The sequence below is a fragment of the Haemaphysalis longicornis genome, unplaced genomic scaffold, assembly GCF_048455015.1.
Source record: "Haemaphysalis longicornis isolate Haplotype H1 unplaced genomic scaffold, Haemaphysalis longicornis Haplotype H1 scaffold_2, whole genome shotgun sequence".
NCBI classification, from domain to species: Eukaryota; Metazoa; Arthropoda; class Arachnida; order Ixodida; family Ixodidae; genus Haemaphysalis; species Haemaphysalis longicornis.
Genome location: NW_027526295.1, coordinates 246,768,098 through 246,991,623, shown reverse-complemented (window position 1 = coordinate 246,991,623; position 223,526 = coordinate 246,768,098). Strand labels below are relative to the sequence as shown.

General features: G+C 48.4%; 8 protein-coding genes across 14 annotated transcripts in view; 5 read left to right on the top strand and 3 right to left on the bottom strand.

Moving 5' to 3' along the window:
- Positions 1–15,919, bottom strand: part of LOC144170323 (cryptochrome-1-like) — a 21,635-nt gene extending 5,716 nt beyond the window's left edge. Inside the window, exons 1-8 of the mRNA XM_077700051.1 lie at positions 15,193–15,919; positions 15,025–15,133; positions 6,019–6,334; positions 5,786–5,874; positions 5,528–5,668; positions 5,158–5,325; positions 4,802–5,094; positions 1,285–1,490 (exon numbers count right to left, since the gene is read on the bottom strand). Coding sequence (XP_077556177.1) covers positions 1,285–1,490; positions 4,802–5,094; positions 5,158–5,325; positions 5,528–5,668; positions 5,786–5,874; positions 6,019–6,334; positions 15,025–15,133; positions 15,193–15,410 — 1,540 coding nt within the window. The 5' untranslated portion in view covers positions 15,411–15,919. The remainder of the gene's footprint in view (positions 1–1,284; positions 1,491–4,801; positions 5,095–5,157; positions 5,326–5,527; positions 5,669–5,785; positions 5,875–6,018; positions 6,335–15,024; positions 15,134–15,192) is intronic.
- Positions 15,920–40,515: 24,596 nt separating this feature from the next.
- On the top strand, positions 40,516–42,815 carry LOC144170321 (uncharacterized). Its single transcript, XM_077700049.1, has 2 exons — positions 40,516–41,937; positions 42,487–42,815. The coding sequence occupies exons 1-2, from the start codon at positions 40,745–40,747 to the stop codon at positions 42,512–42,514; spliced, it is 1,221 nt and encodes a 406-aa protein (XP_077556175.1). The 5' UTR covers positions 40,516–40,744; the 3' UTR covers positions 42,515–42,815.
- Positions 42,816–53,067: 10,252 nt separating this feature from the next.
- Rtgef (Rho-type guanine nucleotide exchange factor) lies at positions 53,068–117,616 on the top strand. 2 transcript variants are annotated; one of them, XM_077700046.1, is made up of 18 exons: positions 53,068–53,219; positions 96,685–96,820; positions 97,160–97,286; positions 100,446–100,522; positions 102,275–102,369; positions 103,011–103,106; positions 103,823–103,945; positions 104,231–104,375; positions 105,152–105,211; positions 105,285–105,365; positions 106,158–106,301; positions 106,564–106,639; positions 107,319–107,521; positions 108,325–108,484; positions 109,866–109,970; positions 110,339–110,417; positions 110,779–110,833; positions 111,846–117,616. In XM_077700046.1, the coding sequence occupies exons 2-18, from the start codon at positions 96,752–96,754 to the stop codon at positions 111,969–111,971; spliced, it is 1,821 nt and encodes a 606-aa protein (XP_077556172.1). In that variant the 5' UTR covers positions 53,068–53,219; positions 96,685–96,751; the 3' UTR covers positions 111,972–117,616. The 2 variants fall into 2 exon arrangements, with proteins under 2 accessions (XP_077556172.1, XP_077556170.1); XM_077700044.1 differs by lacking the exon at positions 53,068–53,219 and adding an exon at positions 95,920–96,110.
- LOC144170319 (divergent protein kinase domain 2A) lies at positions 109,914–125,716 on the bottom strand. The gene is made up of 4 exons (XM_077700047.1): positions 124,718–125,716; positions 123,986–124,286; positions 122,423–122,768; positions 109,914–110,041 (listed from the first exon to the last, which is right to left on the bottom strand). Exons 1-4 carry the CDS (start codon positions 125,306–125,308, stop codon positions 110,014–110,016), a joined length of 1,266 nt encoding a protein of 421 aa, XP_077556173.1. The 5' UTR covers positions 125,309–125,716; the 3' UTR covers positions 109,914–110,013.
- Positions 125,717–125,804: 88 nt separating this feature from the next.
- LOC144170320 (uncharacterized) lies at positions 125,805–141,594 on the top strand. The gene is made up of 10 exons (XM_077700048.1): positions 125,805–125,985; positions 126,047–126,117; positions 126,273–126,419; positions 127,570–127,737; positions 131,790–131,869; positions 133,280–133,403; positions 134,598–134,690; positions 135,427–135,495; positions 138,474–138,614; positions 141,252–141,594. Exons 1-10 carry the CDS (start codon positions 125,943–125,945, stop codon positions 141,426–141,428), a joined length of 1,113 nt encoding a protein of 370 aa, XP_077556174.1. The 5' UTR covers positions 125,805–125,942; the 3' UTR covers positions 141,429–141,594.
- A 4,442-nt stretch (positions 141,595–146,036) lies between these two features.
- On the top strand, positions 146,037–164,508 carry Crebb (Cyclic-AMP response element binding protein B). 6 transcript variants are annotated; one of them, XM_077700040.1, is made up of 8 exons: positions 146,037–146,057; positions 150,012–150,179; positions 153,436–153,600; positions 155,250–155,330; positions 159,026–159,272; positions 160,044–160,199; positions 161,133–161,307; positions 163,632–164,508. In XM_077700040.1, exons 2-8 carry the CDS (start codon positions 150,012–150,014, stop codon positions 163,774–163,776), a joined length of 1,137 nt encoding a protein of 378 aa, XP_077556166.1. In that variant the 5' UTR covers positions 146,037–146,057; the 3' UTR covers positions 163,777–164,508. The 6 variants fall into 6 exon arrangements, with proteins under 6 accessions (XP_077556166.1, XP_077556164.1, XP_077556165.1 ...); XM_077700038.1 differs by lacking the exon at positions 146,037–146,057 and adding an exon at positions 146,278–146,430; XM_077700039.1 differs by lacking the exon at positions 146,037–146,057 and adding an exon at positions 146,418–146,491.
- Position 164,509: 1 nt separating this feature from the next.
- Positions 164,510–165,398, bottom strand: LOC144170317 (baculoviral IAP repeat-containing protein 5-like). Its single transcript, XM_077700043.1, has one exon. The coding sequence runs from the start codon at positions 165,173–165,175 to the stop codon at positions 164,705–164,707; it is 471 nt and encodes a 156-aa protein (XP_077556169.1). The 5' UTR covers positions 165,176–165,398; the 3' UTR covers positions 164,510–164,704.
- Positions 165,399–165,764: 366 nt separating this feature from the next.
- Positions 165,765–180,725, top strand: Atpsynbeta (ATP synthase, beta subunit). Its single transcript, XM_077700036.1, has 8 exons — positions 165,765–165,964; positions 169,048–169,484; positions 172,445–172,672; positions 172,777–172,913; positions 173,023–173,167; positions 174,584–174,796; positions 180,173–180,374; positions 180,480–180,725. Exons 1-8 carry the CDS (start codon positions 165,847–165,849, stop codon positions 180,575–180,577), a joined length of 1,578 nt encoding a protein of 525 aa, XP_077556162.1. The 5' UTR covers positions 165,765–165,846; the 3' UTR covers positions 180,578–180,725.
- Positions 180,726–223,526: the final 42,801 nt, after the last annotated feature.

Sequence of the window (223,526 nt, the reverse complement as noted above, 5' to 3'; positions counted from 1 at the left end):
TCACGTGCGCGCGCTGGGCAATTTCTTGGTATTTTGAACTGCGGACACGAAAAATTACGATTTGCTAAAGAACTTCGCGCTTAAAAGCCGAAGGCGAGGTGACAACGTTAGCACTAAGGTGCAGCCACACGTTTTCCGGCCCTTCGTTAGTATACTTACACGAAGAGGGATATTCTTTGGAATGAAAACCACATTCCCCCTGGCCCTCTTGAAGTTCCATTGGGGCTCTCTATTATACCAGAATTCCACTCCTAGTTTTGTCAGCTTTTATAATGCACGTCGTAACGGTAGTATTTAAATCGGAAGCTGCATTTGGCAACAGCGCCTTGGCTTCCTCTAACGCCGTAACGCGCCCGGGAAAAGGAAACGGCAGCGCTGGAGGAGGGTTCTGAGAAAAGGCGGCAGAACACGGTCGAAGAGTTGAGGGAAAGGGCAACAGCGGCGCTGGGGAAGAGAAGGCCATAAGGCCCTTAAAATTAGGAGGCCTTAGTCGCAGGTTAAGAAGACAAAGTACGTCACGGCAGAATAGAGCGTTCGAAGTTCCGGTCGTCGCAACCGCCGTCGGTATACGAAGCGGCTAGGGGTGAAGCTGCAGGAGCAGCCTGACGAGAGCAACACAGTTCTAGAGGATCAACGGAGCTTCACATTCTTGAAAAGTTCTAAGTAACCTCTGTAATTTTTGTTTAATCTAATACTAAATGTCATACTTGCGACTTCTCTGCGTGTCGCCGACACCGACATTACGAATATGCAGCTTCCGATGCGAAAACCCATCGTGCGGTCAATCGCGCTTTCTTGACGAGACAATCACGTGCTCGTTTGATCTTCCTGTGGTCACTTATTGGTATCGCCTCACGCACCTCTACCGAGGCTGGGGCTACATTGGGAGATGGGAGCTTGGAGGGGCTCGTGCATGATCATGGGAAACAAAAGGTGGACCTTCGCATCTTTCTGAGCAGTAGCCTAGCTGCGGAAACATTTACACGCAGTTGTGGATCCACGGTGGGAGGCCTTCGAAATGAGCGCTCTCTAGACAGCCTACAGCGCTTGCCAATTCCGTTCTGTGGTTGTACCCGGTGGGAGGCCTTCGAAATGAGCGCTCTCTAGACAGCCTACAGCGCTTGCCAATTCCGTTCTGTGGTTGTACCCTCATCCCCTCCACACCGCGGGAGGTCCGCATACGGGCAGATTACCGTTGTAACGAGGCGTATATGTCGTTAAATGCGACATCTATGATCGCGGTGGATTGTTGGAACTTGGCCAAAACCGAACGGAGCAGCTTACCTGGCGCCTTGGCGCACTGCGTGAGCTGCTGGTAGACCTGACGGATGCGCTGCAGGTTCACGTGCGAGGCGTCCTGGTGGTTGACCATGGGCAGCGGGTAGTCGCGGCCCACGACGCAGCGCGCGGCCACCTGTACCGACTCCGGCGCCGTCCACGGCTCGTGAATGTACTTGCTCGGGAAGTGCTTCAGCATCGGCAGGTACCGCCTGTGCGGTCGCGCTAAGTTTTATGTGGGCACACTGGGATGACCGCGAAAAACCACCGCGATAGCTCTCCGTTGCTAAGGCTGCTGCTGAGCATGTGGGCACGGGTTCAATCGCCGCTTCGGCGGCGAGCTCGCAGGGAGCGCAGGCCGAAAAGGAGGAAATCGCCCTATAGCTCTACATTACCTCCGATTCAAAAACGGCAGTTCGACATTTCGCCAGGAGCGTGATCTCGCATCTAGTGAACAAATGTAGCGCAGCAGAAACACAAGAGACGGATAGAATACACACGGACGAGCGCCCACTTCCAACTGATCCTTTATTCACAAGACGGCAAATATATATGCTTAGCCTTAGCAGAAACAAAAAAGACGTAGGAAACAAAAACAAAACAACAACAAAAAAATACTGAAGCGCTCGTTCCGTGTGTATTCTATCCGTCTCTTGTGTTTCTGCTGCGCTACATTTGTTCACTATGAATTACCAACTAGCCCAGTCTACAGCTTTACCTCGCATCTAGCCCTCGAAATCCTCCTCCAAAATTCCCCCACAACCCCAGTCGAGCTGGTATATATAGGCCCCGGCCCATACAGGCGAAGGGGGGGGGGGAGAGAGAGAGACAGCCTTTAATAGAAAAGGATGACCACTGGTCACGATGGGGGAAAGGAATGGGGAGGGAGGGTAAGAGAAAAAAAAAACAAATAAATGCTGGTTGTTCTCAGTAGACTCAATAACTGGGCCAGTTCTTAGAACCTGCAATTCATGGGCCAGTTCATGGTGATCGCAATAGGGTTAGAGCACATACACCAGTTCGTTCGGGGGAGGACCCGCTCAAACAACCCGTGCCAGACCGCTTTTAAATGAATAAACCGCTATTTCATATAATAGTTGTGCATCAGTTTGTTGTGGATCGGGATGGGGTTGGGGAGATTTAAATGTACGGTGCGTGGCGAAAGCTGGGCACCACCAAACTAGGTGTGCGAGGTCTGATGGAGTGGTGGCACGGCAGTAAGGACATCGAGGGGGCAGCTGAGGGGTGTACCACTTGCGAAGTGTTTCAGGTGTGTATGCTGAATTTGCAATATATTTGTTAATAAAAATTTCGCCTGAGCGGGGAATATGAGGTAGGCGGCTGAGGTAGCCAGCTGGAGTTAGGGCTTTTAGACGTGTGCGTCGGTCCTTCTTGTGCTGATGAATACGCATCGCTGGGGAGGGAGAGGGGGACCGCGACGGCCTTACCCCAGGCACCAGTGGAGGATAAGAGGGGGAACTCTCCTGAGCGGCCACATGAGCCGCCTGGTTGCCTGAAGAAAATGGTTCGTGGCCAGGTACCCAGTCGACGCGGATGTTGGTGTTGTTCCGTTTGAGGAGTTGAATTTGAAACAGAATTTCGTGGACGACAGGGTGGGTCGAATCATACGATCGCAAAGCTGTGAGGGCCTCGTACGAATCTGTGAGTATGCGTATGGAGGGCGGTAGAGGTGGGTCACAGTCAAAAGCGATAGCTGACACTGCGTTGTTAATAGCGTACAGCTCCGCATCGAGGCTGGAAAGTTCTTTGCCAAGTATGGTAGTGTACCCTGAGAGAACCGGTGCCTCAGGGCATGTCCAAGCAAGGCCCGCGCCGTACTGGTTTACGCTTGCGTCCGTGAAAATGTCCACTTCGTTCTGAAGGCGATCCCTTTCGAGGCGTCGGATTCGTCGCTGTCGCAATAGAGTATTAGCACGCTCTATAGGTCTGCTGTGCGTAGAAGTATCAATTGCTGGTCGCTGCCAGGGTGCTATGGGGACTGGGTAATCTGACAATACTGGTGGTCTTCTGGCGTCCCACGCTACTAAGGCGTGTCCCTGGTGTGTAAGGGGTCTTTTGAAGTCCGCCTGGGCTTTGGCCTCGAGGAGGGGGCAGCACACAGGGCCGCTAGAGAGCTGCACAGTCCGAGCTAATCCTGGCCTTGAGACCTTCCACGGGGCCCTATCCTCAGTAGTCTTCTTGCCTTACCCTATATTAAACGCCTCTCGCGCCACCAGCTGCGTCCAGTCAATCAGGCCTCCAATGCTGAGGAGCGCCTGTGGCGGCTCACCCAGACCTACATACACCGTGCCGACATCGACTCCATCTGACCTACCCGTCAGGGCCCACCTCTGCCCCGACGGCGGGGCCCTCGATACAGAGGATCACTGCGTGTTGCAATGCCCTTTTCATTGACGGAGAGCACTGGGCTGGAGCGATGTGTAGCTGGGACCACGACGTCCAGGCTACCGTTATCCGGCGGGCTCCAGCGGTCACTGGCTGGTTACCACCACCGCTTACCCGCCACCCAAATTAGCCCCTCAGTGCTTAAACTCTCTCTCTCTCTCTCTCTCTCTCTCTCTCTCTCTCTCTCTCTCTCTCTCTCTCTCTCTCTCTCTCTCTCTCTCTCTCTCTCTCTCTCTCTCTCTCTCTCTGCTTCTGGTGGAGGTTTAAAACGGAAACGCCCGTCAACATTACGGCGAACGTTAAAGTTCCCCAGATGGCCTAAATTAATCTATAGCCATCCACTGCGGCGCGCCTCCTAGCCGAGGTGCAGTTTCGGCGCGTAAAGCCCCCACAATTTGAACAATGACTGTGAAAACATGCAATCAGGTGAACTTCGGCGTATGCCATAAGTGTCTCGTTTGTACACCACCGCATGAAGTAAATGATTAAAGAAGCACGCATAGGAACGCTTAAATTTTGACTGTAAGCGGCGGCTCACCATATAAAACTTGTGCGCCGAAGATTCGTAAGGTTGCAGTGTTTTCGGCAATGCTCAAGTTTACGATGATTTCTCGCAGCACAAGCGCGCGCATCGACACGAAAGGATTTGAGCATACATGTGAATTCTTGGAGCCGTTACGAAATTGCGCTGCTGTGAAGCCACAGTACGACGCTTTGCGCACATGTCCACCAGGGGCGGAATTCTGAGTCGTGTCCGTCGTGCCCGATTCAACAATGTCTGTTTCGCGTACATTTCAATTGTGACGTAGTTTAGGTTGCGGGGCCGCTAACCAATGACATGCACAGGAGGCGACGCCCCGCCTTGCTTTGCGTCACATCCGGGTCGCCTGCTTTTAGCCAATCAAGGGTTCTCGCGGAATGGACACCTCGAAACGACCATTACACGGACAAAACAGAGAATTCCGTCCCAGGATATAGTACACGACGAACACGAGGTGGTGGATTCGAATCCAGGCAATCGCGACTTCTATTTTCCCGGACCCACATGAAGCGCCGCACGTGACACCACATATTGTCGCTAACTGCAGGCACTGTATACTGTGCAGCCACTGTATACCTAATAAAATCTCCCGATGGGTCCGCTTTGCGTCCGAAGCGGACGGGGCAGTAGAGGTGGAAGAACTGCTGGAAGAAGGACGAGCAGGAGAGCCACATCCAGGAGCCCGCGTTGACGCTCCAGTCGGCGTCCAGGAGCAGCTCGTCGAAGACTTTCATGCCCTCCTCCCACGAGAGCCAGAGGTCGCCGCGTGTCAGGAAGCAGGCGACCGCGTGTCGCGCCACGTGGTGGATCCAGCCCTCCTCGCGGAGCTGCCGCATGATGGCGTCGATCCACGGATAACCCGTCTGTCCCTGCGCACCACACGCACCTCGTTTTTCGCATATCGTTCGAAGCAGGGGGAAAACGAGACTCACGTTGGCCCACTTGGCGAGCGCCTCGGCGTTCACGTCCCATGGTATCTGGACGCAGATGGGATTGTTGTGCATGCGGTCGAAGTTGGGGTTGCGCGTGGCCGCGCAGTAGAAGAATTCACGCCACAGTAGCTGGCCCTGAAGCGACAGCGGCGGGTTCGACTTCTTGATCTGCGCATTGACACGCAAGTAAAGGTGTCATGCACAGTGCACGCACCAGCGGGCACTGTGCAGCTGAACACTGGCGCTGATGCTGCACCTTACCACGTGCTTCCCATCAGAGCGCATCCGCGTCCTTGCATATATACACGACCTTGGTCTATAGATTCGAAACCGTGAATCCATGGAATGGGACAAGCTTCATCATGCCTACCTTCCGATACAGGTCCGCCAGCTGATGGTAGAAGAGCCGTGCCGAGAGGCAGCCGAACCGCAGGTAGGGGCTCAGGCCCGTCTGGCTGGCCAGGAGGGATTTGGGCGTCATCTTGGGGCTACCGAAGCTCGCCACCCAGGCCTGCGTGATCACGAGCATCTCTTAGCAATGAACCCACGTGCGCCCATCGAATCCCTCGGGAATTTGTAACCCGTGGGCTTTACCGTACCACGAAACGGCATGTGGCCGCGGTCGCACCTTGCGTTCCAGGTGGCGCTCAAGTCGCGTCAAAGCCTCGGTCTCGCCTCCAGGCCACACCGCATCCTTGAGGTTGTCCGTGTCGAAACCTGCGTGGAGGTGTACGGTGTGCGTGCGTGTGAGCGGGCGTTCATTACGAATACTAAATCTAATTAGCTCGCAAAAAGGCTGGCGTGTGATGCAACACCAGCGACGTTCCTCAGTACAACTGCGCGTCGTTTTCAAATACGTGCCTAACTCGGCGAGCGTGGGCACGGCGAAGCGCTCATCGTGGTCGTCGTCGATGGGCGTGCGCGGAAGGGCGTCGGGGGCCGGCACGGGCGCCGGCGGTGGCTCCATGGACACCAGGACCCCCTGGAACTGGCGGTACGTGAGCGGAGCTTTTCCTCCGTGCCGCTCGAGGATGCGCTCGAGGGGGTACAACGTGTGCGACGGCTCGCACACCACGGTTACGCCCATCTCGTTCGCCAGGGCCGAGATGCTCTGGTCGCGTATGGCACCATAGGGCTCCGGGTCTTTCTCGAACGTCAGGTGCGTTACGCGCCACTCCTGCGGCACCACAAGGGCGGGAGAAGTTGGCGAATTAGCGGCCTCTCGTAACGTTCGTCGGAAAAGTGACCGCGAAACGGCGGCAGACATGGCGAATCGCCCACTGCCCCAACAAGAGTCGTCTTCCTAAAGAGTTTGGATTTTTGATCCCCCCCACCCTTCCCCTTCCCCAGCCCACACACTCTCCCGTTCCTCAAAAGCATTCAGGGTCAAATCTTGGGGAGGAATATATAGCAAGTTAGCAACATGCTCACGCTCCCGCTTTTCAGCAACGCTGTTTGCGGACACGCCGCGTATGGCGCGTAGTTTTTCTTTACGACAGGGATAACGATTTCACCCCAGAAGAGGAACACCGTCATGTCATACCGTCTCTGATCTGATCTGATCTGATCTATACCGTCTCTGATGGACTGTCTTTTCCAGCGAACGGATCGTGACCCCCCAAGGCTTTTCATTCATTTTTTTATCTACCGGTACTTTATCTAAACGGCATCTTAATTAGCAGACGACCCGGAGGGATTGAGGCGACTGTCGATACCCCACATACCGCCGCCGCAACGCAGCGGGCCGCCGGGCTGCGAGAGCATCCGCGCGGCTACTCGCCTTTCTGTGCTCCAAAACTGGTTTCTGTGCTCCAAAAATTACGAGCGGTGGAGGTGGGAGGATGATTAGAGCGTTCTAAGATAATGAAGGCGAAAGCCTAGTTGACCTTCTGTTGATCTGCTGTTGATGTTTGCTACCACACGCATTACGACTTCCACCCGGGGCAGCACCTTCCGAAGCTCGCTCGAAGCACCTCCCCTTCTCAAGGCTTCTCTGTACTGCACGCGCTTCCGAGCTGCTGTTTCCCTTTCCCGGCGCGCGTTCGCTCCTACCACAACTTCCGCTTTTTCTTTGTACCACCGATTTTCTGTACCTCACAACACGTGTGCTTGAAACGTAGAGGTCTGATGGTCTTAAGGGTTTGCGTTGAACGCGCACGATACTTTGCCGAAATAGCGGGCACCCCAGAACTGGCCCTACAAGGAGCTTGCGTTCTTTGCCACCCTCTCCTCGTGACTCTACGGCTGAAGGAAAGGCTGCCGCTCGTTTTCCCGATCGATATTGTGGGTTGCGACGATAGCTGCTAAGTTCGTAGATTTCGCGCATCGTTCGCAAGGAATGAATAAAGCAGGAAAGCATGAAGCATTTACTGCACGCGGAAATGCCCAGAACGCGGCAGCTACCACTCGCGGCCGCTCGCCAGAATGGAACTCGTGGCGAAAACAAAGTTACAGATGCGAGAAAGGGTATTATAATGTGGTAAGAAATTGCGTTAGAAGTTATTTGCACTGCTAATGAAAGTGGTGGCTCCTGCAGCCTAGCTTCCCATGTCGGTTCCAAGCTGTTAGGTAAAACCCTCTTCTCAAACTCGTTTCACGCGAGCGTGTTGCGTTCTGGTTCCCTTACCTGGTTGGGGCCCCCAGTGCTGGGTTCCCTTATTCTAACTGAATGTACTTCATGCGTTCCCTTGAGGCGGAGAAATGATTGGTGCATTACCGTTTGTTTTATCGGTAGTGTTTGTAAACTGCGGACGTGAATCGACCACTGATGTAACTGAGGGATCGACGACTATGTGAGAAACGAACTGAAGTGTTCTGGGATTACTCGTGAAGCGACTCGTGCTTCTCCGGTCGTCGTGCTCGCCAACCTAGAAGAGGAGAGGGCGGCAACGCTTAGGTGGTGTTGCCCCTAAGCGTGGGCTGCAGCTTACACTGGAGAGCAGCGGGGGAGAGAAAGTGAGAGGGGATTGTTGCGTGAAAGCTAGGTGGTGTTGGTGAAAGGGAGTTAGCAGAGGGAATGAGCTGATGCGGGAGGTATTAGGTGGGCCAAACTGTCCATCAAATACAATTCAAACGTGAGTAAATAATTCCGCATTGATCAAGTTAATGTCAAATTGCTTGCTGAGCAATTGTGTTGCCGCAGAGTAGTAAAGCTGTAAAATTTACGTAAAACAACAAGCGAAACACAGAAAATTTTACATGAGTGATGCGAAAGCATTACCTTGAAGTGAAAACCCCGCGTTGTAAGCCGCGGATGTAATACCAGAAACCCGCGCGTCGTCATCTAACTAAAAGAGAAAACCGTAGCAGGGAGTGTAATCGAACCCGGGAACGCGCGGTGACGAGCAAGGGACTTAACCACTACTCTGCGCCACCGCTTTTTTTTCTTCCCATTCAAAGCACTTAAGTTCCCCGAATAATTTTTAACACGAAAGTGTTTTATTTCCGGATACACGAAGATTTCACTGACGTCATATCCGTCACGGAAGTGACGCCTGTACAACGAAGCAAGCGGCCTGTAAAGGGTGCACCCTTGCACACTGCGTCTTCTTGCGGGGAAGCAACCTTTAGTACTAAAGAGTACGTTATACTTAGGGTTGTTCGTTTTTGGGTTTTATTTTTTAACACGAAAGTGTTTTATGCCGCGATACCCCAAATTTTCACTGACGTCATATTCGTCACAGAAATGACGCTAATACACCCCAGTCGAAAAACACAACAGAAAAATACGACAGAATGATCCTGTGAGGGAATGGGACATCCTGTAGTCTGTAGTAAACCCTATCCTGTAGTCTGTAGTAAATCCTGTCCGGTAGTCTGTAGTAAATCTTGTCCTGTATTCTGTAGTAAATCCTGTCCTGTAGTCTGTAGTTAATCCTGTCCTGTACTCTGTCGTAAATCCTGTCCTGTAGTCTGTAGTAAATCCTGCCCTGTAGTCTGTAGTAAATCCTGTTCTGTAGTCTGTAGTAAATCCTGTCATGTCTGTTTTCGTAGTAAATCCTGTCATGTCTCCAATTTCAACTTGTTTGGCATAAGAAATTTACTTCCCGTGATGTTTTTTCTATTAAGTACCTTAAGTATGCATGATTTCAATAAAATTTCATTCAATTTCAATTTCAAAATTTCAATAACAATTTCCATAAAAATATGACCAACAAACATAAGCATTTGGGGTCATTCTTGCCTTTCTGGTACAAGCTTGAAATTGTTTTCAGTGAATAACTGATTTCAGAAAGCTGAACCAAAAGGCATTTAAGCAATGCAACTAGTGGTACATTCATGCATGCAATACAAAAGTTTGATGTTACGCAGACTGCACATGCCTGATCACAGTCCAAAAAAAAGCAGTTTGCGGTGCTTATCCATTTTATTTTCCTCTTTTTACAACACTGTTCCTGGGCACTACCGCGGCTTCACTTTTTGTCATGAAGAGGCTTTTACTGCCCTCTTATGTTGCTGTTACACCAAACAAATAATTTTTATTAAACGAGCATCGACAATAACCATTCGAAAATTCGTTCCTTATATTAGTTAGGGCCATTAAAACACAAGTGAACAAATATTTTTTACACTGCAAAACGTGAGAGAACGTGAGAAAATTAAAATGGAAAGTCAATCTTTAGCTGGAATGCTTGCCTTTGTGAACCTTGTTCCGTTGCATTCGCACAGCAAGGGGTGGAAGGATATCCTGTGGCGAAAAGCGCACGTCTCTGTGGTGCTGCACTATCTTGAAGAGTATGCACGCACGATACCTGCCGAAGTCACGCAGGGATCGTGGCAAGTTCAGTCGATTGTCGAAGCACATCGCACGTATTCCAAATCACGCTGCCTGCGAGATTCGTCGCATTCACTCACATTAAAGTGCCAATTATCCCAAGCACCCCGGTTAGTCGTCGCTGGAGGAGTCCTCACATCGAGATGCTTGAAATCCGGACCACTGATCTTGCTTTTACCACAGCTTCCGAAGCTTCAAATGTTGCTGCTGACACTCCGCGAAGACATAAGATGCACGTTTTTACAAAAAAGTTAAGCCTAACTTCAACTAGGCAAAGCGCCGATGTGAAATGTGAACGAGCCACTGGGCCACGCAGCCACCGCAAATTTTGACCGGGAGACGAAAAGCAGGAGGGAACAAAGGAAGGGTAAGGAGGGAACCGGCCGATCACGAGAAGTTGTTTCGCGACCCCTCCGCACCCCTCTCGATTCTTCGTATTCTGGTCTCCCCGTCCCGCGAGTTCTGCCGCGCCGCGACATGCCTTCAGTGGTGACGATGCTTCCCCGAACTTCTTCCGAAGGGCCGGGCTAGAGGGAAGGCGCGCGTTTTCTTTCTTTCTACATTTATTTTTTAACACATCTCGGTAATGCAGCGAGTTCACTGGCGCCGTTTCTTTTTTTTTTTTTTTTCACACAGGTAGCGGCAACTGGTTCGCTGTTTTTAAAATCTTATTTTAACTATTTCGGCTTGATTGGACACATGTTTCGCGTTAAAATAAACAAACTGCTCGCTAAAAAAATAAAAGAACAGCACGCAGATTGAAACAATGGGGTTCTCAAAGACACCCAGAAATACATGTCAGAATGTGCACTGCAATTATTACATCACGTCTTCAAAAAGCACATCTTGCTTGTTTTTTATGCGTCCGTTTTGCCGAGGGGCTACCCTTGTTGCCTGATTCTTTTATCAAACATTGTCCACAGTACAATATACGCAATTTAAATTCACTCAAAGAACCCAAGAAATTTCCGAAGTTCTCAATGTATCCATTTTTTTTATTATGGGGTACGCTTAGATGCTCCAACATTAGTCTGATTTGTGCTAAGTTGTGTTGTTAATTGCAAATTTGTAGCGAAGGTTTTTTCCAACACGGCCGGAATGCTAATGGCCGCAATGCAACAAACGTTCATTACAACAGACGCTTGCAATGCAATTGAACGAGATGACCGTCACTCGCACGCAGCATTGTTTCCGTGCAGCGCACGCTGAAAAAGTGGGATTTTGCGGCACCGCACGGGGCCGCAAACACCAAGTTTCGGAGCATCTGCGTCGATCGCGGCGCGCGGCATTCCCGTGTCCAGCCAAGGAGCGGCACCATACCGTCCTGGACTATCCCGTTCGTGATATCCCCTTCGCATTGGCTGAAGCCCTGTCCCCAAAGGCAATGTCCCCATGTTATTCGATGCTCTCCAGCAACCTCCCCGCGTTGCTGTCGTTCAGCGCGGCGTTTTCCTGTGTATTCCGTTCTTTCCGGGCTATTCCATCGCTCTCCTAATGCCGGAAAACGCGGGGTTTTCCGACAGGGTAAGCAAGAGATTTTGTAGCAATACTGAACGGTCTGTCATGTGACACTTTCGCAATGGATCTAAGCTTGTCTTTCACACTATAAAAATCTGCAGTGACTACAAAATGATGTCGCATGGCAGATAATAATGGTAATTACCGAATGCTGAATGTAGTGGCTGAAGGACAGTCTGTGGGCCAACAGAAGTTTGTGTAGTGCCTACAGGGTGTTGCACAATAACTGTAGTAAAACAGAAAGGTCTCATGCGACAGAAATTTTGTAGTTCTATTACAAAGGTTTTTGTAGTGGGGACTGCAGAATGTCGGTCGCATTATAGATATGTCTGTTGTACTACATAAATTTCTGTCGTACGACAGACATTCTGTCATCATTCTGCAGAGATTCCTGTCTCACAACAGACCATCCTGCATTCCCAACAGAAATTCCTGTTGTGCGACAGAAATGCCTGTCGTACGACAGATTTTCTGTAGTTGTACTACAGAAATTTCTGTCGCACGACAGGCCACCCTATAGTCCGAACAGAAATTCCTGTCGTGCGACAGAAATGCCTGTCGTACGACAGATTTTCTGTAGTTGTACTACAGAACTTCCTGTCGCACGACAGACCATCCTGTAGTCCCAACAGAAATCCCTGTCGTGCGACAGAAATTTCTGTCGTGCGACAGAAAGTTCTGTTGTGCGACAGAAATTCCTGTTGTGTTTTTCGACTGGGACCTTTGCCAAAGTGACCCGCCAGCAGGACGTCGCTCGCCAAGCACACTCACAAGACAGCCGCCGACCCACAAATCATGCTCATTTTTCTGCAGATTTCGCTGCACATTTCACTTTCGTGTTTGACAGATTCCTATGACTGAGGAATCAACCGCAATTTTTGTTTACTATGTATTCTTACTTCTAGATTCCTTCCGGGCGAAATTCAATAATAAATCGTCCCATGTAGCTGTAAAAATTGTTTGCAACCAGGATTATTGGCCGATCTCATGCTATGGTATAGAGAAACATCGTCATCATGTAGAATTGGTTCCAGAGATCTTAGCAGCATCGTTAAATTGGCCATAAAGACAATTGGCAAGTTCGTTTTATTCAAAAGATTGCCTCGTTATAACAACACTGATACCACTTTTAACGCAAACTTGATTGAAATAAGCTGTATAATGAGAAGAACAGAGAATAGGCATGCAACACTCTAGTTACTTTTTCGCACTGAACCATGACGTATTATGGGCAGCTGTGCGATTGGCTGATGCCGGCAAAAGCAAACACAGGTTAGGCAGGGCTTTTAAGCTTGCTTAAATTTAGTGCACATCCCTTTTACAGCAGTAAGAACGATGGTATAAAGTAATGGAAGTTACGAGCGAACACGTAAACATAGAAGCACCAGTGCGCACTGCGCGCACTATGCCGGTCAAAGCTGCACAGCCGTCCGACGCGTTTGGCTCGTCTGACACGACACTGACCAACTGGTGTAAGTGACATTGTCTTACGTGACCCTGTTTGTCGAGCGTGCCCGATGTTTCACGAAACGGGTACTATGAATCGCAACAAAAATAAGCCAGGTACAAAAACAAAACGAGTGCGGACAAAGGTTCTGAGCTAAGGCCAGTAATTTTAGGGGCCTTACTCTGAGCTAAGGGACCTTACTCTGAGCAGTATTGTAGCGCCATCTGGGAGGACGCACGGTAAACAAGGCAACAAAAGACGTTTCGCCAGTCAGTAGTATTAACTCCATGGTTTCGCCGTTCGCTGGAGCCTTAGTCAATATACGAACATTCGTTCTAGGTACCCCCCCCCCCCTCCCCCTGGATACGTCATCGCTGAAGTCACGAAACACACGATGCAGCGGAAGAAATAAAAATTTGGTTTAAAATGATTAATTTAGCGCTAAATAAAGCATCGTTTGCTGCCGGACAAGCATTGTGGGTACTATAAAACACCAAATCTTTCGAATAAGACAAACTTGTATTTTGTCGTCGTGACCGGCAACTAAAAGTGTGTGCTTATTTCCTATATATATGTAGGGGTCCATCTTTGTAGGTTCTCTGTAGCGGGGGAACTTAAGGAAAGCACGGGAAATGCGCCTGCATATGATCATCACGGTCGCTGATTACCGCGTTTTTACCGCACGCTTGACGAAGAGTTAGACGCAAAAAAGAACGTCGCGTATGACCACCAGTACGGCGAAAATGGTTTGGTGAAGGGAGTTTCAAAAACAGTTCAATGGTAGCCAAATTTTGGCCTACAATTTTTGTTCGATATAGGCAATCTTCCTTCTACTCATTTACATCGCAGCTTTTAACCTCAAAAGAGATCTGAGTTCGTACAAACCCTTCATTCAATGTTCCGTGCGCTCTAGCGATGTAAACACTTCGAGGAACGGTGATATGAAAGGGACGAGGAGGTTTACGCGGGAGCAGGGCAACCTCAACTGTTAAATTAAAGCCCTTTTCGCGATTTTGTTCGGGTTCCGTACAGTGGCGTTAATTCTATCGCAATTCCCAGCGTTTGAAATTTAGTTTAATGACATTTGTCTTCCCACTGAAAGCGAACGAACCGATTGGAGTCAGGCACTAGAATATCATCTACCGACGATTAGGCCCAGCTGTATAGCGAGACCCAGTTTAGTAATAGCCACGCAAACCGTGTTTCACAAACGTATGAACTCCAGGATACAAATTTTACTAAACTGAAAAAATAGGACGGGAAGGGGTCAAGGCTTATGTTGACGGGCCAAATAAGTGGGGAAAGATGGCTCCATTCCAACGGCGATCACGTTTTGTGGGAAGGGCAGTGCTCCGGCCCTTGCGAATTACGCTACGCAGTGTGTGTCACCTTGTCGTAAATAACGTGAGAAAAAAAGCTTTAAAATTCTGCCTGGATTATAAACTGTGGTTAGGAAGCGACTGGCAACCCCGCCCCCTCACTACACTCCTTCCCGCGGTTATAGCTTAACCTTGGACTATAGTGATAGGGTTTAAGTAGGCACCAGCTGAATATTTTTTGCTACCGTCACTTTCTAGCACGTCACAAAAGCTTAGAAAGCATTGCGCCTTTAGAGTGTGCGATCAGCGAGTGAGGAGAGATTAACTGACCACTCGGAGATACTCAATTTGCAGGGTCTTGCAGCGGAGAAAGTATAGTGCCTGTCTCGAGGGTTCCTGAGATGCTACACCGTTGAAATCGTAAGCAGCTCAGTGCAGATGTACGTTGCCTGCTTCGATCGGTGCGACATCACGCACGTAAACTCTCGTCAATTGTCTGCGGCCTCCAATATCACGCAGTTACAGGAAGGTCCCTAAAATGCGCACATTATATACCTGAAAAAAAAAAAGGAATCCTTCTTACAGACAGATGTTTTTTTAACCGACGACCAACAGGCCCCCTCGATCTCTGCATACATCTGATACAGCTCGTTTTCCTTTCTTTTTATTTTTGGCTGTGAGGCTACGTGGTATACAACAAGCTTCGAGAACGTGGTTTTCCTTGCGACAAAGCCATATACCCTAGACGTTCTCCCAAGATTAAACACTAGTATTTTCCACTCCGTCGTATAAAAAGAAAACCGCCATACCTTGAAGAGCTTGGGGAAAACGTCCGCAGGCTGTCCACGGATGACGAAGAGTCGCGAGTTGAGTTTGCGCAGCCGCGCGTCCAGGTCTTCGAGGCTCTGCAGGAGGAACCTGCGCGGTGCGCGTGGCGTCAGAATGGCCACCGGCGCGCAATGGCGGATCATGCTCACCTCCACTTGTTCAGGCCCGCGTTGGACGACCCGGCGAACCAGGGGTCCAGGATGTATACGCAGCGACACGTGCGAGCGCCCTGCAGGCCGAGCCTCAGCGCCGGCTGGTCGTGGAGTCGCAGGCCCTTGCGGAACCAGTGGACAACGTGCCGCTCCGCGCCGCCCGGACCCGGGGCCTGCTGGTGGGGCGTCGCCTGCTGCTGGCTAGCCAGGGACATGGTGGGCGCCTTCACACTGCTGTGGCGACGTTCGTACCCATTCCCGCATGCGCGACTCCACCTACGAGCACAGCTTCTGCGCCGACCTCGGCGGAAACATTTCCCTCTGGGTGGCAGGCTGCGGCCGGCAGGGTGACCCGATAACGCTCACGAATACGTTCGTCGATGTACGGACGTCCCCAGAAAAGTACATGTGCGTCGATCCTGTAACTAACCGCTAGCAGCACGTCCCGTGGTCTTTGCTGTGACGCACACTCTAGTAACACTCAGCCTGCCACAGTCGATGCGTGCGCGCAGCGCCGGTGTCGGCGGAGTCTAAAGGACAGAAGCACGGCGTTTTCAACGTGACTTCTCCAAGTCCGTCGGGATTGGCGGGCTCAGGCGGCATCACGTGAAGAGCCTCGCGAACGGTCACGTTGCGCACGACGTGTTGCGCGCGCCGGCGCCAAGGAATTTAGCGGGCCGCGTTGGTATGGTTGCGTAACAAGGCAGCGCGGCGCTGTGGAGAATCGAATGAATCGATACCGGTGCCGGCGGGCCTCCAACGTCGGCACCTGCGGGGTGATGCGAGCTTCTAGTCTCAGGCGCTTGAGGCATCACGCAACACTTTTGGCTCCGTGGCCGCTCTCGTAAGGACCAAATTCAGGTTCCCAGTCGAGCCGAATTCAGCTCGCGCTTTCTTCAGTCTTATACCTTCGGAGGAAGGTGCTAGCGTGTACAGCATAGAAGCACCACTTCGTCCGTTGAAATCTCTTGTTTTGTTTTTTTTGTTTGTTTGTTTTTGTTTTATATATATATGCTCATCTAAGGGCTGTGGTGCATTATAAGCAGTTTTGTAAAGACCTGTTTCATCATACTGTGTAATGTAATAGATTAGTGTTTTGAGGGGGGAATGAAGCGACGCGTTTGGCGCCCAACCCCGGCACGTTGAAATTCAAACATTGCGCCCCACCTCCCCTTTACTGCTTTCCAGTTTCTCTCCTCTGTGCCTTCTGAGTGCCGCGCTGCCGAGATTATATTTTCATGTATGTTAACTTTCTGAATTTCCATGTTATGAACACATATCCCATTTAATGGTTTTATAAATGTCTTCTGGAGCTTGCATAAGACCAACTGGGCTTGAAAGAAAATAAGAGCCCTTCCATTCTGGGAGAGGGAAGTACAGTGAAGCCGGCGGTCTGATTGGATTTGCTATGTTGGGGTTTAGCTATATTGGGGATTCGCTATATTGAAGAGTTTGGGGTGCACTCGGCAAGCACCCCCAAATAATGAAAAGTAAGCTACGCCTATCACTCAGAAGAATATACAACCAATGCATACTGCCGGTGAGGACATATTGAGCTGAAACTGGGCGCCTTACTAAACAACTGGAAAGCAAACTTAGGCCGGCTCAAGGGGTTATGGAACGAAGAATGATAGGAGTAACACTAATGACAGGAAGCGAGCTTCCTTGATCAGGCAGTAGATGATGTTTAATCATCTACTCCCTGGAGTAGAGTAAAACTCGAGTAGATGTTATTTAATTGTTCAAATAAAGAAAAAGAAACGGAATTGGGCTGGCCATGTAGTGCGAAGAAATAACAACAGGATATCAAGAGACGGGCCTAGAAGAAGGGGAAGGCCAATAACACGACAGAAGGATGAATAAAGGAAATTCGGAAGCAAAGAATGGACTCGAGCAGCGCAGGACAGGAGCGGTTGGAGGTCAATGGGAAAGGCCTTCCTCCTGCAGTGGACCTGAGTTAGCTGTTGGTGATGATGAGGATATGATGAATTATAAGGACAGTGGCCCAATCTCAACATCACACACTAAGGACAAACACTATTGTTGGGCAGACAATGACATTTAATTATACCGCGTCTGCGTCATCACTGCGCAGGCTTTAGCAGTGCGCCGAACAGGCAGTCGCCTAGGAGCGTGCGGCAATGCGCAATGGCAGGGTTAGAGCCACTAAATAAGCTTCGCTTGTTTAGTGGCTGATCTAGTGGCTCTAGGCAGGGACGCCACGAGGGACGCCACGAGTGGCGAGGGAGGGCATTGTCGGCACTGATTGGAGGCCTGACGTTATGATGTCACATGATATCTTCTGATGACGTTGATGTGGTGACGTCACTTGTAGGCGCTAGGTTTGACGATTTGAATAGATAGAGAGACAGCAAAGCGGGGAGAACCAGTCCAGGTGCTTCTGGTGCGGTAACCGGTAGGCGACCGGCGCCACTGGGCAACAAGCGCCACTGCACCGGGCGCCGCACTTGGACCGGCTTTACTCTCTGAGAACTACGCGTACCGTTGCTTCCTTCATGATGCAGAGTTTACGTGTGGGAGATGGCTGAGCTCGAGCAGCAACCGTGATCGTAATGAGGAGCTCACGCTGCGCAAATACTTGCACGAACTGAATGATGACAGCGAAAGTTCGTGATGACGCGTACATCCGCTCCAAGGAGACCTGTCAGAACTGGAAGATAAGCTTCTGACTTTGGGCGTGTCTTTGTCAGCTCGCACGGTCTATCATGATGACGGAACACCAGAGAAAACAAGTTGGTCAATAAAACAAAATATATTCCGCACTCGAGCGGCTGGGCGCGTGTTACGCGGTGTATGTCCAATATAACAATTAGTATAACTGTTGAAAGAAAAGGTTGCACACAAGTCTTTGTGCGCTGGCGCAGAGTAATTGGCAAATGTTAGCAGAGCTGACGCATGGAGAGAAAAAAAATGGATAGTTAAGCAGGGTAAAATTACTGCGTGTGCGGAACGCAGTATTGAGAGTACTTCGCGATTAGTGTTTGCTGCTCTATTCGAGTCAATTTGCCACAGACATATAGTGTTCGAGGTGTTTACTTAACTTTTTAGAATTTTCTAATATGAACAATGGTAAAACTTCAAGCTAACCTTGCCGCTATATGTGCACGTCTTGTTGGCTTCACCGCAGGACATCTGCCTTTTTGTTGGCTTTTTGCATGACAACAGCGCTTTGCAAAGAAGCCTCGTTTGATTGCACAAAATGGATAACAATTTTTGCACGCATTCAAACGATACTTAAATAAACTGACCTTACTATTTCGACTTGAGTTATAGTATTTCATTTAGTATTTTCGAACATCACTTATTTCACAACGCAACACAGACATAAAGAACGCAGCGATGCTCTCGATAGCCTATATTCTTTTCCATCATTACTGTTCAAGTTACATTACTTCGTTAAGCCCAACATAAGACTCTGAAAAAGAAAACGGCTCTCTCAAGCACTAAAAGTATATTTTTCTTGTAGTTTGTAGGCTTGTCTTGTTGCGAAACTTCAATATCCGGAGTTCTCCCTGAAATGGGTCCTACCTATTTTAAAATGAATTGGTTGGTATTTTGGTCAAGGAAATTAAGCTTACGTAAGGAAAATCTCAATAAGTTAGGGAATTCGAAAAACGTAATTTGATGGACACCCGGTTCTACACCCCCCACACAAACTTCATAGTGATGCAAGCGTTCATTAACCTGCGCGACGTTTAGATTACACTGCCAGGAATACCTGAGCCAAATATTACACGTGCACGTGAAGCGGTGAGCGCGCAAATCGATGTGAAAGACGCGGAAAAACCAACCGCTCTCTCTTCAGTTGTCCTCATTATGCATGGCCTAAGGGACGTCACATAGGCCATGGCTGCCCGACCGGCTGTCACTGGTCAACTTCGCGGCTAGATTCTCCCATTTCCGTCGTCGTCATCGCTGTGTACGAACCTCTTCTATGCCTGAACCTGTAGGCACAGTTTTGCCGTTTCTTTTGTGTTTTGAGTGCGCGCGGAGTTTGAGTGATGAGCTCTATACTTCCCTTTCAACGGGATCACCCGACTACAAACGTTTATTGCTTCAAAAACGCCCTACCAGCCCGAGCGCGCACTTGCGAACAGGCACCCATGCCTGCTTTTTTGTGGCGCCAGACCGGAAATAGGCCCCTCCGCGTTGCGGAGAAAAGGAGAAAACTACCCGGCATGTGATATATCGAAGGCCGCCGAAGAGAACGCCGCGAGCCGCCCCCCTCTCCGGGAGAGAGCGCGCAGCTTTCGTCGCGTTGACCGCGGTCGAGTTGAGAGGGAACGATTATGCGCGATTTCTCATCGCGCGTAGTTTCGTTAATTGTGAACGGATTTTCATAATTCTTGCGGGAGGAGGTTTCTGGGACAATAGACTTTATCCCAAAATACATTACGAGTAGTCGATGGCAAGTGTTGCAGGGTCCCTTTAATGGAAAGTCTCTTTTGCATTACTTGTGCGTAAATCGAACTTTTACCAGTGATAATAGTTGAACTAATTAACATTTGAGAGGAAGCCCAAGGTCGAAGAAGCTTCTGCCAAGGAAGAACGGGCAAGCACCTGAAATGCAACCTGATGATGTAAACAAAATGGTCTGAAAGATGTGTTGGCAGAGCCACTGTCCTGTACAGGTAGTGGCCGCAGGTTCAAACCGTTTGACGACTTCTAAAAAAATCTTAATTTCAATGTAATCGACGGGAACACCGAGTTACACGTCTGACAAGACGTATGTAGAAATGGTAGAGCAAATTCATGACTGAAATCACCGCTAAAGCCCGTTCTACATGGTTCGAATTTCGCCCGCGAATTCGCAGCTGCAGCGCCGCTCGTGCGGCAAAACGATCCATTTTTCTATTTTCACTACTGCGACAAATTGCCCAATCCCAAGCCGCGTTCGCGGGAGAAGTTCATGCAACCCAACACTAGCGCTAATGCGATCCGCATTTCGGCTTACGACGCTTTGGCCGCTCTCTTTAGCGACAATTCGTTTCTCGGAGTTGCAAACTGCATATTCATGTGCGACCAGCAACGCTTGTAGAGAATATAAGCTTAGTTAAGAGCAGGAGATAAGTTACGGAATGTTTATTAGGTAATAAGGTATCAATATCTACCAAATCGTTTAGCGTAAAGCGTAAAGCAAAAGCACGGCAAGCACTATTCCCGTAGGAAGAAATCGCAGCCGCAGCCTCACAATGTAGTCTGCAGGTTACAGTAAAGCCCGCTTATATCGAACACGGATATATCGAATTATTTCCTATATCGAACCCTTGTATAATTCTGGTAAAAATGACATGCATTTAATACTTTTTATATCGAACTCGATTTTGCTCACATTGGATATATCGAACTCCCCCGCGCGGGATTTTTCGCTCTCCCTAGGCATGCGGCAGGCTTTCCCGCAATACATCGGCGCGCAGCAGTGGCGCGGGTGTCGCTGGCGACTCCCGCGCGAGCTCGGGCGCGTCCAAACGGTTCAAACCGGCCGTGGCAGAGTGGACCAGCTCCACGCATGCATGCCGTTAGAGCCGAAAGCGCCACATTGGGCGCTGCGGGCTGCGGTGTCACCGAACTTCAAGTCCGCGCCACTCGCTGCCCGCACTTGCTCGGTTCGCTGGGTTCACCGTTATTCGCTTGTATCCATGCTTGTCTCCGCTCTGTCGAAGACGCCGAGGACTCCGTACCGCTTCCGAGCACGAGCGAAGCCGTCGCTCCCGTGGCCCTGCTGCGGCGATACTGCAATGCCATTGAGGGCAGTGGTCTTGTGCTTTTCGACTGTTTAGATACCGTGGAGCAAGCAGTCACCAGCAACGCGTTGCGTTCCAGCAAGCAGGCTACACTCACGCAGTTCTTCCGCCCCAATAAATGATTGTTTTCTTTCCGAGAAAGTGTCGTATCAATAGTAAACTGCAGGGTGGTAAGAGCTCAGCGTTAGCTCCTGACTCCGTCGGCAAGATTGCTCTCATGTAAGTTCTTTTTTTTTTCTTTGCTTCACTTTCTATATGGAATTTTTGTTACATCGAACTATTTTACAATCCTCGCGCTGTTCGATATAAGCGGGCTTTACTGTATATCCGTGCAGCCACCAGTTTTTTCGTGGCGCAGGGGACTACAGACGCGTGCCCGCACAATCAACGTCGCGGGTGCAAACCCGGGCAGGGTGTTGCTTTTTCCTTTTTTTTTCTGCCTTCTAAGTTTGCGAATCGTATTCGCGAATCGAAAACGAAACATTTTGAACTACCATATCAAACGTCAATGCATCGCGTAAGTCATATGCACGATTTCAGTTTTAAACTCGTATTTTGTATATATAAAAAGGCAGTTTCAGAGAACAAAATACTCATGTGTGTATTTTGCAAAATTGGTACATCTTTATATAGAGTAAACGTAGTTTCCTCCCATCCAGTTAAACAAGACACGAGACAGTCTTCGGGGGATGGGATTGTGGGGGGGGGGGGGGGGGGGGGGGGGGGGGACGGGGAGATTATAGGGCCGTGACCGGCAACCAAACCCTCCACTATCGCGATTGGCAGCACTGGGCACGTAACAAAATGAACGAACAGCCTTTACAGAAAAGCAAGGGTGGAATAACTGTTTTGTGCAATCATATGCACAGTCTAATAAAGAGGCGGGCGCGCGCGGCCCCGAAACTCGCACTACTCTTTCGATACCATTCGTAATATCGGTTACGGTGTACTTACTTGTCTAGTAGTTGATAAACGCAGGGTCGCGTAGAAGTTTCCCAGAAAGCAAGGGAGGGGGGTGGGGGGATGGAATGCACTACGCACCGTAAAAAAAGTCCCTGTGCCGTACCGTGAATCCCTTCGGCTGGCTTTTGTTACGGTTGTAAATGTTCAGAACCGATGGGAGGGCGTGACCACAACACGACCAAGATCGACGTTGGCACGGCCAATTAAGCGACCAATTAAGCAAAATATGAACCGACGTCGGTTCGGAATGCATGTACGTGCTCACTCTACCAAATTTTGAGGCGATTCTTTAGTCATTCGCTCATATATTTTAGACTTTAATATGTACCAAGACATGTCGTCGCCGCGAACGCGCGGTGACAGGGTCGTTCTCTGTTCGCGTGATCTTTCTCCGTGGTGCCACGTTCCTTCCATCAGCTTTTCCAGTCGTGAGCAGAGTGCAGGATTCATAAAATGCTAAAAATTAAGCCGTTCCACTCAATGTTAAAGCTGTCGAAAGAGCAGAGCAGTGATTCGCCATAATGGGCTGTACCGCCGTTATCCGCTTACTGCTGCCACCCCATGCAATTCAAATTTCCCGCCTTCGCAGTGCTCGCGCGCCCCCTGCCTGAAACTGCGCCAGCGGGAGTTCTGTTCTCTTTGTGCTTTTCTCCCCGCACGTGCCGGCGTTGCACTGCCACATTTTGCTTTTAACTTTAAACCAACCCAACGGGCGTCCTTAACTAAAGGAACGCGGGCGCTGCCGGTTAATTACGTATATTTTTCCTCAAAAGTACCTGTAGTTTTCTTTGCGCTAAACAACGGGAATGTGTATTACAAGGGCCAGCATTTCACGAATTTCGAACGCTTATGACTATATAAACCGCTTGGCTTTTGAAGCCTCTGGGGTACGCCGCTACAGTGAACTAGAAAGTATTCTAGTTCACTATAACACCGCGAACAACAGCGTTATTTGGATTGGATTGGATTGGATTGGCTACGCTGGCCGAGGTGGACCAGTTTCGCGTAGCTCCTGGAGAGCCGTGCAGCCGTGCTGCGCAAGCGCGAGGATTGGATTGCATTGCATTGCACTGAAATGGATTGGATTGGATTGGATTGGTTTAGGACTGGATTGGATTGGATTTGGATTGGATGATAAGCAGCAGTAAGCATGATAATCAGCTAATCCTAGACAACCAGGAAAGCTAAGAATAACCAGCGGAACCTTAGCTCACTCTACGTATATCCTGGCATAGCCGCTTGGCTTTCGAAGCCTCTGGGCTACGCCGCGGCGAAGGGACCGTGACAGGCTACACCGTAACGCCGAGGCGATATGCTTGGTTCCAGGGAGCGAGCTAGGACAAGGCGAGCGCCTAAAGTGCTCTGCACTTAAAAAAACGACCCAAACGGAAGGCAGAAAGTCAAACGGCTCCGTCCCGAAGTGATGTTGCGGCGCAGAATGTCGCAGCAGACGACGCGCACCACCGCTGTGTTCTTCCAGGCGTCATCGAGAAGCGAGGCATCATGGGCAGTCACGCTCACGCAGTGCGAGAAAGTGGACGAAACGAGGGAGAATCGCGGCGTGGGCGAAAATGCGATGTTTTGATTTTCACTAACTCTACTAATACTATTCGCGTTAACAAAATTCTTGAAGGAGGTGATTACTAGGACACTGATTTACCTGGAAATGTGAACACCCAAGTATCGGTAAAACCTCTTTCAGTGCCCCTTTAAACCTCATAATCAATCCAATCAAAATTATATAAGCAGCGGTCACGTGGAACGAAGTTTAGTTCTTTAGTTCTTCTCATATCGGATAACAATTTCTAGTTTTATAAGCATACTGTATATAATAACATAGACTTGCATTGCTGCCTGCCTTGACGAAACATTGAGCGAGGCAGCTCTTGCACCAAACGACATTGCTGCACTGTTGCACTGACATTGGCTCACTGCAGGCGGACAAAGTTCTGGAGCAATAGTGCGAACGAGCGAGAAAGGGGCGCTTGGACAATGTTACGGTTCAGCGTGCCGCTACTCTGTGGCGCGTGCTGCAAGTTTGATGTAGTGCGGGGAAGCTTTGTGTGCTGGGCGGCAAAGCCCGCCTTCCTCAAACATGTTTCGACAAGCCAGAGTGCGTCCGCCGCGCGGACCCACGTTGGCGGTGAAACAAACTGTTCTACCGGTGACCATGTTGAGACTTGAATCTGCGAGCGGACGCCGCCTGCAGAGATCTCTCATTTGCCCTCTCTCAGGAGACCGGGAAAGAGTGTTCTTGTGAGAGAGAGAGAGAGAGAGAGAGAGAGAGAGAGAGAGAGAGAGAGAGAGAGAGAGAGAGAGAGACTTTATTAAGAGGAAAACGCAGAGAGGTTTGACGACATGAGTACGCCGACATGCTACTTTGAGGGGTAAGGAGGGGAAGAAAAAAGGCAGTAGGTGCAGTTCAGAAGGGCAGGAGTAGAGAAAAAAGAATAAAATAAAGTTAAGATACAGTCCTGCCTCAGGGCGTTGAGTTTAAAGTTTCTGGGATTGACGGGAAGGCTACGTCGTAGATACACCAATGTCCAGGAGAAACCCGAATAATGCAGACAGGGAGAATAATGCGTTGAACAGAGGGCGAGGGCCGTGGTCCAAGTAGTAGCCTCAGTGTTACTGGCCCAGGGTGGAGGTAATCAATTGTATGCTGTAAACGGCACCGTGATTCGTATGTAGATTGTTCGGGCCGTGTGAAAAACACTGTGGAGGTGGTGGAGCCGTTGACGCTTCTGTGTATAAATTCAGCGCTTTCAGTGACCGATGTGCGATCGCTTCTGGCCTCCGTAAGGGCGAGTCGTTTTGCCCGATACCTATTGGGGTGTTGTCCCTGTATCTTCGCTGTTCATCTCTTACCATGCAGTAAAGCTGTGAAGTTTTTGCTCTCGACTCTTTGTCGTCAACACCAAAGCAGCTCCCTGCTCGCCGCTCGTCCACCACGCTGCCACTACATGACGTAGGCGACGGAACTCGGAACAGGGACGCCTTCGCCAAACAACTGAAACACGAGTACGGCAAGTTCCGCAGCCTCGCTTGCATCTCTGGCCCGGTGACCGTTCGGCGCGGCCTCGGGAACCTTTGCGTCTTCATCTCGCCGAGGCAAGCAGGCAAGCAAGGCAAGTGACGTCACCAGGTGCTGCCACGTGACATAAGACGTCAGACCTCCAATTGGTGCCGAAAATTTTCTCCCGCGTGGAGAGCATTTTCCACTTTCGCGTAGCGAGTCACTAGGGGAAGAGGCGACGACTTGGGAAAGATGCGACGGCGGTGGTGAGGATTATAATGTAGGGCTGTTAACCATACTCCCTCCGTAGGTAGCCATGCTTCACCGTGCAACTCACAATGCGGGAAAGCCAGCTTACAAAGACCAAGCTTACATTCAGCTTTTTTAAAAATGGCTTCGCCTCTAAACACATGTGCATTGCTGCGAAGACAGATATGCCGAGATATGAAGGTTCTAAGACTCCTTTTTGATTTTTTATGAATATAAAGGAGTTTATCCTCTCTCTACTCCCCTCCCCTTCATGTCCCCGAGTTTTCGTTCCACACGGGCGTGAGAATTGGCGTGATTAGACATACACAGCTTCGCTGTAAAAATGCATTGAAAACATATATCCAAGTGAGTCAAGTCAACGTTGATGGCCCGGGAGGAAACAGGTGGTCAGCTTATTGTTGTAAACATTACTGGCCTGGCCTTTTATTCATTACTCGTAGGCGGCAGCGTCGACGGAGACCGCCGATCAATCAATCAATCAATCATCAACAGCCTGCTGAGGCCCACTGAAGGGAGATAGCCTCTCCCATTGACTTCCAACAGCTCCTGTCCTGCGCAGCTCGAGTCCACTCGGTTGCCAGCAATAGACCGCCGATGGTTAAGACATAAATAGGGTGTTTCAGGGCTTAAGTAATGTTAATAAATTGGCTTTCGGAGGCAAAATTGTTTTTCTTGCGCCAAGTTACCAGAGACCGTAAAGGGCGCTAGTGAATAACCCCTATTACAAGTGAAAAGCTGACTCATAGATGGTTTCTACCGGGTAAACTTACAGTGATACTGGGTCTGCCTCTATAAATCATTTCTTTGTCTAATTTTAGGAGTTTTACATGTCGTAGCTACACTTGGGCTATAAAACGCGCCGTTTAGTGGAAAACCGCGCCAAAATCGACGCACTAGCGTCATTAGATGAAGTGTCAGAGTATCGGCACTCTTTTCTCTTATTGTTCTGTGCCGCCGCCATGATAATTGGTCAGCTCGAATCACGTGACATTTGTTTATACTGCGATGGTTCAAGGGCGCCGCCATTTTGTTGTTTCTGCATTTTAGTCCAACAACTTTGGTAATCTTAGCTCGTCGTCCCTGCACTGCGGTTGCGCGCGAATGGCGTCGTTCCGGACGCGAATCAAAGATACCGCGCTTCGCAGCATTTCAGCTGCAGAAGTGTGTCCGAAGAGGCCGTCTTGCTGCGTCTTCGGCAGTGTTGTTTATCAATGGCCTGATCAATGTTAGCGGTAAGGCTTCGGAGTAGTAGTAGTAGTAGTAGTAGTAGTAGTAGCAGTAGCAGTAGTAGTAGTAGTAGTAGTAGTAGTAGTAGTAGTAGTAGTAAACTTTATTCGCAACAAAGGTGGAGGGGTAGGGGGTAGAGTTAAGGGTGAAATCCTATTTTCAGGACTCCAGTGGCGAAAGCCCCTAGCTTGGCTATTTCCAGTAGTTCTCCCTGACTTGAGAAGCGGGAATCCGCCAACACTGATAAACACCAAAATGGCCGCCGTCGCTCACTTTCCGGCCTCAGTGATTGCACTCTGCATCTTATCAAGTAACACGGGTCTTGTGGTTTGCTCACCCGACGGCCTGCGCACGCGCCAACGAGGCCACAGAAGGAGAACCTGACCCCAACCCTATTGTGTCTTACCGGAACAAAAACAAGGCTGCACACTTCGCTTACCACAGACCATCACGTTCCCTCACCTGGTTTGACTTCATATGCCGTTTCCTGATCAGCATTCACGTCAATGCAAGTTCTGTCAGCACTAGGTTTCATGAATAGCCCATGATTTCAGCCTGAGCCAGGGCTTGCCCTTTCCTTAACTCCATCCTTAAGCAGCGGGAAACCGCGCTGTCCAGCGGACACCCCGGCGACCAGGTCATTTCGAGCGTGCAGACTGAGGCGGCGCTTGGACATCTGGACCTTTGCTCTCTCTCCCCTTTTCGCCTTCATCAGGATCGAATCCGCGCCCCTAGGCTCAGCAGCAAGCACGTCGCTTAGGCACTGATCCGCCCCGGCGGGCATTAAAAAAAAAAAAAAAAAAAGGTGTGCTTGGCACACTTATTTTTTCGTTCTCGAAAAAAAAAAAAGGAAAAGAAAGAAAAGTCGTGTAATGGGTAATTTTGTAATCGATTGCAGGAGAAAGAGTAATTGAATTATAAGGATACTCACTCCTTAAGGAAGTAATTAAAGTGCTACAAAATTACAGTAAAATGTAATTCATTACAAGTTGTCCATTACAGGGGACTCTGGTACAAGTCTGGGAGCGGGTCACAATGACAATGCCTCTCAACGTACGTACGTACGTTGGCCCTGAGCCGGATACATCAGTTCATAAGGCAACTTTATTGAATGGTTCTGGGAGTTAATGGAAGTGTTTGGACTGGTAGCCGAAGGCTGATTCTGGGACGAAAATACGTGGAACTTAGTGTGAAATGGAGCAATTCCCTCCCGTTAAGGTTAGTGAGGGGCGTGATTAGCGGAGTAGGGGCGCTGCTTATCCTTGTGAGGAACCCCTTATCTTATCCGATAATTTAGGGTGTCGAATTATTCGATGGCGGCGGGTTATGAAAGACACGCGATCCAGGGTTTTTGTAGCATGAGCTACATTGGCCGAGGTTGAGCAGTTTCGCGTGGCTCCTGGAGAGCCGTGCTGCGCATGCGCGAGGAGCAGTGACGCCACACGGCGCACAGAACGTTGCTCGCTGCCCGACGTCTCTCACACACCCCACGCGCCCAGCGTCTTCGCCGACCTCCGTTCCGCACGTGGCGGCCCGGCCCACTTGATGATCATGCGAGGGGTGGCCGGGAGTGCAACCGATGGCTCGTGCGTCGCAGCAACACCAGCGTGCCCCTGCGGAACCAGCTTAGCTCCGGAAACGGAAAAAATTGTCCCGGAAAAAATGGTCCCGGAGAAAATGGTCCCGGAAAAAATGGTTCCGAAAAAAATGGTCCTGGAAAAAAGGGTCCCAGTGACCATCTAGGAAAAAATGGTCCCATGCTCCGGTCGACGTGTTTCCCTCCAAGTTAGTCAGATCTGAACTTTCTTGGGGTTTTCATTTTGTCCTTTTGCGTTTTAGCTAAAGGGTTGAGAAAGAGATGGAATGCTTTAATATTCCTATAAGGGGCAGAAATTAACGCCTCTGGAGGCTAAAATCTAACAAAGCAAATTGGGTAGACAGACAGACGAACGGACGGACGGACGGACGGACGGACGGTTTGATGGATGGATGTGTGGCCGATGTATGTAGAGAAGGATGGATAGATGGATGGATAAATAGATGGATGGTAGGGCTGAACATCGATTAAAAATATTAATGCAAGTAATTGGATTAAAACCGCACAAACAATTCAGCGAGGCCTGGAACCGTCGGTTTAGTAGCTTAGTCGGACTCAGCCATCTCAGTATCTGGAAGGTCATAGAAGCTCTACGCTGCGGGGTTTCATCAGTATCGGTGAAAATTGCACCGGGTCTAGGACATTTCGGTGCAGGACACTTCGGTGCAGGACGTTTCGGTGCGGACATTGCGGTGTACGGACATTTCGGTGTACGCATATTTCGGTGTACGGACGGGTACCCGTACGGACATATCGGTGTACGGACGTTTCGGTGCACGGACATTTCCGTGCGCAAACATTTCGGCGACCGAATTACCGGGTGTTTATTTGTTTGAAACGGCGTTATATTTTTATTCTCGCTCAACATGGGTTATGGACGTGAGGCTGCAGAGTAGTAGTAGTAGTAGTAGTAGTAGTAGTAGTAGTAGTAGTAGAAGTAGTAGTAGTAGTAGTAGTAGTAGTAGTAGTAGTAGCAATCGCTGATCTAGATCAGCGATTGCATTTTAGATTGATGTCATGTTCGATTTTTGCCAGGTATTTTTATAAACTGAACGTTTGTATACTTTCCTTTAATACCTCGTTCAGGTAACACCTGTTATGCAGACTGAATTCTTTCGTAAGTTTTTTTTTTTTTATTTACGAGAAGACGTTATTTATATTCGCTCTTTTTTGGGAGAATGCTAATCACTTAGACAATTAGCCGGTGTCTACGATGGCTAACGCGCTTTTTTATGTACGCACTTTTGTATGTACGCACTTTTTTATGCCCCGCCCACACTTGACTAGCCCCCTGGGCAGACCCCCCCCCCCTACCGACGCTCGTTCCTTTCACTACACATCACACTCATTGATTGACTGCGGGGTTTAGCGCGCCGACGCATCGCAGGCGATGAGGCGCGTGGTATTGGAAGGCTCCGGAATAATTTTAACCACCTGGGGATCTTTAACGTGCGCCGAAATCTCGAACACACGGGCATTTTTGCTTTTCGCCTGCTCCAGAGAAACGGCCCTCGCGGCCGGGAATCGAACCCGCGTCCTCGTGCTCAACAGCATCACTACACATCAGCAGAATCATCCTGTTTATCCTGTCGGTACGTTCACCTGTCGAGGTTGTGTGGCAGCGGCTTAACCTCCTCACAACGTGCGGGTTTAAAACAGTGATGTGCTGAGATTTATGCACACCATATGTGGTTTAGACGTCATCGATGGAAAACATCTGTCGAATAAACTAGCATAACGGCAAATTAGAAAATAAATATGGGAGAGGCCATGAAAGCAACACAACCTGAATTCTGGTAAAACAAATGTTCTTGTTTCGATTAACCGGCTTTACTCCAAAAAGACAGCTTTTTCCTACCTTGGCTTCGGGACCAATTTTTCCGGGACCATTTTTTCCTACCTTGGATTTGGGACCATTTTTTCCGGGAACATTCTTCCGGGACCATTTTTTCCGGGACCATTTTCTCCGGGACCATGTTTTCTGGGACCATTTTTTCCTACACCCGCTTAGCTTTGGGGTGATTGGTGACGCTGCGCCGGAGCCGCTTGGTAAATATACATGTGTCACATAATGCGTATACCGTGTGTGTGTCTTTGAAGCCGCAGTAAGCATGATAATCAAGCTAATACTAGACAACCAGGAAAGCTAAGAATAACCAACTGAACGAGCTAAGCCACTGCTAATTTTTTTCGTGAACACTGCGCATGAGAAATAGCGATAGCGCGTACATTATTCGCTGGCGCACTTGATTTGGTGCGCACCCAGTGGGCTGTCTCTGGACACGCATCGTTCAAAATTTCAAGTTCCGAGCTCAGTGTATGCGTCTGCATTTTAACCTTTTACCCTCGCGGTGCATAGATTTTTTTTCTCTCTGTTCGGCAGGTTGGCGCGCTCCGTGCAGTGAAGTTTGCCGAGCGGGCGCAGCGCCATCTACCGCGCCTCCGCGCAACACTGGGTAGGCCGAGCAGCACCGTGCTGGCCGGTCGCCTGATTTAGGCACTGTGCACGCGTCCTTGCAAAGGCTTCTATCAAGTGGTTAGGTGCGCTTAAGCGGCTCAAGTTTGCGGAATACGCTGCAACGGCGACAGGATGGAGTGTTATCGACCGAGAGGCTTCGAAAAGAAACAAAGCGCAGAAGGAAAGCTACCGCCTTCGCTGCCCTGAATCGTCCGAGTTTGGAAGGCTGGTCACAGCCTCACAGGCGGCACAATTCCGTAAAATTTTTAGAACATACAACGGCGACATCTACCAAGCAGATCACATGCTGCTGTCAAAGTAAACTATATCGGTTTGCCAGCTGTTAGTAGTCGTGAGCTTACAATAAATTTCCCCTCTTAGCGAATACCGCGCGCATTGGCAGTATTTGCACGAAGGTTTGTTTTCCTGCTTTGTGCATGAGTCTTCTGCGGCGTTTAAAATAAAAATTCATGTGGCAAGTAACACTCAGCTACCGTTTTAACGGTGCTCACAACAGCAACTTCAGAGAACAATAAAAAATAAACGGAGTTTATGATGATTCTAATATTTGGAGGCCCTGCTTACCCCGTAAAAAGGAAGAGGTAGTCTTGCAGCGGAACCCGTCTACATTGCGAATGTATTCACGGAAAAGGAGACAGAAGGCACAGAGGCTGTAGTCTTTCGCTCCTGAGGCGATAATTGACTTTGTGCACGGAGCAAGAAAGCGTGCTGGCTCCGTGTTCTCGGGGTGGGACGAACTGGCACCAGCCGGAACGAACTGTCAGGGGCGAGGAGCAAGGCGCATTCTGGGAATGTTTGGCGATAATTCAAGCCGTGAAATTGAAAATCGTCGTCAGGTTCGTTTCCGGGCCGCCGCGGCCGCTTTTCCGATAGAGGCGAAAAGCGAAAACGCCCTCGTGTTCGAGATTCTGGCCACGTGAAAGATCCCCAGGTGATCAAAATTAATCCCGATCCCTCCACTACGGCGCGCCTCATCGCCTGTCTGGCGTCGGCGAGTTGAACCGCACAATCAATTGAAAATCTCCCCCAGTTGGTGCGCAGTTCTCGATGCTTCCCACCCGCATGATCCACACTGCTGGAGCCCGCGTATTTAAGGTAATTTTACTTGCTTTGAAGTCAATGCTACTAGCACGTAGCGCAGCGTACACACCGCACTACACCCAAACAATCGATCCTGTGAGACGGGCACCGTACTCGCGAAACCACGGCGGTCCGATTTCAAGTATGCGAACAAAACGGCTTCTTTCCAATGCTGTAAGCAGCTAATTAATTTGTGCTTTCTAGTGGAAAAACAAATTCACTGAAAAAACTATGTGGAAACGTGAAAACGTGCGCACGAAAGGCTCCACCATGGCTATGCATGGCAAAGTCAATATCGCTTGCTTTCCTCCTCCGTACGCGTAGTCAACAGTTCCGTCCTTCAGTCTATTCCTACCCCGGTGCGGTAGAATTACAGTAGTATATTTTAATTATAATAAAACTTAAAAATTGCGCATACTACATTTGATCCGGTGCCGCCAAGCAGGAGCGCAACCGAAACCCGAGCACGCTGGAGAGCGGTGGCCGACCCAGTGTTTTTCTTATTGCCCGATGGCGGTGCTGGGCGTCGCGGCTCAGTGTAGCCTAGTGTCACTAAATAAGGTTCACTGCACGGCGCCTTCTTTTGGCGTCTTGCTGCACAGGCGCGCAATCCGCGGACACACGGCCTTGCACGCCAACGGCGTGTGCATCTCGGCCGCCGGAAGCAGCGTTCGCGCGATTTCTTCGCAAGGTCGGCGCAACTTGTCTTTGATGCCTGTCTGCCGCCGTCCAAACGGGTACGAGATGTCGTCGGCTCACGACTCCTCGCCCATGTTTGCCTCGCTCGTCCGTTTCTTCCGCCACATTCCCCCCGCCCGCAGGCCCGCCGAGGAACAGGCTTTTCAAAACCCATGCCGACACTCGGCCTAGCACGGGGCGCGCGCTACACACGGCGAAGCGTCCATCTCTCTGCCCATCCCTCCCTCCCTCCTCCTCCGGCTTTTCTCATTCTCGGGAGGATTAGTTGGTGACATCCCTTCTTGGAGGAGGGCTTGCAAGCTCGCCCCGGGTGCGTGCGTTTCCTGTCGCCCGTCTTCAGAGACCCTTTTCTCCCGCACCGCCCGAGGCGAGGCCTGCCGATGGTGGCGAGAGATACGGCACCATGCTGCTGCTGCTGCTGCTGCTTCTCCTGGCCTCTTCCTTTTAGCCCCCCCGCTTACATTTTTGTCTTGGAGGGCGTTCAATGGAAACCGCTCGGGCAGTTTCGGAGCCGGTTGTGTGGGCGCCGGACAAGCTTCCTCCTATTCGATTCTTTGTGTTCTCCAAGACACGCAGCTACTGTGGCAAAATAAGTGATTCGGCATGGATTGTTCGAACTGCGTGTTTGCGAGCAGGAGCTGTTTGTTGTCGTGCTGGCCATTTTAGCTCTTCTTCCTACGAGGTCGCATTGTTGCTTTCTGGGTCGCGCTCCAATGACGTGAGCTGAGCGTAATGTACTTTTCCACTGCCCTTTTGTCCGGCGTGAAATTATAACGGCTCCGGTAATCTTGCCAACAGGGAATTAGTTTCGTAACGCGCGACTGTGTTGTGCGCTTGCGTAAACGAAGGTGCTTGTTTACACGACGCCACGGTGAGAAAGACGGGCGAAACGAAGTAAAGAAAGGAACGACGGTCGCTACGCCAGATTAGGAAACGAGGCAGAGGAGAAGGAACCTGGCGATAAAAGGGAAACAAAGAGAGGAGGCGTAACAGAAATTTGAGACAGAAGCGCCTCACAGGCGCCTTTCTTAATTAGTCTGCTTTTGCTTGCTTCCGACTCCTTCAGTTTACCTGTGCTTGATGCCGTCCCTCTCCCCTTTCTTTTTTGTAATTACCAAGGAACTGCCGTTTTGTTAGGTCTTATATGCTATTGAGCCAATTTGGGTTGTGTTCTTGGTGTTCTCTCCATACTACCGCAAAAGTGGTTCCTTGAGCAGAAAAAAAAAAAAAAAAAGGTGCGAAAGATGTGCGAACAGTCAGTCAAGCTGTTCGTACCGCTTTTTTCCCTTACATCCCTCATCTAGAAGGATGGAAAATAAAGGCATCATTATTATCCCGTGACTTGCCGCGTTCATGGCTGCTCTCGTACTTACAGAATGCAAGCAACGCGTTTATTTCGCTGGAAAATATAAATGTATCTTTCCTGCGTCCAATGAGGCTGTCTTTGGTCGGCTGTTCCATTATAAATGTAACTGGGATGTAGAAATAAGAAGAATAAAACAGTCGCTGTTTTTTACGTAATTCTGCATTGCGGAACTGGAAAAGCGGTGATTTGTTGGTTTATTTTTTTATTGTATTTTTTGCAGCAGCAACCATGATTATATTTTTCGCATTGTTATAAACGCGGTTTATGGCAGTAATTATAACGAGCCTTTCAACATGGACTGAGCTGGGACGCGCTTGTGGGAGTTCCGTTTTCGGTAACAACCCCCGAGTTAGCACCCATCTCCAGGAATTCGGCACCACAGAAGAGGTCAACAAGTTTGGGAGTTGGGTTGGTTGTCCTTGTTTATTGGCTCTGGTGTCTCCACCAGCCTATAAGAGACGGCTCTTACCCAGGGTGGAGAATTCCACATGTGCCAAGAATAACTCTCGGCAGTAAAAAAAAAAAAAAGAAAAAAAGAAAAACGGAGTCGTAGGCGGATGCTTTGTGCCAAACATAGACGCTTTGCACGTCGACACGAAAAAAAAAATGCTTCTTTGAAAGCGTATGACACAGGCGCTACGCTTTCCACTGTGTTGCTACGCCTGTAAAAACTACTTTGTTGTATTTCTGGCCGTACCTTTTATGTAATGAGAACGATAAAGTTAGTCCAACTCATCACTCGATTTTCTTTCTTGGGCAGCGCTCGAAAGCGGATCGGATTTCAAAGCAATTCGCAGACTTCATCCTGATGCAAACCTAGCCTGCATGCTGACATACATGAGGTTACGCAACCTGTTAGTATGTAATATCTGGAGACATTTCGAAGCGGCTGAAAGATAAGACCTTTTCCCGTCCAAAGATTTAGGTGCAAACTTACGCTACGCACATAAATATGCAAACAGCTAGAACACCACATTCAGCGTAAAAAATGTGGCTGAGGATCCCTAAGCATATTCTCATACGATGCGACCTTGAAAGCGTTTATTATAGGTTTGTCGAATAGTAGTCTGCCGAAGTCGGTGCTAAGCCTACAACATCGACATCGTACTCACTATCGCTACCGCTGTCCAGGCTGCTAGAATCGACATTTCGGTGCAGGACGTCTCAAAGCGGACATTTCGGTGCACGGAATGTCCCAGGCATACTTCTAACATTTTAGCTTTAACTTTTTTTAATTTAGTGAGACGATATGATTTTAACTTTATAGAGTAGTGTGTGGGCCGCACTACGCGGAAACGAGCTGTAACCCTAGGCGGGGAATCAGCGCATAAAACCCAATTTTCATAATAGATGTGACAACCTAACGCTGTTAATTTACTTCGGTTCATTTTTTTTTAATTTTGTAATTCACGTGAACAGCCCCAGTCCTTTAACCGTGGTGTTACTGAAGCGCTTTGATTGATTGATTGATTGATTGATTGTAGGGTTTAACGCGCCGACGCAACGCAGGCGATGAGGCGCGCCGTAGTGGAGGGCTCCGGATTAATTTTGACCACCTGGGGATCTTTATCGTGCGCCGAAATCTCGTACACACGGGCGTTTTTGCTTTTCGCCTCCATCAGAAAAGCGGCCGCCGCGGCCGAAGCGCTTTGATTTCACTTGACGCTGCTGTTAGTAGTCTATTCCGAACTCTCCTCCCTCCGACCCCCAAACCGACAAGAAAAACCTGAAAGGAAAGAAACCAAGCTAGCATTATCATCTTTCATGATTTTACCTATCACCCTCGTCGTCGTTGCATTCGGTGTCGGTTCTACTAGAAAATAATCACACTTACTAGAAGGCGATCTACTAGAAGGCGATCGCGCTTATAGTGGCATCGCTAAGGAGATGGCGCGGGAAGGGGGTAGGTAAGGGGGGGGGGGGGCGCCAGGTACCAGCCCCCTAGTAGATAGGAGAGTGCCACTTGTGCCTCTCCGATGTGGGCGTCGAGAGCTGAAAGACGACTGTTGCAGCTGTCGCCACACCAGCGTGTTGAAATTTTCGTCCTAATATAATGGAAGAAGGCGAAGAGAATTCTGCATCCAACAATGTCGGGAGGGTCGGTATGCTCAGCTGAAGAGTTAATTGCCGATAGGGCGAGCGGGGGTGAAGAAGGATTCCGGGTCACTAGATCCAACGCGCCACTAAATCCAACGAGTCAGTCTTGCAGTCTTGCAGTCAACTCTTGCCGTCAATTCTTCTTGCTTTTACACTCGGGGATCTGGAGAGCGCAAGTGGTTCATGAACCGGTTGTTCGTGGAGGCAAGTAAAATAAAAGCATCCTTATCTGCATGGTTGAGGGCATCGGATATATCATTGTTCACGCTAGCCTAGGGGCTACAGCGTAAAATCACCTCATCGCCGCGTTATCCCTGTCCCAGATAAACGCGGTGGCCCCTAAAATAAAAGAAAACCGAAAAAAATGGGCCCCGAATCCTTAAACGCAAAGAATCCCGGGACGCTCGCCGCCGAGTCTGTACACAAAGCAGCCGCGTCGCGGATTGCCTCGAAAGCGCGTCATCCCTATTTCATATTTGCCGCGCTTACGAGGTGCCTTTTCAAAGAAAGTGCTACGAGTTGTGCCGCGCCTCCGCCAGATGGCGCCACGGGTCCCGCGACCGAGAGAAGACGCAGTGAAACATCCCCCTCGCAAGGGGCACGATCAAATGCAGAGCATTTCCGGAGGCGCACGACGTTAAGTAGTTTGCGCTACGTTATGTTGTTGCACTTGTGGCAACTGCTGACGAGAGAGCGCTCGTCAGCAGTAATTTGAATGAGTCAACGATATAAGGCGCGTTCGTAGCGTCCAGATCTTTGTCGGCTTTGTGGCGCAGTGGGTAGAGCACCATGTACATTGCGGCCCGCCCGCAGGGTCGAGGGATCGAAACCGGGCGCCGGATAGTATTTTTTTTATATATATATTAGGGAGGGGTGCGGACTACGGACGTCAACGCGGGTGACATCGTGAGTTACTGAAATGCTCTGCATTTAAAATACAGTGCGCATCAAACCCAGAGAAAGACAAGCACGCACGGTTCTTCCCGTTGAATGCAGTGACGCGTTGGATGTAGTGACAGGGATGGATGTCCTGACTCGTTAGATTTCTTGAAGCGTTGGGATCTAGTGACTCGGTTGGATTTCTTGACTCGTTGGATCTCCTGACTCGAGCATCACGCGACCTGCTGGATCTCCTGACTCGTCGGGTGTAGTGAAGCGGTGAAGGAGGAGCGATTCCTAGAGAGGCGGCGCCGTCGGTACTACCGCGACGCGCGTAATGGTGCAGCCAGCAGGCTTGTTCCTCGAGGGGGGCGAGTCGTTTATGCAGAATTTCGATTTTGGGGGGGGTGTCGGTGGGATGTTTGGGGGGGTGTTGTATAAATCCCTAGGCAGGGTGCTTGTGGTTGTGGAATCTTTTTGGGGGGGTGTCGAAGTCCTTCTGGGGGGGTGTTGGGGGGGGGGGGTGTTGGGGGGGGGTGTTAGGGGGGTGTGTATAAATCCCTGGGGGCGACACCGGGGCCAACGAGGCTGGTCACTGTGTCCTCGGGTGCCTCTTCAGTGGCCTTTTGTTACGCACAAGAGAGGTTGTCAGATTGGAGAAAGGGGCTGGCTGCTGGGGTGAGATGAAAATAAGTGTGAAAGCATGAAATGAAGGCTGGTGTAGAATATCTAACCGTACCGGTGAAGTCGTGTGTGTGTGAGGGGGCAGGGAAGGGGCCAACCCAGGTATCCAACAATGGGCGAGACAGCCGGGCCGTCACCGTTTAAATTCCCCGAGTTGCACTCTTTTAACCATCACGGCGATATTCTAGATGTGTCCGTAAAAAATGGATAAAACAGTATTTGCACATTTATTTTAGCATGACAGCGCAGCCCATATGAAATTCTTATGAGGTTTTCTCCATTATGGGGAGCAATCGCGTGTTTGTAAAGCTGCTTTCATTGGATAGCGAGCGGGTGGTTTTATTTTAAAAATACTTGTAGAATACATCATGCCATCGTAAACACCGGCTTATGTACGTGCGGCAAAAAAGAGATAATGTAGATTAATGTAAATTGAGATCTTCAAAAGAATTTAATCAGTTGGCTGCATAACAGGAGTTACCTGAACGAGATGTTAAACAAAAATATACAAACGCTCAATTTTTAAAAAGTAACCGGCGAAAATCAAACAGGGCGTCAATCTAAATCTGCAATCAGTGGATTGTTGTCCATTGCCCGCGTTACGCGGGAATGAGGATCTAACGGCTGTTTCAAACAATCAAGCACCCGATAATTCAAAGCTGCGAAGTCCCTGCACCGGAACGTCCTGCACCGAAATGTCCTAGGCCCGTCCGCGGCTAGTGTAGATACCAGTGGCGTAGCCAGAAATATTTTTCAGGGGGCGCTATACGCCGCCGGCAGGAAAAAAAAAAAAAAAATCCCGGGGCATCTCCATTAACGTGAAACCTGGGGAGGGGTGAAGCATGCAGTGTGAGCCGGTGTTTCCCACAGCAAAATCGCTGCTAATGGGCAGTGAGAGACAGAAGACGATTTTGTTTTAACTATATACATACGTGCATTTATTATAAACAATCAACAATCACGCAGCTGATCCCAATCAGTACGCATAATGTATTCCTTGGGTTCTTCTCCCTCGTCCTGATGCCCCTGGTGAGGATGAGGCTCCTGCGCTTCCAAGTCGTACATCATGCCTAGTTCAGGTACAGGTATACAGCTTGGCTGTACAAGTCTCGTGTTTTTGAAGCACGAAGCGTTCTAGAGCGAGGCGTTGGACAACGAGTGTCCCGGTGCGTTCTTATACGCGTTACGTTCTAGCGCGAGGCGTTGGAAAACGAGTGTCCCCGTGTTTTAGTACCGTGACTACACGAGACGACGACAGGAGACGCCGACAGCCCGAGCAGCTAAGGTGCTTTGCCCCTAAAAAAAGTCTAGGGCTGGGCGTCGATCAAATATTTTAATCCGATTAATCGGATGCCTTTAATCGGTTAATTAATCGATTAATCGGAGGTGATCGTTTAGATGAATAAGGCTTAAAAGGCAAAGAATGTTCAGTTTTTCCCGATGGTTGTTTTTATTTTCACGCTGTCGATATTAGTTTGTACAAATCGTTTTATACAATTAATGATAATTTATCCAGCTGCGGAGGCAAACAAGCTCGTTAACATTTTCAGGCGGCAGAGAGATCCTTTTCTTGCCGACAGTCATCCCGGCTGTGCTGAACATACGCCCGCATGGCATTCAGGTTACCGGGACTCACAGCAGCATTTTTACAAAGGGTGCTAGTTTTGGAAGGAGGGAGCTCTGCACCCTCCTCCATTCCAAAGGATCCAGATCGTCGTCGGCTACTTCTGCCATAGAGCGGTATAACGGCACATGGCAAGGTGTGCTTTGTTCTTGATTTTCCGCCACATAATGGTACTTTCGCTTTTAGCTGGGAGTATTTTCAGTGGGCGTGGCGGGCGACTTTACTTCCAGCTGAGAAAGCCTTTCCCACACATGTTCGCGGTGATCTCTGTTTAATGGTAGGCTTAGCGCAAAAAAGACGAGGACGGTGGCAGAGGAGACAAAAGGTGTTTTTGGGAAAACATTTTGGGACGCAGGGTTCGTTGGCCCGCGTACAATGGTGCTGTACAATTTGCTTAATGACTGTGAGAGTGTAAATTCTTCAAACAGCCGCCACCGATCGCTTCTGGTGTGGGGTTTTCGCGATGCGGAAGCCTGTTGTTTTGGTTAAACGAACCCCCAAAGAGTGTTTTCTGTTCAGAGCTGCGCGGCGTGAACAGCAAGTTCTTCCTTCGCCTGCGGACACGACTTCAATAGATCGTTTAAACTGACAGCGACGATCTGGACAAAAGCAGCGGGGCAGTGCAGGGTGGCGGCCGCTAATGGAAAGGAGAAGGCTGGTACGTGGAACGCAAAAACAAACAAACAAAACAAAAAAAACCCGCCGAATCGCACGCAGGGTTGAAGACGGCAGGCCTTTCTCCCGTGGCGCACTACACTTCAACCGATTAAAAAAATTAATCGCGATTAAAGCATTCATCGATTAATCGGAAGGTTAATCGAGATATCCTGCGCGAAAACATCATTTCATCTTCTTGTTCAATTTTCGTATTTTTGTTTCCACATATTAACATAGCGATGCGGAGGGGGAACAGCGTGTACGAAGAAAGGCGAAGTGCGGAGGGGACAGTGGGGGGAATGCACCGCTCAGAAAATTTCGTAGGGTGTTCTGACACCGAACCCCCCCATACCCCCGCCGCCACATGGCTACGCCCCTGGTACATAGCCACAAAATATCTCGTCGTTACAGACAGGAATCAGCCGAGGCTGGATAAAATGTACGTATCAAATAAATAATTTTAATCAGTCAATACGATTTCGACCATTGATAACTTCAGGCGAGGCTGAAATTCGCTGCATCGCTGTGAGGTCGTTGCTATAAATTTGCCTTGTGCCTGCTTTGCGTACGGAAGGTTTAGCGCGAATGTTTTTACGAAAAGGTGGCGAGCTGAGTTTTGCCTCAACTCGTTGCTTCCCCTCTCCCCACCCCTCTTTCTTTTTTGAGCGCGCACGTGCATTGCAAGTGCATGTGCTTGCTTTGTCAACCTCTGCGGTAAAGCCGCTTTCGCTCTGCGCATGTCAACTAACCCTTTTCGTGTCTTCAATAGGACAAAACCGGTCTGTCTTTCTTGACTGATCGGATTATGCCGGCTCGTTCGTCACGTCCCATTAGCTATTACCACAGCGGAGGCGTATCCTATGCGCGGAGGAGAAGGAAGAATTCGAAGGCTCTGCGCAGGTCTTGGAAATCTGGCCGACACAGCGAAACTGCCACGGTCAAGGCTGCAGCGTGGAACAACAGGGAGTCCGCGCAACTAGCAGCAGTTGCGGCTTTTAGTTTACTGTTTGCCCCTCTTCGGGCCCGGGAGCCAGGCTGCAGCAAAACAGCCCGTGAGCACTCGACGTTTGGCACTCCATGCATAGCCGGAGTACGCGCTCGGGCCGGGCCACAATGCGGCCATTCTGCAGCGCCCGGGGCGGATGAATGCGCGGGGGGGGTCTCCGTGACAGCGAGACAGGGCCTCGAACAAGAGGGCCCGTGATAAACGAGCCCATTCTCCCGAGGGGCTCCCCATTCACGGATTCCCCCGTCCGGGGAACCGCGCTCCCGCGTCCCTTTGTCCCGCGTCGCCCCCGGAGCGAGAGAAAGGGGGGAGGAGGAGCCAATGGGCGGCCATGTCGCACCTGGCGGAGAGGAGGAAACGACCTTGTCCGATTCCGCGGCCGCGACAAACTCTTCTCGTCCGGCCGCTGCGCTGAAGCAGCACGTGGTTCGTCCGTCATGAATGTGGGCCTCCTGGCAGCGGCGGGCACGATGAATCAGCCGGCGCACCTCGGAATACCGGCCAGCATGGTCGCCCTGTCGCAGCACCACCACCACCACCAGCAGCAGCAGCAGCACGCCTCTTCCGCGGCGGCCTCCCCGGCGGTCCGCGACCACATCAAGCGGCCCATGAACGCCTTCATGGTGTGGTCCCGCGCACAGCGGCGCAAGATCGCCGTGGAGCACCCCAAGATGCACAACTCCGAGATCTCGAAGCGGCTGGGCGCCGAGTGGAAGCAGCTGAGCGAGGACGAGAAGCGGCCCTTCATCGACGAGGCCAAGCGGCTGCGCGAGCAGCACATGCGCGACCACCCGGACTACAAGTACAGGCCGCGGCGGAAAGCCAAGCCGGCGGCCCCCAAGAAGCCCGACCAGCCGTACCCCTTCTCCATGCCCACCTACATGCCGGAACCGTGCAGGATGTACTTCCAGCAGCAGCAACAGCAGCAGCAGCAACAACACCTGCAGCATCTGCAGGCGTCGCCGCCGCCGCTGTACCACTTCCAGGACAGGCAGAACGGCGCGTCGCCGCATTCCTCGTCCAACAGCCCGCTGCCCGGCGCCTACTCGCCGTACCCGCCCGACGTGAAGCCCTTCGCGGCCTACAAGGGCCCCCCGGGACCCATGGACCTCGGCCCGGGTTCCCTGTACGCCGGACTGTACGGCGCGCAGCAGGCCAGCCAAGCCGCCGCCGTCGCCAGTGGACTGATGCCCAGCTCGCCAACCATCGCCGCAGGCTACCCAAGCTGCGGCAGCTGCGGCAGCCTACATGTACGGCTGCGGCCCTGCCGGCTACGCCACGCCCCAAGACCAACGCCGGAGTGTACCCATGCTCAGCTGAACGAGGACACCACGTAAGTTCACCTGCTGCACGCGTGACAACAGCGATTGCAAATGCCACGCTGCTCTTCAGTACGCTCGACTAAGACGCCGGCTACCTTGTGCACGATTTCGATTACCAGTCCTGTCAAGATAGATTTGCATTCGCCGAAGTTATTCAGGGGGCAACTAAAAGTGGTGCAGCTTGATTGCTTCGTTTCGTGTGCGCGCGATTCTGGCCAGGGCCTCGTGAATGTGCTGTATCGTGTAAGGCATATTACCACTTTTCAATTGTTACACTGGGCCGCAAACAAGGCCGTCATCTCTTTTCTTCCCATCTACAGCACATCACATTCATTGTGTTTCTTGCACAATAGTGTTGCATTCCATGCTAGAATAACAGTACATCGATAAAACGAGAGCAACTACTGCAAATCGCAAGGCAAAAGGGCTTGAGCATGACGATATAATTTTTTTGTATCCGGCACCGGTTGCTAAACCATTCACGCGGGGAACGTTTGGGTCTGATTGCAAATGTGTCGCCGTGGCTCCTTCTAATCTCTCCTTTCTCTCTCCTTTTACAGGCGGACGCTGCGTGCGTCGTACAACTGACTGCCTTCCCATCGTGCCTTTGCTGCCACTGCGGCTGTGTACCGTTGTGATACCGAACAGCCGCATTGTCTCACACGCCAAAACGCGCGCACCTGTTAAGCATGAAACAGTGTTTCATGGCTCTCCCCCGCCCCGTTCTTTTTACGTCTCATCGCCTTTGCTACTCGAGTGCCCAGCAAGTGTCGGTGTTTGTTATATATACGTCCGTCGTGCAAGGTCTTGCTCGCATCATCTCAGCAGTGTACATAGTTCCTAGGGTGACACCAGTGGCAATAAACGGTCCTGCGTGTCGTCGACCTGACGTTCGTGTCCGCCGTCCTTTCCTGCTGCGATTGCTTGCATGCACGGCAATCACACCACCTCGTCGGCGGCGCATTTCTGGGATTACGATAAGCCTACACCGCCAAACAGCGAGCACCAACTGCCTGCATCGCAGCGATCGACTTCGCAGTTATTTCGCGTGCATGGGTGCAAAGAAAAATGCGACCACTTAGATTCGTGATATGCTCCCGTACCAGACGTTACTCGACAAGTTTTAAGTAGGGGTGGGCGATTGATCGATTAACCTTCCGATTAATGGAGTAATGCTTTGGTCGCGATTAATATATTTCATCGTTTGAAGTCACGTGATCGAAATGAAACAACGGTGTCGTGAAAAAATTGTGCGCCAGCATGTTGAGGTTCATAATCGCGCTCGCATAACCCGCCTTACTTCACGACAGAAAACGATGCAGTATGCTGAGAGATAATAGTGATTAAAACCGCAAGCAGGTATACAAGACAGACGGGAAGATGGATACTCTCGATACAAATATACACTGTACAAAAAACGGCAAGCGGGCCCTCCCGTTTTACCCTTATATGAACCGACAATGGCGTAAGTAAGCCACGATTAATCGAAGGCCCCTGCGAATACGGAGCGTGCCAATGTGCCTGATTCCAGAAATAGTGCTAGTGACGAATACTGTGGTCGGCGTTCCGCCCGCATCATGATGATGATCTTCTCAGCCCATCTGGGATGTCTACTGGCAGCCGGACTTAGCCCTGTTGTTATTCTTCCTTACTGCTATATCACTTCATGCCCCTCTACTGCCCTTCCCCGCACTGGGTCTTACGCAGGTGAGCTCCCTGCCGAGCTCAATAATATCCCTGCTGCACCTCCTTTGCCTTTATCTTCCCTCGAACAATTACAAAAAGATGCAAACAGGCCTAGAAGCATACTGGCAATACATTTCTTACTATATTAAGTGCGAATGCACTTCTTAAGCGAGCCTGAAGCGTCCGCCGCCGTCCGCATAGCAACAGCTGCGGGTGCGCGCGCTCCTCGTCTTCCTTGGCAACGGGGGGAGATGGGCGCGCGCTGCCTGGCCGCTGACATGGCACATACCCACGTGGGGGATTGGCCAGGAATCTCCTCGTCTTCCTTGGCAACGGGGGGAGATGGGCGCGCGCTGCCTGGCCGCTGACATGGCACATACCCACGTGGGGGATTGGCCAGGAATCGGGCGTGAGAAGGGCTAATGCACCCGCTTAAAGGAGTACTGACACGAAATTTCAAAGCTGAGATACGCTCTAGCAATCAAGTACAACGACAACACAAATAGGTGTCTGTGACTAAATGCATCTTTCTTTCTTTGTAGTTGTGTGTGTGTGCGTGATCTCTCTTTCGCGAACATTACCGAACCGCGCAAATTCAACTCCTGCATTCGCACTTTCATATTCTTCCCCTCGGGTAAATGCGGGGAATTTTTTTTTGTAATTATTACAAAATATTTGTATCGTTTTTTTTAAACTAATGCAATCGATTAATTAACCGATTAAAGCCTATCGATTCATCGGATTAAAATTTTCAATCGACGCCCAGCCCTAGTTTTAAGCTATGCTAAATGTTCACTGGTAAGGATTTGCTATATTTAGAATACGTAACTTCTCCAAGACTTCGTCTACAAAGACACAGTAACTAACGAGTTTTCGTAATTAATCATTAATCGCAAAGAACAGGAATCGGCAACCTGCGGGCCGCGGACCAATAGTATGCGGCCCGCAGCAACGTCGGCAGGTTCCCCACCCCTCCCCCGGTCACTAACAATCTGAATGCCGACACGCCAGTTTTGACCTCAAATGGGGAAATGGGGTTAAACAGGAGCCGAGAACAGAATTAGCCACTTCCAGTTGGCATTGCCCCCCCCCCCCCCTCCCCTTCACACTTAGCCAGTGTATTGTCAAATATTATGGTCAGTTCGTCGATTTTTTTCTCTTTGCCTGCTTGATTTGCCGTCGGGCCCTCCACTGTGTCGGCTTCATGCAACTTGGACCTCCACCTGAAAAACAACGTTGCCGATCCCTGGTCTAGAACATTACATACTGGCTCGCAGGTATCCACCTGGTCCTGTGAACGGCATCTCGCTGCTTTTGTGACTTTTGAAACACCACGCGGTTCAATTTAAACGAACCAGCTTTTGGTAACTCACTCAGCTATATTACACCCTCGGAAAATGATACTTAGCTGAAAAGACACAAGAAATAAACTATATCGGTCGGAAAACATTAAAACAGGTCAAGGGATGACATTTTTTCAGGGAAGATCCTACAAACCAAGTTGTTCGGTAAATTCTCGTGGGTGGGGTTCGAACCACGATCCTACGGCATTCAAGACGAACACGGAACTCCTGGAGCACCGCAGGTCAGTGATTATACCCAACTAAAGGTGAACCTAGCCAACGGATTGTCCTGTAATAAAAATGTGTTCGTAAGTACTACAGAAGAACGAATTGAACATGGTAGCAATTAGGGGAGTAGCAAAACAAATTCTCACTAACCGAGTATATGTGGGGCTACAAACAAGGGCGATTGGCCAAGCCGCTCAGTCACATTAATTGAAAGAGGAAAGAAGCGTTGCAAATGGAAACTGACGACGGTAATAAGAATACGCATGCGTACCACGTGAATCTTGTTCTACAGATTTCATAGGTGCGTGCGGTGTATGCGGCAATGATATCTGAACCGGTGGTACGCATGTGTCCTCTTGCTAGAGAGTTTTAGCTGGCCGTTCTTCACGGTCCGCTCCAGTAGCAAGTGGCGGGGGCGCCATTGCGCATGCGTGACGCGCTTGGCCGCGGGCGGCACTGGCTGCTCCCGCTCCCGGTTGTGCAAAAACGGTCAACTAAAACTCTACCGGCTGCGCTGAGCGGGCCGCTGTTACCGGAGCCGACCGTCGAATACGGTCAATCACGAACGCTGAACCGTCTTCCCTTTTCCTTTCCCTCAAGTAGAAACAACCGTGTACATCGACAGCAGCCGCGAAACATGGCGGTGCACACAATGTCGGCGTATCCGTTCTACAATTCAACATTAATGCTTTTGCACTCTCTACATAATAAGGAGTGCATATTTTAGTCACTTATATAACTTGTATAACGCCAGTACACCGCGATGAAATAAGGGAGCGCGAGGATGCAGCCAAGCGCGCGAACAGACAGGCGGCAAAAGCCACCATCGTCGTCAACTCTCCCATTACAGGGTGGCAGGAACGAGCAGCGGCGCGGGAGGCAGATCGAAGCCATTCGAAAGCGGAAGGCGGGTCACGAAGCAAAGCGGCAAGAGGACGAAGCCCTCTGAGAGCGCGGGGCGGAGGCAAAGCGTCTCGGGCGTTCATTTTGAAATTAATGCTCTCGCATTCACAACGCCGCACTGAGCCGGCCCAACCGACAAATCCGAACAGCACACGTGCATCGATTTGACATCATCCAAGCGTGTGTCTGCAGTCACGAGTATGCCGATCAGTGTACATCATCGCGACAGCACAGCCATTGTGACCATCTTGCTGACTGGCAGTGAGTGATGCAATACACTTTTTAGAACAAGTTTTTTTTTTTTTTTTTTACCACGATGTATACATCTCCGCTGGTGGTCATCCCTCTTGACAGGGTGGAACGGGATGAATTTTTTTAAACACTCTATTATTGCGCACTAACGTTTTGACCCGCATGTACTCAAGGTTTCTTTTGGCTTAAAAGATGTCGATATGTATGAACCCCCTCAGCGAAGGAAATGGCTGCTGAATACGGCAAGACCAGCAGTCACGAACAACGCGAGAGATGCAGGGGAAGTAATTCGCTTCTATTTCGCGGGAAAATAGGAATTTAAAAATGGCAGAAAAGAAAAAAAAATCACACTATTCTATACGCAGACCTACAACCGCGCGCACGAGTAACCAAAATGTTCTCGTATTTTTGTTGTTTTGGCTTTGTAAGCTCGACTTATCAGTCACTCCTGTAAGTGCGTATATATCGTTGCGTATGTGTTTTTGCGAGTCATATGTACACTCATGAAGCCAATATAACTAGATGTTGATTGATTGTAGGGTTTAACGCGCCGACGGAACGCAGGCGATGAGGCGCGCCGCAGTGGAGGGCTCCGGATTAATTTTGACCTCCTGGGGCCCTTTAACGTGCACCGAAATCTCGTACACACGGGCGTTTTTGCTTTTCGCCTCCAACAGAAAAGCGACCGCCGGTGCCGGGATCCGAACCCGCGTCCTCGTGCTCAGCAGCACAACGCCTTAGCCGTTCACTGAGCCACCGAGGCGGGTAAGATAACTAGATGTGAACATGGTACTTCATTTTGTGTAATAGAAAAAAAAACAGATAGCAAAAATTCTCTAGTTAGAATGGCACCGGGATAAAAGGAAGCAAAAATGCGAGTGCAGACTCAGCGAGAAGCTGACAGACACGTGACCTGGACAGTTCCAGCTGAGGTTTTGCGCACCTGGGCTACGCAGCTAACCGTATTAGGGGACAACAGATCAATTTAGGCCACACGGGATTAAGAAGCGTTGCCCGAAATCGCGGACACGAGGTCGTTTTTTGTTTTAATGCGTGAGACAACCTCTGGCGGGTGCCCCACCGAAAAAGCGCGTGAACACCATTATTCGCACCCCAACCCTCGAGCAGCGGCAGGCCGCGCTGTCCATCTCGGCCCCGGAGGCCGGGCACGCAGTACAGCAACCGCCGCGGGAACACTGCACTGAGGGTATCTCCGGTTTTCGAGAGCGAACCTCTTTGACATAAAAAAGTTTAACCGCCGATAAGAAAGAACGTAAAAATAAAAGAAAAAGTTCGCGTGACACAATGTGCTAGCAATTCATATGGGTGTAGTGGTGTAGCGCTCCGAAACTTGGGTTTTTCATACTTTGATACAGGATTGCTGCTAAAACGTCTTCCAACGCGCGACACAATTCACTAGCAATGCATGTGTGTACAATAGTGAAGCCAACTTTAAAGAGACTTTGTGTGCAGCGCTTTATAGGGGCCTTCATACTTTGACACCAGACTGCTTTCGTTTCCCCTGGTAAAACGCCTTCCCAGCAAAGCATTTGTGTATATTACTGAAGCCGACTATGAAGGGAACCAATTTGTAGCGTCGCGACTGTAAAGAATCCTTTCGCATTAGTAGAAAGCTTACGCATTCTCAATATTTCTGCGCCATTTTTTTTTCCGCTCCTGTCAGCAGCACCCGAATCAAACCTGCTACCTCGCGGTGCTCAGAGCGTTTTAGCCATCGAACCATCACGGCGAGAATACGGGGAAAAGACCCTCGATACGCACTTTACTAAGGCAGCGTCTCCATGGTCCAGCACGCTCAAGCGAACTTTTAATCTACGGACAAACATACAATCATTTCTTAGCACAATCAATGGTTCTGTCCACATCTCCGCCATGGCCGTCTGCTTCGACTAATGCGAGCTCGTTCTACTCTCTCGTCCGCAGTGATGAACATTTCGGCATTACCGACGGAAGACACGTGATGTCAGCTGCCCCGACGCTAGAAGCTCTCCTACGTGACAGCGTGAGAGAGCTTTCTTCTCTCTTCAGAGGACACGAAGCATGTGTATGCGAGCCCGATGCGGTTAGCGTTGCTTTCTCCGGCGGCCGTCACAGTCTCTCGATTACCGCAACAGCTGGTTGTCCAGCGCCGTCGCTGCCTGGATAGCGCGTCGTTTCGTTTGTCTCGAGCCGCGGCTACGCTTTCATGTCTTCTTAGCAGGGTTCCGGCAGGACAGCGGCTCACCTGTCCCCTCCTTCCCCCGAGGAGGCTGAGCGGCGGAGACACACGCCCCGCCAAAGCGCGCATTATTTATTCCCGCGGCAGTTTCTCCCTCACGCGGGTCGCACCTTGCGCGGGTATGTGCTTCTTCTCGGAGCGGCCACAATGGCGAACGCAGCAAAGACTTTGGAAATGGCCGCCTGTCCGAGCGCCACAAAGCGGGGGGACTGCTTTGCGTCGCCCGAAAACACGGCCGGGGAGGGCCACAAAGACGCTCGACAAGCGAGGGGCTCCTTTTGTCCCACACCCAGGTGCTCTTTGTCGGCTCGCAGGAAGCAACCCCGCGACAGCTTTTCCCGTCCCCACAATGGACCACCTTTCGTTCCTTCCCTCCACCACGCACGCACACACACGGGGCGCTGTGTCGCGCTCAGCGGCCGCTGTTCAGTTCTCCGGGTCCGCAAGGATCCGCTTCCGCCAGCCGCCGCGCGCCAACCATGGGACAATCCGCCGTTCCGTGCAGTTATACCCTTGAAGAGGCTGCAATCCCCTTTTTCTATCCCGCCGGGATGTAGGGGAACGCTGCCGTCTGCTTCTGTTCTCGCTTTCTGTAGAAGCAAGAGCCGAGGACAAAGCCAAACAAACAAACGAACGGTCCCGCCGGGTTGTCGACGTCGTCTGCTACGGCCGCCAGATCACTCTTCGCGTCTGCTTTCCACGAACAACGCGTAATTATCTCGCAACTCATATGCTAGAGGTGCACGGGAGGCGTTAATTCGCTTCATTTTTTTTCGAGTCTACTTCTCGCGGAGCCCTTTTTTTCTGCTCCGCTGCATCGAACGGAATCGGGCGCGTCCCCTTTCACTGTCGACCCTCTCAACGGGCCGCGCACACAAGGGAGCTAGCTCTTTGGTGGTCGCGGTGCTTTGAGCCGGCCCATTCGCCTTGTCCGGGCTCGTTTGCACGAGGCCACAAATCAAGTGCGTCGTCAAATGGCGCGTTCCGCGCTGCTGTTGCCTTTTGTGCGCGGGCGTCGTTGTTGCCTGTCAACAGCTCGTATGCGGGTTATTGGTGCGCCTACTCAATGGCAGCTCGTCGCGAAATAAGTTTAAGCGAAGTGCTCTACCGCGAGGGCGTGCACGGGACTTAAAGATGAGTTTCTTAGTTCGTCACGCGCGTTTTCCATACCTTTCAACAAATATTACGCCTGTAAGGGGACAGAGAAATTAAAGAAAATCATGCACCCCTCCGTCAAACGACGACGATGGTTGGACGCGAAACTTTCTCGTCAGGGATTCCTTGGTTGTCGACTTGCACGCAGTTTGGATTTTTGATCGGAGCGGCTTTGACTTGGACCCTTTGCTTTTTGGTTTCGCATGAAGAAAGCTTCGCGTTCAACCATCGTCGTCGTATGAAGGGAAAGGGGTGCAGCTTTTTTTCAAGAATTTTTCACGTCCATGCACCAGGCCTCTCAAACTCCAAAATGCTCCTATTTCTCAAAGAGGTCGTGGAGTCATTTAACTTTCTTACCGCGCGGTTTTCCTTGGAATATCTGTTCAGCATGTCAAGGAAAACTATGACGAACACTCTTATTGAAAGTCTATTCCCGGTGCCTGTTTATCGCCAGCCTTACTTAGGCCACCAGAAAAGCAATGTTTTAAAACGCGTAATGAACATGTGTATCCCGCCAAATGCAGAGAGAGAGAGAGAGAGATAAAACTTTATTTGTCATCTTTGCTGAGCGTAACCACCCGAGAGGGAGGTTCCGGGTGGGCGCTTCGTCAGACGGCGGCCAGGAGCCCATGGACCCTGGCGGCGTCTTCCGCCAGCTGGATGACCGCAGCTTGTACTTCGGGAATGCAGCTGAGCAGCGCGGCCTCCCACTGCCCGGAATTACTGATGTGGAATCCGGGGTTGGCGGACAGGGGTTTAAGATGGCAGGCCCAAACCATGTGGGTCAGTGAAGCAGCTGGCAGTCCACACCATTTGCATGTGCCCTGGTACCTTTCTGGGTACTGTCGATGGCATAGGGCGGGGTGGGGGAAAGTGAATGTCTGCAGCCTACGCCACGCTACTGATTGTCCTCTTGTGAGGGATCTGTGAGCTGCCGGAAGTTTCAGGCGACTCAGCCTATAGTGCTGGGTAATTTTCTGATATGTCCAGAGCCGATCCCTCCCCCACGTGTCAGACGGCACCTCTTCGGACTCGGAGTCAGCCTGGTTGCAGAATCCTCGGGCTGCCTCGTGTGCCATCTCGTTCCCCGGGAGGGACGAGTGCGCTGGTGTCCAAACCAGACGGACTTGTCTTGATGTGTTCTCAGAGCGGGTCCGTAGTATATGCGCCGCTTCCGTAGAAACTATCCCTCTTGCGTAATTGCGCATGGTGGTTCTAGGTGAACGAAAACGTCATATGGCACCCGATTAACATCTTCAAATGGCAGGAAGCGAATGGTGTACGGGGTGATGTCAATGTCCTTTTTTAGTGTCCGCTGCAAAACGTCCCAGAAGAACACAGCGTCGCGGCACAACACAAAACAATGATCAATTGTCTCTGGTTGATTACAGAGGCGACAATTGTCCGACCAAGGAATAGACATTCCTTTTTCGCGTAGCCATGTCCTAATTGGGAGTGTGGAAAAATGAAGCTTGAAGAAAAATGTTTTTGCATTTGGCGGAATCGGGCCAGCGTAAAAGTCTATTCCTTGGTCGGACAATTGTCGCCTCTGTAATCAACCAGAGACAATTGATCATTGTTTTGTGTTGTGCCGCGACGCTGTGTTCTTCTGGGACGTTTTGCAGCGGACACTAAAAAAGGACATTGACATCACCCCGTACACCATTCGCTTCCTGCCATTTGAAGATGTTAATCGGGTGCCATATGACGTTTTCGTTCACCTAGGATTGTTTAGCTTGTGGAAGTGCCGCATGACTGATCGGCATGCGGAACCCCCTAGGCCGACCAAGTGCATCTTTCGGGAACAGGCGGCGTTGGTGCGGAGCGTTTATGCTGCGCGGAGTGATCCACCAGAGTGGCTGCCTCTTTTGGATGCGTGCGTTTGCTTGCCTGAGTTTTGATCTTTGTTCGACTGATGTCCTTGCCCTTTGCTGTCTGTTAGTGTTTATACTGTGTGTTAATTGTCTTGTCTTTTGAAGTTTTCTAAAATTTCCATGCATTAAAGAAAAAAAAAGTGTCTGAATGGCAACGGGGTAAACGTCGGCTTCATAACGCGGGGGACCCAGGTTCGATTCGGACCACGGGAAGTGTTTTTTTTTTTTTTTTCCCACTTAACCCACGATCATCATCGTTGTCAGAGAAAGTTGGCTTTCCTGCAGTGCGTTTTGGACGCGACACCCGCCATCACCGAGCCGTAGAAAGCATCGCTTTAAAAAAGCAGGACGGCGACGATTATAACCAGAACATGACAAAGTGAGCGGCGATTGGGTTGCGCACAGTTTCTATCTTTGATTCCGATCCTTGGCCGAGGTCGAAGATCGAAACTGCGATTATGATGAGGCGGCGATCTGCTCGTTTTGCTTAATGCACGAAGCTGGTACCGAAGCTGAAGATGACGAAGGCAACACGTCTGTTCTGGGGCGCGTGAAAGGTTGATCAATAATTTAGACCAGCGGTTCTCAACCATGAGAGTGTCGGGGACCCCTTCCGAGCTTGCACAAGTGGTGGGGGACCCCACGAATGTTGACCCGTGTCATAATTTCCAAGAATATGCACTTGCAGCTTAAGCCTTCAACGTAGCTATCGATTCCCGCCTCTTGTGTCTGACTTTTATGCTGATGCGCGTCCGTTTGTCAAATTATGTGCTCTTGCAAAGCTAGTAGTTAATCAAACACATCCACGCTGCCTATTGTGTGCCTGGCTTTTTCGCAGAGCTGGCATGTCGTGCAAAAAGCCGACATTACACCATGGGCTACGTGGCGTTAGCTACGCCAAAAATTAAACGTCATGTAGCGGAGCCATCTTTTTGCGTTTCCAGCAAGGTTTAGCAAAAAGGAAAAATGGGGTTTGGGGTTGAAAACTTTCGGGGAGGGTTAGGCGGACCCCTAAAATGCCATAGCGGACCCCTTGGTCCCCGCATCCCCATTTGAGAACCACTAATTTAGACAGTGCAGCTGAGCTTACACCGAATGCAGTGCACACGGACCTTGTTGTATTACTCCTCCTCCAATACAACATGCTCCACACGATTCACGGAGTCCGATTAGAAAATGGCAAACGAGAAGTCGCCGACTCCGATTCATGGCTACTTAGGGAGCCTCCGCACCGGACCAAGTCGGGGCACGACACCGCAGGACAGGCAGTCATGCCTTTGCATCTTTTGACGCAGGTCGTATTGCTCGGATTCTTCCCGTTTCCCCGAGACGTCAACTTCGCCAACGAGGCGTCGACTTCGCTGTTTCTCCGTGACGGTCGCCTAAACCTTACCGGCTGCGGCGAAGCAACCTTCCACACCCTGGCCGATCATCCGAGCGCGCGACCTTCCTAACACGAGCTTCTGCCCGCCGCGACCGGTTGCCCCTTCCTGCTCCCCCGAGCAATTACCGGCTCTGGACATCCATGCCTACTTAAGGAGCCTCCGCACCGGACGCAGACCGGGCACGACACCGCAGGACCGGCAGTCATGCCTTTGCATCTTTTGACGCAGGTTAGTTGCCTCCGCTATTCAACACAGTACCGAAGTGATAACCCCTTTCTTGTTGCGGTGTCGTGCCCCTACGACCCAGACTGGCGCCGTGCTATTCGCGTGTGTATAGATGCCATTGCATTTGACTTACTGTGTCACTTGTTGCTGATTCTGTCCGGTGACGTTGAGCTAAACACTGGTCCTACCACAGAAATTCTGGCTGCCATAAGTAAGCTTCAAGAATGCCAAAACGCTATTCAAACTGAGCTAAAAGATCTGAAGACCACACAGTTATCACAAGAAAAAACGATCACAGATATCACTAACAGGCTTGCCGCACTGGAAATCACGCAACCGACAAATAATCCCGACCCAGTTGTGCACGAGGCAAATGCAATCAAACGTGAAATCGCGGTCCTTCAAGCGGCTCACACAGATACTAACAACTGAATGCGGAGGAACAATCTTCTGTTCCTGGGTATCGATGACGCAGAAAAAGAGACGTGGCAGGAAGATGAAAAAAAAAAAAAATAGTAGAATTTTGCTCTGCCACCTTGAAGCTGCAATTGCACGACAACGCTATCGAACGTGCCCACCGCTTAGGCAAATTTAGTAACAACAAAAAAAGACCCATAATTGTAAAGTTAAACCACTTCAAGACTAAAGAAAATATCCTTGCTTGCGGCCGCCAACTGAAGGGAACTGATTACGCCATCCGAGAAGATTTCGCTCCCGCTACTCGATACGTGCGCTCCAAATTAATACAATTCATACGACCTCAAAAGTGTGCCTTCAAACTCTCCGTTGATAAACTGCACGTAGGAAGTAAATCTTATTCTTACGACGCGGCAACCGATACCGTTTTAGAGTGCGAAAACTTGCATGCGTTTGCGCCGTTCCCCCCTCAGCATCATCTCAGTGCCGAAGAATGTGGTAACTGACGCAGAGCAAACAACCAAGGTCATTCAAACAACCGTCCAGCCTCTTCTGTGGATATCAACATTGCTTTCACCAACATTAGAAGTGTAGTCCCGAAACGAGATCAGTTACACAGTTTTATCACAGACATTGACGCCGACGTAATTCTTCTCACCGAGACATGGCTGAATGACAACATTAAAGATTGTGAAGTTTTGCCCTTCAACCTAAATTACACACTATACCGCCATGATAGAAAAGACAAGAGAGGAGGTGGCGTTCTCGTAGGAGTTAAAAGTAGCCTGTCATCCTCACTCGTCAGCCGCGATGACAACCTTGAGCTCACATGGGTGTGTGTGCACAATTCATCAGTTAAATTAGTGTTCGGCGTTTGTTATCGACCACCAGACAGTAATCCGCTTTTTTGTGACCACCTTCGCAACTCCCTCACAAACGTCAAAGATAAATTCCCCGAAGCGCCAATTTTCCTTTTTGGAGACTTCAACTACCCTCACATCAATTGGTCCCTTCTCGCGGTGGCTAATCAGACGCCCTCGAATGAACCCAAACAGTTTCTAGACTTGGTACTAGACTTTAACCTTCACCAAACAATAACGACGCCTACTAGAGGTGACAACGCACTTGATCTTTTGCTCACCAACTGCCCTGATGATGTATCAAGTGTAACAGTACTGCCCGGACTTAGCGACCACAAACTTCTTCATGTAGCCCTCTCTATGCCAATAAAAAAACGGTCACCTACGAAGAAATTAATCAGAGACTATAATAGAGGAAACTTTGAATTAATCAATAAAGAACTTACTCACTACTATGAAAATTTTGAAAAGTCGCACGAGGCTCTTTCAGTAAACACCAACTGGGAACTCTATAAAAACATGTTGCTCAGCTTAAAAAAGAATATATACCTACAATCACTGTAAAATCAGACTCGAATAACCCATGGTTCAACAAAAACTTAAAATCACTGCTACACCGGAAAAAGCGCCTGTATAGAACCGCAAAAAGCAAAAACAGTCCAGAAGCATGGGAGCGACACCGCCTCTGTGAGGCTGAATACATCAAAGCATTAAATGACGCCAAAGACAAATATTTCCAAGTTGACTTGATTTCAATACTCCGCACAAACCCAAATAAATTCTGGCGCACCATTTCCACCAAACCACAAACTAACCAGATAAACCTTGTCGATGCAAGTGAGGAACCCATAGGCGTCAGTGATTCCGCAGCAGCCCTAAATGAATTCTTTACATCGGTCTTCCACGATTTTAATTCTTGCCCTATAGAACCCTTGCCCAACTTCTCCCCCAAAACAATGCCTGAAATACAAATAACCCTGGATGGTATAACCAACTTAATCCGCTCTCTTAAAATATCATCATCAGCAGGCTGCGATAACATCAATGCAAAATTACTTAAAGGTACTATACATATCTCTAGTAAATTTCTGTACCTTATATTCAAACAGTCCTTAAGCACAGGAACCTTGCCTGACGATTGGAAAAAAGCGAAAATAGCCCCCATTTTTAAAGGAGGCAGGCGCGATGCACCGCCCGATTTCTCTTACCAGTGTACCATGTAAGCTCCTCGAGCACATCATAGCATCTAACCTAATGTTTTACTTAGAATCAATCAATTTTTTTTTACCCCTTCCAACACGGCTTTCGTAAATCACTGTCTTGCGAAACTCAATTAGCCGAATTCACACATGACCTGCTGCAACACATGGACGACAATATTCAAATTGACGCAATATTCTAGATTTTTTGAAGGCCTTCGACCGCGTTTCTCACAAACATCTGCTTGCAAAACTATCTCCCCTTGGTATCAGTCCAAACATTATAAAATGGCTTGAACAGTTTTTAACTGGACGCGTCCAGTTTACCTGCGCCAACAATTTCCAGTCAGCTCTAACCAATGTAACCCCAGGTGTTCCCCAGGGCGCAAGCTTATCTCCACTCTTATTTTTGATTTACGTAAACGACCTCCCTACCAACATAACATCAAAATTGCGCCTTTTCGCGGACGATTGCGTCCTGTATAACCCCCATCTTTCACCTAATGACGCTATCGCCCTACAACATGATCTAGACACCATCGCTGCCTGGTGCGAAAAATGGCATATGTCTTTAAACCTTACTAAATGCAAAGTAATGTCTTTCACGTGCAAACACACCACCATGAATAACATTTATTGCATTCACTCCGTTCCTTGACCACACCAGTGCTTACAAGTATCTAGGACTTGATATGACGCCATCTCTATCATGGGTGACACATATTCAAACAATCCGCTGTGAAGCTTCACGCACACTTGGGTACTTGCGACGCAACTTAAAATCCGCATCTTCCGAAATAAAAAAAACTTGCATATTTGACATACGTTCGACCAAAACTTGAGTACGCGTCATCCATTTGGCACCCATCCCAAGCTTATCTCGGCGATGACTTAGAAGCCGTGCAAAACCGCGCTGCCCGTTTCATTGCTTCAGAATATTCAAGACGAACCAGCATAACCGCCTTAAAACAAACTCTGTCTCTTCAACCGCTTGCTTCGCGGCGCTTAATTTCTCGCCTCTGCCTCCTGCACACCTTTTACTTCACAAGGTCAGGACACGCCCTCCTGAAACGCCCGTTTCGGACATCGTCCCGTATATCTCACACTCGCCCCTTGGCAGCGATAAAGGGCCGCACGACGGCGATGAGCAGCTCATTCTTTCCCCACACCGTCACGCTTTGGAACGCGCCGCCGGATAACATTGCTTCGTGCAGCGATCGCACAAAATTTCGCGAAAAACTAACGTATATCAGCAACCCAAACGATGCTACCTAAACACCCCACCTGCCTTCTTCGTATCTCTTTTTTACTCTTCTGTCTTTGTCTGTTATTACACTCCTGTAAAATTTATTCTTAGTATTGCAGTTGTCACTTGAGTGTTCATTCCTGCTTTTATTTCCTTCTAGTGTTGTTTCTAGTTACTATGTGTGACCATTGTCGCTTTTTTATATGTTACAACCTAGACATACGCCTTGTCACTTGAGTGTTAATTTCCTTCCTTTTTATTTCCTCTTTTGTAGTCCCTTGTTAACTTGTGATCATTTTTACTTTTTTACGAAGTTGTTGAAACCCCGATGTACCCATCACTTGAGTGCTGATTTTTGTCTTTTTATTTCCTTTTTTTTTGTTATTCCTTGTTACATTTTTGCGAAGATGTTACAACCTTGATGTACGCCCCCCCCCCCCCCCCCCCCCTCCCTTATGTAATGCCTCCTGGCCCTTAAGGACGAATAAATGAAATAAATGAAAGTGTGCGCATTTTCCGTTGTTCGAGAAGACTACACTCAGAGGGGAGGTGATTTCATTTCCTCCCGTCATGAAGTTCAGCCTGTCATCAGCTACAGGGACCGGCACGCCGAGCAGGATGGGAACGACTTTCGCAATTCCTCGCATGTCGCGCGTCCATCCCCTGGTGCGCCCTCACGCGTGCCCTTTCTCCGACTGCATGGCCACTAGCGCGGAGCTACTGGTTTGTTTGCATACACATTTCCCACCTCCCCCGTTCCGTCGAACCGTGAAAATTAAATTGAGGAGAAGTCCACCCGATCGAAGGTTGCTCTGCAGGTATGCCAAGAACCTCCGTTCTGCGGCGTTGTTTGCTCCTGCCCTTTAGCTTCGCGTAGTTTTGTAGCGTAAGCTACACTGGCCGAGGTTGAGCAGTTTCGCGTGGACCCTGAAGGGTCATGCCGCGCAAGCGCGAGGAGCATTGGATTTAATTGGATTGGATTGGATTAAATTGGACTGTATTGCATTGGATTGGAAATCCAATCCAATTGGAGTACGGGTGTGTAGAGAATTGGGTCTGCATGCACATTCGCCGGTCTGCGCATTCCAGAGGAGGGACGTCATAGCCGCGGCAGACGCACTGGCGCTGGCGCGTGCCCTGCTGTGTGCCTCCGTTGCGCAGTAGCCAAGTCTGACGCTGCGCCGGAGCCGCTTGATAGCCGTTTCGCGTGGCTCCTGGAGAGCCGTGCTGCGCATGCGCGAGGAGCAGTGACTGGACCGGACCGGACTGGATTGCTGAACCTTAGCTCACGCTACGTATATCCTGGCATAACCGAGCTAAGCCACTGCTAATTTTTTGGTGGCGTTTCCGTGGCCGCTTCTCCTCTGCATAAGCGAAGTCCCATCCCGTCCTTCTTGCGTCTGTTCGCCTCCGGTGCGCTTCCTCGCAGTGCCGGGTAAGGAAACTTTGGGGCCCGGGGCTACTGCGTCCTTGGGGCCCTAATGGTGATGATGATGATTATAATGATGCTGATAATGATTGCGCTTTATTGTGCTTAAACTTTCGAAGCCCATGTTGTGCTCTCTGATCAGTGATAAATTATACATAATTTTACCGTTCCCGGAAAAATAATTTCGTGGCTTGATGTGTAATATTATATCAGATTTTATCAAGCTTAAATGTTGCTATAGTTTGATTGCCGTCCCATCACAAATTCATGATTAATCGAGGTGCCGCGTCAACCTGCACACGCCGTACAGAAGAGTATTTTCTTACAAGAAGCACTTTTTATTAAGCCTTCAAGGTTTTAGTATTATGCGCATAAAAATGAAGAGTACGTATGTATTGTGGCAAGTTGTAACCAGTAAAGTTTTTTTCCCGGAAGTGCGGCGTCGATCAGAAACCCAATCGCCTGGCTCTGGCTGATTTGGCAGGGGGCTCAGCATGGAGACGTGTTGAAATTTTTGGAGATTGTGGCCGGTGTGATGAACTAGAGACGTTGCAGATATGATGAAGGGAAAAAAAGAATGTATATACAACTATATATGTTAAGAGAGCTGAGTACATGAGTAATAAAAGAAAAACTTCAAAACTGTAGGTGGACTCCAGCTCCAAGTGTGTGATGACCACTTGAGCGCCCCAAACTCCAACTCTCCTCTCTCGTATTCTCCGAGCGCACACACGCCACTCGAGCGACAACGGCCGGGACTCTTTTCCCGCCGGAAGATCCGTCAAATTGCCCGTAACACAGCTGTATCCTTAACTTCCGATGCCATCCTCAATCGGCCTCTCGTTTTAGGGGGCTTATAAATTCCAAGCGTAACATCAACGGTCGCGACCCTAAGCACGGGAAGCTGACTAACTCGAATGCTCAGCCAAGACCCTTCTTTATGGCAAGACCTCGCCATTTCGTTGCCTCAACAATGCCCCTCCAGTTCTCCACCTGCATGTGTGGGAGGGCTCAAAGTCCGCGCAGGCAGCTGTCACTCACAGGCATCTGCCAAAATCCTGTACGCTACCCGCGCAGACCATAAAGCACGCGACGGTTAGAACACGCGCCGCCTGCGAAGGAGATTTGGGGGGGTTTAACGTTTCGCGCAACGGAACCTTCCTGTCGCAGCACGATTAGCACGAAGACGATAAGCATAAATATGTCGCTTTTTGGGCTGGGGAGCGGTCCGCTTCGTGCGTGGGTTTGCGCATGGCCTTCGAGCTTTCAGCGGCGACGAACTCCGTTGTGATGGTCTGCTAGTCGGCAAGCCGTTACACATTAACGGGTCCACCCACGCGCTGCTGCTTCCATCCGTACTGCACAAGTTACAGCAGTCAGCATAGTTCGTTGTCGACCGATTGGGTCGTCGTTCGGTCGTCACTGGCAGTGGAAACACGCTGTAGCTCCTCGTGTGAATTCGGGCTCTACGAAGGAGGCGGCTCTGGTTCGACCTCTCGCTTTCGAGTCCTCAACAGGCCTGCCGCGTCAATTGTTTCGCCCGCGCTCCTTCGGGGGTTCCTTTCCTCCTGCCGTCGTGCCCAAGCGGGACCAGATCTGCGGGCCGCCCTTTGTTCTGCGCCCTCTGCCGGCTCATTCCAAAGCGAAAAGCGCCCGCGGGGACAAACAGCTTACCGCCCCCGAGTCACGGCGGAGGTCAGTTTTCAAGACGGCACCGAAGGGTTCGCACGCAGGATACGTTTTTAAGTGGACGCAGCTTTCGTCGTCCCGAAAGGAAACGGGCGTTGCTCTTTCTTCTTCTGGTGTCCACGCCTGAGCTCGTCACACCGCCTAGGCCTGCTGATTACCCAGCTCGAAGCGAGCCATAAGGGACAGGCTGGCCCGGCAGCCTCTGCGGCCGCACGGAGTGGGGCCTCGAGATTGAAGTCACGCGGACGCATGACTCCAATGTGACTCCAAGCTACGACTGGAGTTGCGCGGAGGCGGCAGAGCTTCCGCAACGCTTGTTGCTCAGACATCCTGCAGAGGCTACCCCACAGAGGCGCGGGTTGAAACCGAACGACCTCACAAGTGGCAGACACAACCTTTGAACATTTAAATAACCATACGCGGACCAGTCACCATTGTCGCAGGTGGAAGTGCACTTTAGCACACAAAAATACACAGGTTTTACGCAGATCAAGCAGCGAACGGCAACGAGAAATCTTCGAGGCGTTTCGCATTGCGAAGAAGGCGATGGCTGTGTCAGCACCCCTTCCGTGGCATTGTCCAAAACAGAAGTATGGTTCCTGAATCGCAGATTGACGCGCACGCGTGTAAAATGAATGAGGCTTCTCCTTTTCTCTGTTATGTTTCGGGGTTTTTTTTTCTCCTACATTGGGCGCGCGCGCCGACGTGCTAACGTACCTATATGTGTGTCTAGTGAACTTCCGCAATGAACTTCCTCAGCAAGCGGTATAACACTGAGATTTCTGGCCAAAACTGTGTACGCCGATATCTGAGCCCATAAGGCAGTGCTTAAAGTCTCAATAATTGCATTAAACGTCCCTCAGGTTTTAACAGTTTACAATCTTCTTCAGAAATTTATTTAATTATTCGCATCCCTGACCCTTTCTTATACCGAAACACGCGCGCGCTTGGAAGTTCGTGTACCGAAAAGACTACCGAAACGAGCTGTGCCGAAAAAGACTGGAGCCGAGGTCGGGACCCTTTTTATGTGGCTTCATAGGCCCTGTCCAGAGCTTCCGCAACGCTTGTTGCTCAGACATCCTGCAGAGGCTACCCCACAGAGGCGCGGGTTGAAACCGAACGACCTCACAAGTGGCAGACACAACCTTTGAACATTTAAATAACCATACGCGGACCAGTCACCATTGTCGCAGGTGGAAGTGCACTTTAGCACACAAAAATACACAGGTTTTACGCAGATCAAGCAGCGAACGGCAACGAGAAATCTTCGAGGCGTTTCGCATTTCGAAGAAGGCGATGGCTGTGTCAGCACCCCTTCCGTGGCATTGTCCAAAACAGAAGTATGGTTCCTGAATCGCAGATTGACGCGCACGCGTGTAAAATGAATGAGGCTTCTCCTTTTCTCTGTTATGTTTCGGGGTTTTTTTTTCTCCTACATTGGGCGCGCGCGCCGACGTGCTAACGTACCTATATGTGTGTCTAGTGAACTTCCGCAATGAACTTCCTCAGCAAGCGGTATAACACTGAGATTTCTGGCCAAAACTGTGTACGCCGATATCTGAGCCCATAAGGCAGTGCTTAAAGTCTCAATAATTGCATTAAACGTCCCTCAGGTTTTAACAGTTTACAATCTTCTTCAGAAATTTATTTAATTATTCGCATCCCTGACCCTTTCTTATACCGAAACACGCGCGCGCTTGGAAGTTCGTGTACCGAAAAGACTACCGAAACGGGCTGTGCCGAAAAAGACTGGAGCCGAGGTCGGGACCCTTTTTATGTGGCTTCATAGGCCCTGTCCAGCTGTGTACCCGCGACTTTCAGTCCAAGACGTCTTCTCAGAAACCTTAGGAAAACAAGGAGGAGGAGTAGGATTAACTATAAATGGAATTGAAATGGACTCGGAGGTTGTCAACCACAACGTCCGGGGACCCCGTTCCTCCCCACCTGTCACGAGTTAGTCAGCTTCGGTGTAAAGGCGAGGTTGAAGGTAATACCTTCAACTTTCGATGCGGGCAGCAAGCACACTCTAACATTTCTTTTTTTTTTTTTTCAAATAATCGAGCGGGGCCCCTTAAAGCTGGGGTCCCGGGGCTGCAACCCCCGTAGCCCCCCACCCCTTCCCTGATATCCGGCCATGCTTCTTCGGCTTCCAAGGCGCTTCCACTCTTATCGCCTTCTATATTTTATCGCTACCGGAACATCGATAATTGGATGTTGATGAATTATAAATTTTGGATAATTCGCGACATTTTGGCGGTTTCGTCACTCTCAACGGAAAAATGACCGGAAAATGCGAGTGCACAGTTCGAGCGCTTTACATGTTTAATTCAAGAATGCTGCTAAATCGTTTATAGCTGCGTTCGCCTGCTATGCTACGGAAGCTTGCTGTCAGGCAGCTGCAGGAACAGCAGGGCCAGGTAGGAGAAGGACTGGGCGCGCGCTTTGCGGAGTTTCTTATGGTGCGCTTATGGAGGAGAGGAGGAGAGCCCCAATCGCGCCGTGGCAGTGAGGCCATGACGACCAGTGTTGCGAAGTCACCGCTCTGGAACTGGAATGACTCCAATTCCACCTTTTCCTTACCCTGGAATGGAATAAAGACAGCGCTTGGCGGAATGGAATGGGTATAGAAATACAGTCAAATCCGGCTATAACGAACCCGGATAGAGCGAATTATGCTATATATCGAACAAAAATAATTCAGCTACGGAAATACATGGGAAACATATTCCTTATAACAAAGTTCACGTCCGATATATCGAACTCTGGGCGCCTAGAATGGCCGCCGAAATGCATGATCTCGGAGCGGTGATTGAGATGTGGATTGGCCGCGACCACGGAGCAAGAGCCGCGACTGAGACATTGCGCATCGCACGGAGCGACGTGACGCCCAATACTTTCCGGAACTGTTTCCGATGCGCGGGACTCGCGACGGAACCCGCCCAGTCAGTGAGTGCGGACCAAGACAGCAGCATCGGTGAACTGTGGGAAGAGCTCGCCAACATTCCCGATGATGTCGCCAGTGAAATCCGTCCGACGCTTATAATGAAGTGCTTTCGGCAGTCGATGTGCTCCGCCACTGCTTCTTAGATTTTTGAGGACACGGACTCGAACTGGTGCAAACAATGTTTCGTGTAGAGAATGTTATGCTAGTTGAAGCCGTCAAAACGAAACTAAAAACAAAAATCACCGTTTTTTTTTTTGCAACGTGGGCAGTCAAGGCGGAAAGTAGCTTTGATACTTGCAATAAATGGATTATTTTGGTCTGGTAATGGCTACTGTACTGTGTTCGTTTCTGCATACGCGGATGGCGGAGTTGGGGAGGGAGCGGGGGGCTCCCGCGGATTGCGAACTCGTAACAATAAGCTCGTTATAGGCGGGTTCGGCTATATCGAATTATTGGATATATCGAACTAATCGCGGTGCATATTATAGTTCGCTATAAACGGGTTTGACTGTATGCGCATTTGGCCCGGAACGGAATGGGCTGAATTTTAAAGAAGTACCGACATGAAATTTTCGTGTTACGTTTTTTTTTTCTTTCGCTGTTATGGGTGCCTACCAGCCCACTAATCACATAATGACACATTGGACCGTCGGTCGCAGCGTATATAAATTTTTTGACAGCCTCGGTTATTTATGTCAGTTTCGGTTTCGACAAAACGAACACCGAGGTGACCGCCATGACAGGAGGGCACTCGTGATGTCACCATTCTTGTCGCACCACTGGCGGTGTGGACGCTGAAAACCACTGCCGGTGTAGACGCGCGCGCGCGTCCACACCGGCAGTGGTTTTTATACCTCCACGCTCCACGCGCCGGAGAAGCATGACGTCAATCCCACAACCGTGACGTGATACACACGTCGGAGCAGCACGCGCCAACCGCAGCCAGGGCGTTGGTCACGTCACGGGGGCCCTTACGTCGGCAGTTTAGGGCCAGGAGCAGCAGATGACGTCATGCTGATGCCGATTGTGAAAGGGTATCCGTGCTGAACTTTCTGGTGCGTGCCAAAATTGAAATGGATTTAAAACATGTTATACAGAACGGTTGCTGTTGAAACTTGCTGGTAGATATCTCTATATACGAAGGAAGCTTTTACATAGTTATATCAGCCTTGAAATTTCGTGTCAGTACTGTCGACCTTCAGCTACGGTCTCCAGCCAAGCTGGCTCTTGAACCAACAGAATTTGCATGGATCTTATTTGCAATAACTCTTCCTTTTCTATGGAGGTACGTGTTTTAGAGCAGTGAAGAAACGAGTAGGGGGGATTCCTGAAGGCGTCGAATGAGTAGCTCTTCTTGGCGGTAGCTTTGCGTCCTGTGAGAGTGGGAAGCACGGGAGGATGCGAAAGACGCTCCCGGGCAGCCGTGGGCACTAACTGCGTGGTTACCTGTTATTAATGGCGCAGCCAGAAATATTTTAGATGCGACGCATCTCTTTCACCCGCCTTGTCCCTCCGGCGTAGTCCGGCGGCGTCCGCATCACTCCGCCATTCTCCTCGCCGCGCCAGCTGCGCGCTAGCGCAACACCGACTGGCTAGCGCCGCTCTCACCGCAGCGCCATCTGCGTGTTAGCGCTCGGCTGCGCTAGCTCCGTCGCCGTGCCAGCTGTGCGTGGGTGCGGGTTAACACATGCGCATGCGCTGCTCTGCGCTGCTCTCTCTCATTCCCCTCACCGTACATATAAACGCGGTAACTGCGCCGCTCCACTTAGTCATTGCGCCGGCGCTCCTCCGATGACATCCTCCGGTGACCGCCGATGATTTGAAATGGAGACTAACAGGCCTGATATCGCGATGGTCGGCGCAACCGTAAAATTTACACCATCTTCTCGCGAGGGGAACCATGGGGTAGATGCGACGCATCGGGGGTGAACATGCTGCGTAAATAGGACACACAACAGCAATCCACACGCTAACATAACGTAAACGCAACGGCAACCCCCGATGCGTCGCATCTATCCCATTGTTCCCCTCGCGGGAAGATGGTGTAAATTTTTCTGGGGGCTGTTACGAATCGGCCAACGCCACGTGTTTTCCCGCATCAGCCGCCACGTGTTTTCCGGCATCAGCTTCCACGTGCGAAGCCACGACGTTCGCCACACCCTTCAGGCACGTGCGCGTCGGTGAGTCACGCCCCGACATACCCGGCTCAGACGTTTCGCTATCGGCGCGATCAACCTTCGATAGCGCGACCCCGGCACCTTTCAAGGACACTCTCTCCCCTCTCTCGGACGCCACGTGGGGCGAACCCATGAATGACTCACGAACTATGGAAAGAGCGTGTGTGTGTCTGTGATGTTCGTGGCGTGTTACTCTTGGGGGCGTTTGACCTATTGCTTTTGGGTATAAATAGAAGCAGCACAAACGCTGATAATCATTCCTGTCTGAGCAGCGAATCCATGCGGTCGCTCTGCTCGAGTCCTGTATTGTAACCTCGCCCGTCAGGGCATTGTATGTTTTTTTGGCTTAGGCTCACTTCTCGCTATGAAGCAAACAGTTACGTTATCCTACTGCTCTGGACTTCTTCACGGCTGCAACAGCGGCTGGCCGCTCGCATCATACACGCTACCCATCGTATGTTGGAGGCAACGGAACACGGATCGGGTGCCCCCGCCCGGTCGCAACAACTGGTACACCTGGAGCCAGCGGTGCGAGACCCAACACCACGGACGTCAAGGCGGCTTCGGACTTCGCAGAATTCACGGCGGTCAAGGGTGAGTGCGGGACTTTTCTTCACTGAGTTTTACCAGGCTTCTGAGGATAGCTGGTAGGGCGTGTGATTTTGTCGCGTGGGTTATTCGCGCAAAACATTTTTTGGAACAGTGGGAAAGCAGTACTCTAGACCGGCCATGAATTTGAAAGCGTTGAAAAAACCGCAGTTGTTGGAGCTTGCAAAAGAGTTGCGCTTGGATGTTACGGACGCGCTGAGAAAGCCAGAGCTGATACAGGCTATACTCGCTGTTGGGGCTGACGATGACGAGCTGTCTGAGTGCATTGAGACGATCAATGCAGGGAGACCGCTAAACGTCAGGCTGCAGAGGCAGAGCGCCAGCGTGAGGAACGCGAGGACAAGAAACAAGGAACGAGAACGGGAGCGACAGCATGAGCTGGAAATGAAACGTCTAGACATCGAGGCATCTCGACCTAGGCGTGAGAGTGACTGCAGCGCGCCAAGCGTGCAGTCTGCTGCGACTGAGCGACCTACGTTGCGAATGTGTGACCTAATGCGACCCTACAAGGTAGAAGACATCGGTCTTTTTTTGGTCAATTTCGAGCGTACGTGTGAGAGGGCCCAGTTTAGCAGAGACTCATGGCCGCAAAAGCTGCTTACGCTTTTGCCAGGTGAGGCATCCGACGTGATGGCCCGCTTGCCAAAGGAGGAGGCGAAGGACTACCAGAAAGTCAAGTCTAGCCTCTTGCGTATGTACAGGCTGTCAGCAGAGTCGTTTCGCCAGAAGTTCCGTGAAGCCGAGAAAGCTAGAGGCGAGTCGTACTCGGAGTTCGCCTACAAGCTGAAGGCAAATATGGAAGAGTGGCTCAAAGAGGCAGAGGCTTTCGGAGAGCACGACAAGGTAGTTGAGTGCTTCGGTCTTGAGCAGTTTTACCGCTGTCTACCAGAGAACCTGAGACTCTGGGTGCAAGATAGGCCAGGGGTAAGTACTGTGGATCAGGCAGCTCAGCTAGCCGACGAATTTGTCGCACGTCGAGGTGCGCAGGGGCCGAAAGACGGCCAAAAATAGTTAAGGCCGAGGCCTGATAAGTCAGGGCCGAAAGGCAGAGCTTCCCAGGTAGACGGTGGAGCAAGGGAAGTCGTTCTCGTGGATAGAGAAACTGGCCACGATAACGAAGAGAGAGCAGCAGACGCTGAGGAGCAGCGCAGAAAGAAAGCTTTCGAAGCGTGCAGACAGGCTGCGTGTTACAACTGCGGCGAGACGGGACATTTCGCTGCCAGTTGTAAGAAGGGAAAACTAGTATTTCACGTACTAGATCAGAGTGAGGACAGCAGGCAGTTTCTAGAGCCGTACGTACGGGAGCTAGTCGTCAATGGTAAACCGTGCCGAGTGCTTCGCGACTCCGCGGCGACGGTAGACATGGTCCACCCTTCGTACGTTGAACCGGATCAGCTAACGGGGCAGTGTGTTTGGGTGAAGCCAGCCGTAGGTGCACGAAACGTGCGTCTGCCGATTGCTAAGGTCAGCATCGGAGGTCCGTTTGGTGAACTTGTGATGCAGGCAGCAGTATCCCCACAACTACTTCCGGAGTACAGGTACCTATTCTCGAACAGGTCGGATCAGCTGTTAAGCGAACAGGGGTACAGTTTTGAGAAACTGCCGAGGAAAGAACCAGCTGAGCTCGCTCCGCAGAGCTCGAGTAACGATAGGGTCGCCACCTCTGTGAGGAATGGCGAAACTCAGACGGAAAGCGATGATGGGGCATTTCTGGAGACTCACGACGGAGGGCAGCGTAAGTACACTGTGTGTAAGGCCCCTACGGTGAGCGGAGATGTTTCGTCGCCATGTTCGAAGTGCGCTAGATCACTGGAATCCTTGAAAACGGCTGTCGACCCGAACGCGCGCAGTTCGCGGGCAACTGAGCCGTCTTTTGAGACAGGGCAGCCTAGGTGTAGTGTGGTTTTGGCAGGAAGGAAGGAAAACGGAAACACGCTTCGGTCTTCGCGTGCCGAGGTTGTTGCTGAAAGCGCGAGGGACGACGAGGTAGTGACTGTTGGGAACTGCAAGGTGTCTAATGGGCTCCTCGTGCCCGTTTCACTCCCAGCTGATGCTCCCGTCGATAGGCCACCATCGGCTGAGCTAGTTGAGGTTCCGGTGTCGCCTGTGGCTGAACTCTAGCTGAACCAAAGTCGGGAACCGACCAGCCTAGAGGAGAGAACGCAAACGCGTTCTGGCGTTTGCTTGTCGAACGCGTTCGTAAAAAGGCGAGCAACGAGGAGGTAGCAAAAACTTCAGCGCGTGTTTCAGTGCGAGCAAAGCCGTGAGCTCGCATCGCGTCGAGGGAACGCCGCCTAGAAGCAGTGCGCGCCTAACGTATGAACGGGGGAAAATCCCGCTCGCTCCTCCGCGCGCTCGACCTTTGTCGAACAAGACGACCGGTGTCATTTCACGCGGTCACAGCAGCGTTGAGACAACGGCTGCAACTAAAGTGCGGTACAGAAAGGGAAAAACTCAGGGCATTGACGCGAGCTCAAATCGCAGCTCTCGGCGCGAGAAGTGGCTTGTAGACGCCTGACTTCCTCAAATTTTTGTTTTTCCTGAAGCAGGTTTCGCCCTTTACGATTACGTTTTTTTTGTGTGTGGGACATTTCCAATCACGCGAAATGTCACCTTTCAAGTTTGTGCACTTGTCTAAAGTACTGCTGGGCTAAAAATATAACTAGTGTAGTTAGTTATTAGCGTATTTTTTTCGCAACTAAAAGTAGGGTCCCTAGAAATCAAGATTTCTAGGGACCCTACTAAAAGCCTGGTAGATCGTCAGTGTGGATTTGTCTTCGCACTTGCCGGCGATGCGGTTGTGTCTTGCTGTGTTGTTCTGTTGCTTGCCTGACCAATCCAGAGACGTTCTTGGGGAGCCACTTCTCGTCCAGTGATCGGCCCTGTGAAGCTCCAGCACGGTGTCGTACAGCCCAGGCCTGGAGTCGAGCGTCTGCTGAGCACTTCACTACGAAAGCATCCCTTCGGACAACGGTTGAAGACCCTTATCCATCGGGATCTCGGACCCCCGGCGGAGAAGCTGTTACGAATCGGCCAACACCACGTGTTTAGCTGTTACGAATCGGCCAACGCCACGTGTTTTCCCGCATCAGCCGCCACGTGTTTTCCGGCATCAGCTTCCACGTGCGAAGCCACGACGTTCGCCACACCCTTCAGGCACGTGCGCGTCGGTGAGTCACGCCCCGACATACCCGGCTCAGACGTTTCGCTATCGGCGCGATCAACCTTCGATAGCGCGACCCCGGCACCTTTCAAGGACACTCTCTCCCCTCTCTCGGACGCCACGTGGGGCGAACCCATGAATGACTCACGAACTATGGAAAGAGCGTGTGTGTGTCTGTGATGTTCGTGGCGTGTTACTCTTGGGGGCGTTTGACCTATTGCTTTTGGGTATAAATAGAAGCAGCACAAACGCTGATAATCATTCCTGTCTGAGCAGCGAATCCATGCGGTCGCTCTGCTCCTCTGCTCGAGTCCTGTATTGTACAAGAGGACTGTGATTTGGGCGAGTTGGTGAAAGTTCATGATTGACAATCCAGCGCGCGAAAACACGGCACAAAAAGAACGAGAGTTAGACAGGACAGCGCTGCACTCACAACTGATTTATTTCGAAGAAAACATTGGTCATATATACAGATCAGTCTCCCACGTGGCGGTAACTTATTGCACCCGCTAACCACAAAAAAAAAAAAAAACGCAATCATTAATCGGTTTGCACATGTGTAGTCTGGTTTACTTGGTCATGCAAAGGCGTCACTCAGATACGCGTATTCCCGGTCATGCAGCACTATTGAGGGCATACTTATACAACGGTCAGCAGCTCGTCTGATTTGAAAGGCCTCGATAATTTCCCGTGTTGTTTTATCTTTGTGTCTCGACAACACAGTGGTTTCATTACAGTGGTTTCATTCAATACAGGTCATGTATGCTGGTGTTACCGTCCTAGATCTCAAAAACCAGTGCTAAACTTCAAATCGGGTCATTCGAAGGTAATAAAAAATGGGATCGCATTTTCTTCATTACGCTCAGCCCTTTCAAAGTCATGTGACCATCAGCTGAATGACAGCTTCTCGAACCAGATAAGTAGAATGCAGACGGCTGGCTACCCTGACAATGTTCTCCTCATGGTCGTGCAGAAGTTAGTCAAATGGATAAAAGGAAAAGATACGGCAGGTTCTGTGACGCAGCCACCAAGGCAAAGAAAAAGATACCCCGTTGTGATACCGTATAAGCACCGGCTCTCTCATAACTTAAAAAAACGTGGCAAAAAGATACGCTGTCGATGTGGTATTCTCGGCTCCAAATAAATTAGGAAAATTGTGCAGTAGGGTTGACCGAAGATTAGCTTCCCGGAATACAAAAAAAGTGTGCCCGATAAATCATTCAGACCCATTTGTGAAATGTGCAATGGGTGTCGTGTATATGTTACCACTTCGGTGTGGACATATATATGTGGGACAAACCGGGAGGTGTCTGAACACCAGGTTGTCCGAGCACCAGCGTTCATTTAAAACGAATCCAAACAGCCACCTGGCAAAACACTGCTGCAAACAAGATTGTGAGCCGCTTTTCAATGAAACCACTGTGTTGTCGAGACACAAAGATAAAACAACACGGGAAATTATCGAGGCCTTTCAAATCAGACGAGCTGCTGACCGTTGTATAAGTATGCCCTCAATAGTGCTGCATGACCGGGAATACGCGTATCTGAGTGACGCCTTTGCATGACCAAGTAAACCAGACTACACATGTGCAAACCGATTAATGATTGCGTTTTTTTTGTTTTTGTTTTTTTTTGTTTGTGGTTAGCGGGTGCAATAAGTTACCGCCACGTGGGAGACTGATCTGTATATATGACCAATGTTTTCTTCGAAATAAATCAGTTGTGAGTGCAGCGCTGTCCTGTCTAACTCTCGTTCTTTTTGTGCCGTGTTTTCGCGCGCTGGATTGTCAATCCTGTATTGTAACCTCTCCCGTCAGGGCATTGTATGTTTTTTTGGCTTCAGCTCACCTCTCGCTATGAAGTAAACAGTTACGTTATCCTACTGCTCTGGACTTCTTCACGGCTGCAACAGCGGCTGGCCGCTCGCATCATACACGCTACCCATCGTATGTTGGAGGCAACGGAACACGGATCGGGTGCCCCCGCCCGGTCGCAATAGGGCGTTATACTCCGGCGGTAAATATCTTATTTTCGTGTTCTTGCTTATTCTATTTTTTACATTTAAATTTTAGATGAAGTGTGCAAAAAGCATGGTCAGAAAAAATATATCGAAGGAAAGGGATGCGGGGCTAAGAAAATTTTGGGGGGGTGTTCTGACACCGAACCCCCCGCCCCCTAGCTAGCTACGCCTTTGCCTCTGACCCCCTCGGTGTGCGTCGGGGTTCAGACCAAATGAATGCATATTTACAAAAAAAGAGCGCTACGGTTTGATTCGAAACCGTCCGCTGAGGACTAGCGACATGCATTGTTACAGCATTGCATGGGCCTCAGAAACACGCGCAGAAAATGTGCCAAGCTGAGTCCGAGTTACGAGAGAGGCCTTAAGTAATGTCATATATTGAACAGGTAGTGTTAAGTCAATGCCAGGAGAGTCGACAACCGAAATGAGGTTAACGTGGAGGAGGCGGCTATACTTTCGAGCGGTGAATGCCTAACTATACGCTGCTTCGTGACGCTACCTTTCTGTTCCTCGCGCTGGCACGATAACAATTCTGCTCGGTACTCTGCAATGCTAAGGAATAATTAAGAGTCCATGTAGATGTGAGCAGTGTACGGACGACGCAACTGTGAGTTAGCTACAGCAGTGTAATGGCGCTGGTGTGATGACTCGCGAAGCGCATAGCCAGGTAACCATCACGGGCTGTGCAAAACGAAACAACCAGGAAGCAACGTAGGTATTCTTCCTCTAGCGTCACGCAAGAGCAAGCCACTATGATTAAAACATGCGTATCATTCAAATAATATGAGAGGGATCGGGAGAACTGCCCCTCGTGAGTTAGAAAGGGGGCGGCAGCATCGCCAGGGGGCTGAGAATTAATAAGAATGACAGAAATGGCCACAATTCCTTACAAGTACAGAAATTCGCAACTGAATTTTTGTCTTTTTATTTCACCACCGAATGAGGTGGAGCTGCTGACCTGCTCCAACTCGAGCCACTAAACAAGCTACTAGCTCAGACCTGTCATACCAGCGACGACTGGGGAAGAGGGCAGGGATGTTGTCCAGCGCGGTCCAAGGCATCCCGGAAAGCGGGGGACACATGTCCGTACGAGCAATCCGGTTTCCGACATGGGCGGAAAAGCACGCGTTCCCGCTCGCGTGTCGGCGCGCTGAAGCGGTTTGGCTGCCGGATGACCCGCCATGTCGTCCTCTCCCGCGCGCGCCGCGTCGGAAACCGGATTGCTCGGACGGACAAGTAGGGGACACGTGCGGAGAACGACGTGTTCCCGCGCGCATTTCCGCCCGGTCCCAGACCGGTCCTGTGGCCGTGCTCCCAGCCGCCGCCGAACCGGCTTCCAGAATGCGAAGACACGTGCGAATACGCGTCCCTCTCCGCTCCTCTCACCGGCCGTGACTCAGACAAATAAGGCTTACTCATAATCAAACAATCAATCCATCAATCAATCATGTTTATTTACGTGCTCAGGAACAGCCAGAGACCTGAGTGCTGGCGCACGGATAGTCACATAAAAACAAAATACAGGAAACATATAGCAAGAAACAAACAAACGACAAGACACACACAAATTGAAGTAGCTAAAATGACAGAAATAAAGGTAAAAAAATAAAAAAAGAAGATGCCTATGTTGCTCCGCCTGTCGTAAAGGCCACACGACAGGTAGAGCAACAAAGTTTGACAGTAATACAACAAAAACAACGGCAAGGGTGTAGAGACAAATGATAAGACGAACAAATGACAGTAAGCAGTTTCAAAAATAGGCAACTATCACTTGGATAGACACAACCGCAGAGAAACCAAATTCCAGAAAAAAAAAGAACGACAGACAAATCATAGATGTTTAACATACTGTATTCAACAGCTCTGTACGGTAAGTTGTAAAGGATTTCTGAAAGATGTCAAGGCGTTCAAAGAAGCGATTGTAACAATTCTGTATTCTGCGCATAGGAGAATGATTGGAGTTGTGCGCAGCGGTCAAGAACGGGCGATGCGACCTGGTGGGCCTTTGTGGTACACTAAACTCTAAACAGTTGAGCAGGTCTGCGCAAGAAAGGTCAGCATGAACAATTTTGTGAAGAAATGTAAGGTCTGCACGCGTACGTCTGCAGTTCAAGGAAGGGATGGAAGGAACTATGGGTAAGTCAGAATCAGGATGAAAACTGTGATTGTGAAAACGGTGCTTAAATATGGATAAAAACTTCTTCTGCACACGCTCTATTGATTCACTACTAGATTTGGAGATGCCGTTCCAGGCAACAGAAGCATATTCTAAATGTGGTATACATATTGCATTGTATAGCATTAGAAATGGATCTGGAGAAGAGAATTCCTTTGTAATCCGACACACATTCCCAAGACTTCGGAGCGCTCGCTGGGTGATGAGCCTAATATGAGGAGAAAAAGAGATGGTACTGTCATAAAGCACCCCTAGGTCCCTAATCTCCTCAACCCTTTGCAGAGGAGCTCCCTCAAGACTAGGAAAACAGCAGACGGTGGGTATTCCGGCTGTAGGTGACAACCTTTGTTTTAGCAGGCTTTAAAATTGGGTAGTTTTTCCTGCACCAGATCGATAATTCCGACACATCCCTCTGCAAGGCACAGCAGTCCTGAACACCGCTAATGTGCCTAAATAGTTTGACATCATTGACATCCAGTGGCGTAGCCAGGGGGGGGGGGGGGGGGTTGGGGGGTTCAACCCCCCCCCCCCCGAAATTTTCACTGCACCCCGCCCCCTTCTCCTCACTCCGTATTTTTTGAGGAACCATATTCTGCCCCGAGCGCCGCACATAATATCTCATTTTCATCAAATTGGCGAACTTCCCAGGTTCGTAGCGAGAGAAAATTATGAATGACGGCGATTTTCTCGCGACTTTCGGTAAGATCTCGATCAATGTGTGCGTTCTAGTGGCTGTTGTGATCTCGCGATTCGTCTATGTTTGCCACCCTCAGGCCGGTTGCTCTATGCGTCCGTCGCAGCGTTAGTGCTATGGCCCCTCGATTTGAAGGTTTGTTTTACGTAAGATGCGGCATGGCCTAACGAATGCTATTTCGAGCGCATGTCTAAATGGGTTCAGGCTTCGGGGGGCGGAAGGCGTGACGCCGCTTGCATGGCTTGCTTGATATAAGTGCTGTACACGTTCCTCTAAAACAGGAACGAAAGCTCGTTCCTCGTTACTTCGTAATTTTGAAGCGAGCTCCCGTTACAATTTCCGTTATTGCGAAAGGAAAGCATGCCAGTTCCTTTTCGAACACTGGAACGTGTCGTTACATTAAGGTTACATTTAATTTTTTAAAATTAAAATATGGTGTTAGATTCATGAGGCGAAATAAAGTGAGAAATCTAAAGAAGCACTCCTAGACGAACTTTTTCAGGGAGCACCGGACAGACTCCAGACATGTCTAACGTCGACTTTGGTGTCGGTCTATTCTAGGCGCACCAGATATGGCACTTTCGACTTCGGTCTTACAAATACGCAGTAAGGTTACTGCGCTTCAGATGTGCGAATAGAAAGTATACTCACACGCAGGAACAGAATTAAATTTCCGGCATAAGAAACCGCATCGAACGGAACAATACATAGGTCTTTAATGTCATTCAACGCGAACGACTTCAGCTATAAATGACATTCGCTTTGCCTAAGCGGGTCTACATGACGAAAAAATGCCGTTCGATAATGATAGCAGTGGCGATTAAAAAACACGTAGAATTGCAAGATAACAACGTAAATGCGTCCAGAATATCTTGAACCTTTTACCGAAAAAAAACATATTACTTTAAAAAAAAAAGTGTATCTCTATTGTAGGTGACATTCACATCAGAAGACGAGGCAAGTCATTACTTAAGATGGACTTGATATGGGCGAGTTGGTGCACATTATCAAAAAATGTAAGCTGCACTAAGGAAGACACCATATACAGAGAGAAGTACATAAGGAACGGCGCAGACTTGCAACTATTATTCCATGCAGAAACACACATAAATACAGACGGGCATATCATTGAAAGCGCACGCGTGAAAACGTAGAAACGAAATAAATCTGCACAAACTTGTACACGATTTTCACAAACGATCTTAGATAAGCAAAACTGAACGCTGGCCGTCGACCTTCGAGCGGCTACAGTAAGGTAATGTCCATACGGAGCGCTACGAAGTTAAATTCCTGTCCTTTGTCAGACCTGGCACTCCCGTCGACAGATTCCAGCCAGATCAGCGACACACCGCGCCGTGACGAACTGCGCGCGTACTCAGTAACTTCGAGCAGTACAACATCCCGAGACACTACGCCCGGGGCGCCCAGCCCTATTGATAGCCGTTGACCCTTCGAATGACCTCACAGCAGGCGCCCCTCTTCCGACAACAACGCACCCACGCCTCGCGCGCACTAATGTGGTAATTACCCCTGACAATAGACAGATACTTAGGCAGCCTGTTCCCGGCAGGGAACAATTCTATCGGCCAGAGGCGAGTCCTGGCCTCCCCAGACAAGCGATTCAATTAAGGTGAAAAGCATTCTCGCGGGCGCGCTATTCACCCGTCGAACGCCGCGTAAGCCTAGTAACGTTGGCGTAAGCTCAACCGGCATGAAAGCAAGCACAAGCTGCGGCCTGCTGCATGGTTGTTCTTCTGCCCTTGACCTTCCAGGAAGCACTTACGCCTGAAGGGTGGGCCAATCGTCCAGCTTATAGGAAGAGAAATACAGTAGCGACTTGTGGATTTTTAAGTGCGATGCACTTCTTAAGCGACCCTGAACCTGCGTCCACCGGCGATGTCCGCATAGCATACCCACGTGGGGGATTGGCCAGGAATCTCCTCGTCTTCCTTGGCAACGGGGGGAGATGGGGATTGGCCAGGAATGTCCTCGTCTTCCTTGGCAACGGGGGGAGATGGGCGCGCGCTGCCTGGCCGCTGACATGGCACATACCCACGTGGGGGATTGGCCAGGAATCGGGCGTGAGAAGGGCTAATGCACCCGCTTAAAGGAGTACTGACACGAAATTTCAAAGCTGAGATCCGCTCTAGCAATCAATTGGCGATGTCCGCATAGCATACCCACGTGGGGGATTGGCCAGGAATCTCCTCGTCTTCCTTGGCAACGGGGGGAGATGGGCGCGCGCTGCCTGGCCGCTGACATGGCACATACCCACGTGGGGGATTGGCCAGGAATAGGGCGTGAGAAGGGCTAATGCACCCGCTTAAAGGAGTACTGACACGAAATTTCAAAGCTCAGATCCGCTCTAGCAATCAAGTACAACGACAACACAAATAGGTGTCTGTGAATAAATGCATCTTTCTTTCTTTGTAGTTGTGTGTGTGTGTGTGATCTCTCTTTCGCGAACATTACCGGACCGCGCAAATTCAACTCGTGCATTCGCACTTTCACATTCTTCCCCTCGGGGAAATGCGGGGAATTTTTGTAATCGAGCCTTGGCATCAAAATCAGTCAAATCTTGGCGATGTAACGGTTGCAGCAGGAACACCGTTCCTGTCGTTCCTTCATATATCTAACGAGTTACCGTTACAGTTCCACCGACCCTTAATGGAACGGAGGCGTTGCTCCTGTCCTCCAAAAAGGAACTAGTTCGAGGAACGCAATTTCTTGGAACGCCGTTCCCTACAACAGTGCTTGAAATCTTCGGCAGTACCTGAGATGCGGTTACCGCGCAGCCGCGTGATGCGAAACGGCACGGCCTCACCCCTCTCAAGGACCCCCCCCCCAAAAAAAAAAGACTGGAAGCAGAGTGCTTCCTTCCGCGGCGCGTTTTGCCCCTCTAGCCCGAATAGTCCGACCATGGGAAGGACAGCACGATGCTGATCCGCCCTCAGGTACATAAGTCATGGTGCAATTACTTTAATTAGCTGACGCCTAATGCAGATTTAATGGACCTTTTTCCAGTACCGGTCCCTCTAGCGGCCGCCACGGCGAACTAAAAATGGCAGTAAGGCGCACCCCCAAGAAAGTTTGGCTTTCGGAGAACTCGTGCACAAAATATCCTGGTCCTGCAGCCCCTCCCGCACTGACCCGTTACCCGCACCTTTCACACGAATGTCACGGTAGCAGGCGAACGTTCTCGTGACTAATCTGCCGTGTTCGAAGCGCTCCCCCCCCCCTCCCCCCCCCCCTTTTTTTTTTTTCATTTTCGTAACCCCCTCACTGGCAGCCATGTGCTGGCAGCGTGGTCAGCATCAAGCGTTTTCGCCCCTTTTCTTAGAAAGCCATTTTTGTATGCACGTACGAACCCACCACGAGGAGTCCAAAGAGAAAAAAAGAAAACGTGCAGATTATAGCCGCTTTCAGTGACCCTTAATTTCTGTGTACCTGGAAACGTGTTACGATTGAAAACTGCGCGGCTGCGCCAGCTTCCTGTGCATCTTCTTGTGTTGATTATCTCTTTTCATTCTTACTTATTAGCGGCGTTTCTGTAATGCATGTGTGTGTGTGCTTTTTTGTTTGGTTGTCACTCTTCCGAGAGCCGACGCGTGATTGTAGGAGCTGGCGCAAGCTGATTTTGGAAAGCTAAATCTTGTGTACTCCGGTCATTGTCTTATCTGCATTTATTTTTGCCAGTTTCTCTCCCCCGCATCTCTTCGTGTTTGTGATTTTTTCTTGCTGCGTATACTTTCATTTCCGTTGGAAACGATGTTATATACACCGGGGGTGCGGAATTTACTAAGAATGAAGGTAGTCAAACAACACTTCTGATCACGATTGTGCAGTGGAACCGTACACGTTTGCGCCTGTCCTCGTCACCACGCCAAGTTGAAAAAGAGGGAGGGAGGATTCGGAGGAACTAGCTAGTTGTTGGCTGGGCTATTGACCCAGAGCGAGAAGCAATTGTAATATGCGCCCGGGCAACCACTTGGTACGTGTCTGGACAGGAAGGACATTTAGGGTTTCGAAGAAGGGTGAGAAGAAAGATGCAACGCTTTTGTGGCGGTGGCCCAAGCAGGGGTGCGTCAGATAGACAATCGCGCATTTATCCTTTGTTGACGGGGAGGTAGGGGTGGCGCGCAAGGGGGAAGAGAGGGAGATGGAAGAGAGAAATTAACTGCCATTGAAATCTCCACTACGTGTGCAGCAGAATGACTGATTCCAGGAATGAGGGACAAATAATTCACTCCTTCAAGGTTGATCGCGGTTATTTCATGACGAACAGCTCCGCAGAGAGAGGCATTTCGTGAAGTGGAAGCAACGAAAACTTCCAGCGGAGTGACGTATTTTCTTTATATGACCCTCGTTCTTCAGAAGATTCCCCCTTCAACCAGCCTCCCCACCAGTGTTGCCATCGCTGGGCGTCAGACATCCGCTAAAAAGCAATCAGAATTCCGCCAGATTCCGCTAGACTCTAAAACATATCCGCTAAATTTCTCGCTAGGGCCTATTTTATTTAAAAACAGTGCAATTTCGTACGATAAATACCTCTATCATTCTTAAAAGCTCCCCAAAGCTACGAGAGCTGAAATGTCACATAGAAGAGTCTTCCAAGGAGTCTAACTAGAACACTTGAGGCTTCATGGATGCGGTGGTCGTCATTGGTCAACCTCATCACGGATGAGTCTCAGTTATAAATGCTCACACTGATGAAAAAAAAGAACTCACAGGTCCACGAAAAACACATCGAGATCTTCTTCGGCGCTGTCGTCGTCTGACACCATCTCCACAGGACCGCTGGTAGTTATTGAGGGACCAGAAAGGTGACTTGGTTGCACATACGTTGCAGATGTCCCGATTGCACTAACAACTGCTGCGGGAAGTTCGTAATCAAAACAACTTTTCTGGTATCGCTTCACCCCCGCTCTTATGATGAGGATGGCGTTTGTTGCTTCAGGCTTTAGCTTGCTCCTCAGCTTGGATTTTACTATGTGAAGCTGAATAAACGTCCTCAGTACTTCGGCATTTGAATACTGCAGCACGAGCATCGACATGGCAAATCCGGCCCGCTCGGCGAAGGGACTTTCACCGCAAGCGTCCTTATAGGAGTGAACTTCACACCAGAACGACTGCGTGGACGAAATTTGCTTCCAGTCTAGGAGAGTGATTTTGCTCCACTGGTTTTGAATTTTTTCGATTGTCTCATGGGGCACTGCCAGTGCTTCCATAGCTCCTTCACGACGCACAAAGCGTTTTCGACCGATAAGAGTGATGTTTCCTGGAGAACTTTCATCTTGTTGGGAAGTCGATGTCTGATTTGATCTACTACCGTGGTAATAAACCTTATGCAGCTTTCTCGCATCACAGCTTCATCTGCGAGAGAGACCCCGTCGATATTTTGAGCTTTCACGTTGTCAACATACGTCTCAAACTGGTAGCCCAGATATGGCTTGGGGTTCAAGTGGTCGTCAAATCTGCACGTCAGAACGTCAATCTACTCTTTCGGAATTACGACTTTTTTAACCAAGCTTGAAAGTAAAGTCATGAGGTCTTTCAGTAGCTTTGTTTGATCCGCATGTTTCGCCTCGAATGCCTTGTTAACCTTCTGAACATCTTCCAGAATCGGTCTCAAAAAAAGCAAGTACCACAGATTGATCAGGTTTTCGTACATACCATACAGCACCTCTGACGCATAGCACTTTTCAGCCCGCCTTGCCATCTCGAAATGCGCCTTCCATTCGGTCCACTGGTCTATGATCCTTGATACGGCTATTTCGAGGGATAGCCACCGCGTCCTGCACGCTTGCACAATCTCCAGTGGTTCATCGCCGTCACTCATCCGACCGTAGAGCTTCTTGAACGCAATTTGCCGGGCAGGGGATCTTGCGAACCAGTTGTACGTTTCGCTTATTAGGTATTTTAAGTTTCTCAGCAATGCTGCCGCTGTAGCAGCCGGCGTGGCTAGCTGCAAAGAGTGGCAGACGCAGCGGATCAGTACGAGGTGGGGAGCCTCAGCTTTCAACTTCCGCTGAACGCCATTATTGATCACCGTCATAACGCTCGCGTTGTCTGTCCCTACGCCTCGCATCCTTTCCAGTTTAAGACACTACTCCATCACAGTCGATTTCACGGCCGCCACAATTTTATCTGCCATGAAAACTTCCAAGGTGCATAAGTTAAGGAATGTGGTCACGATCCTTCACTTGGTGACACTGTTATAGATGATAGAAATGGCTAGGAATTTTGTGACACTGATGTCGGTCGACTCAACAATGATCAAGCTGTAATAGCTGTCCCCAATCTCGTGTGCCAGATCCGGCTTAAAGCGTGGGCCAAGAACGTTCTTAATCACTAAGCGCACTAGTAGCGGCGCATTTGATACGCTCTTTCAGCTTCACTGTCAGGAAACGACTTCTTATAAAGTTGGCACAAGTGATCGGCAGTCATAATTGAAGAATGTTCGGCGATAAATAGAGCAGTTCTGCCCTAAGCGGCATTCCCTGGTTGGACTTGCCTTTTTGTAGTGAAGCCTTCTGGATTGAAGAACTGCCAGCCAGTTCCCTATGCTTCTTGCTGTTCGCCTGAACTTTCAGGTTTGAATATATGCTGCCTAGTTGACAGCCGCAGTGCTTGCACGCGGCAACTTGTTTTCCGTCAGCAGACGCTTTGCATTGCAGCCATTTGCTGAGCAAGGGTCCTTTGCTGATCCTTCAACCACTCCGTCCTGAAATTCTGCGAATATGCCACTTTCGGCATAACTCAAGAGGAAGTGGAGTCAGGTTACACGGACAATAAACAGAACCGTTTCATGGTTCCCCAATCACCTCGCTTCCCGCCGGGACTACAAGCGCCCCCTGCCTCTTGCGGCGCAAACAGCGAGCCCGCTCCCTGCACGATAGGAGGAGGAGGAGGAATAGACTTTATGGAAGCCATTAAGGACTTCGGGTGATCAACCTGGGCTGGTCCCTACGTCCAGCGGACCCACTGTTTGCACGGCAAGCGGCAGGGGACGCGCAGAGTTTACGGATTGGTGCATCGCAGCTCGTCTGTTATGTGTTACTTAGAAAGCGATCGCCGCTTTGAAACCTCACGGATTTGTTTGTCTGAGATAGGCGGAGTAAGTGAACGGGAGCCCACCTACCATCTGAAGTTAAACAATTTCTGCATTTTTAGAGGACACGGAAATGATTTCTTGCAAGGCGATTTTGAATCGGTGCACTGCGTGAGGTATCCGCCAGAAATCCGTTATGTGTGAAAATGGCCCGTCAAAAAATCCACTAGCCGCTAGACTAATTTTTTGTCCGGCAGAATAAAATAAAATCCGCCAGATTTAGCGGAAAATCCGCTAAATTGGCATCACTGCTCCCCACTCCCCCTCTTTTCAAAGTAAATAATATGGTGGAGCCGGCGGCATGGCGCGGCGGCGCACAGGTATAAATCCAAGCGCCACACTCGCGCTCGAAGTGCAGGCAATAGTCGTCTGAACTGGAACTCATCCGAATTTTTCTGTGAACAGTGCACGGTTTGGCCAAAACGCCGCGCGTGTTTTCCTTGCAATGGCCTCGGCGAAACGGCCGAGGTTGACTATTGACAGCTACTTCAGAAAAAGCAGTGCCCCTGCCGATGCCCCTGCCGATCCTGTTCCTTAAACAAGTCAAGGTACAGCGACCACCGTGGAAAATCCTGCTGCCTCGCAATGCCCTCAAGCCGACGTCGTTTCAGTGCTGCCGACTGACGTTGCTTCGGATAGGGACGTCGGACTTTACATCGCAAACGGCCCGAAACGTCACGAGATCAAAAACGACGACACAAGACGGCGCCTAGTTTTGAATCCGTGGGTGCCAGATTGCCACTACGCCTTTCCAAGTGTGGGAAGTAGAAAACTCAAGTTTCAACCGAAGTGGCAACAAAGGTATTCTTGGTTGCTTTATTCTAAGTGTCAAGAAGGAGCCTTCTGCAAAGTTTGTGTTCTCTTCGGACATGAAAGTTCTGGCAAGGGAGGCCACCAGAAGCTCGGTGCTTTAGTACTTCGCCCGTTTACTCGGTGGAAAAATGCACTGGAAGCGTTCCAGAGCCACAACGACTGCGAGTACCACAAGGCAGCGGTGCTTTATGCAGCGTACTTCATGGAAGCCTTGGAACGAGACACTATTGCTGAGCAGATCAACTCCGGCGCTCGGCAACAACGGCAGGCAAACCGCAAGAAGCTAGGATCTATCATCGAAACGGTCATCTTCTGCGGAAGGCAGGGAATGCCTCTTAGGGGACACCGTGACGCCGGTCCCCTTACCTTAGAGGACCCTATCGAAAATGATGGAAACTTCCGTGCACTTCTGCGCTTCAAGATGCGCTGTGGCGACGATACATTGAAGGAGCACGTACTGGCAGCCAGTGCCGGATTAGGAAACTTTGGGGCCCGGGGCTACTGTGTCCTTGGGGGCCTTAATGATGATGACGACGATGATGATGATGAAAATGATTCCGCTTTATTATGCGAAAATTTTCGGAGTCCATGTTAAGCCCGTTCTACATGGAGCGAATTTCGCCTGCGAATCCGCTGGAACGAACATTCGCACTTGCGAAGTTCGCAATGCCTGGAATTGTCGTCTACATGGGGCCTGAGAACGCCGCGATTTTCGCATTTCGGATGCGCCTTGTTTGCAGACTGAATTAAGTTTGCCACCAGCAAAAGGTGGTTGTGATTTTAACAAGGGTGGTTTTATTTTACTTTCTTGGCAAGTTGTTTCTGCCTGGTTTGCGGTAAATATAAGTTTATTTGCGGTTTACACACAGCAGAGAAGACAATGTTTGGTGTGCTCGCGCTTTTGTCGCGCTCATACAAGCAACGCCATCTGGTTTCCAGGCGTGCAAGTGGTGCCGAGCTGTGCTCCTATTGGCCGCAGGTCCTCTACGCCGCACACGCCGCACGAGCGGCGTTTGCTCGACCGCTTCAAATGTTTGGCACTTTGCCGCAGCTACGAAAAAAGGTGGTTTTGCCGCACGAGCATCGCCGCATCAGCGAGTTCGCAGGCGAAATCGCTCCATAAAGTACGGGCTTTAGGCTCTCTGATCAGTGATAAATTATACATAATTTTTCGCTTTCCGGAAACTAATTTCTTGGCTTTATGTATAGTATTGTATAACAAATTTTAACAGCCTAGGCGTAAAAGTTAGTATGGTTTGATTGCCGGTCCGTCACAGATTCACAATTAATCGAAGCGCCGTGTCGGCCTGCACGCGCCATGGTACAGAAGAGTATTTTCTTACAAGAAGCATATTTTATTTAGCCTGTAAAATTTTAATTTTATTGTAATGTTCTCCACCTGCATATATGGGAGGGCTCAAAGTCCGCGCAGGCAGCTGTCACTCACAGGCATCTGCCAAACAGGCATCTGCCAAACAGTAAGCCGCCATGGCTTACGGGCCAAAATCCTGTAGGTTACCCGCGCAGACGAAAAAGCACGCGGCGGTTAGAACACGCGCAACCTTCAGATCGCAGCACGATTAGCACAAAAAGAAATGTCGCTTTTTGGGCTGGGGAGCGGTCGGCTTCATGCGTGGGTTTGCGCATGGCCGTCGAACTTTCAGCGGCGAGAAACTCCTGTTGCGCGCGCTGCTTTAATGATCTTGCTAGTTGGCAAGCCATTGCACATTAGCGGATGCCCTTTGGGTTGGAGAGCGACAGGTGAGCACGAGAGACGGCATCAGACAACAGTTTATTAGGGATAGAATGTCTCTGCTCCCCCCCGCGCTGCTGCTCCCGTCGGTGCCGCGCAACAATTCCAGCAGTCAGTAATTCGTTGTCGATCGGTCGGGTCGTTGTTCGGTCGTAACTGGCAGTGGAAACACGCTGAAGCTTCTCGTCTAGATTCTGTAACAGGCCGGACTATCTGCTATCGGCATTCGCCCTAGGCGATATCGCCTCGCCCTCCTCTCCCCCCTTCCGTCTGCTTTACTTTCCTTCCTGGCTTTCTTTCCCCCTTTCCCGCTGTGAACACGGCTACTTAAGCGCAGCAAATAAACGGCCGGGGGTCTTTCGTCTTGGCAAGGCCCAGCCAAATGTTCATCGTCGCCTTGTTTGTCAGTCAAACGTTACGGATTCGGGGTCTACGCCGGAGGCGAGTATGGGTGGACCTCTCGTTTTCGAGTCCTCAACACGTCTGCCGCGTCCAATGTTTTTCCCGCGCTCCTTCGGGGGTTCCTCTCCTCCTGTCACCACGCCCAAGCGCGACCAGAACTGCGGGCCGCCGTTTCGTCCGCGCTGCGCCGTCCGGCGGCTTATTCCAAAGCGAAAAGCGCCCACGGGGACAAGGAGCTTAACATCCCCGAGTCGCGACGGAGGTCCATTTTCAAGACGGCTTCGGAGGGACCGCACGCAAGATGCGTTTTTAAGTTGGCACAGCTTTCGTCATCCCGAACGGAAACAGACGTTGTTGTTGCTTTGTTTGGCGTCCACGCCTGAGCTCTTCACACTGGCTAGGCCTGCTGGCTAGGCCTGCTGCTGAGTTTTAAGTATACTTCAAACTGCGCATTCGAGCGGGACAAGGACTTGTCCCGTCCGATTGCGGAGTTTTAAGTATGAATGTGAACCAACTAGCCCAACAACATGCTTTGCTGGAGCCACTAGGGTCGGGCTGGCCCGGCGGCCTCTGCGTCCACACAGAGTGGCGCCTAGAGAATTAGCTCGAATGGAGTCGCGCGGACGTATAGCTTCCGCAACGCTTGTTGCTCAGACAGCCTGCAGAGGCTACATCACAAAGGCACGGGCTGAAGTCGAACGACCCCGCGAATGGCCTACACAACCTTTGAACATTGAAATAACCATACGCCTACCATTGAGCGAGAAATATCGAGTCGGTATCAATCACGCTTATGCGATTCAACTAATTCACTAGCTTGATTGAACGGGTCGTCATCGCAATGAACTTCCTTGTCAAGCGCTATACATTGAAATTTCTGGCAGAAATTGTGTATGAGAGGCCAGTGCTTAAAGGAGTACTGACACGAAATTTTTATGTTACGTTTTTTTCGCTGCTATGCATGCCTACCAGCCCACTAATCATAGAATGACAGATTAGACGGTCGAGCGCAGCGTAAACATTCATTTACGGCGTCGTTTATTCGTGCAGTTTCGGTTTCGACAAAAAAACGCCGAGCGGCCGCCATGACAGCATGTATGACATGGCGTCACCATTCTTGCCGTATCGCTGCCTCTCTGGAAGCGCGCGCGAGCGAGCGCACGCGCGCGCCCAAACCGGCCGAGGTCTTCGCCGTCCCCACAGGCCCGGGCAGCATGACGTCAGTCCAAAAACCATGACGTGTACACACGCCCGAGCAGCTCGCGCCAACCACAGTCAGCGCGTCGGCTTCGTCACGGGAGCTCTGACGTCGGCAGTTTGGGGCACATAGCAGATGATGTCACGTCGGCCCGCTCTGGGCTTTCTCGTGCGGGCGAAGATTAAAATGGATTTTAAATATGTTTCGCTGAACGGTTGCTGTTGAAACTTGCTGGGAGATATCTCCTGATAAAAAGGAAGCGTTTTACATAGTTATCTCAGCTTTGAAATTTCGTGTCAGTACTCCTTTAAGTTGTCAATAATGACATATAACGACCCTCAGGTTTAAACAATTTACAATGTTCTTCAGACATTACTTCATTATTCGCGTGCCTGACCCTTTCTTATACCGAAACGTGAGCGCGCCGAAACGTCCGCGTACTTACATGTCCGTGTACCGAAAAGACTACCGAACCGACCTGTGTCGCGAAAAAGACCGGAGCCGAGCTCGGGGCCTGTTTTATGTGGCTTCTTATGTCCGGTCAAGCTGTGCACCTACGACTTTTGGTCAAAGATGTATTCTCATAAACCTCGGGAAAACAAGAAAGAGGAGTAGGAATAACTATTTTAATTGAAATGGAATCGAAGGTTGTCAACCATAACGTGAGGGGCCCCCGAATCCTCTACGCCTGTCGCGGGTTAGTCAGCTCCGGTGTGAGGGTGAGGTTGAAGCTCCTACCTTCAACTTTCAATGCGGGCAGCTACCACACTCAATAACTTTTTGATATGGTCGAGCGGGGCCCCTGACAGCTGTGGGCCCGGGGCTGCAGCCCCCGCAGCCCCCACCTTAATCCGGCCCTGCTGGCAGCCCCTGGAAACGCCACGTATCTCAGTCCGCAAATTCAGAATGAAATTCTAGGGGCGTGTGCAACGCTGGTGCAGGAAAACATCGTTACCCGAGAGAGAGAGAGAGAGAGAATAGTCTTTAATGATACTGGTGAGGTTAGCCTGGCCAAGGCGCCTAGCTTGCTACACCAGATGTATAAAAAAAATGAAATCGATGAAGAGGTGATGATAATGACTGTGATGAAGATGACGCGCTCATTAAGAGAGTCCTGTTTAAAAAGTCTGATCAAGTCCTGTGCTTCGCAGGAAAGACAGTAGAGCTTTTGTCGTTTGAGATGCTCGTTTAGACACTGCCAAGGGCTTCGCCCTTCTTGCCGATGAAACAACAGATATTTCAGGTAAGCAAGATCAGTGCAATAGCTTGACTAAACGTTTGTGCATGTGCACTTTTACGTAAATAGCAGACAGTTTGAACCGGTTTACTCAAAGTTCTACGCCATGCTTAATTACCGGCAGGATCACTTACTACACTACCATTATTATAAGCGATTGATAGCTGGGCTTAAGCATAAAAAATGTTATTTTTTCTAAATTGGCTCTGATGCATTGTTTTATCTAACTTGATTTTTACAGGCATCGAGCAAATGTCAGTTTGCGTAAGGTACCTTTGGGGCGGTACTTTGCGCGAAGACTTTCTGGCCTTCACGGAAGTTACGGACCTCACCGGGCAAGGCCTCGCCTCCGCGCTACTGAAACTGCTCAAGGACACAGGCTTGAACACTTCGTACATGTGTGGGCAGGGGGCCGTTTCAGTGGTGTTCAGGCAATCATCCAGAGTGACGTTCCTGCGGCTCTGTATGTGCACTGCGCCAGCCATTCCCTGAATCTTGCACTGTGTAGTTCATGTAGTGTTCCAGAAATTCGCAATGCATTCGGTGCAATTCAGGAGGTGTGCTCATTCTTTAGGAAGTCGGGGGTCCGGTCAAGGCTGCTGAGAGAGAAAAGTGAAAACGGTGACCTGACTAAAAAAAGGCTTCACTGCTTGTGTGAGACACGTTGGGTGGAGCGCCACGAGGCTGTCCAGACATTCTTGGAGCTTTTTGGCGTAGTCGTTTCGGCACTTGAAGACATTGCAGAAGCTGCCGTCGAAGCTTCGCCGAAAGCGCATCAGTTGCTCGCTTGCGTGCTGACACCCACGTTCATCGTAAGCGTCACTATCGCAGCAAAAGCACTGTCGCTCACTCTCGCACTTTCAAGACAGCTTCAAACGGCCTCTTCCGACCTAGTTGTCGCTCTTGATTTAATCGACCATGTACAGGCTGCGGTGAGCGAGATGCGCAACTCTGGCTTTCCCGGGATATTTGAAGCCGCCCTATCAATGGCCGAAGGAGTGGCAGTGGAAATGCAAATGCCGCGTGTCGCCGCTCGACAGCGTAACCGCTCTAACGTCCATGCCACAAGCGTCGAAGAGTATTTTAGAATTGCAGTCTTCCTGCCGTTCATGGATCATCTTGGAACGCAGTTGGATGTGCGCTTCGTAAACCACCGGCGTACTTTACGGTCGCTATCATCGCTGCTCCCTCAGAACATCCGTCAGGCCGAGTCTGCACCTAAGGCTGAAGAATTTTCGGCTTTGTACTCGAGCTTCGTGTCAGTCGGGGAGCTTGAAGGAGAACTACTTGTGTGGGCTGCGAAATGCAGGAACGAGAGGCATGAAGAGGCCACATCAGCACTGCAGGCAGTTGCTCTTTGTCCAGTGGCTATGTTTCCGAATGTGCATCGGCTGCTGCAGATACTTGCAACTTTCCCGGTAACAACAGCAGAGGCAGAACGTTCTTTCTCCAGAGCGTCCACAACTAACGACCGCTTGCTCGGACTCGCCCTTCTGAATGTGCACCGCGATATCGCAGTCTCTCCAGAGGACTTAGTCGGGAACGCAGGCGCCTGCAGATAATTGATCTGCATAGACCGAAGGTGATCGCTTTACTGCGAGCCCACAGGCAGCTCTCCAAACTAGTCTATTTGCAGGAGCAGGCTAATGGAAACCTAAATTATCGTGCTAGCATTTTCTATGTTGGACACCACGACGTTTTCATGAAACAAATGTACATAACGAATTTCCTTATTTAAATGTAGGTGTTTTCTTATGTGTCTCCTTTTGTGTAGGTGTTTCCTTATTTAAATGTAGGTTTGCAGACTCTTTTTTTGATCATGCTCTTTAGGCACGCGACATAGAAAGCAATTTGAGCACCCCGGATCAGGCGTTGCAGCACACAGTGTGAATAAGTGCATACTGTCAATAATTATATACTTTTGTTTATAACTAACCGACCCTCCCTGCATTTATTTGAACTACATATCTGCCTTTCTGTAATTATTGTATATCTGGTATTTCACTCTTGCATTGTGCTTGTATTCTTGTTCTCTTAGTTGAAATCAGCAGTATTCAAAATAAACTAAAATTAATCCCCTCACCTTGACTTTGTCGGCTTCACTTGTAAGCATATCTGGTTTGCCTCTTCGGGCACCTGCTTACTATGCACACTTTTTGAGTTATTTTGGTGTTTTTTGGTTATGGCTAGGGGCGTGCCTGCATGTTCACTGGTTTTGTCAAGATGCTGTCTCTTGCAGCCTAACATGAGCGTCGTTGACCGATTCTCGTCAGTTGGGTTTGTCGTCATCTTTTGTTACTTTCCTTGCTTGATCTGTTTCAAGTGGCACACGTTGGGCGGCACGCGAGCGACGAGGCGATTAGGTAGAGTGCCTCTACGCGCTCTGACGACAGGGATGTATATTGCAATGCTTTGGGGCGGAGATTGCGTGCGCCTCCCCGGGCACGCACTCTTTTTCTTCCAAGAAAGTGCAAAAACGTCCGATGAGAGTACGACTGCTCGTGTATGTATGGTTGTGTGCGCTGTTTTTTTTATTCCTTGCTGTTGTTAGGATCAGCCTGTCTACGCCCCTCTGCAGGGCAAGGGCCTCTCCAGACATGGATCTCTAATTACTAACTGCGACCCCAATTAAACCCTGTAAACTGACAGGTGCTTATACGCACGCGCACACACACACAAATATATATATATATATATATATATATATATATATATATATATATATATTGAATTAGTGCGGAGGCACCATTGTTGTATATGCACAACCCCCCCCCCCCCCCGAACTAAATTTCTGGCTACGCCACTGTTGACATCAATAATAATAATAATAATAATAATAATAATAATCAATCAATCAATCAATCAATCAATCATGTTTATTTACGTGCCCAGGAACAGCCAGAGGCCTGAGTGCTGGCGCACGGATAGTTACATGAAAACAAAATACAAGAAACATATTGGAAGAAACAAACAAGCGACAAGAAACACAAATTGAAGTAGCGAAAATTAGAGAAATAAAGTACAGGCGGAGCCTGGGTACAGGTAAAAAAGAAAAAGAAGATGCCTTTGTGGCTCAGCTTATTGTAATGAATACACAACAAGCAGAGAACAAAGTTTAACAGTAAGACGACAAAAACAATGACAAGAGTATAGAGACAAATGATAAGACAAGCATGATAAGTAAACAGTTTCAAAAACAGGCAACTATATTGGTTAAACAGAACCACAGAGAAACCAAATAATAATAATAATAATAATAATAATAATAATAGTTTACCATATCTAACTGGCGACCTGCTGCCAAAATGTGGACACAAGGGCGGGCATAGTTCCGCCACCCCGGCCGGGAATGGCGCCAATTAGTGTCACTAAATAATAGTTTCATACTAATTAGTATGGAACTTTATGGTGCCAATGACCTCAACCTCACTTGCGCAGCAGTGTTCATGGGTCGCGAAGCGGCGCCGTCTCCTGACTCGCTCGGCTTTAAACATTAAATCGCGCAATTTAATCTTTTATACTTTGGTTATCCAAACGTGAAAATTTCGGTCTGTCCGTCTGTCTGTGCCTCGAATCGGCCGACTGGCCAAGAAACTCGTGAAGGAACAGCCAAAGCGGCTATAAAATACTAAAACTGCTGTCATGGCTCATACATGTCCCCATTATTAAGCACAAAAAAATCTCAGGCATAGTTCAGGCAAGATTTAACTGAGAGCAGCAGCGTTCTTTTAATTAGGAGCCGACGTTTGATTGGTTTTAAGGCGTTGGCGTTAGATCTTTACGTTTCAAGCAAGCGAGTGACGTACGAAACATCGGAGGGGGGGGGGGGGGGTACAAAAATGATGCTGGGGCAGGTGCGTGCGCGGGCCGGGAAAGGGAGAGACCGCAGTGCGGGAGGAAGGGTCGCAGAGGGCTCTTTGAAAAGGGCGACGCAGCGCGCGCCGGGAAAGGGAAACAGCTGCGTCGTAAGAGGGCCCGGTGAAAGTATACCGATGGAACGAACAGGAAGGTCCTGGTGATGGCGAGCGCGTGGAACAAGCTTTGCCCGGATGCTGTGCCCAGGGGGCTCGTCAAGTGGTGGCAAGCGCGACCGCAGGGTTCAACAGAACGTTCGACAGCTCGAGCCAAGTAGGCTTTACATTTCCCGTATTTCTTTTTGCATTTCCAGACTGGCCCGTTGTAATAATTGCGTGTTTGGCTATCGATATACAGTTGTCCCTCGGATATCTCGAAATATCGGTTCAGTCAAAACTTTTTTCTCGCCGTGCGTTTACCTCCCACAGGCGCTATATGTATTTGCCGCCCTTTATCTCGAAACGTTTTTTGGGTGACCACGAATATCTTGAAATGTTGGCAAAGTCCTCGCAGGCCGCTTATAAGGTCTCTGTTCGAACGCGTAGCTCCCACGACGCGCTGAACACGATTGTAAACGGCAAATTTATGCGGAGTACGCGCTGTACAAGGCCGATATGACCCCGTCACCGAAATGCTTTCCGATGCCAATGTCGCTGAGATAGCTGTGGAAGATACAATTGTTCATACGGACGACGAGGAGCGTCCAAAAGCATAGAGTTTCATACAAGTTATTGTATGAAACTTTATGTCGAGAAGTCCTCGAGATTGCTGAATTGAGAAGTTCGAGCACTTTTCTGGGACCGGGTACGAACGCACAACAGACGAGCATCACGCGGTCTTTCTTCCGCAATGATAAAAAGTAGTTTTTCCTGCGAAATATTTTGACTTTATCACAAAAGCTCCCCTGTACAGTGGAGCTTAAATTTCGTTACTTGCACTAGCTTTTCTTTGAATGACTTGGCCACAAATTTGCGGCATTAATCGCTTAACCCAAAACTCCGTCGTTTATCTCGAAATTTCCAGCGGATTTTACGACTTCGAGTTAATGAGGGATTACTGTGATTTCATAGATATAGGTCAAGAACCCCGGCATTTCGGTTATCATCACGTTAACCATTGAATAAAGTGGTTATTAAAAAATTCACGGCTGGTTTATGGTCAACTGGGCGTTGCTGGTTAACTGGGTGCAGCTGGGACTAGCAGCGCCCAGGTGGTGGTTGTGGAGCATCATTTATTCAAGTGAAAGAAGTTCGCGCTTGAAAGCAGGAGAAGCCCTCAGTCCAGGGCCCCAGCGGCGGCTGCGGCCCTGCGTGCCCGGTCCACCAACTGTAGCTGGTGCTCAGGGTCCGAACTGCACAGCGCGGCCTCCCACTGCTCGAGTGTGGGGGTGCGAATAATGGGGGCTGCTGGTGTGTTCTGCCAAGCCCACGTGGTGTGGTACAGGATTGGGTGTTCGCTGCAGTGTGGGCATGTTGGTGGATATATTGTGGGGTGTATGATGTGCAGGCAGCTAAGGTACAGCCAGGCTACAGCCTCCTCTCGGGTGAGCTTCTGGTGCGGTGGTGGGTAGGCACATCTGGCAAGGCGGTGGTGTTGCAGAAGTGCGCGGTACTGCTACTGGATAGGCTCTGAGTCACGGAGCGACTGTTGCGGTGCCCGAAGTGTGCATGGTCAGGCTGTAGCGTGTGCTCGCCCGTTTCCGTCGAGCTCTGCGTGACCTGGCGTCCATATTAGTACAGCTGGGTTTAGGGTGTCCTTGTGCTTTTTTAGTAGTCGGAGGGCGCATATTGAGATCCGACCGTTGCCGTAGTTTCTGCATGCCTGCTGGCAGTCTGTAATTATGTGAAGTGGTTTATTAGAAGGTGGAGACGTCATCGCAAATACGATGGCCGTTTCTTCGGCTTCAACGATGTTTTCGGTTTTAACGGTCGCAGTGCGAACGACATCGCCTCAGCCGTCAATGACATACTGCTGTGGCTGGATGGGATGCGTAGTGGGCCGCGTCCGCGAATCACCCATGCGGATGGTCAGAGTACTTCCCTCGCAGGAATTGTACTCGTGCTTGTCTGCGCTGTGCGTGATGCTCAGGATGCATGTTACGCGGGAGCGGAGCAACCCTGATGAGCGTGCGGATGTCCTGAAGCACAGTTTCCGGACGAGGGGGGCTGGCATCCGCTATCTGGTAGCCTAGCTGCCTCAGCACCGTGCAACCGGTCGAAGTTTGCCTGAGCCGCTCTAGTTGGCTGACAAGGTGAGCATCAATGATCTCCCGCACCTTGTTGTGCACCCCCAGCACTTCCAGCTTGCTAGTGGCGGTGTGATGAGGAAGCCCTAGCGCTTGCTTGTACTCACACACTAAACTTTTTTTACACCCTTTTAGCCAAAAAGGGAGTAGCATAAGTGGAAAAAGGGTGTTGGGAAGCCTTCACACCCTTTTTCTGGAATCTCAACACCCCTTTCCTAACTCTACACCCTTTTTGTGTGAAAAAAAGGGTGTTGATCAACTTCAACACCCTTGATTTTTCTTAGGGTGTTGGAAGGGTATGGAAGAGGTGTTCAGCTGTTCATTGAATAACGCCATGCTTGGATGCATAATAGCACTGTAAAGAAGAATACATCCCCTCATATACTCCTCTACAAGAAATTTTCAAACGCAAAAAAAATAGCTCGTATGCAATGATCGCTCGTTTCCATATGCGGTGCACCTTATGTCCCAAGTTTAGCGTTGGCACGTTAAGCACCAATTTGAAGCTTCAAAATCAAAAAGACTATATTCGTGTGGCGAAAAGGGTGTTTACGACTGCAACACACTTGGCTTTCTGTGGGGTGTTGAAGCGGTGTGAAATAGGTGTTTATTTGCAAAAAAAAAAGAACAGCGGGGCTGGGAGTCGACCTACATAGTTTCTTCCGGTGTTGCTAAGTTTTGTTACGTTTGCTAAGCTTTGCAGTGTTCTTGCTAAGCTAGGATGACCGCTGAGGGGTGAGGTCAAGTTTAACCGGATTTTACAAGAGTGTTGAGCAACCTTACACCCTTTTTTAGGGTGTTCACACGAACACCCCTTTTTTCATCCGAACACCATTTTTTCGCAAAAACACCTTTTAAAGTGTTCGCCATGGGACAAGATTCTTACTCCCTTTTCGGCCAAAAAGGGTGTAAGAAAGTTTAGTGTCCACTAAACTTTCTTACTTCTTTTTTGCACAGTCTTTTAACACGAAAGTGTTTTATGCCCGGCCACACAAATATTTTGGTGACGTGATATCCGTCACGGAAGTGACGTCGCCAGAAAAATTGCCATTGACGCGGCGAAGCCCGGTTTCGATCCCACGACTATTCTAGGCACTCTACCACGACTCTCTGGCCGCAACGGGAGGTGTGTGGCGCTGTTCCCACTGTGCTACGAACCGAGACGTGAGCATATGCTATGAACGCGCCTTATGTCCTTCCCTATGACTCATTCAGATGGTGCGCGCCGTCTAGAAGAGGCGAAGCGAAGTAGCGCATCATGACGCGAATGAGCGCCGACAGTTGGCGCCTTCGTGTACGGAGACGCGCATGAATTGAGGCACCCTCCCCTGTTTTTTGTTTCTTGCGTGTCGGTGTCACTTCGCCTGGCGGGGTCACACTCGCGAACCCTTCGCACAAGAAGGAAATTCCTTTAACATTCAACCGCACCTGTGAAGGCCCCTTTCACTTTCGCGTTTTGCCGATTCCTATGAAAGAGGGATCAACCAAATTTTTTTTTTGCTTTTGAATATTTCTTACGAGTAGAGGAGTGTATGAGGGGCTGTCTTGTTCTTTACAGTGCAACAGCTGAACACCTTTTCCGCACCCTTTCAATACCCTAAGAAAAACCAAGGGTGTTGAAGTTGATCAACACCCTTTTTTTTACACAAAAAGGGTGTAGAGCTAGGAAAAGGGTGTTGAGATTCAAGGAAAGGGGTGTGCTCCCAATACCATTTTTTCCACTTATGCTACACCCTTTTTGTCCAAAAAGGGTGTAAAAAAGTTTAGTGTGTACGCCTTCCGCAGGAGTAAGTCAAGTTGGCCCATTTCCCTCGGTTTCAGGGGGGAGGTAAGGCGTAGAGTACACTACGCGGCTGACAATCAGTGCGTGCACCAACTCGATGACATCATCCTCTTTCATACCCTGGTGCCTGTTTGTGACTCGACTTACCATACGCATGATTTGCAAGGCAGTGTGGTTGAGGCGCTGGATGGTTAGCGTTCCTCCTCCGTCTTGCTGGATGTAAAGTCCCAGTATCCGGGTGGTTGGGACTACAGGGATGTCGCTACCCTGGAGCTTTATTTGTATTGTGGTGGGTTCCAGGGGCTTGCCGCGTGGCTCGCGCCTCCAAAATGATGAGCTCCGACTTCTCCGGGGAGCATTCAAGACAGCGCATACTGCAGGCGTACTGTTGGACTGCGTCAGCGGCATATGCTGGAACGCATCCTGCATGTCGCCATAATTCTGACCCACCAGTAGTCCAAATCGTGATATCATCTGCGTAGAGTGCATGTATAATCCCCGGGATGGTGTTAAGTTGTTGTGTGAGCTTCATCATAGCTATATTAAATAATGTTGGAGAAAGCACCGCTCCCTTGTTGAGCATAGTCGGAAGGGCCGTTCGTAGTGGTGCAATGCCCACAGTCGCCGTGCGATCCGTGAGGAATGCCTGGATATACTGGAACAATCGTTTTCCACAGTTAGTGTCACGTAGGTCTTCGAGGATGGCGTCGTGGCTCACATTATCAAACGCTCCTTTCAAATTGAGAGCGAGGATAGCCCTGCTGGAGTGAGGATCGTGCGCCAAGACGTCTTCCTTTAGTTTAAGGAGGATGTCATGAGTTGACAGGTGGGGCCAGAAGCCGAACATTTTGTGCGGATAAATGTCTTGGGCGATGTATGGTTGTATAGGCGGGCGAGGATCACACGCTCAAAAAACTTCCCTGCGCACGACGTTAGCGATATGGGGCGCAATGCGTCCAGCTTCGCAGGTTTGCCTGGCTTCGGAATGAGCACCATTTCAGCGTGTTTCCATTGAGCCGGTATTCCATTGAGTACCTTGTTAGTGACCTTATCTTTACCCGGAGTGGCGTTGCGGGTCAAGGCTTGAAGTGCCTGCCAGACCTCATGTGTCGTTATTGGTTTGTCCAGCTCCGGGTTGGGACGGCCAGCGTACGTGCGAGGAGGCACGGGTGGTACAGGCGTGCCTCGTCGTCCCTGCCAGGATGAGAGTGTAGCAAGCGCTGGATTGCTTTCTGACTCTCCAGCATATACTCTGCGTGGGGTCCAGCAAGTGGCGGGCGAGCTTCCGTTTAGCCATAAAACAGCTGCGACTAACTGGGACCAGCTTGAAATTCAATATCAAGGATTGAAGCAAAACTATAAGATTATTATGAGAGCATGCCGTTAAATAATATTCTTTACTGCTCAAATTAAGTTACTGCCTTTAAAATAACCAATGCCCTGGTACGTTAACGTGACACAGAGTTCGAGCCCGTTTGTCCCGGGTGTTTTGCCAGTCTCGCTCAAGTTAGCTGACGCTTTTTGTAATTTGTCTTCAAAAATGAAAAAGCAAAAAATAATAATAGAAAAAAAGTAACAGACAACCAAAAATGAGTGCTTCAGAATCTACTCCTGAAGATAAGCCGCGGTTCCTTCATCCTGCAGTTCCTGCCTCCATGACGGCCACTATTTTTAGCGGGAGCATCGAGTTGTGGACATCACCATGTGTAGATTATGGCCGTGATGGTTGCGCGCTGCAGGTTTCGTGCTGTGTTTTGTGTTTTCGTCGTGTACTGCGAAGTGTCCGAATCTTGACCAATGTTTATTGTTATGACAGTTCATTGGAATGCGCTGCGTACCTGAGGATTGAGCCGCAAGCACCGATCTCTTGAAATGTGAGAGCCGCTCATCCCTTGTTTACTCGAGCGCGTCGGACGTCTGTTCACGGCGCTCCGAGAAATTTTGTTGCGACGATATTGACAAACAGCAGTATTTGTCATCGTGTATTTCACTGCGAAATTCTGGCCTGCGTGGGGGTGCTTCCAACCTGCAAGGCGGAGTTTGTCGGCGAGGCTGAGAGAGAGCTGTCCGGTTCGCGGGCCGTGAGTTACGCATCGGTGTATGTTTGCCCAATGTGGTTTTGGCTCTTGTGTAACGGCGTTTTTTCTTGTATGGCGCAGACGTTAAGAGCGATAAGAAAATCGGCAGAGTGCGGCTTGTGTTTTGAATTGGTTGCCAGCCTGCGTCGCATTCTTTGCATACTTGAGACGATCACAAACACCTATTGTAGAGACGGCACACAAGTGTTTTGCGACAGCTCGATCGCTTCTTGCTGATTTTCTTTGTCTTTTACCTTTCCTAAATGTGAACTAGCAGCTCTATGCTCGAAAAGAAAATTCGGACAGGCAATGTCAATCTATTCCAAGTGAACTTAATTTGATGATCGGAATTTTTAATATCCATGTGCAGCGTTCATTGCCGGCTAAGTGTGGAGTGAACACGTCGTCGCCGACTGTCATGAGCTGCAGCGTCTGACATGGCTTCAGAGGTTCCGCCAAGACTTGTCCGGGCAATCCACAATTTCAAGGGTAAAAACAACGATGAGGTAAGAATCAGGGCATTTCTATTGCTCCATTTGTGCCGTGTGTGCCGTGCAACAGCGAGAAGTGACGAATATTAAGGGGAAAAAGGAAAGCCGTATATTCTTTATTTGCAATTTTTATAGTACTGAAGTCTAGGAGGAGTAGAAGACGATCGCGAGCAGGAGCATATTTGATTTGCTAGGTTTCTTTTTCCCCCTTCTGGTCCTGCCCCCCTTCCCAAAGTTATATGTTCCAGTAGGGTGGTAGGTTCTGTGCAGCAAAGAAAACTGCAGATAGTGTTGTCATTTGTATGTGCAATCAAGTACACCAAGTGATGGGCGTGTGCACCTACTCATTTGCAGCTGTGCTTCAAGAAAGGCGATATCCTGACAGTAACGCAAGCGTTGGATGGGGGCTGGTGGGAAGGCACGCTTCAAGGCAACACGGGCTGGTTCCCGAGTAACTATGTTAAAGACCACAAGTTGCAGGGTAGGTGTGGCTGTGTTCTGTGGCCTGCCATTGTCTTGCCCTTGAAAATTTCATCCTGATATTTTTCAGCTTTGTGTCGTATGCTATGAGGGCAAATTGGTGCTGCATTATTTCACACTGCCAATCAACTAGTTGCCACTCAAATTGTTGTCGTAAGATGCATGGCACGCATCTGTTGTTAATATAGGATTTCCTAGCAAAAAGTAATGTGGGCCTGTTAAAAAAAAGAAATATAAAGAAAAGCAGGAACCTTTTTTTTTTCACGTGATCTGTATTAGTTTATGAAATCGGAAGTTGGACAGAAGCCCGCCTGGTCGGGAGAACACATGACAAAAAATTTAATCTGGCACCGACCAAGAAAGTTTATAAAACAGAGGTGTTTCAGCTCCCATATGGGAGCCTTGTTCACAATGAAATAAGAGCTAAAGTGAGCTGGTTTATGTTGGCTTCAAGATGTGACACAGGCAACGTGCGTACACGTGTGGGAAATTGCCGTCATTGAGATTAAGTGTGCGCTCCGTTGTCTGGATTGTCAGGGATTCAAGATAAACTTTTTCCATTATTTTCGCATCGGCCCAGTCTATGTTATGGCGTGTTGCTTCTGTGTGCTTGGCCAGAGCATTAGATGATACGTTTTTCTTTCTTACGTCATACATGTGCTGCTTGAGTCTCTGCTGGAAATTGCCAGTCTCGCTGACATAGCTTCAGTTGCAGTCCAAACGGGGAATGCTGAAGATAACACCCGGAAATTTTTGTTTCGGTAGCTTGGCATTGACATTCACCAGGGAGTGCCTTTATTTCACGATCCCTGCGTCTCAACAGTCCTGTGCCTAGTAGCTTCGGGAACAGTGTTGTTTTCAAGGTGGAGCGTCAGCTGCTACAAGCCAGGATACTGAACTGTAGACAACGAGTATGAACGTTCAAGAAAGCGGCCTTCTTTTCTCGTCATCGACTCGAGCACCAGTTTCCAGAGGATTTCACAAATATACAGCTGCGTGCCGACTTCAAGGCCGAACTGCATTGCTGCCGTGCCAAACAGAGCCAAGAGTGCAAGCTCGAGAGGCTTCACCATGGAAATCCGGCCCCAGGTAGGAACCCGGTACCTTCTATCGTGCACAATTTATCGTCACACGACCTGGATCCCAGTGAACTATCTGTTCTAAGCCTCGGTGTGAACTTCAACGTGCGGCTCCTGCAACGGACCCAAGATGAATGATAAGAATAGTGGAAAACGCGGTGATGCAGGTCAAACCCTCTAGACGTGATGAGGCTCGCACTCGTGCGATTGGCGTTTTTTCGCAGTTCCGGCCCCAAACGTCGCCTTTGCTGCTGTCTTCGGCAGAACATTCAGCGATCAAACGTCTCCGAAACAACTCAAAGATAGTGGTGCTCCCTGCTGACACAGGCAACGCTACAGGACTGCTTGATAGTACTGCTTTCAGAGAACGGCTTTCAGACAGCAGCACGTACCTGCGCCTCGAAAGGGACCCCACACCGAAGCTGCAATGGGGCTTTCAAAAGCTTCTCTCGGACGTATTCCGTTGCGTTCAGCCGCAACACAAGTCCCTCTACTACCGTCTACTATGTCATAAGGGTTCTGCACCAGCACTGTACGGATTGCCCAAGATTCACAAGCCAGAGGTGCCAATGCACCCCATCGTGGATTACAACATGCTCTCCCCTCCACAAGCTGTCTGGGTGCCTGCGTTGAGTGCTGCGACCACTTGTAGGGAAGAGCAACAAGGAGACATCATTGACAAGGTATAGGACATCGCCCTGGAACATGGCGACATTATGGTGTCTTTTGACATCCAGTCCTTGTTCACAAGCATAACAACAGGCTTAGCAGTTGATGCATGCATCTCCACCCTCGAAATGGATGCAACTTTGCCCGAGTGTGCACCTATTGAACTTCCGGATTTGTAGTGGCTCCTGACGTTTAGCCTGGAGAACACGTACTTCACATTCAAGCGCTGTTTTTACAAGCAGGTACACGGCAAAGCGATGGGTGCTGCCATATTGGTCATGGCAGCAAACCTGGCTTGAGCAATGTGCACTCGAGTCGTTCAGTCCTGTGCCCAAAACTTTTCTGCGTTAGGTTACTGCTTCAGCATAATCAAGGGGGTAGCACAGACTGCATTCACAACCCACCTGAACAGCATGGATGAAGCAATCAAGTTTACTGTATAAAAGGAGCAGCACAGCCAGCTTCCATTTCTCGACATCCTCATCAAGCACGAGGGAAAAAAACTTTACATTCAGCGTATACAGACAAAGCGCCCACACGGGTCGCTATCTGCATTTCAACTATGTGAACCCTGCCTCACTTGTAAGCCGTATGCACAGAGTTTGCAAAAAACCGGAAGGTATTGCTGCCGACATACAGCACGTGCATCGGGACCTCTCTGCAAGTGGCTACCCTGGCTCGTTTGTACGCTCCTTGAAGTCAGCCAGCACGTCCTGTGCCCTCCTGCAACACGCATCTCACGAATGGTGCTGCGATGCCATATGTACTTAGGATTAGTGAACAATTGGCACGTGTTCTACGTTCCTACAGTGTACAGGTAGTGCATGTGCCGACATGAAAGTTCAGGCACACCCTGCTGAACGTCGAGGACAAGCTACCAAAAGAAAAATTTTCAAGCGTTATCTATAGCATTTCCTGTGCGGACTGCAATCGAATCGCAATGATGGCAACTTCCCACACGTGTACGCAAGTTTCCTACGTCACATCTTGAAGCCAACATAAACCGGGTCACTCTCACTCTCATTTCACTGTGAACAAGGCTCCCGTATGGGAGCCGAATCGTCTTTGTTTTATAAACTTTCATGGTCGGCGCCAGTTTTAATTTTTTCTCACATATTAGTTTAAAAACATAAGAAAAGGAGAAGCCCTGGCTTAGAAAGTGGTGATTTTTTATTGCATCCATATGAGTGGTTCCTAGAAAAAATTTCTTCTTTTATTGTATTTATGCTGCATTAGCAGCGGATATGCAAATGAAGTGTTATACTGTTATGCATACAGTTGCTGGTTTGAAGCCTTTGATATGTCCGCAATATTTCGTGACATTTGAAAAGTCTAAGTGACTCAAAAGTCTGTACGTCAAGCTTCTGTGCTGTGACATGCTCGGGGGTTGGCAATCAAACTTCACCTGGCAGGTGGCGATGCATTGCGAGCACCTGGAATTCAAGCCCGGGTGCTGGACCAGTCTCTCAGCTCGAGGCATAGGAACATGGTGAGCAGGCTATGAAAGAAAATACAAGCTGCTTTCTTGTTTTTATTTCTTGCTTAGGTAGTTCTCTAAACTGTCTGAGAGAGAAGGAAAGAATTGGGGTTAATTTTATTTTCAAAGGAGCTCGTGATAACATGAAAACAGCTGACAGATCATGGCCCTTCTTCTTTGGACGGATGCTGACATGCCATTCTACTGTGTTGACTACTCATAAAAAGTGATATCACAATCCCGTTCTTTGTTTCACTTCTTAAGTCAGCATGGAGTGGGAGGATGATCAAGATCCCAGTCACCATTTCGCTCCTTATGCCAGCGAAGAGTGCATCATTTTTCAGTCAGTGCTTAGCACGTCGTGGAATGTGCTGTGACATGCATGCGAGAAAATTTTTGTTTGGAGCTAGGCATACATCCTGTTCATGGATGAAAGAACCGGAAGGTGTACTTTTGCATCTTGGTGTGCTTGCCACACCCCTCTTACTTTTCAACACTCATTGAAGTGATTTGTAAACATTGCGGGATTACTAGTGCAAATTGTAGTCTGTTGTCTCTAGGCCATGTGTCGACCACTCTCGCTGCGTTTATGCAACTTTATTGAGTAGAAAAATTGATTAAAAAATGCTGACCTCGTTTTTGCATTCTCCTTGCCGATTTCTATGATGTTTTGCATGACGTCAAAAAAGCTGGCTTAGCTTGACTGCGCTACTGCACAGCTCGCCGACCCTCCGCCGGAATCAGCTGGCCCAGCCGCTGACGGCCAGCCGTCAGCGGGTCGTCGCAATTCGTTCACTGAGTTGAAACTAAGCCACGACACGATTTCCGCCTGGAGGAATTAGCTGTTAGTTTGTTAGTTTGTAGACTGTATCAAGCTCTGAGTCCAACTAGCTCCACACAAGTGCACATGCCTTGTGTACCATTGTTTACCATTGAAAAAACGTTTACGAGCTCCATAGAAATGTTGTTAAATGGCGCTAATTGCCACGCAAGTGAGAGTTTTGTGTATTTATTTCAGTACAGGAGTCACATATTTCTAAAATAAGCAACCTAGGCCGTTGTGAACATTTGATGTATTTGTAAAAAAAAACTTTTCATATTCATGCACGATGGTTGTAAGCCTGTGGGTCGTGAAGCAAAAAGTCCCATAGGAATTTTAACAAGTGAGTCCCCTTTATGCTGTGTGGCTGATGGATGTTAAACGTGAGCCTTTGTTGCTCTCATGATTTACTTTCTACTAGAAAGAACTCTTGAACTGCACTTATTTCTTAAAGCGCCGTATTATGAATGAGATGGAAGGGAGCAAGCAAAGACTATCTCGTGTCCCAGGCAGATCAGTGCGTTTGTGTTGTCTCAGTTGCTTTTACTTTCTCTGATTGGGTGTCGCAGTGTCCTCATTTCTTACAGTTTTGATTGCCATAGGGATTGCGAGGCAGTACTTCTTTGCGAGGCAGTACTTCTTTCATCTCCTGAGCATCTGTAAGAGCTGACAGGCCTGTGAGCTGCTTCTGTGCAGCTTTTGTTGTAGGCCTTGCTGTGAATGAGATAGCCTTGACTGGTCACAAAATTTTACAGGCCCGCTATACTGCGTTTTTTTATGGCTTACCAAGCAAACGAAACTCAGTTTTTTTTGTTCTGTTATTCCACATGTGTAGTGTGTTGGCTTTGGGTTCTGTTTTTCATGAAAACATATAGTGTGGGACTCTTCCTTGTGTGGGTATCAGTGGAAGATGTGTTCGTGAGGGACTGGCGTTATGCGTGCAGGTGTTCAAGGACATCCTGGACACGGAAGCGAGCCACGTGCACGAGATGAGGACCCTCACCTGCAGCTACCTGCAGCCACTCGAGCAGTCTGGCCTGTGAGTGTCACAGCCCCAAATGGATGGTCGTCGTCTGTCAATGGAGACTGCTCATTCGTCTGCTGGCTTAGTGCTCACAAAACAGTGCAGGAATGGTGATCTACACAGATAAACCAGTTTGCTTAGTGCAGGCGTATTTATGGTGATCCTGCACCAGTGCAGGCTCTATAAATTATTCAGTCACTCAGAACCACAATGTAGACTACGTAAAAACAGCATCTTAGGGCAAAGAGAGAAAGAGTAGTGTTGTGTTGCACTAAGAATGCCCCCTAGTTCCCCTTCTGATGTGCCTGGGAAAAGCAGATGGTACAAAGCAATTGGAAAAAAAAAGTAAGGCATGTAGTACTGCTCGTCTTCAGAAATGTTTGGAAAAAAAAAAAAAAGCAGAAAAGGCAGTATGTAGATTTTTCAGCACCTGGTTCAGCTAATTTCAACGTGTTATCTGTTCTTTTTGACCTTTACCCTATTTCTAGTGTTGTATCATGTCGTGTATTTAGTGCAGATCATTGCAAAGAGACTATGATATGTTTTCACTGGCTGTGCGCGAGTAGTGGCAATTAACTGAGAGACGAAAGGAAGGTAGGCCAGTGTGTGGGAAGCTGCTGTCACTGCTAATGGTTTTTGTTTTCCCCTTGTTGCAGGCTAAGCGAGCAGGACTTTCGGACTCTGGTGGGAAACCTGGCGTCTGTGCTGAGTGTTCACACAGATCTGCTTGAAGCACTGGAGGCTGTGCGAGAGTGAGCTTCTTTCTCTTCAACATTCCAGCTTACTGGAAGATGGAGGAAGCGGCAGGGCGTGCAGTGACAGCATGCTGCTGTTTGATTAATTAATTAATTGAATGCTGCAGTCACGAGCAGCTGGTAGTTGAACTGTCTGCTCCTATGGGTGGAAGAGGTTATATGGAGGCTGCATTGTATAGCTGCAGCAGCACTTCCATTACCTTCGGTTGCCATTATTTGACGTCATTTTACAAACAGGCCTACAAGCCTTACATGGGGAAGCTTATTGCTGATGATTGACTTTGTAATTTAATGCTAATTTTGTTTGTATTGTGTTCAATGTCAGAATTTTAATTTACATAACCTATATCAATGTGCTAACAATGGCAACAGAATTTGCTTTTGTGATTTACTGCCGTCAGCAGAGAGTGAAGTTACGGGGTGATTGAGGACCAGTCCCACTCTACTTGCAAAGGTCTGTCCTATTAGGAGAAAATTTTCCCAATTTGGCAGAGTGGCTAGGCACGGGCACTTTATTTGCCATGGATATTTTCGCGAGTAAGGTGAGAAGAGATGCATACGGCAGAAATGCTTGTAGGACGCTGAAACCATAACTGTATTTTTGTTTTTGTCGTGACATCTTGCGAGGGCCACCGTCACCTCAGTATACCTGCTGTTCTCAAGTTCCTCAACGTACAAAGGTGCGCTTGGGGTCTTTGCCGCCGTGCGTGCAGGCAGCCCAGTCGGGAGCAGCGGGTGGGTGGTGCCTTCCTGCAGCTGGCAGCACACATGAAGGCCACCCACCTCGTCTACTGTGCCAACCACCCACGGGCCGTTCAGCTCCTGGACAGGCTCAAGTGAGTGGCACCGGCACTTCTTGAGGGTCCACCGATGGCTGGCTTTGAAATTGACTTCTCACTTCCTGCATCCACTGTAGCTAGAAAGAAACACATTTAGATACACCCAGTGGAACATCGATGCCTCAGAGGTGCACACCTTGAAACTTTGGCTGAAGAGAATATGTTTGTTATAGAAAAAGCATCTTTTATATCTACCAAGTATCCATAAGCAGAATAACTTAAAGTTTAAGGCTACTTTCATAGTAGACGTGACGTGCCTTTCTTTCTTGGGCACGGATGCAGGGAGACCCTGGGTGGCTGGCTGGAGCAGCAGCTTCCCCTGAGTGGCGGGGGCACCTTGCTGGCCCTGACCACGGGGCTAAGCCGGCCCTTCCGCCGCCTGGACAAGTACCCGGCCTTGCTCACTGAGCTCCAGAGGCACACCGAGGTGAGCACTGCTTGTTTCCCTGTGCCCCTTGGCCTGCTCGGTAACTGCTCTGAGGGGAACTCGAAATCTGCTGAGCGTGTGCTTTTAGTACGACACCCTGTGGCATGGTGTACATTGCCTATCCTGGAAACACTGCAGTTGTGCATCATTCATAGGCACGCTTTTGTCTCCAGTAAGAACCATTCGTGAAGGGAGTCTTCTGCATTTCTCGAATCGCAAGGAAGGTTATTGAGATAGTATTGATGATATGGATTTTAGTGATGGCTGTGGTGCACAAGAGCATTGCGCACTGTGAGCATTCTGACTCGTTGGCGACATGTGCTACTAGACTGGACACGTTAGTGCTCATCACCTGCTCAAAAAAAATAAATAAATAAAATACAACAAAAGAAGAAAATCTGCAATGCACATCAGTAAAGTTGGCACCAGCCACTGGACTGCTGTGGCGCCCCGTTTGTGGCACGTGTGCCATGTTGCTTGTTGCTCTGTTTCGTGTTTGCATGCCAGAACTGGCACGGTCTGCATGGTACTTGAGACTACTTGTGCGCACTCTGAAATAATAAATGCTCCGTGGGATTCAGAAACTTGCCTATATATTTTCTCAGCTTGACGTCATGGGTGATAATTAAAGTCCCTTTCAAGAAAGCGCGCCTTGGTAGCTGTCTCAAAGGAAACCAACTGCAGTGAAGTTCAGGTGCATGTGCTGTCGTGTTCTATGAATACCTTGCAAGGTTTTTGCTGTGAGATTCCAAACCCTGCGCCTGGTTTGCGTGCAGGAGAGCCACCTTGACCGGGGGGACACCCAGCGGAGTGTCTTTGTCTACAAGGAAATGGCGGTAGGCGGTCGCCCTCCTTCCTCTGACCCTTCTGCGGGGTTAGTGTGCTCACATTTTCCGTCTGCTGCTGCAGGCCAGCTGCTCCTCAATGCGTCGCCAGAAAGAGCTCGAGCTGGAGGTGCTTGCTGGCACCGTGGAGGGCTGCCAGGGGGAGGTGAGTGGGCTGGTGCCGCATGGAATCTGCGTTGTCCCAGATGGGTTGTGCAGCTCCATTTCAGCTCCAGTGACAGGTAGAGGGAGAGAGTTTTCAGTAGACAAAAGGGTGCGCACGATTGCATTAGGGCTGGGCACAGAGCAGAAATAAGGAGAAACGTTGAATTCTGGCATTAGCGCAGGCTGCAGTCTGCAGAACTGTGCGTACTTAATGGTTGTAATAGTTTTGTGCACCTTGGTCAGTCTCCAACTGGGATGGGTGCTGTAAGTGGAAGAATGGTAGTAGTGCATCGTGCGCCAGTGCCTCTGGAGCCACAAGAATGGTTGAACTTCTGATAAACATGCAGTGGGCTGAGCACTGCATAGCCTAGACCAGATGGTGACAAAATTAAAAATAATAAGGATAGGTGGTACCCCGCAGTGAAATCGCAGAATTCTTTGTTGGGAGGAGGGGGGCAGGGTACACACAAAAAAGTAGAGGGAGAGCATGATACAAAAAAAGATAACAAAATTAGAAAATACAGAAAACTCCGAAACACGTGGAAATGTTGGTGCCATAACGTTGCGGTTATTATTATTTTTTTTGTTTGTTTTGTTTTCCTTCAGGGGCACTGCCAAATGGGGGATAGTCTTTGTGAGAGCAGATGTTGTGAGCTTGGTGCATCGCTTATGGTAGAAAAATAATTGCCGGTAGTTGTTATTGCGGATAGGCAGCCTCCTATGCAAGTGTTGGGAAGGAGCTACTGCGGGGGTCAGTGTAGACCTTGTTCACCCCCTCCCCCTCTTCGAATAGGAGCTGCAGTGCCTGGGTGAGCTGCTGCACGTGGGGCCTGTGGTGTTGTTGTCGGGAGAGGAGCGACGGGACTTCTACCTGGCCCTCTTCTCCACCTGCCTGGTGCAGCTCTCCCTGGGCAGTCACGGGCGCTTCTCCTACCAGGTGATGACGATGGAGGACGAGATCCTCAGGACAGCCCTGCGCTCACTGTCGTGCTTAAACAAAGTGCTTAAACGGAACATTTATACCTCATAGCGGGGACCCCTCTCACAATTCACTCTTGTATTATGGAGTCCCACCTGTGCAGGGACGGTGCAGTGAAAATTTCTTGGTTGGCATATGATGGGTCTAGCAGAAACAACCAAACAGTGTAAGGTAGCACAACCAGTGAAGGGCACCTGTGTGAAAGGCTTTCTTCATGCAGGGCCGGTTCCCATTGACTGGCTTGTCGCTGGCACCCTCTCAAGATCCTGCTGAGGGATGTTCCTTCGACATTCAAGGTATGTTCACTGTTTCTGTGCGAACAGCTAATGAGGCTCTTAGTAGCCTTTTTAGTGCTTTTATTGTCATCCTCGAACATTCGGGGTCAGGAATGTTGTGCCTGAAATCAGGAGCTCATTATTTAGGGATTAATTTAATAAATGATTCCATGAACTCGGTGATGTCATTAATTTGAAGAATTTTTGCGCTCCCAGCTTTGTAACGGAAGATAGAGTTGGATGGTACAAAATTCATGCGCACTGCAACTGAGGACCACTGTCAGCTGCTGATGTCACACAGTGCTCTTTTCAATGGGCTCTTTTGTGTGAACAGCACTTTATGAGAAGGCCAACTAAATGAACCTTCTAGTAATCATCATGCTGTTAACATATCACGAGCAAGGTTATGTTTGAGCAGCACTACATAGTGAACTTAACCGTTGTATGACCAGTACCCTTATCAATGACAGGTTCAGAAGGAAAGGTCGACACTTATGCAGGCAGTGCCATAAAGCTAGCCTCTTAGGCCTGGCAGAATCATTGAGCAAGTGTCCATGAAAATTGGAAATGATAGCTGCGGCACAAATTGCGTTTTTATGCCTACAGCACGTTGAATTATAATGCGTATTAAAGTGAGTACAGGGTGTGACGTGACTGACTCCACTAGTGTGCAAAAGGTTTGTGCATGACTGGTGCCCAGGCCCCACCGTGCCTCGGACGACCGTTCTTTGCCGGAGTGCAGAAGAGGCAACCCAGTGGAAGGCCAAGCTGAGCAGCCTTCCGTCAGCGGTGGCACCCAGCCCTCCACGTCGGGCAACGACACCCGCCCCCACTACCTCCATCACCTTACCTTCGCCTCCCGTCACAGCAGCCCGGCTCCTGGATACGACCGTGCGACCTATGGCAAGCGCCTGCATTTCTTTTTTTCTCCACCTCTACAAATTGGGCCAGTGAAGCTGAACAGCTTGGCTGGGGTGCACTGTGTACGCAATGATATGGGGCGACACACTGGTGAGCAGTGAAGCTTCTTGTTCCAGCAATAGGCATTCAGTTTTCAGAGGGAGCTGTGCTGCAGTGACAAGGGACTGTCAGCCGTACTGGAAAAGCTATTTCTCTATTTAACAGCATTGCATTAGGAAAGAAACCACGATGTCCCTACTATGGTTTCAGTATGTTTGAGCGGTCCCTTGTGCTGGAGGCAAGTCAGTAAACACTAAGGCTAATGCCAGATCGGCAAGCCTTGTCAGATGCAATCAGAAGCACATTTGGCTGGCGTGAAGAACTGTTGTGGTTGGTACACAAACTTGGTTGGAAATTCGAAATGGCAGTACCCTAAAGTGCAAGCAAGCAGGCAGCAGAAACTGAACATGACCATTTTAGCGTTACCTACCGAGAGGTTCATTCTAGTCCTGCAATCACCTAAGGGCGGGAATTTCTATATGCAGATAAATCCGACACTCATGTATGCACTGTGCCAGTGTTGCCACACCGCTGGTGGTTCCAGCCTGGTTGACAAAACCCACTGCCAATGAATTTTACAACTGTGAAAGAAAAACTAGCAGAAAAATTTAAGCGCAGCCAAAATTGCACGCAGTGGCAAGCTTCCGAAAGTTTACCAAAGGTGCTCGCCACTGTAAGCTCTTGCAAAAAAGGTGGTACGTGAGTGGTGGTGTCGCGTGGAGCGTGATGGTGTGCGTGCATTGCAGCCCGCGGTGTTGGGGCCGTCCCCCGAGAAGACGGCTGCGGCGGCAGTGAGCTCCACTGCAACGCAGGGCAACACCTGGTGCCTTCGGCCACACCCGCCCCTGCGGCCCCGGCCCACCGCCAGCCGTGCCCCGCACAGGCACAAGCAGCAGCGCAAGCCCGGTTAGCTGCCTCTCCATTGCGCTCGCACACACATGCAGCATGTTCCCGGGAAAGCGAGGGAATGTCCCACTTGGCCACCACAACTGGGTGTGATCCTGCTCTGAAGAGGGGACTGCCAGTCCCGCCTGGCATCTTGCTTCCCAGGCAGGGAGCTCATGGCTGCAGTGGAAAGCGCTTAAACCTTCAACAGTGAGAATGGGGACCAGAAGGACAACAGCGCATGCACTTTGTGCTGTGTTGTTGTCCTTCTCTCCACTCCACCTATGCAGCACCAACTAGCCCCTACTGATTCCCTTATAAGAGAGCTTCGCATCTCACCTGGGCCAGGCTGTTGTGGCAGTAACACTGTTTTGTTGGCCTTGTCACAGTCCGTGTGTGCTGCGACTCTGATATGCTCCAACGATGAGTGTGAAAGATTGAGGCAAACTGCACGCATGTACAATTGAGCAGTGTTGTTGTACCAGCATAGTGAAAAGTTAGGTACTGTTTCCTATTTGTCCACAAAGTCATGTGACTTCACCAATGCCAATAGTGTGACCTTGTGTGGAGAATTTTGGTTTTAATTATTATGAGAAAAGAAAGAACAAATGCTACCTGTGAAAGTGATCCCAAAATAATAATCGGTGCCTAGCTTTGACAAGCACTAAACTAAATTTTTAAAACATTTATCTGTGGCTGCATTGTGTGGTTTGACTCGAGTGATCTCTGACTACCATTAAGCAGATACCTGAAGCCTTAGTTTGTTGCTAGAGCTCAGGTAGCAAGATGCCAATGTGTTTCAGGGCTGGATGAATGAATCAAACAGTCTAGAAATCCCCTCTCCCCCCCCATTCTGGTCACCCTAATGTAAGAAAAGTTCCCGTTGTGCCCAGAGGCCATCCATTAAAGAAAACATCAAAGTTCTTTTCATGGCTGCCTCGCAAACCGCCGCAGTCACATTGCACTGTTGTGATGCAGATGCAGTCTCTCTTACTCTTGAAGCTTCTAATGTAAAGCTATTATGTGGTGAATAGTATTTAGCTTACATTGCATAAACTCATCTAAAGTCTGTTATATGCTATCTGTGCATGATTGAACATCTTGCAGCACTGGAGATGCTGGTGACGCAGCTTGCGGCAGTTGATTAATTAAAGGATACCTTGGTTGGAAATATTCCTTGTGCTGCTGCCAGCCGCCTTATTCATAACACATAAACATACGCTTGTCTGCTAGGGTTGTTTGCCTAGAAACTGGCACTACATAGTGGCTCACTACCGCTTTTGTTTTTGTATATGCTGGGTTCCACCTTAACAAAATACTCTTTTATTTCAAGACACAAAACGAACAGGCAAAAATATGACGCACTGAGCACTGAGAAGTCCCTCTGTGGTTCCACGTGCAGGGCCCGTGGAAGACCGGGCTCCCCACGTGGACGACATGCAGCTGCTGCAGGTCGTCGAGGCCTACTGTGGCAGCAGCTCTCGGTTAAGGCACACGGTGAACTCGGGTGAGTGGCGGTGCCAAATGAGCACCCTGTAGCTGCTCTGAGATCAGGAGCTTTGGGGAGTCCACTTTGTCCTGTGGGCAAAGAGCAGGGAGCATTTTTTTCCGTTCTTGAAAGGGCCATTCAACAATGCCCTGCCACTGCTCTGCTTGTCTTGCTCACGCTTGTGTGGCTATGGGGCTTAACCAGACGCTGGACAAGGGTTGTAGATTGATGTGAAGTGGAAAGATTTCTACTTTGAAGGAAGGAATTGGTGGTGGTGCTATGTGTGTGTGTCAGGGTTCGCTTTTGCCTTTTCTGCTGATTTTTGTTGCACTCATGTAGTAGTTGCTGACTGAGGTGTCTGCTTGTGTGTGTCTTATCATTTGCAGCTCTGATGAACTGCCCACAAGTTATAGTTGCGGAGGACGAGAAAATTATTGTTGAAGACAACAAGGGCATGGAGGAAAGGTGAGTGCTCCTGGTAGTGTAGGCTGCTGACGTTGGATAGTACAGCACAGTAATAATGCAGTAGCACATGTTAGGCACCCATTTTGCTTGACCCTCAGTAGCAGCTCTCGCATCAGTGAACACAATAGGAAGTAAATATTGAGGTGGCAATTGCCAGGTGTAGCAGCCTGGAAGTTTTAAAACTTTGTTGGGTTCCCTTTAGTTTCTAATAAGTTTGGAACAGGGGGATTTATGTTGGTATGACCCGTAACTGTAGTTGTGGGTTATACTAGTTGTGGCTTATACCAGTTGTGCTTTTGTGGCCAACTCTATGGTGCTTTGTAAACATTGTTCTGTAAACTGTGTCTGGTTTTGTTTGCAGAAGCCTTGTTGACACCGTGTATGCCTTAAGAGACCAAGTCAAGGAACTACGAACTGTGAGTGCACTACTTCCCCTACAATTTAGAAAGAGAAGGTTATACCCTACTAAAAGCCAATAAAATAGACCCGGTGTGTTATCGAATTTCTGAAATGAGTGCAAGTGGCCTCCTAGTGTCAGTGCAAATATATAATGCTCTTTGCTACTGTTTGTAATAATGCTCCTTGCTACTGTCTGTTTTTTGTTTTCCAGTTGCTCTAAAGGGTGGCATTGTTTTTTTGTCATAGTCGGTGGCTTGCACCATGAGAGCATTATGTTCTGGCATGAAGTAGTGAATGCATGCACTTATTAGAGGAGGCTTGTGAAGAGTGGGTGAGCCAGTAGATGGAGCCTTGCGTTATGTCTGAGATAGGGAGCAACATTTTTCTATTCCCACACAAGATGTGGGGTTGCAGCCTAATCACTGATATTTGTCTCTGCACACTGGGTGGACACTGGATGCGGGAGCATGGACTTGGGGCCCCCGAGGTATAGAGCTGGGCCTGAACAGTTGCAAGACGTCTGGAGTGCATGTGGACTGCCCACGACAGGATCTGGTGCTTTCAGTGCGCTAGCACTGGGACGGTTGACCACAAGAAACCTGCGCGCATATCTGGAGCCCCCAAAGCCTGCGCTTGCGCCAGGCAGGGGGAGTGAACGGTAGCACAGCAGAGAACAGTCTGCATGATGTTCGCACGTGCCATGCCTGTGCAGTGGGGTGAGCAAGGCAGAGGTGTTTGTGCAGAGGTGCTGCACCGATAGGGGGGGAGGGGGATAGGTGCAACAAGAAAACAATCTGATGCACACAGAGAGCAGGCAAGATCCCTTGACGCATGACGTAAATGGACCATATGTGGCGTGCTTGCTCACATAGACTGAATCTGTATCGTATTGTCCCATTATTTTTTTATTCCGCACGCACAAAGAAATGAAGAAAATAATGCGGGGAACAAGACTGCTAAGGCTTAGGGGGCCTGCTGTGTGAACTGTCATTGATGCAGCCTGTGGCACGTGCTTGTCTGCGCTCGCAGGACATGAGCCAGTTGACGAGGGCGCTTGAGGAAGAGCGGCAGGCGCGGCAGCGACTAGAGGCCCTGTTACGACAGCACCTGCTGCTGGGGTCCTGCGACCAGCCCCTGCTCATCACAGAGTCCTGACCAGCCATCCTGGCTTGCTCCTTCACATCAGAGGCCAGGGGTGGGGTCCAGAAAAGGTGCGGCACCAGTGTTGCACGGCAGCCTCCCGAAAGGTGGTGCCTCCTAGGCACTTGCACCGAGCCAGTGCGACTGCCACTCGGGCACGGTGCTGTGTGAGCAAGCTGTTGTTGATCAGTTGTCTGTTAGTCATAGCCCTGCATTACCTCTGCAAGGTTGGTCGTGGCCTAAGAGTTAGTCCAAGTGGTGCCAGTGCTGCTACAAACACAACAGCCACACTTGTGATGTCGACAGTCGCAAGACACTTGCATCAGCATTCCTGGGCTGCTACAAAGTGTAGAGGCATGTGCTCTCCAACTCCATTGAGCACATCAGCAAGCTATGCTAGGCATTTCATGAATGCTCTTACAAAGTGTGCGATGCTGTTGTTTTTAGTGTTTTCTGCAGTCACAAAAGTCCGTGGAGTGGTGTGTACTCCTGTAAGGTTTGCATGCCTGACATAGAGGACAATGCGGACAGGCAATGCTGCTGAGTTTAGTGAAGAATGAAGTACTGCCTTATTTAAATCATTGCAGCTGCCAGCATAGGCTAGTTAAAGGAAGCAGGTCGTACGTTGTATTAACTTCATGTTTTGTGGATGGCATGGATTCAGGCAACTATGATAACGACAGGGTGGGGGCGTGGGAAGCGCAAAGACATATAATGTCCTCACTTGGACAGGGCGTGTGTGGGGGAAGCTAAAATTTGTGCAGGAGGAAGCAGGGGTCTTATGCCTGTGGTGGCCATTTTGAAGGCCTTCAAACCAACTATTTATTGAGTGTTGCATTGACTATCTATGAGGTGCACTTGCAAGTAAGCATTGTACTGTTCATTGAAAGTTGCCATGCAGAGCAGGCACTAATCTCCTGGGTAGAAAAGGAGACAGAATGAAAGGCCCTTACCAACCCCGCACTGGATGCCGGCAAGGGAACCACAGAAAGGTGGCAGAAAATGTCACTGAAAGTGTATGGGTCGAATGTAGTAGCGAATGGCTGAGGGAAGCATGCAAATTGCAGGTGGACAAAACAAGGCCACAGGCATGTTATGTATTGCTTGGTATTACTGGTCAGTCATATTATTTGCGAGCAAACACTTTCATGGTTGCCTCCATGTGCACAACAGCGGCAGTGTGACTGCTAAATTCTGACGGTGGATATTACTTTACAATGCAACTCCAGACCTAGGTGCAGATGCTTTCGGTCTGCCAACAAAGATGAGGGAGTAAAAATTTTCATAGCATAAGCTTGTGACCAAAACAAGCAGATTTACCACTGCTGCTTTGCTGAAATAAAGTTGCCAACAAGCAAGAAAATCAACTTGAGTGCATAAATGGCCTGGCCCTTTGCGTTTTCATGTGATGGCACCCTCTCACAAACCAGCCATGCCTCCCAGCTGCACTGTTGCTGGAGCTGGTGTGCGAACAATACATGGCGTAAAAAATTCATGCCAGTGACCAACCATTGTCAATCTGGTGCGGGGAGAAGGACCACGTAAGCATCGTTGTGGAATGCCCCACATTTTACTGCAGCCCTGGTGTAAAAACATGAATGATACAGCCATCCTTATGTTAAGGCATTATGTAGGTGTTCGCCGTTAATGAGAATTCTTCTTCACATCAAATATGGAAATTGAAGCTTTTAGATAGCACATGGCCAATTAAGAAGCACTTGATGCAGTACCTGCATAAATCAATGATGTACATCACATGGCACTGTGCATGCAACTGTGTACACTAGCAGAGGCAGAGCAGAACACAGGGGAACCTGTTGATGGAACGTGCCAAAAAACTGCCAGGAGTGCAAGTTTGGTATTTTATTATCAGAAGCACTTCATACAACTGCCTCTACTTGATGATTAAATTGTGGATGCTGTATGAATTAACGAAGTTTTATTGCACAGAAATAAAGTGCTTGCTCAGAAGTGAATAAGTTGTGGCTTCAGTGAACAATAGCTAGTGACGACTCATGCTTACAACTTGTGTTTCTGTTAAGCATTCACTTGTAGGCAGGCGGTCAATACACGATGTGGCAGCCGTGCTGGTAAAGCAGCAACTTGTGCTAATGCGGGTGTGTACTAACTCAGATGGGGTGAAAATGCTCTACCCCATGCAGCTGGTAACCAAAGTTTACTGGGTGTGGTTGCAATTATGGAAACACATTTCTCCAGCACCCAGCAACCAATCATTTGCTGTGCATTTTCGAAGTGATGGTGCTAAAGGCAATGCCACTTTTTTATTTAAGTAATTTTATTTGGCAGGCCACTTTGTACATACTTTGGAGGTTGTGTTGCGACTTTTGCTGATAATTTAGGGCACAGCCATGTGCTACTGTGTGCCTCCAAAATTTTTCCTGCTGCCTTGGTGCTCGGGTTCTTAGGGGGTTGCTAAGGTGAAATTTGAAATTGCTTGTTCAGCTTGCTGACTAGGTGTTTGATTGCACAATTTGCATTGACACAAAAAAAGAAAAAATTACTGATAGCTTCCTGGCTTATATTCTTGCTTGTACGTTGTTCAGGCACATTTTATAAGTATTTGTACTATTTTGTTTGTGCTGTTTTACATTTTCTGCATCAAGTGAAAAATTTACCGTAATTACCCGATTCTAACGCGCCCCCGATTCTAACGCGCACCCGATTTTCCAGGCAAAAAACCGAAAAAACTTGCACCTCCGATTGTAACGTGCAAGGAACTTTGTGAGCAAGAAAAACGAATGCGAGAGAAACGGGCGATTTATTTCCCGAAGTAATCTCACTCATCTCACACCTCGTCGCTCTCCGAGAGCTCCTTGTCGCCTTCCGCTGACCTCAACATCTCGTCATCGGTGCCGTCAAGCGCGTTCGCGATGCCACACTTCTGAACGAACGTTCAACCATGTTCGATGGGATCGTGGCCCACGCCTCGCACGCCCATCCCGCGAGCTTCACCAGAGGCGCACGCTTCAGCCAACCACTCGTGAATGTGTGGGAGCCGCTCGTATAAGCCGTGGAAGCGGCGCACCTTCATTGCCGCTGCTGCCATTGCTGTTATCAAGCGCGCAAGTGGAATAATTTGGCGATTTGTGCGAACGCCGATAGAAAAGCCTAGGCGCCTAGATCCGGAAAATTGTTGCTAAAAGCTTTGGCGCCATCTTGAGATGGTGATGGCGATGGGTGGGAAAAAATTTCAGCTGTTTCGCCAGTTTTGGTTTCGTATCCGATTCTAACGCGCATGCGATTTTTCGGCCTATTTTTCCGGAAAAAAGGTGCGCGTTAGAATCGGGTAATTACGGTAACTGACGGTCGTTTGATCCGACATCATGAAAATTCAGTGCACCTACATATGTGCTGCATGGCAACTCTTTGACTACGTTACGTCAATGCTTTTACGCTGGCTGTGGCTTTAAATTGTCTGGGAACCAAAGGTGATCGCAAGCTGAACACAAAAATTGAAACGGGTTTTCAAGGAGCCACGTGTGGAGTGCCTTATTTGCAGTCTTGTATTACTGCATCAGCCTCATTTGTCGACATCTGTGTAGAGCTTCTGTTTCAACGGTTGTTTTGCCAAAGTCCCTGGGTCTCCTTATTTTGTGCAATTACTGCAGGACCCTTTCTTTCTCTTTCTTTTCCGAGCGTGTCTTCACTCACTTATATCTCGCTACCTGTGAAATTTTCTTTAGGATCCTTCGCAATTGATTCTGCAGCGCTCACACACTAGCATACTGTCTATGTCACCACGGAAACAGCGTTGTCTCCACCTTACCCTAGCAGTGTGCGCCGTTTATACAGCTGCATCCGCAGTAGAGCTGCGGCAGTCGTGATAAGGCACGAGCGTGCCATTAACAACAGCACTGCAAAGATATTGTCGCGGTATGCAACGCAAATGAATCCATTAGCATGGGCGACTTGCAGCAAAGCCTACTTTGATTTGTAATGGTGGTAATCTCCAGCATTAAAAAGATCATAGATACTTTGCTCTGGAAGTGGAATCAAACAGCAAATACCGTACATAGGATTCATGGAAAGTCTGAATGTTTCACACCAGGCCAGCCTGGTCTGAATTGATTTATCATGAAACTACGTGCTATGCTAATGGGGACAAAAAAAGATTCACGGACAACTGCTTGGGTATGTTCCCGACTCCATTTGTGTGATGCATAGTTTTATGATGATGCTAAATGTTCGCATAGAGGGCTGCCTGATAGCAAAGAAATTAGTTTTGATGGTTGGAGCTGCAACCCACTCAAACTTTTGCCCCCAGCAACATGCAAGGTGTGGCCTGCTTAAAATTCAGCTTGAATTGCATGCTGCACCATGGGCCAGCAAAGGGTAGCCTGAACACAGTTACTCAATGTGCTTGCCCATTTGAGGCACCTGGCAAGGCCAGACAGCTCCACCACAAGCTTTATTTACCTAAGAGGAAATGCCAAACCTGCTTTGGCCAGCTGTTGCAGGGTCTTGCGACTGGGGGAGCTAACAGGGCTTTTTATTCGCGTGGAGGACCTACCTTGTTGCATCACATAAACTTGCAGGGGCAAAAATAATTTCTTTTGTCCGTTTAACTCTATAGTATATTCTCCACATATAATAACCAGCTTTGTTAAGCCACTATTGCCAGCGGAAATGTTAGATGTAACACTGAGAAAGTGCACCCTGAAAGGTTTTATGATGGCTGCAAAAACTCTGGTGTGTGTCTGCCAAGCTCAAAGAAGGTCAGCACTTATCCAGCCATTCAACTCAGTATGGTAAACATTTGATGCTCGCTGGAACATTTATGGTTGATTAAAAAAAAAAACTACCATTTCAGTATATTGAGCATTACAAAGTGACTATTTTTTACCTTTCTTTGAAAATAGATAGTATGTGAGCAGTTCCTCAAGCTTGAAAGGTGTCCTGGGCCCTTTTATGACAATCAAGAAATGTTTTTTTTTTTTTTTATTGATTCACCTTTTTTTTTATTGAGACTCAGTCCATGTCATGTTGCACATCTGTCGGCGCTCTGGCTGCTTTGAAAATTAAGGACACGTTCCCTCAACGACAGCGCTCCTGCACCAAGTGGCCACGTAGAAATTACTGCGAATATGTGTCGAGATTGCTTAGAATTATTCTTTGCATTTTGCAGTGCTGGCGAATGGTACCAGCAGAATTAGCTGCTGTATTTAGAGGAGCTCAGTTTTTTGGGGTGTGACGTGCATGACGGGGTTTGCCATTGAAGAAGGTCGAAAGCTGTGCAGCCTAGAGCCCCATTGGTGTAACAGGCAGCATAAGTGTCTGGATTCAATTAGTTGTGGTCTCTTTCATCACTGGTAATGCTCTAGTCATTGTGGTCCAGGCAGTTAGTTGATCGTGGACTCATTTCTACTCCATTGCTTGATTTTGGCGCTTGTGGTGGTAAGAGTGAAGGACCTCAAGCCAGTTTGTCATAGGGCAGAGGGGCGGTTATACTATATGTAAGGGATGACCTATTTCGGGATTAGATCTTGTGTTCATGCAAATTTGTTAATATTTCGTGGCCTAATTAAGAATGTGTCAAGTTTGCTCTTGCATACAGAATTTGTGCTTCCAGTGCTCGACCGTATTGTGCTTTACGGTGGGGCCAGTTGAGATCACATACATAATACTTTAAAAATACTATTCTATTCAAACTCCACGTGGTGAACAACAACCACTAATGCTTGTTCCTCCTGTTCTTGCTAATGGCATCTGAATTGAAAGGCATATGTAAACAGTCATAAGAGTAAAGCAATGAAAAATTTCCTAATTTGAAAAAAAAAAAAAAAAAAAGGAACTGCGAAGTACTGCTGTCACTCCTCATAAGAGGCACTCTTTTTTTGTGGGATAAAAAAACGTATATCGATCCTGGCAAGCCTTGGTCCCAGTTAGGTGTGTTCTGCTGCCAATTGTGGCTTCTGGTTAAAAACTAGGCTGCACTGAAATTTTTTAGATTGTGACAAAAAATGGAAAAATTCTTGTATTGCCTGTGACTTTAAGGAGTACTGACACGAAGTTTCAAAGCTCAGATAACAAAGTAAAAAGCTTCTTTGTAAATAAAGATACCCCCTCAAAAGTTTAAACTATAACTGTTTAGTAGAACATACTTTAAATCAATTTCAATCCTTGCGTGCACAAGAAACCTCATCCGTGCCATCGAGCGAGCTCAAGACGTTATGACCCTAACGGCCAACGTCAGGGTCCCGACATGTCGAGGCGACCGCGGTGCTGTTTCCACTTTTCCACATTGTGCATCACGTCAGTTTTTGGGACTGATGTCACGTGCTACTACAGCCGGTTGGGCCATTATGGCATGCCCACCCAGACTGGCTTCGCCTGCGGTGCGATGAGAACAGGGACGTCAAATGCTGCACCTTCCTGTCATGGCGGCTGCCTCGGTGTTCACTTTACCGGAACCGAAACTGACACAAATAAACGGAGCTGTAAGCAATTATTGATGCTGCGCTCGAAAATCTAATGTGCCATTCTATGATTAGTAGGCTCGTAGGCACCTATAGCCACGAAAAAAACGTAACATAAAAATTTCGTGTCAGTACTCCTTTAATGAAGTCTGCAAAAAGGAAAGACCAAAAAGAATAAAAAAAGGAGGTTCTGATCTTTTTTTTAGGTACCTTAGTTTTTTTACTACCCTAAAGCTAAAAGAGAGGGCCAGCGTGAAATTTTTAGGGTTTTTTTACACCAAGGAAGCACCGAAACCATGGCGTGGTTGGGCACATGCTGCACGTTTTGGTTTGTGCATTGTGGCACTAAATGTCTTGCAAAGAAAGCCCTTGACTGAGTCTGGAGTATAAATTTGGGCAAATAGAAGGGGAGTGCTGAAAACAATCTGCACTCCTGGAAGAGATCGCATGAGCTGCTCAGGCCCCATCATTTGCTATCAAAGTGTGCCAAACTGTGCTTGATTGCCTGGAAACCTGAAATCTATTGAGGCTTACGGGGGAAAAAAAATATTCCTTGTGCTCGTTAAAGGTATTTTCTAGAACTGTGGAAGTCACCAGGCTGTTGCTAGTGCTTGCTGGGATGAAAAAAGAAAAAAAAAAAAACTGGTCAACAACTTATGTCTGGAATCGTTTTGGGATCTTTTGTGTTGTGTTTTAAGTTGTGAAGAATAGAAAGGTGCATGAAAAATAGAAAGTACTGCTAGCCATGTGCAAGCCTGTCTGGCTTGCACATGGCTAGCAGTACTTTCACGTTGAAGTCATGCTACCCATCACATTTCAAATGTAGAAACCACAGAAAGCACGGTTCATACTGTTCAGCTGCTGCTATGACAAGAACAGTGATGTGTTGCTGCCTCAGTTGTAGTGCGGAAAACACTGACATGATGCCCAGTGCACTTTTGAGCTTATGTTTGAGCTTGATAGGTTCCTGATCCTGCGTGGAGTTGCTCTAAATTTCTTTGTTTAGCATTTGTCTTTTATTAATTATGGTATGAATGATAATTCCTTCACAATCTACACTAGGTGCAGCAAAGAGTGCATGACCACGCCCCTCATGCTTGCATGAGAAGCTCTGTCTAGTGACAAGTGTTGCTTTGCAGAAGGGCAAATTTCAGGACCTGGCTTATCCACCAGTGTTGGCTAATGATATGAATACTTCGCAGCAATTTCTGTTTTACTGATTAGTGCGGATAAATCACCCGTATATACTTTTGTAGCTTTTGCCACTGGTGCAAGAACCCACAGTTTTACCACAAACCGTCTCTAATGTTGCAGTGAAAGGGCATTTTAAGAATACCTTCTTAACGTAAAAATGTACTTTAATCCCTTAATGGTTTATTTCTTTGCGAGAAACTGTATGCTCTGAATTGCAATAAATGATAGTTTTTTTTTAAGCCTCCTATTCAGTCGCATTGAAAAAACCACTTGAAAAAGCCCACTTTGTCACGGAACACCATTAAGGTGTTAAGCTAAGAGCTACCAAAGAACTGTTGCCGAACACTGCTTTCTCTTTATTTTCTTTGTAGAACTTGTATTGTTTCTTGTAGGTGTCGCACATTTCAGCTACAGTCAAGCATGTGCCGGGCTTTACCATAGCTTTCGTCTGTCCATTCTAAGTAATCTACTGCTGTCAGGTGTGTGTTTTAGCGTAAGCTCATCTAATCCTTTAGTAGATTCTGGGACAAGTTTTCTGGCCTGTGTATTTCAGAGGGTAGGTGAAAAATGTAACTTATGACCTGAGGTCGCTGGCTGGCTGTCCTGAAACCTGTTCTTAGTGCTGTTGTATTTGGACGTGCGATTAGATCTGTGACCGCTGAACGCCTCAGCGGAATCGGGCCACGACTGGTGCTTGCCACTGCACATCCAGGCATGTCCTGTAAAGGCAGCTTGTGCCCTGAAACAAGTATTTGCTCAGATATTAAATGCTCTACTGTTAAAAAAATAAAGCGTCTCTGGTGTTGTGATTTTTTTGTGCTTGTGCATGCACGCATGTGTCATTGCACTCCTCTGCTGCTTTGTGCTCCAGAGAACCCTCTCAGTGCCTGATTACTGACAGTAATGTAGTGAGGCTTGTTAAATAAATGTGAATGAAACTGCCTCAGCCGGTACTACAATTTCCCAAATGGAAAATGAGGTTTAGACCACCCAAGGATGGAGATAAAATAAAAGGGCAAAAAATTAAGCGACACCACGGCCAGGAGAGTGCTGGTTTAAGCTTACCTTCATCATGCTTGTGGGATGTTGGCATTCTTGGTGTGTTAACAATTTTTATGCTACAAGCAAGGTTTGTTTATACCGTTGTACACAGCTTTTAAAGACGATAGTCTTTCTTGGGCTACTAAAATGCAGAAATTTTGGTCTGTCTGTCTGCCTGTGACTCAATTCAGCAACCCGGCCAAAGTGAAATAAAATCTGCACAATAGTCTTGTCTAAATCCGGTGTCAGTTTCATACTTGTCAACATTGTTGAACAAGAACAAGACATTACGTGAATATACGACAGAAAATCAATAGATAAGTGAAATTTTCAGTGTTCCTTTATAAAAAAATTCATGGATGCCTGGTTTTTGCGATAGCAAATGAAATACTACATCAGCGGCAGAAAACTGTCGCTGGCTGTTGCCAGCGCTACCTCTTGGCGGCATTTAAGAAATCAAACGGCAATAGCAACAAAATGTTCCACTAGATGGGATCCACGTTCCGCTTGGAATGCTCGTGCAGTAGAACATCGTGGTTCTATAAATGTGCCTCAATCCACGCGCGTCTCCGCTGTACGGCAGCACTGGCATCGAGACACCCGACTTGGAGCAGTAGAACACGGTAAATTTAAATTGACTTGAGCAAACCTCTAGTGTGTTATCTTGGGAGGAATGAGATGGGAAAGGAACAGCATGAGAGGTGAGCGGGAAAGAAAAGGGAGGCCTTTACTTGGCAGGGGCGCCAGTCGACTATCGTCTTTCGGCGACATTTGCAACGAAAGGAGCAGATACGCGGCCATATTTTCTGCAAGCGAACGAACCTGGCTAGTCTGTCTGTGTGCAACAAAAATTTAGCAGAAAACTCTGTTTTTCTCCTTTCAGATGCTCGGATGCAATTCAATAAATATGGCTCACTCGGCTCACCTATGAAGCTTTACGCTCAACTATCGCACAGAAAGAGGTTGTGTGCATCAAAGCAAGTGGCGCCTGCTTACAATGAGAATGCGTAAAGGGAGGCATTGCGGAGAGCATTTACATTCACCCATGAAAATGGCATTTGTTTATTTTCTGTATGCATGTTTCTTTCATGAGGAAAGTATGGCTGACAAGAATAGAAAAATATTTTGTTATGCTATTTCAAGACTTAAAAAGTGACGAAGCATCCTAGTAAAAGATGTTAGTGCCAAAGTGTAGCTACAACAAGCAAACAGTACAGGGCTTTGCTTCAGCACAACTGGCCAAGGAAAGCAGAGTCGACAGTATGGTGAAAAAGGTGTCGCATTAGATGGAAGCGCCCGCTCAGTGTTGAGATCTTCATTTGTACTTTGCCAAAATAAATGCTGTATTGGGTAGATTTCATGACCAGGAAAATGTATCTCAGGTCCTATATGTCTACTAATTCAACATATAGTGCAGTTTTATAAAAATGACATTAAAGAAATAGACACGAAGCCATTCTGCATAGGCACAGTGTTAACTAGTATCTGCATTCAGAAGTATGCGGTTAGCATTCTTTTTAAAAAAAAACATCTGACAACTGCACCATGACTGCAGTTTTCTCCGTCTTCGATTGCACACAGCAGTGAAGTACAATTGGATGAAAAGAGGGGGCCGTAGGGTAGGTGTCAACCAGCTGACTAGACTGTGGCACTGGGCATGATTAAAAGCTAAGCGAGCAAATGCACGTTGTACCCGACGGCTGCTTGCACCCATCCCTCGAACCCAGTTTTGGTCCAGCCTAGTAGAGTTCCTGATGGGGGACTGGGTGTGCAGTGAAGTGTGTGGCAGCTTACAGGGCGTCCTGGGCGGCTTTGGAGGAGTGGGCCTCCAGCACCACCTTTTCGAGGGCGAAGCGCAGCTGGTTGGCAGCGCTGAAGCGGTTCTGAGTGGCGCTCGGCTGGTCGCAGGCAGCCAGCAATGCGGTCAGGTTGTGCTTCTGGTCGGCGGCCCGGGGTATGCCGTGCAGGAGGCCCCCGTGGGACGAGTAGAAGGCGCGGGGGGCCAGCAGGCCGCTGCACACCGCGTAGTAGTTGTGGTCGCTGGTCTCGTGCGAGCACAGGTCCTCCATGCTGAAGCTCAGGCAGTCGTGGCACATCTCCTCCCGGTGCTCCAGCCGATTCCTCCAGCCTTCCCGCCTCTCTGGGTGGGAGGGGAGTTAGGGGACTGTGATGGCCTCACATAACGGCCAGATGTGCGCGATGGATAGCGTGATGGGTGTGTGCAACTCGGACCATTGCCGAACTGTCTCTGTAGGTTTTGTCCCAGTACTCGGCCGAATGCATTCTTAACAGATGCCATCATGTGCATGCAAGTGCACATGCTCCCATTATACTGAATCAGCCCAGCACTCTTTATACACTTTTCTACATAGCCTACCCTAAGGTCTTTTCGATAAATCAGGTGGGTTCAGCTTGCACTTTTTATACTTACATTATGCACAAAGCTACAACACATCTTATTTGGCTATTAGAACTGTACACGGCCACTGCTAAGGCACAATATCATTGAAAAAGCACTGATGCATTGTAACAAGTTTGGACCATAAATTCTGTCGCAACCCTCTGTGGTGGGTCACTGGCTAAGGCGTGCTGCTGATCCAAAGAACTCTGGTTTGATCCCGGCCATGGTGTCTGCTTTTCCGATGGAGGCAAAAAAACAAAAATGCCTATGTGTTGAAATTTCTGCTCATGTTAAAGATCATCAGGTGGTGAAAATAATCCAGACCTTCCACTAAAGTGCACCTTATAACCTCAGTGTAGCTTCAGAACTTTAAACCCCATAGTCAATCAATGAAATCAGCAAGTTCTCTCATCCTGTGCTTGCCTCAAGGTGAGCCCCTGGAATCTTGGATACAGCCCATTCGCTTGTGCTAGCCACGCTGTGGAGCGCATCCTCCGAATAACTGCCACTATACTATGAAGGAGGAAAGCTATCTTGCTGTCTTCTTCCCTCCAAAGAGGCATTTCTGATCGGGGATTTAGCGGTGTTGAGCTGGCACAAGAAGCTCAGTCTGGAGGTTGACATTGAAGAAGGCTTTGTCAAAACTCTGTAACTACCGATTTGAAACATTCCCAACACCCAAGCACTCCATGGGTCATTACATTATGCCCCAACTGCTAGGCCAAGCTTGTCTCATGGAAATGTATGCTCTTTGTTCTAATTGGTCCAGCTTACATACAGCAGATGCAGACTTGGCTCGTGCACTGTTTTGGCTCACACCTCAGGAACACCAAAACCTCTATCAATCCTGCTTCAGCAGATCCCTACGCCTTTCAGGTGACTAGCACCGGAACACCGACTTGTATGAGGCCGCAGAAACATTGCGTTGCATTTGGTTCAGCATCGCTGCGGCTCACCTTTCACCACTTGTATGCGATCCACCACGATGATGTTCTCCACGTCGACCAGTGTCACGTGGCCGTCCCTGCTGACCACAAAGTTGTCCATGCTGACGTCAGTCATGTAGAGGGCAAACTGGGTCGGGTTGTCTGTCATCAAATCAGCCATGTTGAGCAGCTGCAGGGAGATGTTGGCGCGCACGATCCAGCGGGCCCGCTCAAAGGTGGACAGCCGCTCACCCTCGAAGCTCTCCACCACGGTGCGGCCACAGCTCCCCAGGAACGAGGGGAACGGCCAGTCGTCCATGCGGGGAAACGCCTGGGCAGGCACACCAACAAGCCACGCTCGGTGTGTTTTGGTTTTCAACGAATAGGCTGTTGTATATGGCTAGGTTCAGTGCTGGGTAGAATGAAGTACACATAGTAACACCAAAGAAAACAGCACGGCAAACAGTTATGGCGAATTTCCATCCGTTCGTTTATCCGTAGCCTACTGCTCTAGGTGCCATCCCAACCCAGTTTTATTGGGGCACAATAGGAAGACCAGCAACACACTGTGCAGGGCTCAAGCTGATTAGCAGAGATGATGGATGGCACATAGGTCTATCTGTCAAAGGTCCTCCACCATAGCATTTCTGCCATTTAAGGAAAAACTGCAGTTGCGGGAGGCAAATAGAGCTCTGAAAAACCTTCGCTCGTACACTGCAAGCAGCGCGCGTAAGCATTCGTGAGTTAAAGTGGCTTACGTACCTGTAAAATCAGAGGCTCGGGGTTGACTGTGACAGTGTAAGCAAACACGTCGGCCGGCCTCAAGGCCCCTCGGCGTTTCGCTATCATGTTCGTCGTGAACGTCATCATCGACAGCACTCGGCGAACTAATCGCGAAGATGGGCAAGCCGTCATGTCCTGCTGTTTCTTCACGACAGCCATCAGCCCCATGAGCGCACCCTCGACGGTCTCCGCCCTGTCGACTGCCTTCTGGACAGCCTGGGCCACACTGCACCGCCGATTTCGGCACCACTGACGGTCTATCTTGGCGAACTCCTTGTCGTGGGCCAGTTTTTTCAGCACCACTCGGGTGCCGTTCAGTTCACCCATGAATACGTTCTTCACGTTGAAGGCACGCAGGGCCCTGCGGCTGTACCAGCCCACGAGCTTCACGTCGCGAAGGTGCGGACAGAAGCCGTCGCCGAAGCACGCAGGGCATTTGTTGAACTCGTGGAATCCTTCCGATGCGGGCTCGATGTGAAACGAGAGCGTGAATAATGCGTACATGACAAAGCACGCAGTCATCAGCCAGAACAAGCGCCGTCGGGCCCGGGATGGTCGAATCAGCGCCATGACGGGCTCCGGTCACCGTGAACTGATAATACCACTTGTGACAGGTGGGGCTGAAGGCCGAGCATCCGATGGTAATCGCCGCGTACGTTCACCGTGTATATTACCAGCAGGATTTCACTGTCCCATTAGCTTGTCTAACATACCACGAACAGGAAGGAGTGCAGCCGGGCTTGCTAGTGCAGACGACAAAATTCGTGTCGCTTTGGTACGATTGAAGCGTCCTTCCAAAAAGCATTCGATTCTTGATTCTTCTTCTTCGTCTTCGGTTAGCTGGCGAGTGGCGATACCTTTTAGAAATGTTGGCTGTCTAGAAACTGTAGCACATACCCATGAAAGGAGATTCATGGTTAAAAACAGATTCAAAACGTTCAAAACAAACCCACACGCGCGAGCCAAACTAAGTCAGCTTGGCTTGTCTCGCCTCACGGTGGACAGAAAAGCGGCTGCTTCTTTAAAGTCTTGGCTTCCGACGAAATGGGTGCCAAACTTTAGCCAAAGCCACAAGTGTACGCGATTGTTGGTTTCTCTTTCCCCAACTTAGCGCACGTGTGTCGTAGTGGCGTGGACGTTATTTGGTGTGTAGTTTTGCGGTGTCACCGAGGTTTTCTAACTGTGCTGAAACCGTGTAGACTACATGGGAAGAAGTAAGAAGAAAACAAATAAGGAAAACAGCTTAAGTGAGTAAAAACGTAGCTGCCCCTTTAGAGTTCCGTCTCTTATTGTGCATCGATTTTTCAGGGCCAAGCAGTAAGAAAAGTAATACGAAAAATTGTAAAGAAGAATGCTGCGTCAGCGACCTCATATCTCAGGTCAGCCTTTTTGCGATCTGTGCATATATATTTTAAAAACTTAGACACCATACACACTGAAATACCTAGTAACAGCACCCATTGCTGACAACGTCAATAGTGCATCCCTCGTTAGGGGCTTGATGTGTTTATTTATGATCCTTGCCTATGACCAGATGGAAAGCTGCATGAACGAGCTGCAGTACGAGCAAGCAAAAGAGTTGGGCGAAAAAGCCTTAAAAATGGAACCGGAGAATATGAAAGTACTTGACCTTTTGTCTGGCCTGCTTCTCGAAATGGGTGACGCCGCAAACGCTTTCGAGGTAAGTTCATTGCATCTGTGATGTTTCTCAAATCGGCTTCATGGCCTGGACCTTGCATGCCTTTAAAGAAATTATGCTGTTTGCTTCATGATATATCAATTAAACCTTCTCTCGTATGTCTTTGAAACAACAGCGTTACGTTTAGACGTAACTATCGCTAAAGTTACTTCCAGGCGTAGCCATCACCAGACAAGCGTCTGATTATCTGAAAATATTGATTGTAATTAATTTGTACTGATGGCTCTGGCTAGTCAGAGTGCAGAAGTGGTTTGGCCCGTTGTGTGAAAATTCAGGCAGCCGACTCTCACCGTGAGCTGTGAAGTGTTGTCGTGAGGCCTGGACGTAATGCTGGCCACAGATGTCTAGCATTACGTCTAGACATAAATGCATCATCACTAAAGTTACGTCTATACATAGCCATTAGCCATTGCTAGAGTTACGTCTAATCGTCTGTAATTATTAATAAACAGTTACTCTGGCTAGATTGTGAGCAGGGGTGGTTTGGCCGGCTGGTTAGGTAAGAGCCAAGACGGTCTGCACTCACAGAAGCATTTGAATGCAACTTTACCAATGATTATAGTTACGTCTGGATGTTACGCTGGCTTCAGCCTTAATTTCTACAATTGTAGTCAGCTTGCGATAACTTTTTACACTTGGTTCGCGTACAGACTGACCACATTATTCATCCTCTCAGAACATGGCATGAAATTGGGAGGAATACGTGTAGTCGTAGTAAGCAAACCTAATAAGACAGGAGGGGAAACGAGGCTTCCTAGCGCGGCCAGATAATGTCGGAAGCACTCGTCGCAGGTTAAGCTAGCGTCATCTGCCGGGGGGGAAGAAACTGCGTAGCCGCCGCTGTCGGCATTGCACTGTGCAGCGATGGAAAGAAGTGTGGCGCTATCATTTCGTCCATCAGGTGCCGCTAGCTTCTCCTTCACCGTCGCAGCGATGAAGCTTTGCAGTCCGCCTTGGTTTCCATTGTGACATTATCTGGTCGCTCACCCACGCTTTTCGCGATGGGCCGTTTCGCCCCCCATATATTCTTGTTGCCTGGTTATGCCTGAGTCGCTGTTCATTTCCTGTCGGCCACCTTGCTTCCTCAGAACACGTGTTGTTAATATCAGTGAAAATACTCTTGCATGTGCAGCTATTGCAGAAGATGGTTCATTTGGAGCCAGATCAAGGCTTCAGAAAATACCTCAGCCTTGGCCAGCTTACTGGTGGCAAGGAATCGCTGGCATACTACGACAAGGGAGTGCACATCCTATGCAACTTGCTACAAGCACAACAGACGCCAGCTGCTGCCACTGCCGAGGTGAGTGCTTTGGTGCTGTCAAAGCGGGCACATCCTGATGGGGTTCGATGGATGTGGTAACTAAACTGGAGGCGCCATGAAGACAAAATGCAAGTCTTACTCACTGAAAAGATTCCCATGTCAGAATAACAGTTGTACCAATTTTAATGCAAACTTCAAACAGTTGGACTAGGTACCAGGGAAAACAGAAGAGAGGGGGTGGGGCGACCCACTAGCTACTTCCTCACTCTCCCTCTGTGACAGCACCAGGACAGGTTTATGTGATTGGCAACCAACAGAAGCTGCCATCAGCATAGAGTTTCATACGAAACTCTATGGCCATCAGTAAGCGTGGCTGTGCCATTGTATTGATGCTCCAGGTTCTATTTGGTGCATGGAATACTATGTTTTCGTTACTCTAGCAATGATGTCACATGCGACATTCCTTGAGGCCTAAATGGTGTTGAGCAAGTTATGAAGTCTTTAGAATGAAACAAGGCTATATGTTGTCTTTATAGTCTCCTTAAAGGCCCAGAGCACTGGCGTAGTCCCCTGCCCCCTGGATGTTTCGAGCCTCTGGGGGGCAGGAGGGGACAAGGCCATTAACTGGCAATGCTAATGGTAAAGACTGCGGGAAATCATTTTTATTTTGGAAGCTACGCACTACCCATGTCCAGCTTCAATGTCTGTTTTCAAAGCAACAATTGGCATTTTTCAGTCTTGAGGAAAAAAAAAGGAACAAAACAACTGTAAGGTCATTTACAGCATAGCAAGGTATCGCAAAGTTTTCATCTTCAGTATTGAATTATTTCCTTTCTTAGGTTTTTATTTTTGTTTGTATTGTGCTTTTGTCACTTTTTTCTTCATTTCATATTTTCCCTTTCATCGGGGTCAACCCCCCTTCTAGCATAGTTGTGGTTCAGGTGAAGACAGAAAGGCAAAATGCCGAGAGAGAGAGATGGAACTTTATTCAGGCATCCGGCGTGCAAAGGACACGATTCCCGGCCACGCAGGGCTCGGTCGCGTCCCCTCTATCTAACCACCCTAAGTCGCAAAAGTCCTAGGGCGTCGGGCTTAGACCCCGAGGCGGTTGGTCTCGGCGTCCGCTCGAGCTACTCGGAGCGCTCCCAGCCGCCACCGTCGGCCCCCGACCCCCACCTCCCGCATGGGAGGGCAGAGTGCCGGGAGGGACGGGCGGGCGCGGGGCCCCCTTTCGCCTTTGCAGAGCCAGAGCCGCCTCGAGCCGCTGGATGGCCCTCCTCTGTTGTTGGGGCTCCGCAGAGCCCACGCATTCGCGCACGTCCGGTGGGTACGGGTCCTGTGGGTCCTGTCTATCCCCCCCACCGTCGCGCACTGCACAGTCATGCCGAGGGCCAAGCTGGCAGAGCGGTGCCAAGGTGCATGATGCATAGCACAGTTTTTGCCATTATACAGTGGCTACTAATTACAAGTCCCGCAAAACCTCTCCAAATGATGTGGCCCCCCAACGAGTGCCAACAGTATGTAGAAAATATTCAACAAGAAAACATATTTCCCATAGCACATTCAATAGCTTTCAGTGTGCAAACAACCATCCACAAAGCAGCTTTGCAAAGACTAGAGTAGTCACCCTGTGTTCCTCAGCAAACATCTTATGGGTACAGATGTCATAAGACGAGAAACAGTTCAGGAAATGGGAAGGGAAGGGGAGGAAGGTGCACAAACTAACGAGACGTAGCCCACATGCTGGTTTTCTCACTTTGTTTCGTTCTTGCAATTTTAACGTGTTTGGCTGTGTGCACATCAGCTTAGACTTGTGTCACAATAGCTGTTCAGTAGCTTTCTTCTTTTAATGAATATGCTTATAGAGACCAAATGTAAAGAAAAATGAATAAAACGAATGCAAATCACAGGAGCATATCTTACAGAGAAACTCCGATACCCAGAAATTGCCCATAAAGCTTCACTAGTATGTGGAGTGGTCTGGCATTCTTTTACATGTGATTGCATCCGAAGCTGCAGGCAGCACTTATTCCGTCATAAGCGCATTGTGGCCAGAGAAAGTGTTCAAGGCATCCGGTAATTAGTAGCATTGTGTATGCCTTCTTGTAAGTTACTCCACTTGCCATACACAGCCCACAAAAACCGAATAGTAGCAGCTTTAAAAAAAGCCATAAAATAAGAAGAGCACAAAAGATTGTATTTTTTATAAATGGGCCTTGACTAGTGTAGTCTTGCAAAGGGGACACAGAATGGGCTGTCACTGCTTAAAATGTTTTCTCGTGTCACAATGAATATCAGTTTTGAAGCACATACAAGGCAAGACAAGAGAACAGATGGAATATTGGGCAATTTTATGCAAATTTATGCAAAATTTGCTTACGATTATATGCAAATTTTATACAAAGTCCTTACCTTAAATAACATTGAGCTGTTGGTGTATTGTCACTTTTCTAAGAACAAGACATAGTAAATGTCTTGAAGTTCATGTTTGTTAGCACTCAAAAGGACATAGAATGGCGTTAGTTGGTGATGTTTCATATTGAATTGCGCTACGTATACTAAGGCAAATATACGTATACTAAGGACTATGTATACTATACTATACGTATATATATACTAGTATACGTATACTATACTATATAATATACTATGGATACTAAGGACACCAACAGGACTGGGAGGCGCAAACTTCTTTTAGCACTGTTCTATTGGGGAGCTCCTTTTACTTGCATCCTGTGATAGCTGTGTGGCAGAAAAATTTGCGATAAAATAGTTTTTGCTGTAGTTTAGAGGCACGCAGCCACCTACATTTGCACTGGTTGCACTTGTGACTGATTAGGCTGCAGTCATTGCGAATACAACTAATCTAGAGAGTGAAAAATTTATAGGCTTATATTATTGCTACCGAAACGAACAAGATACAGTCAAACCCGATTATAACGAACCCGTATAGAGCGAATTATGCTATATATCGAACAAAAGCAAATCTGTTACGAAAATGCATGCGAAGCATATTCCTTATAACGAAGTTCACATCGGATATATCGAACTCAGCGCGCCTACAATTGCCACCGAAATGCGTGTTCTCGGAGTGACGATTGAGGTGCTGATTGGCCATGATTGAGATGTTGAGCCTTGCATAGACCAACGTGACGCCCGACACCTTCCGTAACTGTTTCCGATGCATGGGATTCACGACAGAGCCCATTCAGCCAGCCAGTCTGGACCAAGACGGCATCATCGGCGAACTGCGCGAAGAGCTCGCCAACATTACAGATGCTGTGCTGAAAGGAGTGGCCTCAGAAGATTTCCTGAGTGTTGATGACGATGTTGCCGTCACTGTGATCCCCTCAAGTGCACATGACATGACAGCTGGTGCTGCTGAAAGCACTGAAGAGACTGAGGATGTCACAACGTAAAGCCGTCTGACGCTCTATGAAGCGCTTTTGCCAGCCGATGTCCTCCGCCAATATTGCTTTGATATTGAAGGACACGTACTTGAACTGGTGCAAACGATATCTCGTGTAGAGAATGCGGTGCTAGTTGGTGCCGCCAAGACGAAAGTGAAAACAAAGATCACCTCTTTCTTGCGAAGTAGGCAGTTAAGGCGAAAAGTAGCTTTATTGCATGCAATAAATGGATTGTTTTGTGTAAGGTATCGGCATACTTTGTGTTCGTTTCGTTGTGTGGGAATGGCAGGAGAAGGGGGGGGGGGGGTGCATATTGCGAACTCATAACAAAAAAATTCGTTATAGACGAGTTCGGCTCTGCTGAATTATTGGATATATCGAACTAATCGCGGCGCATATTACAGTTTGCTATAACGGGTTTGGCTGTATGTCCCAAGGTCTTTGGTTGTCTGCTCCACTTTTCTTCGACAACATCCCTGGCCGGACAAAAGAAGCCCTCTATTTCTTGTTTCTTAGAAGTGGGGGATTGATTGTGCTATTTAAGCTTCAAAAATTTATTTACTGGAAGTTTGTGTACTATACTAAAAAAAAAAAAAACCCTCCACAGTATTACGCCTAAAAGTTTTCACCAGGGTGCTCACTTTGCGAACTATCTGCTTTTGCATCCCTTGTGGCCTCAAGGAGCAAAGTGAAACCAGCCTGAAGCGAGCATTGTCCTCAGCCTACTGTGCCATGGCGGAGATCTACATGACTGACTGCTGGTAAGGGTCACACTTTGCTTGCCTTGCAAAATTTCAGTGGAGTGCAGGTGGCTTGGTTGCCACTGCTATAGCACGCAGTGTTGCCACTGCAGGCACCCATTCTTACAAGCACCGTTATTTGGAGCCGTAGTTTCATCTCGGACTGTTCAAAATGCATGAATGCATAGAAGTGGGATTGATCAGATGCGGAAGCGGTTCGAGCAATGCATAATAAGCATGGTGGTGCCTCCAAACATTGATTGGAACTTGTGTTTATACGTGTAGGTACAGAGCCTGGGCTCTGCAGCGAACCATAGGTAGGAATTAAATTTTGTTATTCATAATTTGTATTTTATAATTAAGAGAGTACTTTTTTGGGAAGAACTGCTCACGGGCATTTGCATGAGTAGCGGCCAGGTGTTAGTAGTGAAACTTTATTCTCACGAGCACCATCGAAAAAGTTATTCACAATTTAAGGGGGGGATGTAGATATCAAAAGTAATCTGGTAATCTATGCATCAAATCTACCTAAACTTGGGGCTCCGGTATGGTTGACTATCAGGATGCCAAACAAAATGCTGTTGCAAGCTATCTTGTGTTATGAATGCATTCTACTTAACAATTTATCTTGTATGATTACAGAACTAATTAAGCGGTTAAGTTTTTAAGTTTTCGTGCCGCTGTAAAGGTGTTCGATCTGCAGTAAAACTATTCATTTATTTTTGTTGCACCAGTAGCAATAAATAAAATGGAACATTCATGCATTTTCTAATGGGTAGCAAAATGTGCACATGATGAAAATCTGCTTATGCTTGGCCACTGAGGGTGGAAAAGAATTTTGAGAGGCTTTGAGAGCAAATATGCAAATAGAATCAACAGTCATAAGTGCTGTTTTGGACAACTATAAATGTAAAACTAGAAACAACACTGCACTGTGTGCAACTAGCCCTGAGAGATAACTTGCAAAAGGTAGTCACGTCGTGCTGAAGATCATCAGTTTCCTGGACAGTTGTTATGAGATCCCAAGTTGTTATCAAGTGTTCCAAGGGCACCAGCGTTCGTAGAAATTGGTGCATTGATTTTGGGGATGTGCCGTGCAGTTCTGGCAATGTTGTCTTGACACAAGTCAATAAATGATGCCTGCCCTCAAGAGAGTACGACAGAGCTGCATCAACTGTCGGTAGCTGAAACCCAGAATAACTCTTATGCACTGCACATCGTGTTATGAAGGTGTCTGGCGTTTTCTAGAGATTTTGTTCTTTCGCTTGCTACCGGTGAGTTCATCTCCATCATGCACAACTTTGGTGTTTAGGCTAAGTGGCCTGCTCTCCCTGAATTTTGTGGAGCAACTGCGATGTATTCTATTTTGACATGCTGAAAGCACGCATCCCACCTGAGGTGTGGCTTCAAGCATCTCTCCTCCCCGTGTAGCGACGAAGAAGAGGCCGAGGCCCAGTGTGCAGACCTGGTGCAGAAGAGCGTCCAGGCCGACCCCACCAACCCGGAGGCCTACCAGGTCCAGGCCAGCTACCTGCTTGTCAAGCAGGAACACGAGGTCCTTTTTTCCTGCCATCAGCTTCTCTGTGTCATTAACTGCAGCAGCTTAGGAGTGCCTGGCTGTGGCTGAGATATGCAGTTAAGCCTCACTGAGTCATGCCTTAAAGGGACCCTGCAACACTCTTTGAGCTGTGCAAGTAAACCTGCGCGACGTTTAGCTTACAATGCCAGGAAATACCTGAGCCAAAATATTACACGTGCACGTGAAGCGGTGAGCGCGCAAATCGCTGTGAAGAACACAAAAAACCAAAAAACCAACTGCGCTCTCTTCAGTTTTTCTCATTATGCACCCTGGTATGGCCTAAACAACGTTATTGAGGCCATGGCTGTCCGATTGGCTGTCACTGGTCAACTTTGCGGCTTATTTCTCGCATTTCCTGTGACGATCCGCTCCTGTTGGCGCTGTGTACCAACCTCTTCTATGCCTGAACCTGTATCCACAATTTTGCTGTTTCTTGTGTGTTTTGAGTGCGTGCGGAGTTTGAGTGATGAGCTCAATACTTCTCTTTCAACCAGACCACTCGACAACAAATGTTTGTTTCTTCAAAAACGCCCTACCAGCCCGAGCGCACGCTTGGGAGCAGGCAGCCGTGCCTGCTTTTTTGTGGCACCAGACTGGAAATAGACCCCCTCCACGTTGCGGAGAAAGGAGAAAACTCCCCAGCCTGTGATATATCGAAGGCCGCGGTAGAGAACGTGACGAGCAGTCCCCTTCTTCGGGAGAGAGCGCGCAGCTTTCGTCGCGCTGTCCGTGGTCGAGTTGAGAGGGAACAATTATGCGCGATTTTTCATCGCGTGTAGTTTCGGTGATAGTGAACGGATTTTCATAATTCTTGTGGCAGGAGATTGCTGGTACAATAGACTTTACCCCAAAACACATTCCGAGTAGTCGATGGTAAGTGCTACAGGGCCCCTTTAAGGGGAGGGCAAAAATATAACGTAGGAAATGGTGGTAAAACTTAATTATTTACAGCAGTGTTAGGAAGGCTGGCTTAGGGGTTTGATGAGGCTGCACTCTTAAAGATAAACTGCGGGCTAAGCAGAAGGTGCATGCTAACAAACTTTGCTGCACCATGCTTTGTGATGCAGAAGCCGGTGATAGGGCTGTAAACTTTATGTTTGGATTTCAGCTGGTTTCTCTGATTGGCTCGTCACTCGTGGAGGTTACTTGTGCTTGATGCCTTGGATGCAGGAAGCCAAGGAAGCGATGCAACGGAGCCTTGGACTGTGGCTTCCCCAGCACGAGCGGCTTCTTGAGGGCGCGGCAACTGAGGACCCTGTTGAGGTGACTGTCTCGCTACTTCGGCTGTGGCTCTCATGTGCAGGGCACATGCCTTCGATGCTAACCTTGACGCCGCTCACTTCAGCTGGCCAAGCCTTTTCCAAGCGTGTGTTTCGTCTTTTCTTTCTTCGTCCTGTGTTAAAGTTCGCTAGAAGTACGAGTTCATTACACTTTTCTACACCTTTCTGCGAGGACACTAGCAAGTCAGCTAATAAGCATGGTGTTCTACTGTGCAGGTCAGCGTAAAAGCCGTGAATGCAGCACATATAGATTTTTTTTGCATTTTGAAGCTATGTTCTCCACACTGTTGCTGTTTCATTGTAACAGCATTTTATTTCAAATGTAGCCATTGCTTGTGGCTTGTATAGCCTTATGCTTTGCAGGCTACATGTGCAGTCTTCCTCTATGTTCCAGGCTTAAACACTGTGGCATCTTTTTTGTGGATGAAAAAAGGTGCCATCGAGCTAAAGGGGGTTCAGTGCAGGGCACCTGCTAATTTTAGCCAAAGGTCTATAATGGGATCCTATTGTTTGCTGTTACTTTCCTTTGCTTTGTCCGTCGCCTGTGGTTTTTCGTACCTGCATCTTTTTTCTTTATGAGGGCGCCCATCCCCATCTTGAAATCAAATTTGGCATGTACTGCATGCTTAGTGTTCTGCATGCTAAATTTGAATTCAGGACTGTACCAACTAGCCCCTAAACAAGCAAAATTAGCTTATCCCCATCTGCGTTGTTTTCAGGTCTGCCCTCTCAGTTACAGCAGCCGAGTGAACGGAGCCAAGTTGCTGATAGAGCTGGAGATGCTCGATGTGAGTGCATTGATTTTATATTGAATCGCTGCACAGTGTATGAAGTGTTTAGGCAATGACACTGGGCTTCAAAGCCACCCAGATAGCATCCTGTGGGCCAAGCGACACATGAGGGTTCTTTTTAATATTGATGGCTGTTGTGAGTGTTCTGAATCACTGCTTTGTTGGGTACAGCACAGACACAGACAAATAAATGGGACAGGCAACTCACTCACGCTTATACAACAGTGAATCACTACATCATAGCATGAGAAGTTGGCCCACTTTTGATGCCAGTTGATTGCCTCTACACATTGACACGGTATTGCTTGTTGTATGCCCTAGACATGTAAACAGCATGAGCTGATGCAGCACCAATAACTTAGCCTTGTTAACAACATATGTGGCTATTCCTGTCTGCATGTGTCTCTATGTGTGAGAGAATTTTCCATTAACCTCCTGACAAAACGATCGCCATGCATAAATAGCACTTGACAATGCTGTTTGCACTTGAGGTGGCCCTTCATGGGTCAGTGTGATTGAAAGGTTGTTTCTGGCTAAGCTGCTGCATTGATAACGTCTGCATTTTAACTCTCGCAGCCAGGAAAGGGCAGAGCTGTCAGTTCTCAGTTTGTGTGGCATCCACCAGGATGTCAAACCTTTTTCCTAATGGGCCTCACTTGCCTTCGATAAACCTTCTCTCCAAAAATGCGAATGCATGTGCAGCCTTAAAAGTGTTGCCATGAGTCAATGAAGAAGCAACTCCTGTGCAGCATAATTGCAAAAACGCCCGTGTGTTCGAGATTTCGGCGCATGTTAAAGATCCCCAGGTGCTAAATATTAATCCGGAGCCCTCCACTACGGCGCGCCTCATCGCCTGCGTTGCGTCGGTGCGTTGAAACCCTACAATCAATCAATAATTGGGTGAATCCAGTGTGTCATGGGGGCATGGGGAGCTTGCACTGCAGGCCTACCAGTGTTGGGTTGGATGGGCAATTGTGCTCCCCACTCTGGATCCGCCCCTCCTCTCTCACTTGACGGGGGGGGGGGGGGGGGGGGGAGTGAAGTAGGCGTGCGTCCCATGGGGGACAATATCTTGCTCCTGTCTACTGTCTGAAGAGCGGCCGGGGTCATCATCAGGGACCGGATTTTAGGCAAATGCCTATTTTTGTTCTTTGTGCTCCTATCGTGCCATTTTGATATATGACCATGATTTAGAGGTTAAGAAAAGCTTTTGTGGTGTTTTTATAGTGCCTATAAATGCCTATTTTAGTGTTTGTGCCTAAATGCCTATTTTCCAAAATATGTGCCTATATGAACACTGTTTAGACTCATGTTTTTGCTTTAAAGTGCAGTTTGAAATCATTATGCATGTTACTGGGCAGCATTGACAGTTCGGAACTCTATGGGGTTCAACCTAGTCCTCTAGTGCAACCAACTCCCGGAAAACACACACTGGCAGCAGTGAAATGGGATGTTATCCTCAGTGACGAGAGGCACAGTTTTGATTGAAAAACCCGGAGATGGTGTAGCTTGCTACTGCTTCCCACAATTTTCACAGTGATTCTGAGGCTGTGTTTCTTGTACTGTCCAAACAGATTTCTTCAAACATGTGCAGTTGAATCATTGTTTCTAGAAGCATCCTCTACCCCAACTCAATTTTCATCGCAATGGCTGAGCATTGAACACACTTTTGCTAGACCACTCCTATATTGAAGAGCCAAAAATGAAACATCGCTGCGCAGTCAGATTTCCTTACATCTTAGAACTCATACTGCTGATACACTTTTCAGTCAAAATACGCTTTTCAATCAAAAATTTGTCTGGCTGCTGAACACGTTTCGAAAAGTGCTCTTTAAATGTGAGAAAGTGTAATCAGCAGTGTTCAGATGTTTTGCTTGTACAATTCGGGTAACATCTTTGGGAAAATTGACAGAGTTATACCTAACAGTCTTCATGTAAGAACGTGTTAATTTCTTATAAATATTCGTCGCTGTCGCGTTTATTATTTGTGCCTGTTTTTGTCGTGTTGTAATTTAATCATCCGAGGCAGACATGAAGTAGCGCTTTAACCAGCATTTTTAGCTTTCATGTACTCTTTTCTGCGCCTGCTTCACTATAAGTGATGCTTGAGCAAGCAGCAGTGGCAGGTGAACGCGAATGGGAACAGTGCACTTCCTGAAATAAAACAATGGTATATATATTTTCTTTATATCAGCAATTTTATGGGACCAGGAAATGGCTATGTTCAGCTGTTAGCACCTTTGTGCCATCAGAAACAATAACATTTATGGTTTTTCTGTCGTATGTACAGGCCGTGGACGTCCTCGTTCGAAATATTTGCTTTCATATAAAAATGTATCGTGCCTATGTTTGCGATCTTGGAGACAAAATGTTTTGCGTGCCTGTTTTAGGTGCCTAAAACGCACTTTTTTGTTGCCTAAAAATCCAGCCTCTAGTCATCATCTGTGATTATTGCACTGTGCACTGATTTCGTGGTGCGCAGATTGCGTGCTGCTGCCATGCCATTTTGCTTGGCCTATCTAATTACGTAATTTACATTAAAGTTTGAAATTTGGCTCATATGATCGACTTTAGTTAATCTGACTTTGGTTAGTTCAGTTTTATTAGTGAACTGGGCCAAATTTTGTTGCCAGATCTACTCTTCACTATGACGAAGTGGAATGTGGTCTGAAATCTCCTATCTCATAGGGGAAGTCGCATTTCATTCTCTTGACGCTAGCACAAAGAGTAAAATGAGAGGCAAGATCTATCTGCTCATCTGGGATGGAGACGCCGATGCACACACATCCCAGAATCTTTGACGAGCGCTCTGCAAGATTAAAAGAATAGACGTCATCCACCATTTGGGAAGGAACACTCAAAGCAGTTGCTTTGTCTTCGTACTTGTTTAAGTGGTTGGCAGCTTGTTGGCCGGAGCCAGGCAGTACTGACAGCTGTGCCGTGCGTAACAATAGCCCTCTCCCCGCACTGTGCAGGAGGCCAACACTGTCCTGGACGGCCTCATCGAAGAAGACGATGAGGTGGTGGACGTCTGGTACCTGCTTGGATGGCTCAACTACCTCCGCGGAGGAGAGTACCTGGGAAATGCGCGTTACTACCTCAGTCAGGCTCGTCACGTGAGGGCTCTTTTCATACACTGCTTGGCAGATTGCTGTGGGCATGTTGTTAAGATCCAGGCATGACAAAAAAAAAAATGACGAAAGCAAGCTAAGATTCTGTACGAAGGCCCTCTAGCAGCTGTGTTTTGATTCCTACTATTGTTTGTTAAGGCTGCAACCATTCTTAGAAGCGCTTGGTAATTGTAGGTGGTGACAGTCTGTTTAACACTGCTGCTATGGTGTGGCACTTTCCCATGTGACTCTATCAGACTGATGTAGAGCTCAGATGCTGATTACATGAGTAAGTCGATGCGAGGTGGAAATTGTACTCGTGTTGGGAAGCAGAGGTCTCGCTGATTGGGCAACAGTGCTTCTGTGACACAAGGATGGGACAACTTGCCTCACCACTTTCACTTTACCAGCTGTTGATTCAGGAAGATAACCTCTCAAGAGGGTTTCCTAGAGGGAAATGGAACTGCACCAGTGATCTCTTTGGAATGTGCATTGGATTAAATGACGCATTGCCGCAGCACATATATGTGATGATGCATATACCATGATACGTATATAGTATATGATGCATTCCCATCGTTGTGTGGCCATTACAAATAGCGGAAACAAAGAGATTTATTGAGATATATTATCACTGTTGAAGGAATTTGATATGTTGCATTGTTGAGGAGCTGTGCCATTTAGCCGTACAATTTGGCAGCATGGAAACAACTTAGGTAATGCTGAACAGTTCAAAAACAAGAGCTTCCGGCGACCTCTTAATGAAATGCGGCAACACATTCTTGCTGGGGCTGGAGAAAATTTGGTAAAGCAAACGGAATTCACTGTTTTATTTGAGTGCTGTTTGCTACCTTGTAGCTTTAGGAAAGAAATTGTCTGGAAATATGGTGACATTATGTGCATTCACCGTTTTCAGTGCACTGCATTTGCACAAACAAAAGTCATTGCCTGTAGGTCGCACAGCACTGCACACTTGTCCTAAGGACTGTGTAAAAAGATAAACTTAATTGGCTCAAAAGAACAGTACGTCCAAGTGTGGCTGACAGTGACCTTTGGTTGAATTCATTTTTGTGCACACTAGCTGGTATCACATCTTCAAATTATGATTTATAGCTGCCCAGCTTCTTTTTTTACCCCCCACCCCCGGGCCTTTGTGAAAGCAATCCTAGCTTATTTTCAACGTCAATGATGGATGGCTCTGGGCTGTTGTGTTGGCACATAAATGAGGGCACTGCCCTTTGGAAGCTTGCGCGTGTGACCCAGCTGTTTAGGGGTAGCCTAGTGCACACAGTTGTGGGAGTTTCTGCGCTGTTCTCTGTCGCTCCCTTTCTCTCTCTTTTTTTTTCTTTTTCATTTGATGTATTGAAGCTTTTGAGAATAAAGCACTCGGTTCCATATGGGGTGGTCATACAGTCCTCGAGAAGGCAGTTAGCCATGGCTCTGGGCTGCCATGGCTAATGGTAAACATGGAAAATGCAGCAGTACAGCTGTAATCTTCACCCGATAGCTAAGAAATGGTAAAGTCCTTGGAACGTTCTCGAAGTGCTGTCCGGGTGCATGCGACGTGATGCACGCTTAAAGTGTACAGAAAAAAAGATAAAGTAAACATGTGCAGCCTTTAGCAACATTTGAGATCCTACCATGTATGCAGATGTACAACGTTACAGCAAAATGCTGTGCTCATTGCCTGCGCTGCGCTCATGCCGTTGCCTTAGCACCACTCACCGTGGTGTGAAGGCAATGCTGTTATCGCATTTGTTTTAAAATGTGCATTAATTTTTGTTCTTCTTTCGTTTAAATGTTAAATTTGACTGCGATCTGACGCTAACACAAAAATGTGTTAGCAAGAATACAGGATAAGTCGGGACCAGAACTGGGGCTTGCATTATTCTTTGTTCGAGATGTTTATTTGTGGAAGGCAAATGTCAGAAGACCGCCGGCTGCAGGAAAGCTCCTCCATTGTGTGTGGAGAGTTGACAAGAGCGTCCATTTTTTGTGGTTCAATTATGAACTGGTTTACCAAAGGCTGGTAAAAAGAACAAAAAAAAAAGACCAGACAAAGTTTTGCTTTTTTAAAAGGGACAAGACAAGGTTTTTATATTGCATAAAGAAATCTGCGCTATTGTTTCAGGTGCAGTTTGTAAACTGCTTTTTTTTTTTTTCGGCTTTTGCATTTCACCTTTTTCGTTGTATATATGAATGGGTAGGCAGTATGCCGGAATGTTACATCAAAACAGTTGTGTTTTAATGCCACAGAATCTGTCTCACTTTACTGCGTATTTCAGTTATACTCTGTGGGATGCACGTGGGCTTATATTAAATGAGTGAGAAAGGTAGCAGTCAAAAGAGAGGGAGAGGAACCAATATCCTGTTACCTACTGATGATCTCTTATTTTGATACGTACCATTTTGGAACTTGGTCAGCATTGCAAGGCCATTTGCAAAGCAGGGACTGATCTATGGGACTGAAGTGGGCTGCGTAAGTGGAAAATGATGTGAAAGGCATAGCAGCTGGGTCGGAAGATGGCAGAAAAAGAACCTGCATAAGTGCAAAAATGAGCAAAAAGAACATAAAGCCGCGAAAGGAATTCTGTGCAGTGCAGCTGGGATTGCTGATTTATGAAGTGTCTTTCTTCGACACAGGTGGCGCACAAGGTGCAGTTTGATGATGCGGACGAGATGGCGCACATAGAGGAACTGCTGGCTGAGCTTGGCCCGGAGCCAGAGGAGCAAAATGACGAAGATGAGGAGGCGAGCTTCGCTGGTGACAGTGATGCGGAACAAGGAGAAGGCAACGAAGAAGAAGCCATGGAAGTTTAGGAGTCCTGTTTGCCAAGTCAACGCAAGGCTCACTTGCCTGAAAAACAGTGGTGCAGTGCTTGTGCCTATAGGAACACCAATCCCTGCTAATGCCAAGGGTTGCGGCATTCATCATCAAAGAGTAAAGTTGTTGCCACAAAAATATAATGAAGAACTTTTTTATGAACACAGTGTTTTCCTTTATTATTTGCAACTTTTGCAGAGTTTTGGAAACAGCAGCTGCTGGTTATTGAGGGAAGTTTGTTCCTTTTTGTTTTCAATAAATTCAACAAGTAATGTATTGTTAGATACTAAAACTACGCATGAACTGGTAAGGCCATCCTGCTTGCTAGCTCTTGATAGTGCTTTAGGGGGACATAATGATATAAAAATCAGTTAGCCTGTATCAGTAGATTACAGGGCTGAGAACACAAATGTGCTAATATAATATACAACTGCTACCATACAGAACCATTTTGGCAGTAGCTTTTGATTTATGCTGGAACTGGTAAGGACAGAATTGGTGACTACAACTTGTTATGTTGCAGATTGTGCGATTTTGCAAAACCTGTGTTTATGAATTTCCAGATTTAATGCACAAATTAGAATGTCCTTTGCAGTTGCCCAAAGGCCTAATGCCTTCCCAGTTTTGCGAAATGATTTGTGGATCGCAGCGTCTTCATTAATTGAGGTTCAACAGAAAGGGAACGCAATTTGCTGAGCTTGCTGAAGCATTTCTTTTCGACTATAAAATAAACATGTGCAACTTGCATTTAACCAACACATACACGAAGTAAAACTATAAAGGTTCTCACGATTACAGGTGATCGCTAGTGTTTCAATTTCGGTTGGGGCTGCGTTTTGCCTTGGTGTGCAAGTGCGGGCTAAAAGATTTATGAGAGTGAACATGCAAGTGACTGCCTCGTCTTACTTGCCAGCAAGAGGCAGTAGCAAAAGCGAGAATTTGACGGGAAGCATTTAGGCATTTGAGCTCGTTATGCCTTCTGCCTTCTGCCTTAGCTTTTATAAGCTTCTTGCTCAGTTCATTTTTTGTGTAATTGAAGAGTAAATTAGAGTTTTACAGCTGTTTTTCCAAACAGCTTTTGATCTTAACATTGGCTCCAATAAAAAGAACTCCATCATAATTCCCTCGTCGCCTTTGTCGACATGGGATTTGCCTAGAAGCTTACTGGGGTTCCATCAACGTTGTTGTGTTTTTAGCGGTGGAAATACCAAAGGAGGTGGAAGAGTCAGGGACAGAGACAAAAGCGCTTGCCAGCTGGGCGGGATGGTGCATCAAGACACTTGTAAGCGCCCAGCAAATTTTGCTGCTCGCAATCACAACCCCCTTGCTCTGTGTCACAATCATTTGTGTGCTGGGAGATGCTAGTACAAGGGATGTAGCCTAGGCAACGGAACTGCAGCAGATGCAGCAACCACTGATGCCGGAATGGTAGCTACTGATGCTATTGTTGGAATTTTCGCACAACTCAGTTACACCAATGAGCCTTCATAGCACAGAGAACAAAGTACAAAATTTTTGGACAGCTTCCAACTGACAAAGGTTTTGTCGCACAGGTGTGATCTCACTGTCTGCATTTTATCTCGGTAGTCCTTTAAGCTCTTTTGTTCAACAGGAACAGACAGGCTGTTCTACTCTAGCCTTGTGCAAAGCCCCTTTCCCTTCAGCCTTTCCTTCACCAACCATGCATTGCATTATTTTAGGGTCTATTTGTAAGCTTTCATAAGTGAAGCAGAAGCAATTCCTTTCTCTATGCGACACAATGCGTGCCTCTCTATTACATGACTGAACCAAAAACAACAGTAGTTGAATTCGGTCAAATGATGGACCTGGTTAGCTTTGCTGATTACATGTAAATGGCCTATAGTAGAGAAGGTCAGATTCACTGTGTACTAAGCAGAAAACAAATGCCGACACAAGCAAAAAAAAAGGGAGAGTAGTTGCCTTCTTTGTGCTTTGTTAACAGCAGCCAATCACCCGTGGAACAAATTGAACAGTGTTAGACATTTTTAGCATCATTAAACTAAGGTTTCTCTCTATTCCCTAGCCTTATAAAGATGGATAGCAAGTGGTGATTCATCTGTAGTGCCTGCACATTTACGAAGTGGTGGCCCTGTAAATTTTCAGTGGCACCCAGTGCTATTTTATTTTCAGGCTGTTGGCTTGCTGTGTGTGCGCCACTTGTTTTACCAGAAATGTGCCAGTGGCATATTACTATCATTTTGCTGCTCAGCTGCCCCGAAATGTCAATTTGCCTCTGAAGTGTGACATCCTGCCCATTGAAGCTAGCTCCATTAAGTGGGAAAGGCCGTCTTTGTCGACACATTTACAGTGCTGTTTTCAAACGGAGCAGCCGTTTAGACAGGCAGTACTGTTACTGTTAGTATAACATTGGTTAAGTCTTCTTTTTATTATCGACCTGTCTAAATTGTGTTGTTGTCTCGACTTGCACAGGTGCGACTAAAAGCACCAGAAAAAAGTTCTTGAGCACAGCAAACCAGTTGCATTCAGCTATTTATGCAGTTTACTGGCAAGCGATGCATTTTCTGGTGCTTCCCAAATACTAAACCTCTTCAAAGGTGAAGGCTGTTTCATAGAGTCGAATTTTCATTGGGCAGCGGTGGGAACACTTTAATGCAAATGCAGCTGCATTCGCGCTGTCTAGAAGGGTTTTAATGCTAATTAGTCAATCACATTGTTGCACTGAATGGCATTGGTGCATCGAAAAGGAAGAATTTTTCAGTCTCTCGGGAAAACTTGTTTGAGGAAGTCTGGTTGAAGGGCCAAGAACAAATTACATAATAAGGCGAAAACAGGTAACGTGTTTTCTTCAAAGTAGATAGAAAACAGAAAACATTATCATGTGAGAATGAATTTTTGCATTTCTTGTTTTATTATTATTTTTAACTAATACCGGAAAGGCTGAAATTGCTGCCAGATGGCGAGCAGCTTGAGACAGTGGGTTACAAAAATTGCTGTGTTGCAACCCATGTGTGAACGACAGCTGACACCAGTGCAATTTGCTTGGCACTCGCACAGTTAGACGAGTGGCGCCTGTATGCGTCCCAAGCAATTTTTGTTTCATTGTGGGAAAGAGGCTTTAGGTAGTTCTCACTTAAAAGAAAGGCACACTTTCTCAGCAATGGTAGTAGCTAAGTTTCACATGCCATGTGCTTTTGACGGTGGAAGCGCGTTGGCAACTATCTGGTTAAGGTAAGTTTGAGCACCAAAATTCCATCGATGGCAGCAAGATGCAGTTAAAAAAAGAAAGCTCTACAACTTGTATTTTGGCTACACGTGGCTCGTTTGCAGCAGTTAAACCAGTCTTCATCAATGATCAAGGAAATCTTTGCACCGCCTCCGTGGGCCTTCTGGCACTAGGCCAGGAGGAAATGCTATCCGCTAACCTTTACTTGCATTTTTTGTCCAATTCATTGCGCGTCTTGTGTAGAGCTGAACTGGCCAATGTAGCGAGCTTGGGCACTACCGCTCATTAAAATATAGCTACCGTATCTGGTACCACAGTTCCCACTGCGTACACGTGGCTTTCAAACTGGCATTGGAACCAATTTTGAAAATTGCACGGAATTCCATATTTGCGTAAACATTTTATTAAGATGAATTCTTTTTTTAGCCAAACACAGCTGCTTCACTTTTACAATTTTTTTATGATTTCTTTTTTTGCAGGCAGGCTTTCAACCCGTTTTTGAGAGTCAGTCTGGTATACAATTCAGTCAGACGTTTTTTTTTATTATTATTTCTTCCTTTTTTGGGACCACGCAGATGTAAAGAGCTTCTTGTTTTTTTAAATCCTCGATCGCTTATGCGTGCGCAGACATATCGCTTTTGTACTATAAGCAGTCGCACCTTTTTTCACCAAACCTTTAAACTTTGCGCGTATATTTTATAGGTGGGTCTGTATGTGGCCGATTTCTTGAGACATCCGATTCTATCGAAACGCCAGTCGCGGTGAACGATATCGTTTGTCGGCTAACACGTTCGCTACCGTTGGGGAATGGCTCGGCAGCGATCGAACAATTTCGTTGGATTTTCAAACGGAATGCGTGCACGCATGGTCGATTTTCATACGGCGCGCTGGGAGCGGCTGCGCTCGCGTGCGGCGGATCGCGGATGCGCGTCCCGTTATGTGCACAACTGGCGAATGCCAAGCACACCCGATGGCAAGTGAGGGCGTTTTATTAACTTCTAATGGATTCGAGAAATGTGAGCTAACGCGCGACAGTGAAATTCAGCTCCTCGGACAGCATAAATTCTGCACGAAGACCGTGTACCCAGAACACCTTCATATGTAGGAGACTGCAAACTGAAACGGGCGAGGCATTTCACATTTTGCTTGTTTTTAACATATTGTTAGCTCAAGGTTATTTATTGTTGGGCTCCAGCTTGCAGATGCACTTTTTTTTTTTCTTCCTTCATTTTTCTGAAGTGGAGAGGGCGCACTGGCGCGCCCGCACATGTCGCTCTCTCCGCAACTGCGCCGCGTGCCGCCCGCGCTCTCGGCATCTGCACGTCTACACTGCCTGCGCACCCACAAGTAGTCTCCGAAAGAAAAAAGAGAGCGCGGCTTAGAGTGGCAATGCTTCTGTTGCGCTTGAACTGAATAGCAAGTGAGTATGCATTGCTTCTCACTGTTACTCTCTAATGGGTTCGTGTTGGGTCATGGTTTTGGAGAAGGCAATTTTAACTGATGGAAAGTGTTGTCCTTGTATCTGCATGGCTTGCATGTCGTCATGGCTTGTGAATCACCACAAGCCATCCAATGGCGGTGACGCAGCGCATCGTCACGTGCGCGTCGCCCAGGAACCGCCCAATGAGGTGCGCCTTGGGTGACGTATCGCGCAGTGATATCGAACTCATAGGCGAGGGAGATGTGGAGCTGCTTTCAGTGACGACGTCGTTGTACTTTGACGTGGTTCCTACGTTTCTGCCAATTTGCCCACTCGGGTTGCTGCAAACTTGGTGACGAGAAATACGTAACTGGTAAGTGCCCTGTGTCGGCCCCCATACAATAACAGTCGGGCGTGCGGTTGACCGTGTGGTGGTAGGAATTTTCTCATCTAGGCTGCGAAATTTGATTTTGTTCGGTCCGATTTTGTGAACAGACAGCGCGAAAGCTTTGTAAAAGCGGTGTCGTAGCTAATATGGCAGACTGCCAAGGCGGCTATCTCTGGCAGAGCTTGGAAGTGTGCTTTAGGCCTAACGGTGCGTCGCGGCTGTAGCGCCTCCAGCTGTGCGTGCTGCGGAAAGTTAGATTGGCTTTCAGTTCGCGCGAGGAAGTGGCCATCACTGTTTTGTTCCGATTATTATGCGCGGCAAGAACGCGCGCCAACGATTGGATATGTGACCTTCAGGAATGCAGGTTTGTTCCCAAGAGACGGCAGCTGTAGCAGTGTGGAGCTTGGTGGGCGAGCTCACGGTGTTTAATAAATCGCGAAAAACACGTTCATAGTTAATAAATCACAAAAAATACATTCATAGTTGACTCGTTCGGTTGTCTGTGAATTTTTTTCAGCAACGAGTATGTGGTTAGCTCATTTCAATCGTGATTGATGCCTCCAGTGAGCGAATTTTTACCTGATACAGCTATTGGCGCGTACGGTACCTTTTAAAGGCCAAAGTTCACTTGAAATTTAATAGTGGCATGTCTGGTCTGAATACGGTCACCCGCATAAGCAGTCCTTGAGATCGATCGTTTAAGGAACCGTTCGCCCGTTGCACGGCGCATACGGTTACAACGGCCTTGGGCTAGATAATCCTGCAACGTGGCCTCGAGGTGCCATTTTGCCGCCCAGTTGTGGCTGCGCGTGCACGAAACGATCTGTTTCTGCTTGCCGTGGCTAAATGTTTCTGTGGGCATTTGCGCCTCGTCAGAGTTACAGTAGAAATCGTAGTAACGCGCTTTTAGGAACGGTGTATGGCGTTGTTACCGCCGTTTATGCCGGGAGGCGTACATGCCGAAACGGCTAAAAAGCACATAAGTTTACCGTTTAATTCAGGCGGATATTTCCCTGAGCCGTGTCCGTTCTGCATACGTGGGGTCTATAATATGGCGTGCGTCATTGGTTGACGTCATATTGTGGTTACGTCATCCGATTACGTAAACAGCGACGAGCGGCAAAATTGGCCAGGCTGCTGGTGCGGGCTTTTTGGGCACATCCCGTTAAACGAAAATCGCACAGAATACATCGTCACGACCTCTTTGCAGTTTCGAAGGAGGACTATTCAACTTCATGAGCGCAAAATAAAACTTCAATTCGCTATTCGCATTTGCGACTTACCGCGCAGGTGCGATCGATTGTTATATAAGTGCTTTTTTTATATAATCTGGCGTGAGCTAGGTCGGTATCACATACGGTATAGAATAAAGCAATTTCGGTATGGCAAGAGGTTTACATCGACTAATTATGCATTAAGCTTCATTGTGAAGTCAATAAGACTGGACATTGCTTCAGAGAAGTATCACATGAAAAGGTAGTGACGTTTCGCACAGTGTACACTACAGTTATAACTATAGAAAGCCTTGACTAATTTTGCTTTAACGCATTAAAATTGAAAATAATAGGCAATAGTATGTGACACATACGCTATTTATGAAATAACTGTATGGGTCGGAACATTGCTGGCGCTAGGCGGGACAAGGGCGAAGATATACACACACAAATGAAGCGCACTTTCGTGTAAAAAACCAACTAGCCCCATTTCAAGCTATGGTTCAGGCACTGGCATCTGAAAATGTGCGACGTGGACTATTATCTGGAAATCCTAATTCAGTCCAGTTTAGCTAGGTTATATTTAGTGCTCAGTTAGCACAGAAATATTTTTTTGAAGCAAAATACTGGGAAGCACCTGCTATCCGATTCCTTGTTTGTTGACATACTTAGGGCATTGAATTTGGGTTGATTTGCTCAAGCCGCTCCGTAATTTCTTGAAGGGGTTACATCCAGTGCCATTAATTAACGTCCCGACTAAGGCTGCACCAGCTTCACACAATGATTGGCATTTCATAAAAATGGTAACCCTAAGTAGAGTAAAGGAAGCTGTGCTCTTGAAGTGATGCATCACTGAAGACCATTGTGGCATTTGTTTTTAACGCTTTGAAACACGAATGCTGGAGAGAGAGCCATTCCATTCTGGTGCCAGAGCAAGCTGATCGCTGGTCTGTCTCTTTGTGCTTCTTTGCATGGCTTTGTCGGCAGCTGCTGGGCTGTTTACAAAGTTTATTGGTGGACATCGTTTGGAAACCTATGCAGGAGCAGCAATAAATGTCTTCTGTGTGTTGGTGTAATGTTGCAATAATGTGCACGTAGTTCTGAGTGTTTATTGGGGGCTAGTAATGTGGTAAGAAGCGCCACTTTTGCTTCTATTATGTCTTTTCAAGTTCTGCCGACTGGTTTCCCCCTTGCTTTCTCTGCTCATGATAGGTTCCACACTTTAGAACTGAACAGCTTGATGGCAGTGATATGCATTCAAGTAATCTTTTCAAGTGTGCTATACGAAAATGCGAAGTTGAGCAAATTTGTTTCAAAGCTGCCTGAACGAAGAACCGAAGCTCAGTACGGACAAGGCAAGTGGTCATGGGCCTTTCAAGTGGTGTTAAGGGTTTATGACATCTCTGAACCAAGGCATCGCGCGTGCCAGCAAAATCATCAGTTCATCGTTGGATGACATCACTTACCTGCATACTGAAGTCTGAACGCCATTTCGATGAAGCATAAAGACTGAGCAATGCTCGCCTGAAAAGGTCCAAGCGTGGAGGTCCTTCTTAAGAACCCAGCGAGACCAAAGCATGACAGAAGCTCCTCAGAGCTGCAGCTAACCAAGTGAACCCAAGACAGTCTGCATCCCACTGGCAAGCATAGGAAGTTTTATAGCTACAGCATAGGGGATCCTAGAGCCGCTAGATCAGTGGCCCTAGGGGGTCTCATCTGGCTAGAGGGCCCTCTTTTGCATAGGTAGCATAACCCGTTGGTTCTGTAGAACAACTACCCTGCCAGATTTCAGGATCCACAGGTGGATGGCTGCAGGAATTTTTCTGGGAAGAAGAAAATCTATTTGGCAGATTACGAGTGAATACAAATTTATATATTTCAAAAGCAACACAGGCAGGATGAATGAGGCATGGGTTAATCAATTCTTTGTTAGTAAAAATGAACCACAACTGACCTTACTGGTCTGAAACAGTTTCCTGCAGTCATTAAAAAACAAAAAGGAAGTGAAACATTTCTATACCAACCTGTATGGGCCTTTTGTGGGAGTCTCCTTGCCAAGGAATCTGCCTCCCCTCCACTTTTCTTGGATCTTCTTGCTCCTTGGGCTACAGTAATGTGAACTTCTCACTTCTGTCGTTGGTTCAGCACTGCTTTCACTCAGCGGATCTTCTCTTGGACACGTGCTGGATTGTGAGCCTGTGTCGCTTTGCAAATGCCTTTGCACAATCCGAGGAGAGTGGGGTGGACAGTGGGTGGACAGGTGGGGTGCCGCCCGCTGTGGTGGCCGGGGGGCGAGTGTTGCCGTGGTTGGCTCTGCTGAGTGCGTGCCCCCTCCTCCGGTGGTCGGTGTAGATGGAAGTGCTGATGGAAGAGGGAGCGACGGTGGTGACCAGCAGTGCCTCGCGTGCCACGACCACGGCAGCACGCTCCAGCCCGGCGCCCAGCGCGGTCTCCACGGCCCAGGGGCGCACCAATGGCACCGTCGTGTTTGCCTCCCCGGCGCAGGTCAAGCAGCTCAACGTGAGTTGCCTCGCTGCTGCTGCTGCTGCTGCCCGCACACCCAGCCCATCCAGGCGCTGGCTGGTGGCCACCTAGTCGCCTTCGTCTGGCGCTCGTAGTGCATGGCCTGTGTGCATGTCTGTGCTTCCTTCCCCCGACCGAGTGCGCTATGCAGTGCCTGCGCAAGGAGAGAGCAGCCTTGTAGGCGGCAACCTTGGTTGCAGCAGGACGGGAGGTTAGCTGGTCGAAAGCAGACATCCCATGTCTCCTTACGCTGCATTAACACCTGCACCGGCAGGATCTTATGCTATGAAACAGCCTACATCATCTACCGTCGCATGTGCTTCGTGTAGTGCTGTGGCATGTGCTTCATGTAGTGCTGTGGCATGTGAGGAGCATCCTGTGATGAGGACTTGCAAGACTTGCGGCCCACAAAGGCGCCCATCTGCCTGGCTCGTTCCTTTGTTTATATATTGCGGACATTTGACACTGCAGTGTGCTTGTAGTACTAGTGTGCTCTCTCTAAAAAAACTTGCGGAACAGAATTCATAAGCCAGGTTTAAGTGAGACTGCTAAATGAATAAACCAGTGTGTTTTATATCCAGAACAAACAAAATACTTGTCTTTATTATAAACATTAGAGCAGCTATTGCCTATTATTGAAAAATTGGGTTTGCTTATATATAATTAAGGCCCTCAACAAAGGGATTGCATATCTCTTGCTTTGCTGGTGAATGATATACATTGCGAGTATGTATGGAAGCTTAGTTGGGAGCCAGTTACTGCTGCAATTCAGGGAATTTGTAGTGAAAGTAAACATACTAGACACAGGGTTTCACACTCATCATTCATATTGCATGCAGGGAGTATGCAGTTTCATTCTCGGGAACGCTTGTAGGAGCAAAAGCTGAGTGGTTCTGGACTTCCATGTTCACCTGAAACTGTCGCGCTTTGGGTTAAGCAGGGCTTTAGCTTGAAATTTCAAGGAAGAGGTCTGTTACACTTTTTTCAAATTGGGCTTTACCATAGTTTCGCATCAGTGAGCTTATGTGCCATCATGAAACTTGTCAAAGAAGTCCCCTTTGTTTTTTTGTTTTTATCTGTGTTAAGCATTTTTTCTGGTTAGTGCTTAGACTGTCTCCTGTCTCTTTCCAAGCTTTATTAGCAGGTCCAATCTGCTGAACCTTTCTTAAACACTTTTTCAAAAAAAGTTATTTCAGCATTTTTTGCCACACGTGCTACACAGTGCCTTCACCTAAGTGTGTACACATGCTGACGTGGCGGTCTACATATTTTATCGGGAAAGTGGGCTTTAACTTTTTTTCTGAAACTTAATAGCTTTCTTCTCTTTCCATTTTACGCTGAAAGGGGTTGTGGATAAAGAGCTGTTGAAAAGAGGCAGTTTCTTTTTTCTTTTTTTGCTCCTATAGAAGTCTGCACTTTGGGACACAGGCTTGCCAAGTGTGAGGCATATTTCCGTTTATAGTGGCAATTTATCGCTGCTGTATTGCCTTTACTGTGTTTGAACAGACAAGAATGCTGCACCCAAAAGGACTGCGCTGAAGAGTTTGACATTAACGAAACTCAACACCGAAAACAGTTACGCTTTGTTGGTTGACACCACCGTACACAGGTGGCCGTGAACTTTGAATATATTGCGAGCGGCCTGCTGTGCTCAGGGTAACGTTGGCACCCTGCTGTGCACAAATTAGAAACAGCTGCGTGGCGTATCAAGTCCCACGGGCCTTCCTTTGTAGGCTAGCTGCATTGTTGTTTACCGCTGCACAGATAGCATGTTTGAATTGCTTGGGCTTGGAATGTAGAGGTCGGTATCGTGTCCACCTCATTGTTCTTTTGTGCCTCTATTTGATGGTGGCAGCTGTCTGCACGTTGCAGCTCTTTCTGGGAAGCTGGCTTTTGCTTTCTGTATCGTAGTTTCCACTTTCTGTCCGCTCATGCTACGAATGGTAGCGAATTTGTTCTGGAAAAAAAAACATGGAGGAAGAGAGGACCGTAGCCAAGCAACGAAATGCTATTGCACTTAACGTCATTTTGGCTTCTGCCTGTGGTTATTGCTCATTAGAATTCTATGTTATCAGCTATAAGCAATTGTGGTAGTCCCTCTTGAGGCCACTGGAACTGTATTCGCACATGTAATTGGTTTTCAGTTAACATTCTATAGTCTTTTGCCCCATTAATCTATGCTCAAGGCAGTAAGACTTGTGTTGGACAAACAGTGACATTTTGATTGTGCGCATCCAAAATATATAGGGCATTAAAAAATAAGGCTAAATTACTCTTGAAGGCGTGGTCCTCAGCTATTTACCCAAGTTAATGTCTAGTGTATTGTATCCAGTTTGCTGGAATAGTAAAAAGGAGTGAATACTAGTAAGTAATAAGGGGGCTGTTTGCAAATAGACCGCAGTACAAGGAATAACTGGACAGATTCTGGGTAAACAGCAGCATTTCAAAACATTTAGGGTATGGATGTCGCATTGTGTCCCTGAGAAGTTGAACTGAAGGCCTTTGTCGGGCGTCTTTTGTTGAACGAAGTGGTTGTTAAGCAAAAAAACAAAGGTGTTCTTTTAGTTTCTGCTGCAGCAATATTTGAGCGGGATGGGAAGACGGCTCTTGGAATTATTGCCATGCCAGGTCATTGCATTATGCCGTTTTTAATGATGTTGTGGGATGAGCTAAGCCTGCTCAGCTTTAAACAAGTCTTTCCGAAGCTTGTGCCATGCAGGAAGCAGTAATTTGAGTCAATGAATCGGATACAAAGGATATTGATGTTGACAGAGCAGCTATAGAGATCACCTTCAATACAGTACTTTCCCTTTGCAAGGCTCGAGAAAATGGCAGGTTGTGAAATTGCATTAAAAAAAAATATGGCCACACCAGCAAACAAAGCCCTTCGAACCATCTTCGAAGATCTGGCATTTAATGGGCTACTCTTGAAATTCTTGCATTCTCCTTGGATTTCGGTGTAAATACTTTGTACAAACCCTTCACTTGTGCGTTTTTGTGCGTAGAATAGATTTTAACAAGTGGCGCACAAGGGACTCCAAATGAGGGCGGTGTAAATGCCAGTAACTCTGCCTTGTTGCCTGAACTGCCTCCTGAATGTGCATGAATGGGGGTCTGAAAATTGCACGTGACATGCAGCTTTTGTGTCGTCCAGGTGGACGCCTTGCGCGCATTTGTGCAGCTAGCATGGTCATTGGCATCTTGAGGGTGGTGTGTGGCTAACAAGCAGCCTCGTCGCTCTTCCTCCTCGTAGGTGGTCCCCTCGTCCACGACGCAGGCCTTGGCAGTCCAGCAGCCCGGTGGCGGTGTGTCCATCGTGCACGTCTCCATACCCAACCAGCCCATGCACGTGCAGTCGGTCATTCAGCCCAACCAGCAGTCCGTCATCCAGGCTGCTGGGGGTGCAGCCCTCCAGACGGTAGGCTTCTTCCTCATTGCTCAGTCCTTTGCAGCGGGTCGCGCTGTAGCGGGAGAAGTTCGATTTATGTAAAGCAGGGGTATCAATCAGCGAAGTCCATTGTCTGTTCAGTGGAGACGTTATTTAAAGTTCTGGAAATTAAATTTTTGCTACTTTTAAACCGGTTTTTAAACTGTTTGTGCACAAACAAAAGCACAAACTTTTAAATTGTTTGTGCTTTCAATTCAAAGCTTGATGCCTTGGAATTGCAGCTGGTATGTAAGACTAGCCGTGGCGCCAAGCTATGAACGAATTTAGATCACCTAGGGAGGCTGGTTAATTGCCTTGTTGTCTGTGTAGTGTGTTGTGCCGAATAATAAAAAAAGCTTCCTGGCCCTATAACATAGTCCCCGCACTGGCCCTAACACTTAGTCAGGCCTGTTGCTTTCTCTCTGCTGTTGTGTCACTCATGCTGCCGTGGGTGTTGCGCTCACTACGCAGAATAGCTGTCCTGTTTGTACTCTCCTGGTTTCCCCTGGGGATCCACTGGGCTGTCTGTTTTAAAAAACAGCCGGCGAGTAGTCTCCCAATTCAATTTACACATTCACCACTCTTTGTCAGTTTTCAGTGCAATGAAATGTTTTCGTTTAGGGATTTGTTGTCGTAACACTTCTTCCTGTCGCCTATTCCACTCCATGGAGGCAGAAACAGGGTTTTAGTGTTTGCATGATTTTCTTGATGTGTTTTGTTGGCAGTGATGACCAAGAAGCACCAAACTCTACTAGCAAGAGCCATATTCATAGGAAATAAATTTTCTCGGCAGTCAAACTGATATTTTTTTGCAGGGCATTGTCCATGTTCTGCATTCATGCTATTCAGCAGAGGATGACTCTTATTGCTGACTTTGTGTGCAGCAGTCTTCTGAGCAGTACCTTCTGGTACCAACCTGTTCTCTTAGCCAGTTTTACGCACTATAATTGCCAGTCTTGAATATTACATGAGCAGTGATTAGAGCACATCCCCATTTTACACACCTGCACCATGGTCGTTTCAAATCTTCACGCAGCTTTCATTACTCTTTGCTATCATTTTTGAGGCCATCTAAAGCTTGTCGCTTTCCCAGTTACATGGTTTGCTTCTCCATAAATTGAAGCAGTTGTGAATGCTTAAATTGTTTTTCAATTGCGCTTCATAAAAGATTCTGCAAAGTTACTGCCACCTTGCTAAAAAGGAAGGAGTGAGAGTAATAATTGAGACTGCATCATTTTAAAAGTTCCCCATCTCAACATCTTTTTGTTTGGCTCAAACTTTGGGTGCATTTATCTGCCCCCACCAATGCGGTTCTTCATGGGCCTGTAGGCTTCTAACGTGCTGTTTGTTTTAATCTACCGTAATCTGCACGTGCTTGTTGCGGGCACAGAAGGAATCGATTGTTAGCCATCTGACTCAGTACTTCAGCCATTTCCTTTTGGCCATGGGCAGCCTAGTTTTGTTTTCCACAACATCGCCTTCTCCTGAAAGTGTGGGCCACTTTGCAGAGCACAGGATGAGAATATCGAGAGGGGGGGTCTCCACCCCGTGTGTTGTGCAGAGAGACCTTGCTGTTGCTGCTTCTGCCACTCCTCTTGCTCCAAGTTGGGCCCTCTTTTTTTCTGCTTGCATCTTTCCAGTTGGGCAAGAATGTCATTTTGGTAAATAAGGGCTCAGTGATCCACAGTGCCGACGGTGACGCCGGTGTCCACCCTGTCCAGGTAAAAATGCAAAGAAAAACACTGCCTGGACTTGCGAGAGATCCTTTCCTGCCAGCCTAACTCTGCTTGCACTGCCTCTGCTTTTTTTCTTTTTTTTTTTCCCCCTGCCTGCATCCCTATTTCCTTGTGTGTGTGCGTGTGATGTGATAATGGCTATGTGTGAAGAGGCAAAATGGGTGGCTCTTTTTCTTGCCTGCCGCAAGCTCACCAAGCAGTACGTGTAGCTGTGCTTGGTAGGCATTCATTGTTCTGTGTTGTTTTGTTTGTGTAGGCATTGCAGCCAGGTTTTTGTTCCAGCAGTGGTGAAGGAGTAGAGCAGCCAGTTGCCATCTGGAGAACGAAATTGTTCTTGCCATTTGGAACTGTTGCTGCATGACATTTTTACTCCTCAAATGTTTACCTACAAACAGGCTACTGATTGGCATCCGCAGATCGCCCTTTGTGGCTGACCGTACTTCCTGTGGGGGGGGGGGGGGGGGTGTTTAATTGGCATTCGTGATGACAACATTGGTGTAGTGATGTAGCATATGTGGTGCCTGCTCCGTAAATTAAAACGTCTGCTGTGTTGTGCCCTTTGCGATTAAGTCTCCTGCACTGAGGCAAGTTTTATGCTGAGCTCAGACGCGCTTCTCGATGTTCTCCACTCCTCCCCTCCATGGAGGCCAGTGCACATACTTGCTGTCCAGTTTCAAAGCTGTCTGCAAAGTATGCTTTCTGTTGGGCTGAAGTTGCTTGTTTGTGCAATGCAGGGCTGCACCTTTGACTGGCAGCATTGAGTTATGGAAAATGCATGCAATTTATTTGCTTGTAGCAGGAATTGTCAGAAGCATTGCTGCACCACTTATGCATGGAAGCAAGCTTCCTAGAGGATTATAATACAACATGGTTTCACCGCTTCTGGCTGTTAGTAGCAGTTTTTCGTTGTTTTTTTTTTTTCTAGAACAGTACAATCGTGGTAAAAAAAAAGTTTTCTTATCCAACTCCACACCACTTTGATCTGATAAAGTCATTTGGTTGGTTTCCACCTTTTTGTGTAGTTGCGATATGCTGTAAGTGTTTTATCGCTTTATGTTTTTAGCATGTGCCTGCCTTTGTGCAACTGTGTCTTACCGTGACTAACACAAAGGTGTGCGAAGCATGGGGCACAGGTGTGAAATACTAACAAGCACTAACCACTGCACCACCTTGGGGGCGTGTCAGAGTGACATTTACTTGGATGGGGCAGGGTAGAGCCCTCTGGATCCCCAAGTCTGCAGTGCTATTACTGAGATTGCATGTAATGTACAGATGAAATCATTCCTGTTGTATGTGCTGCTAGTGGGCTTGAGAAAGTATATGATAAAGTGATTAAATTGCAGCCCTTAGTCATATCATGACCCAAGAGAAAATATTCTGCTGGTTTCTGCTGGTCCCCGTTGAGGTGGTTTATGGCCAAATTCCCAGCTGGGACCAGCAGGCTGCTGGTCCCAGTTGGGACCAGCAAGCAGCTGGGACCAGCAGGCTGTTGGTCCCCGTTGGGACCAGCAAGCTGTTGGTCCCAGCAGGCTGTTGGTCCCCGTTTGGACCAGCAAGCTGTTGGTCCCAGCAGGCTGTTGGTCCCCGCTGGGACCCACAGGCTTGCTGCTGCTAGTTAGAACTAGTCACTTGGTGGGTAAAATATATATCGCCAGTGGCATGTGCCTCCAGCTAGAACAGCATGATGTACACATTACACATGATGCATTCAGATGCATTTTATTTACCAGCAAATGTTGCAACTGCCATGCACACTTCCCTTGTCGTTTTTACAGCGAATTAATTTCCTGGCGTCTTGAACTCACAACTTATACAATGGATATTGAGCAGAATTCCCATTATGAATTTATATCAGAACGGCATTCACCTTTGCACAGCAAGCGATGCAGGTAGCGCCTTTTCGTCGTCATCAGGCATTTAGTACACAGGACACACGACCTCTAACAAAGACACACGAAGCGGCGAGTCCTACCACACCATGACGCCGCGGCATGCGGCCGTGTTCACGCTCACAAAAGTTCGGTGGGCAAAAAAAACGTCTTCGGCAACACTCGAGAACATGACGCCGACTGTTTTGATGTCGAATTTCGCTACAAGATGCTCAGTTGGCGCCGTATTCGTCCCGCGCAAACACACGATCACACCACTGCACACCGCACTTCGTAATCGTCGCCATGTTGGCTAGGAAACAACTAGCTTGGCATGGCTTTAGTTGGCCAAGTTGACTTCGCGGCCGGCTTGTTAAAAAAACGTTGCCGGTACGTTAACGAACAATCAGCGGCAAAAACACATTTATACCTTGAAGCTGCAAATTCAGGTTCCTTGTACAATTGTCAGCTTTTAGGTCCGCTCCGACTGCTTTATGAAGGGCATAAGTGTGGGTTAGGGCATGGCCGATTATTGCATTGTTGGTGGGCGAGGGTCAGGTTTTCTTTCTCTTTGGTTAGAAAATAGAATATTCGGCGAGTAAATTATAGAAATAGCTATAAAAACAGGACTCAAGGACCGAAGTGGGCACATACACTGCAGCTCTCCAATTGTTTCGGGACCAGGCTTATATTTATTCGTTTTAAAAGCACAAAGTTGAGCTGTAGACGTCCTAGACGACCTTCGGCTAATGATTTGCTGGTTCCAGTAGGTCCTTTAGCAGAGACCATCTGGGTACCAAGAAGCCCTGGGAGGAACTGTTGGTCCCAAATGCAGCCATTATGGTCCCAACTGCAGCCCTGATGGTCCCAACTGCAGCCTTGTTGGTCCCAACAGCAGCACAGCTGGTCCCAACTGAAGCCTTGCTGGTCCCAATAGCAGCCCAGTTGGGACCAACTGGAGCCTTGCTGGTCCCAACTGAAGCCCTGTTGGGACCAACAGTGGCCTTGCTGGGACCAGCAGCACACTATCTGGGACAAGCAGCGGCCCAGCTGGGACCAGCAGCAGCCCAACTGGGACCAGCAGAAACCAGCAGCGGCCCAGCTGGGACCAGCAGAGACCACCTAAAACCAGTTCAAATATTTCCTCTTGGGGACTGCACTGCCGATGTGCGGTATTCGTTTTGCAAGCTCTTAGACCTTGTAAAAAAAATTCAGCAGAGACACTTAAGACTGCTTCTGTGTGCAAATGCAAAAGCATTATATTCCCTTGAGTGAAGTGTTTCCTGTTGCAGGTATATCCGGCATTTTAGGGCGAGAATTTCACAAGCGGCACATGCCTAGCGCTCTGGCCATTCTACCTCTGAAGCCTGAAGTTAAAACTATCTGAATCAAAGCAGCAACAGTAACAAAGTTTTAGAGTTGTTACTGAATAGAGCAGCAGCAACATTGTTCTGCTGACCGGCCACCACTGCCGCTGTGAGCTCCCTAATGCGACTCTGCGCATACCCAGGTGTCGCCCAGCAACGGGGGCGCGTACCTTTTTGTATTTTTGCTTCTGGAGTCGGGAAGAGTAGGTCTGAATTGGATGAATTTTTTCAACACAACGTGTCAATCCTCACTGCCTTCCTGAGAACTTCGAGTGGTTTAAATCAGAACCAGGCTTCTTTAATTTTAATGTCACTGTGTGTGCGTTGCATCAGACTCGATGCTCCTTTACAGCTATTCAGTGGTAGAGCATACGCACGACGCCTGTTGCTAGGTTTGTGCAATTGAGAGTAGTAGTGGGCAACATTGTGGCGGCTCCGTTTGCAGCTAATTTCAGCGGGCAAGCTGGATGGGGAGGCCACTGTGCTGGCAACAGAGGACGAATCCAAGAAGCGACGAGAGATCCTGGCCCGGCGGCCCTCGTACCGCAAGATTCTCAATGAACTGTCATCCACCGAGGCCCAGGGTGCGGTGGCCTCGCTCACTGCGGAGTCCAAGGACGAGGATGATGACCCCGACGGGGCCATAACGGTGGCTGGCACCCAGTACCACACTGCCGCTGGACTCCTGAAAGGTAGGCAGGATGGCTAGGGAAACCACGCCTCTGTGTTTACGACTCCAGCAATGAAAAACTTTCATGTTGTGCAACCAAGAGCTGTGGTAGCTCACCAGGTTACATTTGCAATCCAGGACTCCAGAGTCTCTTTTTGTTGAAGCTCTTAGGGATTTTTCATTTTATTTTGTATTTTACCTGCACTAGTTGCACTGGTAAGAGTGTGGAAACTATCTCCACTCACCTGCGAGGCAAGCAGTTCAGTGTTTGTGAGTGTTTGTGCTGTTTATCATTTTCCGAGTGCGTTTTGCTTCCAACTTGTTTGAATACTTTGGTTGTGCAAGAAAACCAGATGTCACATACTTGCTGAGTACTTTTCACAGTGTCACGCTGCGTGCACAGAGCAGCCAGCAGACGAACACGTCTTTGAAGTCGTGTAAAATTAATTTGTGCACATTGGGTGGCTGCCGAGTCACCTGCAGGAGGCTGGCTTCCATGTCGGCCTGTGTTCATGGGCACTGAAAGAAAACAGTATCGCGGAATGATCGGCTGTTCTGTTTGTTCAGTTATACTGTAGCTGAAGTAAATTTTCTAGGCTTGGTATTGGTTTGCTGCACAGTGTGGGGCAGCTCCTGCATCATAACATTAGCCCTGCTGCCTTCTTATTTCTGGGGTTGTTTCTGGAGCAGCCCCTTGGTGCTCCCTCTGCTGTGCCCTTGACAAGTGTGTTGGTGCAGCAACACGGCTGGAGGAGGGAGTGTGTGGTGATGGCCCGTGACGGTGGTGTTTCAGTGGTGCCAGCGTCGGCCATCCAGCTGGCAACGGTGACCCAGGACGGGGGCCTGCAGGGGCTGCAGACACTCACCATGACCAACGCCGGCTCGGGAGCCACCACGGGCACCATCGTCCAGTACGCCCAGGGGCAGGACGGACAATTCTTTGTGCCAGGTACGACTGCTGCTGGGCTAGGCTCGCGTCACTGTGCGTTGCAGTTGAACGTTGCAGTTCAGAGGTCTGGACATTGTTGTCACAGTGGGGTGAGAAGGCAAATAAGCTTGCCCCTGTCTATTTCTGTCTGCTTGAGTAGCGATCTCCCAACTCTCAAGTAATTTGGCAGAACACAGCGCCAAAGTTGTACAAGGCACCTTTCTGGTGTGTGTATTTGGGATATCCCGGGCAGTTAGGCAACCTGGACAGCCCCCAATGCAAACGGCAATTGTTTTGCAGCTTTTTTTACGTTTGAAGAGTAAGCTACATAGAAATTCAATTTTGTTTTTCCAGTCTGGGGAAGTTTGCATCGCATATACAGTTGTATCTGATACTTATATATATGCTAAATGAAAAAAAAAAAAAAACGTGTTTTGTTTGGGGTTTGTTTAATTGCACTAGTTTGAAAACTAAAGGACATGGTCCTGGTCTTCTTCTCTTCTTTATTGTGGTTGGACAGGTTCCTCGTGTAGTGCATTTCTCTTGTTCATTTTTAGAAGTGTACGAACCCTCCCCACCCAGAGGAATTTATGTTCTAGTGCAGCCATCTATTGGCCCCTGTTTGACATAGTGGTGTGGTGGCCAAAGCACGGTACTGGTACAGACAAGGGCGTTGTTCTAATTCTTGGCTGAAAGCTGCAAATCTTTCTGTTTAATGTGCCTTTGTATAGAAGATTCTGGTTTGTTAATTAACCTGAAGTAGCCTTATTAAAATCCACCCGTGGTGCTTCACTAGGTGATGTGCAGGTATGGAAGAGGCCGCTGTGCCAAAGACCAGGCACAGCCTTGTCTGCATTATTTCCAAAACCTGGCTTTTTGAGTTGTGGGAAGAGGAGGGGGTGCTGAGTGGTTTCTCTCTCTCTCTCTCTCTCTCTCTCTCTCTCTCTCTCCCAGTGACCGTGTCTGCAGCTGACCTGCAAGCGTACCAGATCCGGACAACAGGTGGTGGGGCCTCCACACAGGCCCTTGCGCAGAGCGTAGTCATGGCACCGGCAGCCAGCTTGCAGACGCAGCAGTCGCTCGCCGAGGAGGCGTCGCGAAAGCGGGAACTGCGCCTTCTCAAGAACAGGTGCGCATCACTGGTGGTCACCACGGGATGTGCAGGTCTTGTGGCTCAGCGAGCATGGGCAGAGCTGGCTTTTTTTCTTGCATGTAGGCTATCGTGCACGGTCTCCAAAAGCCTTGCCGGGAGAAAATCGCAGCTTGTGACAGTGCAGCCACCTGCTGAGCTGTGTTGTCATGCACATCCTTTTTCTGGCACTGTTTAACATGCTTTCGAAAACATGTTTCTGCAAATGGCAAAGGCAATCATACCCTCATATTCTGGGATCATGTCTGCTGCCATTTGCTACCTGCTGTGCAGGGAAAAAAAAAACCCGGTACGTGACTACTGAAATTGTTGATTATAAGCACCCACAGGAAATGGGTGTAGAATAGTGAATGCGGCCTTCACTTTCCTGTACGGTAGTGGGAATGCCCCAACATTCGCAGCAAAGTGCAGCACTGCACATCTCCTGCTGCGTTGTTCCACAAAGTCCAGCCCTTTTCGTGGGAATATTGAACCATGGCTGTGCAAAAGATGTCTCAAAGCCTCTATGACTACATATTGAAAGTTGTTCTAACACAAGGAAGTTAAAGAAGAAGTTAGTTTGAGCAGTTTTACTGCCTTCTGCGTGCGAATAATTGCCCAGCTGGCCGTGTTTCTTTAAGGAAGAGTTCTTCCCGAAGTCTAAAGAAACGAGACTTCCATTTGTATCGTGCAAAATTCGGTGTGCTAAGAATCGAAAAAGTATTTGACTCCAGGTGGTGCAGAGTCATTTTTCCTGCTACTGAGCGGTGCCACAGCAGCTTTGCTGCTGATCCCGCAACTGATATGGCCTTCGGAACACCTGGTGCCACTTACAAGTGGGCGAAGGTTAAAAGAAATGCTCAGTCGTGCAGCACGTAGCTGAGGAACAAGGAGTGCTGACACGAAACTTACAAGCAAGGGATTTCGGCAGCAGTAGAGAAAAATGTGGCTGTAAACACAGTTTTAGCTTCCTGGCAGTATTGTGGCTGAAAGTGTACAGGAATTGAATTGACGCCCAAAACATTGGCTCAGCAATTTACTGTCGCCCATTTTAATGATGGCAGCCCCACCATTAAGACTAGCCTAAGCTTTGCAGAAGCCCAATAATAGAGCAGCAGTTAGCCGCTGCGTCTGCAAAATGAAACATCCCTATGAAAATTGCTACACGTTGCCGCAAGGGTAGATACTATTTGGTGCATCAAGTACAGTAATCCCTCGTTATAACGAAGTCAGCGGGATGGCAAAAACTTTCGTTACAAGAGGTATTTTTATATAAGTCTGCTTTTATATAAGTATAAAAAAATCTAAAGTAGTTGAACTTTAATTGCACCACAACTGCAAGGAATCAAAACACAATGTATTCAGTGAAGCAAAGCTTTATTCAGGTGCTAAAAAGGCAGTGAGCCTGTTTCAAGTTCTTGCCGGGCGCGAACAATCCCTGCTCCAATTTGACCAACCATTGCATGAGGCTGTGGTCGCCGCCCATAAAAGTGGCAGTGGCTGTGGCCAATTTACAGGGGCGTCACGGAACGCAACGCGAATTTCTCGCTGGAAAGCGCCGCAAACGCCGTGGCTCGAATCTGAGGTTGCATTTGTTGCGCTCAAAAAGCGATTAACCGCTCATTTTGGGCACCCATCGCAATCACGAAAATTGACCGTTTTTGCACTAGGGGCTTTGCATGATCTCTGGGAATTTTTTTCCCGAAGTGTGCAGCAGTGCAGTTTGCAAAACAAGAGTTTTTCGGCACTGCATTGCCGACGGCACTGCTAATTCTATGGTTCGAGTGTCGGTGTTCGTACAGCGTCGCGTACACGCCATTGACCGATGTCCAGGAACAAAATTCAATGACCCTACCACGCATTCGGACCGTTTGTCTAAAGTAGGATGGCACGAATCGAGCATGACCGGTTCGAGAAAATCACCGGGGAAACCCCAGCTTGCGTTGACCCGTCATGTTGGCAGCCTGACTCGCCACTGGGTCGCCGCCGCTTGACCATGCCTCCGCTCGCACTTCGCTCTAAGCGGGTCAAGCTCTTCGTGCGCTTTGAGTAATGCGGCCTAAAACGCATGCATTTGGGTTGGGACCGGAAGAAATTTCGAACAAAGCGATATTTCGAGTAAAGCGATTTCGTTATAATGAGGGATTACTGTATTTGCGGACCTCTGGAAAAGCACTTGAATATGGCCATTCTATGCGGCAGCTTCGCTGAAGATATTCCATCTTTCATTGCCTTGAGGTGCACCGCCACGCGTTCTGAGCATAGGATGCATCGCTGTGCAGTAGTCGTGGGGGATGCAAGCTGTGGCTCCCTTCCTGTTGCAGGGATGCTGCCAAGGAGTGCCGGCGGAAAAAGAAGGAGTACATCAAGTGTCTGGAGAACAGGGTGGCCGTCCTTGAGAACCAGAACAAGGCCCTCATTGACGAGCTCAAGTCACTCAAGGAGCTGTACTGTCAGAAGAACGAATGAGTCCCCCGTCCCGCCATCACTATCACCTACCTGTGTGGCAGCATCGTGGTGGTGCCAGCGTTGAAGTGGCCGGCTGCACAGAACTGTTGCACAGTGGCTTTGCTCGGCCAGGACCACTCTGTTGGGCTGTTAATTGTTTTGCCCATCTAGCGCTGCAGGAGCTAACATTATTGTCATCTGTGTTCATAAAATGTTCATGGCTGTCTGCATGCATTGTCATCACAACTAAGCAAACAGCAGTGTAAATAACATCAACAGTGTGAATGTGTGTGTGTGTGAGGGAAAGTGAAAAGGAGTGCGGACAAGGAATTGCAGAACGAGTTCTGGCTGCAGTTAAAACTTTGGCAAGACATCTGTAGTAGAAATGTATGCCGAGTCCCCTCTGCTTACCTGCCGCACTCCAACAGCATCCAGAGTCATCAGCTATTGTAAATATGTGCATTTTTCTCTTCACCATTTACTTTCGATATTTTTGTTCCAAACTATGGCCCGTATTTTTCCCTGTGTATTAACACAAAAGGTGGCCTCCCAAATTCATGAAGAGTTCTGGATATCTCTGTTCTCATATTTTTTTTTCTGTTGTTGAAATGACATCTTTTAAATAGCCCACACATTGTTCACCTTGTTTTGTGTGCCCCGGGGAAGATATTTGCTTTTGTTTCGAGATCTCAGTTGTTGACCTGTGCCTTGAGCTATTTTGTAACCCGTCAAATAAAAAAAGGGTTCCACGCAGTTCCGCCTTTTTTCAACTGTTTATTGTCGACACCTGCGATTTCTGCAGAAGCAAGAGAGGTGGGTATGAGCTGAAGTGCCGCACGCGATCTCATTATGTGGGCAGCGACATGACAATTGCGAAGTTCCAAGGGTAGGTCACATTACGTACAAAGCACTAAAAGGTCGCTCTTTAGACGGGAACCTCTGAACGCGGCTACCAGCGTTCGTTCCACCGCAACTTGTCCAGTTCGCACTTAACCTTACGCTCGGCACTCTGGACCTTCATCTCGAGCACTTCGTACAGCTTGCGGGCTCTGTTTTTGGCGCGCTCGCACTGCAGCTTGACGTAATCGAGGCGCGTCATCTCGTGGTCCTTCTTGCCCAGTTTAACGAAGGCACAGCCGGTGGAACGCGAGTGCTCCTTGAACGGGTCGTCGTCGGGCTCCCAGCCGTCGAGCTCCTTGAAGCACACGAAGCAGCGGGCAAGGTCCGGCTCGTTCTCGGTCGGGCAGTGATAGAAGCCTGCTTCCGCCATTTTTTCCGGCGTGCACTTGCAGTCCTCTGTCAACGGCCACTGCGCAAAGGAAGCCAGTCGGTTTTCCAGTAGGTCCATGTCGAGGTCTGTTCGATGCAGCAGCACGGTGTTGATGGTCAGGTCGACGGGCTGCTCGCTGTCCTTAGTCATGGTGCAGGATGTGCAGGGAAGACAAACGGCTCGTAACAATTCGCTCAAACGCCGCCTGCACTACCACAAAATTTAAATGTGCCCGGGTCCGACCGTAACGGACGCAACTGCCAACGAGCACACCCAGCAAAAACGCGCGTTCGCGCCAACAGCCAATGCAACCGCGTTTGGGAACAGTGCGTCTCCCTGGCGGAGGAAATTTCAAGTGTACTATGAACCGTTAAATCGTTTGTTATCGGACATTACAACATGCTTTCGCACTGCACAAAAGTAAATTACGTACGGAGAATTAACTGATTATCTTTTTATTGTGCTTGATGTTACTGTATTGTTGTAAGTCATGTAAAACATTTACTCCGTGCTAAAACGTTGCGCATCTCTCTCAAACCACTGGTTAATAAAGCGCGAAATGTACAAAAATGAAAAAAATTTGATCTCTCTGATCAACAAAACTCTAATTATAAACGTTTGTAAGTTGCTACATAAGCACTTCGACTACATAGAAAACCACTCAGTTCAGCAGAATGAAGAAAATGTTGCCAACGTTGAAGGGGGTGACGTATGCCGTGGTCGTACCACGTGATAGATACGCATGCGCTCCTCTCGTCTTGCTGCCTCGCTTGCTCTCTGTCGGAACTTCGTCCGTCCTTCGTGCGGGTCAAGGGAGCATCATGCTGAGCGTCGTCGGAAGAGCTTGCACGAGCGTGCTAAAGGCGGCGAAACCTGCCGCCTCATTAGTTAAAGTCAACGGGGCAAGCAGCAAGTTACTGCCAGCACTATGTGCTACACGTAAGTGCAGTTCCCCGCCTCCTTGTCCCGCACTGTCCGCTCTCTGCCCTTGGGTGTAAATGTTGGGTCGATTAGGGTTAACTGTGCCGATTGCCATCCGGCAATCTAATAAAAGTACGGCTTCAGCTTACATACGGTTAAGTTAGGAATAATAATATGTTCACAAGGAATGTTAAAAGCTTAAAAACCGCGCTTTAGAGCAGCCGGTCTTTCTGAAATCGAGTTTGTCCCTCGTGTCGGCTACCATGCCCTTTCCAGCCGGTTTGCGGGCGGCCTAACCCCGGCACTTTGGCACCGGTCACTAAGTATTTGCGAAATACAAGCACAAATGCTATTTACTAGCGCATGTTTATCTTCTGACATTGTCTTTTCGTCTTACACGGCAAAGGTCACCCGACGGGCTCGGCCACCTGCATTGCTCTACTTTCGGACACAAGTTGCACAGTTTTTCCCTTACGTTTTGTCCCATGTAGATAGCTGCGGTGTTGTAGTTTGTAAAAGTGCTATATTCTTGAAGTGCACTTTTTTTTTTTACTTGGCCCATTGCGGACTTGCAGTAGATGTTTGCTGCTTGGAAACAGCGCTAGTTCATTTGTACGCCTGCGTATTACATGGATTTCTCTTACGAGCTGAACATTATTGTAACTGGCGAAATCGTGACGGGTGAGTCCAGCGATAACGCTCTGTATTAACATTTCCGAGTGATGGCGTGTACACATTGCTTCAAGAAGACTGAAGTGCTGTTGAAGGGAAATTCAACTCTAAATCAAAACGATAGGCGAAGTGTACTGAACATGCAGATTAGGTTCGTGCAGACCTCACTGGAAGGCATGTAGGGTTAAAAACGTCGCAAATAAAATTCTTATTTTATTTGCTGATGCACCCGTGTGCTCATAGTGCAGATTAAAAAAAAAAAAAAAACTAGCAGTAGAGTGCAGCATTGAGCATGGGCAGAGGTTTTAATTTTAGTCGAGCGAGCTGTGCATTCTGCTGCTGGTGCACTAGGTTCGAAGATTCCATAAACGTCCTTCACAGCTCGCACACATGCCTTCTCGCTTTTTCCCGTGCCAGTTCGCCCTGCACAGTGCCTACTGCATAGACGATTGTGAGCTCAGCCCAGTGGCATTGCATCTTTGTACTATCGAGATGCATTGAAATACAAACAGAGCGCGTGGATTTCAGTACATGCTGCGCATCTTGGCTACGTAGGCGCAGTAGAAACAGGTTACAAGAATGACTGCTAACCTTAGCACCATCATACGGTGTGGGCGTACGTTTATTTGGCCTGCCACTGCGTTTGGCATCAGGTCGAGCTGCCATTATCAAACTTGGTCGCTGCGTAGGTGAAGCTGCACATACAGCATATAGAGAAACGATTTTCTTCTTGCCTTTTTTTTTGCTGGCTTTTGCAGGGTAGCTTCATCATCGAATTTGCTCTCTCTAGTCTTAATAAAAGAGCCTTTTTAAATGAAATTCACTGTTTTCTATTTTTTATAGCTTGCATTCTTGAGGAAGCATAGCCCGAGTGCTCACAACAGCGGTCGAGCAGGCATGGCTCAGAAAAGGGAGGCAAGAAAGCATAACTCCGTACAGTGCAGGGCCGATTTCTGCCCTTATAGTGTTATTGAGGTGACTGGTGGCCTTGGAAGCAGCACCATGTGGCAGACATAGGGATCAGATGTGTATCGAGCAAAACCTAGAACACGTGTGCCGGTTGATTAGGACACTTGTGGGCATCTTCAAACAGTGGTCTGTTGCGTGTTGCGATTACTTATGCTCTGACGCAAGTCTTTTTGACTTCAGTGGTAACCATTATTTTTCCGCGGCATCACATTGAATTTAGCCACATTCGAAGCTCTGCATTTTTTGCTGATGTGCAACAACCTTAGTACGTGCGCCCACCAAAGTGGCATACTGTTTGAGGCGTTTTGCTGCTGAGCATGGGGTTGTGGGTTCAGTTCCCCTCTGTGGTTGCTGTTTTCGGTTACAGGTGGAAAAATAAACACCCCTGTGTATGAGACCTTGCTACACGTTGAAGGTTTACACTTCAACCACTTGCTGGAATTAAGTTTTCTCCTCCTCCTCCTCCTAATCTACATTATTCTGCAGCCCACCGCTGGGCCACCCCTGACAAAAACAAGTACAGTTTGGCTGGCGGCACAATAAATATCTGTTGTTGTAAACACACTGCTGTTAAACGCGCCTTAGCCAGTAGCCAAAAATTTCATAAGGGGCTGTCAGGCGAACTGGGAATACGAATGTGCTACTTCAGCTGCCTTTTCAACCGAATTGGGGGTGCATTAATGCAGTTAACGAAGCAGAAAACTGTGCTTTGTTCGGCATGCTTCAAAGGCGCAGGCAATTGTGCTGAAGCAACCAGATCTTCCCGTAGACTGTTGGCTGTGTTTTATTTTTATACAAGATTCGTGGTATAATGCAGGGCTTGTGGCTGGCTGCAGAATTTATAGGTGCACAGATTGGCAGTAAATAGTCAACACAGCAAAATCATCTGCTCATCTTGACGCAGTCTGGTGACGAGATGTTTAAGCCATTGCGTTAAGCTACTAATAAGTGTCCAGTACTAAATACACTAGCTCATGTTGTGTACGAAGGATTCGGATCAATTAGTGGAGCTCAGAAAAGCTACAAGTTGAAGAGGGATTTAACCAATAAAAGCATGGTGCAATCTTTGCTGGAGACAAGGGTAAGGAATCCTCAACAGTGGCATTTTCTGCTGGTGGCATTTTCTGTGGTAACAAAGCACATCTACTCATTAACTCTGCGGGATGGTCAAGGAAGCTTCACACGTGCAGTCTTCCTTGAACTCGTGTTAAACTCTGTACACACGCTCTCTACAGCCGCTAAAGCAGTCTACATGAACCAATTTGCTGACTATCAGTTCCCTTTGTGTGTGGTGTGGGGTTTTCATGGAACTTGCTAGGTGGATCGTAATCTGGAATAACACTGAAGGCAGATTGTACACGTACCTGCAAGAGGGATGTAGTGTGTAGCGTGTGGGCTGTTTTGTTCTGAACTAGATGTTGGCTGCGAGAGTGAATGGCCCCCGGTCTGCTTCCTTCCAGATCCCATGAACCGACGGCACGCGGCTGCCAAGGCCAGCGCCAAGGTCGCCAACGGCCACATTGTGGCAGTCATTGGTGCCGTGGTGGATGTGCAGTTTGACGGCACCCTGCCGGCCATCCTGAACGCCCTGGAGGTGGAGGGCCGCAAGCCACGGCTGGTGCTGGAAGTGGCACAGCACCTGGGGGAGAGCACGGTGCGCACCATCGCCATGGACGGCACGGAGGGTCTGGTGCGGGGGCAGAAGGTCTGGGACACGGAGTCGCCCATCACGATCCCGGTGGGGCCAGAGACGCTCGGCCGCATCATGAACGTCATCGGGGAGCCCATCGACGAGCGGGGCCCCATCAACTCGGACAAGTTCCTCTCTATCCACCAGGAGGCCCCCGAGTTCGTCGAGATGAGCGTCGAGCAGGAGATTCTCGTCACGGGCATCAAGGTGGGTGGGAGGAAAACAAGGAGAGATTGATTGCACAACTGCAGGGGGATTCACAGTATTTGCTTTGCATGTACTAAATGAAATGAACGGGCAGTACATGATGGATAACATATTGATTTATTTGAACCCATGAAGTATGGCATCCACAAACAAAACAAACAAGAACACTGACACTGGCATATACGAAGCCTGCAAAGAATGGGGTTTGGGAAACTAGGGATTTTAAGATATACAAATTGTTCCTACGTTCCTTGGCTATGATTCAATATATAAATCAACAGTGTACACGTTTTGGATTTTTGAGGGCCCATCAACCTAGCGGAACTGACGGCTGTACCACGCCGCGAAGGCACTCAAGGGTGAGTCTCTGTAAAATGCGCATCCAAGTATACTCTTTTGTGTTCTCGCACAAAATCCTTATCAGTTCGGTGGTAAAAAGCAAGAAAAAAATCCAGTGCTCGAGAAGCGTCGCACCTGAACCCTGCAGCGCTAATCTGACACGAGCGCCAGGTTATTTTGAAGGTAATAGCGCGATACGGTGCGGCGCATTTGGCAAAATATCCTGGCCGTACATTGTCGAGACCCTAAACACAAAATCAAAACCGCAGTCGGCAGATAAGAAGCACGTTTTGTTTATAAATACAGCGCGGAGTCGCAACGAAATTACCTGCCAGCGCTTGAAGTGTGAGGCACCTGAACCGAATCTTCGTCGTCCGGACTGAAATCTGAAGATCCCACATCATTGCTTGACCCCTCACTGCTGCTGGAATCAGAAAAATCGACAGCAGGAGCTGCCAAAGTGCTTGCTACAGCAGTCCGACTGTGCGGAGCGCGGCGCGAACCCGACGCCATTTTTCCTCCTGCTCCCCTCTACCTTCGGTTCAAATTTCTTTTGCTACACCGCTACCACACGAGACACATAAACAAACGAAACTGAAATTGAAAGCGAAGTTGCCAATGAACACACCAGATGGCGATAGTTGTCTGTGGAGCGTGCGTTTCAGATTTTGCGGGAGATTTGAAATCATCGGACGCCGGCTTCCGATTGCCCATGGCACCGTCGTGAAAGAGTTAACCCTCTGTTCAGAGGGTTACATGTGAGAACTTTTTGAGAACTTTTGTTTCTAGGGCAGTTAGGATGCTGAAAGTTGCAGCTTGTAAAGTCGGCTTCTCTTGTCCTGTATGCAGTTTTTGGGGATTCTGTCCACTCTATGCTTCATAAGGTACATCTGTGTAAAATTTTATTTTATACAACTCTATGGGCCAAAGATGTGCACAATGTGTAAATGCGGACAAGACAAAAACTGATTGAAAAAAAAAAAAAGAAATCACAATTTAAAGTTTAATTGAGGTGCCAAAAGTACTGCTTAAAGGGACCCTGCAGCACTTACCATCGACTGCTTGGGATGTATTTTGAGGTAAAATCGTGTTGTGTTTCTTCCTTCGTCGTCGTTTTCAAGTAGCGCTTTTACAATCATGAATCTGTACCAACAAGCCCAACTGGGCAGTTCTTCAAAATCTATTGTCCCAGCAATCTCCTCCAATAATTCTGAAAATCCGTTCTCTGTCGTGGCTCCCTCTCAACTTGACCTCAACTCAACCGTGGACCACGTGATTAGAGCTGCGCAGAGACGGGTGGTGTCTTTCAATATATCACAGGCGGGGGGGTTTTCTCCTTTTCTCCGTAATGTGGAGGGGTCTATTTCTGGTCTGGTGCAACAAAAAAGCAGGCATGACTGCCTGCTCGCAAGCGTGCTCTCAGGCTAGTTGGGCGTTTTTGAAATAATAAACATTTGTTGTCGAGTGTTCTGGTTTGACGGGAATATTTAGTTCATCACCCCCTGCGCACTCAAAACACAAAAGAAACGCTAAAGCTGTTCGTACAGGTTCGGGCATAGAAGAGGTTGGTGCACAGCACCGACGAGGGCGGACAGTCACAGGAAATGCGAGAAATAAGCTGTGGGGTTGACCAGCGACAGCCAATAGGACAGCCTCCGCACAAAAGGTGTCATTTCGGTGGTGACAGTGGTGCGTAATAAGGGAAATTAGAGAGCGTGGTTGGTTTTGCCGAGTCTTTCACAGCAATTTGCGTGCTTGCGTGCTCACTGCTTAACGTGCACGTGTGATATTTGGCTCGGGTATTCCTGTTAGTGCAATGTGAACGTCACGCAGGTTTATTTGCACTGCTCAGAGTAACAGGGTCCCTTTAAAGAGTCTGAAAGTGCTTGGGTATTGTTACTTTGGTGAAGGCGTCCCCGAACTGGGCTCTGTCACCTCCGTCACGTAGTGGTAGCATGGTGGATGAGAAGCAAGCAGAAGCAGCTGCCTTGGTAATGACGACAAAAAGCCAAAGGCAAAACTTTACTGTTTTACTGCATGGCGAGAGATGAGTAGTGAAGATACAGGAGCATGACTCGAACAGAGCAACAGCGGGATCCGATTCTGCCGATCAAAACAAAGAACTGGCCCGATCTGACGTCCCATCAGTGTGCATAGCTGAGCTAACTGTGCCAGTGTGGGCCATTCCTCACTGAAGCGGGATTCACACAATGGACGAGGAAGCCGCTGGAGGCAGATGGATATGTGATGTAGTGAGAACATATCCAGGTGATCCAGCTTGTTATGTACCCACACGAATGGAGAAACTTGCAGACTGGAGGGACTGAGGCAACTCTCGATTCCATTGCCCCCCCCGCAGCAGGCTGCTGGGCGTCAACAATTGTACCACTGCGGGGTAGCTCTCCTGACTCTTCCAAAATTGGTTGACACCTCGCTTGTCCGTCCACCACTGTGTGGGAAAGGAGGCCGGCCTTTTTGGTGTGGACAGTCCATGGACTAGTCACAGGGCTTTAAAAAACCGGTCATGGGAGCGGGCGCTGCAAGCTATAAAGATGGGTTTTCTCTGTTGTGTGAACCGGCCTTAACTGTATGCTTCGTGTCCGTCCTTTGCATTTCCCCAGGTGGTGGACCTGCTGGCCCCCTACTCGAAGGGAGGCAAGATTGGGCTGTTTGGTGGCGCCGGCGTGGGCAAGACTGTGCTCATCATGGAGCTGATCAACAACGTGGCCAAGGCCCACGGTGGCTACTCAGTGTTTGCCGGCGTTGGCGAGCGCACCCGTGAGGGCAACGACCTGTACCATGAGATGATTGAGGGCGGTGTCATCAGTCTCAAGGACAAGAGCTCCAAGGTCAGTTGGCGATTCAGGCCTTCACCACTTAGGCGGCAGGTGCACCAGTGCTTCCACGGGATTAGCATGCTTACCCCGGTTCTCGTCTGTGCCCCCCTGTGCAGGTGTCTCTGGTGTACGGCCAGATGAACGAGCCGCCCGGTGCCCGTGCCCGTGTGGCCCTGACGGGTCTATCCGTGGCCGAGTACTTCCGTGACCAGGAGGGACAGGATGTGCTTCTCTTCATCGACAACATTTTCAGGTGCGTCTTGCGCTCCCCCCAGGGATGAGGAGGAGGAGGAGGAGGAAGAGTTCTTCAACCCTTGAGCCTGCGCATGGCATGCTGAGCACATGCCCGGCGGTGTGTGCAGGTTCACCCAGGCCGGCTCGGAGGTGTCTGCCCTGCTGGGCCGAATCCCCTCGGCTGTCGGCTACCAGCCCACACTGGCCACAGACATGGGTACCATGCAGGAGCGTATCACCACCACCAAGAAGGGCTCCATCACCTCCGTGCAGGTGGGCACTTGCGTTCTGTTCTGCAAAGTGCCAAGTGATTGGTCCATAGCAGCCAGGGTGCGCTACATCTGGTGTAGCAAAACGGGCTCCGTTTTGTGGTGTTCCCATTTGCTGCGCCTTAAACTTGCTGGCTACACGGCATGACTTCCATGAAGGCAGTCTTGGTTGTCTAAGGGACGCAAAGTGCTGCTCAATTACAGCCATACCCATAGATGTCATGCATTTTATTGTTTTTGAGGGCAAAATTGTGAGTTTGGCATCTTAGAGTGGGAACAATGCCAAGGTGATATTGTAGCGGCTCAATATCAGGTCTGGTGGTAGTCGACAGTTCGTAAGACATTCTTAATGCAGAGATAGTTTGAGGTCAATGTGTGCTAACCAGTGTTGCCACTCATGGGGCACAGCTACATTTATATGGCGGCGATTCCATATATTGTAGACATGTAGCAAACTCAGCCAAGACTTCAAATCAAATATTTACCGTCTCATGCAACAGAAATTCCATCTACAGTGAGCAAGAGAGAATGTCTTTAAATTTTAACATTTTGTGTGAAATGTTAAATAGGGAGTGCTGTGCGCATGAGGATGTTAGGGAAAATGATACGTTAAACTTTTATGGGAGGAAACTCGTTTTGCTTATATAAGCTTGATGGGTTTCCTCGGTTGCAAGTTGCTGAAAGTTGGCACTCTTGGTGTCGTTCTTCTTATTGGCATCATTTGCAGAACGCTGTAAATATTTGATTAACTACCAACAAGCCAAACAGGTTCTTAATAAAATGTTTAACATTCTCTGTTGAGGCAATTTTGCCAGGTCTATGTGACTTGTAGAGGCGGCAAATCTAAGCAGCGATTCTTTTCTACCATGCTGTTCCCTTTGGTGTTATTAGCTTTAGTATTTTTTTTTTCTTGACATAATTCATCCAGACACTTCACAGATGGTTCGTTGTAACTGCTACCCATGCTTTTTCTAAGGCTTATGGGCCTCTGGTGGTTGAATCTTCCATGGTCACATTCTTCCTAAAGGATCGCTGTCGATGTTCAAGAGGGCCGCAGTTGCCTACAGATTTTCACTGCAGTGAATATTTGCACTTGTTGGATATTGTGGGTGGTCTTAGTTCAACTGTCTGGCAACATATCGTTGCTTTTTTTTTTTTTGCATTGTTTATTTAGACTTTTCTAGTCACTGCCTGGCTTAATCGAGTTGGGACACTGAATGTTTTACCGCCTGCTGCTGTTGCTGCAAACAAATATGGTATTCTAACAAGCAACGAACATTTTCTGTAAAGTTTGCTGATGATTGTCATTGCCGATGTATTGCTTTTTGGTAAAAATGCCTCCCTAGCCCCCATGGTGGGAAACTACTTTGGCCAAGGATGTTGAGGGAGCGTTGTCTCAGTGGTGGTGGTTGTGACGCAGGCCATCTACGTGCCAGCTGACGACTTGACGGACCCTGCCCCTGCCACAACCTTTGCCCACTTGGACGCCACCACTGTGCTGTCCCGAGGCATTGCCGAGCTGGGCATCTACCCGGCTGTCGACCCGCTGGACTCCACGTCGCGTATCATGGACCCCAACGTGGTGGGCCAGGAGCACTACGACATCGCCCGAGGCGTCCAGAAGATCCTCCAGGTATGATGCCGCGAGCTCTGGTTTTGTGTGGGAAGTTGGAAGGGACCACTGTGCACATTTGTTAGCATTGTGCTTGCCACTGGGCGTACTGTGTGATCATGCGACGGTATTTGAAGGCACAGGGCTGGAGGAAACCTTTCACGAGCACACACTGGTTTGAAAGCAGCAAACAGGGCTTCTTTCTTGTGTTGAACTAAACCCGCCAGGTTTTGCATTTAATTTACCAAAGTTTAGCATGAGGCGAGGGAGATCTTGCATAAGTTCGTAGGTCATGTGAAACTCGAACACATAGTTTTTGTTGTCGTGATGCTGAGGAAAGCAAAGCCTAGTCTATTGTTTGCTTTGAGGCTGGAATAGATGACATATTGTCATAGATATAATACCATAGTGTTTTTAGCCAACAAGAAAATACTTCTGCTGGAAAGGCAAGCACTCACTACACAACAAGCTACACAGTTGCCGAGTCAGATTAGATGGCCCCTGTCATTTGGTAGGGTTGTTCCTTGAGATATTTGCAATCCCTGATAGGACAGAGGTATAGCCGTTGGCAGTACAGTTAAACCTCGATATAACGAAGTCGTACTTGGGGCCGCAAATTTCGTTAAATCGAGAATTTTGTAAAATCGAGGTTTCGATTTTACAGTTCATTTAAGCAGTTATTGAGGTTTCAAAACCCTGTCAATCGCCAGGAAACAACTTCTATGTAGTTACCTCTCCACTTAACTCTTTCGTTACCGCGGGAAATTGACCAATTTTGAAGGGTCTAACAAAACATTTTTTTGTGCTATACATATTGGTTAGGCACACATTGCAGTGACATACAATGCAGATTATTCCACGCGCTTTCCAACGACACCAGTTTTATTAATGTTTTCCTAAATAATGATTCCGAAAAAAATTATCGAATTCGAAATTTTTGTCCGCGCGTCGAGGAAAAAAGAAAAAAGTAAGTTGTGTATAATAAACCGCGAGTAGTAGAAAAAATTTAGAATATACATTTTGTAGGTAGACATTTCAAAAACCCGTCCTAGAAAAAAAATTGAGTTGCGCAGTACAATTTGTCAGATATAAAAGAAAATGTTAGCCCACGTGGTGGCCATGCCATGTGGTGAAGCCCAACCTCTATTTCAAGTTTTGCTATTTTGGATTGTTCTCTAGAAGAAATCTGGTGATTTGACATTATTAAAGGCCCAAATTAGCCTCCACGTGATGTAAAAACACCTTGTCAATGATTATGACCGGCACAATATTGAAGGCAAGGAAGCGATGTGAAAAAATCCGCTTGGAGTTGAGAACTAAAGTCTTTGGTGGATGCTTGTTGACGTTCTGATGATCGCTCATCAGTCAGAACTTTCATTTGCGGTTTATTATCATGTTCTGACTCACTATGGTAGCCCTGCTTGCAGGAATAAGGTACGATGCGCTAGAATCATGCCCAGCAAGCTTTCACCAAGCCGCCGTCGGGCTGTGAAGCGAGTTCAGCACTACGAGCCTACTACATTGCAGCGCCACCTAACAATTTTGAAAAGAAACAAATACAACGCTGTTGGAGACTTCGTCAGAATAAACAGTACTACTAAGAAGCGACACTAGACTTCCGGAAATACCCTCGTCTGAAACCGAAACTGGCCGGTGAACAGCTGGCGGTGTTCAAGGCCAATTGGAAGCGTTCTCCTCGTCTGAACTGATACCCGACGACTTGGTGTTATCGTTTTACTTTCAGCGGAAGCTCTTATCACAGAAGCAAGGCGTAGATAAAGTGGAAGCGCGAGCGGCATGCTTGTTTTGAGGAGCAGTAGCGGGCAACGGAGGCGCCATGGCAAATGAGCTTGTAGTTGGGTAACTGCGTAGTAGCGCCAAATATGAATTTCGCAATGCGAAAACGAAACCGAAACTGCTGGAAACTGGTTGAAAATGTCAGGCACACTTGCTAGACATGCGGGGGACCATCAGAAATAAGCTTTGGGAGAATAAAGCTGCCCTTTGTCCGAACCAAAGATCATTAGTGAATAGCTGGGGCCATTTTCAAGTAATTATCACCTCTCAACGCTGTCGGATTACAAAGCTGACCCCATTATTTGGTATTTGACTTGCCAGGAGCCTTTTGACAAAAAAAATATTATGGTAATGCAGCCTAACCACGACGTGCATCCTTTTTTCTCAAGTGCAGCAGCCACGCCCCCTTCGTCAAAAACACGCGCACCTCAGCTCGCAAAAAACGCCGCCAAAAATCTCAATGTCGCCGGAGCGGGAAAATTTAAACTGATTCTAAAAGGGCAATGCCTAGACTAATCATTGGCTGCATTAGGTGTACGAGAAACGAATATAACATGTCGAAATAGGCAATATAAATCATCGATCACCGGTGATCGATTTGAATAGGCATGGTAACGAAAGAGTTAAGGGGACACGCGGGTCGAAAAAAACGCGATTTTTTCAAAATATACCGATTTTTTGTTTTCCCTTGCATTAGCATCTTTGACTATCCTTCTTTCATGGGTAAAAAAATGAAAACGAAATACGAACGAGAACTTAGTGAAAAATGTGTCTGAATGACTCGCGGTGACCCAAGAAATCGCGCAATCAAGCCAAATTTCGGCCAGGTTTGAGAATTTATTCCGCACGGCAGCGTAGCTCGCCGCCATTTCGGTCACTTGAGAGAGGTAGATCAAGCCTTCTTCTCTCGATTGAGCCGCTCGCCAGTTTCGTATCTCCTCGTAAAAAAATAAAAAAAATGTTTCTTCCCGCTTGTTTTGCGAGCTCCCACTGGGCATTTAAATCACGTGACGCGAAAGCGGGACCGCCATTGGCTCTTGCCGCTTGTGAGCCGCCATCGCCCGCATCGTTCCGTTCGCTACTTCGCGCTATCTTTTCTATTTCCTTATCGTGTGTTTTTAATTGTGAACGTTGAGGAGAAGCGTGACTTTTGTCGCCGGAAGCAGCGTACTTCATGCCGGTACAAAGGAAAGCGCAAGCGGCGCAGCATTGTGACGACCACGGCCAATGCCGGCACGACCGGCACCGGGAGGCCTAACGGCGCCGGGCCTTCAAGCGTTGCAAGCGCGGCTCTACCAGGCGGGGCTGATTTTATCAGCGAAGATATCGGCTTTATAAGCGCATCGGAGAAGTCGTCAGCGGCCTTCCAAGGTGAGGAGACAGCCAGCCACGGGAGCGGTGCAGTTATCTGTGAAGTCGGCGCTCTGACTGACCTTGAGTGGCGCCGTGTGCGCAACGTGCGGGAAGTGCGAACTCGTCGTAGTTGAGGTCTCGAACAAGCGGAAGGGCCTCGCATCGGTACTGGAACTGAAGTGCAAAAACGAGAAGTGCCCTGCGGGAGTGATTTTTTCTGTTTACTCGTCGCAGCGCGCTGCCGCCGTCGGTCGCGGAGGCCGCAACCCGGAACTCTGCAGGGGAAGTCCCCGTGATAGTTTCGCCGTCAATGTGAAAGCGGTACTCGGTGCACGCGCGGTTGGCATCGGACACGATCAGCTGTGCAGGTTTTGTGCCATTCTTGGTCTACCAAAACCACAGCATCAAAAGACGTTCTACAACACTGCCAAGAAAGTTCATGTTGCGGCGGCAAAAGGCGTCTCTGACAAACTTGCTGAAGCAAGGCAAGTAACTGCGTTGCAAGCTCGTCAGACTGACCTCAGTGTGATTTTTGATGGTACTTGGCAGAAGCAAAGACATGAGCCACAACAGTGTTGGCACTGCCATTTCTCTTGACACTGGTCTCTGCCTGGATTTTGAGGTGCTGTCAAACTACTTGTACTTGTAGCCGCCACCAAAAGCTTGATGAGCAAGAGGAGGAAGTGTAGCAAGCCTTTCATGCCTCTTGTGTGTGAAAAAAATGTCGACTGCTCATCCCATGCCATGGAGACGGAAGCAGCACTGCGCATCTGGCACAGGACGCTATCGTACAACCTGCAGTTCACTGTAGTGGAGACTGCCACTGCCCTCGCAGGGTTGTGGTTCAACAGGGGCCACACTAGCTTTGAGCAAGTTGTCCAAGAACTGGGAATCTTCCCTTCAGAAGAACTGGTCAGACTAAGCAATGCAAGTGACCAGCGGAGGATCAGGCAGATGTGGGCCAAGCTGACTGCTAAGGCTAGGTCCCATCGCCACAGCCTGGTGAAATGGGCCTGTACCGAGGACTCCACCCGCAAGAACCGTGAGGGTGCAACTTATGCAGCAGGAGCGTTCTAGTTTTAGTACCTCAATGTGGACATTTCAGACTATATCCCCACCAAGTTTCATGTTGTTTGAGCAAGAATTTCTGAATCTGCCAAAGAAATAAACTTTCAATTGCGTTTTTCTCAGTTAGATGTTTTTGTCCGTTTTCTGAGTTTGTGCACGCTTATTTTCCCACTTAAAGTTGTCGTATCAGGATGAAATTTTGCACAGATGTTCATTATAACACGTAGAGTGCACAAATCTTGTTCATTATGCAATTTGTGTCCTTAGATATTTCTGACGGTCATAAAACAAAAATATACAGAACAAAAAAAGGCACACTACCAGTCATTTTTTTTTTCGTGGTGAGGAAAATGAGTATGAGGCTTTTTCAGATAGTTTTGTGCACTCTGCAGATTCTAAGGAACCACCTAGACTATTTTAAAGTTTCAGAAAAAATTTTTACTATAAAAGAAAGTGTGCACAAAAAGCCATTTTTCTGCAAGTCATGCTGCATAATATTTTATCCGGAGCAGCTATTCAAAATCTGATTGCATGTATGACCAGAGGAGCTCAATCTCTACAAGATGTGAAAATTTCAGCCTCCTAACTTCACTATTAAAAAAAAAAAAAGTTGTTTGGAGGAGCATGTCCCTTTAAGGGGACGTTGTTGTTTGGAGGAGCATGTCCCCTTAATCGCCATCAATTATGAGCAGTCTCTAAGGAAGGTATACTGCACATCCTGTAGTGTTGTTGTTGAGCCCCGTCTTGCGGTAATTCTCCGTTTGAAAGTACATAATGGTCCATAGCAGATCATGAGTGTCAATTTACAGTGTTGCACCGCAACGCTCAATGTACTCATACGACTTGAGTTGTGCTCTGAGCTTTGCATCATCCAAATCATGCTTGTCAGACGTCCATACTGGGCAACAAGAAACTCTTGCCATTCATACCGTTCTTGCCATAGTCATCTGACATTTCTCCTGTATTTCACTCTTCCCCCCTCCCAATGCAGAGTAGCTGGCCAGAGCACTACCTCAGGACGACCCCTCTTTCTTTACTTTCAATGAAGTTTGTTTCTCTTTCTCTCTCATTCTACAGAGGAACAGTTATGGACAAAATAAAAGGTGTAGAAGCATTTATAACTACTTCAGCCATTGTGTGAGTAAACGACTTTACACTTGTCTTTGTCCTTGCTTGCAGGACTACAAGTCGCTGCAGGACATCATTGCCATCCTGGGCATGGACGAGCTGTCTGAGGAGGACAAGCTGACTGTGTCCCGAGCCCGCAAGATCCAGCGTTTCCTCTCGCAACCCTTCCAGGTGGCCGAGGTGTTCACAGGCCAGGCCGGAAAGTTCGTGCCCATCGCCGACACCATCAGCGGCTTCAAGTCCATCCTCAATGGTGGGTGCCTCGCTCCTTGGGCCCAGGTTTGGCTGTGAGGGGCATTTTCTCAGAAACAAGAGTTTGTGCTTGATGGTTGCTGCTTTCTCTCACTCTCTCCCTTAGGCGAGATGGACCACCTTCCCGAAGTGGCCTTCTACATGGTGGGCCCCATTGAGGAGGTCCGCGAGAAGGCCGAGAAGTTGGCCGCTGAGGCCACGTAAGGAGCCCCAGCAGCAGCAATGCAGTGTACAGGAAAGACAACCGCCGCTAGCCACACACACACTTCCAGACTGCCATAGGGTAGCCATCACTCCCCCTTTTTTTTTTCTATGTAGCGGAGGTGTTAATAAAAACAATGTTCGAAGGTGGTGTCCTGGTTGGCCTGGTTCTGTGTCCTCCCGATTTTACACGTCAGATGCCAGAAACATAAAAGAAAAACCATTTGAGAAGTTCTAATGACATACCACGTACCATCCGTGGGGATGTGTAAACAAGTGCTAGGCATTCACAGGCAGGAAACTGAATTTTCCAAAGATGGCATTCAGTTTGATATGGTAGTGAGCCTGCAAATTTGGTTAAGGGGGGACGTGGGGATCAGATTGTGAAAAGTGACCAAAAAATCGTTTTTTCGGAAGTCACAATTTCGGATTGCACGTCTTATATTCTATGCGTTCACAAAGTTTCCCTGCCGCAAACGATCGCGAAGTGCCAAAGAAAAATATATCGCCTGAGGTGGCAAAACATTTCTTCAAAATGACGAAAACACGGCAATTTTCGCAGCGCTGTATCTTCGGAACGACGCTACCTGGCGCCGCCATATTGGTCGCGTTAGCGTCACTAAATAACAGCGTAGCTTATTTAGTGGCTGTAGGTCGCGTTAGATCGGCCGACTCTAACTTTCGTTTTCCGATCGCTCCTTCTGTCATCGCTGGCTCATAAACGCACAAACGGCAGAAAGAGAAAGGTAGTGAAACGAAGAAACCGATAGATTGTAACGCGATTGGCTGTCCGGCCACCTTTTTTGATACGGCTCTCCTGATTGGGCGTCGCCATGATAGCAAAAACATGGCCGCCGCGCTGCTGCGCATTTTACGCTGACTGCGCGCCGCCGATGTTTTCAAAGTTTCCCGGTCGACTCGGTTGCAGTTTACTCGTTTTATCTGTTGCGGTACCGAACAGTGACATTACTGTTATTGCGGCGATAATGCTTGAGATCGTGCGCCAGATAGGGAAGTGCGCGGCTTGAAAGATGAAATCGAAAACGTGCCCGCGACGTCGCCGTGGTCTGTCCTTGAGTGGGAAGCGCGGTCCGTGCGTCTACAATTGCGGTTCGTGAAGCGAACTTTTGGACGCATTGCGAGCATTGCGATGTTATAAAACGCTGAGTTATTCCTGTGTTTCACAACGAGATCGCGAGCTTCGAAAATGGAATGACCGACTCGCCAGAAGTTGCGGCGCGCGCTGCATTGGCACGACGTGTTCGGGCAGCGGCCGATAGCGGGATCGGTTGCTATTGCACGCGAGCAATAATAATTGATGTACGCGAAGTTGAATTTAATGGGAAAAGCGATGTGGCCAACCATAGCAAGGTTACGTAAATTACGATTGTGGGGAACGTGCACGTAGGGGATTGATTGTAAGGGGGGGGGGGGGGGGTTGCAATGAACCGTCACCCAGCTTATTTGAGAAACTTTTGCCATGGCTCTAAACTAGTTCATACAACGAAGTCTGGGATTACAAAATTATATTTTCAGTGTTAAATAAACTAGAAAAGACGCCGTAAGGCTGCAGCGTTTTCCACTGCGATATTTTGATTGGGTTTTCTATTTTTGCAATGTTTGCAATTCTGTTGTCTATTTTGCAATGATTGATTCGCCTGAAGGTGAAGAGCATGGTATGCTAATAATAATCAATGTTGTAATTGTGTAAAAGAACTATATTCTGCTTTCAAATAGCTCATCTTATGCTTGTGATGCCCAGATATAAATTTTTGACACTGAACACCCTCATGTACTAAGCTGTAGCTTCAGCAAGGTTATGACATCCAGAAATCTGCTGAAAGTCTGCTGGCACATTCATATAAAATGAAACCATGCCTTACTCTTCATTTTGGAGACAGCTATGCATTAGGCATACGTCAAGTAAAGTATAGGTACCCTAGTAGCCCATAGTGAACTTTGTGGTACGCTAGGTGTAAAACTGGTGCTTCTGCCACCTGAAAAGCCTGCACATGAAAACCTTCAATTGGCCAGGAAGGCCTCCCAGATGCACCAAATCAAAGGGCAAAGGTCTTTAAGGTTGTCCCTAAGCAAGGACAGCAAGGACTATGCTGCTGGTGCAGTTTGAAAAATCGTGAAGTCTTCGTAAACTTTAAGAGCCATTAGGCAGTTTTAGCATATCGTTACCGTGTTTGCGTTACCGTTTACCGTGTTACCGGAAGCCGCTGGCGACGGTGAAGCCTGTACCGGTAAGTTACCGTTCGCGGTAACTCTCGCGCTGCGCCGTCGACTCCCGCAAACACGGTAAAAGGTAACGTAAACACGGTAACGATATGCTAAAACTCTCTATTTTCTCAAAAGTGCGTTTTACGAGTTCTTCGTTGCTCGTGGAAAGGATAACATGGCAACCATTGGGCGGATTTTGACACTGTCTGTTTTATTTCGATCCTTGAAGAGTTCTGCAGGGTACGACATTCTCCGATTTTCATTTTAGGGCCTAGTTATTTTTTTATGTGACATTTACGGCTGAGTCAGCTGTATACTACTGGGTACAAGTGAAAATTATGTTCTGTGTAAAAAAAATGAAGGGTGTAAAAAAAATTCGAAGAATGTCATACCCTGTAGTGTTCTTTTGACTACAATTGAAAAGTATTCTGAACTTCCTACCATACGTCAATACCGTGCTAGGCTTTCCACGAGCGGGCAACATGTACACCTCTGTAACACAAAAACTACTGAATGTATCATCCTGAAATTTCAAATCATTACTATATATGTCAAAAAATAAAAAAGTTTGCTCCGATCCCCACCTCCCCAGGCAGCACAGGACTGTTCGGCGTTACTCAAGCCGGTGTACTTTGGCCGGTGATTTTCTGCCCGGCTATTCTCCGGCAACCATGTTCGGCCCGTGTCCAAATGTGGGCCTTTTGGCCGTATACGGCCGTACTCCCATCACTGTCCAATGGCCAGTGTCCGTCGGCCAGTCGACCGGCTTACGTTCATACGGCCAGATTCCAGCCGTAGGGCTCCGGCCATCCCAAAGCCACCCGTGTGCGGCCGAAGTACGGCCACCGGAGGACAGCCAAGGTGCGGTCGTCGGACTCCAGCCGGACTAAAGCTGCCGGAAATTCGGCCGTGCTACGGGCATTGTAGTTCAGCCACAGTACGTTAACTGTACTGAGGCCGGTGGACGACCACTGCGGAAGCGGATGCAGCGGAAGCAGATGACTCAATCGCGCTGTCCAGCAGCACAAACCCACCATTTTGGGTCCACTGCACCCACATCAAAGTGAGCCCGCGCGCAACCACCAGCCGTCCAGCCTTCAGCGCAGCCTGGCTTAATTATCAGCGTCAGTTTACACCAAAATTAATTTATTCAACAGTGCTCACAAATGGTCGTTCCTTTAATTGCTGTGCCTCTTTTACTGTCGAATACAGCAAATATTCATTTCTTTGCAGAGCTGGAATAGATTTATTGTCCAGGTCCTGATATCTTCTGTGGGGCGGCTTACCTGTAATAAACAAGGAAGGATGGGGAGGGGCATACTTTATTGGATTGAATTTCACAAAGATGAAAGTGCCACTTTAAGGCAATTTATTTTAGGACAATACTTTCTTCCTCTGACTAAATCAACTATTTTTACAACAGCTGCTTGACCAGTTTTTTTAAATATAAAACCGGTGCGAATGCCTTTACGAAGCGGTTCGGTACTCCACAAAACACTCAGCAGCATTCAATATAATTTACTTCACACAAAAAGTATGTCCAGTATTTGCCCATTTTTCTTGCAAAGAAATTTTCTACTCGACCAACATTTCTGATGATCTTTCACAGGGCTGATCCTAGAAGAGATCAAAGAAGTACTTTCAGTTTCAATATATATTTTATGTTGTTTTCATGAGTTACGTGCACACACCTTAATAGTCCAAAAGAACTTAATTTTCCTCTGAAGTCGTATACGTCAAGAAAATTCTAGACGTGTTGCGAATGACGCCCTTGTTCAGATGGCTGCAGTTGTATCCCTCTGTGTTCACGCAAGGAAAGGCGTAAGACAAGAGTTTCATATTTTCTTTCAAACAAATAACTTAGCAATTGTAGTATTCATACAGAAAACCTTGCATACTGCAGCAAATAAAGCAATAAATATTTCATTGGTCAAGTTTGAATGCGTAGGGTTCTCAACCCGTCGGAGGCGAACTTGCGGCTCCGCAAGTTTATTTATTTGTTTTTTTTAAATTTATTTGTTTATTTATTGATTTGTCCAGTTATTTATTTATTTATTTGATACCTGCTTGCCCTTGCATGCATTACAGCAGGGAGATACATAACACTAAGCATCAAATAGACCAAAAAACAATAATTCTACAAAGCGTGGTGAAAATCGTCATTATAAACAGTGGATAAAATCATACGTGGAAGATAATTACACTCTTATCTTGATCTAAAATAAAATGAATCGCGCAAGGCGTCACCTTAAAGGAAAGTTAATAATTTGCTTCAAGCTACCGATCCCACTTTGGGATATGTAGAATGGCGCTTGGATATACTTCTCTCCTTCTATTCCAGTTTTCGAATGATAGATATTACGAAAAAATTTCAACCTCAGGTTTCGTCTATGATCTTTCCCGTCTTACCATTTAAGTTTACTTTTACTTTCCCTCATCCGAAGTTGACAGTGCCAATACCTAATACGAATCGCACTGCCCTATTCTGTATGTTTTCGAGCGTATCAACCAGCTCTTTGCTGTAGGGATCCCAGAAAAGACATGCATACTCCTACATTGAGCGCACATGAGTAAAATATACGGTTGTTATTTTAAGTTAAGTGGAGGTTCGCTGAAATTTTATCTCGGAAAGCCAAAAACACGTGCAGCCGTAACTTTAATGTTGTGAACGTGCCTATTTCTCTAACAACTCGTTAAATAAACTCCTCGTTATTTACATTCCCCGGCCGTTCTTAAAGCAGTGTAATTTACTGTATACGCATTCAATGGTAATTAAGGTTTTCTTGTAAAGTTGACATTAACACACTTTTTAAGATTCAACGACTTTTCTGAATCAGCACACCAGGATGTTAATAATTTGAATCATGCTGCAAGTATTCGGAATCACGTTCATTCGCTATAGTCCTGTAAATTACACAGTCATCGCGAACATTTTTAACAAAGCTTTGAGGCCACACAAACAAAAGAGAACCCGCAACTGAGCCTTGGGGAATTCCTGAGGTCGCGGGAACATATCCGGACGAACAACCATTGAGAGCGACCAACTGCTGTCTTAGTGAGATATACTCGGTTATCCATGCAATAACCGATTCATTCAGTTTATTGCCCGCAATGTACTAACAAGAAGGTGATGAAACACCGTCAAATGCTTTTTTGCCGCACAAGAAAATATTCAGCTACTTTAAGCTTATCTATTGCTAGAGCCGATCGCGCGTGAACTCAACAAGCTGCGTTGAGCAAGAAAAAACCCGACGAAATCCGTGTTTGCTAGGATGCTGGCGATTATGTTTAACCAAATGAGTCATATCCCAAGTGTAGCTAATCTCAATTTCAAACACCGCAACTAAATTAACATCCAGGCTTCGTCATTCACAAGGCTCTGTTGTTATGGCAAATTCAAAATAACACTTGTTTCTAAATAGGCAGTCATAAAATCCCATGAAGTAACATAGTGCAGGGCACGAAGTTGAGTCTACCAATGCATGAGATTAGCCTCTTCTATCACAAACAATATAGTGCACATTGTTTTTCGCAGTATTATTGTGAGAAGAATAGCCGGAAACTTGCTCTTTTGCGCGCCCTTGCCTTTCTTTGGTGGGGAGTCCTTGACATGGCGCCGGTTGAGCTCCTGCGTGGTGGCCACCTCGGCAACCACCGCCATCTCGGGTCGGACATCGCTGCCGGGTCGATGTCTCCAATGGTCTCCATTTCTTGAGGGGGCGACGAATAGCCTCGAGCTGATGCGTCGACGAAGCCGACGGGCGAGGCGTTGTAGCGGCTACGACTGGCGAGGCTTAGCTCACCCGTCGGTGTGGCACAGTCTTCTTGTGGCAATAAATGGCATTTCGATGGCCTAAACGTTTCCCTGGTAATGTCCAGTGAGATTTGCACCTTGCCCGTTCACCTAGAACACTCATTACTATTTGACAAACGTAGTTCGTTCATTTAAAACGCACAAACACCGAGCGGATGAAAAACGTGTCTGGGCCATTCTACTCGCTAACGGCTCTTTCTTCACCCAGGGAAAAACCGGTCCTACATCGGCGGGTCTTCTTCCAAGCACGTCTGTGCATGAATTCTCGGCGCCCAGACGCGCGCCGTTGTTCGCATAATGACGTATAACCTGATACCTTACGAAGGCCGGTCTCCTGTTGAACACCTGTTGCCGAAAATTCTGCGGCCGTTCGCTTGCCGTAATTCGGCCGAGGACCGCTAACCAAATGAAAAACATACATTCTGAGGCCGTAAGTCGGCCGGTCTCCTTTATAACACCGGCTGCCCGAAGAAAACGAATATTCTGCTGCCGGACGCGCGGTTCACCGTTGAAAGAGCGGATGCGCGGCAGCCGCGCTACGGCCGGTCTCCTTTCGAACACCAACTGCCACAGGAATACGGATATCCTGTGGCCGGTCGCTTGCCGTGCTTCGGCTGAACACCGCTTCTCGAAGGAGAAACGGATGCCCTAAAGCCGTACTCCGGCCGATTTCTTTCTCAACATCGGCAGCCGAAAGGCAACTGAATATCTGGCAGCCGGGCAGCTGCCGTTGTGCGTCTGAACACGGGCGGCCGGAGAAATACCGAAGCGCTGGTTGCCGAATGTTGGCCTCTTATCGTATGATCAGTGGCTGCCAGAACCTGGATGTTGGCCGGACATGCCAGAAAGCGGCAATAGACGGGCCGGTCTTGGGACACACTTTCTGTGCCGCCTGAGTCCCCCCTTAAATTAAGTGACAAAATTGAATTAGCCCAAGTTGCAACCAGGCTATGCAGGGATCAGTAGCAAACTGAGCTTTGATGGGGCCCAAATTAGTGGTTAGAAATGTTTCTGAATTTCATTCATAGCCCTCCAGTATGGCACTTTGGCATTGTTGCTGTGATGATAAAGTTGCTCTCGGTTAATAACTGGCTTAATTGCCTGACGTAACCCAGATCTGTAAAAGGAGAAACACGTTGGAAGCATGTTCAATTGGTTCAACATAATAGGATGTGCGGGATGCTGTTCACTTATTACAAAATTTGAGCAATCTGCTAGTCAGTGTCCAAGGCCCATCCTCCAACCATGTTTAAGGTTCTTGCTCCTGCCTTGTGGGTGTGCAAGCTTGGCAGTGCTTCATGTACTGCTAGCCATAAGTCTTAGTCCCTGTTCACTAGGGAAATAAAAAATTCCGCCACCTTATTCCCACGAGGGGAACCCTGGGGTGATGCAAGGCATCTCACGGGGTTCAATTCGCGTTTCCGTTATGTTGGTTACCCAAATGTGGTTAAAGTGTAGTGAACCTTAAATGATGCTCCATCTCACGTAGAGTTTTAAGTACGTAAAGACAGTCTTCATCGGAAGATTCAACGGAGTCGTCGTCGTCAAGCGAAGCACGAGCAAAGTCAAGTGGAGTCGAGCAACTGTGTCAAGCGAAAGCGCGCGCTTAACTGAACGGCCCGGGCGCCGAGCGCTCACCGCTTTATATGCCCGCTTGAAGGAGAGGAGACAGCGGAGGAAAGTTGCGCATGCGCACACATGCGCGCATAAGCGCACCGGAGCACATGCGAACGTAGGCGAAGTGCGCCAGCTGTTATGATAATGAGCCGGAGAGAGCGCATAACGCACAGCTGTCGGAGAGAAGAACGGAGGAGAGTTTGCGCATGCGTAATGAGGAGTGCGGACTACGCCGGTCAACGCAGGACACGCCGAATGTTAGAGATGCCTTGCATCTAAAATCCTGAATTCACTTTGGTAGCATTTGTAATCGTTAGGCATAAGCTACAAAGAAAACGCATTCCAGGGATGTTGTAGGACTGACAAAAACAAGGTTAAAGGAGTACTGACACGAAATTTTCATGTTCCATTTTTATTACTGTTATTGATGCTTAATGGTCTAGTGAACCCGAAACAGGACTTTAAATACTTGAGCTCGCGATAATTACGTTGAACGGTCTGAAAATCGCTTGTTTCAATTTTGTGCACTTTCAGCCCGAAATTTCAAGGCATGACCTCACCGCTTTGTGCGGACGTCAAAACACTGCGGAGAATGTGTGGGCGTTGTTTCGACCGCGCCGCTGCCAGAGCTGAACGGCTGAGCTGCCTGAAGGCATTAAGCCTACCATTGCTGCGGAAATTCAATGACCGCTTTCAATAAAAGTCCTGATGGCGACTTCCATTGCGATTCCGGGCCATATTATCGCTTCCTTTCCCGTGTGTGGAACTTTATTTTTGGCAATAGTGCCTTTCTGGGCAGCGGTTATGCCTGTAGCTCTGGCTACCTGCACCTGTTTGTGAATGCGCCAGCGCCCAATCGCCGCTCGCAGGGCCGCGCGCGTAAAGTGACGTCACGAGTTTTTGACGAGTGCCGGCCGTGTCACTTCTTCTGGCTACCCTGGGATGATGCCATGCTGATGTCCATTTGCTGAGCGCCGCTCCGCATGCTGTTTCGATGATTGTAGGGTTTTACGCGCCGACGCAACGCAGGCGATGAGGCGCGCCGTCGTGGAGGGCTCCTTATTAATTTAGACCACCTGGGGATCTTTAACGTTTACCGAAATTTCGTACACACGGGCGTTTTTGCTTTTCGCCTCCATCAGAGAAGCGGCCACCGCGGCTGGGAATCGAACCCGCGACCTTGTGCTCAGCAGCGCAACGGCATGCTGTTCCGTCGGCGCGATAAATGAGATCAAATTAAAGTATATTCTTCGCGTCACAGGACGCTCATATTTCAGCCAGGGTATTCTATTTAGTAAAGGAAGTGAACTGTGTAACAATAACGCCGAAAATTGGTGTCAGCACTCCTTTAAATAATCGTTTAACCAGTTGGAGAGAGAGAAAGAACTCTTTAATGTGGGCTGGAGAGGTCAGCTCTGCTAGCGGCAGTGCTTGCTACGCCATATGGGGGTGATTACAATGCAGTGAAGTGAATGTGAGAGATCGGGGAAGCAACAATAGAGAGAACCCAGATGGCAATGATTTCCAGTCCCGGCTGTGTTATGAAACATTCTTCCAGCCTGAAATCGTTTCCAGCCTGGACTGGAGCTGGCACCAGTGGCTGGAAATCAAAATTTCCAGGCTTGTCTCCAGCCAGAAATGTCACGTCTGCTGGCTGGAAATCGCACCATTCCCAGCAGGAAAAATATGCCACTTCTAACTGGAAATCACCCTTTTCTTTCTGGAAATACCATTATTTCCAGCCAGAATGGGGTAGCTTACCAGCTCGAAATTGCTTTATTCTTGCTGGTTCTACAACCTTTCTGGCTGGAAATTGATTGTTTTCTTGCTGGATAGTGCACCACTTCCCAGCCAGAAATGTTTTTTCTGGCTGGATTCTGTCCCACTTTCCAGCAAGAAATCACTTCTTTCATGCTGGATTCTTCTCCATTCCCAGCCAGAAATCACTTTTTTTGCCACGTTTTGCAGTAACACATACCAAATTTAATTTTTATGAACAGCATTCTCACCTGAAGTCCTTTGTAGCAGACACCAAAACACTTTCAGCATTTCCGAATAAAAGAACTCTTCTGTGTGGGCTTTTGTGCCCCGAAGCAGTAACACAGAGGCCAAATTGAAAATTTTAAACTATATTGTCGTTCCGTATATTACACATTTTCAGCCTTGTCACGTGTGTACCCAGAACATCCGCAGGGGCCGGAATCTCCACCTTCTTTGGGTAAATGGTCCTCCCAGTGGTTCAGGTAGCCTATGAAAAATAAAGCATCATGAGAAACCGCAATGTCAAGGACCTTTGCACAACTGCCAGTCAAACCATTTCCATCTTTTTATGTGCTTACCAGAGTTCTCGATGCCACTTCTTGGTCCTTCCACCCGCAGTCTTCTAGGTTGCAAGCCTCGTGTACCACATTCTGCAATGTAGACGTTCCCTCACAGAAAAAAAAAACAGAAGAAAAATCGATTTATTATAGATTGGTTCACCTTGTAACATAATATCACATGTGACTGTCTGCTGCCCTTCAATTGTTGACGGCGCCTCACCGCTCATGCATTAATTACGCCGTGTTTATTGAAATACACGCCGACGTCTGAAACTCACTAAAACCTTCGACAGCTACTCTCTCACTGTACACATGCCACCGGAATATAATAACCAATGACCCAGTCGAACTTTAGCGAGGCCCAATGCAGTGTTTTTACGAGAGCGCCGCACACGGTACTAAGTCGCTGCAATGATCAAGACTGCGTTAGGGCTATAAGCGTGCACGCATTTTGATTCCGCTTCCCACACTGAAGAAATCTACAAGCTCATAGATTTGAGCAAATCAATACGAATGTGCACTTACCTATATTTGGTAGTATCAGTGTTGAACGGTACGCAGTACATTGTTGCACCACATCGTTTTTTGGGCATTTCACTTTGTTATCGACAAGCGACACGAATAACGCGAGAGCGATCCTGTCAACGTCTTCCACGAACAGCACAATCACGCACAAAACCGCTGTAGAGAAAAGAATTGAGTACACTGTCAAAAGTTTAGCCCAAAAGAGGACGTAAAACGCGCTGCAACCACGTGCGGCATGCGGCTAAAAGGAGGAAATTATTCCACGTTTTGATTGGCTCCTGAAACCACTGCCAGTTGGGGACAATAGTTAGGGACATTTAGGGAATTTGTTGTTGCAGCGAGCAGGTTTGTTGTGGCCTCGCGCGTCGCCTCCTAGGGAATTCCCTGTAAGAGGCTGAGTGCCGGCGTCTAGACGCAGACGACGCAAGAAACGGCTGGAAGTGACGCTTCCTTTAGTAATTACTTCAATTTTTACGGGTGTCTTGCTTGACGATATGTTTTTTATGAATGCGGAGCGTGCCTGCCTGACCGTGTACATGGTATCGCGCCGAGTTTGTCCTGCGCTGGTTTTAAAAACTTCAACATTTCTTTCTCCTCTGTGTGGCCCTAATATTACTGCTGCCGCACCACCGACCAATCATCCGACTTGGAGGACGTCTCCTTCATTATTTCTCCGTCACTGAATTATCTCTGCGTATAAGTTGTGGGATTGTACATTTCACACACTAGTAATTTCCCACCCCGCAGCCATCCGCGCTCAGCAAACATGCCTTGCGAGCGCCGGCTGCGGACGGGTTCGTTGTTTGCGGAGACAGACAAAGGCAGGAGGCGGCGAGGGCAAAACATCAATGGCAGCATTTATTGCAAAGTGCAAATCAAATACACTGCATACAGACTAATCGTAGGCCATAACGGTAACACTGGGAGCGAGGCATTAAACCACGCTAGAGATCGAGATGGTTCGACTCACCGATAGCATACCGGAGCAGCGGAGCGCTGCGGAGTGCGAGCGCGGGTGCAGTCTCCCAGCTCGTCCGGACGCGTCCCATTGTGGCGCGTTCCCCAGGTCAGGACCAGCGCGCCGAAACGTCCGCGCGCTACCGATCCCCAAGACAAGAGAGCGTCCTCTCGTCATGCTACGTCCCACCCGACTTCGCCTTACGGTGGCGCTAGTATCGAGGAAGAACTGGTTCTCGGGTAAGGCAGAGAGGAAAAGGGTCAACGCCTTCACCAGGGGCGACAACAAACCACCCGGTCGCTGGCGCCCTCCCGTATGGTTCCCGTCGCGTAAGCGAGGCGCGTTGTGCGCCGGCCGCGATGGGAATCTAGCCAGAAAGGGGTTCGCGTGAAAGTCGCGATCCCCACATCCCTCCCTCCTAAATTCCTTGCGTACGCCGGTGAGAGCTGACTACAGGACTAGAGGCGACGAAAAGTTCGTTCGTCGATTAGATCGTTAGTCACTGCATCGTGTTGCATACGCCGGCTTCCACTCGTGCAATGCCACCGCTGGTAGTGTACCAGCAGGCCCGGTCGTCGCCCGCTGATGTCTGCAGGCGGGTAGATCCGGGAAGAATCGCACCAGCCAACCCAAGCAAGCGTTGCTCAAGTGGCGGCACATCCGTGATGGCCCGTGGCCGCCGAGCGACCAGACTGCCGACTCTCTCAGCCAGGCTGGTGACGGCATGCCGCACCGCACCCCTTCAGCAGGCTCGGCAGCTCGCCCGGAACAGTAGACAGCAGCATAAACACCCTCCGTCATGTGGTCCAAGCCGGGGTGGCTTAGCTGCACAAAGAAACTCCCCGCACCTTCAGTGTACGGCAGAAAAAATAGCTCTCCGATCGCACCGCCTTTGTGGCGCGATCCTAACGACAACTGCCGAGTTGTCAGCATTGTCATCGCTCTGTTAATGTCAACAAAGCCCAATAAATAGTCCAAACCCTACAATGTATAGGGCAGGAAAAAACAGGCTGCAGTAGCCCTTTCATCCCATCGATCATGTGGTGCGATGTCGAATATCACAACTGCCAAGGCTTCGGCATAATTACCAGCTTGTTAGCGTCAACAAAGCACGCCAAATTGTCCTAACCCTGCAGCGTGCAGGGTAGGGAGAATACGAACTCGATTGCATCGATAACGTGACACAATCCGATGGTTCAGCTGCTAAGTTTTTCAGCAATGCAACCGCTCTGGAAATGTCAACAGAGCTAGAACCTGTTCTAACCCTATACGGTACAGGGTACAAAGAACACACACGATCGCATCGACCGCCCGGCGGGATGCTTAACCACACAAATGCGAAAGCAGTATTTGCTCGCATCACTAACACTTCATACACATGAACGCGGAAACAGTATTTGCGCCCAACGACAGCCCTATGTTCACACACATGAACGCCGCTTGCGTCAAAAATGCTGAAATACGTTTCAACACACTGGCGCTTAGTTTACGTGAACAGAGCTTGGTCTGTCGAGCCGAACAAGAGGGCTCCTGCGACGTTACAATCAGCGGGCGCAAAGTTTGCCTCGCGTAATTCTCCCCGTCAGTGGAAGAGGGATGAGGCCCCCCTTCAGTCCCGTCGGCCGCGTGGCGCGACAACAAAAACAACTACGCTGCGGAACGCAGTTTTTCAAGCAGCGAGTGGTCAAAGCAAGTCTTTCCTGAGGCGGGAGAGATTCCTTTCTCTCGCGCGAGGCGATCAACAAAAGAGGGGGAACGCTCCATGCGCCCTCGCATTGTTCCCAAGGTCGTGCCTTCGTCTGGGAGGACCGGCTGCGAAAGCCTTCGGGTCACTCACTTCGGCAAACGACCCGCATCCAAAAACACAACAAAATAATACGGACCAAACGAAAGAAACCCTGAACGAGCCCGTACGTGCAGCCGTGAGGAGACATCTGCTTTTTAGGGTCCTACACGCTCGCTGCAACACAAGCAGCTTATGAGCGAGCGGCGCCTACCGCATTCTGCGGTATCGGAGCGCCCATGCCAGGCTGCAATACCAGCTAGCCTTTTGCGGCACACGTGGCCCAGCCACACGGCTCCCAGAGCCTCGACTCCCGGAGTCGACAAAACAAAAAGAAAAACTCGGACCCAAATTGCAGCTTCCGTACACACTCACTTCGGGCTGACACAACGGCGCGGGCTCCCGGCCTCGCGTGGATGCAAACTCGGAAACCCTTGTTTCCATAAACAACAACGTCCCAACAAAAAGTCGGAGACCACGTGTTAACTGGCAGCGATGTCCTGCCATATACACGATTGCTGCAAACTCGGCGCTTAACAAATTAAAAACGCCGCAGCAATAAATAATTCGCCTCACTCTCAGGAAAGTTCGCCTCTGCTAATAACTCGCTGCAATCAGTTAGGCCTGAAGTCTGTTGTCTGTCCTCGGATCGTCGACGCCAGAACAAAGGATGCTGCCGTGCCTCCTGCTCGTCTCCGCAAACAAGGCCCCACGTTGGGCGCCAGATGTGGGATTGTACATTTCACACACTAGTAATTTCCCACCCCGCAGCCATCCGCGCTCAGCAAACATGCCTTGCGAGCGCCGGCTGCGGACGGGTTCGTTGTTTGCGGAGACAGACAAAGGCAGGAGGCGGCGAGGGCAAAACATCAATGGCAGCATTTATTGCAAAGTGCAAATCAAATACACTGCATACAGACTACTCGTAGGCCATAACGGTAACACTGGGAGCGAGACATTAAACAACGCTAGAGATCGAGATGGTTCGACTCACCGATTGCATACCGGAGCAGCGGAGCGCGGCGGAGTGCGAGCGCGGTTGCAGACTCCCAGCTCGTCCGGACGCGTCCCATTGTGGCGCGTTACCCAGGTCAGGACCAGCGCGCCGAAACGTCCGCGCGCTACCGGATCCCCAAGACAAGAGAACGTCCCCTCGTCATGCTACGTCCCACCAGACTTCGCCTTACGGTGGCGCTAGTATCGAGGAAGAACTGGTTCTCGGGTAAGGCAGAGGGGAAAAGGGTCAACGCTTCCACCAGGGCGAAAACAAACCGTCCGGTCACTGGCGCCCTCCCGTATGGTTCCCGTCGCGTGAGCGAGGCGCGTGTGCACGCCGGCCGCAACGGGAAGCTAGCCAGAACAGGCGTTCGCGTGAAAGTCGCGATCCCCACAAAGTTTCTTGCTTCTTTCAAGAACGATGAGAAAAAAAAAATTCCGTGCAAAGCTGCGAGATTTCTGCACCGGCCGGGGTGTGCAGTGTGACACTTAAACTAAAAAAAAAAAAAAAAACGTAGGATGAGATATTGCCTCTGCAAGTCAGTTTCCAGATCTGGTCATTCCAAAATGCACATTTATGGGCGATAGATGGTAGCGTAGCTTATTTAGTGGCTCCAAGTCTAAACAAATTTGTGTTATTGCAAGATGCTTGATTGCTATGACACTAGCCCTTTGTAGTAACCGATGTAGAGCAGGCATTAGATTGCTTCCAACTTACAGGCTTCAAGAGCAGACAAATATGCAAAATTTTTAGAACCTGCTGTTGTAAGTGAACCTGCAGTGTAGCATCTCAATCTTTCATCATGTGCTCTTGTGACGACATTTAAAATGTTCCTTGGACAAATTAATTATAACTTTTCAGATTGAGAGGTACAACTTGAAATGGTTGTGAATGTTGGCTACCTGGCAGTTCGTTGTTTAAACTGCAGCATAAATACCAGATAAGAGACCAGGGGACGATGGCGTGCAAGTGCTCGTGTAGTGTCCTCCACATTATTTCCACGATCCTGCATTATGTAAAAGGAATATACCAAATGAAGGAGACAGTTTTTTTGTTTTATTTATATCCAGCACCACAGCCATAGAAGACGACAGATATCAGATGTGCCCAGCACAAACGTTGTTGGTGCATCCAGATGCTCGTTGAGACCTCTGTCACTAAAAAGTAAAAAAGAAATACCATTTTGAAAACAGGTCAAGCACTACATATATTTCCTTAGGAGCCTCCCATTAAAAATTCAAATGACCAAATAGCTTAAACGCAGTATACTATAATTGTGTTCCTTGCGTGTACGTTTTTTAGTATGCATATGGACACTGACGTTTCTGCTGTATTTTTTCTTTTATTTTTTTTCCTTCTACACACTTGGCAGAATTCTCTGATGTTATTATTCTTCGTTCAATCTGCTCAGGTACCACACCCCTCATTAATGCCCGTGGGACCATAAGGGTATACCTTGAATAAATAAACATAGAACACCAAATACATGGAACCACTTCTACAAATTAACGTTCCTGTAGCAGTTAAAAAAATTATAAAATAACTAATGAACTCGCACATTTCCACAAAAAAACCCTAATACAAATAAAAACACGGCCAACTCCAGCTTTCCTCAAAATTTTGTATACCAGTCTCTTTGAACCAGGCAATAAAACTGTAAAGATCTTGCATACAATTTTGTTTGCACGTAAATTTCAGGCAGTAGTGGTCGCAGATATCGGTTTTAGAGGGGGTGAATTTTCTCTGGGGGGGGGAGCTAATAAAGAACCACTCCCCTCCTTGAACCAGTTTTTTGGAGGAGGTGATAACCATGCTGGCATGTGTGCGTATGCGGAGTAACCCGCTTGCACACAAGCACTTAGCGGCACAGTAGCTTTTGGCCCCTCTTAGGCAGTACAACGGCTGGCCCGAGCCCGCATTTCTGACGGTCGCTACACATTTGCAACCGTCAGGGGGGGCTCTTGGGATTGCCACTGATTGCAAGCAGCTTAACTTAGGTGTCTAAGAAGCTGTCATGCAATGATGACTTACTTGCTCGTCTCTATTTTTCTGATTTTGCCCCTCTAGGAACAGGTCACACCCTACAGTCGCCATGAGGTTGGACGACATGTTAACACGTTCCAAAAAAGATAGCTATTGTAAGTGCTTGTTTTAACACTATTTAAAAGTTCTTACTCTCACTCCTGTGACACCTAAGGCTGATTCAGCTGGAGAGCACTCCCATGTGGGCAGCAAGTTCTATGGTGGTCCTAAGTGCTAAGTGGCAAAGACTCAGCAAAACAAAACTCTTTCTGATGTAAGGATGATCTTCTGCCAGGTGAGTGCAAGGGTAAAGATTGCTTGACCTTTGCACGATAATACCTTAATCACGACTAAGTTCACTTAGGTGTGCTCGACATTTCAGAGAAGTGCCGAGCAAAAAAATGTTTTGAAGAACGACTTAGAAATACTGATGGCCAGAATGTTACGGCCTCTCTTAACTCCGAACTGAAAACGTCAGCTTAAAACAACTAAAAAGTACCTTAAGGAGTAGCACCACTATTAAACGTTCATAACGTGATTAGGCTGTACTTAAAGCAGTACTGAGACGAAATATCAAAGCTGAGATAACCATGCAAAAAGTTTCCTTTGTATATGAAGATTTTATTAGCAGCCGTTCAGTATAACATATTTTAAATCAATTGTAATCTCTGCATGCTTCAGGAAGCTCAGAATGAATACCCTTTTGACACTGGCATAAGCAAGACTACATGGAGTCATGGCATGGAGTGCCTCGCCATGCAGTTTGCCCCAAACTGCCGACATTAGGGCTCCAGTGACTTAACCAACACACCGGCTGCTGAAGGCGCACGGCGCACTGCCTTGTGTATCATGTCACTGTTTAGGACTGATATCGTGTGGCCCAGGCGTGTGCGACCACAGCCAGCCTGGGCTTGTTCACTCACCCTAGCGCGCGCGTCCAGTCTGGCCATGATGCAACGGGAACAGTGACATCAAGACTGCCATTCTCTCATGGCAGAGAGCCTTAATGTTCGTTTTGTCGAAGCCGAAACTGACACGAATAAATAAGGCTCAAAATAATTATTTATTTACTCTGCGGTCGACCATGTAATGTTCCGTTCTATGATTCCTGGGCTGGTAGGCAGCCATAGCAATGGGAAAAATGTAACACGAAAATTTCGTACCAGTACTCTTTAAAATATTTTCATAGGCACATGAACTGCGTTCTAATAGCCCTTTCGGCCAGTTGTTGCCCCCATCTGTCTACCATTCCTCAGCTGAGCATGAAAGACTGGTACAATAAAGTGTCACGTTTAGATTTGACAAGTTTGCAAGCCTAATGATTCACATTGAACTTTTTGTGATCTTTCTTGACGAGGATACAACCTATAACCACTCCTCACTGGCTTGGCTCATTTACAATGCTTAAGCTTCGCACACATACTGTACCTGGAACAGTTTCATTTACTAAAGTGAAGCTTCCAGCCTCTCCCTGATGTTTCAGTAGTCCACCCAAAATGAACAGCAGGAAAGCCAACTTTTTCTGATGATGACGATCATGGGTGAAGTGAAAAAACATTAAAACACTTCCCGGGATCTGAACTGAACCTGGGTCCCTCATGTTACGAAGCTCACATCTGACCCATTGCGCCATTCCAGCACAGTCGAAGCAATCTGGATTTGCATGGACATGGAAAATTACACAGAAAATGCACACCCCCATCTAACGACAGTGGTTGTACACTACGGAAGGTCATGGATTGCCTACATCAGTAAAGCTCTAGAGAGCACAACTGGAGTGCAGCAGACCATCCCGATAAGAAACAGGTGTCAGTACTGGGCTGGTTAATTTTGTGTTGGACTTGGTTTTGGAAAGCTTCACATCCCCCGTTTTTGTCGTTTCAACAGATTGGCAGTTGATTTTTTAATAAGTCTTCCCGTCAGTAACTAGGTCACAGTTACATATTTGGTTGTCATACTACCAGGGTGGTCTGCGAGCAGACGCAGTCTGTCTGCTGCGAATTTCAAGTGTACCTCAAAACGACCCACTTGTGGAGGCATTCACCTGCTTTCCATGGGTACCCAGAAAGGATGTAGACCAAGCCTTGCCCTCCAAGCCCTGCACCAACATCGTAGGGGCCAGGTCCAAGCACTTTTTTTCCACTGGATGCCCTTTTATGCAGACACTGCAGGAACAGGATTAAATGCTGTGTCAGCACAACTGAAAGTTGGGAAAGATGGCGACGTGGAATAAGACGACACAGGACAACCCACCACAAGAACACAGCGCATCGTCCTGTGTGTTGTTTTTTGCAAAAGCAAAAGTGGGCAATCTTTGCCGCATTTTTTATAACAAAGATCATCCAAGGAAAGGGAGGAACGAGTGCGATGTTAACCATGTGCAGCCTTTAGTTCGTTGTACGATTGGAATGGTTTACAGAATTCTGTTGTCATGTAAGTCCGTGTATGTGGGCCAGACAGGACGCTAAGCGTCCATCTCAGAGAGCATTTGTTTACGATAATGAATTCAACGGGCGCAAATCTTTCTGAGCATTATAAAAAGCGTGGGTGTCACCCTTTGTTTGATGAAATGTTGCAGTAGATATGTAAGACACCTAATCGGATAGGGAGATTGCACCAATATTAGCATTCACGGCATATTCACGCATTTGCAGCTTCGTTTGGTAGCAATCAACACAAACTGACACGCTGGGTACTGACAGCGCAAATCGTTCACTCGGGGGGGGGGGGGGGGGGGGGGGCAGGGAAATGCTGCGCCTACTTCGGCGTTGTCCCTAGGCTCTCAAAAACAAACCCAATGACGTCACGTTTTGATCACGTGACCCAAGGATTTCTTTCCTCCTTTTAGCCGCTCCGCCACGTGCGGGCCTCTTCACGTACGCCAACATGGAGTAGTCTGGAGCGGTCGAACACGTTTTAGGTGTGTGAAATGGCGCCGGCACAGGCGCGTGAAAATTTAGTCCGTGCACAATTAAAACAATTTTGAAGAGGTTGTTGCTTTTTAGTTTGGGATCGCTTATTGTTGAAGTGTTTTACTTACGTATTAAAGCGATTAGCACACTTTTTATGTTGTTATGCATTTTAAAAGCGAAAAGTGCTACAACGTTCATTTCCAGGAGCACCTCTGGCTGGGGCTGGAAATATCTTTTCCAGCCAGAATTTAGAATTCCGCCTCCAGCTGGAAACCTTTCCAGCCGGGTCACAAATTTCCAGAGAGAAAAAAAATTATGTTCTGGCTGGATATCAATATTTCTCGCTGGGAAGGTTACGTTTCCAGCGGGAAGTTGATATTAACAGCTAGCACTGGAAAATTATGCTAGAAATGTGGCTGGAAATCCTCATTTCCAGCAAGAATACGCAGTCCATTTTCATCTGGGAAAGCAAAAGTTAAAAAAAAAATAGCATGCAATGAAATGCAAGAAAAAAACTTTAAATAAAATTAAGTAAAAGAAAAAAATAGAGCGAATGGAGCTCAGGAAGCGCAGAGCGCCTAACAAGAAAAAGGAGTCAAAGCGTACATGACGACGCAAACGCGTACAGATGTAGCCATGCGCACAATGGAAGAATTCATGTGCAGCTTTCCCGCTTATGGCAGTCCTTTCAACAGTGATTACTCTGCAATTTTTTAGCGAAATGAAAATGTTCTTTTGCACAGCTAATATTTGAGGTGAATACTTGCTTTTTGCACAGTTTCAAGTCGCGCACGTTGCGCGACTGGGTTCCTGAGCCATGGAAACTATCCCATAGAAATGCATGGGGAGTTAGATTTGACAGCGAATTACACAAAAACACATTCAGAAACCTGAAATGTTCTTTTAGCGTTTTAATCTTCACGTTGACTTCTAGCTTTATGCCAAATTTCATTTTCCTACAGTGGGTTTTCTAGGTTCCCGAGAGGTTGTAATTTTGAGCGAGAAAGCTGGGTATGTACAAAGTTTTGTCTAGTCCCGAATCTCGCAAAAAACGCAGAAGAATTTTTGTCCCTAAAGATGAGTCATTGTTGTTGGCCCAGGGTCCAAGAAAGTGACACAACTGAAGGCTTGCTCCACGTCGTACACGAAACAGGCAGCTCGCCGCTGTTACTCGCGCAGCGGAAAATCGCGGGCATATACACAACAAGTGCTCGGTAGTCTCGCGCACAGCGCACGTGGGGCACAGTGGTGAATCCTCCAACCCTATTTTTCACTTGAAGCTTCGAGTGTAAGCCATGTTGAGACGCAAACGATGCCGTACATCTTCAGACGCTTTGGTTAGGTCGGGTGGAACACGGAATTTACAGAGAGGGCCAATTCCATGCCGAGGTGGATATCCGCTGCGAGGGTGCTGCCACTTCAACATTTGCTCACTCCAACCAGTTCGATAGATGAGGGCACAAGCATCCTCTCGAGAGAAAGGAAGCTTACGTAGGAAGGTTACGTTGAGGTTACGTGGAGAGTGGCCAGCGCTGGCGGCTGCACCATATGTAGTATTTCCTTGTTTTCCCGAATGACCAGGCAGCCATTGAAGCACGATGTGACGGTCCGCGCGCACTACCGCTGTGTGGATTTCACTGATTTCACACACAAGCTGACTGCAGTGGTTGGACAGCCTTCTAAGAGCCTGCAAAGCACCCCGCGAGTCTAAGATCACCCATCGCCGGGCATGATGTGCACCAATGAACTGAAGGGCAGCCCTTACAGCCGCTAGCTCAGTAGCGGTGGATGATGTTTTGTGGCTCAGTTTTTTCCTGGTTGTGCACTGGACCGACAGAATCCACACGCCAATGGCAGATGATTCTGCGGTCAGTGAGCCGTCCGCATAAACGTGCGTGTGGTCTGCGTATGCAGTAAATATATGTTCAAGTGGGAAAAACTTCAGTACAGGTGCGTGCATGGACGACGTTTTGCTTATTCCGGGAATTTTTGTTATCATATTCCATGGTGCGAGTATCCACGCAATGCTGCCTTGACAGGTCGCTGAAAATTTTCTGGAAGCAAGTTTTTTACATGCGATGCAGTGATGGCTGCCAGATGATGCGCATGTCACCGATCGAGGGACATGGCGTAGAGACGTTCGAAAGCACTCTTGATGTTGAAGCACTGACGCAGAGAGGCACCGAGCTTCCCGCAAAGTTCCAATTGTCGATGTGCATTTGGGAAGACCCAGGCACACGCGTAGAGCTCTCGCCAGCACTGAATCTATGGCAGATACATTTATGGCTTTAAGGAGTATCGCGGGACTCGAGAAAATTCGTTGGGGGGTGAAATTCCTGGAAATCCTGAAATGCGTTTGTATTGGTAACTGTCGCAGGCTAACATATTCAATAAATTCATGGGCCTAAAAGGTATAGATGGATTTGCGACAGCATGGTTTTCTTTGAACTTTGTTCAGTCAGAACTTAATTAAAAAACTTGAAACTAGTTTTTTAGACCTCTATACGTGTAATGCTCTAGTGCACAACCAATTAGATAGCCAAATGGGGCTGGGAAATAGTGCGGTTTGTGAAAACTGCTTAAACAACAAATTAAGAGGCAAATTTTTTTCAACATTCTGGGTCATTGTTCAGTGCTAAAACTAGTTTCAAGTTTTCGTAGCCGTTGAGATATTGGGATGTTTTGTGTGAACAGAAGCAGTATTCTCGACTTCATGAATTCGTTGAGTTCACCATGTTTTTTGCGCAGGTGGAACGCAAGAAATCTGATATGCGCAGATGTTTTTGACAACATGCAGGATAATTAACTGAAAACAAATAGAAACACTATCTATTCTAAAAATAAATACGGAACTTCAGGCTGGCAAAAAAAAAAAAATCTTAGGTTAAAATTAGCGTCGATACCAAAAGGCAATCAAGCAACGTTGATTAAGGGGTATGTAGCAAGTAAAACTATTTTGTTATTTATGGACCAAATCTAATCAAATTAGGAGCATTTATGTAGTTAACTAACTATCCTAATAACACTACTGTAATCAGTTTAAAAGTAGCTCCTATACCTTATGAGTTACAAGACTAGTTAACTTGTCACCCCAAGGTTAACTAATTAAACAAGAACTCGACAAAATGTTTATGTCGGTGTGATCAGGAAGGTCCGTTTTGTGCAAGAAAACTATTGGATTATTGCTTTATTTCCTGTAGGTATCCAGAAAGAAAGGTTTCACTTTATTTTTGACATGCAACTATTTCTGATTTCAAAAGGGAGGTGAAACTTTTTATAATGCAATAATCTAATAGGTATACCTCGCACAGAATAGACAAGTATAGCAGGTATCCTTAAACCGATTTCAATTTTGTTTTTAGAGTGTTTAGTTACATTAATTCTCCTAATTTGATTAAATATGGTCCACAACTAAAGTCGGTTTACTTATCATAGCATAACTATAGGCCCTATAGCTGGGCCAAAGTTGGGAACTGTCTTGTCTTCAAGTTCGCTATCATTTTTCCTCGCAAGATTGCACACTCAGGGTAGCCAGCCGCTTGCACGAACCAAGTGAAAGAGTCTAAGGGGATGAGAAGCTGCACACTACATCTTTCTAGTACATGCCAGAGAGAAGAAAGCGTTGAGCCATATTCATGATAGTGAGCGCAAACTAAAACAGTACAAGGTGTGGGATTCTACATTTCACACACTAGTTATTTCCCACACCGCAGCCATCCGCGCTCAGCAAACATGCCTTGCGAGCGCCGGCTGCGGACGGGTCCGTTGTTTGCGGAGACAGACAAAGGCAGGAGGCGGCGAGGGCAAAACATCAATGGCAGCATTTATTGCAATGTGCAAATCAAATACACTGCATACAGACTGATCGTAGGCCATAACGGTAACATTGGGAGCGAGGCATTAAACAACGCTAGAGATCGAGATGGTTCGACTCACCGATTGCATACCGGAGCAGCGGAGCGCTGCTCGTGCGAGCGCGGGTGCAGTCTCCCAGCTCGTCCGGACGCGTCCTTTGTGGCGCGTTCCCCAGGTCAGGACCAGCGCGCCGAAACGTCCGCGCGCTACCGGATCCCCAAGACAAGAGAGTGTCCCCTCGTCATGCTACGTCCCACCAGACTTCGCCTTACGGTGGCGCTAGTACCGAGGAAGAACTGGTTCTCGGGTAAGGCAGAGGGGAAAAGGGTCAACGCTTCCACCAGGGCGAAAACAAACCGTCCGGTCGCTGGCGCCCTCCCGTATGGTTCCCGTCGCGTGAGCGAGGCGCGTGTGCACGCCGGCCGCAACGGGAAGCTAGCCAGAAAAGGGGTTCGCGTGAAAGTCGCGATCCCCACATCCCTCCCTCCTAAATTCCTTGCGTACGCCGGTGAGAGCTGACTACAGGACTAGAGGCGACGAAAAGTTCGTTCGTCGATTAAATCGTTAGTCACTGCATCGTGTTGCCTACGCCGGCTTCCACTCGTCCAATGCAACCGCTGGTAGTGTACCAGCAGGCCCGGTCGTCACCCGCTGATGTCTGCAGGCGGGTAGCTCCGGGAAGAACCGCACCAGCCAACCCAAGCAAGCGTTGCTCAAGTGGCGGCACATCCGTGATGGCCCGTGGCCGCCGAGCGACCAGACTGCCGACTCTCTCAGCCAGGCTGGTGACGGCATGCCGCACCGCACCCCTTCAGCAGGCTCGGCAGCTCGCCCGGAACAGTAGACAGCAGCATAAACACGCTCCGTCATGTGGTCCAAGCCGGGGTGGCTTAGCTGCACAAAGAAACTCCCCGCACCTTCAGTGTACGGCAGAAAAAATAGCTCTCCGATCGCACCGCCTTTGTGGCGCGATCCTAACGACAACTGCCGAGTTGTCAGCATTGTCATCGCTCTGTTAATGTCAACAAAGCCCAATAAATAGTCCAAACCCTACAATGTATAGGGCAGGAAAAAAACAGGCTGCAGTAGCCCTTTGATCCCATCGATCATGTGGTTCGATGTCGAATATCACAACTGCCAAGGCTTCGGCATAATTACCAGCTTGTTAGCGTCAACAAAGCACGCCAAATTGTCCTAACCCTGCAGCGTGCAGGGTAGGGAAAATACGAATTCGATTGCATCGATAACGTGACACAATCCGATGGTTCAGCTGCTAAGTTTCTCAGCAATGCAACCGCTCCGGAAATGTCCACAGAGCTAGAACCTGTTCTAACCCTATACGGTACAGGGCACAAAGAACACACACGGTCGCATCGACCGCCCGGCGCGATGCTTAACCACACAAATGCGAAAGCAGTATTTGCTCGCATCAGTAACGCTTCATTCATACACATGAACGCGGAAACAGTATTTGCTCCCAACGACCGCCCTATGTTCACACACATGAACACCGCTTGCGTAAAAATGTTGAAATACGTTTCAACACACTGGCGCTTAGTTTACGTGAACAGAGCTTGGTCTCTCGAGCCGAACAAGAGGGCTCCTGCGACGTTACAATCAGCGGGCGCAAAGTTTGCCTCGCGTAATTCTCCCCGTCAGTGGAAGAGGGATGAGGCCCCCCTTCAGTCCCGTCGCCCGCGTGGCGCGACAACAAAAACAACTACGCTGCGGAAAACAGTTTTTCAAGCAGCGAGGGGTCAAAGCAAGTCTTTCCTGAGGCGGGAGAGATTCCTTTCTCTCGCGCGAGGCGATCAACCAAAGAGGGGGAGCGCTCCATGCGCCCTCGCATTGTTCCCAAGGTCGTGCCTTCTCCGGGAGGACCGGCTTTGAAAGCCTTCGGGTCACTCACTTCGGCAAACGACCCGCATCCAAAAACACAACAAAATGAAACAGGCCAAACGAAAGAAACCCTGAACGTGCCCGTACGTGCAGCCGTGAGGAGACATCTGCTTTTTAGGGTCCTACACGCTCGCTGCAACACAAGCAGCTTATGAGCGAGCGGCGCCTACCGCATTCCACGGTATCGGAGCGCCCATGCCAGGCTGCAATACCAGCTAGCCTTTTGCGGCACACGTGGCCCAGCCACACGGCTCCCAGAGCCTCGACTCCCGGAGTCGACAAAACAAAAGAAAAACTCGGACCCAAATTGCAGCTTCCGTACACACTCACTTCGGGCTGACACAACGGCGTGGGCTCCGGCCTCGCGTGGATGCAAACTCGGAAACCCTCGTTTCCATAAACAACAACGTCCCGACAAAAATTCGGAGACCACGTGTTAATTGGCAGCGATGTCCTGCCATATACACGATTGCTGCAAACTCGGCGCTTAACAAATTAAAAACGCCGCAGCAATAAATAATTCGCCTCACTCTCAGGAAAGTTCGCCTCTGCTAATAACTCGCTCCAATCAGTTAGGCCTGAAGTCTGTTGTCTGTGCTCGGATCGTCCGACGCCAGAACAAAGGATGCTGCCGTGCCTCCTGCTCGTCTCCGCAAACAAGGCCTCACGTTGGGGCGCCAGATGTGGGATTCTACATTTCACACACTAGTTATTTCCCACACCGCAGCCATCCGCGCTCAGCAAACATGCCTTGCGAGCGCCGGCTGCGGACGGGTCCGTTGTTTGCGGAGACAGACAAAGGCAGGAGGCGGCGAGGGCAAAACATCAATGGCAGCATTTATTGCAATGTGCAAATCAAATACACTGCATACAGACTGATCGTAGGCCATAACGGTAACATTGGGAGCGAGGCATTAAACAACGCTAGAGATCGAGATGGTTCGACTCACCGATTGCATACCGGAGCAGCGGAGCGCTGCTCGTGCGAGCGCGGGTGCAGTCTCCCAGCTCGTCCGGACGCGTCCTTTGTGGCGCGTTCCCCAGGTCAGGACCAGCGCGCCGAAACGTCCGCGCGCTACCGGATCCCCAAGACAAGAGAGTGTCCCCTCGTCATGCTACGTCCCACCAGACTTCGCCTTACGGTGGCGCTAGTACCGAGGAAGAACTGGTTCTCGGGTAAGGCAGAGGGGAAAAGGGTCAACGCTTCCACCAGGGCGAAAACAAACCGTCCGGTCGCTGGCGCCCTCCCGTATGGTTCCCGTCGCGTGAGCGAGGCGCGTGTGCACGCCGGCCGCAACGGGAAGCTAGCCAGAAAAGGGGTTCGCGTGAAAGTCGCGATCCCCACAAAGGGTAGGAGGAACACAAGCGGTGACAGGACTGCAGGATTAGTAAGTTGAGATTAGCACATGTAAAATGGCCTTTTGACTAGTGATGAGTGAGTCGGAAAATGTTCATGATGATGAGGGCAAACGAAAGCAGGACAAGAAGTGTAGGAACGGTCCTTTCAGTACTTGTGACATTCTTACTCTTCTTGTCCTGTTCTCATTAGTTCTCACCATCATGAGCATTTTCTAACTCACCCAATGTGCTACCTTTTTTTAGGTACGTGTTTCAAGCCACAGCATAAACTGCAGCTTGAAAGATGGTAGTCTTTCTTGGCCTACTTAAATGCAAAAATATTGGCCTGTCTGTCACTTGAATCGGCCAGTAATGTTACTGGTGAGCTTGCTGACTGGTTAAAGTACTGACTCACTGCTCCTAGCGCGCAGTAAAGGCAGTAGGTGAGCCGGTGTGGCGGCAGATCATGCTGGACGGTGCCACCATCACCCCGTCGCCACAAATCAACATTATAGGCATGGTTTTCCAAGCAGATTGCACGAACACTACAATGATAAGGAATTTGGCCTGCACGAGTGGACAGATTACTCACATGCTTCGTCGGATCACGGTAAAAGGAAAAGGCATGAAAGAGGGGGACACACTTAGACTTGTCTTGGCGTTCGTCGTCTCAAGGTTAACGTTTGTGATGCCCTATACTTTACTAAGACTGAGAAGAACAAGTTGGATACGCTCTTGAGAAAGGCGTACAAACAGGCGCTGGGTTTGCCACCCTACACCTCCATTGACTGTCTCCTCAAGCTTGGGCTACACAACTCTGGACGAGCTGATTGGGGGCCACCTGCTCAGTCAGCGCGACCGGCTATCAAAGATGGATACGGGTTGGGCCCTTCTACTGTGACTGGGCATGAACATCCTTGACCGCCCTCTTGAATCCATGGAAGATATTCCTGGCGAACTACGCCAAAACATCACAGTGGCCCCCTTGTCAAGAAATATGAACCCGCAGTTCCACAATTAAGAGACGGATAGAGGTGTGACTTAGAGCCCTGGAGAAAAGAAATGGCTCCAACGATGAGGTGTACTACACGGATGCCACAGATTATGCAAGACACGGTGCCATGGTGGCCACCGTAACAAAGAAGGACAGCCACGTCACAAGCCTCACTCTCACGGGAGTCGCGACGCTACAGGCCGAAGAGGTAGCTATTGCACTGGTAAAAACACAGACACCTGTGGAAGTAATAATCACTGGTTCTCAGTCAGCATGTAGGAGCTACCTCCAAGGCCGCATCTTACACACTGCAATTGAAGATCTTGAGCCAGAACCTTCTGAAGAACAGCTAGGATATCGATTTGCATCACCTGTATTAATGCACATAGCGATTTATGTACTATGTTGCTTTAATGCTCTTGCACATAGTTTTGTATTTACCCCCCCCCCCCCCTTACTCAATGCTCCTAGGAGCCGGTAAGGAATTGTGAATAAAAAAAATAAATTCTGGGCACCGGCTCACACTTCTCTGTGGCAATGTCTGCTCACGAGACTGCTCGAGGTCTAACCAGCCGAGGGCCGCGAAAGAGTTGAACAGAGACGACGATTCCAGGAGGCTACGCAATACTATAGGCTGGCCCGGCTTGCGCTCCCCGCGGAACACGCCTCTCTCGGCAAGAACGAGGAGCGCCACTGGTGTCTCCTACATACTAACACGTTTCGCCATCCGAACAAGCTGCCCTTCATCTGGCCTATGCAATACGTACGACTCGCAGTTTCGATTCTGCAAAGCACCCTGCACTCTGTAGGACATGGTGTGGGAGTGCCAGCTCAACCCCTCACCTTCCGCAATTTCTTACTCCTCGGTTGAGCAGTACGTGGGAGGGAGAACTGGCCAGCTCAAGCGTCCAAGATCAGCTTCGGCTGATCCACCGGGCTGAGACGTCTGGACGTTCCAACGGGGTCCTGAGCTGAGGAAAGCGACCAATTGGGGCTCCTTTCATTTAATAGACTCTCTCTCTCTCTCTCTCTCTCTCTCTCTCTCTCTCTCTCTCTCTCTCTCTCTCTCTCCTCTCCTCTCTCTCTCTCTCTCTCTCTCTCTCTCTCTCTCTCTCTCTCTCTCTCTCTCTCTCTCTCTCTCTCTCTCTCTCTCTCTCAGCTGTCATACACCACGTGGTGCGCTCCGGCGAACTCCGTAAAGGACTAACCCTTGGAGCTTAAAGTCATTCCGCGCAGTTTGCCGGTCTCTAAAGTAACGGCGCTGTTTCGCTGGACTTGAGGTGCGGGTGATGCGCGAACTTTGCCCCGAAATGCAGCTTCGCCGCACAGCGCGCTGAGCCGTGATGCATGCGTCAGCACCAGCCGACATTGCTATCTTTCCGCGTAGTGTAAAAATAAAAAGTGAAATAGTTTTGTTCAGGCGGACCCTTGCCATTTTATCTTATCGCGAGGGCGCTTGCCTTTCCAATGGTTAGATATATGCCACCGCGCCGTTCGAACAGGATGAGACAGCAGGCGAAGCCCTGGCACAAGCGGGGAGGGTGATTCTGTCAAGCTAGCAGCTATGTGCAAGTAATCACGTAGGTGGTTCTTGCCCAACGCCGCCTGTGTATTGCTAGGGAGGGGGTACTGACGGGGAAGGATCGAGGGGGGGGGGGGGGTGTTATGGTGTTATGCTGTTGTAATTCTGTAATGGTGTTATTTTTCGCTCTGAAGTCTAGTTAGGTTTAGCTTTTTAAAGCATCTCTTATCTCTAGTTTTATCTTGGTGACTGCTCTGTCAGCTGTGATGCTTTAATTCTACGAACGTATGTTTTTCTAACTTGTCGAAAAAGTGGTCTGCTTAGTACTGATCGAATGTTGAGTAAAAGCCATTTGAATTTTTTTTTTGTTTACCAGAAATAAACAATGGCAAATAAATGATGTTTGACTGTAAAAACCTGTTGTTGTTGTTGTTGTTGTTGATAGACTTTATTGACATGAAAAGATCCCCCAAAGTCTGGGGTCACCAAAGAAAAACAAAATATCTATACAGGCGGGAAGACCTGACGAACGTGAGCCACCACAGCTGGCCGCCGGGCCGCTCCGTTCGTTCCCTCCGGCAGCGCGAGGGAGTCTTGGAGAGAAGAGGGAGGAGGTGAAAGGGATTTAAGATGAGTTGAAAGCAGGGTGTCGAACCTGAGCCAAACCAAACGGAAAACTGGAACCGGAACTGAACCCGAACTTGAACCGCAATTTTTTAACACACTGAACCCGAAGCGGAACTGAACCAAAAAAAAAAAAAAAACAATAAAGGTTACCGCGGTTCACGACGAAATGGTTCAACCATGCGATGTTGATACAGCTTCGGTCAGTGTCATCAGGCGATTTTTCTTCTTTGAGAACCATCAGCTTCGTGATCGTCCACAGACATTTACACCTTAGATCAGTCACAACACTATCAAGGCCCTGCTCGTAGTCGCAACCCGAGGAAAAAAATGCGTACCATTATTGAAATCGTATGTTGCGGCTGGTCGCGCGAAGATGAAATATAACACCCTCGGCTACGTGCAGGCGATATAGAACGCGTGCTTCACGCTTATTAAAGGTTGTCTCTCTCTCTCTCTCTCTCCAGGTACAGGTCCCGCTGCGACTATAGACTCATCATTGTTCATCAATATAAACTGTACGCTAAATTAACAAAAGAATAAGTTTATAAGTTTTCAATAATTACCAGTCTAAGATTCATTTTTAACCCGTTATAGTTTTATAGTTTGTAGGCTGCGCAATGTGTCTTGCGTATTAGCCCGCTTAACGAGTGAATGAATAAAACTTTACTTTCGTCAAAAAAGGCGCAAGGGGTGGGGAATTTTCGGTCGCGGGTGTGGCCGCAATGCCATGTCTTTCAGCAACCTCCACCGCTCTTGTCACGGCCCAAACTTGCATCGACGGGTCGGTGCTGTGCATCGCACCCTTCCCCTGCTCTGAATTATAGGTAAATGCAAACCGCAGAGAGGGGGGTCCTCGGGGCAGCCATACAATTTATGAGCTAAATCGGCTCTTTCGGCTTTACATAGGGAGCATTAGGGTCAGGTAATCTCCTGGAAAAATCAATTTTAATGTGCAAGGTGGATAAAAATGGAGCTTCCTCCAGGTGGCTTACTGAATATTGTTGAGCGATTAATCAGAAGCAGGATATTTGTCTCCCTAGGCGTTAGTGTATCTTATGGTACGTTTTCATGCGTTCCCTGGCCGATCTGAGGGAGAAGTCACCCATTGCCCAGTTGAAAAAAAAGCCCGCGTAATAAAAAAACTGCGGTTGACTCCTCTGTCTTAGGAATCAGTAAAACACGAAAGTGAAATGTGCAGCGAAATCTGCAGCTGAGCATGATTTGCGGGTCGGGGGCTGTCTTGTGGCTGTGCTTGGCGAGCGACATCCTGCTGTCGGGTCGCTTCGGCAAAGGTGTACTGGCGTCACTTCCGTGATGGATATGACGTCAGTGAAATCTTGGGGTATCGCGGCATAAAACACTTTCGTGTTAAAATATAAAACCCGAAAACGAACAACCCTAAACATAACCAGAGTCCTTCATTGAAGGACTCCGACATAACCTGCTCTTTAGGACTAAAGGTTGCTTCCCTGCAAAAAGACCCTGTGTGCAGCGGTGCACTTTTTACAGGCCGCTCGCTTCCTTGTACTGGCGTCAGTTCCGTGGCAGATAGGACGTCATCGAAATCTTGGTGTATCTGGCAATAAAACACTTTCGTGTTAAAAGAATGGGCAGTGGCATGCAGGCCACCAAATTGCTGCACAGCGCAAAAGCGACCCACTCTCTAAAAGTGTCTAGCTGTTTTATTTTATAATTCCTGGGAATGCAGAAGATACATGGTTCTTTTATACTGTGATTTAAAACTGCTCTTAGTAAAATGTAGTACCACCAATACAGCTCTATATAGAGGTGAAGGAGACTCTATAGAGGCTCGTTTCGCAAGAGAGCGACTGTAAAGGATGTTTACGCATAAGTAGACAACTGTCAGAATTTTCGTACCATTTTTCTAGATTGTTAGTAGTATAAAAAAGAAGGCAGAATTCTCTTTTGCTGGGCGTGAAATGCAGCTCCCTACCGAAGTGGCCTAAGTTCGTTGTCGGTGCTACTCCCCTGATGCGTGTACTTACACGCTCTGCGTGGGCCTCAAAGCAACCATGAAAGCAAAATAAACTGTTACGTTATTTTATTTGAAATAAATAGCTTTTCTGGTAATTCGCTGCAGGTTCTGTTGATGTGCCTTAGGAGCTTGCGAACCGCCGCATCGCTCATGTTGTTCAGTAATTTGTATGTTATGGCGTCCGTTCCGGGCGCGCTCTTCTCGTTGCTTTCGTTAATTGCCGTTAGCAGCTCCGTGATGGTGAAGAGCTCGTCCTTATCCGGATTTTCCGGTCCACCATGCTCCTCCAGTATCGGGAACTGTTCGTTTTCCGTCTTCAGATAATTTGCTTTGAGGTCCGCGATGAGTCTCTGGCCGTCTCTTCCGTAGGTGTTCAACACCTTGGTGAGGTTGCGATTTGTTGCAAACTTGCTGTTCAGCGGGTCAGTGGGTTCTTTCGTCGTCCGCCTGCTGGCGCTCCCAGCGCCGGCGTTGTACGACGTGTACGGCGTCTTGAATCGTGCCTTGCAGGCTTGGTCGGCGGTGGGGTGCTTGCGCCGCTCAGGCCGCACTTCGGGATGCAGGTGTGCTCTGCGTCCTGGTTGGCGATGCCGCACCCCCGACAGATGCGGTTTTGGGGACTGGGGCACACGTCCATGCGATGACCGACGCGGCTGCACTGGTAGCAGACGTCTATCTGCTTGCGGTGTAACGAGCACTCCATCAGAAGGTTCCCGTACCGGACGTAATTCGGGACTTTGAGCCCCGTGAAGGCGATGACGACGGACTTGGTCTTGCCTATCCAGCTCGCCTGAAGGGCCATCAGGTTGGGCTCGTGGGCCACCAGCTCTTGTATTTCTTGGGCTGTGTCCGTTAGCGGGATGCCCCGTATGACTGCCTTGGCTGCACTATGGGGCGCCGATTCGTATGCGCTCACCTCGTGGACCGACCCATTGATGGCGATGCGCTCCACCTGAGCGTACTTGTCGGCATTCTCCCTCTTCGGTGTGCTTACGATAACGATGTTCTGCTGACGATTTGGGCAAACGACGTTGTTCTTGGCCTCGGCCCTGTCGACTTGCGTTGCCCAGGCGATGGCTCGGCTGATTTCCACTCGGGACACTTATCCTATACTTGGAGGCCGCCCCGGGGTCTCATTAAAATCATGTTTTTTTTTTTTTCGGAAGGTCCGGCATGCGGGTGTCCCGCAGCAACTTCCCCTTGTTTACGCTCCCCGTCTTCCGGTGACGTGGGCTTTCGCCGGTGGCGCCCCCGAGGGCTCCGCAACGTCGGCAGTTGACGTTGGCAGCTTCGACGCCATCTTGGCCTGCCTGCTTACTTGGAGTTAGGCTTAGCTTTCCATCGCATTTTTGCCTCAGTTTTGCGCCGGCGATTTTCCACCCCAGCGCTTTGGATACTTGCTCTGGCGATATTTCTTCGCCAAAGACTTCGATTCTCGTGACGATCGACATTTTAGGTCAGTGTCCGCTCTTCCAATTCGCGACAGGGTCATTTATAGCAATAATTACGTGAGCAAGGCTCCGTGGAGAGGTTTTAGGCCTATCGGCTACCGCGGCCGAGGCCGGGTCTTCGTTAGGCTTAGCGACGGGTGCTCCTCGTGGGCCATGAAGTCGGCTTTAATTGTCGAAAAAATGATCCCCTACATGGAATTAGGTATCCTGATGGTACACATTACTTCCGTCGCCCGGTCGGTGCACTCTAATTTAGGATCAAAGTTAATTAACCGGCGCAATTAGCGTAAAAGGACGGAGTGCTCGCGGAACACGCCCGCACTGCTCGGCTGCTCAGTTTTAGTGGCGTTTCTTTTGGCAGGAGGAACAGCTATTGTGACCTCGCATGCGTCTTTGGAGGAGAAGGATGCATCTGTGTACGTCACTGTTGCTAGATCGCTATAGCGGTAGCGCAGAGTGCATACTCCAGCTCGACGACGTCCTGGATGCGAGGTTGCGGATACGACGTTGATTGGAATGGTGGGGACTGTTATGCGAGGAAGGGGATACCAAGGGGGTATGTCGCTGTAATGTCCAGTAAGGAAGATACGTCGTAATGAAGAGGGGGTAGGAGAAGGCGGCCATGCCAAGTGAGCTGGAGACGAGTGTGTTGTGCCGCCAAATGAAGATCAACTTGATCTGACGGTGACGCGAACGGCTGAGGAGCTTCCAACTTAGCAAAGGGGTATATCTGGGGACCCCTAGAGCCAGACGGGAGGCAGGCCGGAGGAGCCGCTCAAAGTGGTACCACTGCGATGACGTTAATGTTACGTATGACAGGGCGTACAGAATGCGAGTATATAGTAGAGAATTCACAAGTCGTATAATATCGTGTTCTTGTAAACCTTGGCGACGTCGGGTCAGTCGGTCGATGATGGGTCAGTTGGGCAATTTGAGCCTTACATCGATTGAGCCACTGTAAGGCCTTCCCATCATCCTGCAGCTCCCAAACAGACTTGCACTGCTCCAAAATTCGCCATTTGGTGCTCCTAAGCTGCTCCAAAACAGCGTTATTCCTGCTTCCTGAGCTGCTCAAAAGGCTCAAACCCGCTTCCACCCCTGTCCCTGGTGTGTCGGAGGCGTGAACATACCCGCTTCTGGAGCCCGCATGACACCGTTCTGAGATTGCCTTTGCAACTGGCACTAACAAAGGCAAGCAACATCAATGTTTTACAGGGGCCCTAAATAGGTCGTGATTTCAAGCGCGCTATCGCTGGATAGCGTTCTTTTCTTTCCTTTTTTACATGTGAAGTCGTGCCACCATTCAACGGAGCTTTGACAGAATTTTTTTTCTTCTGACGTAGCTTGTACGACGAAGCTGGCGCTGAAGACTACGGCGCCGCTATTGGCGGGTTCCATCAAATGCTGCAGCCAATCAACGCTTTCGGCTCTGGGAGAAACCGCAGGATCGGCGGCTCCGGCGGCGTCTACAAGAGGAGTCAGTAATATTAACTCTATGTGAAAGAGCGACAATCCGGCACAGCTTATTTTTGTAGAAACGAATGTCGATCGTCACCATCCGTCACACGAGCTTAGCTCAGTTCGTTGATATAGGGCGTCGTTTAGAAGATATGGATAACGCTGACAAGCACGGGGCGTCTACTGCGGGCAGAAACGCTAAGCACGCGACCTCGGCAACCATGTGCCTTCACGGTGGACATGGACCGCGCACGAATCGACACATACCGCAGCAGCTAAAACTCGTCACCGCCTGCCAGGTCCGGACTGTTGTTAAAAATCAGTTTGCAAATGCGTGAAAAGGGTTGATAATGCGGTGAAAGATTGTATTGGGGATCGTCGTCGGCGCGGCTTCACAAAGTGGTGACTGAATAACTGCGGCGATGCTAAGTCTTTTTTTGGACGACCCGGCCTCGGAGAGACCTGTTCGCCGTGACAGCGCCGCATGCAAGGAAGGCAATGCCCGCTAGTCGCAAGTAAAAATCTTCAATTATTGTCGTGAGCGAGCATGTTGTTTTTGGAGCCCTCCTATCTGGCCTTCACACGCTAGTTTCTACTATACTACAACTCACGTGCCATCGCTAGCACGGACGACGCAAGAAGCAGTGCACGCAGCCAGTAGTAGGCAAAGCATGCGCGCAGGGTTCTAAAAATAAAAAAGCCGGACGAACCGCTGAGCGGAGCCAATGGCTGCACGTACCTCAGACCGCAAGCGCCCTGAAAAGTGTCTCTAGGTTGTTTTGCTCGAGCTTACCAGCTCGTAACATCCGCAACGCTTTCAGTCGCGGGGAAAGGGTGAAAGCTCCAGGCCTTATAGCCTTCGCCACCCTATTTAGGGCCCCTTTAACAGCGAAGCTGTTTAGCAAATCCTTGATTCCGGTGTTTCACAAAACTCAGTATAACAGTATAAAGAAAAGAGACCACCGGCACCGGCCCAGACACAGGTTCGAATCCTGATTCTAACTCCGTTGACCTATAGATCAACGGAGTTAGTCAGTCGTCTTACCCACTCGGCTACGACAGTTTTTTTTTTAACACGAAAGTGTTTTATTCCCGGGTACACGAAGATTTCACATCCGTCATATTCGTCACGGAAGTGACGCCAGTACAGCGAAGCAAGCGGCCTGTAAAGGGTGCACCTCTGCACACAGGGTGTTCTGGCGGGGAAGCAACCTTTAGCACTAAAGATTAGACATAGGGTTATTCGTGTTCGGGTTTTATATATTAACACGAAAGTGTTTTATGCCGAAATACACCAAGATTTTACTTACGTCATATCCGTCACGGAAATGACGCCAGTACATCTTTGCAGAAGCGACCCACCAGCAGGACGTCGCACCCACAAGGCAGCCGCCGTCCCGCAAATCATGCTCAGCCGCAGATTACGCTGCACATTTCACTTTCGTGTTTTACCGATTCCTATGACAGAGGAATCAACCAATTTTTTTCTTTATTACATGGGAGAATACGCTCAAACGTGACAGTAGGAGGACTACATAGTCAAACAAACAAAAGAATACACTGAAGTTAGGAAAAGAACAAATACATCAAAATTCAGGTAAACACACACAAGTGTTCAAAAGGAAACCCGTCAGGTGGTTGGTAAAGCGAATTATACACACTGTGTACACAGTTTCTCGGAAATATGGCGTTGTTGATCTTGGTGGTTCAGCATGCCTATTACATAGGCGACATCACCACAGACTGTACAAACCAATCAACACAAACGTGTCATAGGGTGGCTCCCCAGGATAGCCGAATGGCAAAAAACGAATTGAGAAAGGCGTAATCTGCATGTCTTTTCTGAACGTTCACTGCGAAATGTCCCAGAAAACACAGCATCTCTGCAATCCACAAAACATTGATCAATTGTCTCTGGTCGAGAACAGGGCCGACAGTATGTCGACCAAGCTATACACAAACCCCGGTCTTTCATCCAAGTTTTAAGAGGGAGCGTACTAGTGTGTAATTTAATGAATCATGTTTTAACACCTGGCGGAACATACATTTTGCACACTCTATTTTGACATTCTGGTACGGAAACTGGAGGTACGGAACACGATATAAATATAAAGGCATGGGAAAAAGTCCAGAAACCAGGGATTGGAAATAGACTCGCGCGAAGAATTAAATATCTACTCAAGGCTAAACCGATCCTGTAAGAAGCGAAACGTGTCAAGCACTTCTTTGAGGAAACCCCGAGGACTTCGGACTGCTTTCACAGACACCTAAGGCACCAAATATCAAGGAGAAAATCTGCAAGACGTGTTTACAGTACAGCGTTCAAAAACAGATACTGAATGTCTCGAAAGTAGAATAAACGAGAAACAAGCTGACAAACAAAAAGATGAACAAGCCCAAGACCCCCTCTCACAACTGGAAGAAAAAGGTTATCGCGACGCATTGGCTCACTACGCGAACACTAAATGAAGGTTACAAAAATCCCATGAAAAGCATGTATTCTGAGTCGAGAGCAATGTAACACCTGTAGGACATAAAGAAGACGGGTCACAAGAAAAGTGTTGCACGCCCGAGCACGAGAAAAGATGAACAGCTGCCGTCAACACCAGTCATTCACTTGGTGCTGTGCCTTCACCGGCTGCTCCGACCAATGCGAGTCAGTATTGCGAAACTGCGAGAGGGGTACTCTTGAATACGATAGGTCCCTATTCCAATTGATTTCGGTGAGGAGCCCTGGTGTCGTCCCCCATTCTCCCAACCAAAATCCACAGCTTTTCTCGAAATTCAAGGCCGCACCTGAAACATCACAAAATTCTTGTGTGATGGCAAGAACATTCTACATGCTTGCCTTGTCAGTACAAAATAAAGCGACATCATTAGCATATGCTAAAATTTTTACTTCGAAGGACGATAGCTTAAACCATCTAACATCAATTTTCTATATTATGCGCATACATAATGGTCCAGGTATAAGAAAAACAGGAGTGGTGATAAAGGACACCCTTGACGAACTGATGAAAGAAGGTGAATTGGTTGGGTAGTCGATTGTTTGTAGAGCACAAAACAAGAATTGGTGACTGACACGATTGAATGCCTTTGCCAAATCTAGTTGTACTAAGGCTACTTGGCCTGAAGTACCCGAAGCAAATTCAAGTATAGACCTTGCTATGTTAATGTTAGTTTGAATAGTTTGACCACAGATGCAACATGTATGATGGTCACCAATTAGGAGCTCAATTACATTTTGAAGACGCTTGGCCAAAATCTTAGCTAATAGTTTATAATCAACATTACATAAAGAAATGGGACGATGTGACGGCTGGTGTTCGCAGAAAAGACTTCGTTCGACCGGTGGTTGGCCTCAAGAAACTAAGCATGGTACCATACTGGTACGGTATCATCCGGCAGCACCACCAATGTCGGGAATGGCGGGAACCGGCGCTAAGAGAGACTTGCGCGGGTTCTAATGTCGTACAGGTCATATTAGTCCAGTGCATAGGTGTGCGCGTGTGTGCATTGAACTTCTAAGGATCGGCGATGGGACGCCGGTCTGTGACCCTTCCGAAAAACGGTCTAGCGCGCCACACGGGCACGCCGTCACCGGTCCAACAATGGCGATTTCGGGAGCCAACACGGGGAGGTTCATGCGTTGGGAAGCGCCAATGATTCCTCTTGCAAATAGCACCTTGGTACCGTCTTTGAGACGCCACTCGAACCCCCACGATAAGCAGAACTCCTTTTGTGACAGCTGAAGTGGCTCATGTCCCAGGCGGACACGAGGGTAAAGTGGTCACTGATGGCGTGAGAGGAGGAGAGGAAGAAAGCGACGAAAGGTATTAAAAGAGGAGGCCGACCGAAGACAGGGCGCAGAGACCGAGAGAGTAATTCGGGGAGCAGACGAGACGAGTAGCGAGAAGCGTTAGGCAGAAGGCAGGGCAGCTTCGGGTTCCGGAGTCTATAGACATCGCTAAAGTGCGACGTCTGACCACCCGCCTCCACACTTAGCCAACCGACTTCCAACCACCGTTCGAGCCCGCGCAGAAGCAGCCTCATCGCAGCAGACTTCTGCCCTTCGTTCGAGCCCGAGCCGGAGAAGCCTCATCGCTGCGTACGCCACCTCTTCGTACAAGCCGGTGCAGCAGCAGCCTCACCGAAGCGGGCCCTTCGTCTGAGCCCAAGCCGAAGAAGCCTCATCGCGGCGTACGCCACCTCTTCGTTCGAGCCCGAGCAGCCAGAGTGGCGTGACCGCAACGGACTCCACGGTCAAGCCCACAGTAGCTTGGTTGCGGTGAACTTCCGGCCCTTCCTACAAGCCCGTGCCGCATCACGCCGAAGGAGCCCAGCGACGCCGAGCCAGCTTATCCTAATAAATACTATGTAAAAAGTTCCATGTGTCTTTGCCTCCATCTCCTCATGCCCAGTGTGGACCCAGGGTCACATTGACAATACGGACCATCACAACGATATCCTTCTATTTTACGCAGTTTGTCAGGATCATTACTTTTCGGGACTAGAACAGTGTGGTCTTCGTACAGCGTGTTCATCATCACCAGCCTATCTACGCCCACTGCAGGTCAAAGGCCTCTCCCATTAATCTCCAATTTCCCCGGTCCTGTGCTAACTGCGACCAATTTATCCCCGCAAACTTCTTGATCTCATCTGCCCATCTAACTTTCTGCCGCCCCCTGCAACGCTTGCCTTCTCTAGGGACCCACTCTGTTACCCTGAATGACCAATGGTTATCTTGCCTTCGCATTACATGCCCTGCCCACGTCCATTTCTTCTTCTTAATTTCTACTAATATGTCCTGAACACGCGTTTGTTCCCTGACACACTCCGCTCTCTTCTTGTCCCTTAATGTTACACCTATCATCTTCCGCTCCATTGCACGCTGACGCGTCCTCAATTTAAGTTGAACCCTCTTAGTGAGCCACCAAGTTTCTGCTTGTAGGTGAGTACCGGTAAGATGCAGCTGCCATACACTTTCTTCTTCAGGGACAATGGTAGGCTGCCATTCATTATCTGAGAATGTTTGCCATATGCACTCCCCCCCCCCATTCGTATCCTTCTAAATATCTCTTCCTCATGGTTGGGATCCGGGGTCACAACTTGGCCTAAGTAGGTATATTCGCTTACCACTTCCACTGCCTCGCCACCTATCTCAAACCGCTGGGATGTCCCGAGGTTAATGATCATTACTTTAGTTTTCTGCATATTATATTTCAGGCCCACGGTTCTACTGTGTTCGTCTAGTGCAGAAAGCATGCTTTGCAATTCGTCCCCCGAGTTACTTAGCAAGGCAACGTCAACAGCAAATCTGAGGTTACTCAGCTATACTCCATTAACCTCCATTAACCACCTGTTCTCAATCCAATGTTCTGAATACTTCTTGTTAGCATGCTGTGAATAACATTGGAGAGATCGTGTCTCCTTGTCTGACACCCTTCCTTATAGGTATTTTACTGCTTTCTTTATGGAGGATGATGGTAGCTGTAGACCCACTGTAGACCCATTGCAGTGTGCTCCAGGTGATCGAGCGGAACGAAGTGCTGTCCAGGAGCTGGTCAAGTGACGACGGGCGCGGCCGCAAAGTTAAACAGCGGATCAACAGAAGTAACAGAACAGCAGATCACTTAAGCTTCTACAATTACATTCCTAGAACGTTCTTAGCATGTCCCGTATTTTTTAACAGCGGAGCTGTTTTTGCTGGCCGTAATTTCGGGGTTCGTGCGCGCCGGAAACACCCCGCGAGGAACGTTATCGCTTAGGCGTCGCGATGCTGTCGCATTACCAACTGTGCAACGGAAAGACACGTGAAAGCGGCCACCACAACACTCGAGAGGAGCGTGCTCATGTGCTCAGTATCGTAGGAGAGCCTTTCGCGCAAGAGCTCGCATCGTCGTGCGCATGCGCTCACTATCGTGCAAGAGACTTCGCGCGCAACGCCTTCGCGGTTCTCGGCACGGCCCGGCCGCAGATAGTTCGCATGGCCGAGGAAGAGGCCGCGAACCGAAAGGCATGGCGTGCTACTAAAACTAAGTGTCCATCAATGCTCACCTACAACAGCTTCGCGATTCAAGCCTTGCGTATGAGTGCAAGCTTCCCTAGATTTTTTTCCCTTTGCGGCTGCTTTGAACATGCACCACAATTTTTTCGCTTCGGCTCTTATATCTTACCTCTTATTTTCGGCGGTGCGGGGCGGGGGAGGGGGATCCATTTTTTTTTTACTGCGTTATAGCCCACACCCTGATACGCTTCGCTTCATCCGCGCAAAGCTTTAAATTGGGCTTCCTCGATTTACCAGTCCTGGACCGTCCGCGGGCAGTCCATGGGCTGTCTTCGGACCGGAAGTCCCATAGGAATACAAGGGAAAATCGAGCGTCGCATCGCTTCTCGGGCAGTCCGCGGACGATCCGGGACTGGTAATCGAGGAGGCCCATTGTCATCATCACGACGGAGAGTGGAAGATACCCAAGTTAGAGGTATGCAGCTCACACCCGTGATGATACTGTCAGACGTTAACAGCTGTTGTAACCGCAGCTTGGCGTACTACGAGTTTGACGTTAATTATATTTAGCACATCGTTAGGTTCAACGTTAGGCTACTTAATGTTAAGCCTAACGAGGGCAATGACAAACCCACAGGGGTCTGCTGGCTAATGCTTACCTCCGGCATCTTTTGTTCCTTGCGAGTCCCACTACTCACAGGGCGTGCATATCCACAGAGAAGCACGTAACCGCTGTGGTGTGTCTGCCAACGCTTTTCCAGGAGTTTTCCGTTTCAGTGAACTCCCACATCCCATTAACGCTGCCAACGTAGCATTTGGAGTGGTTTTATTGTTTCTTGTCGTACCCTTAAAACGCGGCCCCGGGATAGTAAAAATAATGGCATGGCACACTTTTTATCATAACGTACCGAGGCTCTTGCGCACGGAGTTCGACAATGCGGTTATGATTTTAATTTGTAATGGCCACACATTTCGGATAATTAATCTATTATTGTACACATTGGTAATGCATTTTTAAACATGTCTTGATTCACAAAACATTGATTGAATAATAGTCTTTGGGGGGCCCTACTTTATGCTAGGACTCATGAGGCAATGGAATTGTCTTGCAAAGTGGGGTCCCAGAGTATATTGATACGCAGCGCACTTTTTGGGAGTAAAGTTACATAGTAAGCCTGGGTATATCTGCCCTTTGTATCTAAAAGGCACTTGGAGGGTAATTTTGACCCTGTTATCCCCATTGTTAAGTGTCCTGCTCGCTTGTTGATTAGGTTTTTGTTAGGTTTGTTAGGTTTTGTCCGTCGAATGTCTGAACCATTAAGCAATATATGTTAATATGCAAGATACATTATATTCGTGTTTACAGGTTTTTTTTTATTTTGCTGTAATGACATACTGGTAGCCCATAATCTACCGCACGAATTAGAACCGGCTGAGTGCGGCCGGTATTTGTCACACCAAGTTTCTACAGCAGTTCCTGCGCGAAACTGGGCTACGTGCTTTCTTATAGTCCTGCCGCTCTTATTGCTTTGCTTACTGTCCTTGACTTTAATCTTCACATCATGCAGCTTTATGACTATCCTACATTCTTTTTACCTCTGAAAGAAAAAAGCTGTCGTCAGCGCTGAGGAACCTGGACTCTCGGCGGCCATTTTCGGAGGAGAAGATTCTGTGCCACTGGCCTTCTCAGTCATCCGCTCAGAAGGCGACTCAGGAACTATTACGTTTTCTACGGGCGACGAACTTGAACACTAGGCTATAGAGTGAGAGCCTCCAGTGTCAATCACTGTCAGTGCCTCAGTGCTGGGCATACGTGTCTGGTCCAACTTTTCCTCTTTTTTCCTCTCTCTTTTTTGCCCATTTCCCCTTTCCCACGTGCAGGATAGCAAACTAGGCTCTAGCTAGGTTAACTTTCCTGCCTTTCTTCTACATTCTTCCTTCTTTCCTTCTTTTACCTCTTCTTTCTTTCTTTCTTTCTTTCTTTCTTTCTTTCTTTCTTTCTTTCTTTCTTTCTTTCTTTCTTTCTTTCGTACGCCCCACGGCCAAATCACGAAGGGGAAAAGTGCTACCGATAATGAATTAGCGCTATTCATAGCATCAGTTTCGGTTTCGACCGCTGAAAGCCTGAAAGCAGGTGCGGGGAGCCCTACTGCGGCTGCCTATTGTAGCCACAATTTTTCTGCCTAGCAACGCGCCAGCCTTTACGGGGATTCAAAGGTACCCAAAGAAAAGGTTCACGGCCACCTACGGTGTTGCTACAGCCCTCTTCCGCTATAGCTCAACTGAGCGATTAGTCCCTCCGTAGACAGCAGGAGCGAAAAGGGACAAAAGATGCCGAGCCGCAACAATATTTTTACTTGCGTTTTTATGTTTTTTGCGTGTGTGTGAATATTCAGATTCATTGATAGAGAAAGGGCACACTACGTCCCAGTTCGCCCGGCCTAGAAGCAGCTACGTCACACACCTCCGTCCACGCGGCCGCCCGTCCATTCGACATCACAGAGCTGCTCAGCTGCTGTTTCCAGGTCCTTCCATATCGTGGCAATAATATCGATTTCAAATTCCAACGATAGGCGCCCCTTATTGTAGGAGGGCATCTTTGCCTGTGCATGAAGCGAATCACATTAGTC

Excerpts from the sequence above, each read along its gene's own strand:
- LOC144170321 (XM_077700049.1), top strand. The coding sequence starts at position 40,745 with ATGCGCGGGGGGGGTCTCCGTGACAGCGAGACAGGGCCTCGAACAAGA. Across the intron at positions 41,938-42,486 it reads CAGCTGAACGAGGACACCAC|GCGGACGCTGCGTGCGTCGT; the intron begins GTAAGTTCACCT and ends CTCCTTTTACAG.
- Rtgef (XM_077700046.1), top strand. The coding sequence starts at position 96,752 with ATGGCTTCAGAGGTTCCGCCAAGACTTGTCCGGGCAATCCACAATTTC. Across the intron at positions 103,107-103,822 it reads GCACTGGAGGCTGTGCGAGA|GCAGCCCAGTCGGGAGCAGC; the intron begins GTGAGCTTCTTT and ends CCGTGCGTGCAG. Across the intron at positions 105,366-106,157 it reads TGGAGGGCTGCCAGGGGGAG|GAGCTGCAGTGCCTGGGTGA; the intron begins GTGAGTGGGCTG and ends CTCTTCGAATAG.
- LOC144170319 (XM_077700047.1), bottom strand. The coding sequence starts at position 125,308 with ATGGCGCTGATTCGACCATCCCGGGCCCGACGGCGCTTGTTCTGGCTG. Across the intron at positions 124,287-124,717 it reads CCGAGCCTCTGATTTTACAG|GCGTTTCCCCGCATGGACGA; the intron begins GTACGTAAGCCA and ends GTGCCTGCCCAG. Across the intron at positions 122,769-123,985 it reads TCGCATACAAGTGGTGAAAG|AGAGGCGGGAAGGCTGGAGG; the intron begins GTGAGCCGCAGC and ends CCTCCCACCCAG.
- LOC144170320 (XM_077700048.1), top strand. The coding sequence starts at position 125,943 with ATGGGAAGAAGTAAGAAGAAAACAAATAAGGAAAACAGCTTAA. Across the intron at positions 125,986-126,046 it reads AAATAAGGAAAACAGCTTAA|GGCCAAGCAGTAAGAAAAGT; the intron begins GTGAGTAAAAAC and ends TCGATTTTTCAG. Across the intron at positions 138,615-141,251 it reads ACCTCAGTCAGGCTCGTCAC|GTGGCGCACAAGGTGCAGTT; the intron begins GTGAGGGCTCTT and ends TCTTCGACACAG.
- Crebb (XM_077700037.1), top strand. Across the intron at positions 153,601-155,249 it reads GGGGTGCAGCCCTCCAGACG|TTGGGCAAGAATGTCATTTT; the intron begins GTAGGCTTCTTC and ends GCATCTTTCCAG. Across the intron at positions 155,331-159,025 it reads CCGGTGTCCACCCTGTCCAG|CTAATTTCAGCGGGCAAGCT; the intron begins GTAAAAATGCAA and ends CTCCGTTTGCAG.
- LOC144170317 (XM_077700043.1), bottom strand. The coding sequence starts at position 165,175 with ATGACTAAGGACAGCGAGCAGCCCGTCGACCTGACCATCAACACCGTG.
- Atpsynbeta (XM_077700036.1), top strand. The coding sequence starts at position 165,847 with ATGCTGAGCGTCGTCGGAAGAGCTTGCACGAGCGTGCTAAAGGCGGCG. Across the intron at positions 165,965-169,047 it reads GCCAGCACTATGTGCTACAC|ATCCCATGAACCGACGGCAC; the intron begins GTAAGTGCAGTT and ends GCTTCCTTCCAG. Across the intron at positions 180,375-180,479 it reads CTTCAAGTCCATCCTCAATG|GCGAGATGGACCACCTTCCC; the intron begins GTGGGTGCCTCG and ends TCTCTCCCTTAG.